Below are 283918 nucleotides of genomic sequence, written 5' to 3'. Positions count from 1 at the left end.
TGGCTGACAGTTCAGAAGAGGAGCCTGTCCATTTTGAGATGCCAATTCCCTTTCCATCTTTAATTTTTCTTATTTGACAGAAGGGGGCTTTCTTTGGCTAAGCATTAAAGATCACTCAGATTAAGTTCAGGCAGACTGTCAAACAGGTCACTGCTGAGGTCCTCATCCGACAGGCTTCCAGCCTCCTCCTTGGGGGTGCTGTCCTCCAGCTCCAGGCTTGGGGTGGAGAGTTCTTTGGATCCTACAGACACATTGCAGAGGAGTTAGCCATACTCTGAACTCTGAGGCTCAAGTCCTCATTATCAACCAAGAAAAATGGCCCAAGGGTAAACTGCAGCCCCTGATCACGACCTCCCTGTAACTGCAGAGCGAGGACAAAGCTGATCTGCCGCTGGTTCGGAGTCACCGATGAATTCGAAGCAATCTACTCAGGCAAATACAAGAAAACACATTGACAATGTGGGTTTGACTAATTTGTATTGGCATATATTTTTTAATCATGGCCCCTGCCTCTTAGCAGCCTTTGGGCACCCTACTATAATCCCGACCCTGGCCTCTGGGTGCTACTAGGATATCAATATTTACTACCAATAAGATAGGATAACTAGCTTCTTCTTATGAAATTATGCATGTTATCTGGCACAGGGCTTTGCTGATCAAATGTTAAACTCAGTCTCTGGCATGTGCCTGCAAGTAATATTGGAGAAGGGAATTTAACCCCTTGATATGTCCTGGGGAGATTGCTTAGGGAACATCCTAACAACAACTGGACATGTTACAACTGCATCTGCAAAGCAGTTAACTGTAGCGGCTTTATTAGTAAAGACTGACTCAGCAGGATTTGTACCTAGAAAAAACAGAACTCAAGGCAATTTCATGTACCTTAAAGCCCCCATTCACGAGAATCTTAAGCATCTTACTGAAGTAGGGCATGAATTTCCTTTAAAAGAACATTAACCCCTTTGTTCCTGGAGCTGGGAATTCCCCCAAGGCTAAGTGTTAATGCAAACCCAAGGGTCTTTAACATCCTGAAACAAAGTTGAAATCCAAAGGGATATATAGTGTGGAAGATGAGCCTTTCAAAAATCGGTGATTTTCACCTTCCTAACCTCATTGGCTGAGTGTCAGCACCAAACCAAACATGGAGTGACATTAAACACTGACCTCCTGGCACCCCTGGGGAATGCTCAGTATAATTATTATTGGTAGTATTATAACTGGCCTCATATTGCAGCTTAATGTTATCCCGAAACAAGACTGGAAGGGAGGCTCAAACAGCGGACACCATAGGGCACCACAGTTTAACCATGATCGAAGTGCTTTGTAGGCCAGTGTCACAGGTCCAGTTAAGCGCCCCTCTTGGCCACTCACCAGACTTTTGTAAGCCTCCAATGTCTAAAGAGAACCCATGTACTGTCCCTATCTTGGGGCTTCTAGGCTCACACTCAGGGCGCAGACCCACTGTCTAGCACACGATCCTGGGAGCTGTGATTATGCAGCCCATTGCCCAGCCCCTAGGAAACAGTGGTGGCCACTCAGGATTTTCTTCCTCCTCATCCTCCTCCAACCCCCCTCAGCTGAAACCTTTCCTCTCCCAGAACACCAGCCGTGGGGTGTTCTGGGTCCCGTTTACTTCTCCAAGGGGCGTGTGTTAGGAGCAACATGCAGTGCACAGACACTTTGCAAAGGACTCTGATAGCACAGCTTGTTACTTAACTGCACAAGAAATACACAGATCAATACAAACAAACCCTATTTGCATTTCCCTGCCTCAGTTTCCTCACTACTAGACAGCTTTCTTTGGGCTAGGATCAGAGTCCTCTGGGGACATCCAGGGTCCTTCTGCTGCAGTGCCTAGCTTGTGTTCTGAAACATGGAGCCTTCTCTCCCCACCCCACCTCACCTCTCTGACCCTGGCTGTTCTATCTCCTTACCCTCTCCTGCCCAAAACTCCCCATGTGGCTCTCAGGGGCTGTTTAAACTCCCCCGTTCTCACTTCTGTCTTCGTCCTTTCCACTCTCTCCATTTCCCCCACTCCCTGCAGACAAATTGGGGAAAATATCTTCCGGCCTCAACTAACCCATTTTCATTCAGGTGTTTCCAGCTGGATAGGCAGCCATTAAATTCTAGCCACCCACCCCTGTCCCTAGTCTGGAAAGACCTGACACAAGCATGGTGGATACCATATATACATAAAGGCATTCCATGATACAAACATTTCTTAACAACTTCACTACTGTAATCAATTCATAAGCTGTGTAGATGGAGTCCCCAAATCATCACAGCCAGCATTCTAGATTGCCCGTATCAGATTAGAGAAGAAAGCAGCATAAGATCATAGAATCATAGAATATCAGGGTTGGAAGGGACCTCAGGAGGTCATCTAATCCAACCCCCTGCTCAAAGCAGGACCAATCCCCAATTTTTGCTCCAGATCCCAGATGGCCCCCTCAAGGATTGAACTCACAACCCTGGGTTTAGCAGGCCAATGCTCAAACCACTGAGCTATCCCTCCCCCCAATGCTTTGGTACAGGGGGGAAAGTGAAGTTCTACAATGCAGACTACAAACAGTCTCAATCTTTAGTACACAACTTGGACAGACTAGACACCAACATGCAAAGGAAAGCCTCTGGGTCACTGCATGCTAGAAGATAATGTCCCTCCCTCCTCAGGACTGCCACTCAATAGTACAGATGTGAGAGGATGCAGGATGCTCTAGTTTATGCAAAATAATACTTCTGTTTACACAGCACCTTCCACTTGATTAGGCCTGACAAGAGATCGACAAAGAGCCCTGGAAAGTAAATCTGTTAGCAAGTGGAGAGCTGGGATTAGAACCAAGAAGTCTGACTCCGAGTCCAATGCTCTGACCATTAGATCATGCTGCCTCCCATATTTAGATGCCAAATACATACACCTAATTTGGGTACGGCCTTGGGGCTCTTGTCAAGTTGTGAGTCTGACCTTAGTATGGGCATTACAAATACTGAAACACTTTTAGGGACACAAAATAGGGACTGGACATAAAAAGAGATTCCCCTCTCCCCCCAAGGCAGTCACACATCCACGTTCCCACTGAAAACAACTATATTCTTAGGGTATCAAGGGCTCCTAAGCCAGCCATACTTCTCTTACCTTCAGGCTCCTTAATCTCTGTGGCACTAGAGAGCTCATCCGAGCTGACATCTGTGAGACTGAGCTCAGAGGCAGAATCATCACTCAGGGAGGAAGAAAATATCTCCTCTTCTCTCAACAAATCATTGCTTTCCACTAAGAGAAACACACCAACAAGCAGGATAAGCTGAGAGCTGAGCTCCAGGTTAAAGACCATAGGCCGGATTCCTCACTATCTTCATAGGCAATACAACCATTCTGGTTTCATAGCATCGTACTCCTACTCTGCACTGGTGAAAATAACGAAGAAAGGGATGGACAGCCAGGCCCTGAATCATGTAAATCGAGACTGGACGTGCACTGGACACATGCTGAACACGCACTGAAAGCAATGCACTGCACTGAACTCTCCCATCTCTGACTCCGTGATTAAAGACAAACCAAGCAGGATCATAGGTGAGATGAAGGAAATGGAGAAGCCAGCCAGATTCCTGACTATCCCCGACCATAATCACATCCCAAGGGCAAGAAGTAGTTTATCTGGAGAGGGAGTCCAATAAAGCGACATTACTAGAATTCTCAGGACTTCCAGGCTCTCTGCTGCAAGCCAGGGAGCCGAGCCCCAGTTAGAGCCAGGACTTCGGAGGCTTTCAGGCAGGGAGCCTGGAATCCCTTACAGGGCATGGCTGCCCAGAGTCACAGACCCGGGAAGCCCCTTACTCCCTGGCCCCCAGGCAGTCCACATGGTGGGGCTACCCCAGGGCCACAGACCCTCGAAGCCTTGGGCTCCTCAGGAGCCCACCAGCAAACCAGGCAGGTTTCCAGTGGAACCCTGCTGTGATTTGATGAAAGTCTGTCAAACCCAAGGATGTTTCCAAAAAACATTTCAGGTTCAACAAACCAGCATTTGCCAACAAAACTTTATTTTGTCAGAAAATTCCCAACCAGCTCTACCCAAGAGGACTAGCATCACTTACTCCCATGAGCACTTTCCTTTCCTACGGGCTTAGTGTATGACTTCTCTTCCAAGGGCAGATTTTTCATTTGGTCTTTCAGGTCAGTGACCGTGGATCTGATTGAAACAAAACCAACACCACTGATTAGCTCCAGGGACAGAAACAGCTGCCAGGAGAGAGACAAAATTCATTCTTGGGATTTTCTGCAAGGAGGGATTTTGGTAAACTCATGGTTCAAGGTAGATTCAGCTCTGCTAAGCAACTCTTGTATGTGGGGCGTGGGGCATGGGGGGCAGGAAGACCTGAGGCTTCTACAGAAAGGGAAGGGAAAGAGAATCAATATTTAATTACAAGAGAACTGCAATTAAATCTCATTATTGGAGATGACTCACCGAGTTAGCAGAACATCCTCCACAGTGGGTTATTATAGTACAGGAGGCAAGTTTGGTTTCTGATGTCAGAGCAAATTCATCAAGGAGATTCTAATAACAGAGCCATGCTGGACCATGAATGTTTTCACAGATATTTTCCACTAAGAACACTAATGGTTATTTATGGATTTCGGGGGGTAGGGGTGAATATAAGCGATTAACAGGGGTATCAGAAGAGAGAACAAGAAGTCAGGACACCTGGGTTCCAATCCCAGCTCTGGTACTGTTCCTTTCCTTATCGGTAACGTGAGGGATAACATCATCACATGCACCTCGCTGGGGTGATGGAGAGGAAGGTTGTGAGAATGAATTGTGTCTGAAAAGGGCTTTGAGATCCTTGGCTGGAAAGCACTAGGGAATGCCTAATGTTTTTAGTATCATTCCTCATTAATCTCCCTCAAAGGCCCTGAATCACAAGGAGAGACCTGGACACAGCACCTTGCAGAGCCAGCCAGTGCTACATGTGCCCATCAGATGGGGCACTGCCGAGTGATGTGAAGGGCTCATCCCTGCAGAGGCCATGCATGCATCTCCAGTGTCCCAGCTTAATTCTATTTGCAATATAGCAGAACCTCAGTTAGGAGCATCAGCATTACAAACTGACCAGTCAACCACACACCACATTTAGAACCAGAAGTATGCAATCAGGCGGCAGCAGAGACCCCCCCAAAAAAGCAAATACAGTACAGTGCTGCATTAAACGTAAACTACTAAAAAAATTAAGGGAAAGTTTAAAAAAAAGAAGATTTGACAAGCTAAGGAAACTGTTTATGTGCTTGTTTCATTTAAATTCAGATGGTTAAAAGCAGCATTTTTCTTCTGCACAGTAAAGTTTCAAAGCTGTATTAAGTCAATGTCCAGTTGTAAACTTTTGAAAGAACCAGAACGTTTTGTTCAGAGTTACGAATAACCTCTATTCCCGAGGTGTCCGTAACGTGGAGGTTCTCCTGTAGTTATACTCTGCCTTCATAGGCTCCTCCCATCCCATGCATTTTCAGGTGGATAAAAAAATATACGCTTCACATCCTGCCCCAAACTGGGGTAAAGTGTTGCTGTTGGGTGTTAAAGAGCCTACCAGGTGCTATCCCAGCAGTGACAGCATTGCAGTGGTGGGTGTCACCACGCTGCACACTGTTTGAGATCCTTCAGGATGAATGGCTCTATGCGATACTGCTTGGCAGTGACTTACCTGCTACATCTCTAGAGAACACAGGGATTTCAAATAAAGACCTTTCAGGAACAAATATTTAATAAATAGTCCCAGCCCTGCTGTATTGCAAAGGTCTTCAGTATCAGCCTGATGTTAATGAATGGATAGAGTGCTCCCCTGGGAAGGGAGGTCTGGGGCACACCATTGAGGGAACACTGCCTGCCAGCTGAAGGGGTAGTTGGCAGTCCTGTGATACATTATCCCATTGTGGCACCTGGGTGCGAGGGAAAGAGGGTTAGAGACAGTGGCACACACAGAATCCCCAGATACCCCTGGGCCAGCTGGGTTGGAAAGACAAGGGCACAATTAAAGGAACAGTAGCACAGAGCTAAGGATCACTGAAGGGGAAACGCTAATATCACCATCCTCTCCAGGGAAGAGGCCAGAGCATGCAAGGCCCAGCTGTGTGGAGATCACAGCCAAAAGGTAGAGTCTGTTTCCTTTCTCAGCATGATCCATTGTGGGAACGTGATAGCACAGGAAAGCAAGAGGAGAGCATGGAGACGCAGGGAAGGGCAGGGGTTTAAGGGACACAAGTGGGCGTCTCTTCAAGAGAAGAGGCCTCAGGCAGAAGGGAATTCCTGCTGAGGTGCTAGAAAGGGAAAGAACTAAAGGGGGGAATCACCACTTTCTGAAAAGCGCCAAGTGGGTTCACTCAGTGAGTGACAGAGAAGGAGCTTCAGAAGTCAGCCAGTGCCCATGGTAGAGGGTTTGTGGAGGGGGAACATGAGCATGCTTGCTTACACGCTGTCTATGCACTTGGACTAGAGGGCACAGGAGTGCCGTGATTAGACATGGAGCCTTTCATCTCCAGGTCAACAGTGTAGGGTCAGCCCAGAATAGGAACGGCAGGAAGTCATTCACACTAGGTGGCTGCTCTGTGCCTGTGTGAAGTGAATTGGGGTACTCAGTCTAGTTCCCAAGGTATATGTGTCTCCATCACAAACAGATACCATCACAACTAGTCCCCTTGTTAGCTGCCTCAGCAGAGAGACCAAAGACTGAATGGACCATGGAGCCTGAACTCTCCATCTGCCCCTAGCTGGGGCTCCTCTCCCAGCAGTGGGCAAGCTTGAACTGACCTGCCCATGTTCTGGAACCTCCAGGGCTCGCAGTTTGGCACTTTATGCATCTAAAAGGGGGAATTCCTCACTGGCCAAGGTGCTGGATTGCCAACCCTGGCGATGGATGTTCTCTATCCACCATGCAGGTACAGAGACGGCTTCTCCACACTGCCTCAGTAACAGGCCTCAATCGTGACCTGCAGAGGCCCCCTCTAGAAGCAAGAGGAGGAATTCACCTTTGCCTTCTCTGAGGGTGCAAGCATAGGGTCTATTAGTGCTAGTTGTGATGTGGACACCTGCCTACTAGCAACTGAGCGGATATTCCCCACAACTCTTTTCACACAGGGGCACTGAGGAGTGGTCACACAGCAGTGCACACACTCGCGCCATTCCCACGTGGTTTGTGGTGAAATATCCCGTGGCTATACAAAGAGCTGCACTTGCAGCTGATGTGCTGAGCTCAGCTGGGTGAGGAATGCACCCCATATTGCCAGCAATGCATGGTGCGTGCACACATGTAGTGCCATATGTCCCTCAAGACCCTTGGAAGGTACATTTCCCCTACTTGATGTGGCCGAGCTCCTGCTGGGTGCTCCGCGTCTCGAACCTGGCTTTGTCCAAGTCATCAGATTGAGCTTTGTGACTGTTCATCAAATCTTCCAGCATCTGTGGATGAGGGGGGACAGTCAGTCACTGCAAAAGGGCTCCTCACAGACAGCTGCTGAGTCTACACAGCGGTGCTGAGCCCAGCAGAACATGCATGTGTGACTTGCTCTCTGTACGGGCCTGGAACAGCTTGGGGAAAGCACAGCTGACACAAACCATGCTATCCATGGCAACGAGCACTTCACCTTTCCTTTGCAGTTTGGGGTGCTCAGATCAAGATGGGGTATAGCATACTGGAACCTGTATCCCTTGACCCAGCCTCCTTAATGGAAATTAGGGCTACACTATAGATCTCTGCTGTCCATGCTTGGCCCACAGACTGCATTTTGGCCAACCATAATGTACAAAAAAACCAATCAGTTTGAGAATGTGCCACCAGAGTCTCTTGGGCAGCAGGTTATGGGGGCTATTTGTCCACAGGCGCCAGACAGCAGGTGGTTTCTAAAAGGGTTAGAGGATTGCTGCTAGCTGAGAAGTATAGTCAGGTCTGATCATTAGCTCCAATGTATTTTAGGCCCTTCACAACTCTGCCCCTCCCTACTTGTCCATGTGTTTCCCACTGCATTATCCCTTCTCTCCCTCTGCTCTGCCAGCCTCAATCACAAATGTCTTCACACTTTACGCAGGGAATGCCCTCCCTGAAGTGACTCATAAGGGTACTACCTTTTGTTCCAAATCCCTCCAACTTCTGCAGTGATGCCTCAAGAAATCAACCAAGTTCTGATGGCTATGATGGGGACAGTCAGAAACTCTTAGATATATATGCTGGCTTTTTTTTTTTTTTTTTTACGAACATGAACACTTGTATATATTTTGAATATACTCTTCTCCCCCCACTCTTCATATATCATTTGTCTTCTTATATTGTTAGCTCTTTGGGTCATGGACTGAGTTTGTACAGTACCTTGCACAATGGCACTACTGCAATATCAATATCAAATAAAAATAAGTCATCCTCTGCAGGCTGTTACCATACTAAAAAGAAAAGGAGTACTTGTGGCACCTTAGAGACTAACCAATTTATTTGAGCATAAGCTTTCGTGAGCTACAGCTCACCTCATCGGATGCATACTGTGGAAAATACAGAAGATGTTTTTATACACACAAACCATGAAAAAATGGGTGTTTATCACTACAAAAGGTTTTCTCTCCCCCCACCCCATTCTCCTGCTGGTAATAGCTATCTAAAGTGATCACTCTCCTTACAATGTGTGTGATAATCAAGGTGGGCCATTTCCAGCACAAATCCAGGGTTTAGCAAGAACGTTTGAGGAACGGGGGGGGGGGGGGGGGGGGGCACTAGGAAAAAACAAGGGGAAATAGTTACCATACTGATCTTAGTTTTCTACATGGCACCTAGCTACCCATATGACAGGTGTCTTAGAAATACTGTGAGCACACCAGTATTGTTTGATAAACACTTAAAATTACATAGGAAAGAGAATTGCTACAGTTGGGCCTCACTACTGAGTCTCAGTGTTTAATTTCATTAACGTGGCCCCTTATAAACAGGGATTACAGTGACCCCTCCCATAATTCCAGGTGCAAACAACAGTTGGTTCTATCCTAAGGAATAAATACTGAAATCTGAAGCACACTGGAAAACACAGTAATATCCCGGTGTTGATTAATGTAGCACCAGTAAACCTTTTAGATGATGTTAACGCAGGAAGCCTGAGAAATAACAGCTCTGCCATATGGGAACAGATCATCAAATCCATGATCTTTTCTCCAGCCTTCAGAGGAAGATATAAAACTCCCATAGATCTCCTGGATAGTTTTACAATACTATCCAAAGAGAAGATATACTTTCTGCCCCCAACTGGTGATCAATATACGCCAGAAGCATAAGGATCGACAGCCAGTCATTTACTCTAGCTGCTTGCACTGCAGATGCTATTCATACATGTGCCTAACCCCTCTTTTAAGAATTTTACTTACAATTTTCCTATCATCTCGAAGCAGTGAGTTCCACAGGTTATCAAACCATCACATGCTTTAAAAATGCATGTAGTGATTTTGCCTGGGGAAGGCGAACCTGTAAAGCTATGTACCTTGCAGTATCGACTTTGAGTTCTCTTCATTTCATCAGTTTCAGACATCTGAGTGACTAGATCCTCCTCCTGTCGGTCTGAGAAGGAAAGCAGTGTAACTTCACCTAGTGAACTGGGTTGGTTCTGGCCAGAGAGCTGAGTCAGAGCAGAATCTACTTCTGTTCTGTGTCTGATTTTTAATAGTCACCTTGGCACTCCCTTTCCTCTGGGCACATTCCAAAGCTCAGTGGGCACCTCTCATGCCAGGGCTACATTCTACTGAGGAACTCATGTGAACAGCAGGAGCAGCTGCCAGATCTCCACGGGACTCATATACAATACCCAGGTGTATTGCTTTCACAGATTTATAATAGGCACAAATGGGGAAGCTGTTATCGACACGAAGCCCTTTATGTACAGTTCTACTGTGAAAATGACATTGGTGGTTCCCTGTTTATTGCCGTTCAATGACTATATTCAACATGCTCAGTTTATAAGTAGTAAAAACGATGGTTATATTCCTTTCCCCTACTCTGTGTTTTGTCTATTCAGATTGTAAGCTCTTTGGGACAGGGACTGACTCTCACCGTGTGTTTATACTGCACCTAGCACAATGGGGACCTGATCCTTGTTGGGAACTTTCGGCATTACTGGAATGCAAAAGAGTTGCTGCAGTAAACTCAGCTTGGCATCTGAGAATCAAGCTAGGTTCCTTCTGTTTCATGTAATTACCAAAGATTCTGCACCTCAAATTCTGCCCTTGGTTACAGGTAAGACACTTAACTGCCTCCACAGAAGCTGCTGCCATATAGGGAGAACAGAATTTAGCCCATAATTGGAGATTCTGTTTATGATTCATGAGCCACAATAGAACCCAGCTCCCCCTCTCATGGTTATGTCAGCTCTGCACCCCTAATAGGAGTGAAGTAGTTAAAACTAGTTACTATAAACGGACGATCTGACTGAGTGGTGGCTCATGAGTATGAAGGGGTCATTTTTACACAGTTGCTTTGAAGAGTAGAGCCACAGTTTGATAATCTAGGACCAAGGTATTTCCAGGAGTGTCTCAGGTCTATGCCCAGCCAAGATACTTGACATCCCATAGCATCCTTGAGAAAGGCCCAATAATAACAATGCCAGCCAGCTCTCACATAGCACTTTTCAGCAGTAGATCTCAAAGCACTTTACAAAGGAAGTCAGTATCATTATCAGTTCCCTCCTCCCATTGCCTCTCTAAGGGTAGGGCAAGGGTGACGTTTGAAAAACAGGTACAGAAGTGTATTGCAATGCACCAACCATTCATTGAATGGATCCCATCTCTCAAAGCACCACAATGCAACACACAGTCTGACAGAGTTGGGAGACGCAGTGCATGTTCCCCTCCCACAGCTCTGCCAATGCCCTGGTGGGAGTCTGACTGAGCTAGCAAGCCCTGTGCATGCTCCCACACTTCCCCTCCAACTCTGCCAATTCACCACAGCATCCCCATCTCTTCCATTCCTGAGCAAACTGTCCACGACAACAAAGAACATGATGCTCTCAACTGCAGGCTGCTTCCCTCCCGCTTCCAGTCACCTGTCAGGCCCACAGGGCAATGACCTGCATGGGGAGCAGTCCAGAGCAACACTCACTGAGCTTGTGCTTCAGTTGATCCACCTCTCGCCTCACACACTCATATTCTCGCCACAGGAGCTTTTTGCTAAAATGAAAGAGAGAGAGGGTTACCCCCTGGGGAAAGGTTTCAGAGTGGCAGCCGTGTTAGTCTGTATCAGCAAAAACAACAAGGAGTCCTTGTGGCACCTTAGAGACTAACAAATTTATTAACAAAGGAAGCAACAGCCTTAATTTCCCATGACCCACACGGCTGTAAAGCCCCAGAGCTGACCTCTCATGCACCTCCTGCATGACGCTGGAGCTGGGATACGGATCCGGGGTGCAATCTCCATCCGGCTGGTGAAACACTTGCTGTCGCAAGTTACGAAGCTCGCTCTTCAGCCCTTCCATTCTCCGCCCCAGCAGGGACTCCAAGCCACTCTGAGGGCTGTTATGCAATCGACTAACCTCCTCTGCAACAGCAAGCAAAACAACAGAAAATGGTTAGGCTTCAGCCTGCAACGGGAAGGGTGGGGTTGAATAATACACAGTACAATGGTCTCAAAAGTCAGTTCACTGCCGATGTAAGGCACTGGACTGAGCATGCAGGGGGGCCTCTGCTGATCCCCTGACATGGTACAGCAAAATCGGTACCAGTTCCAGAGCTCCCTTCACCACTCTGCCAGCACACTCCAGGGGGATGAGGGGAGTCCGGTCTTCATGGCGTACTCTGAACAAGTGATACTCTTGGGTAGAACCCGTGAGAGATGTAAACCAAGAGTTCCAACGTCTGAGCCAACAACCTACAAGCATCTGTACCAACAGATGTAAAGGTTGTATTCTGTAAGGGTTAGAGCAAAGGACTATGAGTTGGGAAACCAGGTTTCTACTCTAGGTTTGAGCTCTATGTATTCAGCAGAGTAGGGAACTGGACTGTGCCCCATTGGGGCGCTGCACTCACAGCCTGTCGTCTCATCAACAGGATCCCAAACAGTCAGATGAGGAGCAATCTCTGAACATCCCAGAATGACTGCAAAGCCAAGTGATTCATCAATACCTTCCAGATTATGGATCTGCTGTTGCTGGAGCTCCTTCTCCTGCTTCAGTCGATTTACTGACTGGGTGAGAGACTCAATGACCTGGGGGGAAGAGCAGGATGAGAACAAGTCTCATACGGAAATAACTGAGTGCAGGGAAGAACTCAGTTGTCTTGTGCAAGTCAGTTCAGTTTCAGAAGCTGGGAATGCTGTGGGGCACCTCAAGACTGACTCTAAAAGCAACCACACTCGGCTGAGCAGGATAGAGGGGCTTCCAAGGAATCTCCTATGACCCTCCTGTTGGAAGGATAAAGGCTGTGATCAGGGGCAGGAAGAAGATTCAGTGCTCAAAGGGATACAGGGGACCTCACAGAGAGGAAAGGAAAGTAAGTGATCCTAGGAAGTTACTTTGCTTTAAAGGACAAGTGAAGTGTCCCTGCAGCTTCAGCCATGTGCTGGCAGGAATTGAGGGTGCTGCAGAGGCAACACACTCTCAAGCAGGGTGATGGGGAGAGAAAGGAACACCTCAAATCTTCATGTGGAGACCTTTCCAGCTGTCTCAAAGAGCAATATCCACTGGCTCAACAGGGAGAGGCTTTTCCCATCGTGTGACAAACGGAGGATCCCCACAGTCCAGGGCATCCAGTGTAAGAAGTGTGTATTTTAAGCTCACTAGTGAAACCTGTCTCTTTCCCCTTAGTAGAGAGGCTAATGTCATCGGCACTCTGGAGTTACCTTAGCTTGTGAATGCAGCTGACTGCTGATGGTTGCAAGCTCCTCTGTTGCCATCCTGCAGTGTGGAAGACTTAGGCAGGTAGGACACGGTTGCCGAGATCCAGCCAGAGACTCATCAAATGCAACCTTCTCAGTGTTTATTCTGTCAAGCAGCAAATCCACTAAGAGATCAAAAGTAACAGGAGTTACAAGGGCTGCAGGGAAGGGAACCCACTTGTTTACCACACTGTTAGACTTGCCTCAGCTAGTGCCAAGACAAGGAACTTGGAAAAGGCCAAACTGAAGTTTTCAAAAGCAGAAACTAGATTCTTTCCTATTTCTGCTTAAATTATACAATCACATGTGGCGTTATTAGAACAGGCAGGTCTGCCCACCCTGGAACCGCTGTACGGGTAACCAATAAGAGGGGCTTGAAATGGCCATTGCGTTGCTACATGGGTACAGAAGCTGCCTGGATTTTAACCCCAAGGCATCAACAGCTTTTACAAAACAAAAATAAAGACAGGTATAATCATCCATTTGAGACACAGCAACAACACCACATGATTGTACAACGCAATGGATATTCCTACAGAACCTCAATGCTATGGTAGCAAGTGCTTTTCGAAATGCTTGAGACAAACAGGTTGTTACCTTTGGAAGAGATGCTGACTGTGTTCAGACGCTGCTGTAATAGAGAAAGAGAAACCAGATTAAGTGGTAAAGACACTAAAGGACAGGGGAAAGTTACACACACAGGAAGAAGTGGTAGGGTGCTTCACACGGTTTTCCACAGTGGATCTGTCTTCAAATAGAAGGAGGATGGGGTGTTAACACCAGAGGACAGGTTAGGAAATGCCCTCATGTTCTCAATGATGACTTCTCAAATCAACTAAATTGCAACAACAGTGATGAGGAGTGGACAGAGGAACAGAAGGGTGAAGTATGCGGGGCAAATCCAGAAGGGAAAGTAGTTGAAACAGGAATGAACTCAGGGAGGTCCTATGGTCTGTTTCAGATTAACAGCCGTGTTAGTCTGTATTCGCAAAAAGAAAAGGAGTACTTGTGGCACCTTAGAGACTAACCAATTTATTTGAGCATAAGCTTTCGTGAGCTACAGCTCACTTCATCGGATGCATACTGTGGAAAGTGCAGAAGATCTTTTTATATACACACAAAGCATGAAAAAATACCTCCTCCCACCCCACTCTCCTGCTGGTAATAGCTTATCTAAAGTGATCACTCTCCTTACAATGTGTATGATAATCAAGTTGGGCCATTTCCAGCACAAATCCAGGTTTTCTCAAACCCCCCCCTCCCCCCGACACAAACCCACTCTCCTGCTGGTAATATGGTCTGTGTTAGACAGGAAGTTGGACTAGATTTCACAGTGGTCCCTTCTGACTTTTAAATCTATGAAAAATGTTTGCAAAAGACATGTTTTTAATTATGTGAAACAATTACCATATTAGGTACATAAGGATAGTCACAGAACTTGGAAAAATCTAACAGCATTCCTAGAGGTCTGTGTGATCTCTAGCCAGACTGAAACTGCAGTGTAAGTGGGTCCCTTCCCCCGTGGCTGATTACTTAGGAACAGCACCAGTAGCTTTAAAACAACCGTGTACCTCTAGCACCCTCTATAGCCCATAATCTCCCATTTTATAGATGGGGAGAACTGAGGAAGAGACTAATTCAGGGGCTTGTCGAAACAGTAAATTGGGGCAGAGGCAGGAACAGAACTCAGCAATCCCAAAGCACAATTCCCCACTCTAAGCACTAGACCACTCTCCCCCAATGTTATTGCTGCCTTCTCTATAACACAGCCATCTTCCCTGGCTCTAACGATAAAATAATACATCTCAGAGCTGCACATCACACTACTCACAAATTGGCTCCCTTTCATGCCAATCCACGCTTTTATGGGGTGGATATCGCAGGAAGGCCTGACGAAACCCGAGGTACTCATCTGTTGGTCTTTAAAGAAAACCACTTGTATCTATCCAAAAGAGCACACCCCTTCCTCTGAACTGTTATATAATAAAGGTTCTGCAGGGCTGACAGAATAATCCTGGCTCAACAAAAGATCCAACTTTCTTGGGGAAGTCAAGAGAATCTTTCTTCACTGAAGGGACAAAAACGAACTGCAAGGAGGACCTTGAGGACGTAATTTCCGTAAGTATGTGCAGTAAACACAGAGGTGGATTTTATTTTGGCAAAGAGGCCTGGATTGTGATGTTTGCAAACAGTGGACACCCATCCAGTTCTAGAAGTTGCTTATTACACAGGAATTAGGTGATTCCTCTCAATCCAGTGCCCAATCCATGTTGCATTCCCATTTCATCCCTTTTCTCTTCTAGGGCCTTGAAACACCCTGAGGAATCGCTCCCTACTCCTGGGCATTTACATCCTTGAAATATTTGCAGAAGCATTTCCATTTTCATCCCTTCTAGGGACACTGGAGCCTTGATACCTCCAGTCTAGTACTGAAAAAGACCTGTGTGAAAGTCATTTTTCAGTTGAATCCAACTATCAATGTGCAACATTCAACCAGTCTCTAGAGGGCAGGGAGCTCTACAACAGTTACAATACTAGCCAAAAGAAAAGGAGTATTTGTGACAACTTAGAGACTAATACATTTATTCCTTTTCTTTTTGAGGATACAGACTAACACGGCTGCTACTCTGAAACCTAATACGAGCCAAAGCAGCTACAGAAACCAGTCCCGGTGACTTCACCTACAGCGTTACCAACATAGTCCAAGGAACCAAGGGATCCAGCACTTGTTTAAATAGGACTTTCCTGGAGTGAGAGTCTAAGCCACAAGAAAGAGATGACAATGCAGCTGAACTTGCCTTTATTTTAGCCACGTTGCTGTCTGTTGCAGTCAGTATGGAGTTGAGCTGTGTATCCCAGTTCATGTGGCTGGTAGGCAGGTGCTTTTAACTGTTTACCAATGACAAAGTAACCTAGAATCAGCCCTTGGTGTATAAAGCTGAGGGATAAAGCAGAGCCCAACGTGGTGAAGACAGCTGGATTGACCTGTAAAACCACCAGCATAGAGATTTTTCTCCCTATACAGTCTATGCTCCTATTACAGTTAAAATAAATATACATGTATGGTAAGAGAAATAAATGGGAGGATACAGGTCTGAGGGCAAAGTGCAGGGTCTAGAAATCTTGAGGCTCCTACATAATTCACACCCACAATGGATTTCATAAACTAGGCCTGATGGAGGCTCACTGGTACTGGGACAGGGCAGTGCAGAGTCCAGAGCAGAAGCAGACTTCCATACGGACCATCTCCTAGGGCCAAGCACAGCACCCTGCCATAGCACTGGCGATGCAGTAAAATACACCCCATCCGCTTTCTCTGAGCCTTAAGCGGACTCTGGGGCAGGGTCATGCCCTGTCTTCAAAGAAGGGTGAAGGAGGTAGGGAAAGCCCAGGGCTCCCACCAGCTGCACTATTACAGACACAGAAATCTGCCAGACAGTTTCAGGGTGTTCTGGGTGGGGGGTGGGTCAGCCCCCCCACCATGAGGTGTGAGGTCTCAGAAGGGTCTGGGGAGGTGCTGGGGGGAGGAGGTATGGCAGAGGCATGTGGGGGGCTCTGGAGAGGCATGCGGAGGGGCTGGCAGAGGGGCCTGGTGGATGGGTGGGGTGATGGGCGGTATCAAGGGGGTGGAGTGGAGAGCATGGTGGAGGGTCAGGGTAGGGTTCTCTGGTGAGGTGTTGGGGGGCCTGGCAGGGGGCGGGGGAGAGGGGGCTCCAGGCAGGCGTTGGGGGGCCTGGCAACGGGGTGGGGAGAGGGGGCTCCTGGGAGGTGTTGGGGGGCTTGACAAAGGGGCGGGGAGAGGGGGCTCCGGGTAGGCGTTGTGGGGCTTGGCGGAGAGGGGGTTCCGGGGAGGCGTTGGGGGGCCTGGCAGATAGGCGGGGTGAGGGAGCTCCGAGGAAGTGTTGGGGGGGCCTGGCGAATGGGGGGGCCAGGGGTTCCAGAGAGGCGTTGGGGGGCTTGGCAGAGGGGTGGGGTGAGAGGGCTCCGGGGAGGCGTTGGGGGCCCTGGCGGACGGGCAAGGAGAGGGGGCTCCGGGGAGGCGTTGGGGGGCCCGGCGGACGGGCAAGGAGAGGGGGCCCCGGGGAGGCGTTGGGGGGCCCGGCGGACGGGCAAGGAGAGGGGACTCCAGGGAGGTGTTCAGGGCTCTGGCAGAGGGGCAGGGTCAGGGGGCTCCAGGGAGGTGTTGGGCGGGCCTGGCGGAGGGGCGGAGCCCCAGGGAGATGTGGGGAGGGGCGGGGCCCCGGGGGACCTGGCGGAGGGGCGGGGCCCGGCAGAGGGGTGGGGCCCCAGGGCGGGGGGCTTGGCGGAGGGGCAGGGTGCCTGGCAGTGGGGTGGGGGCCTGGGGAGGCGTTGGGGGGGCCTGATGGAGGGGCGGCGTCCCCAGGGGGCCTGGTGGAGGGGCGGGGCCCCGAGGAGGCGTTGGGGGGGCCTGGCGGAGGGCTGGGGAGATGTGGGGCAGGGGCCACAGGGAGGCATAGGGGGGCCTGGCAGACGGGCAGGGCCGGGGCCCCGGGGCAGGGGGCTTGGTGGAGGGGCAGGGCGCCTGGCGGCGGGGTGGGGGCCCAGGGAGGCGTTGGGGGGGCCTGATGGAGGAGCGGGGTCCCCAGGGAGGTGTCAGGGAGCTTGGCAGACGCATTGGGGGGGCCTGGCGGAGGGGCGGGGCCACAGGGAGATGTGGGGCAGGGCAGGGGGCCCCAGGGAGACATAGGGGGGCCTGGCAGAGGAGCAGGGCGGGGCCCCAGGGGGATGCGGAGCGGTGGCCTCAGGGAGCCTGGCAGAGGGGCAGGGCAGGGGGCGCGGGGAGCCTGCCGGAGGGGCGGGGCGGGGGGCCTGGCGGCGGGGCGGGGCTCCAGGGAGGCATTGGGGGGGGGGGGCCTGGCGGAGGGGCGGGACGTGGGGCCCCGGGGGGATGCGGGGCGGGGCTCTCCGGGGGGCCTGGCAGAGGGGCGGGACGTGGGGCCCCGGGGGGATGCGGGGCGGGGTCCCCAGGGAGGTGTCAGGGAGCTTGGCAGACGCGTTGGGGGGGCCTGGCGGAGGGGCGGGGCCACAGGGAAATGTGGGACAGGGAGGCGTAGGGGGGCCTGGCAGAGGAGCAGGGCGGGGCCCCGGAGAGATGCGGGGCGGGGGGGCCCGGGGAGCCTGGCGGCGGGGCGGGGCCCCGGGAAGGCGTTGGGGGGGGCCTGGCGGAGGGGCGGGGCGGGGGGCCCCGAGGGGATGCCTGGCGGGGCGGAGGGCCTGGGGGCGGGGCGGGGCCCCGGGGAGGCGTTGGGGGAGGGGAGCCTGGCGGAGGGGCGGGACGTGGGGCCCCGGGGGGATGCGGGGCGGGGCTCTCCGGGGGGCCTGGCGGAGGGCGGGACGGCGCGGGGGGCTCAGCGGCGGCCCCAGGGTCCCTGCGGGAACGCGGCCTAGCGAGCAGGTCTCGGGTCCCAGCGGCGAGACCGGGCTCGGGCCGAGCTGGGAGGCCCGGGGCGGGGCGGGGCGGGGGTCCCTACTACCGGTGCCACAGGCTCCCGGGCCCGGCGCGCGGCTCCGACGCCCCCGCGCCCCTTGGGGGCTGCCTCGCTCCCTCCGAGGTTTCAAAACGCGCCCAGCCGCCGTCACCGCATCCCCCCTGCCCCGGGGCCTGCTGGGGGATGGAGTCCGCCCTGCCCCCCCCGGCCCAGAGAGACACGGCCTCAGGACTACACTTCCCAGCAGCCATGGCGGGCAGGCCGGCCTACAATCCCATCGTGCCCCGCGGCGTCTGAAAAGCGGGCTACCTCTCCCGTCATGCCCCGCGCGCGGTCGCGGCGTCCGGGCGGCGGGCCGCTCCCACGACGCACCGCGCGCAGCCGCAGGAGGAGGCGAGCGTTGCCCGCGCGCAGCCGCTGCGTGGTGGGGGAAGGACTTTCTTTCCCATGATCCTCCGCGCGCGCAGCCATGGCGGACGGGAGACTACATCTCCCGTGGTGCCCCGCGCGATGGGCAGCATGGAGACTGGTGTGGCTGCGCTGGAGAGGCGGGTCCGCGGTTGCCTGTGCGACTTCGGCTTCGAGCTTTCTCCCTTCAAGGTATACGCCGCGTGGCGGGGGCGGGAGGCTGCTATGGCCACCAGGCTCCCTGAGTGGTGCCCACGTGGCCCGCACAGGCGTGTAGTCTGTGACATCATGCAGTTGTCACCGTGACACCATATGGGCTCTGTGACATCATGCAGTTGTCACCGTGACGCCATATGGGCACTGTGACATCATGCAGTTGTCACCGTGACGCCATATGGGCACTGTGACATCATGCAGTTGTCACCGTGACGCCATATGGGCACTGTGACATCATGCAGTTGTCACCGTGACACCATATGGGCACTGTGACATCATGCAGTTGTCACCGTGACACCATATGGGCTCTGTGACATCATGCAGGGGCACCGTGACGCCATATGGGCTCTGTGACATCATGCAGTTGTCACCGTGACACCATATGGGCTCTGTGACATCATGCAGTTGTCACCGTGACACCATATGGGCTCTGTGACATCATGCAGTTGTCACCGTGACACCATATGGGCTCTGTGACATCATGCAGGGGCACCGTGACGCCATATGGGCACTGCGACATCATGCAGTTGTCACTGTGACATTACATCTCCGCGTCAGCCACCTTGTGTGATGACAGGGGGCCGCCAGGCCGGTAATGAACTCAGGCTCCTCCCTGGTGCTGCAGGTGCTTTGGGGTGAAGGGTCCCGGATGTATTCCAGACGTGGTGGTATCATTGGCAGTTGCCAATGGGGAAAACGGTGGCTGTCTAGTGGATTTGGGGACAAGTGGGCCACAGGGGTCCCACACACGTTTTCTCCCCCCGCAGGCTGTATTCTGAAGTATAGTATGTTGGTGAACCTTTATGGAAAGTACGTGGTCTAATTCCTTCTTCACTCAGGCCAGGTGCTGGAAAAGGTGGCACTGAAGTGATGAGCAAGATGTGGTAGGCTCTCACCCAGAAATCTTTGTGTACTCCTGAGTCTGTAACTCTTCCTGAATTACATTTTGCTGGCCAGGACATCCAGACATGAACTGAGTTTGCCCCATATCTTGCTGCTTGTTATCCCTTCACTTATTCTCATTGATTATTTTCATCTCATTTCTGCTGTCACATTGTTTGGATCACCTGGGAAAATGAAGTGCCCAGTCTCTTTCAAAACTGGCGTGAGTGCCTTTCTATAAAGGCCTGATCCTGTGAGAAGCTGGGTGCCTCTTGAAAGCTGTGTCGGTCCTTTGACTCCCAATGATATCAGTCCTACCATAGTGTAGTAGCAACCTGTCCCCTGGAGGATGTCTGAGAGCTCCAAAGTGTATTGCATCTCCATCCTTTCAGATTATTTCCAAAACTGCCATGTTGTTCTGCAGAGTGCATCATGGGACAGCATTTTATTTGTGGCAGTTGATACTGGTGGGCCTCTGAGAAAGGCCAAGTGTAATTTTTAAAATATGTGGGAGGAAACATTTCTCCATGTATGTTGTGAAATGCATAATCTTGTTGAAAGTACAAGGAAAGAAACAGGGAAACTAGCAAGTGATGTCTTCTGCAGTTTCCACAGTATGCATCCGATGAAGTGAGCTGTAGCTCACGAAAGCTCATGCTCAAATAAATTGGTTAGTCTCTAAGGTGCCACAAGTACTCCTTTTCTTTTTGCAAATACAGACTAACACGGCTGTTACTCTGAAACATTCAGAGAAGTTGGCTGGAGAACAGCAAGAGCAGGAGATAAATAGTGGAGGAAAGCATGAGAAGGGATTGCATGACTTCACAGATGAGCTGCACAAAATGATACTAAACAGATAATTGACTTCTGTTGAGATTAACATCAAACTGTATTGTCTTGAAAGTTAAATATTGACAATAGTCAGGAAACTGACTACTGTAGAAGTAAAGTTTTTATTGTCCTGAGAATTGAATATTAACCCAGGCAAAGGTGAAACTAAGATTTGCCCCGACAGTCAGTGAATGTTGATCTTCACAGAGAGACAAAGTCCTTATGTGCCCAGGTACATACATTCTGAAAGCCTTCATCAGAAATCTTCCCACTGAAACTGAATTTCTTAAATGAAGCTTTTTTGTAAACTAACATTTTCGGAGCGATGAAGTTAGGTGACTGACAAATAAGACAATTGTTGACTGCTGACAAACCAATCTGTTAGGAAAATCTTTAACGTGTAAATTGAGCTAGTAAGATGTGGGGATAAATGTGGAATGTCAGGACAGACAAGGTGGGTGTATAATATCTTTTATTGGTCCCACTGCTGTTGGTGAAAGAAACAAGTTCACTTCAGTTGAACTGCACCTGGTAGCATTTTAACAGCTGAATGATTTACTGGCTAGGAGAGTGTTTCTGTCTTGCTATTTGCAGTGTTCTGTTCTTGCTAGGCAGTTTGGCCTCCTGGACTGAAAAAAGACTAGGAGGTAGGAACTCTTCAGATCTAATTTTGGTTTTTTTACTGATGTGGTCACATCACTTGACTTCCCCAGGCCTCAGTTTAACTGTGAAATGGGGATGATAATTGCTTCTCTTCCTGTGATGGTGCAAGTATTAATGACTGTTCCTGTGCACTCAGAACCATGTTGTAATGCATTGCATGAATGCTAGCGATTATACTTCCATTGGTTTTTCATGTTGCTTACTATTTAAGGCAGGGGTGGGCAAACTACAGCCTGGGGGTGTTTTAATCCGGCCCTTGAACTCCCGCCAGGGAGCAGGATTCAGGGCTTGCCCCGGTCCACACGGCTCCCGGAAGCAGTGGCGTGTCCCTCCTCCAGCTCCTACACGTAGAGGCAGCCAAGGGGTTCTGCATGCTGCTCCTGCCCCAAGTGCAGCCCCCGTAGCTCCCGTTGGCCGGGAACTGAGACCAATGGGAGCTGCAGGGGCGGCACCTGCGGACAAGGCAGCACACGGAGCCTCCTGGCCGCGCCTCTGCGTAGGAGCCAGAGGGGGAAACATGCCGCTTCTTCTGGGAGCTGCTTGAGGTAAGCGCTGCCCGGAGCCTGCACCCCTGACCCCCTCTTGAACCCCAACCCCCTGCCCCAACCCTGATCCTCCTCCTGCCCTCTAAAACCTCCCCGGAGCACCCTTCTGCACCCCCAACCCCTCATCCCCACCCCTACCCCAGAGCCCTCACCCCCTTCTGTCTCCAACCTCCAATTTCTTGAGCATTCATGGCCCGCCATACAATTTCCATACCCAGATGTGGTCCTCGTACCAAAAAGTTTGCCCACCCCTGATTTAAGGGCACCTCCTGAAATGTGCTGAGTGCCTTTGAGGGGGCACTTCACGTCCTTAGCTTGCACTGACTTCAGTAGGATGACTACACATGGACCCAGTCCCACTTCCAGTAAAGCCAATGGAAAGAATCCTGCTTACTTCAGTGGGCACTGAAGCCTTTCTGTGGGGGGTACTGATGGGGGCCCATATCTATGAAGAGACAGTAGATGGCGTTGCCTCACCAGGCTTTTAGCACTGAGTGGAAGAAATAGCTCTTCTCTTCTATCCCTACGGCTCGGCTCGAGTCAAAGGGACTGCTCCTGTAGATAAAGCTCATCATATGTTTGTAGGTCCTGGGCCTGACAGAATGCAGGAAATTGCACCTGGTTCTGTATATCACAATTTTTCTAGGGAACTTGGAGACCTTCCTTTGACAGAAAATAAATACATACCCATCCCTATCCCTACAGCCTTTTGCTTGGCACCTGCCCAGGAATAATGATCTGCACATTGGAACCTACAGATGCCTACAGAGCAGTATACTGCATGGCTAATAATGCAGTTTTAATTTATTATTAATTGTTATTATTTTATTATTGTAAAAACCCAAATATACAAGATGTCTATGTGTGGGTTGGTCCCCATTGCTCTTCCCTGGTGAAAAACCCCATGTAGTATTTAAAAAAGATAGTCCTCCAAAAAGGATATTAAGGGACAGTAAGAATGCATTCATCGTACCATGTTATTTCTATACAAGTCGTTAAACTGGTCATGACTAATAACATGTGTAACCTCTTCTCAACACTGTAATAACGTGCAGACCAGCTAATTATTTAAACCAGTGGTTCTCAACCGGGGTGACGCATACCTCTGGGTTACGCAGAGGTCTTCCAGGGGGTGCATGACCTCATCCAGATACTTGTCTAGTTTTACAACAGGTGACATAAAAAGCACTAGCGAAGTCAGTACAAACTAAAATTTAATACAGACAATGACTTGTTTATACTGCTCTATATACTATACGCTGAAATGTAAGTACAATATTTATATTCCAATTGATTTTATAATTATATGGTAAAAATCAGAAAGTCAGCAATTTTTCAGTGATCGTGGTTGTGACACTTTTTGTATTTTTAGGTCTGATTTTGTAAGTAAATAGTTTTTAAGTGAGGTGAAACTTGGGGGTACGCAAGACAAATCAGACTCCTGAAAGGATACAGTAGTATGGAAGGGCTGAGAGCCTTTGATTTAAACAAAGGCCAAAACAAAACTGATCTCAGTTTTACTGGTGTCAGTCCAGAGTCCACTGAAATCAATAGCTACTCAGATCAGTGGTTTTCAACTTATTACACATTGTGGGTGGCATATGAGGTGGCATGGACCCTCACTGTGCGGGGCCGGCCAGCTGCCTGCCCTAAACCCGTGCCACGCAGCAGCCTTCCCTCACCCAATGTTTTTAATTAGTTTCTAAAATATAAAACCGAAATATGGAACCATCTAGATATTTAAGGGCAATCTCCATTACCCATTACAAAATCAAATGTTAGAGACAAGGTGGATGATGTAATAGATTTTTGATTAGACCAGTTTCAGTTGGTGGAAGAGACAAGCTTTTGAGCTTCACAGAGCTCTTCTTCAGGTCTGGAAAAGATAACCAGGATGTCACTGGTAAATACAAGATGGGATGGATTGTTAAGCAAAAGGAGTTAAGGTATGTTGCAAGAAACCACTTAAAACGAAGCCAGTGATTAACTCCTCTACAGCCCTAGGACAAAGGAGGGTTTGTAAGTTACAAATTGTAATGAGCCATAAAGCCAGTGTTTCCGTTGAGACCATGATTTTTAGTGATTTATGAATTTAAGTTCCTAGGCTTGTCTTTTCAAGATGTGCAGGTTTCCTTTGAGGGGGCCTGAGGGGTCAAAGAGGAAATAATTGCTTTGTGAGTTGTGTTTACCCACAGATGCTATGGTGTGTTTCTTTTATCATTTTCCTGTGTGAGTTCATGAATTTGAGAGCAGAGGCCATGTGGGAAGGGGGTGGGATCACATCGTCTTCCCCCTCCACCAGATTTGCTGTTTGGCTTCTATTGAGCATGTTCACATGGACTGAGCATGCTCAGTAATACTGCTGAAGCCAGCTGCCTTCACTTTGTGCCCCCCTGCCCCCCCCCCCCCACTTATGCAGGAAGGGGTCGAGAGGTTATTGATTGTCTTGTTTCATCCACACAGTAGTTGTTGGGGGCATTTGATGCACGGGATGAGGTACACCACATGTAAGATAGACATACGTAGGACGCGTAGATCTCGGGAGGTGTGTTATGGGGGGTATTGATCATCTGAGCAGTAGAGATCTATCTGCAGGTTTTGCATCTGTCTCCGGGTCTGGTGCCTGTGCTGCTTTGAGTTGGTGTGTCCTGGTCTCTCTCAGACTCTGGTCTCATGACTCCTTACAACAATCTGTAATTTACCAATCCTCCTTTGTCCTGTAACTGCAGGGTGTTAATTGCCCACTTTCTTTTAAGTAGTTTCTTGCAATATGTGTTAACCCCTTATGCTTAACAGTCTATCCCTCCTTGTATTTAGTTGTGACACCCTGGCTTCCTTTTCCAGACCTGCAAAAAGCTCTCTGACACTTTCCACTAAGGGCATGGCTCCACTTGCAGATGTAGAGCACTGGGAGTTAAACCAGCCTTCGGAAACCGCAGCAGGGAAAACACTGCTGCGTGTTTAACTTGTCAGCTGCAAGCGCACTGGCATGGCCACATTAGCAGCTCTTGCAACACCACAAAGAGCAGTGCCTTGTGGTAGCTATCCCACAAGTGCAAGTGGCTGCAGCGTGCTTTTCAAAAGGGGTGTGTGTGTGGAGTGTGACAGGGAGTGTATTGTGTGTATGTGGGGGGAGAGAGACAGTGTGTTTTGGGGGGCAGACAGTGTGTCAGCATGCTGTCTGGTAAGTTCAGACAGCAGTAGACCTCCCTTGCCCCCCCCCCCCAACTTTCTCTCTCACACACTCACAACAGCAGCATTCTACAGTAATGGCTTGCTTTGTCCCGGAGCAGATAAGCAGCCGGCTGTCAGAAACGGAGCTTTGAAAGGGGATACCTGCATACCTGCAGCCAAGTTCAAAACAATGACAAGTGTGGCCACTTGGCTTCAGGCGATTATGGGACGTTTCCGGAGGCCAGTCACAGCGCAGTAATGCAACACGTCGTCCACATGCCACCTGGGCGTTTCAGCCGGGGCACAGCAAGTTTTATGCTTCTCGTGGAGGTGGATTACCAGGAGCGCTCCAGCTGCAGAGTCCAGGTGCTCTATGTGCCTTGCCAGTGCGGACACCTCAGGAGTTAGGGCACCCGGGGCTGATTTAATGTGCTCTAACTTGCAAGTGTAGCCAAGCCCTAACAGAAATTGGTCCAGCAAAAGATATTATCTCACTTACCTTGTCTTGCTCATATCCTGGGACCAGCATGGCTACCACAACATTGCAAACATACATCAAATATTGATTATTTTAACCAGCCCAGATAGATGTTGGATCAATAGAAAAAGAACTACTGGGATGTTAATCACCCTTATTCTGTTTGTTTTTAATTGTTTAATTATAATTGTTAAAATTAAAGCATAATTTCTGTTTTGGATCTGACAATATCCTGAGAGCACCATACAGGATTATAATCTCAGCTATGACCTGGTATAATAGAGGAAGCAAAAACTTTTTTTGGACTGTTTCTAGTAGGCTACGTTAATTCTGGAACAATAAGAGCTTTATATGTAGCAAATGAAATATTGATGCCTTTCCTAGCTAATCTCAGGATACAATCCTGGTCTGATGGCCGAAAGGAAACAAGGTCTTGTTAGAAGTGATTCTTCTAGCATTTGGAGCAGGATCTGATACCTTCCCACTTCCACAGAAAGACAAAGCAGAGTGAATGGAAGAAACAGGGAACAAAAAGGGCTCTAACTGCCGAACGAAAGAATTGTACCATTGTGGCTCCTTTAAGATACAATTCTCATTATTTCTAGTGACATCTTATTTCTTGATCTCGGCTGCAAAATCAACAACCTTTAGATTCAAATATTTCAGTTGATTTTTCTGAAGTCTCAGTTCAGCATCTTAAAATGACCCGATTTCGGATTAAACAGTGGGACTGACCTTGTAAGGAGGATAATTTACTGTAAATTTCATTTTCTTTCTGGATCCTGATCCTGTGTGGTGCTGGGTACCTCCTGCTCTCATTAGAGTCACTTTCACATTGATTTCACTTGTATTCAAAGCTTCTCAGCACCTTGCAGTTTCAGGCCCTTAGAGAAATATTAATTTCTAAAACCACTACACTCCTTTTTAAATATCAGCCATGGCGTTTGACCTCCCAAGGGGCAAAACTGCAAGAAACTAATAGAGTCACAGGGTCCTATACACAAGAATAAACTTGCTATGTGTAATCAGGTTGTGTAACGTGCTGTTTGTGTATTATGCTAGGATTTTTAGAGTTATTACCTGGCTGTGCTTAGCACTCCTGGGGCTGAGTCTCTGTACTCCTGCTCATATCTCCCTGTCTTCTTGGCTTGATCTGCCCCCAACTTCTAATACTGTCAACTGGGCTGCATTATGACCCATCCAGCCATGAAGGTAACTCTTGAAATCTTGGGAGCATCATAATGTGTGATGCACCTAATGTTCCGCTGAGGGATTATTGTGCTCTTGGGAGCATCATGTCATTTACCTTCACAAATAAATGTTTATGCCTGGAGAAGTAAAGCATGTGGCCCGTCACGTGATTGAACAGAAGTATCCATTTCTTTCCAGCAGCCTGTCATGGCCCTTATGACATCACAAGGGGCAGGGTGGCTGTGTGTGAGCATGCTTATTTGATCCTTGGGGAAAAAACACAACAATACCCAAATGGCCACCCCCTCAACAAAAGGGATGGGCCACAGAAAACAAGCATCAACCAAACAATGGGGGACAAATAACAAAACCCAAAAGAAAACAAAAAACTCCAATCAGGAACAGGAGTGAGATCACTGGGTCAAAATGAAGGATCCAGCGGGGACACCAGTCCAAGAATCCCAGATAGTGTTGCCCACTGTCGCTCCAAGAGGGAATCGAGAGAGGCAGTGGAGTCCACTCCGAACAAATTCTGTCCCGGTATGTGAATGGCGAAGTGCTGGGAGATATGTTCCACAGTCACTGACAACACCCCGATCCAGCCTCCCACTGTATTAGCAAGAATGATGTCAGAGAAGCATGTCTCATTATTTGTAGTAAACTGGCTGGAGGCAGAAATGGGTTGTGAATTCTGCAGCTCAGTGCTGTAATTTGAAATAATCTGTATTTCCATGTAAAATGGCACCACATCCAGTTGCTGTTAAAGACCCATTGACGTCTCAAGGAAAATGTTTTATTTTGAGGTGATTCTGCTTTTCTGTGATACAGTTTGTTTATTTTTCCTTTCTTACTTTGTTATTAGGAGGGACATTGGCACACAGGATCTTCATCCTTAAAGAGTTCAGTGACTCATGCTGCTTCTGTGACATCATAGTTTTTGCTATGAAAGTGATTGTCACGAGAAACAGAGGATTGAGATTTCAGAGGGAAAGTTTGGGCTAAAGGTCAGGGCTCCTGGGTGCTATCCCCTGCGCCTTCATGTTCTTACTATATGTTCTCATACAAATAGCTTCACTTCTCTCTGCCTCCGTTTCCCTATCTATAAAATGGTGATACTGAGGCTCACCAGCGTCAGTGGGGGACCTGTGAAGCTGAATTAATTGAAGCTTGTAAAGTGCTTTGAGATCTGTAGAAGGAAAGTGCTACTGAAGGGCGAAGCATTATTATCATTTTAGTATTCAGATGTAGTAAGCTGCTGGACCCTTGTCTTTAGTGATGAATAATTGTGGGGAGGAGGGGAGCAGAGAAGACATGACTGCCAGGCATCTAAATCAAGGATCTGATTTGCACTGGCAGGGCTGGTTGGTGAGATTTTTAATGTGCCCATTTCTATGGCAGGGCTGGCCAAAGTGCAGTATATGGCTTAGTGCCGCGTAAGGCCATCCTTCTTTTTTTTTTTTTTTTTTCTTTCCATGTGGAGGTTGTGACTGTGCTCCCCATAAGGCTTTATGGAAATATGCTTATGAATATACATGACATAACTGGAATATGTTCTTTGCTACACATGCCATGTAACATATCTATGTAAAGATTGTGATCTACTGAATCTATTAATCCTATTTGGATGCATGTATCGTTTTTGTATTCAAAGTTATGAATATTGGCCATGTACTGGCTTGATTTCTAAATAACCTTAGTAGAGCATTTGGTCAGTTCCTGGAGAAAGGAATTTGCAAAGTTAAGTGCCCAATCAAGAAGCACTTAAGGAACAATAAAAAGGAGTACTTGTGGCACCTTCAAGACTAACAAATTTATTTGAGCATAAGCTTTCCTGAGCTACAGCTCACTTCATCAGATGCATTAAGGACCTGTCATTAAGGAACAATGCATCTTGGAATGCTCCAATCCACATAAGAAGTCTTCCCAGAGACATTCAAGATACCATGTGGGCAATGGCTTCTGCCCATAAAGACTGGTTTCAGAGTAGCAGCCGTGTTAGTCTGTATTCGCAAAAAGAAAAGGAGGACTTGTGGCACCTTAGAGACTAACAAATTTATCTGAGCATAAGCTTTCGTGAGCTACAGCTCACTTCATCAGATTAATGCAGTGCAAAATACAGTAGGGGGATTTTATATACACAGAGAACAGGAAACAATGGGTGTTACCATACACACTGTAACGAGAGTGATCAGCTAAGGTGAGCTATTACCAGAAGGAGGGGGGGAAACCTTTTGTAGTGATAATCAAGGTGGGCCATTTCCAGCAGTTGACAAGAACGTCTGAGGAACAGTATGGGGGATAATAAACATGGGGAAATAGTTTTACTGTGTGTAATGACACATCCACTCCCAGTCTTTATTCAACCCTAATGTAATGGTGTCCAGTTTGCAAATTAATTCCAATTCAGCAGTCTCTTGTTGGAGACTGTTTTTGAAGTTTTTTTTGTTGTAATATTGCCACTTTTAGGTCCGTAATCGAGTGACCAAAGAGATTGAAGTGTTCTCCGACTGGTTTTTGAATGTTATAATTCTTGATGTCTGATTTGTGTCCATTTATTCTTTTACGTAGAGGCTGTCCGGTTTGGCCAATGTACATGGCAGAGGGGCATTGCTGGCACAGGATGGCATATATCACATTGGTAGATGTGCAGGTGAATGAGCCTCTGATAGTGTGGCTGATGTGATTAGGCCCTACGATGGTGTCCCCTGAATAGATATGTGGACATAGTTGGCAACGTGCTTTGTTGCAAGGATAGGTTCCTGGGTTACTGGTTCTGTTGTGTGGTGTGTGGTTGCTGGTGAGTATTTGCTTCAGGTTGGGGGGCTGTCTGTAAGCAAGGACTGGCCTGTCTCCCAAGATCTGTGAGAGTGATGGGTCGTCCTTCAGGATAGGCTGTAGATCCTTGATGATGCGTTGGAGAGGTTTTAGTTGGGGGCTGAAGGTGATGGCTAGTGGCGTTCTGTTATTTTCTTTGTTGGGCCTGTCCTGCAGTAGGTAACTTCTGGGTACTCTTCTGGCTCTGTCAATCTGTTTCTTCACTTCAGCAGGTGGGTATTGTAGTTGTAAGAATGCTTGATAGAGATCTTGTAGGTGTTTGTCTCTGTCTGAGGGGTTGGAGCAAATGCGGTTGTATCGTAGAGCTTGGCTGTAGACAATGGATCGTGTGGTGTGGTCTGGAGGAAAGCTGGAGGCATGTAGGTAGGAATAGTGGTCAGTAGGTTTCTGGTATAGGGTGGTGTTTATGGGACCATCGCTTATTAGCACTGTGGTGTCCAGGAAGTAGATCTCTTGTGTGGACTGGTCCAGGCTGAGGTTGATGGTGGGATGGAAATTGTTGAAATCATGGTGGAATTCCTCAAGGGCTTCTTTTCCATGGGTCCAGATGACGACGATGTCATCAATGTAGCGCAAGTAGAGTACGGGCATTAGGGGACGAGAGCTGAGGAAGCGTTGTTCTAAGTCAGCCATAAAAATGTTGGCATACTATGGGGCCATGCAGGTACCCATAGCAGTGCCGCTGATTTGAAGGTATACATTGTCCCCAAATGTGAAATAGTTATGCGTGAGGACAAAGTCACAAAGTTCGTCCACCAGGTTTGCCGTGACATTATCGGGGATACTGCTCCTGACGGCTTGTAGTCCATCTTTGTGTAGAATGTTGGTGCGGAGGGCTTCTACATCCATAGTGGCGAGGATGGTGTTTTCAGGAAGATCACCGATGGATTGTAGTTTCCTCAGGAAGTCAGTGGTGTCTCGAAGATAGCTAGGAGTGCTGGTAGCATGGGGCCTGAGGAGGGAGTCTACATAGCCAGACAGTCCTGCTATCAAGGTGCCAATGCCTGAGATGATGGGGCGTCCAGGATTTCCAGGTTTATAGATCTTGGGTAGCAGATAGAATACCCCTTCTTGGGGTGTGTCTGTGTGGATTTGCTCTTGTGCTTTTTCAGGGAGTTTCTTGAGCAGATATTGTAGTTTCTTTTGGTAACCCTCACTGGGATCAGAGGGTAATGGCTTGTAGAATGTGGTATTGGAGAGCTGCGTAGCAGCCTCTTGTTCCTATTCCGACCTATTCATGACGACTACAGAACCTCCTTTGTCAGCCTTTTTTATTATGATGCCAGAGTTGTTTCTGAGGCTGTGGATGGCACTGTGTTCTGCACGGCTGAGGTTATGGGGCAAGTGGTGCTTCTTTTCCACAATTTCAGCCTGTGCTCATCTGTGGAAGCACTCTATGTAGAAGTCCAGTCTGTTGTTTCGACCTTCAGGAGGAGTCCACTCAGAATCCTCCTTTTTGTAGTGTTGGTAGGAAGGTCTCTGTGGGTTAGTGTGCTGTTCAAAGGTGTGCTGGAAATATTCCTTGAGTCGGAGATGTCGAAAATAGGATTCTAGGTCACCACAGAACTCTATCATGTTCATGGGGGTGGAGGGGCAGAAGGAGAGGCCCCGAGATAGGACAGATTCTTCTGCTGGGCTAAGAGTATAGCTGGATAGATTAACAATATTGCTGGGTGGGTTAAGGAAACCACTGTTGTGGCCCCTTGTGGCATGTAGTAGTTTAGATAGTTTAGTGTCCTTTTTCTTTTGTAGAGAAGCAAAGTGTGTGTTGTAAATGGCTTGTCTAGTTTTTGTGACTTGCCCAGGTGACTCCAGAACTCCATCCTGGAGCAGGACTTTGCATAGGAGAGAGGAGGGGGTCTCCACCCACAAGAGAGAGTCTATTTAAGCCCATGGGAGATCCCCTCCATTTGTTCTTCAGCTGGCTAAGGAGATAGCCTCTCCACCCTCAAAGATACCTGAAAGAAACTGGAACAAAAGACGGTAACTACAGGGGGTGTGAGTGATTGCTGGACCCAGACTAGAAGGAGATTAGTCTGTGAAAGGAAGCTTACTGGAACTGGTGAGGTTTTGTCTGTATTCAGTTTTATTAGACATAGACTTGGGGTTTTATTTTATTTTGCTTGGTAATTCACTTTGTTCTATCTGTTGCTACTTGGAACCACTTAAATCCTACTTTCTGTATTTAATAAAATCACTTTTTACTTATTAATTAACCCAGAGTATGTATTAATACTTCGGGGGGGGGCAAATAAGCTTTATACAGGGTAAAACGGATTTATTTAGGGTTTGGACCCCATTGGGAGTTGGGCATCTGAGTGTTAAAGACAGGCACGCTTCTGTAAGCTGCTTTCAGTTAAGCCTACAGCTGTTAGGAGACGTGGTTCAGACCTGGGTCTGGGTTTGCAGCAGGCTAGTGGGTCTGGCTCAAACCAGGCAGGGCACTGAAGTCCTAAGATGAAAGGGCAGGAAAGCAGGAACAGAAGTAGTCTTGGCACATCAGGGGGCAGCTCCCAAGGGGGTTTCTGTATTCCAGTCGATCAAGGTGGCACTTGTGTGCCAAGACAAGGCACTGGGAGCTGCCACCTGATGTGCCAAGACTACTACTGCTCCTGCTTTCTTATTCAGTTAGCTTAGGACTTCAGTGCCCTGCCTGGTTTGAGCCAGACCCACTAGCCTGCTGCAAACCCAGACCCAGGTCTGAACCACGTCTCCTAACAGCTGTAGGTAAACTCGTAAATTGTATACAGGGTAAACTCGTAAATTGTTTGCCCTCTATAACACTGATAGAGAGATAGGCACAGCTGTTTGCCTCCTCCCCCCAAGTATTAATACATACTCCGGGTTAATTTAATAAAATCACGTTTTACTTATTAATACAGAAAGTAGGATTTAAGTGGTTCCAAGAAGTAACAGACAGAACAAAGTGAATTACCAAGCAAAATAAAATAAAACCCCAAGTCTATGTCTAATAAAACTGAATACAGACAAAACCTCACCAGTTCCAGTAAGCTTCCTTTTACAGACTAATCTCCTTCTAGTCCAGGTCCAGCAATCACTCAGACCCCTTGTAGTTACTGTCCTTTGTTCTAGTTTCTTTCAGGTATCTTTGAGGGTGGAGAGGCTATCTCCTTAGCCAGCTGAAGATCAAATGGAGGGGTCTCCCACGGGCTTAAATAGACTCTCTTGTGAGTGGAGACCCCCTCCTCTCGCCTATGCACAATCCAGCTCCAAGCTGGAGTTCTGGAGTCACCTGGGCAAGTCACATGTCCATGCATGACTCAGTTTTTACAGGCAGAAGCCATTGCCCACGTGGTATTTTGAATGTCTCTGGGAAGACTTCTTATGTGGATTGGAGCCTTCCAAGATGCATTGTTCCTTAAGTGCTTCTTGATTGGGCACTTAACTTTGCAAATTCCTTTCCCCAGGAACTGACCAAATGCTCTACTAAGGTTATTTAGAAATCAAGCCAGTACATGGCCAATATTCATAACTTCAAATACAAAAATGATACATGCATACAAATAGGATTAATAGATTCAGTAGGTCATAACCTTTACATAGATAGGTTACGTGGCATCTACAGCATAGAACATATTCCAGTTATGTCATATATCCATAAGCATATTTCCATAAAGCCTTATGGGGGCACCATCACAGTGGTGACCATAGACCATAAACCCCGACATGAAATGCTCCCTCGTGATTTGAATGGAAGGCAGTGCATTCTGGGATCTGTAGCCTGGGCAGGCTGCACATCTGTATTACGTATGAAGATAGCCGCAGTCTCTTTCATGTTTTGAAATTCTGCGCAGCCCTGGTAGGACGAAATCTAGGTGTCTTTGTTCTAATGGATGTTTGTCTTTATTTGCTGAAGGTTGGGTGGTACAATGCTGTTCTTCAGCCGTCCTTTCACCTCCAGTACTCCGAGGGCGCACTGGCATTCGTTGTCCTCAGCACCCCCTCGATGTTTGACAAAGCCTTTAAACCCTTCGTGAACAAACAGCTGCTGAAAAAAATCAATGACCCAGTGGATCAATGCGTTTCTTATCATCTGTCACTTGTGAAGGAGGTAAGAACCTTTGAAAACAGTGTCTTCTTGCTAATGAGTGTGTGGCCTAGTGGCTAGAATGGGAGACTGGGAGTCAGAACCCTTGGGTTTATTTCTGTTTCTGGCTGTGTTCGTGACCTTGGGAAGTCACTTATCTTCTCTGTGCCTCAGTTTCTCAATCTGTAAAATGGCAATAGTGATATTGACCTATTTTATGCGCAGAGAGTTTGTGACTGAGGTTTTTTTTTTAAATGCTTTGGGATCCTCAGATGAAAGATGAGAACTGCACAGTATTATTCATGCTGCCAGGCTCACGGTAAGGGTACCCAACAGGGTGTCAACTTCCTTTTCTCTCTTACGCAGCCTCTTTTATCGTTACATCCTTGGTGTGGGCATGGATTAAAAACACAAAGCTGTTGTTGGATGGGTTCACGGGTTGGGGTGATGGTGTTCACCAGGTCATACAGAAAGTCAACCTGGGTCTACCCCACCATAAGGAGAATGGACCTGAAGGAGTTGTGAGTGAAAGCGTCAAAAAGCTCAAGGCAGGAATCAGACATCTGAGAGAGGAAGATATGGCTGACAACTGACACAAGCCTCAATCTATGCTTTGGCGGAGGCTGCACCTCAGTGCTGGAGCTGAGTCGTGGGACTCGATGTCCTTTTCCTTGTGGTACCGGAATCCAACAGGACATCTGGGGCCTGATCCAAAGCCCAGTGAAGTCATTGGAAAGACTTCCAATGACCAGAGGCAGATTAAGGTTTCCTGGGGCCCTGGGCCAAAGCAAGTGGGGTCCCCTCCCGACCCCTTCCTCCTGCGGCCCCACCCACAGCCCCACCCTTTTCTGCTCCTTCCCCAGGGCCTGCCCCATTCCACCATCCGCCACCCCCCCCAAACACAGGCCCCGTCTGCCCAATGGCTATTCCACCACTGAATCTGCCACTGACTGCACTGAACTTTAGAACAGACCCTTAGAGGAGATCATCCAGCTGAACAGATCCTGCAAGTATGTATATAAATAAATACCTCAGTAACTACAGAAGGGAGCTTGCTGACAGAGAGGTCCTCAGAGCCTTTATTTCTACTTCTATAACCACTGCAAACCTGGACTGAGACGCTGTAAATCCTCAAAACTGCATAGGAGTTTTTGGTATTGGTGATACCCCACATTATGACTTTAGAGATCATGGAGTGCCAGAAGATTTCAGGATGGAGACATACAAAAAAAAATTAAAACTTTCCCACTGAATATCTCCATTAATCAGACTGCATTGGCTATACACCAGTATCTTTAAATGTAATTCAGTAATACAGTGCTGGAAGACTGCAAGACTCACTATGTAATCCTTGTGTCCCCTTAATCCTCCATTTCTGGGTGGCTAGCATCTCCCCTGCAGGAGCTGACTTCCTTTCAGGTGAGCCCAGGGATTTAGGTTGCAGTTCTTCCCGCAGTTCACTGTGATCACCTTAGCAAGTCTGACTTTAGTCCAGCACCTGCAGACCTGAGGGCAATGACAGTGTTAATCAGTGACCAGCCAGCCTCAATAAAGCACAGTATTTGATCAGAACAAAAGCATTACTGAAAAAATATATGATAGAACAAATGGCTTAACCCACATGCTTACCAGGTATCTCCACATAAGACCTTGGTAGATTTCAAAGTACTTAGGTTTAAACCTTTCTGCAGGATCTGCCCTTTGTCACATGTCAGTTCTTGGACGTAGTCAGTGTGACTCCTCAGGTTGGTCACATTATACAATTCTCATTTCTTTGTTTGCTAGCCGCCTTCAATCAGTTAAACCAGGATATGCCATTCCCGGGGGGTGGGGCCTCTCTAGATCTGATTCCCTGTCCAAGGGTTTGCATTAATTATCCTCCGGTGATTTGAGTTTTAGTAGGAAACGCCTGCAATTCCCCCAGCCCAGACAGGTACATCTTTATAAAGCTAATACAGTCTTTGAGTATTCTGATTCTATAGCTCAGTTCACAGGTTGATAGTTCACTGCATTGCTTGTCCTGTTTTAAAGAAGACATTAATCCCATTGTGCTGGCAGGTTACAATACAAGGTCAGAGGGGAAACTGAGACATAGATATCTTTTCATAAAAATAAATCGGAAGTTTCCCAGTTCTCCAGTATCCACTAGATGTACTGAGTTCTATCTTGGGAAAGGAAGAGAGGAGGGACATGCCAAAAAACTCCCTTATAAGGGAATGAAACTCATTAATAATGCACCTTTCACTGTAGAGTCAAGGCGCTTAGTATCTGGAAATGCAGGATCATTCAGAAGTCATATACAGAACAGGGTGTGATCCTGCAAGCCCATTGATTAGAAAGGGGGAGTTCAATAGCCAGATGAGGGAGGGAGCTTCAAACCCATTCCACGAATTTCCAATGGGCCTGTAGCCAACACTTTTCAGTCATTCTGAGCTGATACTTTTCTTCCTCCAGAGTCTCCCTGACCAGAGGGTGGACATCATCTATGATTATGAGATCCTGCCAAACCGGAAGCCCAAGTTTCTGGCCCAGACAGCTGCCCATGTGGCTGGAGCAGCATATTACTACCAAAGGAAGGATGTGAGGTGTGATCCCTGGGGAGAAAAGGTAAGCTATGAATCATAGCCCAAGAGTCCCTCGGGAGCACCTGAATGTAAAACTTTTGTTGACTCACTGATTCCTTCCTCAAGGGACTTATGAGGCATAAATGTGATAGTTATTTGAAGTGTGTCTGCCAAGGAGTCGGGAATTCTTTGGAGTGGTACAATGGACATAACTAGGTGAAGAGTGATGAAATTGAGCAGAGGAAAATGGAGGCTAAATAGGAAGGGAAATGTCGTGATCAATGAGATTTATTACCTTCTAAGGGAAGAGGTGGAAGACCAATTGCCTGGGACATCTAAATCTAGCCTAGACAAAAGCAGAGGCAAATGTAGCATAGGAAAAATCCTGACTGAGGATAGGCAAAATGTGCTAGAGAACCAAATAAGCCTTTTCCATGTCTCTGTGCCAAATCCTGTGATCCTTACTCATGCAAAACTTGCGCTGTGTTCAATTTTTATTTTGGAATTTTAACAAGAGGCTCCCGAGATCCCCCCCTTCCAGCACATCTATTTGGGGGTGTGAGGGAGAGGGGTGCGTGCACATGCAGGTGTGTGAACCAAGTAAAGGGAATCAAATGCAATAATGCTTCAGAGTATAAGGTTAGGAGGTTTCAGAGTAACAGCCGTGTTAGTCTGTATTCGCAAAAAGAAAAGGAGTACTTGTGGCACCTTAGAGACTAACCAATTTATTTGAGCATAAGCTTTTGTGAGCTACAGCTCACTTCATCAGATGCATGCTGTGGAAAGTGTAGAAGATCTTTTTATACACACAAAGCATGAAAAAATACCGGAATTCCTCTTTCTTCTCATACAGTACAGCATCACTTGGCCATGTGCATTAGAGGTTCTCTCAAAGTCCCAGAGACTAGGCACTGCTTGAGACAAGGCCAACCCTTAGATCTAGAACAGCACGTCTCATACCATTTCTTTCTTCTTTTCAGAAGATCTATGGTGTTTGTATCCATCCCCGGTATGGAGGCTGGTTTGCTATCCGAGGTCTCCTCATATTCCCAGATGTTCAGGTGCCATTCCTGGAGCAGGTTGCTCCTGTTGATTGTGTGGCCTCGGAGGAGAAGCGAATAGAGCTGCTGGAGAAATTCAATTTCCACTGGCGGGACTGGAGCTATAGGGACATCATTAAAGTGAAGGAACGGTACTCGGAGGAGCAGAAAGCCTACTTTGGAGCTCCTCCAGCAGAGAGATTCAAACTGCTAGAGCTGCAAGGAGTTCTCCAGAGAAGTACGTTTTACTGAGTAACACGGTTCCGAGTGTGGGGCAGGGAATGAACAGAGTGCAGCTCACAGACGCCCTCATCCTCCATAGCAGTTATGAAGGAGTGTGTGACGGTTCAGAGTTGGAAGATCCCATGTGAATCAGTACTGGGTTTACAATGGCACCATGGTGCTGGGCCCCCGCTCAAAAGGGGCCCCGGCCTGGCACAGCCCACTCCACTGGCACTGCGCCTGGAGTATCTGGCTCCTCTCTACATCTCCCTTCCCCCCAGCTTCTCCTCTTACCGCTCGCTCCTCTCAGCCAGCTGAGGGTTCCCCTCTGCCCCCGTCACCAGCAGGCTGCCACCAGCAGAGCCAGGGGCAGAGAGGAGCCCTCAGCTGCTGCCGCTCTGGCTGGACCAGTGACCAACCGCTTCAGGCTCCGCGAGGCCGGGGCCCCCCTCTCCCTGCCACTCTGTGGTAGCAACAGGCTTGGGAAGTTGGAGGCTGCCTCTCCCCCCGCGCCCATGCAAGGAAACGCCTCCTCCACCACAAGCACCATCAGTGCCAGGCTGGTAGGGTTGGGTGGGGCCCCGGGGAACAGGGCCACTCTGTGCTCCTGAGCTTCAGTGGTCCTGCCCCCTGGCATTGTGCTGGGAGGGGAGGATCCCTGCTCTGCGCTGGCTCAGCAGGGTCTTGGGGGCAGGGTGTGGGGGAGTGGGTCTGTGGGGGGGATGCTGGGATGTGAGGGGGTGGGAGGTGCTGGGCAGTGGGGGAGTTTTGTGTATTTTGGGGTGCTAGGCAGTGGGGATCTGTTGGGGGCGTGTTGTGGTGGGGCTGTGGGGAAGGGTACTGGGCAATGGGAGTGATGTGTGTGTTGGGGTGCTGGGCAGTTGTGGTGGGGCTGAGGGCGGGGGGGTGCTGGGCAGAGGTGGTGTTCAGGATACTGTGCATTTGTGGGGGGCGGGTGCTGGGCATAGCGGGTCCAAGGGGTGCTGGGGGGGGGGGGCTGCATGGCGCTGCATGGACCCACCTCCACAGGGAAGAGGCACACTGGCAGCACACGGCTGGGAGGGCCAGTGTGCGTCTGGTGACTGCCAGTTTGTAAACAGTGCCCTTGCCCTGTGCGGAGCAGGGCTGCCCCTGCCGTGCCATGCCCCATTGCCCCTGGCTCCAAGGACTGACCTCCCTTTGCCATGTTCCATTGTTCCCAGAGGGGCCCACAAATGTTTGGAGCTGGGCCCGTAAAAAGTTAATCTGGCCTGCATGCTCCATGTCAATCTAGAAGCCTGCCTCTTGGATCAAGATGGAGTATTGCACGCTGGGGTTTGTGGTTTGGCCCCATCTTGTAGAGGAAGGTGGCTGCAGTCTGCTCCGTGTTATAGCTAATTAGAAATGGATTCCTCTGGCTCCTGCTAAGTTACCATTTGCCCTTCAGTTGGGCAAAGTTCAGGTGCCCGTGAGGCTGGGAAATCCAGGCTGCTCTTTAGAAGCACTGATTATTTGTGTTTTAATAGGACTTATTTTTTTAAAAAGCTTAGTTATTTTTATTCTATTTAATAATAAGGATTTACTGAATTGTCTACAATTGAACTGTGAAATGACTTGCCTCTTTGTATGACCTCAGGGCAGACTTTTTCAAACATAGAGTCATAGATATTTAGGTCAGAAGGGACCATTATGATCATCTTGTCTGACCTCCTGCACAATGCAGGCAACAGAATTTCACCCACCACTCCTGCAAAAAACCTCACACCTATATCTGTGCTACTGAAGTCCTCAAATCGTAGTTTAAAGACTTCAAGGAGCAGAGAATCCTCCAGCAAGTGACCCGTGCCCCATGCTACAGAGGAAGGCGAAAAACCTCCAGGGCCTCTTCCAATCTGCCCTGGAGGAAAATTCCTTCCCGATCCCAAATATGGCGATCAGCTAAACCCTGAGCATATGGGCAAGATTCATCAGCCAGATACTACAGAAAATTCTTTCCTGGGTAACTTGGATCCCACCCCATCTAATATCCCATCACAGGCCATTGGGCCTATTTACCATAAATATTTAATTACCAAAACCATGTTATCCCATCATACCATCTCCTCCATAAACTTATCGAGTTTAATCTTAAAGCCAGATAGATCTTTTGCCCCCACTGCTTCCCTTGGAAGGCTATTCCAAAACTTCACTCCTCTGATGGTTAGAAACCTTCGTCTAATTTCTAGTCTAAATTTCCTGGTGGCCAGTTTATATCCATTTGTTCTTGTGTCCACATTGGTACTGAGCTTAAATAATTCCTCTCCCTCCGTGGTATTTATCCCTCTGATATATTTATAGAGAGCAATCATATCTCCCCTCAACCTTCTTTTAGTTAGGCTAAACAAGCCAAGCTCCTTGAGTCTCCTTTCATAAGACAAGTTTTCCATTCCTTGGATCATCCTAGTAGCCCTTCTCTGTACCTGTTCCAGTTTGAATTCATCCTTCTTAAACATGGGAGACCAGAACTGCACACAGTATTCCAGGTGAGGTCTCACCAATGCCTTGTATAACGGTACTAAAACCTCCTTATCCCTACTGGAAATACCTCTCCTGATGCATCCCAAGACCGCATTAGCTTTTTTCACGGCCATATTACATTGGCAGCTCATAGTCATCCTATGATCAACCAATAGGTCCTTTTCCTCCGCTGTTACTTCTAATTGATGCATCCCTAGCTTATAACTAAAATTCTTGTTATTAATCCCTAAATCTCTAGCACCTTTTATTCTGTGATACACTCTCTCAGGGGAGTGAATGTTTTAAAGGGCGCTGTCACTTTCAAATCTAGTCTTTTTCACTCAGACTAGGAAAGGGAGTTGGTTTAACTTGATTGGAAACCCCTCTTACTACCACCACCACCACCCTAAAATCACAAACAGACAAAACACTTAACACAGATGTGGACACAGTTCAACACATTTAGTTCAATTTTAGGATCCTGCTTCAGCTGTAACTTCACATGGTGAAATGATGCTAAAGCAGTTGCACTGTATCTATGCAGGTGCAGAGTGGGCTTTTCAATCAAGTTAAGCTAGCTCGGTTAGGGGAAAAAAGCCAAACCTTCTTTCTTCTGGTCTTAGACAAGGCCTGAGTTGAAGGTTTTCAAGTACTTCCCTTGCCACAGCCACGTTGTGTGTGCAGGGGGGACTCAATACGAAAATGGGAAAGCTTCCTAATTGAACGAGTAGAGGGGTATCCTCAAAGCTCACCATACATGAAATGCTGCCAAATGTAAACAGGCTGAAAAAAGAGAGAGACTTTGATTTTCTCTGATCTGTTAGTGATCAGAGGTGTTACTTACATCACTGGGTAAGATATCTTCAGATGGACTGTGTCTTTTTACATTCACTGAGCTCAAAGGAACACTGGAAGTCAGGGATTCATTTATTTAGAAGCTGTTTATGAGGTCAGAACCTTGTATAATAAGATGACAATTAATGGTGCAATTTGAAAGACTGCTTACTTCTTGGGCTCAATCCTGCAAGGTGCTGAGCACCTTCTCTTTTTCTTGACATCAGCAGGAATGTGGAGGGTGCTCTGCACCTTGTTTGTAATTTGTGCTACAGTTCTGCATTGTTTATTGTTTGGTACCCAGACCCTAAGCTGTCCTTCAGTAGAAGACTTCGCCATAGATCAAAATGAGTTTTGCTCTAAATAGAGCAGTCAGTGTGCTCACCAGCTGGGTTGCCTAGTTCAAAAAATCCTCTGTCTTTGCAGCTCATTCTGCTTCTTTGTTACTCTTCTTCCTGAGACCCTCCCCCCTCCAGGTCATGCACAGCTGATATTATTTAATATATTCTGTCAGGATCTGTGCTCAGCCTAGGTCCTCTCACAGCAGGGCTACAAGCTTCAGTGCCTTTCTGCCCTTCTTCACACAGCCTAGCAGAGTTGGAGCATTCCAGTTCCCAACAGCAAACTATGGGGTTGGGAGACAGGGATTCCCAAATTCTAATCCTAGCTCTGTCATCAGCTCCTCTGCACACCTTCAGACAGGTCACTTTACCTTCCTGTACCTGAATTCCCCAGCTATAAATTTGGGAAATATCCCAAGCCCTTCCAAAGGTGAGCGATAATCTTCACCAGTGAAGATTAGCGCTAGTTGTTGAAATGGTACTAACCTTATTTCAAGGTAACATTTGATACACTAATATACTGAGGCACATAGCTTAGCAGTGCCTTTACGAGGATACTGTTACGATAATTTGCTTTATGGGTTTTTATTACAACACTAATTTCTATGAAGTTTATAGGCAAGATTGGAATAGCAGGTAACAAGTTCTTAGGCAGTTTTTTGCATACTCAGCTTAGGCCGAGATTGCGTAAACTATCGTTTGCCTTGTCTTCTGCCTTGGACCCTTCATTACTTTAGCTTTCTACAAGAAAAACAAGGACTGTAGTTGATTGTTACAAAGTAATTGTGGATATACTTTCTGGTGAGCTTCAGGAGACACTAGAAGCAGCTTGGAATCATTCTGCATATTTGGGGTTATTGTTATATTGATATATTTGCATATGTCAGAGAGCAATTTGGCTATGACTAATCATTGTGTGGTTGTGGGATTATGAGTATTTAAATTCTAAATTTCTGACTTCAGAATTACTTATGGTTGAAATGTTACATTTTATTTGTTGATAGGAATACAACTGACTTGGAATATAATAATGGCTCATATTAAAGGAACCACATTAGTATGCAGACCACCCTCCCAGAATAATATAGAATGGAACTAGATACCACTTTGTGATCAAACTTTGGTTTATTGTTTAAGTTGTTACCCGTTTGCCCATGTTGAACTCTTTGTGTTGAAATTAATTCAATAAATAGTAATGCTGCTATATTCATCGGTATTTTACTTTTTTAACTTATTTACCTCAATATTTTATTTTGGTTATTGAAACTTAGAAATGTCTAAATATAGTCGTGAGTACTGAGTGTACTTTTGCGTAAGCGACATGATACTCAGTGAATTTGTTGGAGAGCTTGAGATGCTTAACCAAGAACTGACCTTTGTGTTTTTGACACTCTGAAAATATTTACACCCCTTAGACGTAGAAGCAAACCGTTTCTGAATGTGAGAGAAAGTAGGAGTTGGGATGCAGGCAAGGTATGACAACAGGCACAGTCAGACTTTTTTAAAAAAACAAAGTTTGTTCCGGGTATGGCGAGGCGGAGTGGCTTCCCTCTGAACCTGAGGGAGCACTACACTCCCCTGGTGGGCAGAGCCAGCCCAGCCCCACCTCCCATCAGGAGCAAAGGGGCGTGATAGGAAGTATAAAAGGCGGGCCCTGCGGCTCTGTTGGGCTGGAGCCACCGGAGGAGGCAAACGCCTTCTCCCCACTGCTGGGGCTGGAGCCTGAGGAGGACCCCTGCTACGCTGAGGACCTACATGAGCTGCCAGAGCCACCAGGTGAACAGGACACTGAAGAGCTCCCAGGACTGCCAATAGCAGAGTACCCCGTGGAGATGGAAGATGACCCCGAGCCACAGGTACACCACAAGGGGAGAGTAGGAAGGTGCCCAGGGACACCAGACTGTAGTTTCGTTGTGTTGTTGCATGAACCCCAATCAGTGTTTTGGACGGATCCCCACTGGTCCAGTGGGGCAGAATACACCGTCACTGTTGGGGTCCTGGGCTGGGACCTGGTGGAGTAGGGTGGACCCTGGTGCCCCTGCTCTCCCCCCCTGTTTGTTTGCCAGACACAGTGACACAGAGTGGCCTCCTTCTGAACTTGAGCCTGAGGGACCACTACAAGGGCTAAATCTACTTTATTTGTGAGTACCTTACCAGATCACTTGTATAACAAGAAACTAAAATGTCAGTGAGTACCACAGGAGGATTTAATTTTTTTTGGTCTTGTAATAATTTAGAGTTGTTAATGATCCATGAAAGCCTCTAGTACCCAGCAAGATATCATCGATAGTTGGTAGCTTTTCTTCAGTAGCTCAGCTGTAATGCTGGAGTCCTGCAGATCTGATCAATAATTGTTGGAATTCTAATTTGCTAAAGCTATTCCTGTTCATCTTTGTTATATCTGTCCTGATGCTTTGATTACAGCATAGGAATAAATCCTTAGAAGTGCTGAGCACCTAGAACTCCCTTTGATTTAAGTGGGATTGGTAAATGCTCTCCATCTTTCAGGAATTGTCCCTTCAATATTGAGTGTATCAAAAACCTGACTAGGAGAGCTGCATCAGAGCGCATGCTCCTTGTGCTTGTGGCACTCATCCAATTCCATGGAGCTCTAGAGGAGAGTGACAGCTCTCTAATCATGAATTACTCAGTCCAACTCTGGATGACTTCAAAGGGAATTGGATTGTATCTTTTGTGCCTTTTAGTAACCAATTTATTGAGCATCACTGTTGCAGGTGGTCACTTTCCCTTCCTGCTAGATGGGGGTATAACACCAAGACAGTCTTACAGAAATAAATAAAAGTTCAATATATATATATAGGGGATTAAAGGGAACCCCACTGTGAAACTTTAAGACCTGTAGGGCAGAGTCTGACCTGTTGGGGCAAGGTGAGGAATGAATCATTCTTGGACACCACCATGAAAATGTAGTTAGCTGATTTCAAATGTCAAATTTAATGGAAGCACTTAAAATTCAGTAATGAAAAACACCAAGCCTAGCTGTTCAGTTGTATTTTGTAGAAAAATTTATTTTTTCATAACACCTTTTATTTATAAATGTTCATAAAATAAGTTACTTTTTCCCTTTAAAAACAGTCTATGTTAGAATTGGAGACTGAAAAGATTTAAAAACCGCTGCTTGAACTAAATTCCTTCTTCAGTTTGAAAATAAAAATCTCTTCAGTATATTTCAAGCAACCAAAATACTTCTTGTGGGCTTAACTGAATTCAAAGTACTTGCACATGCATAAATTCCTTATTTATTCTTCTTTTTCTTTGATATCTTCCTTTTTCTTGTAGCTTCATCATTGACCTTAAAGGGAAAAAATGCAGGTTTTTATATAAGAATTGAATAAATGGTGACAACTATTGATTAGACAGGTGCCTGTTATAAGATGAACACCAAAAAATATGGAAGAAGATAACTGAGGGCCTAGTCTTTCTCCCACGGAAGTCAACCAGAGTTTTGCCACTAACTTCATTTGTGGAAGAATAGGCACTTATTTTATGGATTTCGACCAGGGGGCTGGAGATTTCCTGGAGGATTCCCTATTCTCCACTTTCTTACTCCTCCTTGTTGCAGCAACGCTCCCTCTGAGTGAAAATGGCTGTATACCATCAGTGCCACTGTGCGTGTGAGCCAAAAGTGTTCACTTGAGGCAATCGCTGCCTGTAGGGGCTGAGCACTCTCTTTCTACAGTGCTGGACCAAGGGATCGTGGGACCAGAGTCTGAATCCACATGGTAGTTTGACTGGCTTGTCACCCTTTGTCAGAAGCGTAATTTTTATTGTATACAATATTGTATACAAGTGGACTCCTCATTATGGTGGCCAGAAACTTTGGTGACTATTAAACATGGGCTAAATCCTGGAAAACGTTCACTGACTTCAAAGGAAGTTTGAGCAAACACTGAATGAGGAGTTCTGTGTTTGGTTATTAACAGATTTCCCGGCACTTATGAGTACTTTATTTGTCCAGCCCCATGCAAAGAGTAGCATTAAGAATAATGAGACTGACAGTTGACTTTACAGACTGTGGTTCCAAATCTGCTTACTTTTAAATGAAAGGGAGTTCTGCCATTAACTTCAGTGAAAGCCAGCCCTAATACTGCAGCCTTTACTCTCTCTCAAATACTCCTGCTGAAGTCACAGTGAGTTCTTACATGACTGGGTTTTGCAGGAGCCAGTCCTTTAAAGTGTGCTGAAATTTTACAGCATGAAGAAATTTTCTATATATATTTAAAATAACAACCCAAAAGAATAGATACGCTTTTAGCACAACATGGCAGGACTGAGTGTTTTTTCCATGTGGGAGACCCAAATACAGGCGGGGCAGCAGGAATCCAGCTTTGCCCAACAGTGAAGCTTGCATATTATCACACACACAAAGAGCTTCCAGAAGGGCATGGAGTTTACTGCTAAATGGGAACAGCAGAAAACCCTCTTTAGGGGATCTGGTAAGTACATTGATTTCAGTTGTCTTCAATTTTACCACCTAATCCTAACTTGCTTAAATTCAAAAAGCATGTATTCACTTGAAAGATTTATGATTTATAGAAGTAAATTTTCAAAGGCACAGAAGTTACATGCACAAATCATGTAATTTCTTTATGATAATTTTGTGTACAACTTCCATGCTCAGTTGTTCAAGTGATTCCTTCATGAAATCTTTAAGAAATGTCTGTGGAGACCAGCATAATCTATTTCCATTCTCAGCATTGTGATTTTTGACTGGGGCTGGAGCCATGCCTGGAAAAGCTTGGGAATTTCAGTCCAGTTTGAGGGAAAATTCCCCGATTGGCTGCCTTGTCCACTTTTCAGCCTCTGGGGAAGAGCCTCCGATCGGAACTGTTACAAGAAGCAACCAGGAACTTTTTGAGGAGTGGAGAGGGGGCTGGCAACACCACTCTTATAGGTGGGAGTGGGGAGCAGACAGACCCCAGCAACTCAGGGAGGCCTGGCTCTCTGGGTCTCCTTCCCTGCTGTGAACAATAGATCAGTCTGTTCTCTGCTCTACCCCCTCCTCTCTTCATCCCTGCCACACCAAGCTTGAGAAGGGGATGAAGAGCCTCTGGAGCTGCCCCCCTTCCAGGCCTGGGAAGAGAACACTGCTGCAGCTGCTTCCCCAGGTCCAGGAGAAGGGAGGTGAAGAACCTCTGCAGCAGCAGGAGGAGCAGAGGTGGGAGTAAGGGGCAGACAGATACGGGAACTGGAGAGACAGCATTCATGGATGAGTTGGCAGGGGGCAGAATTAATTGCTGGGCTGGTGTAGGGGATGGGCAGATGTTGGAGTAGACAGATTAATTATAACGTTGGACTTTGGTGTGGAGCTTCCAGCTTCTTACCATCAGGTAGCCAGCAAGAGCTCCTGTAGTTGGGGTTCAAAATCACCTAACTCAATAAATCTGGGAGAACTGGCAACACTAATGGTCTCCCGCACCTTGTGGGTGGACAGGCTGTGTTCAAAAATCAAAAGGCAGTTGAAAACTGCAGCATAACCTTTTTCTAAATGTCCCTATTTGGGGGCGATCTCATGATTTTTTTTGGTATCTTACCCATGATTTTTGAACTTGTGGCACAGGCAGTACTGCATACAGAACATTTGGAACTGAGAGTTACAACACAACTTTACTACAAAAGCTAACATAGTCTTAGGGTTAGATCCTTGCTCCCACTCCAGCCCCTTTACATTGGAGAAAAGGGCCAGGGTGGCATAAAGGGCTCTATAAAAGCCTTGGATCCAGCGGAGGGAAGATTGCCCAAGTACTGGAACTGTGGAAGGCAGCTAAAAGGCTGACTTCTGGACAATCCAGCAGCTGGGCTAGGGACAGGGCTGGAGCAGGAGGGAGCACTAAGGAGATTCTAGGAAGGCCTTCTACCCTATGTGTCATGGAGTATGGTTGATGCCCCAGCCTGTAACCAGTCTCTGGGGAGTGACCCCTTTAGTGGGCCAGGAGTGGACCCAAGGACCCACACAGTTCCAGAAGGGCAGGCCTGTGACCTCCATAACTCCTGAGACTGGTCCTTTAGCACCAGTGATCTTTGTATCTTTCTGTGGCTCCCTGCAGCAAATCCAGCCAAGCCAGAGTCCTGCAGGAGCTTGCACTGTGTCCCTTCAGGACGCGATGCTCTCAGTTAGAAGCCTTGATGGTATAACATCAATGATAGAAATGTAGTTAAAACAGAATACAAACATCAGACAAATAGGATTATTCTGCTCAGTTTTTACTATATAACTAATTTCACAGTGACTAGAAAACAGTAAAGGCTAAATTCTATGCTGGTACCCAAGGGAAGAGAGGGGTCAAGCAGTCAAACTATACGACAGCTCAAGTCTCACTAATCCTCGCAGTGGCCTCTGATATACATAGCCATGGGAAATCTTGCCAGGAAAATTGTAGGCTTGTATACACAACACCTCATGATTGCATGCTCATAATGAGTGAAGTTTCAATGACAAGAGTCAGGTTTGGCCGAAAGTCCAGTCCTATTCAGGTATAAGCCAGCACTGCTTACTGTGCATACACTGGGCGTCTAAGAAGTAGCAGCAAAGCACGCCTTACAGCATAATGAGCAAGCCCCATGTTGACAACCCATTCTCTTGCAGCAGGATAACTATGCTATTATGACTATGTACTTTACAGCACGTTTGATTACACAGAGTGTTTGTACTTTGGCTTGTATGGGGCCAGGATTTGGCTCTAAATAGACTATGAACATACCTTGTGGTATTTATCAACAAATTCCTCTTCAGATCCTGGTGGTTCATATTCTAAAAAAGACATTTATAAAAATACATTTATCTTTTACTCCAGTGAGATTTTATTCTACTTTGTACACTAAAAGTTCTGCTATTTAGAAAAAAGAAAAGGAGTACTAGTGGCACCTTAGAGACTAACCAATTTATTTGAGCATTTATTTGCTCAAATAAAATGGTTTGTCTCTAAGGTGCCACTAGTACTCCTTTTCTTTTTGCGAATACAGACTAACACGGCTGCTGCTCTGAAACCTGCTATTTAGAAGAATTTTTTTTAAATTATTTGTATGTGTTTATATTCATGGACATTATGCTCATCACTAGTACATCAGCATTTTTAAACTATTTTTGTATTGCTGCCTTGAGTCCTGTGAGGGAGGTAGGTAGGTATATTATCCCCATTTTACATCTGGATAAACTCAGACACAGAGAGGTAAAATGATTAAGATCACATATGAAGTTGGTGGCAGAACAAGAAACAGAAATCAGGTCTCCTGACTCCCAATCCTATGCCCTAGACACAAGACTTTTTTTTCCTATGTGAAATGCTCTGATATTAAAAATAAATATTGAATTTAGCAAGTTCTTTCAATCAAGAAGCCTTCACCAGGAATTTTCTAAACCGGCAAATGGAATGATATATAATTTGTTATGGTGATCTAGTGGTTGAAAGGTCTTTATTTTTGATTCTGCATCAGTTTTAAGATAATCTTTTTTTTTTCTATATTTAAAAATGACATCTTCATTATCAACAAGACAGCAGTTCTTTATTACACCATAATTATGATTTCCTGGTTTAATATTCAGATTGTGCTTCCCTTTGGACTACATATATTAAAATATCCAGAATACAGGTGCCATGAATTTTTGAGTGGGGAAAGATAGGAAAAAGTGGTCTTAACGCAACTTCTCCATTGGTGCTGAAGCATCTCATGGTGTTCTCTAACAACCCACTCCGTGCAACTGGGTATGAGTTTGGCCTGTTACTTCACACAACTACCACCACTCCTGTTTCTCCTTCATATGGGTGCTCCATCCACTGGTGAAAGGGGCAGTATTTGCTATATTTTTTTTTCTGGTGCCATCATTACACATTTATTCAAATTGTATCATTTGATGTGAAAACATAAGAATCAATGAAAAATTAAAATAAGACCCAAGCTCATATTTCAAACTGTAAATATGGTAAAACTGTGTCCAGCAAGGACTCGGTTGTAATGATGGATTTACATTTTCAGTAGCTTGTGTGTATGATGTTTACATGACCATCGGTCACAGCCCTAAAGGTAAAGTAAATGGTGCCAAAAATTACATATGGTTCTATTCTGCTCCCATTGAAATAAACAGCAAAACTCTCATTGGCTTCAAAGGCAGCAAGCACAGGCTTTAAATCTGTATATCAGCTAAAAACTAGTGTAATCTTAAAATAAGAGAGAAAGAAGAAATGCTTTTTTAAAATGTAAAATAAACACCATTACAAATCTCGACCTGTACATTCAAATGTAACACAGATAAAAAACATAATAAATAAATGCATTGTGCAAAATGTAAATACATGTATTTAGATCTGAACAAAGAACATGGAGCCTACCTGTATTAATGTATTCTCCTAAAGGATCCAGCCTCTTCAAAGGAAACAAGTACAAAGAGATTTTTATTGAAATGCAATATTTGACATGAACCAGGATTAAAACAGATATCACCATACCTTGTAATTTGAAACATATTATACATGGTATGAGCCTAAGAAGTCCAACAGGAGGTGACATGACTATATTGAGAGTATGAAACCCACTTAGCTGAAGTGGGGGAGGGGGAAGTAATTTAAAACTGTTTTTTTATTTGTACTTGCTAATACCTATTTAACTCAAATACCCTATAAATGTTTGAGAGAAAAAATCTGTGTATTTAAATTAAGCATTCCTGCCCCTTCAGTTAAGAGCTGAGAGAGCTCACAATACATGGTTGAGACCTCGGAGTAGTCCTCCAACAAAAACAAAAAAGATAAGGCTTGACATTTCTGAGGTTAGAAACACAACAAACCTTTTTTAAATGCGTAAAAAAATTCTGGCTTTCTTTACACATCATAAAGAAAAAAGGCACAAATTATATAATCAAAGGTTTTTATGCAGATTTAGAAGTTGGATTGTAATGTATTTGTAACAAGTAATGAGCCAGAAATGTTGATTTAAAAGTACAGGTGAAAAATGGCATTAAAGGTAAAACAATGAAGTAGTTTAAACCTTTAAGGTAAATAACTCTGTATCTAATTATTTATATTACCCTCATCATTGTGCTTATCAGGCTAGTCTACTTATATAATGGACACAAAATCCTCTAGGAGACTCAAGGCCATATTCTCTTTTGAATTAAGGCCTCTTCATTCTACTCTGGCAGTGTGAACAGGCCTCAAAGTAGGGGTAAATCTTTACACTGCCAGAGTGCTGTAAAGGGGCCTTAATGTAAATAGGAATCTGGCCTATAGTAGTGATGTGCAGTACTGGCTGTTGTGTACTGTTTATCTACCTAGGGTTGTCAACTTTCTAACTGCACAAAACCGAACACCCTTACCCTGCCCCAAGGCCCCACCCCTTCTCTGAGGCCCCGCCTCCACCCACTCCAGCCCCCCTCCCTCTGTCGCTCACTCTCCCCCATCCTCACTCACTTTCACTGGGCTGGGGAGGGGATGAGGGTTCCAGCTGGGTGTGGGCTCTTGGGTGGGACTGGGGTGCAGGAGGAGGCTCAGGTCTGGGGTAGGGGTAGGGGGTTGGTATGCGGGGGGGGGGGGGGATTGGGCACTGGGAGGGAGTTTGGGTTCCTATCTGGGGCATGGGGTTGGGGTATGGATGGGGGTGTGCAATCTGGGAGGGAGCTAGGGTGAGGGAGCGGGTTCCGACCTGGGGCAGGGGATTTGGGGTGCGGGGTCCAGCCGGACGGCACTTACCTCGGGCGGCTCCCAGTTGGTGGGGGAGCGGGGCTAAGGCAGGCTCCCTGCCCGCCCGCCCGCCCGCCCGCCCTGTCTCCACGCTGCTCCTGGAAGCAGTCGGCAGATCCAGCTTTTAGGCGCAGGGGCCAGGCGACTCTGCGCAGTGCGCACTACCCACAACCGCAGGCGCTGCCCCCCAGTTCCCACTGGCCGCAGCTCCCGGCCACTGGGAGCTGCAGACCCAGTGCTGGGGGCGGGGTCAGCACACAGAGCTTCCCTGATTGTCCCTGCACCTAGGGACCAGACATGCCAGCTGCTTCCGGGAGCTGCGTGGAGTCAGGGCAGGCGGGGAGCCTGCCTTAGCCCCGCTGCGCCACCGACTGGACTTTTAACAGCCTGGTCAGCGGTACTGACTGGAGCAGTGACACAAGGGTCCCTTTTCAACTGGTGTTCCAGTCAAAAACCGGATGCCTGGCAACCCTATATCTACCACAGCATCCAGTGAAGAAAATCAAACTGTTTCATATTGATGATCATGCCTTCTGTTAGCTGCTTTCCAGAATATATGCATTAAAACACTATGCTACACTGGAAAGCATAGTCTCTTTTTTATTAACAATAATACATAGGAAAAACAGTAGTAATATTTTCTGTGGTTATTATCCCATGACAGATCAATTGATAATTAAGTTTATAATAATTGTACTGCTAGTGGGCTAGAGGAAACAGCTTTTCATGAACAATTCTATTTATTTTAGAAAAATTTTAAGAAAATGGGATCTTGGAAAAAAATTTACTCAGCCACACCTTGAAAAAGATTCTTTGCCTAATAATTTTTGTGGATGCACATATGAAATATAGTGATGATAAAAAGGAACATGCATTTTTGCTAGATATTTGTACCTGTTCCTTTTCTCTCTCTGCATCTTCTCTACATTCTTTCAGGATACCATGTATATTCATTGAATCTATCCTCTCCTCCTTTTTAATAATCTTCAGCTTTAACGTATGGAAAGATGTTTCTATTTCTCCCACCTTCACAAGCACAGGTATGCCTTCGAATAAGATAAACTCTGACTCTCCCTCTTTAAAGCCAGGAGGCTGGTATTCTGGAGGGGTCACTATTAAAAACAAACACACACCTGAGAGAATCCTCTTGCTCATAAATGCACTACACTAATAATCATTCATCATGATTATTAATAGTAGTAATAGTAGCTCATTTCTAAACATGTGGGGAATTCTATTTGTGTGAACAGTGCTTAATTCCTTTAAACAGGAAACAGGTACATATTTTAAAAAGAACTATGATTTTCAAATATTGATGTAAGCAGTGTCAGGATGAGCTCCACCCTGACATCTGGTGGTGAGGTGTGGCAAGTTGTGGAAAAGAACTTCAGGAGCCGATCTCATTTGCATAGGCACACCCACCCCGCCTAGAATGAGGCCATAGCTGCCCAAATGGTCACTTTGGCTGCTGTGGGATCCCCAGTGTCTCTGTTATTGGGGCAGGAAGAATAAATTGTTATTACCCTGATTATGGGAACTGTGCTTGGAACTGTACTTGGCCTTTTGTTATGATGGAGGGACTCTCCATCAACTAAGTAGCACTCGCTAGGCAAGGGTCATGGGTTCCAAAACTGTGTTTTACAAATAAATCCCAATACTTGCCATCTGCATAATAAAATAGCTTCATAGTGAGAGAGACATCATAAGGAAGAGAAACAATATTTTCCATCAGAAAATAGAGGTTATGAATTAGAAGAAGACAGGTCCTCTTTATGTCTTCTGTTGCATCATTTGTTACATTAGTTTTCTTATTGCTAGGGGAAAAATAAGTAAGGAGTTGTAAGGATTTATCTGACATTTAAAATTCTTTGTATACAGGTTAAAGTAAAACATTCTAGAATACAGATACATATTTTATCATACTTCTTGCAAATAGTGATCTTCTGTAAGTCAGGTGTTTCAGTCTTTCTTGAACTGGTGAAATCAAAACATTTGTCACTTGCAATAACTTTAGAAGGGAGAACTAAGTAAATTTACAGTGTATTCTGTAAGTAAGCAGTATGGAATATTGGTATTATTCTAACATTTTTGCTCAAACCTTTCTTACAAATCACTTTAAAAAATACATTCAATTTGTGTGCATAAATGCTGCTGAATAAAGCACAGATTAATTGTTCAGTGAATCACATCTTAAGATCTTATTTTCCTTTTTTAATGTTTTGTTTGTCTTTCATAGAATTAATTCTGTAGCTATTCACCTGAATACATCCATCTGTGGTCCCTTTGATGTATATCTCAATTTAAATTGATAAGATTCTATCATGTCCTAAATATGAACAAAAATACGAAATATACTAATTACAAAAGGGAGACTTGATTTCTTCATAGTAGTGTCAGTTATGATCAAGGAGCATTTACTAACCCTTATAAGGTACCTTTAGTGTAATGTAAAACTTGAGCAGCAGTCAACAGTTTTATATTTCTAATTTCAAACATTAAAAATTTAAATTGGTTGAACAGAACTTTTTACCGTCTAGACTTTTTAAAAATAAATGTAAAAATAAAATAAGATTACTTTATTTCATAGCAAATTCTTGATTTATAAAACTGGCTGCATAAGCAAATTGATGGGGATCACTGAATATTTCAAAGTAAATGGTTGAAGCTATGTTACTTGAGACATTTAAAAATTTACTGGCCAAAGATCTAAAAAATATACTGAAGGACACAATCCTGCATTGGCGGGTAGATGGACAAGATGACCATGTATTTTTCCCCCATCACTACAACCTTAACTACACTAGTTAGCACTAATATAATCTATTTGTATTGTATTCTTAGTGTAAGTAACATGTCACTATCGTTTTACTGTTATTTGACTAGATTTATATATTCGTAGAGCCTTACATTTGGGTTAGCTGCGTCCTTCTGTACCTGCAGTACATTAAGAAGATACAGCATTTTAAGGAGGGGAGGAGGACAAAAACACATTTTTATTATTCATTTTTATTTAATTTTAATATTTAATCATAATTTTGTTGATACTGCCATAAAAATCAATAAAATATATACATATACTTTTGTGAGTCTCCAGAAGCTCTGCTGTGTTGAAAAATTAATTAATCTAAGTGCTTTGTACATGTGGTGCTAATCTTTCAAGCATAGAAATTCTGATCTGGTAGCACAGCATGCCTTTAAATTAGCATCTATTCTTTGATCCAATCTCCACTTTGTAGAAAAACCTCTAACCTGAGGTCAGGAAAACTTAATAGATTGCTCCCACAAAGACAATGGCACAAAGCTGTACATAGCAGACTTTTTTAATTGGTACATCTTGGGGGAAACAGAAGCACGCCAATAACGTGATTATGACTGGCTCGAATACATTGTGCTAGCAGGTTCTCACTTTTATTTCATACATTGCATAAATGACTATATTAAGCTGAAAGCAACTTATTTTGCAGCCATAGTAGAGCAAGGGAAAAGTCTGATGTCAAGAAAGAGCCACATAATGGAAAATTTGTTAAAGCACAGTAGTTTTCACATTTTTTCACATTTCTTCCCCTGCCCCCCCCCCGCCTCCACATTCTAATTTCACACCATTCCTGTTGTTACTGTAATGCATAGTTACATTAAAAAACAGGATAATCAGCTAAAAGAGGTAATTATACTATTGCAAATAATTTTATATTATACAACAGTATGGATTTTAAACTTCCCTTTGACAAGTTCTTCAAGAGATTTTGCAGTAAAAAACAGTAATAGAGAAAGTGAAAATCATACTTTGAGTCTTTACATAACAATAACCAAACAGGGTCTCTCCTTTCTGACATGATAGAAACCTGTTAAACAGATAGAACCTGATCCTGCACCCACTAAAATAAACAGGAGAGGAATATTGCCTCAGACTAGTACTATTTTAAGTGGATTCCTTTTACAGGTTTTCACCTAAGTGAACTGTTGTTTTATGAACTATATTTTTGTTTAATACGTTGAAACTGGATTTAGAGAAATTAGAAGAGTAACAGAAACATCTAGCTGCAATATTTTTTGACTTGCTTCCTGAGCCACATTAAACAGCAAAGTTAAACTTTTACAATAAAAGCACAAACTATATAAAACAATTAGCAAGGAAGTTACAAATAAAATCATATAACATGCTGTAGACACATATATATATACTTACTCCAAGAATCATCATTTGCAACTATTAAGAAAATAAAAGAAAATGCAACGTTAAAGGTAACTACACAGTTTTTAAATGTAAGTAGATATAAAGAACAATAATTTTAAAATAACCCTTACATGCTCATTATTATGATGTATGGTATTACTATAAATGTAAGGAGGCAATGGGATTGTTATAAACAGATTATTTTCTAACTGAAGTGCATAATTTCTCAATCTCTGATGTATTTACACTGTTTGCTTTGATCATTTTATTCTATCGATTTGTTGGGCATGGTGCATGTCTTGGCAAAAGCTTAAAGACATTCTGAATAGAGAGGAGTGGGGGACAGAGCAGTAGTTAGGGGAATAAAGCAAATTTTTAATCTGGTGACCTATTTGGAGAATTTCTTAAAGTGGAAAAATCCTCTTATAATGAAGTGTTCATTATTATATTTTAAAAAATCACTACATCTCAAATCCAGGGCAGCAGCACACTGGCCAGCAGAAGAACCAGACAAATTGCTCTGTTCTGTCAGGGTGCACTACAGAGGAATTGTTCTGCAGCAAGCCCAGCCCTATCCAGACCCTCCCATCATCCACCCTGGCCCTACCACAACCTTCTCCTGGTGTGCAGATCCTCCCAGAACTGAATTTAGCTCTCTGAAACACAATGGATGTGCATCTTCTGCTTTTCTCTCTGGAATTTTGCCCCATCCAAAGATTTTCCACCACTTCCACTACATGGGACTCTCCACTGATCTGAGGATATGATTTACTTCTAAAAGTGGAGATTTACTGTAGCAAAAAAGGGCCTGTCTTCACCCAGGAATTGGTCACTAGACCTCACTTCATGCCCTGCCATTACCTGGTGCAATGGCAGTTATGGTTGAGACTTTAGGGTGTGCATACACTAAGAAAATTTGTAACAGCTTTTCAGCACCCAGCATGCCCCACACCACCACCAAAAAAACCCCACAGCTATAATTAAGAAAGACTTACGTATTTTTTTTCTAATGCCTCAAAGCATCCTTTCATCCTGAAGGAGGAAACAGTTTTAAATGTTTAGATGAAAAGGAGCACATTCCTAATATAACAGTGAGCCTGATCGGAAGCCCTTGCTAAAGATTGTTTTCTCCCATAAACTTGTTTTATAAAAAATAAACTGTTTGGACAGCAAGTCATTTAGTTTAAAATAGTGTATATACTAAATTTAGAAGGGGACAATAAAAAATTGTGTAAAAAGTACAAAAACACTAGGAAAGGTGAGACTACAGATGGAAAAATGTTGAAAATTTTATTTAATAAATATATGACAAACACAACATGTAATATATAAAAAGGAAATATGATGTGCTGTTTAACTGTGTACGTACCATTTAACAATTTTGGATACTCTTGGATAGATGCTGTCTTCTCGCAAAACTTTAACACACAGATCTATAGCAAAAATAAAAGAGAAATATTCTTCATTTATAATAAGAGAAATATATGAAAAACATAATAGATGAAATAATTATTTCCCCTTACTTTTTACATCCCCTCCAATAAGATTGGGCAAGTAGATACCTGAGGTCTAATCCTGCACTATTGAAATCAGTGGGAGTTTTGCCATTGACTTAAATGGAAACAAGATCAGGCTGCTAGTGAGCTGATGTCAATGCTATTTCATCAAAACTATTTGAGTTCTGTTTCAAAAACATGTACAAGCATTGACATTTCGTAAAATCTATTATCAATAACAAGATTACTGAACACAACTCACTGCACACTGCTTCGTAATTTCACTCCATTATGCACACTTTAGACAGCTGTACAGGCCTCATTGTGAAATCCTTTATGTTTATGTGTTATTCTTGAAACACTGACTTGGGCCTAGTTTACACAGTTTTGAACCGATTAAACTAAATCATTATAAACTCACTCATAGTGTGGAGCTGTTAGCATCAATATTATTAGAACAATCCATACATATAAAAATCCAATTATATTAATGTAACTGAGTTCACACTAGGAGGTTTTGCCAATTTAATTAAATTGGTGCAAAACTATATGTAGAGGAGACCTTGGGAACAGGGACACAAATCAACAACTAAACAGCCAATTTCATTAAAGTATTCATGATAGGTGAATACTAGTAAATTTATTTCATTTCCAGTGGCATTCTGCCTTAGAGAGGGATGAAATAATATATTTTATCATTTGCAAAAGTTACATGCTGATATTTAAACCATTCAAAATTTTATTTTTGCATGTCATATTTAGAGAATATTTTTTAATACTGCGAAACACATGATTTAGTAAAATAGTAAGCCTGTAACATAGAAGCTCAGATACCATGGTAATGATGGTATGGGTGGGTAGATAGGTAGATTTGTAGATAAACATACATATATATTTATATTTCTTCTTCTGATTATACTGTACAAGATATTTTGAAGAAATAAATGTTAAAATAAGTACCATTGATTAAAATCAGTTTTGCAACAGGCATGCAAATTAGAGAAACAGATATGCAAACACATAAAAAACAAGATTTGAAATGATTATCTTTGTACCTTCTAAATAATGGGTGCTGTATGCATCTTCAGGGAAAATTCCACGTAAGTAAGTAATAGCTGATACTGCAACAGCCATTATTCTCTTCACCATAACTAGTGATTGCTGATGTGTTTTTATCTCTCTGGGAAATAAGGTAGCCCACTGATTTTGAAAACAAAAACAGTCACTAACATTAATTGCAATAGATATGTATCTTGGCACATGAAAAACTGTTATTTAATTAATTAATATAAAGTTCAAATTAAGTTAAACCACAGAGATAGTGTATTACTAGCATGTCACAATGCTGAAAGTAGAGATGGATCTGAACTAAACCTCGGTATGAACATCAAGGGAACTTTAGGGAAATTCAGATCCAGATCTGTATCCATACTGGGATGAAAGACAACCCCGGATCTAAATGCTTTTGAACTGTGGGAAGGATCAGGTCTGGGAATGGGCGACAGGGGATGGATCACTTGATGATTATCAGTTCTGTTCATTCCCTCTGAAGCACCTGGCATTGGCCACTGTCGGAAGACAGGATACTGGGTTAGATGGACCTTTGGTCTGACCCAGTATGACCGTTCTTATGAATACCAATGGCCAAGCATTATGCTCTCATGTGGTTTTACCCCACTGTAGACAGCCACACTGGTCTCGCACACTGCCAAAGATGGGTGAATTGGGCACAATGTAGTTAAATTAATTCCCACAATAATTAATTTGATACAAACACATAAATTTAGTTCTTACCCCACAAGTGTCTTGTTTCTTGGCTGTTCTGAATTTCTGTATTGTAGCCATTCACAAATATCCTACTAGGGTGTCTAAACATACATAGTTATTGTAATTTGTTAATTTGTCAACTATAAAAAAAATCACTCTAATCTCTTTTTTTAATCAATTCAAGATTTTGATATTGCTTCCAGTAAGTAAGTACCAAGATTAACAAGATACTAAAAACCTATAATCAGTGGATAATTACATATTAAAGCCATTACTGTAGGACAATTTAAAAATATGGAACCTAATGTCAAATAGGGAAAATATTGTTTACTCATAGACTTTAAGGTCAGAAGGAACCATCATGATCATATAGTCTGATCTCCTGCACATTGCAGGCCACACAATCTCACCCATCCACTTCTGTAATAGACCCCTAATCTCTGGCTGAGTTACTGAAGTCCTCAAATCATGATTTAAAGACTTCAAGTTTCAGAGAATCCACCATTGACACTGGTTTAAACCTGCAAGTGACCCATGCCTCAGGCTGCAGAGGAAGGCGAAAAACCCCCAGGGTCTCTGCCAATCTGACCCGGGGGAAAATTCCTTCCCGACCCCAAATATGGTGATCAGTTAGACCCTGAGCATATGGGCAAGACCTAGCAGCCAAACACCTGGGAAAGAATTCTCTGTAGTAACACAGAGCCCTTCCCATCTAGTGTCCCATCACCAGCCACTGGAGATGTTTGCTTCTAGCAGTTGCAGATCGGCGAATTGCCATTGTAGGAAGTGTCATCATACCATCCCCTCCATACACTTATCAAGCTCAGTCTTGAAGCTGGTTAGGTTTTTTGCCCCCACTGCTCCCCTTGGAAGTCTGTTACAGAACTTCACTACCTGATGGTAGATTAAACCTTCATCTAATTTCAAGCCTAAACTTGTTGCTGGCCAGTACACATATTTTATGTATAAAAAGTTATAGATTACAAATAGAGTTATGTATAGGAGAGATTTTTGTCTGTTAATTGCTAATCAGACTGAAACTGGAGTAAATTTGAGCAGTTAGTGAAGCCCCCTCCATCAAAAGATGAATTTCCCTATGGCCAACATTAGGAGGAAAGGATTTAATTAAGTTTAACTCAATTTTGTGGGGGGGTGGAGGAAACAGGGGGACCACCATAAGAACGGCCATACTGGATCAGACCAAAGGTCCATCCAGCCAGTATCCTGTCTTCAGACAGTGGCCAACACCAGGTGCCCCAGAGAGAATGAACAGAACAGGGAATCATCAAGTGATCCATCCCCTGTTGCCCATTCCCAGCTTCTGGCAAACAGGCTAGGGACACCATCCCTGCCCATCCTGGCTAATAGCCATTGATGGACTTATCCTCCATAAACATATCTACTTATTTTTTGAGCCCTGTTATAGTCTTGGCCTTCACAACATCCTCTGACAAGGAGTTCCACATAATTTATTTTATGGAACATCCCTTATTTCCCCTTTTTTAGCAACAGCGATAAAAGGATCACAAATGGTTGTTTTTCTGTTTTTTGGTTTTTTTTACTGTGTATAATTTTGTACTACCAATACAACATGAGAGAAGTACTGTGTCCTTTGTCTTGTATATTTCAAACTATTCACCCTGGCAAACTGAACGCTTTATTCAAGCCTTTAGAGAAACCTCAAATCTACACCAAATTTTCTGCTGCATTGAGATTTTTTTTTAACTTTTTGAGTAGTTAGCACCTGGTCCACTAAGGTAGGTGGGGCACAATATTAAGACATTTGTTGACAAGAAAAAGGTATTAAAGAAAGTTATGCTTGGTCCACAGTGTGGGTAAAAAAGCAGTGTCTATGTGGCATTTGGGGTTTCTTTAAAGGTTTGTATGGGGGTTATTTAGACTTGTAAACTGTCCTTCACTGTCTATACTATATGAGTTGCACTGTATGTAAGAGATCAGTATGACTGCTCAGAGCTCAAGTATGAAACTGCAGAAAAACCTGAGAGTCTCTGGATTAAGTTTAGAAGTGTGAGCAACAAGGGTGATGTCGTGGTGGGAGTCTACTATAGACCACCGGACCAGGGGGATGAGGTGGACGAGGCTTTCTTCCGGCAACTCGCAGAAGTTACTAGATCGCACGCCCTGGTTCTCATGGGAGACTTCAATCACCCTGATATCTGCTGGGAGAGCAATACAGCGGTGCACAGACAATCCAGGAAGTTTTTGGAAAATGTAGGTGACAATTTCCTGGTGCAAGTGCTGGAGGAACCAACTAGGGGCAGAGCTCTTCTTGACCTGCGGCTCACAAACCGGGAAGAATTAGTAGGGGAAGCTAAAGTGGATGGGAACCTGGGAGGCAGTGACCATGAGATGGTCGAGTTCAGGATCCTGACACAAGGAAGAAAGGAAAGCAGCAGAATACGGACCCTGGACTTCAGAAAAGCAGACTTTGACTCCCTCAGGGAACTGATGGGCAAGATCCCCTGGGAGAATAACATGAGGGGGGAAAGGAGTCCAGGAGAGCTGGCTGTATTTTAAAGAATCCGTATTGAAGTTACAGGGACAAACCATCCCGATGTGTAGAAAGAATAGTAAATATGGCAGGCGACCAGCTTGGCTTAACAGTGAAATCCTTGCTGATCTTAAATACAAAAAAGAAGCTTACAAGAAGTGGAAGATTGGACAAATGACCAGGGATGAGTTTAAAAATATTGCTCGGGCATGCAGGAGTGAAATCAGGAAGGCCAAATCACACCTGGAGTTGCAGCTAGCAAGAGATGTTAAGACTAACAAGAAGGGTTTCTTCAGGTATGTTAGCAACAAGAAGAAAGTCAAGGAAAGTGTGGGCCCCTTACTGAATGAGGGAGGCAACCTAGTGACGGAGGATGTGGAAAAAGCTAATGTACTCAATGCTTTTTTTGCCTCTGTCTTCACAAACAAGGTCAGCTCCCAGACTACTGCACTGGGCAGCACAGCATGGGGAGGAGGTGACCAGCCCTCTGTGGAGAAAGAAGTGGTTCAGGACTATTTAGAAAAGCTGGACATGCACAAGTCCATGGGGCCGGATGCGTTGCATCTGAGAGTGCTAAAAGAGTTGGCGGATGTGATTGCAGAGCCATTGGCCATTATCTTTGAAAACTCATGGTGATCGGGGGAAGTCCCAGACGACTGGAAAAAGGCTAATGTAGTGCCCATCTTTAAAAAAGGGAAGAAGGAGGATCCTGGGAACTACAGGCCAGTCAGCCTCACCTCAGTCCCTGGAAAAATCATGGAGCAGGTCCTCAAGGAATCAATTCTGAAGCACTTAGAGGAGAGGAAAGTGATCAGGAACAGTCAGAATGGATTCACCAAGGGCAAGTCATGCCTGACTAATCTAATTTCCTTCTATGACGAGATAACTGGTTCTGTAGATGAAGGGAAAGCGGTGGACGTGTTGTTCCTTGACTTTAGCAAAGCTTTTGACACTGTCTCCCACAGTATTCTTGCCAGCAAGTTAAAGAAGTATGGGCTGGATGAATGGACTATAAGGTGGATAGAAAGCTGGCTAGATTGTCGGGCTCAACGGGTAGTGATCAATGGCTCCATGTCTAGTTGGCAGCCGGTATCAAATGGAGTGCCCCAAGGGTCGGTCCTGGGGCCGGTTTTGTTCAATATCTTCATAAATGATCTGGAGGATGGTGTGGATTGCACCCTCAGCAAGTTTGCAGATGACACTAAACTGGGAGGAGAGGTAGATACGCTGGAGGGTAGGGATAGGATACAGAGGGACCTAGACAAATTGGAGGATTGGGCCAAAAGAAATCTGATGAGGTTCAACAAGGACAAGTGCAGAGTCCTGCACTTAGGATGGAAGAATCCAATGCACCACTACAGAGTAGGGACCGAATGGCTCGGCAGCAGTTCTGCAGAAAAGGACCTAGGGGTTACAGTGGACGAGAAGCTGGATATGAGTCAACAGTGTGCCCTTGTTGCCAAGAAGGCCAATGGCATTTTAGGATGAATAAGTAGGGGCACTGCCAGCAGATCGAGGGACGTGATCGTTCCCCTCTATTCGACACTGGTGAGGCCTCATCTGGAGTACTGTGTTCAGTTTTGGGCCCCACACTACAAGAAGGATGTGGAAAAATTGGAAAGAGTCCAGTGGAGGGCAACAAAAATGATTAGGGGACTGGAACACATGAGTTATGAGGAGAGGCTGAGGGAACTGGGGATGTTTAGTCTACGGAAGAGAAGAATGAGGGGGAATTTGATAGCTGCTTTCAACTACCTGAAAGGGGGTTCCAAAGAGGATGGATCTAGACTGTTCTCAGTGGTAGCAGATGACAGAACGAGGAGTAATGGTCTCAAGTTGCAGTGGGGGAGATTTAGGTTGGATATTAGGAAAAACTTTTTCACTAGGAGGGTGGTGAAACACTGGAATGCGTTACCTAGGGAGGTGGTGGAATCTCCTTCCTTAGAAGTTTTTAAGGTCTGGCTTGACAAAGCCCTTGCTGGGATGATTTAACTGGGACTTGGTCCTGCTTTGAGCAGGGGGTTGGACTAGATGACCTCCTGAGGTCCCTTCCAACCCTGATATTCTATGATTCTATGATACTATCTTACCATACACTATCAAGTCAAGTTCAAGGTTTCAATCCTTATTTTAAAAGTGCTCAGCTCAGGGGCCTGGGCCCAGCATAGCTAAAAGACCACCTAAAGCTTCAGGGGGAAAATTCTGGAAGACAATGCTACTCCTCAGGTACAAAGAAACTTTTTACCATATGGGTAAAAGGCAGGTCTGTGCTTTTTTAGGGGCTAGACCCCCCCGCACTGTGGAACAAACTTCCACAGGAACTAAGGACCAACATAAACTTTGCCACCATCCACTCCCAAGTACCAGGTGCATTTCTTTAGCCTAACTTCTCTTCACATAAACAGCGTGGACACTTAAAAAAAACCCCAAACCCTACCAAAACAAATCACTCCACTGTGCATGCAATTCTCCCCCTGGGGCGAGGATGAAAGAACCACAACTAAGTTCTGGATGGTGCTCAGATATTACGGTGATAAGGGCACTATGTGAACGTGTATTACAAAGAAACAATAGCTTTCATGTGGGAATCAGCACCATCTACATCTCTAAAACCAAAATTAAATTGAATTAAATCCTGGTCTGCAAATATTGGGAAATTCACCTGATTTAATTGGGGGGGGCAGGGAGGGGAAGGGGGAGATGTAAAGTTGTAACTGAGGTTACCAACGTCTGGGCATCTGAGTGAAATGTAACAGAATGAAACTACAGGCAAAATTAAACTACAATCCCAGGTGACCTTTTCTAAAGGCCTCACTGATAGACCGACACGCACTAGCTGGGAGGAGTGGTTTGGCTGGCGCCTTTAAACGGGGAGCCCCGACCTCCTGATAACCCGCGAGCTACAACTGTACACACCCCTGCAACGTGCCCCCAGGGGTGTGACCTGCTGCAAACGTGCTGCAGCCAGAGAGACTCTGGGAGGGGCCCTAAGGGCCAGCAGCTCGGCGGAGGGGGGTGCGCGCGCCGCCCTCCCTTGCCCTAGGGGCTGCAAGGCGCGCGCCCACGAGCCGCTTCCAACGGCTTTTTAACGGCCGCCGGGACGGAGAGCGGCTCGCGCCGCAGAGAAAGGGCGGGAAGAGGTGGAGGTGCTTCTCTCCCTCCCCCGCAGCGAGGGGGGGAGGGGAAGCGGACGCTGCGCCTCAGCCTGGCTGCTGCTGCTGGTCGAGCCCGTGAAGCTCCTGCCATTTCCCGTCAAGGAAGAAGAAAACGCACCAGCCCGGAGACTTGCAACCAAAACTGATTAAAAATAAATCTTTTATTTAGCGGAGGGAGAGCGGCTTGAGGTCAGAGTGGGGCGCTTCCGCTCCAAGGGGGAAGAGGAGGAGCCTTGAAGACCTTTCCTGTGTGCCCTGGGCCCCTAAAGCCCCTCTTCTGCATCGGCCCTGTGGGACAGTGGTTCTCAATCTTTCCAGACGACTGTACCCTATTCAGGAGTCTGAGCTGTCTTGCCTACCCCCACGTTTCACCTCACTTAAATTGACGTGCTTACAAAGTCAGACATAAAAATACAAACGTATCCCAGCACACGGTTCCTGAAAAACTGCCGATGTCCTCATTTTTACCATCTAGTTATAAAATCGATCAATTGGAATAGAAATATTGTGCTTACATTTCAGTGCGTTGTATATGGAGCAGTATAAACAAGTCAGTGTCTGTATGAAATTGTAGTTTGTACTGACTTCGCTAGTGCTTTTACGAGCTCTATCGTAAAACTAGGCAAATATCTAAGTGAATTGCTGTACCTCCTAGAAGACCTCTGTGTACCCCCAGGGATAACTAGTTTAGACCCACTGTTTTAGGTCAGGAGAAGGGTGTGTGTGGACCTGTGGGTTGATCCTTAGGGGGCATGAAAGGGGGAGGAGAGATGAACTCAAATAAATGTGAAGATACATATGCCCCTAAACGCTGGAATGGATTAATGGTTAGTTTTCTTTATACCATTAAACCATTAAAATAAAAAGTCATGAACACTCTGTCACAAGCATTCACATAAAACATACAAATAGTTCCCCAAGAAACCTTCAGGACATTCCAGTCTCCACTCCAGCTATCTGATTCTACAAAGTTATTTATTAAGCACTATTATCTCTTTCAAATCAAGAATCACTGCTTGGAATTAGGTATCACTCATCCATCTTCGTGTAATTGATGCTACTTCTACAGAGTTAAAAGAAATGAGAATCTGATTCTGTGAAGTATTTTCCATAAAAATTTACCCCTATTTTCTTGAAATAAGGAGCAAGTTTCTAAAGGAGCTTTTCTGAAAAATATATATAGGCTGTGATTTTTCAGATGTGTGAGCACTTGCAGTTTCTATTTACTACAGCAGGATTTGTGTGTGCTTAGAACCTCTGATATTAATTCCTTTAGGTAGTTCTAAGTCATAATTCCATCTGCTTCAGCAGTAATATAACTTGTTCTACTGCTTGAAGATCTAAAGAGTTGCACTGTCAACTTTTCAGATCAGGGATTGTCTCTTCATAAATGTTTGTACAGCAAGCACTAAGCATACCAGGGCCCTTAATCCCAAATGGCAGATCTGCATACTACTGTCAAAAGGAAAGGAGTACTTGTGGCACCTTAGAGACTAACCAATTTATCTGAGCATAAGCTTTCGTGAGCTACAGCTCACTTCATCGGATGCATACTGTGGAAAGTAGAGAAGATCTTTTTATACACACAAACCATGAAAAAATGGGTGTTTACCACTACAAAAGGTTTTCTTTCCCCCCACACCCCACTCTCCTGCTGGTAATAGCTTATCTAAAGTGATCACTCTCCTTACAATGTGTATGATAATCAAGGTGGGCCATTTCCAGCATAAATCCAGGGTTTAACAAGAATGTCTGGGGGGGGGGAGGAAAAAACAAGGGGAAATAGGTTACCTTGCATAATGACTTAGCCACTCCCAGTCTCTATTCAAGCCTAAGTTAATTGTATCCAATTTGCAAATGAATTCCAATTCAACAGTCTCTCGCTGGAGTCTCGTTTTGAAGTTTTTCTGTTGTAATATCGCAACTTTCGTGTCTGTAATCGCGTGACCAGAGAGATTGAAGTGTTCTCCGACTGGTTTATGAATGTTATAATTCTTGACATCTGATTTGTGTCCATTTATTCTTTTACGTATTCTTTTACATCCAGTTTGACCAATGTACATGGCAGAGGGGCATTGCTGGCACATGATGGCATATATCAAATTGGTGGATGTGCAGGTGAACGAGCCTCTGATAGTGTGGCTGATGTTATTAGGCCCTGTGATGGTGTCCCCTGAATAGATATGTGGGCACAGTTGGCAACGGGCTTTGTTGCAAGGATAGGTTTGTTGTGTGGTATGTGGTTGCTGGTGAGTATTTGCTTCAGGTTGGGGGGTTGTCTGTAGGCAAGGAGTGGCCTGTCTCCCAAGATTTGTGAGAGTGTTGGTTCATCCTTCAGGATAGGTTGTAGATCCTTAATAATGCGTTGGAGGGGTTTTAGTTGGGGGCTGAAGGTGATGGCTAGTGGCATTCTGTTATTTTCTTTGTTAGGCCTGTCCTAACTACTGGACATTGACTACTGTCAGAAAAACCCAAACCTTATTTTATTGACAAGTTGACTACCAACAGCTTTTATCTGAAAATGTGCGCAGGTTAGACTTACTCTGGGCATCAGTCAGGACTGCATAATGAAGGATCCCCCACAGGATCCCCCACCCCCTCAAAAAAAAAAGCAGGACAATTTTTGACTTTTCATTAATTTATTCATGCTAGAAGAGGTACAACCAAGAGAGGTAATGTTGGTATTGCTTTTCAGTCCCCTTGAATTAGGGAGGGTGTGTGTGTGTGTGTGTGGGGGGGGGGGGTTGTACATGTGCCATGCATAGCAGTTTGTTTATGTACAGTGGAATGTCTGTTGACTCCTCCTCAAAGATCTTGATGAAATCTTCCTGGAAATACTCTGTAATCCTCTGCCAAAGGTTTCTAGGGATGGCTGCCTTATTTCTTCCTCCGTGGTAGGACACTTTCCTATGCCAGTCAGAGATAACTTCAGCAGACACCATTGCACTACACAGGCTAGCAGCATATGGGGTCTGGGTGGCTTTGGGATGCCAACAGCAGTTGTGCTCTTTGCCTTTGTTACCAGTAGGAGCAAGATATCAGCTAAAATCACCACCATCTGTGGAAAATGGTACTAGTATTCAGTGTTAATGCCCTATGCAGGACCCGCTCTAGGCACCAGCAAACCAAGCACATGCTTGGAGTGGCACTTTTCAAGGGGTGGCACTCTGGCCTTTTTTTGTGTGTGTGTGTGTCTTCGGCGACACTCCAGATTTTTTTTTTTTTTTGCACTTGGGGGGGCTAAAAACCTAGAGCTGGCCCTGGCCCTATGCTACTAGTTTCATGCAACTGAGCAATTCCCTCCTCATTGTCCTAACCCCCCACAGACCATACTCAATGTCCAGTGCTGTGACTGACATCATGCAAAAGCAATTCCCAGTGGAAGTGAGAATGAGCATGAAATGCTTAAAACTTTAGAGCAGCAAAGGGAATGAATTCTGCATCTTAAGTATTGCTTTACATAGAGAATATAGTGACAATGGTACCTGTGTGTGTTTTAGCTGAAGCTGCTGCTATTGCAGCCTTGAGGGTTTCCCCTTCCACACCAGTGGAATACCTGACCCAGATAAGGGGGAAAAAGAAGAGGACTTGGGATGACATTTTCAATGAGATCCTGCAAGCCAGTGCTACAGACCATGAGCATAGGGCCTAGAGGATGAACACTGGGGGGACAGCCTGGAGAAGGAAAGGGTAGAGAGGAGAGAGACGCACCACGACATAATGGGACTTTTCAGGCAGCAAGCAGATGCTGCAGACTCTGGTGGACTTGCAGGCTCAACAGTCCTGGGCTCATCTCCCTCTATAGCCCATTGAAAACTCAATCTCAAGACCTCCCTACATCCCTTCCCTACAATATTCCTTGTGGCATCAGGGCTGCTACACTATCCCTTTGTGGGAAGACTACACTAGAAGGACCACATTTCAAGGGGTTCTAGATATTATCAGAAAGGGGTTTTGTCTTCAGTTCAAGGCCCTTCCTACTACCCACGTCTCCTCAAGGAGGTACCCCCTTCTGTGGGAAGCTGTTGAAGCCAGAGCTGGACTCTCCTACAACTCAGACTAGTGGAGAAGTTTGTCAGAGTTCAGGGTTAAAGAGTTTTGTTTCCATTATTTTTTCAGTCCATTCTGGACCTTTAGCATTTCAACAAGTTTATCCTTCATTTCAAGTTCAGGATGGTGACTTTAGCCTCCATAATTCCTTAGTTAGATCCTCAAGACTGGTTCATGGCTCTTGATCTCCAAGATGCCTATTTTAATATAGCTCAAAGGAAATCCATCAGATTCCTGTTAGGAGAATCTCACTACAACTAGAAGATGCTGCTCTTTGGCCTTACCCCAGCACATACGGTATTCACCAAGTGCTAAGCAGTCATGGCAGCTCATTTAATGAGGTCTACTTATATTTCAGCAACTGGGTGATGCAGGGAAGATCACCAGCAAGTGACCAACTCAATTCAAGTAACCTTAAAGTTCTTTGCTACACTTTTCTCAGAGAAAAGTCTGCACTTCACCTGAAAGTGTAGAGTTCATAGGAGCCATGGCCAAGAACATTGCTGAGAGTGTTTCGGGCTTCCAAGACACATGACTCCATGCACTTATGTGATGCAGTTTGCCAGACTTCACTTACATTAGGCAACAGTGGGTGAAATCAGTTTCCCTACTAACCAGACACCATGTGGACCTGCTGGTCATGGTCAAGAATTCCTCTCCTTGTTAAACTGGTGAAAAAAACCCACTTGAGGTGTGCAATAGATTACCCTTCTCTGCACCTTCGCCTCTCAAGACTGTGCTGACAGTCCCACTCAGCTGGCAGCTCATCGAAGCACCTTAAAACTAAGGGCCTATGATCCCTTCAGGAGGTTTGTCTCCACATCAACATCCTACATCTCAGAGCCATCTGCCTGGCATGCAAAGCATTTCTATCTCCACTCCAGGAATCCAAAGTCCAAGAAACAATACCATAGCTATGCATTATGACTAGGGACCTACCAAATTTACAGTCCATTTTGGTCAATTTCATGGTCAAAGGATATTTTTAAAAAATCATAAATTTCATGATTTCAGCTATTTAAATCTGAAATGTCAGTGTTGTAATTGTAGGGTTCCTGACTCAAAAAGGATTGGGGGGGCGGGGCTGTAGTACTGCTACCCTTTATTTTGCACTGCTGCTGGTGGAAGCGCTGCCTTCAGAGTTGGGCGGCTGGAGAGCAGCGGCTGCTGGCTGGAAGCCCAGCTCTGAAAACAGAGCTGCCGCCAACAGCAGCGCAGAAGTTGTGATATGGTATTGCCACCCTTACTTCTGCACTGCTGCCTGCAGAGCCAGCCCACTCTCCGGCCGCCCAGTTCTGAAGAGAGCAGCGCAGAAGTAAGGGTGGCATGGTATGGTATTGCCACCCTCACTTCTGCACTGCTGCTGGCAAGACGCTGCCTTCAGAGCTGCGTGCCTGGCCAACAGCTGCCACTCTCTGGCCACCCAGCTCCCAAGGCAGGGCAGAAGTAAGGATGGCAATACCACAACCTCCCTAAAATAACCTTGTGACTCCCTGCAACTCCCTTTTGGGTCAGGACCCACAATTTGAGAAATGCTGGTCTCCCCCAGGAAATCTGTATAGTATAGAGTAAAAGCACACAAAAGACCAGATTTCACAGTCATGACATGTTTTTCATGGCTGTGAATTTGGTAGGGCCCTAATTATGACAACAGAAAGGGAGTAGTGATATCATCTCTGCTTTGTCAGGAGGGCATTTGGCTCTGGATTTATTGTATTCATTACCAGATAACATCACTGGTCTTGCATCTTCCAAGTGTTTAGAACTCTGGTCCATCACCTCAGCAGACTGTTCTCAGACAAACATGAGTAGTCTGTCAAAAAGGGGTCTTCAATGCCTAGCACAATGGGGACCCATTCTTGACTAGCCCTTAGTCTCGACTGCAGTGGTTCTCAACCTGTTTATCATTGTGGGCCACAGGTTGAGAACCACAGCACCTCCCCCCTGCCAACCACCCGCAGTCCTCTATGCCCAGCACCCCTGCCCAGAGTAGGGCCAGAAGCAGAACCCGCCATGTGGGGCTGGGTAGCAGCCAGACCGCTGACCCCGGCACATGGGGCCAGGCAGCCAGGACCAAAGTGCCACAGCATGTGGAAGGGCAGATGGGACCCTGGCACTGGGCCAGGAATAGAGTGCCTAGTGTGGGCTGGCAGCCAGGACCTGAGAAAGGGGGCCAGGAGCGGAGCCCCACCTAAAACCTGGGGTGCTAAAGCACCTTGGAAAACCCCTAGTTCCCAAGCCACCCCCACTCACTGTCCAGAGGCCTCCCATAACCTACCTGCAGACCAACTCTTGTGGTGCTTGTGGCACTCACCAGCCCCTTGCTGGCAAGAGCACTGGTGCAGGCTGCAAGACCCTGTCTCCCCCTCAGCTAGCCCTACCCACTGCCAGACCAGAGCAGCAAATTTTGAATTTTAAGCACACAGCTGGGCTGCAGTTGTATGTTAACTGGCCACCTGCCCAATAAAAAAAGACTCAGTGTTGCAGAACATGTCTTGCAAGTGGGGATTCCCCACACCTGATCTACTTATCAGATATCAGATTTGCCAAGCATTTTGTTCTAGAGAGGTTTCAGTCTGGGTTCCCTTTCTCATCCCATGGAGCAGGATGAACATATACCTTCCCGCCAAACCCCACAATACTAAGGAAACAGACAAGGTGCAGAATTGATCATCATGATGGCCCCAGCATGAGCCAGTCAGTTTGGTATTCTGATCTGGTGAGCCCCAAGTGCAGTCCCTACCCATGTTACCTGCTCTGCCCAACAGACTTGCATATAGGGTTGCCAACCCTCTAAAGATTAATCTTTAATTCCTGGAGACTCCAGGACAATCCTAATTAAAGGTTATATGATGTGATGAAACCTCCAGGAATACATCCAGCCAAAATTGGCAACCTTACTTGCAGAACAAGAGTCAGATCCTATACCCAGACTCACCCTCATTACATCTGATAGCTGAATAGCTTATTTGGTTAACACCAGTCAGCATCGAGACTGAAGTTTAGAAAATACTACTCCACAGCAGGAAAGCCTCAACTAGTTTGACTTATGAAGTTGAGTGGAAGAGGTTTTCTATTTGGGCATCTCATCACCAGCTGCCCCCCTTAACAGAGCCCATCTCAATTACCTTGGACTATTTACTAGCCTTGAAACAAACGGAGCTTTTTATTAGTTTGATAAGGGGCCATCTAGCTGCAATATCTGCATGACATCCTTCCCACCCATGATATTGTATTTTCCCACCCTCTAGTGGTAAGGTTGCTCAAGGGTCTCTTATTTTCCAACCCCAATTGAGAAGCCCCTGTCTTTGATCCATTAGCAATTTGTTCCCTATACAGTTAGAGGGTTAGCTACATAGCTGTCCTCTCTGAGTACATCCTCCCCTTGGTGTCAGGCCTTATGCCTTTACCCCTCTGGGATGGAATAATGCTGTTCTCCCACTCTTAGATTTGACCATGGGCTATAGTACCTATTCCTGGGGGGGGGATTCTGCACCACTGCAGAGGCACAGAACACATACGGCCTGCATTTCTGTGCCCCCCACATAGAAAAATGCAAAAACAAAAAGTCTGCTGGGGCATATGCACCTCTTCTCCAGCAGTGTGTTCCAGCATGCCTGGAGCAGCTTCAGAGATGAGGGGAGAGGGAGTTAGGTGCGCATGCCTGTGTGGTTGAGTGGGGCAGGGCAGGGCTAGGCACATGCAAGAGAGACACTGTCCCTCTCTTGCGACTACAGCTTGCTGGCATAGAAGGGTAGGGTTTTTTCTTATACAGAGGCAAGCTAGAGGGGAAAAAAAAAAAAAGTAGTAGCCTAGTTAGCTGTTCCCATTCTCAGTCAATTCCCCCAGAAGCATAAAACCTGTGAAAGTTAAGGCCCCTACATTGTCAGAGTGATGTAAAGGAGCATTATAATAAATGACAGTAAGGGAATCCTCAGCTAGGAAGATCTATGCGCTTACTCACTCTTTCTTTGTGCCACTTTGGCACAATTGGGTTAGATTATAGCTCAGGATTTATTTTGCTTGTTTAAAAAAAAAAAAAGTAGATCTTTGAAGGCAAATAAAACATTATCCTTGCATTTTATTGACTGCTTGGTAAATTAGAACCAAGCACTTCTCAAAGTACTCAGCCAGGTCCAGGACAATTAGCAAAACAGTATGACTTTCATGTGTGAAAGTCTGAGCAATTTATGAGCAATTTAAATTGACATACTACTTTTTTTTTTAAATTGCTGTTTGGTGTTCTGTACTGTAATTTAAATGAAAATCCAGCATTATAACTGGAATGAGGGTATTAGTTACCAAGTGTTTAATTTAACTTTAACTATTCAGCATTTCCTAAATACATGAGTGATTTTCTCTTGTAGTTTAAATTACCAAAACAGTTGAAACTGGTGTGATTATATTGCATTATTTTAACAAATAAAATATGCAGAATTTTTACTGTTTTGGCACAGACTCCCCCCCAGGAGCAAGTACCCTGTTGATCAATCAGGCTTAGCCATCAGGTCTGACTAAAAAGAAAAGGAGGACTTGTGGCACCTTAAAGACTAACCAATTTATTTGAGCATAAGCTTTTGTGAGCTACATCTCACTTCATCGGATGCATTCAGGTCTGACTAGGTTCTTCTCTTCAAGAGTTTGACTAGTGGTGACTAGACAGCCTTCTTAAGCCAAAGAATCAGAAAAGCAACTTAAACAAATAGTATATATTCATGTCTATCTTACCTAGAGCCTTACTATCCTGTGATTATGGGGCAGGCAAGCCTGGCTTCTTCAAATAGAAGAGACAGTTCACCCCAGCCCTTGCCTGTTCCCCCTCCCCTTCAATAACAGGAGTTAGAGACTTCTGTCTGGAGTTCTAACTCTTTCTAGTCCTTTTGACTCAGTATTGGTAAACCAAGTTTTGTAACTGATTGGAACCTAGAGGTAGGCTCTTTACAGCTAAAATTTTGGGTATTGCCATAACCTTTAAGTAGTTACCGAACGTCATCTTATCTAGAACCATTATTTTGTTTTCCTAAAAGCCAGCTGATTGAACATACAGTATCAATACTGTATACGTCTAAATAACCAGAACATAGATTTATAAATCACATATCAGCCCCACCACCAATCCACAAAGTTGCCTTTTTGGTAGCCATTATCTCAGTTCAAAGGGTAGGGGAGATTCAGGCCTGCATGGCAGGTGCTGCTTATGCAGAGTTTCATATGAACTCATCCCAAATTCCTGCCCACAGGCATTTCAGAATTCCACATTAACCTCCTAGCTTTCTTCCAAGCCTAAATTTCATACACTTATGTAGTAAAACAATCCTACTATATCTTGAAGAAAGCAATTTAGAGAGACCTGGATTGCAGCCTTGATGTTAAAGATCAGTGATATCTACACCTGTTCTTATACAGTTGGATGTTAACATGCGAGCTAGCCAGATCAGATACTAGTCAAATGAGCTCTAATGCCCAAGTGTATTGAGGGACATTCTTCAAACAGCAGCTGAAGCTGCATATTTCCAAAGTTGTAGGGCAGCTATGTGAAGCTCAGTCCACTTTTACAAGACACATCAGATGTCTATTTTAGAAAGAATCTTACTACCCACCTCCAAACTAACAAGAAATGGTCTATGACAAAGAGGGATCCATGTGGACAGATATGTGGATTGTTATAGACAAAACATCTCCAAAAACTAGTGTCTGTTGGTCATGTACGGATCCCACAACCTCCCCTGCCCATTTCCTACTCAGAGTCCGAAAACACTGGGTTACTGTATTGGCAAAGAAATGATTGGGATTGCTCTACTTTTTATACCCTCCGGTAGTGAGGAACACAAGGACAGCTAGGATGTAGACCCTGACAGACACTGCTGTCCAAAAAAAAGGATCTCTTCTCATATGCACCAGAAGTGGTATGGGTGGACAAGACATTTTTACAGTAACTGATTTTTCAGGTAAGTTAACTGGTCTTTCCACTCCTGGCTCTGGTGGGGAGCGTGCTTACTGGACAGAGACTTGGCTGGGGAAGGGGACTGAAATGAAGCCTAGAGGGCAGACTGGCTAGGTGCTGAGAATGGGATGAGGAGCCAGGAATGGGAAACAGATAGGATTGGGATAGAGACAGGGATGGTGTCCCTAGCCTGTTTGCCAGAAGCTGGGAATGGAACACTTGATTACCTGTTCTGTCCATTCCCTCTGGGGCATCTGGCATTGGCCACTGTTGGCAGACACGATACTGGGCTAGATGGACCTTTGGTCTGCGCCAGTATGGCCATTCTTATGAGACAGTTAGACAAACTGCATTTAAGAACCTGAATGCTCATTTGCACGATGGACCAAAGGAAAAGTGTTATTTTCAGAGTTGCTTCATGTCCCTAAGTCACTGCTGGAATCCTTAAAGAAACAATACACTGTTTTAGTTTTCAGGAGTTTAATAGTTACAAGATGTCAGACAGCTGTTCTACATGCAACACTGACCCAACCACTTACACTGGTCACTGAAGTCAACAGGGCATGATACACAAGTATTGATCATTAGGATTCTATATCAAGGTATTGTCAGTAAGACTAGTAAAAAGGATGGTTGACACCTACAGACAAGACATCTCTTGTCTCATAGTATACAATCTTTAAATAGTCAGAAAATTCAAAAAATACTTGACACTTGTTCTTTTCCTGAAGGCAGACTAGTATCCTCAGACTAACAGTAGAGCACAGGCAGCAAGTTTACTTCTGCTTGGAAAAGAATTCTTTGCTTTTCTGAACATCAGGTTTGATGGTTTCACTCCCAGGTTTCCAACCAGCTGGGCAAACTGAAAGAGAAGTTTTATTAACTGCTTGTAGAAGTTTCTGTAAGATATGTTTTTACAAGAGAACAGAGCGTGCCAGCAATTCATAAGACTGCAAATATACAGCAATAATTGTCACTGCCGTTCACCTTAACACTTGATTCTGTTTTACTTGTATTTTGTGCTTCAGTTATCAGTGCCCAAGGAAGCTATAGACAATTTTAATTCTGGCATTTCCCCAGCTTCTGAATGCTTTTATAGCTATTTGCGGACTCAGGAATCCTAGAGGGGAAACATACTCTAGTGGCTTTAAATCCTTCTGCCCCCAGTTTGTCCCTGTCCCCATCTGTTCCTGTCCTCCCCCACCTTCAACTCCCAGCCAGGCTGCTTCTTACTTCACTGCCTCGGCATCACCAGGGGACAACTGAGTACACAGGACAGTCTCCCTGCTCAGTTCTGGTGCCTGGCACCAGTGGCCAACAGCAACTAGGAGGAGCAAGTGCAGGTAAAGTATTGCTCAGTCTCTGGAGATGGCATACACCCAGCCTGGTCAGCACGAAAACAGTGCTGCAATGGCACATGCCCAGTACAGGCATAATCTTTGGAGACTTCAACAATAAGCTTGGAGCCTGTGCCAACTGATTTTTCAGAGGCTTCTAACTTGGACAGTAATCCGCTCAAATTTGGCCTAGTGGAAAGACAGCACATCCCTTAAATCAGGGCAGGAACACTGGCAAATTGAGTCTGCCCAAAAGCATGGAAGCACTAGTGCTTAACAAAATGGCTGGAAGAAGTTACTATGGGCAACAGTATTTTCCCCTAGTTTTGGTCTCTGACCCATTTAGGAGAATGGTTTCTAAGAAAAAAAGATTCAGCCTGAGGAAGACACCTGGAATGAAAACGCCAAATGGGTGGTTGAAGTTCAGCAATTCTAAGCAACTTAAGACAGTCTTGTAACAGAAAGTGTTACTTAAACTACCAATTCTGTCCATAATTAAAAGTGGATTAAGCAGTGAGCCAAAGTTTGGTTAGAAATAATTGCGCTGATTCAAGACTATTACAGTGTCAGCTACCAGAATAGCAAGTTCTCATTAGAAGTTCTTTAATAGGTTTGTTTCAGTGTAAGATTCCAACCTCCCGCACCACAGAACTTACAGACAGAATGCAAGAGGGAGCCCTGAGCTGCTAGCCAGTTGCTCTTCTGCCCTTCCTAATTTGACTTGCCCCATGACTACAGGGAGAGGTGAGAAGCAGAAGCATGGAGAGCTGCCGTGCCTGTCTGCCCAAGCCTTCCCATAGGAAGCTTTATCAAGCCCAGGGAGAGATGCAGCCTGCACAGGAATTTACTAGGGAGCCACTGTAATATTACCCAAGTCTTGCATAGTACTTTTCATCCATAAATCTTTTCAGTTGCATCTAGTCCATCCCTGGAGGGCACAAGTGAGTATAGCTACTGGTTAGGTGTACATTTGTTCTTCAAATGGCGGAGCGTATAAGCCATTGAACTAGATCAAGCAACTGCTACCTGCTTACATAGCTTGATGTTACTGAGTAAGTGTCCATTACCAGAATCAGTCATATTTTTAAGTGATGTTTGTACATTACATGAAGTAATGCTTAATAGATTAACTAAAATAGGGGTAGAACAGTATTGTGTTGCATTTTTACAGATGAATGAGAAAAATCTCTATAAGACAAGGTTTCTTTGTTTTTGGGTGCATTTTGAGGTTACCTCCAACTAAGTAAGTTTCTGCATAAGCTTTATGCAAAAACATGCAAGTGCCTTGAGTTTGCCAAGGCCCTGGCTATGTGGCATTGCTTTTCCAGTTGGTAAGATTATTTCCCTTTACAAGAGGAAAAGGGGTACTTTTAAATACTTCAGGCAAACTAATGCGAGAGCTTACCTTCTCCATGTTTATCTGTGAACTGGAAAGCCTGGACTAATCTGAGAGTTTCATCAACTGAGCGGCCAACAGGGAGATCATTAATGGTAATTTGACGCAAGATTCCCTTATCATCAATAATGAACAGGCCTCTGCAGAAAAGCACATAAAAATTTTGAACACAAAAGTCAAAACAAAGAACAGACTTTGAAAGAAAGATTATGCCTTCAGCTCTGCAAGTATACTCTAATGTGGCAGTACAACAAGCTACTGCATGGGTTTGTTTTTAGTGTGATATTAAGTTACTGAACTTTTCAAAGAAAGTCAGGCTGCACAACAATACTATCCCTTGTATGTAAAATATTGAAACAAGTGTTTGTCCCACAATACTACATTGCAGGCTTATCCTCAACATATGCTAGAGGTGACAGGAGAACAAATTTTTATCTGGAGACCATTTACAACTCCCTTTGCAATAGGAAATATACCCAGGAGGAGAGCCTTCCATGCATAAGGATCAATGGAAAAAGAATAGAACAGAGGAGGAAGGTAGCAGAGGCAAGGACAGGGAAGCTCCTTTCACATGTGTCAAATATCAAGGGAAGGGTAAACACCTTTAAAATCCCTCCTGGCCAGAGGAAAAACCCTTTCACCTGTAAAGGGTTAAGAAGCTAGGATAACCTCGCTGACACCTGACCAAAATGACCAATGAGGAGACAAGATACTTTCAAAGCTGGAGGTGGGGAAAAACAAAGGGTCTGTGTGATGCTTTGGCTGGGGACAGAACAAGAATGGAGTCTTAGAACTTAGTAAGTAATCTAGCTAGATATGCCTTAGATTCTGTTCTCTTTAAATGGCTGAGAAAATAAGCTGTGCTGAATGGAATGGAATGGATATTCCTGTCTTTGTGTCTTTTTTTAACTAAGGTTTTGCCTAGAGGGATTCTCTATGTTTTGAATCTAATTACCCCATAAGGTATTTACCATCCTGATTTTACAGAGGTGATTCTTTACTTTTTCTTCTATTAAAATTCTTCTAAAAACCTGATTGCTTTTTCATTGTTCTTAAGATCCAAGGGTTTGGGTCTGTGGTCACCTATGCAAATTGGTGAGGATTTTTATCAAGCCTTCCCCAGGAAGGGGGGTGCAAGGTTTTGGTGAGGATTTTGGGGGGGAAGACGTTTCCAAACGGGCTCTTTCTGAATAAAATAAAACCGGTTAGACGTTTGGTGGTGGCAGCAAGTCCACGGGCAAAAGGTATAACAGTTTGTACCTTGGGGAAGTTTTAACCTAAGCTGGTAAAAGTAAGCTTAGGAGGTTTTCATGCAGGTCCCCACATCTGTACCCTACAGTTCAGAGTGGGGAAGGAACCTTGACAACATGGATGAAAGGAACACTCATGTCAGAGACCAAATGAAGCCATAGCTGAACCTCCTTTCAAAACTATATTGAAATTAGCAGGTATTTGGTTGCAGTAGATAAACTCTAGTCTCGAGGTGAGGCCGCTGAAGTTAAGCTCTGAATGGCAGGCCACAAAAGATCCGGTGGTCTTCCAGACCTGTCAGATCTGAAATCAATATTCAGAAAGGTTATGAGATGTTCACTTCCTTAGACTAAAATAGCAGTCATGAGGCAGGTATATACAGGAAGCTCACACCCCCAGCTTGATATTTCTTTAATTAAGCTAGCATTTACATTTATATGGTTCATTGCAAAGCACAGAAGATTTGCAGACTACACAGTGTGTCACTATGGAAACAGCAATTTTGAGTGAAGAGTGGCAACTAGCTAGTATGCTGTCCAATAGTGACACGGGTTAGGAAAAGGAAGGCAACTTTCAGCTAAAGAAACCAAGGTATGAGCGAGTGCCTTTGGCAGCCAAGCATGGCATGTTTGAGAAAGCTTAGAGAATTTTAGTTTGACTGCAGGGAAGCAAGTAAGCTAAATGAACTTTAACTTGCAAGATCTCCCAAGTACATGCAAGTTTTAGCAGTTTTTTTGGTAAAGACACTCTAGAAGTTTTTTTTACTTCTATTTGAAGTAATCTGTGGATCATAGCAGTCATGAGGATAGCCTGCCAGCAGCCTTACCTGTATGCAATACCTTCATCTTCTTTTAATACGCCGTACTCCTTAGCAATGGTGCGTTTTGTATCAGAAACCAGTGGAATGTTCATGTTACCCAATCCACCCTGCTTCTTAGGAGTATTGATCCTGAAGAGGAAGAGGAGTATGTCAGGAAGGAAAGGACACAGCAGTTCAGGAAACTACAGGAGTACAGTGTACCTGTGCTGGAATACCTATACCTTTTTGCAGAATTAATATTGCAATTAACTGCATCATTAATGTCTTGGGGAAAGGTGGCAATTGCAATAATTTAGCAATATCCTTAGGCCAGATGCCAGCTCTATTAATTGGTATTGATCGCAACAAGACACTTCTGTTATACAATTGGTGCTTGCTAGTCTTGCTGTAGATTTGAATACAGCAGAAAAGTTACGATAGATTTTTTTTTTAGTATACTCTGTAGAAAAACTAGCATAAGTCACAAGCATTAAAGATGGATGCTTACCAGGCAAGGTGACAGAAGTGAGAGTCAACAGAAGCTCCAATTACTTGACAGTTAAGTTCCTTAAACTCATCAGCCCTGTCACTGAATGCAATAATCTCAGTTGGACAAACAAAGGTGAAGTCAAGGGGATAGAAGAAGAAAACAACATATTTTCCTAGGGAAAAATAAAGAAAAAACCACAAATTAGTCCTTTGGGTGAGTTAGACTTCCTTAGATAGTTAAGGTAGTCTCAAAAGCACAAACATACACAAAGACCCTGTGTATTCCACTTAACTAGGTCAGGACTGTTTTGTCTTTAGAACAGGAGGTCATCTGCTTTAGTTATACTACTAGCTTCCATACAGAAACTGTATATTTGTTGGCTACAAAATGTTCGATTCCACTGTAGGATGTACTATATCATTAATGTTCTTGGTGCATTGTTATTAGAGACCAAGGAGGACTGAAGTGTTTTATGACTTTAAAAAAGTCTTGCTCTGTTTTTCCCCAAGGCAGCCAGTTTTCTAGTGCTATAGAAGAATACTGCTTCCAGCTAGCTAATGAAGATGGGAAAGCATTACATTAGTTCCATTTGAAAAACAAAAAAATTGACTGTGCCACATAACATTTGAGATGTTGCATCAGCTCCTTGTCTGGAGTGATAAGCAAGCCAAACAGGTCTGATCCAATACATTTTAGAGTAAATTAAGCTCTCATTAAAGTTTAGGATTCACATTTGCTACCCACCAAGCAGAACATGGGCAAATACTGCCAGATTCCTCACAGCTTTGCAAGTGAAGACTGAGGTGTACTTGTAATAACCCTACCATGCCAGCTCTGGACTTCTCAATCAAATCACTGTACAAGTTACATTCTAAGTGGGGAATTTAAAGGATGACCACCAACTCGGACTTTTGAATCAATCCAAGTCACCAGAAATGAAATGCGGTACACATGTAGATTCCTTACTTCTCTCTTCCACAAGTGCAACTGTATACTTTTAGACTTACCTTTATAGTCAGAGAGGGTGATGTCTTTGAACTGCCCATCAGGCATCACAGCTGTGGCTTTGAAGCGGGGGGCTGGTTTCCCAATAAATGCATTTCCTGCAGACATCTTGATATGGGCTAGAATATTAGAGACATGTTAGACAATGTAGCTTTTCTGAAATGTAGCATTGTCAACCCAAGGAGCACCATGCAGTTTTGCCATAATAATCCAGTTTTTTTAAGACTGGAAACTTCTGTCATTAATATTGACCACAAATTCAGCGAGTAAGTTTAGTTTGCCAAAGCCTCTGGTGCCTAGGTATCACATAGCTACACTAAGTAGGATCTTAAAAAAACAACAACACATCAGTATTGACTACTGACATTACAAGTAGTCACACACACACACACTTTAGGAAGAGGAGACAAATGCAATCCACATATCTAAGACCAAACTACTTGAGACATTACCAAACTGAGTTCATACAACCTTAATAAGATTCCATGGACTAGAGTTGTTCCTCTTCTGCCCTCTGCCTTAAGTAATTTAAAATGTATCATGCACAAAGTTAGCATATTAACTTTGAGTTCACTCAGCGTCTCACTACAAAATTCGAGATCTGAAAAGAAGCTGGCCTTCTGCAGTTGTGCTAGTATGCAGCATGACTCAGAGTTAACAGATCCAACCCACACAAGGAAGCCTCTGTCTGTTCCATGTTCAGAATAGATACATGCAGTTCAAGACCTTGACCATTCCACCATGCTATTGGTTTGATAACAAATAAGCATGGCCAGTATGCCTAGGAAGACTATGTCCTTCCTCCAGTTAGAGTATATCAAAGGTTGTTATAGTGTAAGGTTAAAAGCTTTCATTTTATTTGTTAGTGAAAAGGGAGCTCTGTGTGTGTGTGTAAACACCCCCCCCTGCAAACTACTGGAAAATTTAGGAACTCAATCATTTTACAACATGATGGATTTCCGTGTTACTATGACTGTTTATTAATTCAGACTTAAGCTATTTGTACCAGTTTTAGCTAATCAATTTTATTGTAGTGCTGAATTAGCAAGTTTGTGATTAGGAGTGCTTTCTCAACACTACAGAGCATTTATACTTCTTAGAGGTTATTTAAGATTGTGTAAGGGCAACAACGTCTCTTTTGTTCAGTCTAAGGGAGATGGCTGTGTTGCAGAATGGTCAGACTCCACTTCAGTTATTTCAGAAGTTAGACACCAGATGCATTTTGTTTGATGCTTTTAAGAGCTTCATGCCTGTGTAAGGGAAAACATATTTAAAGCTCTATGCACAAAAGCAAACTGCTTTAGTTTCAGTAAAGTTATGTTAGATTATATCTTTAAGAAAATGGCAAGTTTTGTATGAAATTTGTTAGGCACCGTTGTTGCCAAGAATTAATATTCAAGTGAGAAAACTGCATTATGATTCCCCACAGCATAGTTTCTACTTTGTTTGGAGTCTCTGCCACAGTCTAGTATTATCACAGCACATGGCAACTAACCACAGAAAACTATCTGGCATACTCTAGCTAAATTTGACAGCATTTCCTGAACACAATGTGGTGAAGACACCCAATGCTCAATATTGTGTTATTTCCTTTCAATTTATAAACCATTAAAAGCAGCTGACCTTTGCTCAGTCACCTGTCAGTGATTTAAAATGGCATCAAATACAGTTTAATCAGCTCATAGTTAATCTTCAAGTCCCCCTGTAGCTTCAAAGGCCAGCTGAAACAATTGGGTCCTGCAGCATCCTCTAAAGACAACAAGTTCAGGCTATTTGAACCAGGGGTGGGAGGGGAGTCCAGAAAAAATCCCTGCCAGCCCCTTCTCCCCGTGATACCAGAATGGAAGTAGAGGTGCTGATACTAGTCACAATAGTGGTACTGTACTATCCCTTTTTACAATTTGTTAAACATAGATGAAACTTTTGTTCTACCATGCCTAGTAAGAGGCCACAGTTGTGCAATTCTGAGGCCACTGAACTAGCTTCGCTTAACATGGCTCTCTGAACCTTGCTCTGGAGCCAGCTCACCCGCACTGAGGAACTCAGCCCACAGAAACCAAGCATGGCATTAGTCCTAACGCTAGATAGGGCGGGTTCCCTCCACGCTCACCAACTTCGAGTTAACCTCCATCCAAACCAGATTTCCCCGAAGTTAGAACCCAAAGGGTCCAAACCAGAATTTCTTTGCTAAACTTCTGCCATTAAAGGATTAACAGCCTGCTAGGCCATTGGTCTATCCAGCCAAGAGAAATTGGGATTACAACATGCCATTTCAGGGCCACCTTAAGAGCATTTGTTTCCCCTACTCTCCCTGTAAGAAGAGAAGCTACCAGCATCACAATCCGCTGATGGCGACTACTAGAGAAATCCCAAAGTTGGTTCCCTTAATGCTCCTGCGCTTTGCTCCCAGAAAAAAGGAGCGTATTAGGAGCAACATTCGTTTCAGGGAGCCAGATTTATTCAGCTCCCGGAGGTCACGCTAACAACAGATTTTCAGATTGTTCTAGCTAAAGTCTCTTCCCTCCTCCCCCTTAAAGGAGAAAGGGACCTGAAGCATAAAAGCATCTAAGCGTTAACAGGCTTGGTTTTCCTGGCAGAAAAATTAGTTCACCATGCTCTGCCCTTCTACTACCCCAGGTGCGGCACAGAACAGACGATCTGCAAGCATTTCGTCAGGAAGGCAATTCAAGCCAAGCACAGAACACACACACACCCCGTTTCCCTCTAATTTACAAAGTCCCATTTAGGAAGAAAAAAACGTCAGAAAGCTTTTACCCCCACTCCCACCTGCACAGCACCACACAGCTCGAGTCTGTATATTTTTAAGCAATCCTCATTTGTATGGAGGGAGCCAAGGGCAGGTTTACCCCAAAAACGAACAAACCCACCGAAATCTATCCTGCAGATAAAACATGTTATACCATAATTTAAATTTTGCTACGGGCAGATAACTGAAGCTTGCACCGACAGACACTTACATAAAGGAAAGGCAGGCTCCTCAAACGCCACTTCTCTCACACACACAAGCAGACTCCCAAAACTAACTAAACTGCCTGCAAGCAAGCTCTGTAGCTGTGGCTTTATAGCCTCCCGGATCTCGCGAGGAAATGGGGCAGGGTGGCGAGGGGGGAAAGAATAAAGGAAACTCACTCGGCCCCTCCTCTTCTGTCTCCTTTACAGATGCTATGGCTGCAGCGCCAGCATGACTTTGCAGATTTACACAACTCCCTGAGTGTTTCACTAAGGGAAGACATGCATAAGGTTATGTAGAGACGGAGGCAGCCTTAGTATCCCTGGTGTTGCAAACTGAATGAATTTGAAGAAGTGGCGATTTCAGTCTAGATACTACAGTGGTATGTGCTTTAGAAATGTGCAGTGTAATAGTAATAAATGTCTGATCAATTTATGGGAAGGTGGTTTCAAATGGTTCTTAGAAAGCCATTGTGGGCTTCCATTGCAAGAGAAAGAGATCATTAAAAACTGTTTAACTTGAATTTATAGTCTAGTTAGCTAGCAGTACTTTACCACTTGTGACATGGGAGATGAGGAGGAAACATTTTAGACTTTGGGGGAAAGTAAGGTTTATGGGGTTTAACTGTACCAGTGAGGTCTGTGGAAGTTTTGCCATTTAAAAACTTATTTAAAAACAGAATTGGGCCTATATTGGATTTCTAGTATACAAAATATGTTATAAACATATATATATATATGACTAAATAAATCATTCTCACTATATTAATGCAAGCAGTCCCACTAGTTGTATCTGCTAGCCTTTTCCACCTAATATTTCTTGCCTCTGTTCTCACTGGTACAGTAACATCAGTGGAAGCATTTTGTTTTCAGTTTTGTCACTACCCCAAATTAAAGGTGATCTCCGAGCTCTGACAGGGACACAGAGCAGCCCTCTGCTGAAAAAAGTTAAATCTTCCCTTGGATGGGGTTTGAGCTAAAGTTCATTGGATTCAGTGGAAAGACTGTCACAGAGTTCAATGGACGGTGCATCAGGCCTGTGAAGCAGCTATTTTGAGGGACGTGCAGAGGAATTTCCAGGACTAAATGGCCTGTGTAAATGTCTACAAGTATTCTGAAATATTGGATCCAAGAATATATCAAACTGACGTTCTGTTTGGTTTAGGCACACAACTGAGTTTAATGTTAAAATTAGGGCTATCAAGCGATTAAAAAAATTAACCGCAATTAATTGTGCAATTACAAAAATAATTGCATGATTAGTTGTGCTGTTCAACAATAGAATATCATTTATTTTAAATATTTTTGGATGTTTACTACATTTTAAAATATATTAATTTCAATTACAACACAGAATACAAAGTGTACAGTGCTCACTTTATATTTATTTTTTATTACAAATATTTGCACTGTAAAAAAACAAAAAAAAATTATTTTTCAATTCCCCTCATACAAGTACTGGAGTGCAATCTCTATCATGAAAGTTGAACTTACAAGTGTAGAACTATGTAAAAAAGCCTGCATTCAAAAATAAAACAATGTAAAATTTTAGAGCCTACTAGTCCACTCAGCCCTACTTCTTGGTCAGCCAATCACTCAGACAAACAAGGTTGTTTACATTTGCAGGAGATAATGCTGCCTGCTTCTTGTTACAATGTGACCTGAAAGTGAGAAGAGGCGTTTGCATGGCGCTGCTGTAGACAGCATCACAAGATATTTACGTGCCAGATGCACTAAAGATTCATATGTCCCTTCATGCTTCAACCACCATTCCAGGGGATGTGCGTCCATGCTGATGACGGGTTCTGCTCGGTAATGATCCAAAGCAGTGTGGACTGGCACATGTTCATTTTATCATCTCAGTCAGATGCCACCAGCAGAAGGTTGATTTTCTTTTTTGGTGGTTCGGGTTCTGTAGTTTCCGCATCAGAGTGTTGCTCTTTTAAGACTTCTGAAAGCATGCTTTACACCTCATCCCTCTCAGATTTTTGGCAGGCACTTCAGATTCTTAAACCTTGGGTCGAGTGCTGTAACTATCTTTAACAATCTCACATTGGTACCGTCTTTGCATTTCGTCAAATCTGTTGTGAAAGTGTTCTTAAAACGAACATGTGCTGGGTCATCATCCAAGACTGCTATAACATGAAATATGTGCAGGATGCAGGTAAAACAGAGCAGGAGACATAAATTCTTCCCCCAAGGAGTACAGTCACAAATTTAATTGACGCATTATTTTTTTAATGAGCATCATCAGCATGGAAGCATGTCCTCTGGAATGCTGGCTGAAGCATGGAAGGGGCATACGAATATTTAGCGTATCTGGCATGTAAATACCTTGCAACGCCTGGCTACAAAAGTGCCAGGCGAATGTCTGTTCTCACTTTCAGGTGACATTGTAAATAAAAAGCAGGCAGCAGTATGTCCCGTCAATGTAAACAAACTTGTTTGTCTTGGCCCTGGTCTACGCTAGGAGTTGAGGTCGAATTTAGCAGCGTTAAATCGATTTAACCCTGCACCCGTTCACATGACGAAGCCCTTTTTTCCGACTTAAAAGGCTCTTAAAATCGATTTCCTTACTCCACCCCCGACAAGGGGATTAGTGCTGAAATTGGCCTTGCTGGGTCGAATTTGGGGTACTGTGGACACAATTAGACGGTATTGGCCTCCGGGAGCTGTCCCAGAGTGCTCCATTGTGACCGCTCTGGACAGCACTCTCAACTCAGATACACTGGCCAGGTAGATAGGAAAAGGCCCGCGAACTTTTGAATTTCAATTTCCTGTTTGGCCAGTGTGGAAAGCTACAGGTGACCATGCAGAGCTCATCAGCGGAGGTGACCATGATGGAGTCCCAGAATCGCAAAAGAGCTCCAGCATGGATCGAACGGGAGGTACGGGATCTGATTGCTGTATGGGGAGAGGAATCTGTGCTATCAGAACTACGTTCCAGTTTTCGAAATGCCAAAACATTTTTCAAAATCTCCCAGGCCATAACAGGGACCTGAAGCAGTGATGCATGAAACTTAAGGAGCTGAGGCAAGCCTACCAGAAAACCAGAGAGGCGAACGGCCGCTATGGGTCAGAGCCCAAAACATGCCACTTCTATGATGAGCTGCATGCCATTTTAGGGGGTTCAGCCACCACTACCTCAGCCATATTGTTTGACTCCTTCAATGGAGATGGAGGCAACACGGAAGCAGGTTTTGGGGACGAGGAAGATGCTGATGCTGATGAGGTTGTACATAGCTCACAGCAAGCAAGCGGAGAAACCGGTTTTCCCAATTGTCTGCCCTTGCTTTCACGGAAGGAGGGAGGGAAGGGGGGCCTGACGATATGTACCCAGAACCACCTGCGACAATGTTTTAGCCCCATCAGGCACTGGGATTTCTACCCAGAATTCAAATGGGCAGCGGGAACTGTGGGATACCTACCCACAGTGCAACGCTCCGGAAGTCAACGGTTGCCTCGGTACTGTGGACACACTCCGCCGACTACATGCACTTAGAGCATTTGTGTGGGGACACACACAATCAATTGTATAAAAACGCTTTCTACAAAACCGACTTCTATAAATTCAACCTAATTTCATAGTGTAGACATACCCTTAGTGATTGGCAGAATAAGATGTAGAACTGAGTGGACTTGTAGGCTCTAGGGTTTTACATTGTTTTGTTTTTGAGTGCAGTTATGTAACCAAAAAAAAAAATCTGCATTTGTAAATTACACTTTCATGATAAAGAGATTGAACTTCAGTACTTGTATGAGGTGAATTGAAAAATACAGTTTCTTTTGTTTATCATTTTTACAGTGCATATATTTGTAATAAAAAATAATAATATAAAGTGAGCGCTGTGTACTTTGTATTCTGAGTTGTAATTGAAATCAATATTGAAAATGTAGAAAAACGTCCAAAAATATTTAATAAATTTCAATTGGTATTCTATTGTGCGATTAATCGCCATTAATTTTTTTTAGTTAATGGCGAGTTAACTGCGATTAATTGACAGCCCTAGTTAAAATGTTACAGATAAAACCTCAGCAATTACAGTGCTTGCTTTAATTATACCGCTAAATCCAGCTAGCAGAAATGTTTGTTCCTTGTCTGCACTGCAATTTACAGTCACGTTAGCTAACTCCTTAAAACACATTTACAAATTCCCACCTAGAGTAACCCAAAGAGGTTAACAGCAGGGCTGCCTGCCAGAGCAGTCTGGAGTGTTGCTCTGGAGAAACCCAGGACTCAGTGAAGCTTTGGCACTGCAGATATAACATTACTGGGCCAGCCAGCCCTCCTCCCCCGCAAAGAGGAGCAGGGAGACTGGTCCCTCCCTGCTGCCACAGCTGGAGCAGCCCAAACGCTAGGGCTATGTCTGCACTACATAGTTTTAGTGATCCAAGTTAAATCGGCATACAGCCACCGCAGTTTGTATATTGTTTGTGCGCATGCATACTTGGCTCTTTGCATCGGTGCTGTGTACTCTCACCAGGAGTGCTTGGATTGATGCACAGTGCAGTGTACCATGGGTAGGTATCTCAGTGAGCCACTTGCCACTGTTCGGCACGCTGTCTTTTGGGTCGTTTTGGCAAAGCATGGTGGGGGCATAAATGTTCAACTTCCCGTAATTCAATGTTCTCCACCCCATAATATCATTTCTATCCCATAGTTTTCACATCTATTTTCAATTTGCCACACGCCCACCCTGGACTTATTTCTGTCTGTCATCTCTCACAGAATCATGGAGCCTCCACAGCTCTGTACTATTGCCATGAGCATAGCAAGCACAGGATGTATTTGCAGAACTTCAGAGAACACAATTTCTTTGAGGACAGACTACTTGGCACACAGTGCAGACCAATTCAGGATTGTTGGCATTCACAGAGCAGCTACAGATGGTGGAACACCATTTCTGGGCCCAAGAAGCAAGAGCTGACTGGTGGGATAGCATCGTAATGCAGGTTTGGGATGATGCTCAGTTGCTGCAGAACTTTCAGATGGGCAAGGCCACATTCTTGGATCCGTGTGCTGAGCTCGCCTCACCATCCAATGCAGGGACAACAAACTGAGAGCTGCATTGACAGTGCAGAAGTGAGTGGCAACCATAGGCACCGACTCCATGGGTGCTCCGTGGCTGGAGCACCCACGGGGAAAACATGGTGTGTGCTGAGTACCCACTGGCAGCCCCCCTATCAGCAACCCTCCTGTCCTCCAGTGTTTGCTGCCTGCTGGCAGGCCCCACTAATCAGCACCTCCTCCTTCCTCTCCGCATCTCTCCACTGCGATCAGCTGTTTTGTGGCGTGCAGGAGGGAGTGGAAGAAGTGAGGGTGTGGCGCACTGCAGGGAGGGGGTGGAACGGTGCAGGGGTGGGAAGGGGTGGAGTGGGGGCGGGGCCTGGGGCAGAGCCGGGGGGTCAAACACCCCCCCGGCACATTAGAAAGTCGGCACCTGTGGTGGCAACCACACTGTGGAAACTTGCAATGCCATATTGCTACCAGATAATAGGAAATCATTTTGGAGTTGGCAAATTCACTGTCGGTGCTGTAGTCATGCAAGTGTGCAGGGACGTCAGCTGTCTCTTGCTATGCAGGACTCTGACTCTTGGCAATGTGCAGGACTTAGTGGATGGCTTGACAGCTATGGGGTTCCCAAACTGCAGTGGCGCCATAGATGGCATGCACATCCCTACTGTGGCATGAGAGCACCTTGCCACACAGTACAACAACAGAAAGGGCTACTTTTCCATGGTTATGCAAGCACTTGAAGATCACCGGCAGTGCTTCATTGACATCAGTATCGGCTGGTCAAGGAAGGTGCATGATGCTCACATCTTTAAGAACACAAGACTGTTCAGAAAGCTAAAAGCAGGGACCTTCTTTCCTGACCAGCGGATTACCTTTGGTGATGTTGAAATGCTTGGGGAACCCTGCCTACCCCTAGCTCCCATGGTTCATAGAAATATTCCAATGTTTATAACTACCTGTTGTGTCCTGCACAGTATTTGTGAAGCAAAGGGGGAGAACTTGCCTCAAGAGTAAAGATAGAGCGGCCGTCGGCTGAATTTGAACAGCTGGACACAAGGACTGTCGGACGAGCTCAATGCAGAGCTATACGGCTTAGGGAGACTTTGAAAGAGCACATTAACAGTGAGCCACAGTAATGTGCTGTGGTGTACTGTGCTCAACCTGGTGCTGCAGTTTGGGGGCCCGTTAGGAATTCCGTGGTGCTTGCTGCACATCTGTGTGTATGTCACTGTAAGCGCAGCTAAGGAAGTGTTGGGTTGCTTGGTGTACATGTATGACTACACTGTTTGCCACCCATCTGCAGCCAGCAGGCATTATGCACCATGTGTTGTAAACTAATAAAGATGAATCACTTTCAAAATAAGAGCTTTATTCAGTTATGAAAACAGCACCTAACAATCTGAAGGACATAATAGTAAATAGAAAAGGAGGACTTGTGGCACCTTAGAGACTAACCAATTTATTTGAGCATAAGCTTTTGTGAGCTACAGTGATTTTCCACTGAATGCATTCAATGAAGTGAGCTGTAGCTCACGAAAGCTTATGCTCAGATAAATTGGTTAGCCTCTAAGGTGCCACAAGTCCTCCTTTTCTTTTTGTGAATACAGACTAACACGGCTGCTACTCCGAAACCTGTCATAATAGTAAATAGATTTTTAACTTCAAAAATTTTCAGACCCTCAATAAATAAACAAGGGACAGGAACATTGATGTCCATTGTAGCTACACATACATCAGCCATGGCTCTTGCTGGTCAGTGTATGTGAAACTGTGGTTATCCATGCTTTCCCCCAGTGTGGAGTGATAGGGATAAGCGTGCTGGCTCTGAGGCCACATTGAATGGCAAGGGAGGTGCAGGGAGGCACTATGCTGCAGCACTCCACCAACTGCAGTCAAGCCCGGGATTGTTGAACCTAGAGGTCCACAAGAGGTCCACAAGTCTGCAGATCTGCGTTTGCTAATGGAGAAGCTCCATTATGTCCTGGTGCATCTCCCTCTCCTTTTCCTGCTGGGACTCCTGGGCATTTTTCCTGTCCACTCTTTCCTTCTCTGTACAGTCTGCAATATTCACTCTCTAGGCCAGTGGTTCTGAAACTTTTATGTTGGTGACCCCTTTCACATAGCAAGCCCCTGAGTGCGACTCCCCTTATAAATTAAAAACACTCTTTTATATATTTAACACCATTATAAATTCTGGAGACAAAGCGGGGTTGGGGTGGAGTTTGACAGCTTACGACCCCCCACGTAATAACCTCGCGACCCCCTGAAGGGTCCCGACCCCCAGTTTGAGAACCCCTGCTCTAGGCCCTCTGCTAAGAGAAAACTCCCAGCCTACCTATAGAGATTTTAAGGTAACAAAGATGAAAAAAATTATCATATGTTGTCATATTCTCAGTCTGATAGGCATTTAGCTACCACTGATAGGCCTCAGACTCAGTTAGGTCTAGTAATACTACCTTTGCAAACATTTTGAGAAATTGAGCTCTGAAATTCAGTCCGTGAAATCACATAATATACTGTGTATTTGTAGGTTTCAGAGTAACAGCCGTGTTAGTCTGTGTTTGCAAAAAGAAAAGGAGTACTTGTGGCACCTTAGAGACTAACCAATTTATTTGAGCATAAGCTTTCGTGAGCTGTAGCTCACGAAAGCTTATGTCAAATAAATTGGTTAGTCTCTAAGGTGCCACAAGTACTCCTTTTCTTTTTGTGTATTTGTACTTTTTTCTGCATTAGCTCAAAGTGATAGATGTTTGATTTTTTAAGTTAGATCAGAATGTCCTGTGTTCCTTTCCCTGTTCTGCAAGTATGCTTTTTAATTGGCAAATGTTATGTCTGCCTGAATGGATCATTACAGCCCTTTATGACACAAATTTTAATATATTTTCTTCCATTCTCTTGTCTACTTCCTATTTAGTTACTGGGCATTTAGTTCAGTGGACTAGGCCTCAGGAGACCTGGGTTCTAGTCCCAACTCGGCCACTGGCTTGCTGGATAACCTTGGGCAAAACACTTCACCTCCCTGTGCCTGAGTTCCCTGTCTTTAAAATGGGAATAATGATGCTCACCTCCTTTGTCAAGTGCTTTGAGATCTTCTGATGGAAAGTGCTATATAAGAGCTGGCTGGTATTATATATTTTTTGCACTTTTCATACTTAAGGCCACATTATTTAAGCAGCCTCTACAGCCTTAAATTTGTCATGTTCTTGGCAGTGACTGTTAATAGTTTCAAGAAAAACAGGAACTTTCACTACCTTCTCTTCTTGCACTGTACTCTTTCCTTTTTTTCTTCTCCCCCCCGCCTTGTCTTTCCTTTTTTCTCTCTAGTCTCTGCTCCCTTACTCTGTTTGCTAGAGACAGGATGCAACATGGAGAAGGGTGATTGTGTGAGTGGCCAAAGGTGATTTTCCTATATCCCTGATCCTTATAGGTTTGAACCAACTGAGAACAGCAAAGATGAAAAAGACTGCAGCAAAATGGCATTTTGGTAGACAATAACACCTGCTACACAAAGTCCCTGTTGTAGATATCAGTTTGTGTTTCCATTATAACTCTACTTTACTTCCCAGATTCTCATGCTTTCTAAGTTGGTTGTAAAAATGGAAACCTGTAGTACAAAGTCACAGCTGAATGTGATTTTCCTCAGTCATGGCCATATTTAGTTATACAAGTACAACAAACATAGGAATATTCCACACTCACAGGGACAGATCCTGCTTCCACTGCAATCAATTAAACTTTTGCCATTGACTGGAGTGGGAGCAGGATCATATCTACACAGTATTAATCTATATACACATACCCAGGTTAATCTTGATTTAAACCTACTTGCTTAAATAAGGAAACACATATTAGAGAATGAGTGTGTTTGAATAAAAGCTGTCTTTGTTGTCCCAGTACACTTCCTCCTCTTGTTGCACCTTCTAATGCAAACATTATTGCATGAAAAAGGGTGAAAAAAACTGACATTGGGTTTTCTGTGGAATGCTAATATTCAAAACTATGGATTTAAATAGTGTAAGAGACTTTTGGTGGGAGGGAAATATCTCCCAAAAGAGAAGGACAAGTTGTTGGGAGAAAAAACAAAGACTTTGATGGAAAATATATGCTTGAACAATGTTCTCCCTTAGGGAAGTCTATGGTTCATCTTCATTTTTAAAAAGCCCTCCTTTTAAATAGATTGGAGCAGTTTGTTACCCTGTTGAGATCATTTTTAACTTTTTCTATTAATCTGAAAATCCAAGCTGTTGAAATGTACCACTATTAAGTGTAAGGCAGAGACAAAGAAATAGCAAAAGACAAGAGGCTCTACATAGAAATGATTAACAAACAACATAATTAAATTAACTAAAACTAAATGATCCAAAGTCCATCCAGCAGTCCAGTCCACTATACCACTTCTCTTGTGATGTGCGTATTCTCTTTTTAACCCTACTGTGATGGAATAATGATTTCCCTGGTTGTTTGTCATAGGGGAGCAGATCCTATCAACCTTTAGTCAGGTGTGTAACTCCACTTATTCCAATGAACTGCTTAGCTGAGAACGAGTTTGGAGGATGGGACCAAGAGTTGTGTCTCAAACTGTGACGGTTTGAGTGAGGGACATTTTAAACAGTGAGGAGGAGGAAACACTGACAATTTTTCCATCAGCAGAGGAAGAAATTTAAAAAGCAAACTCCTCCTTTACAGGAGAGAATAGCTTTCAATGCAAAATCCTCCCTCACAAAATTCTACATGCAAAACCCTCGGTGGCAAGAGAAAAGCTATTTCAATTTTAACTCCAGAATAATGGGAATCTTCCTTTCAAATGAGAATGAATCCGGGCAGGATTTTGCCACTTAGGGGCTCCCCCTTTCTCAATTTCGGAGCTACCTTCTCCATCCAACACCCCCAGCAAGCTTCCAAAGGCTGCCGTGGAAGTTGTGCTGCACTGAGGACTTCGCAAAGCAGAGGAAATATGGTAACAAATGTGCATTCTGCAGCCCCACGTGGAAGGGGAAATCTGCTGACTCTGACTGTGCGGTTAAAGTTCAAACCCGGAAACGGAAATGTAGAGCGGAGAGTTGTTGTATTTTGAACTCCTGTTGGGAATAGAGAAAGTGGAGTAACGGGTGTGCGGTGAGTTTCCCGATCTGATTTCCTAAAGCTGTTTTAATTCCCGTTTCAATTTAACCCTATTTGCATGAGACTGGTCTGTGTATCCCCCGCGGCGCGGGGGGACGATTTGCAAAAGCTGTGGCTGTCTTGGGCTAAATGTCCCTTTTCCATTAGCTTTTGTCGTTGAAGTTGGTGGGATGATTGCTTCATTGAGTCTATAAAAGGAAGGGGAGAGGGATGCATTGTGCTGCCCGGTTTGTGCATGTGGGTACCTGCGGTTAAACTTTGTTCAAAGGGTAGTTTAAACTAGAGTAATGGCAAAACTGGAGAGCTAACCTCTGAGCTAAAAGAAAAGGAGGACTTGTGGCACTAACAAATTCATTTGAGCATAAGCTTTCCTGAGCTACAGCTCACTTCACTGTAGCTCAGGAAAGCTTATGCTCTAATAAATTGGTTAGTCTCTAAGGTGCCACAAGTCCTCCTGTTCTTTTTGCGGATACAGACCAACACGGCTGCTACTCTGAAACCTCTGAGCTGTGGAGTAAAAGGGACCGAGTGCTACAAAACTATGGCACCTCTGATTAGAAAAACAAACCAAACTCGTGGACTTCCCACCGGCCCCTAAAAGAAGTGAGATGTAAAGGAAGGCTTTTAATTTACATCTCTCGCTATTAGTCATTATAGACTCCCCCCTTCCCCCCCAAAGCTATTCACGTTACTTTCCCATCACCTTTGACTCTCACCCCATTGACTTCAGGTTTCCTTCCCGTGGCCCTACACACATGCACAGAGAAATGAACCCTGCTTGTCATACCGAGGTTTAACCGTGGTTTCTTAATTATATAGTAACTTATTGACAGACTCTGCCTGTTTCATTTTTGTCTTCATTGCTACAAAAACGGTTCCATATTTTTATGGCAAAAATAACTGCAGGCTGCTGGATGTCTTTTCTTTTCTTTACAAACGGCGCTGACTTCAAAGCAAATCACGTGAAGGGAGACATCTGGACAGAAAAATATTAGAGTTTAACTTAGGCTTTTTCCTCCCCTTCCAGACTTTCTAGTTCTGCCACCTCTGCACCATGCAGTGTTAACATAAAACTGTATTTATGTGGAGTAGGATACTTTTGTACTTGTGTGCTATCAACGGTTACTGATTATGTGGGCATACCTTGCCCTCTGGATTAAAGTTCTGAGTTCAGGGGGAATGTGAATTGTATTTATTAAAATGCAGCTCAACTAGAATGTTACTTATGCTACCCATCAACACAGTTAAAATTACACACAACTCTGATTATACTTGGGTGTAAATAGAGAATTCTTTCCTGGGTATCTGGCTGGTGAATCTTGCCCACATGCTCAGGGTTCAGCTGATCGCCATATTTGGGGTCAGGAAGGAATTTTCCTCCAGGGCAGATTGGAAGAGGCCCTGGGGTTTTTTCGCCTTCCTCTGCAGCATGGGGCATGGGTCACTTGCTGGAGGATTCTCTGCACCTTGAAGTCTTTAAACCATGGTTTGAGGACTTCAGTAGTTCAGACATAGGTGAGAGGTTTATCGCAGGAATGGGTGGGTGAGATTCAGTGGTCTGCATTGTGCAGGAGGTCAGACTAGATGTCATAATGGTCCCTTCTGACCTTAATATCTATGAATCTGTCTTTTTTATGTATTTAGGTGATTAAAACCAAGTTCTGCTATTCAATTCCCATTTACTCTGAGCTGTAGATGTATAAAGGCAGAGTCCAAGGAGCAGGACATAGCAAAACATATCTTCTTTCATCAGTGTCCCAACACTAAGGGTTCTACGTTGGGAAATTGACTGGTACAGCTATTGCAGAATAGCCACTGTAGAATAGTTTGTTCCAGAATAGCTATTCCAGTCAATTTCCCCATGTAGATGCGTCTTGAGCTGATACTACATACTGTTCATGGATCTTTACAAGTAGATTATCTAGTGTGGGTATAATGCAGTATTACTGTAGCTGTGTTAGTCCTGGGATATTAGAGAGACAAGGTGGGTGAGGTAATATCTTTTATTGGACCAACTTCTGTTGGTGACAGAGCTTGTCTCTCTAGTGTGGGTAGAACTTAATTCAGGAAGCAGCACTCTGGAACCAAGCTAAATGGCTGATCCCAGCGAAAGATGAGGAAGTTAGCAGGCTTTGGAATGCATCCTGAAACATGATTTCCTTTAACAGTTCAACCGATAGGACATGTTGCAAGACCTTCCTCTTTGATAAAAATTTTCCACCATCAACAACATGCTATTTACGTGCCTCCTTTCTCCGCCCCAAAATCAAAGTTTCCTATAACCAGAAATTGTAGAAGAGCAGAAAGACTCCACAAAGTCCACTGGGAATTTTGCTATGCCAAACTTATACCCTCAGAAGTGCTTGGATACTATAGTGTAAAAGCACAATAGATAATCCTAAAATCTCTGTCCCTCCTAAATCAAAAACACATCTTGCACAACTGTTCCTCTTTCTCCAGCAACAGAAGACTACTACTCCTAGATGAAGCGGTGCTAAATCAGGCCTCTGGCCCTGTCTACACTAACACTAATAGGTCCTGCATGTAAAGTACAGATGCAAGGTGTTTTATCTAATCACCAAACTTTTATTTCCAATAGAGTCCATGTTACAATTCAGCTTTTGGTGGGGTGGGCCACTCTCTCTTGAATTTTAAGGAACTGTGTCCCTTTCATTGGATCTCTGCCAGTAACTACAAAAATTGAATAGAAAGAACAGGTGAAAGAAAAAGATATTTTTAATAATAAAATAACAGAAGTGTGGTAAGGAACTGCTGGGTCTTAGCTCCAGTTTGCATATTGTTTTATATTGTTCTATGTTGGATAGTTATTAAAAATTCATAGCTCTGCCTGCCTAACTTGTAAAACTCCTCATTGTCTTGCTCTGTCCATTGAGATGAACTTTTCTAGATTCCATCTTTCTGAAGAGTCTCCTCCCTGTCTCCCATCTCCACAGCAAAGGAGGCATAAAACACTGCCAGTCTGATCTGGTAGAGCTTTATGCTTGCTCTGCACGGGTGCAAATAGCTACAGTTGGGTACAAGTTGCAGGGCAATGATGAATTGGAACCTAAAAGTTTCAGCTCTGGGTCTGTGGAACACCTTACAGAATAAGTTTGTATAACAAGATATGGTTCTGCTATCATGCTGGTGAAAATAGGAAGTAACTCCATTGAACTCAATTTGGTTATCAATACCACTGTGAGATCAAAATGGCACTTTCTGCTTTGGATAGAATGATAGGACTAATTATGCATCTAACTCGGTTGCACAGCCTGCATCCTGCCCAGATTTCTTCATCTCTCTCTCTCTCTCTCTCATGCACACACTTACTCTTAATCAACACCCTATGACCCCAAAGTTTTCCTCCCAAGGTGTACAAAGGGGAGAAGGGAAGGTATGATGTGGGTGGGCCTCCTTGTGTCTGTTCTGGTCCCCAAACTACAGCCCGGAGCTGGTAATTTGGACAAAATCAGTTACCCCTCCCCAAATGCACAAGTTATGCACCTGGACCAGCTGGTGGCAAGCTGTTAAAGCAGTAGGACTCCAGGCTGCTCGGGTGCATAACTTCATCTTCTGAATAGGTGAAACGCCATATTTTTGGCTGCTGTAGGATTTGGCGTAAACTCTGCAGAAGCACTTTGTATTTAAGCCTGAAAAAATGGCTCTCTAGTTTCCTTCTACCTTTACTATTCTTACTACTAATTTCTGGGATGTTATGGAATCTCTCGTCACCTGAGCTGTACTTGGTATGGGTGGCGCCAGGTTGCTGTATTGTGAACTCTGACACCCTAGGAAATTTGAAACATGATGTGTTGGAGCTTAAAGATGTGCATTCATTTTTTCCTTTTTAGTGCATGAAAGTGGCAAATACAGTATATCTTTCCATTTGAGGGCCTCTACTTAAAAAGACACCATGAGCAAATTTATGGCCAAAACTGTACACTGCTATAAACACTGATGTAAAAGAAAAGTCCTCCCGTGGGGAGAGGGGGAGAAATCTTTTCCAGTAAAATCTTCCTTTATAGGACAGTAAATCCCTTCTTGCCTGTGTAGTGGTAATGCATTTCCCTGTCTGTATCAAAATACAGTGCAATACACATTGTTTCTTTGCTGTCTTTTACTTCCCTGACATAGGAGTTAAGTGCTTTCAGCAACTTTCAGGATTGGGCCTTTCATCATTTGGGAGGTCATAGAAAACATCCTCCAGTTAGTCTGCATGCAATGCTGTTAGGCCTCTGTTTGTCTGGGGTGTGAAAGACAGGAACCATATCTCTTGTATGGGCTGAATTCATGGTTTTTAAAGCAGTATAATAGCTTTATAAATTATGGACCCAGTCCTGTAAGTCTTTACTCATGTGAGTAGTCCCACTGAGTTCATTGGGATTAATTGTGTGAGGAAGGGTTTGCAGGATGAGACCTGTAATGTACATTTACATCCATATTTATAATCAGGAGATTAATCTTATGTGCACTGAGATATTCATTGCCAAAGGTGGTGGTCTCCCTGAAGAATATAGTGCAGTAGAGAAATAAATCTTTTGACTTATACACTGTAGTTCTTAAGTTATATAATTTTTGCAGCTCTGCAGCTGTCCAACAGATGTAAATCACATTGAAGAGAAAGGACAACAACAGGGAAAGGATAATGTTTTATTTTCCCTAGACCCTTTGGGAAAGATTTTGATCTCCTTTATGCAAGCATACCTACACTGGACTCAGTGGTGTTATTCTTGATTTACACTGTCGTATGCATAGAGTTTAAGGCCAGAAGGGACCACTAGATCATCTAATCTGACCTCTTGTAGATCGCAGGCCACCACCACTACTAGCACCCGTACACTAAATCCAGCAACCAAAAATAGAACTAAAAATTACAGACCAGAGGAGACTAAGCTATTGTAAGAACGGCCATACTGGGTCAGACAAATGGTCCATCTAGCCCAATATCCTGTCTTCCAATAGTGGCCAATGCCGAGGTGCTTCAGAGGGAATGAACAGAACAGGCAGTCATTAAGTGATCCATCCCCTGTCGTCCACTCCCAGCTTCTGTCAATTAGAGACAAGGGACACCCAGAGCGTGGGGTTGCATCCCTGACCATCTTGGCTAATAGCCATTGATGGATAGTTTTGGCCTTCACAACAGTCCCGTGGCAACGAGTTCTACAGGTTGACTGTGCATTGTGTGAAGAAATACTTCCTTTTGTTTGTTTTAAACCTGTCATCTATTAATTTCAGTGGGTGAACCTTGATTCTTGTGTTATGTGAAGGAGTAAATAACACTTCCCTATTTGCTTTCTCTACACCAGTCATGATTTTATAGACCTCTATCATATCCCCTCTGAGTCATCTCTTTTCCAAGCTGAAAAGTCCCAGTCTTTTAAATCTCTCCTCGTATGGAAGCTGTTCCATAGCCCTAATAATTTTTGTTGCCCTTCTGTGTACTTTTTTTCCATGCTAATATATCCCTGTGAGATCCCTGTGTAACTCTTTGTAGTCTGCTTTGGACTTAACTATCTTGAGTAATTTTGTATCATCTGTAAATTTTGCTACCTCACTGTTTACCCCTTTTTCCAGGTAATTTATGAATATGTTGAACAACACTGATCTCAGTACAGATCTTTGGGGACACCACTATTTAACTCTCTCCATTCTGAAAACTGACCATTTTTTCCTACCCTTTGTTTCCTATCTTTTAACCAGTTACTGATCCATGAGAGGACATTCCCACTTATTCCATGCCTGCTTACTTTGCTTAAGAGCCTTTGGTGATGGAGCTTGTCAAAGACCTTCTTAAAGTCCAAATACACTATTTCCAATGGATCACCTTTGTCCACATGTTTGAGCCCTCTCAAAGAATTCTAATAGATTGGGGAGGTATGATTTCCCTTTATAAAAGCCATGTTGACTCTTCCCCCGACAAATCGTGTTAATCTATATGTCTGATAATTCTGTTCTTCACTATAGTTTCAGCCAGTTTGGCTGGTGGTATTGATGTTAGGCTTACTGGTCTGTAATTGCCAGGATCACCTTTGGAGCTTTTTTAAAAATTGGTGTCACATTAGCTATCCTCCAGTCATCTGGTACAGAAGCTGATTTAAATGGTAGGTTACATACCACGGTCAGTAATTCTGCAATTTTACATTTGAGTTCCTTCAGAACTCTTGGGTAAACACCATCTGGTTTGGTGACTTATTACTGTTAAATTAATCAATATATTCATGTGCCACATGTAGAGAATAGATGGGAGGGAGACGTACAGTGGTGCAACATGAGAACGGAATTGGGACCTTCGGGTTTTCTTTTTTGCATAGAAAACGTAAGGTGTTGCAACTTTGTAATTATAATGAAAAATTAACTTTTGTTTTAGGTAAAAATGTCTTCTACATGTGACTTTGTTGTGCTCCACACTGGGCAGAAGATGCCTCTTATAGGACTGGGCACTTGGAAAAGTGAACCTGGCCAGGTAAGGCTTGCGCTTGCTATAAACTAGTACTATAATTTCAATCTGTATTTGTGCCTTATGCACATATGAAGCACTTTGATTTGATAGTCTTTCATGTATATGCAACTGAGCGGACCCACTGAAGTTAATGGAACTACTTGCGTATGTGTGAAGCATGTATGAACATGTTTGCAGAATTGGGGCATGAGGTCACAATTTGGCACCCCCTCCATCCCTGTTCAACAAAGCTCTTAAGCATTTGATTAATTCACATTGATGTCAATGTACCAAAGCTGTTGCTAATTTCAGTGGAACTTCTGCATGTGCTTAAAGGGTCTGCTAAACTGAGGTTTAGAGAAGAAGGGTGGTTATTGGCTGAGGTACAATACTCAGGAGATCTGGCATCAATTCCATGTACTGTTACAGACTCCCTGTGTGAGTTTAGGCAAGCCACTAACTTTCTGGCCTGAGTTCCACACCTGTGAAATGGGGGTGGTAATACTTACTTTCTTCCACCCTTTGTCTATAATTCTTCTGGTCAGAGACTGCCTTTGGTAGAGTATATGTACAACAGCTAGCACTGTGGGGTCTCTAGGCATACTGTCACCCTACTGGTAGTAATTCTTTGAAAGACAAGTTATTAAAATATCTGGACCACTGCATGTCAATACTGTAAGTGTTTGTTTTGTGGCTGCTGCTGTTGTGCTAAGATCTATTGGACTGATTCATACTATTAAGAAACAAGTGTGAGAAAACTGCAGCTATGCTTCTCTTTGGGAGGGAAAAGTGGAAACTCCTCCCCAAACCGACATACCGTGTTATTCTTCCATACTGAGAATAAAAGCAAAGAGAAGCTATTAAAAAAACTGAAAATCTTCCATTAGGAGCCATATTATTGTCAGGCTCCCTCTCCAAAGAGTTAACGTGACAGCATAATAAGGTTAAAAGAGGAAGCAGAAGAGTTAACATGAAAGCTAAGCCAACCTTTCTAACAACAAGAGTGAATGTACAGATCTGCTTTCCAGACACTTTGTGGGAAGCAAAGATTCATAGATTATAAGGCCGAAAGGGAGCAATGTGATGATCTAGTCTGAACTCCTATATAACACATGCCATAGGACTTCCCTGAGCTGACTCCTGTTTGAACTAGTGCATGTATTTTTGGAAAAATAGCCAATCTTGGCTAAAAAGATTCCAATGGTGAAAAACCCACCGCCTTTGACAAGTTGTTTTAATAGTTAATTACACTCACTGTTCAAAATGTGCCTTATATCTAGTCTGAATTTGTTTAGTTTCAACTTCTAGCCACTGGATTTTGTCAGACCTTTGTCTGCTGAATTGAAGAGCCCTCTGACAGATTTCTGCCCCCCAGGCATGTAGGCGCTTGTAGACCAGGGGTGGTCAAACTGTGGCTCATGAGCCACATGCAGCTCTTTTACAGTTAAAGTGCAGCTCGCAGAGTCCCCCCGGACCCTCCACATTCTCTGCCTACCAGACTGCGGGGGCAGGGAGCTCAGGGCCTCCACCCTGTGGTGGGGTGGTGGATCTAGGGGCTTCTGCCAGAGGCGACTGGTGCTTGCTGTGAGTGGGGGGGGGAGAGGGGGCACAATTTAAAAGTTCGCCCTCCCAACAGCTTGAGTCATGCCCCCCGCCTCCCAGCACACAACCCCTCTTGCCCTAAGTGGCCCCTCCCTGCCGTTCCCAGCTGTTTGCCGCTGGCCCGGAGCTCCCAGCTTGCTGGCAGGGAGAGGGCCAGGTGGCACCAGGTGACTGAGCAGGGCCAGTAAACCCTGGCAAAAGGGCACACGCCGTCACATGCCTCCCCATGTGTTGCCTCTGGCTTCTGCCCAGCGGGTAGGGGGGTCTCGGGGCTTCAGCCCCACAGGCAGGACCAGCTCTGGGCACCAGCAAAGCAAGCACGTGCTGGGGGCAGCATGTTTCCAGGGGTGGCATTCCGGCCATGCTTTTTTTTCGGGGCAGTTGCACTCTCGAAGCTGCGCCACTTAGACGGGGCGAGGGCGCCGCGCCCCCAGCCGCAGCAGGAGGGGAAGCCCCAGCCCCGGGATACTGAGCTGCTGGGGCCCAGCCGCTCCCTGGGGAGGAGAGGGCAAGTCCTGCCGGGGAGCTAGGGCTGCCCTGCCTCATCTGCGCACTGGCTGCTGCACTGCCTTGTGCCACCCCTGATATTGGGGGCTTCTCTGTGTGGCTGGGCAGGGGGGGAAGCCCCTGTAGGTGCTGGGAGAAGGTGACATCACTCCCTCCGCTTCCAGCACCGCGTGCAAGCCCCAGCCCCACCTGATCTTGGGGCGGCAAAAAACCTAGAGCTGGCCCTGCCCACAGGGCGTGCCTGCTGTGCCTCAGAGCTTCAGCAGAAATGGGGCTGAAGCTCCGAGCCCAGGCAGGCACCTCCTATGGGGCTGAAGCCCTGAAACCACCCTCCCAACAGGAATCTTTATATCAATTTCTCCATTTTTTTAAAACCTTTTTTGCTTCCTTATCTGCCATTTCATTGCCAGGTATCTCACCATTTGTTGGAATCCATGCTAGGTCATGTCTAAGCATACTATTTCTGTTGCCAAAAACAATGTTTCCTTTATTAGAATTACTCCTGCTTTCTAAGGTGTCCCTTTTAGTTGCCACTATAGCTGATAATGAAGGTAAAAAGAAAACAGCTGTGGTAGACCATACATCCCTTATCCAGTTAAATGCTAACATTTATTCCCATCAATTCAGCTGTCATAATAGATATCCCTTTAGATTTCTTAACTCCAATCTCAGGGATGCAAAAGGCTTCTCCCACGTCTCCCTGTTCTGATTGAAGAAGCAGAATATATACAGCCCTCTTTCCCAGAGCAGGTCCTAGTTGGTTAGGAGAGAGGGGAGCCTTGCCCTGCTCTCTCTATAAGGCTTCTGGTCCGAGGCTCATAGGGGAATAGTAGAACAGGTTTTCTTCAAACAAAAACTATTCCCCCAGGACTGCTTCCTCTCTCCCTATATCTGCCTCTGCCATTTTCCTAGTATATCAAAACTCTCAAACCTTAAAAGAGCCATGCTACAGAACAGGGATTGTCTCTTACCCCTCAGGTCCCACTGCCCTTAAAGGGGACAGTCCACCCCTGTTACACTTATGCAATATCTCTTTGTCTGAAGAGCTCAAACTGCTTTACAGCTGTCTTGTCAGGTAGCATTTTAGCCATTTTACCAACTGAAAAAGTGACAGCATAGAGACTTGCCCATGACCACTTAACATCTTCGTTGCAAAGCTGTGAATCAAACTCTGTTTTCCTGACTTCCTATCTTATGATCTAACCACTAGACTCTACTCATCCCAGAACAGATATAAGAAATTTAGCAGTGAAAATTTGAGTGAAAATTTGGGCATCCCGATCTTGGCTGTATGTCTCTAAAGGAACTAGGATTATTTTTGGATTGTAAACTTTATCTGGTGGTGCTTTACCCAAAGTAACACCATCCTATTAAATCCTTCAGTATGTTTCAAGTACAGATTTCTTGTGATCCCAGCTCTGCTAATCTTTCTAGTCCTTTCATTTCTGTTCATCGCACGCTGTCCCTGTACCAGCCGTGTGGTGTTTCATAGCCAAATCTTAGTTGTACAAAATGAAAGTGAAGCTGTAATATATAGTTCTGAGCTTTTCCTGAGCTTCTTTACCGTTTTTCAGTCTGGTTTTTAAATTCTTTGTTGAAAAATGCAAAAACGTGTTGCTTCTCTTACCTACACAGCCAATGACTGGGGGTGAATTTGGTGTTTTGTGATGTTACCTTAGGAACGAGATGAGGAGATATTTGAGCGGAAGGGAGCACAACACAGTAGCGTCTTATGAAATGACAGCAGGAATGAGATCAAAGATAAGTCTGTTCACCCAGTAGCATCTATCACGAAGAACATGAATAGCGTGGATTTTAATATGAGTGCCTGAGTAGCATTAACCCTTTCCTACCTCACCCTAGTCTTTTCCTTTGGCCTACAGTTCTGAATGCTGTTGTAGATGTTGATGAAGTCTGGATGTGTGCATATTTGATATATTTGTCCAGGATAGTATTAGAAGAGGTCTCTCTTTTCCATCACAGATGTCAGAAGGGCACATAGCACTGGCAGCCAACTGACGGTGGATGAGGCTTGGTAGGGAGAATGGATCCCAGAATGAAAGAGGTCAGCAAAATCTTGAGGCTCCTGGAGGAAAGACTTCTTTGCAAAAATGATAGCCACTTAAAATAGATTTTTAAATTGTTTTCTTAGATTTGAGCTAGGCAAAGCTTTCAACCAGCAGCATTCTGTCCCAGCAAAAGAACAGACCAACCCGCATTGAGTGGGTTCTACAGGGAAGGCATGGCCTAAGTGGGACTGAGAAGAATTGTTTCGGATGGGAGATAAGAAAGTGGGGGAGCCAGAGAAGGAAATATGTGCTGGCTTTCTGTGTGGTTTAAAACCTATCACAACACCAACAGAAAGCCTGACTGTGTTTTGGTAATGGCTTCTCTAGACTATTTGATTGTCTGATGAGTTACATTCATCATAACATGGTGAAGCTTTCTATAAAGCTACTGTACAATAGTCACCTCTATCACTCTAGGCTCTTATAAGTATGTTTCACTGTGGTATCTGAGCACCTCTTAATTATTCCTTAGTGGTCTCACTCTGTCAGCAAACTGGAAATTCTAGTCACTCAAACAAGCAGTTCCTCCCAGTTAAAGTGTGCGTTAACTGTGGCAGAAGGGGGAAGGATTTGAATTAAATCCATTTATGGATAGGAGACAAATCTTTGTTTTTTGAGGTGTTCTAAGTTGCCACCCCTAGTTGGAGCTCTTAGGGTCCGTCTACGCAGCAATTAAACACCTGCAGTTGACTGGGCCTCGGGCTGCAGGGCTATAAAGTTGCTGTATAGACGTTCAGGCTTGGGCTGGAGCCTGAGCTCTGGGACCCCATGAGGGGGAGGATCCCAGAGCCCAGGCTCCAGGCCTAACATGAACGTCTACGTGACAATTTTGAAGCCTGAGCCCAAATCAGCCGTGGGTCTTGTATTCTGGTGAAGAGGTAACCTTAGTTTCCTCATCTGCAACAAATGAAGGAACTCTGATGTAATAATGCAGTGTGACCAGAAGCCTGCATCTGACAATCATGTGGTCTTCACAATCAGTTTCTCCTTCCATTTCCCATCTGTGAGTAAGCTCGAACTCCAGGATTGCAGCAACCCTCCCCGGATGAAGAGAGACTGCCATAGCTTCCTCTAGAATCTGTCATCTCCTTTCTGAGCATTGGTCCAATGAGGTGGCTGAACGGTGATGTGATATTACAGGAAAGCATTGGACAGCCCCTTCATGATGGCTTGGAGCAGTGCAGATGCCTGGTTACCACTGTGATAGGGGTATATAAATACCTACATAGACTTCACCTTGCAGTGGGCTGAATAGAATTGGTGAATTGCAAATATGACAGTGGATCCTGTAACAAGTCTGGATTCCTGAGTTCTGTTCCCAGCTCTTCCACTGACTTACTATGCGACCTTGAGCAAACCATTTAACCACTCTGTTTTAGCTTACGCATTGCAAAATGGGTTTAATAATATTTGCTTATCTCCCTTGTGGTATGGATAGGTTTTTGAGGTCCTTGAGAAAGTAAGAACGGCCATTCTGTATCAGATCAATGGTCCATCTAGCCAATATCCTGTCTTCTGACAGTGGCCAATGATAGATGTTTCAGAGGGAATGAACAGAACAGGTAATCATCAAGTGATCCACCCACTGTTGCCCATTACCAACTTTTGACAGACAGAAGCTAGGGACATTTCAGAGCATGGTTTTGCATTCCTGCCTATCCTGGCTAATAGCCATTGATAGACTTACCCTCAACGAACTTACTAGTTCTTTTTTCAACCCTGTTATGGTCTTGGCCTTCACAACATCCTCTGGCAAAGAGTTGCACAGGTTTTGTGTTGGGTGAAGAAATACTGCCTTTTTGTTTGTTTTAAACCCGCCACCTGTTAATTTCATTTGGTGACCCCTAGTTCTTGTGTTATGAGAAGGAGTAAATAACACTTCCGTTTTTACTTTCTCCACACCAGTCATGATTTTATAGACCTCTATCATATCCCTCCCTTAGCTATCTCTTTTCTCAAGCTGAAAAGTCCCAGTGTTATTAATCTCTCCTCATATGAAAGCTGTTCCATACCCCTCATCATTTTGTTGTTTCCTGCAGCAAGGGGAGGTACCCAGAGGTGGGTCTGATCTCCCCCTGAGAGTAGCTATGCACGGGAAGAGTAAGTCCTGTCCCTCCCCAGCCTGGGGACTAGCAGCTGGAGCCCAGGGAACAGTAGGAGCCCCTGGCTGGGGGTCGCCCAGTCATCTTCCCCCCAATAGCTAGATTTCACAGGGGAGGACTTATTTCACTATCCATGACACATTTTTATGGTCATGAATTTGGTAGAGCCCTACTTATTGTCTATCCCTTTCCTAATGATTCCCAGCATTCTGTTAGCTTTTTTGACTGCCGCTGCACATTGTGGATAGTTCTCTGAAAACATCCACTCAGTGGCTCCAAGATCTCATTTTTGAGTGGTAACGGCTAATGTAGACCCCCATCATTTTATATGTATAGTTGGGATTATGTGCATTATTTTGCATTTATCAACAATGACTTTCATCTGCCATTTTGTTGTCCAGTTTTGTCCTTGGGCAAATAGCTACCTTTATTGCCACAGGTAGCCCATAGTTACAAGGTATTTGACCCTCTAAATACTCCTGTCAAACCTGTTTCTCTGGAATGCTTGTTACTCTGACAAAATGAGAACTAACCCTGTTAACCAGTTTTTCAATCAGATTAATTTGTTAATATTTGTACAGGGCTTTGAAAATATAAAGCACTCTATGGAGGCAGTGTGGCCTAATAGATAGAATGTTGGACTAGGACTTGTCAGAGCCAGGAATAGAGCCCAGGTCTCAGACTGGCCTCCTGGATGACAGCAGGCAAGTCACTTCACCTTCCTGCACTATACTTTCCCCCCCTATAAAATGGGGATGCTGCTGCTTACTTTGTTGGTAAAGCACTTTGAGATTTACTGTTGTAGAGCTGTAAACAGCTTGGAATTATTAATTCTACTACTAAGTACTATTCTTATTCTCAAACCTCATTTTCAGGTTAGAAATATCTTCACTCTCGGATTCTTTCAATAAACCTCTTTAGCAGATCTGGAAACCTGGTTAGGATGCTTGCCTTTGTGTGGACCAGTGACTCAAGCAGTTCAAACTGGAAAACTTTAGTAGCTCTCAGGACAGGGAACACACATGCAAATATCTTAACTAAATCTATAAGCCTTGTGAAATGACCAGTCCTGGTTTCCCAGCGTTGGAAATTTAACTTGCACATGTAGGCGGGATACGGCACCCCCCTGTTTAAGCTGTCTTGTGAAGGCATGTCAGAGTTTTTTGTCCTTAGGCACTGCTCACTGAAAATCACTTTGTCCATGGGGGTTCGTGTGCTGGTTTGGATGTGACTGTCACAATTTCAGGGTTAACTGCATCTTTGACAACCCCTTCCTTCTGGTTCTTCCTTGAGGGCACCCACTTTTAAGGTTTCAGGGTCCCAGGTGTCACCTCTCTTGGGAAGAGACCCACATCTCTCTCCCTCTAGACCAGGGATTTAAGCTTGCAGTCCTGCACCTCACTGTGATTTCCCCAGCAGATCTGATCATGGTCCAGTGCCTGTGGTTAACTTTTCTCCAAGGGCTACAATGATATATATAGAGCCCTGCACAGATACAGTATTCGGATCCACATCCATTCTAATTCCACAAACATGGTCCGCAGATATCTGCAGATTTGCAGAGCTCTAAACATATATCATTTTCCAGCCAGCCTTCAAAGAGCAAAACACATGTATTCTTAGGGTACAAGCATTACAGAGAAAACATATAAAAACAATAAACGTTCCTATATGCAGGCTAAAAACTTACCAGAGGTTACCCATCCGTTTTATGGGATCCTCGTAGGCCAAAGTCTTTCCAACCCTTCAGCAGGATTGGGGCTCCTGGGACAAAAGTTTGCTTGTTTGCTGGATCAGAAAGAAGGCTCTGTGTCAGTTTAAACTCAACCTCATTATATCAAAAGGGCTTTCTTTGTCTGATCCCTGAAAACCCAGTTTGAACCTGTATATGAAAGCCTCCCCGGGAGTGGTACCTCTCTGGGTTTGTTTAGACTTTCAGCAACTTGTCTTAATCACCCACCCCTTCCCCCGTTATTTTTAGTTCCTGGAGGAGCTGATGTAACCTCACGCAGATGGAGTAGGACACAATCAATCAGTGGCCCGCAATTATACATAAACTTCATACAATATGATCTCCAAAGATCCTGCATGCAGTTGTAATATCTGTCAGTGGCACTTTTACAGAGAGCTTTCAAAATCTAGCCTTCTGTATCCTCATTCTCCTGAACAATTACTGACACACATCTGTCTTCCTGCTCTTTATCCTTCCATCTTAATAGAAACCATTGCCCATAGGGACAAGGAATGGATTGGAGCTGTACTATGGAACATGTTTAAGTTCCTTCTCGGAGCAGATGCTTTTGCTCCATGGCTTCCTGTGATCAATAAGTCATTATTGTTCTGTTTTCTTTGGGAGTGATTGGACTGCATAAAACATTAACATGTTGAGTGATCTCATAACCCAGGCATTGTTTATAGTAACCATTTCAACAGAAAAGTATTTGTCATAGTGAAAGTAAAGCCTATAAATCCTGTCCGTGTTGAAGAAGGAAAAACTTTTTTTTTGTCATAGTGACTAAGGCAAATTTGCTCTTCAATGCAGATATTGTCTTAAATCAGCAAAGAACCTCGTCAAAATATCCCGCATGTAGCTTCCCCTTTCCTTTCAACAACTAAAAGAAATAAAATCTAGCAGGAGCCAATAGATCTACTCCATATTTGATTTATCTTTTAAATCTATCTTGTAAACCACAACGTTTTATTGTCTTTCCTCAGTATTAATTATTCCACCTGTTTTGAAATGGAAATTGCAGGTGCTTTGATACATTAGTTAAAAGATCATCCAGTTTCACTGTTTCTTCTTTAACTGTCTCTGTATCCCGTGGAAATTCTGTTTTTACTCTTCCTACAGGAATACCACCTAAGAATATTTTTGTAATTTGTATTATGGTAGCGCTGGGAGTATGTCTACACGCAAGTGCAAGAGTGCTTCCCGGAGCGGGGGAGCCAAACTTGCGCTAGTTCTGCTTGAACTAGGATGCTAAAAATAGCAGTGTGGTCTTGGTAGCACAGGTCAGTCACCCGAGTACAATCCTGCCTGACCCTCTGGGTACGTACTTGGGTGGCTAGTCCATGCCACTGTGGCCACACTGCTATTTTTAGCATGCTAACTCAAGTGGAACTAGCCTGCGTCTGTTTACCTGCACTGGGAAGCACCCTCCCAGCTGCTGTGTAGACCTTTCAGTGAGCCCTGAAAAGATATCAGGACCCCATGTGCTAGACCCTATGCAAATGCCTCGCAAGAGACAGTCCCTGCCATGAAAAGTTTACCATCTGCACAGACAAGGTAGCAAAATAACAATACAATGAGGGAAGAGATTAACTTCCTCTGTTTCCATGGGTGGAAGCATATCTCAGCCACAAAAGCCTGTGGTAGCGCAGGATGCTAACTCTTTTCACACTGATAAAATAGACCCAGTGTTTAGGTCTAGGTCATCCTAAAAGACAGAATATAACTACTGGCCAAAAGGTCCCCAGTGGGCAGCTAAGATAAAAGATGACTCTGTATAGGTCTTACCTTCTCTGCCCATGGACGGGCCATCATTATTTGTAGCAGTCATTTGCTGCTTATAGAATAATGGGGTTTGAATTTTTATTTTTTCTTACCCAAAAGCAACCTGAGAAGTCTGGAGAGTGCACTCTATGGGCTTGTCTCTAGGCTTACTACACTCCTAAGGCATGCCCTGCAGGTGTGTGAGTGCTTCAGTGAGGAGACTTTGTTAGTGGAGTAGCTTTCATTGTTGTGGAGTAGAGGAGAACATAGGAAGTGAACAAAACTATAGGAGATCTTGGTACGTGCATTGGAACAGATTACATCTCAATAAAGTAACCTTTCATTTCAGAAATGAGGTGTGAGGAATTTAACAAAGCCCTGTACTCTAATAATTTTGGAAGCCCTGTACGCTAATAATTTTGGAATTTAAAACCTAACTCTTTCTCCATGGATTGTGCTTACAGGTACTGGCTGTAAGGTGGCTGGGAATATACCAGTAGGAGCTTCTAGAGCTTCTTGGCACACAGGGAGAATATGGCAATTGTACCATTCCTTAAGAGTGACCTCCATCTTTGGCCAGTGAGCTCTACATGCCTGCATGGAGGACCAATGCTTTCCTGTTCCATTTGGAGTACCTAACAGTGCTTGCCTTGCATAGTCCTTGTACTCAGATGAACACAAGGGCTACAGAAGGCTTCTTGAGTATTTCTCAACTTGTCCGGCTCTTGCATTGAGGCACATCTAGTTCTTTTTTTTTTTTTTTTTTTTTTAAATGGCTTTTTCTTCAAAATAAACCAGACCGTCCCTTCCCATTGGTTATGCTGAGTTAATCTGTATTTGTTTCTGATTACAGGTGAAGGAGGCAGTGAAGTACGCTCTTGGTGCAGGTTATCGTCATGTTGACTGTGCTACAGTTTACAGCAATGAAGCAGAGATAGGTGAAGCCTTCCAGGAGAGCACTGGGCCAGATAAGGTGAAAAAGGAACGGTGAATATAAACTGGATTGTAAATTGCAGCTCTACCCTGAAAAGTAACTCTGTAAAAATGGCATTGCAAGGTTCTGCATATTAATGTATCCTTGTTATTTCTGCGTTAGGTAGAATTTTCTCTCCCAGATCTATGCTGGTTTTGCAGGCCAGACTTCAGTAAAATCTTTTCTCACTAAAACAGATGATTGATCAGAATGCAAACAGGGAACCTGATGAGTAAGAAGGAGCCTTTTTTTGCTCTGCAGTTGCTTTTCAGGGTCCCCTTTAAGGTGTCCCAATTTGGGCACCCAAAAATAAACATGCCCAAAATCACCAGTTACTTTTGAAAATCTTGGTCATAGTTTTTAAAAAGTCACTTGAGCTCGTCTGCCTAGAGGCAACACAACATGGGGGAATCTATGTGTGAGGCCTGGTCTACACTAAAAGGATAGGTCAATCCAGCTACATCAGTCAGTGGTGTGAAAAATCCACACCACTGAGCAACATAGTGTAAGCTGACCTAACCCCCACAGTAGACAGTGCTAGATCAAGTCGATCTAGCTACTGTCTCTCAGGGAGGTGGATTACCTACGCCAGTGGGAGAACCCCTCCCATTTCAAGTGTGTACAAGCCCTGAGTCTTAAACTCAGCACCTCACTTCTGGAGCCAAGAGGACCTGGGGAGGGCATATAGAAAAAGTGTGCTCAGCCTGAATGGGGAAGGAGCTCCTCCATGCTTTTTGGGCAACCTCTCTGAAGCATTGATTTAAGTGTTTTAAGTCCACTTCAGCTGTCCTCTCCAACTTTTCTCCCCCAGCTTGCACCAACCCTCCTGGTGCAAGATAGGCAGGAATAATCAATACAGGGAAGGATAGGAACTTCTACTAGCCAGTGTGCATTCAGTGATACTTTTTAAAATGCTAGAGTGGTTTATAACCAGCACTTTTAAAAATCTGTTGGTTTTTTTTAGATTTTTCTTTGAAAACCATAGGTCAAGCACAAAAATAACAGTGAAATTGATATGGAAAAAACAAACTAAGAAAATTGTAGTTATTGCTTCTATGTATCAGTTTCATATTCTCTTCATAGACTGTGGTGAAATCCTGGTCCTGTTGAAGTCAATGGCAAAACTTCCACTGACTTCAATGAGGTCAGGATTTCACCCTTTGTATACAGTATGTAACGTACACATTTTCTATTTATTTATAAACATCAAGTTGCTTAATCTTATACCTGTTTAATATGTTGGGCTTCAAGGAGCAGGACAGAATAGTTGAAACACATTTCTTGCACTTGCCAAAAAAAAAGTCCAAGTAGGAAGATTTATGAGATTATTTTTATTTTTGTTGTTCTTTCCATGAGTAGCCCTCTTGGTAAATAATATGTCATGAGCACAGCAAGTTACAGAAGCTAGTTGGGTCTGTCTCATGGGCATGATTCATAAAACAGAAATATAAATAAATAACAATTTACATTTGCGTTAATGGAATAGTCTATCCACTTTGGCCATGTGTAGTTAAGTAATGGCTAATCGGACCAATTTGTGTGTGGGAATAATTTTTGTTGAAATTAGTTTAGAGGACACTATTTAGATTAGTGATGGGAGAACTTAGAGACATTTTTGTGGTTTTGCAAAACTTCCATTAAGTTTCAGAAAGGATCTGGAGAGAGGAGGGGAGGCTGTGAGATATTTTAGAACTTTATTTTTCAATGTAAAAATCTATTTCTCTTTCCATTCTGCATCCCATGCATTCTAAAAAATCTAATTAATAGGTTCTAAATACTCCCTTCTTTATTTTAATTACACTCTGGTGGTTGTTTGCCTTAGGAGTTGGCTAAGGAGTCACTGGCCATTCCTTTTCTGACTAGTGCCTTTGACTGTATTCAGATAAGCCTTTGATGTGAATCTGTGCCCATATTTTTTCCTCTCTGTCTTTAACAGCCTGTTAAGAGGGAGGAGCTATTTGTGACATCAAAACTATGGAATACCAAGCACCACCCAGAAGATGTGGAGCCAGCCTTAAAGAAATCTCTGAAAGATCTGAAACTGGATTATCTGGATCTGTATCTCATGCACTGGCCACATGCCTTCGAGTGAGTTCTGCATGGGAGGAGAGCAGGAAATATAAAAGTAGTGCAGACCATCTGTTTATAAATGGAGGCTAGTTACTGTGCAGCTGTGAATTTCTTGCCACAGATATTGCCTGCAAGGTATTTCCTGACGTTGTTAGTAGGGTGAGCTTGAAATATCTAGTCTGGGCCCCCACTGCTCTCCCTCCAAAGGTGTATGTGCATTTTACCTAAGGACGAACAGACAAAGGATGTTTCCGGTTCATCCCAGTTCTTTGCATTTGAACTGAGTTTTAGAATTAGTAAAATCTGGAAACCATCTACAAGGAAGATAGATATCTCCTCCTGATAATTGTTCTCATTAGTTTGCAATTATAAAGCTATAAATAGTGCATTTAAACTTGAAATTAAGTCTTATCTGATTTTTAAACCACACTAAATGTGAGAGCAGTTAGGGAGCAGAACCAGTTTTCAGAGAGGCAGTGGAATCCTCATGATTACTTGATATGTACTGTCACAGTTCCCAAGATAACTGCACCTCTGATCCCTGCATTGCTTCTAGGAGGGCACCCCCACTTAGGTCTCAGGCCTCACCTTGTTCGGGATGACGCCTAGACAGGGGATTTGAGCTGCAATTCCCTGTGATTACTTTAGCAGATCTGACTGCAGTTCAGCACCAGTAGTCCTGTTCTTTCAGGGGCAATGACAGGGTTAACCAGTGATCAGCCAGCCTTCATAAAGCGAAGTATTATTGATTCAGAATAAAAGCATTACAGAGAAAACGTGTTAGAAACAGTAAATGCAGGTTTTGGTTTACCAGACAGACATCCATCTTCCACATGGAGATTATGATAGGAACAAAGTACTTCAAAGTCTTCCCACCGGGCCTGTCCCTTTTGGTCACAGTGTCACGTCAGTTCTTGGATTGACACCCCGCACCCTGCCATTCCTCCCACCACCAAAGTCAGGCTGGTAACTTTATACAGTCATAATTCTTTGTGAGCTGTCCTTAACCAGTTCAGACTAATATATGCAATTTGCAGGGGGCGGTGAGGGCGGGGGACTCCTCCAGATTTGTTTACACTGCCTAGGAATTTGTATTAATTATCCCCCAGTGATTTTAGTTACTGCAGGAAACTCCTGTAACTCTCCAATGGAGCTAAACAAATCCTTGGCCCATAGAGATTACATAAAATATCTATAAAGTTGGTCTAGTAGCCTTTGAATATTCCTTGTGTCCATAATATCTGTCACACCTCCCAAATCACAGCAGTAGGTGGCCTTGGGATCTGAGTGAGTTAGCTAGAAGTGACCTAACTAGGAGTACCAGGATTAATGAAATACATCCCTGCTGGTGTAAACTGGTGTAGTTACATTGACTTCAGTGGAGTTATGTCAGTTTATACCAGCTGAGAATCTGACCTGTTATGAAGGAAAAATCTTCCTGAAGGTAAGATCTGTTAGGGTTTGTCTACATTACTGCGCGGGGTCGATCTAAGATACGCAACTTCAGCTATGTGAATAGTGTAGCTGAAGTCAACGTACTTATATGTACTTACCACGGTGTCTTCACTGCAGTAAGTCGACAGCTGACGCTCTCCTGTTGATTCCGCTCGTGCTTCCCGTTCTGGTGGCGTACCGGAGTTGACGGGAGAGCGCTCAGTGGTCGATTTGTCGCATCTATATTAGACATGATAAATTGACCCCCGCTGGATCAATCGCTGCCCACCGATCCGGTGGGTAGTGTAGACAAGCCCTTAGTAGAGGAATAGTCTCCCAGGGGAATGGTGAAGTCCCATCAGGCTTAAGCTTGGGCTTAAGTCATTTGATACTGGACTGAATAAAACACTTACATATATGCTGTAGGGGCCAATCCTATAGCTGTAGAAGGATGGACTAAATGTGACCTGCTATGACTTAAGTGTGAGCCTCTGTCAGACCATCCTCTCAACAGGCCAGCTCTCTATCAGATTCAGAGGAACTCAAATTCTTGCCTCCTGGGAGCGCTCAAAGAGGTGTTTCCATTTTTTTAGAAGTGTCATGTGACCTGAACTGGACAACGAGTACCACATTGTGAGTGATGCAAAAAGGACTGTTCAGCACTAAATATATCCCTTTAGGTAACTTATGCATTAAAGGTTCTAGTCTCTGAATGATCAGATGTAAAACAAAACCTGCCATATGGGGAAGTTGAGCTGAAGGGTTGTACTTAAATGGGAACTGATGCTTGCAGTTAGAACCACAGTGTCTGTGGGTCTTGAGGACGAATCTTCTCACCCCAATACACAAAAAGCTAGAAGTGAAACCATGTTTCAGGAGCATTTCTGTTGACATGTGATCCTGTTTTTCCCCTACAGCATCTCATAAGGCTGTATTCTAAATTATATTTGGTGCTCTGTCTACCCACGCCCTGAGCAAGAACCCTCCCACTCAGCCTGATGCCCCTGATTCCTCAATCCCAACTCCTGCCATTTTCACATTCCCAACATTTTCCTTTCAACTGGGAGAGCGTAGGAAAGTGTGTGTCTCCAAAGACTGAGGCAACAGCAGTGCAGCTGGTCAGAGATGCTCCTTCAGTAGCTTGGTCAGCCCCCATCCCATCTTGCGTTGCTCAGAATCCAGTTGTATCCCTCCCACAGTGCACTGTTGTGCCACCAGGCCAGCTGGATTCTGTGTGTGTTATATGTGTTGCTGTGGTTAATTGGAAACACTCCTAACCCAGAAGCAGCAAGGTGTGATTTTTTTTTTTTAAAGACATATTCCCACTGGGAGCTGAGCTCATACCCAGTGCTGACATTGCAGTACAATGCCAGGGAAAGGGAATATTGGACTATTCCAAGCGCCCTCTTCTGGATGAATGTAAAACCAACGTCCCTTCGGTAGCAGGTTGGCTCCAGATGGATGTTTAAAATTCCTGTAGGAATCTTCAAAAACTATGAACGGATTACCTCTGTCCTGGCAAACATTCTCTCTTTCAATCCAATATTTTCTAAGGTCAGAGTCTATGGGTGAATCATAGAATATCAGGGTTGGAAGGGACCTCAGGAGGTCATCTAGTCCAACCCCCTGCTCAAAGCAGGACCAATCCCCAAATAAATCATCCCAGCCAGGGCTTTGTCAAGCCTGACCTTAAAAACTTGTAAGGAAGGAGATTCCACCACCTCCCTAGGTAATGCATTCCAGTGTTTCACCACCCTCCTGTGAAAAAGTTTTTCCTAATATCCAACCTAAACCTCCCCCACTGCAACTTGAGACCATTACTCCTCGTTCTGTCATCTGCTACCACTGAGAACAGTCTAGATCCATCCTCTTTGGAACCTCCTTCCAGGTGCTTGAAAACAGCTATCAAATCCCCCCTCATTCTTCTCTTCCGCAGACTAAACAATCCCAGTTCCCTTAGCCTCTCCTCATAAGTCGTGTTCCAGTCCCCTAATCATTTTTGTTGCCCTCCGCTGGACTCTTTCCAATTTCTCCACATCCTTCTTGTAGTGTGGGGCCCAAAACTGGACACAGTATTCCAGATGAGGCCTCACCAATGTCGAATAGAGGGGAACGATCACGTCCCTCAATCTGCTGGCAATGCCCCTACTTATACATCCCAAAATGCCATTGGCCTTCTTGGCAACAAGGGCACACTGTTGACTCATATCCAGCTTCTCGTCCACTGTAACCCCTAGGTCCTTTTCTGCAGAACTGCTGCCGAGCCATTCGGTCCCTAGTCTGTAGCGGTGCATGGGATTCTTCTGTCCTAAGTGCAGGACTCTGCACTTGTCCTTGGTGAACCTCATCACATTTCTTTTGGCCCAATCCTCTAATTTGACTAGGTCCCTCTGTATCCTATCCCTACCCTCCAGCATATCTACCTCTCCTCCCAGTTTAGTGTCATCTGCAAACTTGCTGAGGGTGCAATCCACACCATCCTCCAGATCATTAATGAAGATATTGAACAAAACCGGCCCGAGGACTGACCCTTGGGGCACTCCACTTGATACCGGCTGCCAACTAGACATGGAGCCATTGATCACTACCCGTTGAGCCCGACAATCTAGCCAGCTTTCTATCCACCTTATAGTCACCTTATAGTCCACCTTATAGTGAACTGTTGCTTGAGTGTATAATGATGGTCATGATCTCATATAGTCACTGCATTGTAGGTAGATAGCTTTGAGTACTCTACAGTAAGTTACCTTGACTAAGAAAGACACTGTATATCAACCAGTTTTTCATATGGTAAATAAGCATATTGGAATCTGAAGGAGATGTAGGCTTAACTCACACAGTGCCTTGTAAAGCATGTATTGGACTTCTATGAGTATTTTAAATAATATTTATTTTACTGGCCATTTACTATAATAAAAATCTCTGTGCACTGTGTTTATACTGTATCTTTGCAATGTTGTAGACGAGGAGATACTCTTTTCCCAAAGAACCCTGATGGCATGATGCGTTTTGACTACACTGACTACAAGGAAACTTGGAAGGCTATGGAGAAGCTGGTGGAGAAAGGTCTAGTGAAGGCCATTGGACTGTCCAACTTCAACAGCCGTCAGATTGATGACATCATCAGCATGGCTGCTATCAAACCAGCTGTACTACAGGTGAGACAAACACAGGCGAGTGAGAATGGGCCTCTGTGTGAAAGGGCAAGGTCTGTGCAGGAAAGGTACATTAGTGTCTACTATTCTTTATGCAGATCCTGTCCATATGAGGAGTGAGCTCATATGACCACAAATAATGTGCATGGTGGTGTATGACCATAGGGGCAGAGTTAGCCCTGCTAAGGGCCATGAAGAAAGGCCCTCCCTCAGGTAGGAAAGTTCCAGAACATTTAGGTCTTTTTAGGCCAGAACAAACACCTTAAACTCAGCCTGGAAGCCAATAAGCAGCCAGGGCAGAACATGAACACTGGTGTCAAGTATTCATGATGAGAAATTCCATTAAGCATGCAGGCTGTTGCATTCCGCACCAGCATTACTCTGAGTGGGGTTATGGGGAGAGTGCATTGCAGTAGCTTAACCTTGAGATGACAAAGGCATGGATTGTAGCAGCAAGAGCCTCCTCTGAAGAAAAAAAAAAAGTCACAGTGTCCTAGAGGGACATAGATTTCAAACCAGCCATCATGGCCATTGCAGTTACGTTCATTTAACAGCAGCTGGGGAATCAGCAATTTTCTGATGGTGATCACTCTGTAACAAATAGCCATCACACCCTCACAATTCAAGGGGTAGTTACAATCCCCTGGGTGCTATTAAGAGATGGGAATGAAGCCATGGAATGGCAATCTTACCTACTCCTGCTAGAGTGTGGGGGCAAGTCAACATTGGCTCGTAATCAATGCTACTGAAGGCAGTTGATCTAAAAATATTGAAAAATTATTCTAAAAATCTGTTTAGAATACTGACCCAATGTGGATTAACCTGACCAGCTGCATTCCATTATACTGAGTGCTACATAAACAGGCTCGCTCAATAAATGCATTTTAGGGCATGATGGGAGTTCTTAGTGGATCGAGTAGTTTCTCAGGCTAAGGCAAGAAGTTTGCAATTCAGGGAAAAAAGTATTTCCAATTGGCCAAATCCTCGGTTACATGTTGTACCAGGAGACAGGTGGTTGGGACTCTGAGTCAGTCTGAAGTCAAGTTCACATTTTGCACAGAGAATTCTAGTATCTTCATACAAGGTAGGTGAGGGTAACTTGTAGAAATCCCCGTCCGCAGCTACCTTCCCTTAGCTAGCTATGCAACCTAATTCCTTTGCCATAACCTGCAAGGTGGCTTCTCATTCCTGCTAGCAGTAAATTATTATATCATGGGAATCCCAACAACCGAAACAGACTTCAGTCCTCTTTTTGTTCTGTTGTTGTGCACTTAGACTCCTGTTTTGTTGTTGCCTCTTTTTATTGAGGTTTGCTCACTGTGTATTCGCTGTGTGTTGCTTTAACAGATAGAATGTCATCCCTACCTTGCTCAGAATGAGCTGTTAGCTCATTGTAATAAGCGAGGGCTGGTAGTAACGGCATACAGTCCCCTTGGCTCCCCTGATCGAATGTGGAAGCACCCTGATGAACCAGTACTTCTAGAAGAATCTGGAATCAAAAAACTGGCAGAAAAATATGGCAAATCACCTGCTCAAATCCTCCTCAGGTACTGAACTGTTCTGAGAAAGGGTGGTATTCAGCACTGTCCGTACTGACACAAGTGGCACACAGGTAAAGGGGTTCTGACTGAGACAGTATTTTTATTGTCAATAGAGTATTATAGCCATGGAGAGCCCTAAAACATAATTCCCTACTAGTTCAGCTCTCTTCCACTTGGCAAACCATTATTTTCTCCTCTATTTCTGCTGCAGCACAAGCCAGCCTAGGGTTTTGATTCTATACATTGCTGAGGACTTTGTAAGAGTCATGGTAGTTGTCAATGGGAGGCAAGGGACCTCAGCAACATCTGGGATGTGATCAGCACCTTGCAAGATGGAGTTAGTGGTATGCTTCGTCCTTTGTCGTACCCATCTTCAATCACAACAGCACAAATGTGGGGTTGGAGTTGGTGAGTCAGCTAGTAGAAGGTGGATGAGAGGAAGAATGATATTCTGCTCTAGGACTAGAGAGAACTGGAGTCTCTTCTTGGTTTTCCTTATGCAAGTTATTGGGGCCAAAATTTTCTAAAGGGTTTGACAGTCCAGCTTGAGACATCTTGAGCTTGTTTCCCTCCCCCCCCCTCCAAAAAACAAAACAAAACAAAACAAAACCAAAAACCTGATCACCTGCAGCTCTCAATGAAGTAGTCTAGTGACCATTCTGTCTTGCTCAAGATTGGTGTTGGTGGATTCTAAGGTAAACCCATGTCCAGCTTACCTCACAGCCATAAAGTGCCCAGAAAGGGGTTGAAGGTGCAGGGAGTAAATATATGTAAAATACATACAGTGCCAAGTGAAAGAGGGAATTGTTTGCTTGGAACAGATGTTTCTGTCCACCCCGCCCCTACCCTTGGGTTGTATGTGTAGAAGTTGAGGTTTTTCTTCCTTCCCTGTGTAATAGGTGGCAAGTCCAGCGTAAGGTGGTTGCCATTCCCAAGAGTGTCACTCCTGCCCGCATTCTGCAAAATCTCCAGGTAAGAGCTCTTCCCCAAAAAGGAGCACTTTTATTAGCAACGCAAACGCTTAAGAAATGTCTTTCGTGAGGGAGAAAAAATATGTTAGTAACTGCACAACAAAAAAAACCCGGGTGCTCATCCCAAGACTCATTACCAGCTCTACAGTTACATACATGTGTGTACACGCAGACGGGTGGGAAAATTTTTTGGAAAAAAAAACTCATTTAAGTTTCGAGTGACACAAGGGTTTGATCATCCACTTCTTGTTTTTAGATGAAAATCCCTTGTCTTTCTTAACTTAGCACAGGAGTTTGCCCTTATCTTAGATAAGTAAACAATAATTTGTCTTAAAATGGTATTGGCAAAGCAGTTTTTGGAAAGAACTGCCACTCTTTTGTATTATTCCCATTCAATGACTGGGGTGTCTCTGCAGTCAGCTGCTGTTCTAATTATATTCTTTAGCAGGAATAGGATTAGTGACGGTAGAATTTTAAAGAAACTCCTTCCTGAGATACAGATGAACCAATTCACTTCACTTTAGAAGTCACTGGAAATCAGAGTTTTAAAGTTATTTTGAGGTAACTCTGTCTGGGTCAGATCTTGAGATCTTTACTCAGCCCTTACTCAGGCAAAATTTCTTGGGAGTTTGGCTGGATAAGATTAAAAGCTTGGGCGTAATTCTGCAACTCTTACTTGAATTAAGCCAGATTCTGCCATTCATTACACTGGTATAAATCTTGAGTAATACCATTGGGTTTAATGGAATGACACTGGTGTGGACATAGAGTAACTGAGAACAGAATTTGGCCCATTGAGTAGCGCTTATTCACAGGAACAGTCCCACTGATTTCTACGGGACTGCGCCTGTGATAGAGTGCTATTCAATGTGACCAAGAGCTGTAGTATCAGGCCCTGGGTAAAGACCTCCAGATTTAGCCCTGGATCTAATTTTTTTTCAAATTGCTACAAGGCCTGTTAATGAACAAATGTAAAAAATACAGGACCAATCCTGACTCGGTTCTTAGTCTTGAGTTTTGCTTGAGTACAAGCTAAGTAGAAACTTCAGGATTTGGCCTGTTTAGAGAGATTTTCCCTTGATCTCTAATTTCCAGTGGGAAATGAAATCTCTGCATCAGGATGCTGTCATGATTACAGCTGCCAGTATGATAGTTAATTCTTTTGTAATACTCCTTCAAACACAGTGTTTAATCATTTGCCCTTTAAAATTTAAATACAGTGATTAGAATTTCTAATATTACACTGTGGTTTTTCCTTTAAAGTCCAGACAAAAGTATTCTGTAATTACATTTTAAATTATTCCAGTCTAGAGAGTGAGAGAGAGAGTGTGTGTGTGTGTGTGTGTGTACGTACATACGTACGTATACGCACTGTTGCAGGGCCCCAGGTCAATGCTTCTCGGTGTTGCTATTTCATTCTGTGTCTTTGTATACTGAGGCATGCAGGTGCAAGCCTCCCTTATTTTCAAGCCATCACCCTCGTTTGTCGGGTCTCTGAAAGAGATCAGGTCAGAGAGAGGTGGGCTGTAATTGTTACAAAGGGAACAAGACAGGGTGGCACGGTTCGGGGGCTACGGACACTGGCAACCACAGTCCAAGAATAAAGCTTTAATTTTTGTTTTTGTTTTAGGTGTTTGACTTTAATCTCACAGGAGAAGAGATGGATCACATTGGAAGCCTTAATAAAAACTGGCGATACATTGTGCCAATGGTTACAGTAAGTTTCTCTGGCTGGGTCGGGGGGAAGAAAGTGTGTGTGCGTGCGTGTGTGTTTTTTCGTCTTGGTTCCTCTTCCTTCCTCAGGTGCATCATCCCCTGCCAGAGCTATCAGTGGACAAAACATTGCATCTTATTAGGGCAATGAAGCTGGAGATAGACTTTTCATAAAAGATTGGTGAAGGAATTGTAGATGAGGCACATGAGGGTACTGGACGGTTATGTTAGTAGCTGTGTTGATTGTATTAAAGCACCTTTAGCTTGTCTCAAGATGCTCAAAGCCCAGGCACAGCCAGCTGGTTTGAAAAGTGCTGAGGGGCCAAAAGGAAGAGGATGCTGCTCTCTGCAAGTAATGCCCAGAGGGGGATTTGTTGAAGAAATGCTCCCTGCCTCCTGGCCCTCCCTCCCTCTCACCATTCCTTCCTTCTCCCCTGTCACTGACACAAATGATTCTCCTTTGCTCTCTATCTCTAACCCTTTTATTGCCCCTTTGACTGGATTGCATCCTGTCTTCTGACCTTCTCTCATTCCTCCTGAGTCTCTCTTCTCCTCTGGTTTGTTCCTCTCAAAATACAAGCATGTTGTGGTCTCTGCCATCCTTACAAATACCTTCCACCCATCTCCCTAACACTTCCAAACTAATTGAACACACTGGCACAATCATTCCTTTCAGTTCTCTCCTCCAGCTCCATCTCGGAAGTCAGGCCAGAGGGATCCCTGTCTGCTCCACTTCACCGAATCTGCTCTCACCAAGGTCTCTACTGACCTCTTCCAGGCCAAATCAGGCTGCCTGTACTCAGTCAGCTTTTGACATTCTTGATCATAGCCATCTAGAAATCATAGAATATCAGGGTTGGAGGAGACCTCAGGAGGTCACCTAGTCCAACCCCTTGCCCAAAGCAGGACCAATCCCCAATTTTTGCCCCTGATCCCTAAATGGCCCCCTCAAAGATTAAACTCACAACCCTGGGTTTAGCAGGCCAATGCTCAAACCACTGAGCTATAAATCTTGTTGTCCCTTGTCCTTTTGGCACTGTTGTTTCCTAGTTCTCCTACCTCTGTGGTCATTCAGTGTTTCTTTTGCTAAGTCCTTTCCCTCTTTTCTTTGAGATTGTATGGGCCTCTGCCCTTGAGTGCCCCCTAGGGTGACCAGATGTCCCAATTTTATAGAGATAGTCCTGATTTTTTGGTCTTTTTCTTATATAGGCTCCTATTACTCCTCCACCCCCATCCAAATTTTTCACATTTGCTCTCTCGTCACCCTAGTGCCACCATCTTCTCCCTCTGTAGCCTTTGGATGGGAGATCTCCCATTCTGGACCTGTTGCCCTTGAGCCCGTCCCATATTTCAGTCTGTGTCTGCCTCCTCCTGGAGGCCTCTCTGTCAATGAATAACATGGCCAAAACTGAACTCGTCTTTCCTCCCAAGCCCTCCCTCTGCTCCCATTCTGTATCCGATAACACCACCATTCTCTCTGTCTCACTCAGAGCCAAACCTTGGTGTCATCTCATTTCACCCTTTCTCTAGACGGACCCACACTACGGCTGAAACACTCGTCCATGCCCTCATCATCACCTGCAGCTTCCTCCTCCCTGACACCCACATTGCTCCACTCTAGCCCATACAAAATGCAGCCACAAAGATTCTCTTCCTTGCCAGCCATTTGGAAATGATGCAGATAAATCAAGTGGCACATGCCCTCTGGTGTGTCTAACCACCCAAGATTTTTTTGGAGACAGTAGTGTCAGGATACAGCAAGCAGATACGGTAGATCCCTGTGCCAATGTGGAAGCTGTCAGTCGTGCCCTGTTTCCTCATGCAAATTCACAGCAGTCCCTCTTCGGCATCTCTGCCTGGAGTTTGGTTTTGGAAATGCTGATTTGACAATAATCTACCCCTTTATGGGGGTTCAAGACAGCGCAATAAGGTGACAAAACTGTGGTCCAAATGACCACCTTGAGTTTCACAGAGCCAGTCTGAGTGCTTGAATGCCAAATCAACACCTGGACTGCCCCTGCCACAGGGGAGCGCTTTATGGGGGAGGAAAATTGAACAAATTGAGAATAGGAATAGGCAGCACTTCTGCCTATAGAAGCCCCTAAGATCCGCTTAGCGGCCCTATGCCTCCCTACTAGTTCTGGGGTCCTGGGTGTCTCTCTGGCTTCCTGGCAGCAGGACTCCATACAAACCATGCTACCAGGGAAACTCCGGTAGCTGGCTGACTCTGGGAGTTCTTTGAAGTGGGCATTTCGCCAGTGCAGGCTGCATTAACCTTTTATTTTATGGCTTTGAGGGCTTGGGGAAAGCAGCGTGTCTCCCCTGTTTCCCTCCTCCCCCAGTTTGGGCAGATTCGTTGCATGCACATGATATACACTTGTCTGACATCAAAAGACAATGTTATAGTTACAATTTTTCAGTGCTGTAGGGCCGAGGTTTTCAACTGTGGGGGTGCTAACAAAAATATGTGTGTGCCCATAAAACCCCACATCTATGCACATGAAGACCCGTTTACACTCAGATGAGACGTGTGCACTTACCTACCAGCTTGCCTGGACAGATAGCTGTTTGTATGTGCATATGCAGAGTTTGCAGGCACACCTGTTTCTGACAGAGGTCCTTTCTAGTTTTGATATTCATGCTGCTGACAGAACTGTTGACTAATCAATCACAAAATATGCTCTGAATAGGTACCTGGTAGCTGGAATAATTCAGGTGCCTTTGTTGTATGGAAGAAACTTATCAGCATCATGGTGATTCACTGAGCAGATAATGAGACAAAAGAGGGTAGTTCAAAGTGCAAGCTCACCAGTTAGGAAGAGGCTAAATGCTGTGCAGCTGGGCTTCAAAGATGCAAAATGAAACAGGAAAAAATGAGATGGGAAGTATTTTAAATAGGAATCTATTGCCACTGTGTCTGAGCGGGACCCTCTGTCCACCCTTTTTTATGGTTTTAAGAAGTGTTTCATGATCTCCAAAAACCATTTATTTAAAAATAAAGTGCCTTTTAAAAATCTCATGTATCTAATCTATACTATCTAGGTTTTTGAGCATGGCATCTGAGCTCCTAAAAATCACACTTGATGGGACATGCATTTTTCTTGCTTTACCACATTAGCATGAAACCAGAGCAACTAATTGGATATATGGACCAAGGATAAGATTACAAAAAAATCTGAAGTTTGACTCTTAAATCCATATTTAGGTGCCTAAATAAGTGGTCTGATTCCCCTCCCCCCTAAAAAAGGCTAGTATCAGCACCTGTTTCAGGGGGAAGGAGGGTGTGTGTAGTCATAACTGGATACCAATGTGAAGTCAATACTTCCCTAAAGAAATCTATGACAAAGGTATACATTTAGGCAGAGCTCTAGATGACCACAAAGCAGGAAGGCATGATTTACAGCTCTGTAATGTGCATGGTGATCTGTTATATTGAATAAGTAGCTGCTGTTGGTTTGGCGCATATTTGATTTTTATTTCAAGGTTTCTGTGGAAAGGGCAGTTGGTAACTGTGATGTAGCGGGACTGTTCTTAATGTTTCCTCTGAATAGTGTGCGGGTGCCTCAGTTTCCCCTAGGCAGTTCTTAAGTATCTAGGTGGAGGGATAAGGGTGTATGATCATTGCAGAGCCCTAGAGGGAAGGTGTGTGCAGGGGTCTGGACACAGAGAATGGCCGACACCCTGTTTCCTGGCAGCTGATGGCCTGGGCCCTTCCCCCCTGCAAGGTGAGAGCTAAAAGGAATGAGGTGACCTCCTGGCCTGGGAAAGTGTCAAAGCCCAGAGGAGGGGGGGCTGGAGAGAGTTTCAGTTTGGGGCTGGCTGGGGACATGGAGTGAAGTACAGACGTGGTTGTCTGGCTCACTGCCCCCCAAAATGGACCCAGCTGAGGGGTCCTGTTCTCTGCACCTACAAGCTCTGTTTTAGACCATGTTCCTGTTGTCTAATAAACCTTCTGTTTTACTGGCTGGCTGAGAGTCACGTCTGACTGCGGAGTTGGGGGGCAGGACCCTCTGGCTTCCCCAGGAGCCCGCCTGGGCGGACTCGCTGTGGGAAGCACACGGAGGGGCAGAGGAGGCTGAATGCTCAAGGTCAGACCCAGGAAGGTGGAAGTTGAGTGAGCTGTGTGTCCTGCAGACAGGCTGCTCACAGAAAGAAGACTTCCCCAGAGTCCTGACTGGCTTCGTAGGGAGCAGTTCCAGAGCATCGTCCGGGGACTCCGTGACAACTCTCTGTGTCCAGACCCCTGCACACACCTGCCCTCTAGGGCTCTGCAACGATCATACACCCTTATCCAGTTCTTAAGTATGTAGGTGGTGGGATAGGGGAAACTGAGGCACCCCCACAATATTTAGAGGAAACATTAAGAACAGTCCTGCTTCATCACAGTAACTACCGCTCTTTAACGTCCCCTCCAAATACCAATACAAGACAGATGCTCCCCTGCAAAAACCCCTTGAGAGCCAGAAACTGGATAGCGAGTATTTCCAACACTTGTTTTTTGTGCAGCCAGAGAGCTGTACAAAGAAATAGAATGGAACAGAACCTGGCTCATAAGGCGAGGTGTGCACTGCTAACAAGCATACTTACCTGCAAGAAGTGCTGTCTTACACAGAGCAGCCTTGAGAAATGGGGGAGCACGGAGGAAAGGAAAGAGATGAGTGGAGAATGTGAATTTCTGGAAGGTGTGGAAGAATTGTTGACTTTCATGTCCAAGGAGGATCACTTTTAAGATAGTAAAAAAGAAAAAAAAGAAGGCACAAAGATCCCAAGATTGCTTTGTCCATGGAGAGTTCGTAGGATCTGACTCAGCACTTGGTCACACTTTTATATATTTATAATACACTTTTATGTCTGAAGATTAATCACATGTAAAACTCTTAACATGTTTCCATGCGCTGGTTAGGCCTCTGCTTTTTAGTCACTGTTTCCAGTGCCCTCTAGTGGCCCGATGAAGAACAAAATTGTAGCACACACTAAATAATTCATTGGGGGATCCAAGCTGTTGGTTTCAAAAGAGTAGGTGGAAAATTTACTAGTAGATATGTTTAAAAATCCCTGAGATGTTTTTTCTTGCTGCAGTCCTAATCCATTTCTCTCTAACATCAGCTGGGTATGACTGTAGCTTCACAGAAGGAAGCGTTAACTGACTGGCAGGAGCTTGGTACCTTGAAAAGTGCATCTCCTCCCTATGGAAGCTTTTTGGTGCCAGGGTTGAATGCCACCCGCTCAAAAGCCTATATTCAGTTAGAGGACATGGATGAAATCCTGCTCCCAATGAAGCCAAATGGGAGTTTTTCCAAGACTTCAGTGGAATCAGGATTTCCAACTGTATGTTTAGTGACTAGGAGTCAGGACTCCTGAGTTCATTAACCAACCCTGCCACTGCCTCACTGTGTGACTTTGAGCAAGTTACTTAACTTCTCTGCCTCAGTGTATCCATCTGTAAAACTGGCATAACCACACTTTTCTCTATGGTATCTCACAGGAGTGTTGAGAGTTAGACCAATAATTAATGTTTTAAGTGCTTTGCAAAGTACTCACATTGTAGCAATTACTAGATAAATGTTGCAAATAAGAAGCCCTAATTGTTCTTAATCCAATTCCTCAGGCCCTAGCCACTGAAAGTGATATTTGTTGCAGGCTACAGAGAATTCTCTTGGAAAAAAGATGATTTTCTAGTAGTACTATGCCTTGGGGAGAAAGGGGAGCAGTGATTGTTAAAGATATCCTTGCTAAGGACTGGGATGTAAAGGAAACTAGATTCTGCATGGTTCCATTTTTAATTTCAAGCAAAAACTGGATTTTCATCTTTCTGACTCAGATTGTCTTTTTATTTCACAGGTGGATGGAAAACTAGTAGCAAGAGATGCTGGACACCCCTTTTATCCTTTCAATGACCCCTATTAACTACAGTAGATTGGGCATTAGAATAGGACTCCATGCACTCGTTCCCACAGTAGTTGTTGCCACTGTTTATCAAAAATCTTTCCGAATAAAATCTGGTGTTCTAAATATTAGGCTTCTGTGGGTTTTCCTATAGCATAGTATATTGCATATAATGCATCCTCTTCCTACAGATGATGTAATACCCACATCAGCGCTCATGAGGCTTATTATATAATACACTGCATGCTCGCTGCTATGATGTTCATGCTGGTATGATGTTCATGGGGGAGGACGAGGGACTCTATATCATGAAAGATGACCAGACTCTGAAAATGTAAAACTAGGATAATACACTAGTTTTGAATTGGGATATGTGCATAAAACAATTTTTATGTCTTTAGGCCAAGTGTGTGGATTAAAACTGAAATAACGGGGTTTAGTTCATATAATTATCTTATTTCTTTGGGGCTATACAGGGGCCTGTAAAATCGCTCTTCCTTCCCTGGCTTCATTTGCCTGTTATGGAAAAATAAATGCACAGCATGGCTCTAGTTCATCCCCATTCCTACTTGATGCTCAGTTTCAAATCTAACAAAAGTTCCAGTTGTCCTGTCCTGAAAGCTTCCCACCTCGGCAGCTTCTGAAGGAACTTTTCTGGAAGCTTTGCCTATCTTTTCACCTAACCCAGACTCAGCAGCAGCTATCCAATTCAGTTTTTTGGGAGGATACTGGATTAGTTCCTAATGATACCACAGGTGCAGCTAGGGCCTGTTACAAGGTCCCTTCCAGCTTCTTTACTGAGTACCAGGATGCTCTAACCTAGAAGATGCTGGATTGGGAGTCAGAAGAGCTAGGTTCTATTCCTGGCTCTGCCACTGTCCTCTAGCATGACCTTGGGCAAGTCACTTCCTCTCTATGCCTCCTTTTCTGTTCCCCCCCCCCCCCCTTTGTCTGCCTTGCATGTTAGCTCTTCAGGGTAGGAACTATCTATCTTCACAGGCCTCCTATAATCTCTGTGCCAGCACTACTGAATGCTTCTGCTCAAACCTCCCTAGTCCCAGGAAGGGCCTGCAGAACTTTCCACCCTTGCAGCTTATCCCTGAAACTGAACAGGGCTCTTTCTTTCAAGACTGTCTCTGGGAGTCTATTTCCTTCTTCAGATGTTTTATTTTGGGCTGGTTATCCCATTTCTCCCTTCTTGGCTCCCAAGCCTGATTTGTCTTTTCACTCCAGCTGCTATCCTACTCCTAACCAGGCCAAGCTATCCCTTGTTCTCAGTTCTACCACTGAACTACTTCATTAAAAGGGCTCAGTCGCTGTGGACAGGACCTCTAGGAACTAACAATATTTAGGTTTTTTCCCTTATCATTTGTACGGAGCAGCATGGTCTTACGAAGTAAGCATGGGACTTGTATGCAGTAATTCTTTACTCTCTAATACCATCTGACACTGATTCCTTCTATAGCCATGGTGCAGTCATTTAACTTCCCTATTTAATTCTGCCATCTGCAAAATGGAGTTAATTTATAATGCCAGAGACAGAGCATTATAAAAGGACATGTTGGCCTGGCTTGTCAAACTTAAAACAAAGGGCTGCCTTAAATTTTTGATAAAAGATAATGTTGGGTTTAACAAATTTTGGGGTCACACAAATTCATAGATTTTTAGGCCAGAAAAGGTGGGAAAAGGGACCATTATGATCATGTAGTCTGACCTTCTGCATAACAGAGGCCATTAAAGTTTCATCCAATGATTGCTGCATTGAGCCTAACAGTTTGTGGTTGAACTGGAACGCATCTCTTAGCAAGACATCCAATCTTCATTAATGTAATTGCTAAGAAACCAGACATTTTCTTTAGCAAACAATTGTAGAAGTTGAAGATGAAGCCACACTATTCCTATTCTGTGTCTTCTTGACTTCAAGCATCTCTGTTTTAATTATTGTTCTAGGTTAATCACACATGGATAACACATGGATAACTATTAAAATGTGCACTCATTGCTGATTGGTAAAGTACTAATTTCTTTTATTGATTCTTCTCTTTGCAGATATTATAGTTGAAAGCACTATGTATACTGTTCTTTAAACACTAATATCTTTCCAAGGAAAATGGTTTTATCTACATGTATTCTTTCCCTTTTTTTGGTAATTGTATGCTCTTAAAGAATTTGTTCAGTGTTTATGGCTTGACCTAGATGTAGAAAATTGCAAATACCAGAAACCCAATTAAAGCATTTTTAAAAAACTATTACCCCCACCAGTACCAGGTGCTTCAGTGGAAAATGCAAGGAATACCATATTAGATAACTAAAGAATAAGCAGCCCATAGCCAAATTTCTTCCTAACCCACATCCGTGAGAGATTAGTTTATACCCCAAAGCAGGAACGCGTGTATTGATTGATAAATATCTGTGAATGTTCTCTGTTCCTTTTTTGAATTGTACTAAATTGTTGACATAAATTATACCTTGAGGCATTGAGTTCCACATGTTAATTATGGATTGTTTGTGTTTAATTTTTTCCCTTTGTATTGGATTTAAATTTTCTGCCCTTCAATGTAATTGTTCTTGGATTATGCAAAAGGATAATTAAGAGTGTGTCCTACTCTTCTTCTCTATCATTCACAATTGGTCTACCTCCATCATGTCTCCTCTTAGGCACCCATGCTTTACGGCTCTAATGGTCTCCTTGCACCTAAAAACTCCAAACCTTTCCAGTCTCTTACTCTTCTCATTGGGAAATCAGTGCTTCTAACCCTTTCTGTTGCCTGTCTCTTATTTCTAAGCTATCCTTTTTGAGATAGGATGACCTGAACTGGACACAGCATTTCAGAGAAAGGTATAGCATTGATTTATATGATGGGATTATTTTAATGTTCAGCTCTATTCTTTATGCTTCTTAAAACGTTTACTTTTTATGACTGCTGTGGCCTATTGAGCAAAATATTATTGGTCTGGGATAGCCGGAGGGCTCTTCAGCTTGGGAAAGGTGGGGGCGTATACTTTGTCTAAAGGGCAGCACCAACAGTCCTGGCGCTGTCCCTCTGAGGAGTTAACACCCCCTTAGGCTGGGTAGCACCCACTCATCTGTTTTAGCTCGTTTTAACTGCGCACACCTGACTTCCACTTTAAAGAAGCATTGGAAGTGCTTGGGCTTGTGCTCCCACAGCTGGTGGAGCCCGTTAGAGGCCGACGTTTTTGGGAAGTGCCATGGGGCAGCAGCAGATCCCCTTACGGGGGGCCTGCAGCAGGAGGGCCTAGGCCAGTGAAAGGGGGTGTGCAGAGTGGACGCGAGTCCCACTACAGGGGTTGTGTTGAAGGAAAGTGCACAGTGCAGACCTCAGGAGCAGGGGGCCTGGGGTGCAGGCTCCCAGTAGGGACTGGGCCTGCACGGTGCACTGTAGGGAGTCCGACGGTGGAGGCCGCAGGGAAGATGGCGGCGGCCGCAGCCCCTCTCTTGTCATCGTCCGTCCCCACAGCGGGCCAGCTATTGCAGAGTACCCCCCCTTCCGACTACGTTTCCCAGTATGCTCTGCGGCCCATGACTACATTTCCCAGCAAGCTGCGCGCCAGTCTCCAGACTACCTTTCCCAGCCGGCCGTGCGTCGGTCAGGCGGGGGCGCGCCTTGGGGACTACGTTTCCCAGCATGCCGTGCAATCCGGGTTCGGAGGGGGCCGCGCTCGAAGGCTGCGAAGGACGCTGGGAGCAGCAGTCCGCGGGGCTTGCGCGCGCCGCGAGGCGGGTCTGGGGCGTGTCCTCGGGGTATATAGGCAGCCGGAGGGGCCGGGGGCTGCACTCTGCCGTCGTCGCCCCTGTCAGGCTCCATGAAATCTGCTGCCGCCTGTGCTGAGCTCGCCCCAGGCCCCCCGCCTAGGTACCGCGGCACGGGCTGGGCGCGCCAGGCCGGCTTCGCTGTGGGGGGCGGGCCGAGCGGCGTGGGGGGGAGCCGGTATGCGGGGGGGGCGAGTAGCGCGGGCCGACCCGCAGGGCCGCGGCTCCGCGCCGCCGGGACGAGCAGTGACGGGGGCGGCGAGGAGGGGGGACGCTGAGAAAGGCTGGGACCCGGCCCGGTTCCCCTCTGAGCGCCGCCGCCCTCCCCGCCTGGCGGTACGTGCTGCCCCTTGCCCGGGCGCCGCGCGGGCCCGTTCGGAACGCTGGGGGATCCCACGTGACTCGCCCCCGGCCTCCGCCATGTTGGTTGGGGGCAGAGGAGCCCCACAAGGCAAACCTGCGGCGGCGCTGGGGGCGGGGCTATCCGCGTCACGTGGCCTCGGCTGCTGCCTGTGAGCGGCCGCCGTTGGGGTTTGGCGCCAAACGGGGGGCGGGGGCGGACCGGAGAAAGGCGGGAAAAGGGCCTATTGTCTCCATGAGGGGCGGTGCCTCCTGAGGGAGCGAGGCCCCGCCTCGAGCGCGGGGGTGTGTGTGGTGGAGGGCAGTCACTCCCCCCACCCCCAAGCGCTGCTGGGGGGGCTGGGGCCGTGTTGGGGGCGGGGAAGGTGGCTGCAGTCACCCCGCCCCATGGTGATGTTTGTGTCCGGTGGCAGTGTGTGGCCGTGATTGCTCCCCTCAGCTGGGTGTGGGGGGGATGGTACTGTTCCCTCATGTTGGGTGGGAGGCCCCATTGTACCTACGTCGTGTAAACATAGCCATCAGCCTTGGCTGTGGGATGCCAGGTCTGGCCCTATGGCTTCCACTCCTGTGCCAGGCCTGGCTTTGATAGGAGCCTGGCTGTGTGACTTGCTCATTGTGAAGATGCCTCAGCGCTTGGCATAGCCAGGCGAAGGGGTTGGGGGCTGTATAAGTGATTAACACCAGTGGGCTGAGCCTCAGATACCCCTTTATATGGGGTACCTATGATCCCTTTTCTAGAAGTCAGGAGTTCTGAAGGGCAGACTTTAAATGATCCAAGGCCGAGGCAAAGTAGGATTTGGAGTTCAGGGGTGTAGGCACCATACTCACAGGCCACACAGACATCTCTGTACTTGCAGCCCTAGGTAACGCTGTAGTTCTCTACAAAATAACTACCCTAACTTGTACAGCATGGGTTAGGAAGGCTGGTTTAGTAGGTAGGGCACTGGAGAGCTGAGTTCAGTCTCATCTCACCTAAAAATTTCCCATCTGACCATATATGAGTGAATGTGTTCTGTGTTTCCATTCCCCACCTAGACTAATACGTCCTTATCTCTGTGTTGGGATGATAAAGTCCAGTAATAATTGAGATATTGTGATGATGAGAGCTGTATAAGTACCTAGATAGTATCCTGTGTCACTGAAAGGGTTGTCTACATACAAATTTGTATGTAATCTGAATTGGCTTCCTAAAACCAAATTGGTTATTTTGGTGCAACTCTGTTTAGATGGGTTTCAGAGTAGTAGCCATGTTAGTCTGTATTCGCAAAAAGAAAAGGCGTACTTGTGGCACCTTAGAGACTAACAAATTTATTTGAGCATAAGCTTTCGTGAGCTACAGCTCAAGTGAGCTGTAGCTCACGAAAGCTTATGCTCAAATAAATTTTCTTAGTCTCTAAGGTGCCACAAGTACACCTTTTCTTTCTGTTTAGATGCTCTCCTTTGTTTGAAACCCATGAGTGTCAAACCACAAAACTGCACTAACTGCTTTAACTAACCTGGGTTTTAAATTGTGCAGGTAGGTAAAGGTAAACCATGTAGCCAGGCCTAAAGAAAGGCGCTGAGCCTAATTGAATTGTGTATACAAAGCAGTATGCCTTCTTAGCAAATCTCCACTTAGAAAGTGCTGTCCCCTCTCCTTAGGACATACTCTGGCTATTAGGACTCGGCTCCATGTGGTCCTGTTGGGTGATGGTTCATGGTAAAGAGGGCACATTTTGTAATCCCATCTTCATTTCACCAAAGGCCTCCACCTTCACTGAGCCAGAGGTAGGAAACAGGCTGCACTGGCTACCCTAAATACTGTGCTCTCTTAAGGGCCATTGTCACATTAAGTTCTTCTGACAAAAACCTCAGATTATTTAAAGTGAAAAGCGTTTTTTTGTGTGTTTGTGTGTGTTGTTTTTTAAATCTATTCGCCATCTATACTGTTACGCTTGTAGTTTGGGAGGGGAAGTGAACTTTCAAAGTGAGAACGGCACTTGAGTCCACTCTAAGATGATGCATGGCAAAACTTAGTGCCCCCCCCCTTTTTTTTTTTTAAGCACTAGATGAGATGTTTCCTAAACTCCAGAATAGTGGTCCTGTGGGCTAGAGCTAGCTACATGCATGATGCTGGCTTCCTATTTTGAGCTACAAAGCTACCTTCAGATAGGTAAAACATACTCATTATTTCCCATGTAAGCAGTTGCTGTGGTTGACCTGAGTGTTATGCAGTTGATTCTGAGTGGGATGGGAGGTGTTCATGAATGGGTGAGCTAGCCAGCAGTCCAAGACTACTACCTCTGTCTTAAAATTAGGGCTGATCAAAATCTTTCAGTCAACTTCTTTTGACAGAAAACTGGGTTTTTAACTAAAGAAACACTTCGGTGAAAAGGATCTGGTTCTCCCTACTTATTTTCTTATTAGACAACCAATAATTTTTGTTGGGGGGGGGGGGGAAACTGAAGTGTTGGTTATTGATGAAAAGTCAATTTTCTACATAAATTTCTACATTTTTGATCCGCTATAATTACAGAATGGTCCACAGTGTAGACAAGCTTGCAGATACCTATTCTGGAAAGTCAGAAGTCTGAAATTGTGCACTAGATTTCTCATATTACTGATTCTGGAAATGTGAACTTCTAGTCACTTCATCACCATTTGGTAACACCATGGACAACACTGCAAATCCATTCTAATTGCTTGTTGAATCTTCAGTTGTAGAATGGAAGAGGAATTGGCTGCTCCCTCCACTTCTGCAGACAAAACTGATAGGTAAGGGATTTGTGAGATAGCAGGCTAAGGTTGGCAAACAAAAAAATAGGGTAATAGTGGATCTTATTTCAAATTAATATTTAAATCTGACATTGTGCTTAGCTCTAGATATTAAAGGCTACAGATGTCTCATGTTGCCATACAAGAAACCACAGTTTAGGAATACTCTTCTGCTCCCCCTCTCTGGGCTAACACCAGTTAAGTCCTTATTCCAGAAAAACACTGCATTAACAGCCTGTGATTCCTTCCGCTGGTAGCTGTAGCACAAAAGTTTGCTTTAGGCATGGCTGCATGACAAATGTGTGGGGGTTTTTTAATGGGTGGTAATAGGCCAACGTTCCACTTTTATGCAGCTGAGCTTCCTGTCTTCATAGATCATAGAATAGAATATCAGGGTTGGAAGGGACTTCAGGAGGTCATCTAATCCAACCCCCTGCTCAAAGCAGGACCAATCCCCAATTTTTGGCCCAGATCCCTAAATGACCCCCTCAAGGATTGAACTTGCAACTCTGGGTTTAGCAGGCCAGTGCTCAAACCACTGAACTGTCCCCTTCTTTCTGCAGGACTTTATACAGTTTTCTCTGTCACCTTTTCAATGTAAACTCTTCTCATGTTGGAGTGTTGTATACAAGCCTCTGACTTAGCTGAATACTGAAAGTTGGCTATTAAGCAGTCTTTCTGGGATCTGCTTCTTGCAGTTAATGGTTAAATTTATTTTAATGTGAGAAATGGAAAAATCTTTGTCCCCTTAGTGCTGGTGCAGATGAAAGTTCTCTAACCGTAACTGAATAATAATGTGGGGGGGGGAGGCTCGCTATTTAGTGCTTCTATACACGTTGCTGGTTGGTGTTTGACTCTTGGTGGGAAGAGTTTGAAGGCTGGATTTAAAGATTCTGGGAAGTGGAATTGTGTGAACAGCAGGGGGCTACAAACCTCCCTCCAATTTGTAGACTTGGAGATGCTCTCCCAACTGTACAGTGTCTAACCTAGCCCGTGTTCTGTAACTTTACAGTATGGATGTGGATGGAGAAGCCAAAAAACTGCTGGGCTTAGGGCAGAAACACTTGGTATTGGGAAATATTCCGGCAGCTGTTAATGCATTCCAGGAGGCTGCTAGTATATTGTAAGTAACTGAACACGTTGCTTTTTACTTGGATTCTTGTTTTGGGCACATCACTGAAGTGAATCAAGCTGAAATGTAGATACTTATCTCAGGCCTAGACAAGCTGTCTTTATAGGTAGTCTGCAAGTATCTGAATATAATTACCAGGAAAATTGAGGATTGTACCATGTCTATGTAGATTTCTTTTGAAATAATACATTTGTGCTGCTTAGGCACTTAACTATTGGAATAGTGGCCTACAGTGCCTCAGAAATCAACATCTCAAGAAACCAAACCAGCCCATATATTGCAAAATAAGGAGTGTTCTGCAATGCAGATCTCATAAGTCTAACCACTAGAGAAACATAATCTATAAATTGCAAGCAAAGCAGAGGCAAATTGCTTAGCCTCTCGAGGAAAAGAGCATTTAGAACAGAGGACAGTCTTGAAAACCCACTCTCGGGTGCTCTGAGCAACCAGAACTTTCAGTAAAAACCATTCCAGTTATCAGAAGGGAGAGAACTCAGAAGGGAGAGAACTGACATTTGCCTAAGGGTGGCAGTCACGTGGGAGTAACCGCTTGGAAATTGACTTTCCCACCCCGAAAAGATTTAAATGTTGCGTATCTGGTAATGTAAAGCTATTTCAAAACATGGTGCAAATAAGATGTATTAACTTGTATCTTTCTTTGTAGGGGTAAAAAGTATGGTGAGACAGCTGATGAATGTGCAGAAGCTTTTTTTTACTATGGAAAATCTCTCCTGGAGTTAGCAAGGTATACTAACAAAGACCCTCTAGCTGGCTTGTCAGTCCTCTGAATACATAGTATCCCTCTTCCTAGATTTTGACAGTTTAAGATGATATTTTAATTTCTTTATAAAAGGATACAAGTGGCGGAGTACTTTGATAGAAGCAACTGAAAATTTTAGTTTGGAGCCTTTGGGATGAAACAACAGTTAAATGTAATTGCCTCTCTTTAAAAATAAAAATTTAAATGGGGTAGCTGTACCTTACAAGTGGGGAATGGGTATTAGAATAAGGGGGTAGGTCATTGATAGAACACTTGAACTCAAGGAAAAATAGGAGAAATATAATATGGAGGACAGGGCAGGCAAAAGGGAACTGTTCTTACCTAGATCACTAGCAAAAGTCTAAGTGGAGTCATAGGGCATCAGTCCATCTATCCGAAATATTTTTAGAGCATCATCACCATGTTCTCTTGCCACACAAGTATGGCATGATGCTCAGTATCTACTGAAATCAAGAGTCTGGCCTGGAATAGGAGGCTTTTGCAGGCTAGAACGGGTATAGTAGAAGACCTGTAGGTGGGAGAGGTGCTAGGTAGAGCAGTCAAATGGTATGTTCCTTTGAGCACACAATGTATTCCTTGGTGCTTGTGTGCAGCTGACTTGCTTCTATTTTTCTAGAATGGAAAATGGTGTATTGGGAAATGCCTTGGAAGGAGTGCAAGTGGAAGAAGAAGAAGGCGAAAAAGCAGAAGATGACTCAATGGTAGAAAATGCTGATAACATAGATGGTATGTAGAGTTATCTAACATGCCATAGAGATGCCAAGCTGTATTGCCTTGTGTAAATATTGGACCTGGATTCTTTACTTTACTTCCCTAGATGATCTGAAACTTTGTACCGAAACTTTTAGCAGGTGGAAGAATCTTGTTCTATAAATTTCCCAACCCTAGCTAAAAGACTTTTATTTTGCAAGAAACTCTTTGTTCACACTAGCTTTGAGTCAAGGGGTCACAAAATTTGTCAATTGTGAAGCATTACACTCAAACTTCCTTTCCTGTTCTAAGCTTTCCAGCCAGCTAGGACTGCTTTGTGCACTTGCAGCAGTACAGTGGCATGTGGTATCATTCGCTTAAAGTTGGTCATAAGGGGAGAATTTATTTTGGGTCAGACTCACCAAACTGTCCTCACTTTAAAAGTTCATGGGCAGTTTTCATTCTATCGTACATTGCAGAGGATTATTGCACAAGGAGTTTTTATCCATCTAGACAAATGGATTTAACTTGGCATCTCTTGCTCAGCTGTGACTAAAAATGCTAATGCATAAAACTGTATATTGCTTGAGTGGTCACTTACAAGACTGTAGGATCTCCCAGAGTTTGTTGCTTGGGACCCAGCTTCTTTAGATTTCAAAAGGAATTGAGTTTAGGAACATGTGCTACACACACACACGTTGGAGGGTCTGAGGGTGGTATTTTCAATTTCCATTAATGCTTTTATCACTAAACTCGAAGAAATGTTTATGCTTCATCTTCCTTAACTATGTAGAAGAAGCAAGGGAGGAGTTGAGAGAGCAGGTATATAACGCCATGGGGGAAAAGGAAGAATCCAAAAAATCTGCAGAAGAGTCTCCAGTACTGAATGAAGCTGGGAAGGAAACAGAAGGAGAGGATGTGGAGATGGGAGGTAAAACAAGAGAAGAGGAAGCAATTGCTGACGTGGAGACGAAGCTTAAAGAGAAGGCAGAAGAGCAGGTAGAGGCAGATATGCAGGAGAAGACAGTGGCAGGAGAGCAGGTGGCAGAAGCCACAGAAGAGCGGGTAGAGGCAGCCACGGAAGAGGAGGCAGTGGCAGAAGCCACAGAAGAGCGGGTAGAGGCAGCCACGGAAGAGGAGGCAGTGGCAGAAGCCACAGAAGAGCGGGTAGAGGCAGCCACGGAAGAGGAGGCAGTGGCAGAAGCCACAGAAGAGCGGGTAGAGGCAGCCACGGAAGAGGAGGCAGTGGCAGAAGCCACAGAAGAGCGGGTAGAGGCAGCCACGGAAGAGGAGGCAGTGGCAGAAGCCACAGAAGAGCGGGTAGAGGAAGCCACGGAAGAGGAGGCAGCGGCAGAAGCTACAGAAGAGCGGGTAGAGGCAGCCACGGAAGAGGAGGCAGCGGCAGAAGCCACAGAAGAGCGGGTAGAGGCAGCCACGGAAGAGGAGGCAGCGGCAGAAGCCACAGAAGAGCGGGTAGAGGCAGCCACGGAAGAGGAGGCCGTGGCAGAAGCCACAGAAGAGCGGGTAGAGGCAGCCACGGAAGAGGAGGCCGTGGCAGAAGCCACAGAAGAGCGGGTAGAGGCAGCCACGGAAGAGGAGGCCGTGGCAGAAGCCATGGAAGAGAAGCTAAACAAGTCAAAAGAGGCACTGGCCTCAAAAGAAACACTGTTTGCAGCTGGAAATGCCACTACACCTGCAGAGGGCAAAGAGCCAGCTAATGAAATAGAAACTGAAGAAAAAGTTGAAGTAGCTGTTAAGGTAGAGAAAGAGAGAGATGACCTGATGGAAGAGGGAGATGGTGCTAAGGTAGAAAAAGAAGAGGAGAAAGATGACCTGATGGAAGAGGGTGAAGGTAACAGGGATAGGAGAAGTACTTGTGGGTGGATTACTTGATGGATTTGACTTGCTAACCAGGGGTTAAAAATTACATTTCCATTCAGAATTTTCTGTTTGCCATAGACTAATGGAAGGTCTCAAACAAGGGGCACTTGGATATTAAAATCCTCCAAGTAACTGGCTTCAGTTAAGTTTCAAGGAGCAGTGAATAGTTTTAGTTTCTGTCTAATGCTTAACTAACTGCAAAGCAAAATCTTTATGTGGATATCATTTTGGGGGCTGTGGCTAGGTTCAGTGGTAATGTTTGGAAAGCAATAACTAGGCTGGTAGAGAATACTGAATGGATGTCCACTTGCATGTATCTGGGTTTATTGCACTAACCTTCAAATAATTTGAACCACGAGTTGCCTCTGGTCCTAATCTCCCATTCTAGACAGTGGGGCAGTAAAGTAGAATCCACTGAATTGATACATATAATAGCACGTCTCCTTGTTATGAGAATTTGAACTCTTTTGTGGAATCTCAGTGACTAAAGAATGAACTTCATTGTGAAACTTAAATTTAATATGATAGGCTTTAAAATTCCATTGTAAATTGGTGCTAGCTAATACAAGCTTCTTCCTAAGTAGCTTTTCATGTTGTTCTGCTTCATTTAATAGCTGCTTAACTATCCTAACAAACCAGAAAACAAACTCCATATGCTTTCCCAAATAACATACACTTAGACTTTAAGAGGCTATAAATCATCACATAGTATCTTGATTTTCCAACAATCGGAACGACTGCATGCTTGTGCCAGTTGAGCTATTCACAGCCTCATTTAATAGTGACTGAATATCCATGCAGTCTCTTAATTTCCTTAGCAACCTCTGGACAATACTAAAGGCATTTCTCATGTTGAACATCACAATGGAACTGTCTGTACCAATCACAAAGAATGTAATGTAGCTACACTGTAAAGCAGTGGCTCTCAACCCTTCCAGACTATTGTATGCCTTTCTGCAGTCTGATTTGAATATAAATATTCTACTTACATTTCAATGTATAGTATATAGAGCAATATAAACAACTCATAGTCTGTATGCAATTTTAGTTTGTACTGACTTTGCTTGTGCTTTTTATATTGCCTGTCATAAAACTAGGCAAATATCAAGATAAGTTGATGTACCCCTTGACCTCTACATACCCCTAGGGGTATCTGTACCCTGGCTGAAAACCACTGGTGTAAAGTATCTTCAATTACCATACATTGTGCAGGTAGACCTTTGTATTCTTTCTCTTGCCTCAGACTCAGTCTGTACCCACAAGAAAAATAGTTCTTAACTCTTATTTCCCAGATGATAAGAAAAAAAGCACACTGACGTCCATTTATTAACTTTGGAAGTGCTTATTTGACAACCACATCGTGGTCTAATAAATGTCTTGTCCTCCAGCCTCAAGTTTTTAGTCACGTTTGCAGAGGTAAATTATCTAAAAGTCTCTTATTAGGAAGCTAAACACCTAGTATCTTTATTCTCACTCTAATCAATTACATCTCATACATAGAAACTTGGTCTGTTTTTGCAGCAGGTACGCCATTGCCAATGTGGCTGTTGAATCTGGCTCTAGTTATGGCAGTTACCAAGTTACCACAGTTGACCTCCCACACCTATGTTCTTTTTGTCAAAAGTAACTGGCTTCCTCAAGAAAAGTAAAATTTGACCAGCTCACAGGCTGGTTCCAGCTTCCAAACAAAACAGAACCTTCTTTTTCCAGATATATTTTTGTATTTGCCACGCTGGCATAGGATACCAATCCTGGTGTATAGCAAGCTTTCCCATCCACTTCCCTTACGTATCAGATGGCTTGTGCCCAAAAGTAAATGCTGGCCGCCATCCCCCTGCCTCTTCCCCAGGTTCCCTCCCCCCCCGCCCCAACTTCCCATTGCTAGGATTAATTATATAACTCTACATTTAAAGCACTTTGCTGCCCCATAAATTCACAAGCTGAACTGGCACTGCAAAATAGCAAGTTGTCTGAATTCATAAGCAGTTTGCATTTGAGTTTTAGACACAGCTACCACACATGGGGTCAGAAATACTATCTTGCTGAAAACATTTGTGACTTGTAGGATGACATACCAGTCATTGGGTGACTGTTTATAACTCCATTGACTTCACTGGGAGCTCCCATGGAATAATCCGAATTTAGCCCTAAATAAACTTCCATTCTAGGCAGCACTAAGTCAGAAAATTTAATGTTAAACTGCTACTGTACAACTACAGTAACTAATGTTTTGAGCACGGTGGGTAGTGCAAAGGCTGCAGTGTCACTTTAACTGTTCCAAAGTTGCACATAATACTCATCACGAGAAAGAGGGGGATGCTTACCTCTAAACAATTGAACCGAGCAAAATAGATTGTTTAACAGGTATAGCAAATATCATTATTCTCCTCCACTAACTTTCCTTGCAGAAACAGAAGGATCAGATGAGGAAGATAAAGAAAATGACAAAACTGAAGATAATAAAGAAAATGACTCGACCGTTGAAGATAAGGTGAGCTCTTTTGACTTAGATTGATGATGTGTTCTTCCAAATGAACTGAGAACTAATGCTTATGGCATTGGTTAGATCCAGGCACAGAAGTGTTCTATTCCTGACCTCAGGTCCTCCTCATATTCTGGTAATCCTAAAAGAAAAGGAGAACTTGTGGCACCTTAGAGACTAACACATTTATTTGAGCATAAGAACCTTTGCAGACACTTCACAGTGAAATACAATAGGTATATTTCTGGTAGTCTTGGGTATCAAACTATCCTCACTCATGAGCTAATGCCCCCAAGGTTATGGTATTACACTTGACCTACTTTGCCTTCTCGGTCCTTGCCTGACTAATACATTTGTGAAGTGTGGCTGTGCTGTTACGCGTTTTTCTCTGGACCAATAACTGCACTCTGGCAGCCAGTGCAGATACAGATTGTACCAGACTGCAGTAGTCTCACAATGACCATACTTCAGCATCACTATTCGTAATACACAGCTTGTAACGCCCATCTGATCCTTCACTAATTTGTTAAAAGATTATATCCCCCTCTTTACCTCCACACCTTAATGATTTGAGGTGAAGTGGATTTGACAGGGTTGGGAAGGAAGGAAGTAGTTCTAGCAGCTTATGGATGAGCCTCTTTGGGCCAGATGCAGCCAGTCAGCATAGGGATATGTATAATCACTAGCTCATGGGGACACTGTGGCTCTCCTGCATACCAGTGCAGGGATTGCATAATTTGAATTTTAACTATGGTGCTGTAGCAATTCAGCACACCTATGCCCTGACTTAAAGGACTTGCTTAACATGGGGTTTCTCAACCCATGGGTTGAAACGCAAAAATTGGGTCACCAGAATGTGTCAGAGTCACAGAACTGTCTGGGCTCAACTCTCCACAATAGGTGTTGTGATCTGGTGCACTGGGTTCCAGCATCGCTCAAGTTTGGCCCCTCTGTCACAGTGATACGGTCAGACCAAACCTGAGCAAAGTCGTGACTGCCTAGAGTGGGGAGCAGAGCCCAATCAGTCCGACAGGACACAAGCTGAGAGGGAGTGATTGGTGTCATGTTCTCCAGTAATACTGTCTGCCCCTGGGTGTGTGTATGTGTGCACTTTTTTTTTTTTTTTTTTGGAGAGTTATTGGCTCACCATACCTCTGCCCTCCAGTTCCTTCTTCAGACCCCCTAAGTCCTTCACTGAACCCCTAGGCCCCCTGATCTCCCCCTTATCTCTGGGCCTCGTGGGCCATGTTTTGGCAGAGATGTCTTGGCTTGCTTTACCCTCCCTCCCCAGTTGGTGGGGTTTTTTGCCTGTTCACATCTGGCCAGAGCATCTGGAATCTTAGCTCTGAGCCCCCTGCCAGATGGAACCCGTGGGGCCAGTGTGCAGTCTGGGGGCATCTTAGGGTGTGATGGTGGTGTCTCTGGGTTGTGACAGGCCATCAGGGTTGACAAATGGGTCCTGACCCAAAAAGGTTGAGATCCTCTGGTTTAACATACACCATGTTTTAGCAGACCACTACATAACTACATTAAATAGAATTTCTTTACCCCATTGTGTTGGTATTGCCATTTGGGTCTAATGGATTACCTTGCTTTAACAACCTTTATTGAGATTTCGCTTTAGCTCCTTTATCTTCTAATTCCTGGTCCTCTTACTAGTAGTATCTTAAAATTAAATTGTTCCAAGGTAATGTTGGCAGAGGTTTTCAGTAGTATTCAAATGACTGTAAATAAACTGAAGATGTGAGATGTAGTCTTAAACAGAACCTGAAATCAAGAACTCAATCTTGAGTCTCAACTAACTTGAAAATAGACTACTTTATCATCTTGGGACAGTGACAAACGAAACCACTTACTATGGCTTTAAACTTTAAATTCATGATGAGCACCTTTGCTACATTGTTACACATTGCTTCACTGAGACAAGTCTTCATTTTTAAAATAAAATTAGAATATAATTCTAGTCTTTTCAGGAAAGTGAAGAGGATGAAGTTGGAAATCTGGAGCTGGCTTGGGATATGCTGGAGTTGGCAAAAGTAATCTATAAAAGGTAAAACTTTACACGTCTTGATTTGAGTCTGTTAAAAAATAAAGGAACTTACAGGAAACCACTGGGAAGTTGGCATAATAGAGGTGCACTAGATAAAGAGGTGGAAGCCTCTGATCAGGGTTTTTATAGCAAACTAACTAAAGTTTTCTTGATTTAGACAGGAAACAAAAGAAGCTCAGCTCCATGCTGCTCAGGCTCACCTGAAACTAGGAGAAGTTAGCATTGAATCTGGTAAACTATCTGTCTGAAATCTGATTGTACATAAAGTGCTGCAGTATTAAACTGGCTTAACTTCTTGCTAACTTTCACCCCATCTCACCCACCACATAGTTATTTAAAACAGTCAGAGGTGATTCAGATTGCTGGAGAGAGAAGATAAACTTCAGACCACATGAGGGAGGTGCCCACAAGTTTGAATAGTCTTGGGACAGATAAGGGAATAAGCCAATTACCTGCCAACTAAATTCTTGAGCAAAGTGGGGGAAGGCCGTGTTGAGCCTCAGTTTGCTTTCATTGCTGGAATAGGAATAGCAGTGGCTTGGAAATAGGCTTGTACAGTTTAGCTGCTCTTGAATGTGGCTCAAGAAACTCTAGGAAATGGAGAACTTTTTCACCTTCAGTAGTAGGCCAGAAGCCTCACACACCAAACTGCTGTCAGAATGAGATGGGGGAAGAATACAAATTGAGAGGATGTTGGGTTCTAGAAATGGGCAGACTCCCTAAAACACTCAGGTTGGCTTCTTGGTGTTCTTGAATGCAGTTGCTTAATCCTGAGACTTTTGCCTCATCTTGAAGTCTGCCTCTCCTCTTGAAACAATGTGGTTCTTTATCCTCTTTGCCCCTGTTTTCTGTTTGACTAGAAAGTGATTTCAGACTGAATTCATCTGGGAAGGTTCTGTGGGTTAGGACTGCAAAATTAGGGTTGTGCATATGCCACCTCCGTAACATCAATGGGGGAATTGCAGTTTGAGGGTGGAATTATCCTTGAGCAGCTTTATTTCTTAATGTTAAAAGGTACACTCTTGGCCAATAGTCTATCAGTGGTATGTAAAATAATCGGAGTAAGAAACTGAACACAAATACCTAGTCTGCTTTTGTCTCACTTTCCCTGTTTCACCTGTATGGAAAACACTTTAAAAGTAACTGTCTAAATCACTGCTGAAATGTGGGAAGAGGATTGGGCAGGAAGTATAACACTAACTCCAGTTGAGTGTCCCTTTAATTGTTAGCATCACTCAGTGAGGCAACTGCTTTCAGTTCATGCAGAATCTGAGAGCAGTCTATGGAATAAATTAGATGGGGAGACAGACTGGTAACTTTTTTTGTTTGGCTTGATACTTATTAGTTGTATTTGTAAAGGTTTATGGCTTTTCTGTTGTAGAAAACTATGCACAAGCTATAGAAGAGTTTCAGGCATGCCTCGCCTTACAGCAGAAGTACCTAGAGGCCCATGACCGCCTGCTAGCAGAGTCACACTACCAGCTGGCACTGGCATATCACTACAACAGCCAGTTTGATGACGCAATTCTGCAGTTCCGTAAATCAGTAGAAGTCATTGACAAAAGAATGGGTAAGTAGACTTGCTAAAATTCTAGCTCAGTGGTTCTCAAACTATTGTATTTGTGAGCCCTTTCACATCACAAGCCTCTAAGTGTGACCCCCCCCTTATAAATTAAAAACACTTGTTTATATATTTAACACCATTATAAATGCTGTAGGCAAAGCGGGGTTTGGGATGGAGGCTGACAGCTTGTAAACCCCCTCTTTCCCCCCCCCCCCCCCGGTAATAACCTCATGACCCCCTAAGGGGTCCTGACCACTGTTTGAGAACCCCTGCTCTAGCTAGCAAACTGGTTAACTGTCATAGGAAAGTTGGATTGAGCTGAGGTTAGTAACATGGAAGCACACTACTCTCCACCGTTCTCTGAATGGTCTCTAATGAAGGCAGAGTAGCTCAGGTGCCCTTGCCTGTTGCATTGTTGGTTTAATAAACTGCTGACAACTTAAACCTGTATTCCTCTAGTGATGCTGACTGAACGAATAAAGAAAGCAGAAGGAGGATCCACTGAAGATGAGAAGGAGATCGAAGAATTAAACGGACTACTTCCTGAAATTAAGGAAAAGATAGAGGATTCAAAGGAGTCTCAAAAGAGTGCAAGAGTAGCTGAACTGGCTTTGAAAGCAACTCTGGTTAGCTTTTAGTTTAATTACTTTTCTAGTAAGTTGCCATTAACTAATGGTATAGCTGAAGGAGAGCAGAAGAGCCCACAACAGAAGGGTTGGCTGTACTGGTCTAGAATTAGTGATTGTCTGAAAATGACTTACCTTCCCCATGACCAGAAGCTGTTAAATCACTCAGAATGAAATATGGCTGACTTCCCTTTGACTTTGAGGGGGAAAGCATTGGACTATCACATGTTGCCTCTTCGCTTTTCCCTCTTGATTAAGCTACCTCTTATTGGACAATCAGCTGGCTCTCAACAGAGAGGCTAGAGGAGACAGTGACATCACATGCCAGCTGTTTAGCACTAAATAACCATAAGGGCAATGCTTTTTGGCAAGGGTTTGGGTTTTTTGGGCCAGATGGCAGTAGACTAGAACTAGGTTACAAATACAGCCTAGTTTTGAGAATCCTAAATTTGGTTTAAGTCTGGTTCAGCATCTGGTGGTGGCATATATCCTGAATAGTTGTATAGTGTAGCCAACCTTTCTGAAGGTGCTTCTACACTGTAGACCTTTCTAAGGCAGTTAAGTTCTGCCTGTCTGACTGATAGGCAACCTGTTTGCTCACTCACTGTGAAATACCAATTTGTTGGGTTGGTATAAATATCTACAAACTGGGTGCTTGGTACAAGAAACAAAATAACCACAACTGAAGATTAAGTACTTCATAATTTTACAGTCAGAATTGATTTGGTTAATGTAGATATAATAAATCACATCAGAGAGAAACTAAACAAACCTATTAAACCCTAACTTAATTCATGGTATAGCAGGAACCATGGATTTGTGCGGTAAAGTCCCGGCATGCTGTGGAGCTCAGAAATACAGCTGGAAGCCAGTACTTGGTTAATCACTGTGGCTTCTTTCATTTTAGGTTGGAGGCGCTACCTCCAGTTTTACACAGAGTGAAGAAAGCTGTTCCATTTCCACGGTAAGTGAAACAACTCTGAGTTCAGGCAGACATTGAAGTACTACTCAATTGGAAGGTTTTACCATTTGATGTCACTTACATTACAACCTCTATCTTGTAATAGATCCCAGTAAGAAAACCAGCTGATGGAGCATCCCAGTGTGTTACAGACATCTCTCATCTTGTCAGAAAAAAGGTGTGTCCAGATATATAGCTATTTGGACAAACTAATATAAAACTACCACTGGCTTGCACTGTGTCTCATTTGATTTCTTGGCTAAACAAAGCCTTTAATGATCACTGTTATGCACAGAACAAATTCTAAAAAAAAAAAAAAAAAAAAGGAATACTGCATAAAACTCCTTTCCCCTGGGAGCCAATCAGTCTTCCTGGAGAGTAGCTTTTGATGGTTCCTTTGTATGCTTTACAGCACTCTGCTAGATCCACACTAGTTTAACTTCAAAGCTGAATTGTGTGGGTCATGTAGGCACTTCTTAAATAAGTGCTCTACTATGTTGAGGCCCTGCATGAAGGAGCAGGGTAGGCCATAGATAAAGGGCAAACAACCAGGCTGGGTTGGGTTCCCTTATTTCCAAGTGGAAATGGAGCACTGAAGTTAAATAACAAAGTAGCAAAGCCAGTCTAAATGTGTAGTATTCATACTTCTAGTAAAATCTGACTTATTGGAGTAACCTTAAGGGAAACTAGTGTTTGGTTGTAGTTTAACATTCAAGTGTGTTCTCATTAGTATTTTCCTAATCTAAATCAAATTTCACAGCACTTTTCATTTGCCTACTGTATGTACTGTTATGACACACTATGGCTTGTCTGCATTTTGTCACACCAGCATCTTTCAGAGCAAGTTTGAAACATTTGCCCTCAGCTCTGAAGCTTAGATCAGATGTCATGGGTACTAAAAACAGAAATTTAATCTAGAACTAGGATGCTTTTCTGCCAGGTCATAATGAAGGATGACAAAAATGAAGATAGTATCAGAACTCTTACTGTAACTAAACTCTTACGCCTAAAGCTTCAACTGAATCCTAACTCCTGACTAGTTGGTGTGACCCCTCATAACTAAAAGTTGAATAGTTAATGGACAGTGACATCTAGACGCTAATTTTCTTAAGTCTTAAATTTGTACATAGTGAAGACTAAACAATTTTGTCTTCAGAGGAAACCAGAGGAGGAGACTCAACAGGGAGACAATGAAGCTAAGAAATCTAAACCAGAACCGGCTGTCAATGGTGGTGGTGATGCTGCCCCCAGTGGAAATGAGGTTGCAGAAAAAATGGAAGAGGAGGAGGTGGGCAGTTGAGTCAGAATTCTGTGCCATGTATATTTCCTTCTCTGTTCAGGCATACCTTTCATGCCTGGTACATCTAATGCTTTATTACCTTCTGGTTTAAGACTCTTCTATAAGGAGCTGGGGAATTTGCCCAGTTCAGCAGAGTGCATGTTACACACAAGATGTTTAGCCCTTAATCATTTGGAAAATAACTTGGAGTTCAGTGTATTAAATTACAGCTGAGCTAAAACACAGAATTCTCCTTTCTGCTAAAGTATTGGTGTGCAATGGAATAAAGCCTGTTTGATTTTAAGTAAAAGGACACTCAGGCTATGAAACTGTCTATAGAGTAGTGCTTGGTTTCTGTAATTACCGGTGAAATGTAGGTAACCGGTCAATGCAATTCTCCAAGCTATCAATTCATGCACCAAGTGGTAAAGTGTTAACTGATGTGGAACATATAAGACTGGCTCTTAACAAAATTCATTCCTCTCTTTCAGACAGAGAAAAGGCCACAAGTGGAATCAGGGGCTGCAGTTGAAAGTACAGTATGATAGGTCTTCAGCATGGACCACTCCTCTCCTCCCAAGGAGAATGGTTTTGTATATAGTGTATTTTTTCACTTTGGCAACTTTTGTATGACTACAATAAAGATTGTAAGCAAATGTTTCAGATTTTGCCTCAGTAAGGGTGAGTCCTGTTCCTGGTACTAAGCACAACAGTACAGATGAACAAATTCTCATCTCTATAGTATTGTGAACGAAATGTCCCAAGGACCTTTACCCAGCTACTTGGAGACTGCAATGAAGTAAACGGCATGTCACAGGGGTCTTGCTTGGCTGATTTTAGAAAGTCAACTATCTTCTTCTTGGAACATTAGATTTGATCTAGAATTAACAGCTGGGCCTGAAATAAGGAGAAAACGGAGGCAATAATTCTGTTAACAGTCTGTAGAGTTACAGCTGTCCCTCTAGATAGAGACAAAACATAATGTTTAAAAAGGCACAGGATACCTCTAGAGTTGGGTTCTTTACTACAAGAAAGGATCGGAAAAGCAAAACATTTTGATTCTTACTTTACTAAATGGTGAATGAGGCCTTTCTTAGTTGGATGGAAATGCAAATTAACACCATTCTAAAATGGTATTTCTATTATTTAAAGAAGCTTTAACTGTTCATAATATTTAAGGTCTTATCAATTTATAGTAAACCAGTTTATTAAATTAAAGGTTAGCTGTAATAACCAGAATCAGCTCAATTCATTAATGTCCTCTGAGATCATTCTCTAGTTTTTATGCATAGACTAAAAGGAGAAAACAAGTTTCCTAGTTTTTTCAACTCATTGATTTCTTAACTTTAAATGAACTAACTAGTCACTGAAATGATTCTCTCTGCACTTGAAGAGGCTACTGCTGTCAAAAACTGGTTATTGCACTTCAACAACTTCTGGCTCCAGGAGCTTCTCCCAGTTCAGTGGTCTGACTTTCTTTAAAACTTGGCAGCAAATGTGTAGTATATTTTTAATCTAATTTTAAATCATTGTGTCCTGTTGTGAAATATTAGTGGTGCACTTCATATCTTGTCCTCTTCGTGAAAAGCAACCAGATTATAAATTACTCATGGGAACTAAAAGTTGGGGGAACCCCTGGTGCAGATTGAGTAGATGTGAGAAGAAGGGAGTCTGTCTCCATTCTGCAAGTAAGAGAATGTGATGTTACAAACACAAGTGTAGGTTTAGTTTTGTCAGTTAATAAAACTATAGGGTGAGAAGGACCACAAATTATGTAACTCTACCTCTAGTCTAACCCCTTGCCAAGATGTAGGATTTGTCTCAGCCATCTGTCTTGGATAATTATCCAGCATCTTGTTGAAAACCTCCACTGAAGGAGCTTCCACACCTTCCCTAAGGCAGTTTGTTCCATTGTCCAGCTGTTCTTACAACTAGGAAGTTTTTCTTAAGACTTAATCTAAATGTGCTGTGCTGTAGTTTGAACCCACTGCCTCTTGTCCTGCCCTCTGTGGCAAGAGAACAATTTTTCTCCATCGTTATGGCAGCCTTTCAAGTAGTTGAAGATAATCATGTGCCTCCCCCTTATACCAAACTAAACCTACCCAGTTCCTTCAGCCTTCCCTGATATGGCTTGGATTACATACCTTTTATCATCTTTGTCACTCACCTCAGGTCCTTTCCAGTTCCCCTACATCCTTTTTGTACAGCAGTGACCAAAGTTAGACACAGTATTCTAATTGGGGCCTGACCAGGGCTGAATAGAGTGGTACTGTCACTTGTATGCTATGCTTCTCTTAAATCAACCCAAAATTGAAATGTTGGATGTGTGTTTTTCACAACAGCAGTGCATTGATGACTCAGGTTGGTCTACCATGACTGATTCTTCTCAGCAGTGGTGCTGTCAAGCCAGTTATTCCACATTCAGTGTATCATAGAACTGGAAGGGACCTCAGGAGGTCATCTAGTCCAGTTCTCAGGACTAAGGATTATCTAGACCGTGCCTGACACATGTTTGGAGATTTTTAAGAGCAGGTTAGACAATAATGGAGATTCTACAACCTCCCTAGGCAATTTGTTCCAGTGCTTAACCACACCGACAGGAAGTTCTTCCTAATGTCCAACCTAAACCTCCCTTCCTGCAATTTAAGTCCATTACTACTTGTTCTATCCTCACAGGTTAAGAACTTTTTTTTTTCTCCCTCCTCAACCTTTTGGGTACTTGAAAACTTATCTCCCCTCTGTCGTCTTTTCCAGCTTAAACAAAGCCAATTTTTCCAATCTTCCCTCAATTCATTTTCTAGACCTTTAATAATTTTTGTTGCTCTTCTCTGGACTTTCTCCACTTTGTCCATATCTTTCCAGAACTGGACAATACTCCAGTTGAGGCCTAATCAGTGTGGAGTAGAGTGGAAGAATTACTTTGCAGTCTTACTCACAACACTCCTGCTAATACAGCCCAGAATGATGTTTGCTGCTTTTTTTTTGGGGGGGGGGCAACATTAGCAATTACCTTTGAAAAGTCATTGAAAACAGGAGAGATTCCAGATGACTGGAAAAGGACAAATATAGTGCCAATCTATAAAAAGGGAAATAAGGACAACATAGGGAATTGCAGACCGGTCATCTTAACATCTGTACCTGGAAAGATAATGGAGCAAATAATTTAAGCAATCAAAGGCCTGGTCTACACTGGGGAGGGTTGGGGGTGAATCTATTTTAAGTTATGCAACTCCAGCTACATGAATAACTTAGATTTCTCCCCACCCCTGCCCCCCAACCTAGTGTAGACCAGGCCTTACATTTGTCTTTGCTGAATGTCATTCTGTTGGCTATAGCCTAGTTCTCCAATTTATCAAGCTGCCTTTGAATTTTAGCTCTATCCTCCAAAGAGTTTGTAACCCCCCCCAACCACCACCACCACCTCTGTCATCTGCAGATGTGATCTGAACATGGTAAGAGACTGTGCTGATCATTAATAAAAATGTTAACTACCACCAGACACCCAACAGATTCATGTGGAACCCTACTTGCGACCTGTTTCCAATGTGGACATCATTCCAATAGTTACTCTTTGTGTGTGGTTGTTTAACCAATTATGGATCTATTTAATGTAGTTCTACCAAGCCTGCATTTCTCCAGCTTGCTTATGAGAATGGCGGGGGAGTGTGTCAAAAGCCTTGCTGAAGTGCAGGTATATTATGTCCACTGCCTTCCCCCATCCACCAAATCAATTAGATTGTCAAAGAAGGAAATCAAGTTGGTTAATACAGTTAACATAGCTTTCTTACCTCTTGCTGGGTTTCTGCCTTCTGTGGCATTAGATCTGTAACTTTAGCACCACCAGGCTCCTTCTTGTAGAACTCTATGCCTTCCATGGGGAGGTAGGACTGATTGATGCCCTGAGGTTAAAAAATAGAAGGTTAACACAGTGGGGACTCTTAAAAGATTACTTCAGTTGTGCAGTGTTTTTGAATATTTTTGATAGCAGGGACTGGCTTGCTTTCTAAACTCAGTCAGGGAGATCTTATGCACCAGCACTGCTCCAGTGACCGGTTGTTTAGAAACACTGCTCAGGTACATGTAAAACAGTGTCTTCCTGGGGTAGTGATGAGGTACCTATAACCTTGTTAATCTAAGAGTCCCAAACAGTCAGTGGTGCTGGATCTCAACGGTACTGTCTTGGAAACTAAGGTTCAGTGTTTACTTCTAACTAGAAAACTCTAGCCAGACAGATGTATATGTATACAAACTCATTAAATTATTTAAATAGGAATGCAAGGTGTTCCCTCCCTTCAAAAGCCTGGTCCCTTTACAGGAAGTCTGACTTTTTTTCTAGGCATTGTCAATCAACTCTTCCCTCCGGAAGCCTGCTGATGGGGGGCTAGTCAAGTTAAGGACCAAGCATAATACAGCAAGAAATTCTTCCACTTTATACTTTAATTTCACCCTCCATTTAGCTATATAGATACACACACACACACACACACACACCCCAAAATTCCTCTACCTCCCTATTACTGATAGAAGGGGAGGAGGGATAATCAGACCTCAAGTGATTTTTAAAGTCATAGTGTGTGAGACAGTAAAACTTGGGTGTTCAGGCTCCCAGGTTATATGCACTTTAGCCACAGTCCTCCCTCCCTCCGTTAGGTGAAAGTAGAGGTAATTACCCTTCGAACATTACAGGATGTGTAGTAAACAACCTTGTGGAAGTTCCCTTCAGTCTATTTTTTTCACTCTGCTATTGACACGCCCTATAGATGTCCTGCAATAACCAGCACTTGCAGCTTTTGTAGCAAGTACCTTCCATTGGAGTCAGATATTGTGAAGTAGTGGGGTCTATTCCTTCATGTGCATGCCACTGCCATTAGTAGGGGTGAGTTGTGGCTGTCTGCTTAGAACCTGCAATGTGAATAACTTGGCCACTAGTGTGGGAACCCACCTGTACTCCCTCTTCAATAAAATCCACAACTAATCCCCTCCATCAGTGTTCCCATGCTGGTGCCGATTCTGTAAGCACCGCTCTTCTTGCAGATACTGAGCAATTAGAGCAGTGCTACTGGGCAGTGACGTGTTGTTAGCAATCATGTTCTTTAGATAAGACCTAAAATGGGTTTCCTGACCACCTGTGAGCATTAAACATTGCTTGGCACATGCTCCCCAAAGTGGTGGTACCCTGGTTTCCTGGATAAATTTCTACACAAGCAGGGTCTGTCTCCTTATGTTCATTGATAGTATCAAAGGTGAGGAAACCCTATGGCCAAGTGCCAGTTTCCTTTCAAAGGAGGACACCTGTACCCCTCCACTAACACCATCGCATCATAGTGCTCACCTGTTTGTGGGGCAGGCTAAGTTCTTCATCCCGCCTACCATCTGCTATACGGACAACCACAGATGCCCCTCTTACCAACTGAATCTGTGAGATGGAGAACACCTGTCAGCCTGGTGTTTGGGAATAACTGAAGAGCACCCACAATTGGAGTCAGATTTTTAAAACACAAAAAAAAACCCTTAGCTGATCTCACTGTGACACTGACGAGGGGAATGACTTGGCCTGGTTATGGATTCTGCACTCTCAAAAATCTTCTCTTTGCACTCCTGATAGTTACAAGCGCTGCACTAGGTTGACCTGGACAGACACAGTGGCCTAATACTTTAGGCTCTGCACCAAAGCAGTTGCACCCAGGGAAATCCATTGTGATTTGCTAAAGGCGGTTACAACACTTGTGCAAAGTAGGTATAAAATGTCACTAAATCAGCACTCTCCTGGCAGCCCCCGAACAGCATTTTACACAGCTGTGAGTGACATGAAGTGGAAGGCAGTGCAGGGCTCCATCAAAGTTCTGGCATGGGACTCCTGGCTCGGCTGCATATTATGCAGGAATTTAAGAAGGATGTCTATGCTCAACTCATTGGTACCTCTTAAAGTGCCCCATCAGACTTTTTGTACGTAATTAGTACCGTTCGGAAACCGTGTTTCTCTATAGATATGAGGCATAAAAAGCATTCAAATTTGGGACAAGCCTAGAAGCATTTGGCCCAAGGCGGACGTGTATCTGTGTTGTACTTGCAAACAGACTGGCGCATCAATAGACATCAGACCAGGATAAAGTTCAGTGTTGGAGGAAAGATTAAAGGGAAACAGCTTCTGACCTACAGAAGAAATACTTTTTTTTTTTTTTTTTTTTTTTTTTTTTTACACTTTGCCAAGTGGGGCTAAACCGCATACTACACTAAAACCACTTGGGAGGGCAAGTGGAGGGAGGCCCTTGATTCCTCCAAGATCATGAGCAGTTTGACAATAATACTCATGTTTCAGGGTAAGGGCTCTGCAGGATGGGTGAGGTAACATTTAGTCTTGATGCTTTCACTCCAGAGAGCTAAAGATGAGTTTTCTACTTGCCTGCACTACAAAATTCAACCTCGAGCTGAGCACAGACGGGTCTGCCGTGCCTGTCCAGCGGGGAACAGTTCTATTGTGCAGCTGGCACGCACAGGACAGTGCTGAGGCCTGGAGCGGAAAAGAAGCCAGCTGGCTCATGCCGAGCTCCATTAGCTCTGCAGGACTAACACGATTTTTACTCCTCTAAGGCCCTCGTTCTGACCCTATTGACATCCAGGGGAATTTGACCGTGCAGTGTGGCGGGTCAGGAGGGGTCATTTTTCATCCCAGCCTTAACACTGTAGACTCCTCTCGCTATTACACAGTGATTAAAAACACAGTGCACAGGCGTGGCATGATTTACTCACCACTTTCCTGTTTGCCAGCCCCTGCGTAACGCTGGCGCACGGCCCCTGGGATAAGGCGGACACAATGTTCTGTTGGAACATGAGCAACACCCACACTTAGCTGAAGAACTAGTAGTCTGCACCCACAGCTGCAACTGCAACGTGTTGCCTCCCTCCCCACCCCCGTCATTTTCCCCAATGGTAGCACAAGAGGCGTCCAGTGGGCAGGGAGCAGCCAAAGATGGGACCTTTGGCCAGAGAACTTCTGAGACGGGACTTTCTCTGCCCTGTGCTGATCGGCTGTTTCACAAGTGTTTCACCTCAGTGTCACACCCATATGTGCCCCACCTGCCCTGTCCCCTTCACTTAACATCACGTCTCTTTCCATTTAGCTGATCTCCTCCAAATTAACCCCCGCCCCCTCACTCCAAAACCCCGTGGCACTAACATACCCTTTGTTGTCATCACCCTGTTGGCTCGGCATGTGTTACACCCCCTCCCCGTGTCGGCTACTAGGGTATGTCGACACCGGGATAAAAATCCACAGCCGGCCCAGGTCAGCTGGCCTGAAAAATTGCTGTCTAGACCTTTGGGCTCAGGCTGGTGCCTGAGTTTTGGGGCCCTGTGAGGCGGGGACCCTGCCAGCTGTGGGTTTATCATCCCTGTGTAGATGTATCCTTAGAGTGTGAGCTCTTCAGGACAGGGACTGTCTGCTGCTTTGTGTCTCTGCAACGCCCAGTGGGGTCCCACTCTTGGCTGGTCCTTGGGCATGACTGTAATAAACATGACTAATAATAATCCTTAAAGACTAGGGCACTTGAGCCGATGATGCTGAGTAATAAGGGACCCTGAGCAGCCAGGGAAGAGGAAAGGAACCCTTCTCTCTGCGCAGCACTTGTCATCCCCAAGGTGCTACAGAAAAGCAGGAGGGCACACGGGAGAGCTGCATTTGAACGCCATTGGGTCTCTGATGAGAACTGGTCTGTACCTGGCTGGGAGCCCCCTGGTACAGGGGCAGCTGATAAACATCAGTGTTGCAGTAGCCACTAGAGAACACTTGGAGAGCAGCCCATGCTTCACTCCCCAATGCATAGCGCTGCCTTTCGCCCTCTTTCCTCATGATTCCTCTCTGCACTGGTCTGGGGGCTGCCTTTTTGCCCGGAGTGTCTGGCTCAGGGTTCACCAGGACTTCGTGCAGGTGGATAATCACCGTTAGATACTCATTGTAAATCCTCTGGGGAAAGGACTGGAAGGAAACAAAACATTAGCTGTGGAAAACTAAAAACTGATCAAGAAACTGGAGACCATTTCGTGGGCAGAGGGGGAAGCTACCACTTCATTAAAACAAAACACTTCAATGCATAACCTAATGGACCAGTGGCTTGAGCAGCTGGCAGCGTGGATTCTGACTCACTATGTGACTGCTCGGCTTCCGTCTGCCCTATCTGCAAAATCAGGATCCTCTGCCCTTGCTTTGGAGTTCACACCAGGCCCCTTGGTCTGACAGGGACCGAGTCTAGTGCCCTTCAAAGCCTGTATCTCCAGGTTCTCTCTGAGAGCAAGGCAGCGTTTTAATGTGGACTATGTTGTAACGTATAGTTAAGATGTTAAGTTGCAGGTGGGCTTAGAGCCTCGCCAGCTGCATTGTACCAGGACAACCAGCTATCTCAGCGGTGGCCAACCTGGGCTCCGGAGCCCCATGCGGCGCCTCAGACGTTAACATGCGGCTCCTTGTCTAGGCACCGGCTCTGCGGCTGGAGCTACAGGCGCCAACTTTCCAGTGTGCCGGGGGGTGCTCCCTGCTCCACCCCGGCTCTGCCCCAGGCCCTGCACCCCGTGCACCCCTTCCCACCCCCTCACCTGAGCCTGCCGTGCCCTCGCTCCTCCTCCAGAGCCTCCTGCACACCACGAAACAGCTGATCAGCTGATCGGCAGGTGCAGCGTGGGAGGTGGAGGTGCTGGGGGTGGGGGGGCTGCTGACGTATTACTGGGGCTCTTTGGCAATGTTCATTGGTAAATTCTGGCTCCTTCTCAGGCTGGCCACCCCCGAACTATCTCAACCCACCCTATGGGTTCCTATGTAAATGAGAAGCACCTGCAGAAAGCAATACCTTGAATCCATCCAGCCACACAGGCCACTGCTGGTAGCTGTCAAGGTCAAGCTCCTCCACAAAGACAGGACGATCGTATTTTAGCCAGGGTCTCCCAAAATAAAAGGCCCCAGGGGGATTGAAGCAGAAATGAGCCACTGTCAAACCAGACCAGGGTAGGTTCTTGGCACCATCCACTGCAAACTGGAACAACCGTGAGCAAAGAGATCAACTGCCAGGGACATTTGTAATCAAGAGACTGTTTGTGGACGAACTAATACAGCTGCATGCCACGACTGGATGGTCAGAACTGCCGCACAAAACCAGGAGTCTGGCGGGGGGAAGTGGAAGGGAAACACCCCTCAAGCTGTACTGTCAATTCCGGAACAATTGGATGGTTTCGCTAGAGCAGGGGTGGCCAAACTTTTCGGGGTTGCGAAACGGTACGGAGGGCCGGGTAGGGAAGGCTGTGCCTCCCCAAACAGCCTGGCCCCTGCCCCCTATCCGCCTCCTCCCACTTCCTGCCCCCTGACTGCCCCCCTCAGAACCCCCGATCCATCCAACCGCCCCCCCTCCTTGTCCCCTGACTACCCCCTCCCGAGACCCCCGGCCCCCAGGATCCCACCCCCATCCAACCCCCCCATCCCCTGATTGCCCCAACCCCAATCCACACCCCCACCCCCTGACAGGCCCCCCAGGACCCCACCCCTTCCTGGGACCCCCTTCCCCTTATCTAACCCCGCTCCCCGCCTCCTTACCATGCCGCTCAGAGCGGCAGGTCTGGCAGCCATGCTGCCCAGCCGGAGCCAGCCGCATTGCCCGCGTGGCGGCGTAGCTGCGGAGGGGGGGCGACAGTGGGGGAGGGGCCACAGCAGGGGAGGGACAGGGGGTGAGCCTTCCCGGCTGGGAGCTCGAGGTCCGGGCAGGACGGTCCCGTGGGCCGTAGTTTGCCCACCTCTGTGCTAGAGTGACCAGAAGTGGACTCGTTAAAGACACTGGAAAAAAAAAAATTTTTTTTTTGTGGGGGGGGGAGGAGGATAATAAAATCTTAAATTCTCTAGAAAGCGGCGGGGCCCCAGAGCAGGGTGTGTGCAGTGTGTGTCTGCGTATCACCCGGGACCAGCTCCATCCTAGCCCCATGTGGAACCTACACAAAGGCAGCAGGGTGTGGAACGAAACCCTTTGCAGGGATAGTGGTCACACTCTCCCCAGGTGCCAGGAGAACAAGCTCCTCCACATTCCATTACCTAGGTGGGGCCCAACACCTGTTCTCCTCCTGAGAAACACCCGCAAAACAATCCTGATCTCAGCACCAACCTCTCTGTTTATAAGCCCAATTCCAATGTCCACTAGGACACGATACACTCAGTTAAGACTATGATATGCAATTGGACCTGCAGGGGAATTCAGGTAGGCAGCATACAACTACCTGAGTTAGAATTTTGGGGTTTACCCCTCTAATCTTGCAAAATTGCCATGGGCTCTTCAACTCCCCCAAGTGATCAGCACCCTGGTTTTACATCTTATCCAAAAGACAGGGCTGATCACTTCCGTCAGCTCTCACAAGCTAAGCAACATCAGTTCAGTACTTGGATGGGAGAGTGTGATTCCCTAAGTAAGCACTAAATCAATGCACTCGCATGGTGCAATGTCTACTGACGGACTGGTAGTTTGGCTGCAGGACAAGGAAAATACATGGCCAGTTCCTCAATTTTTCTGAGGCTCAAATCCTTCCACTCAGGCAGTAACTGGGGAGCGCAGATGGACAACATGCAACCGTGAAACATTTACTGCTGCCTCAGGTGCTATGTTTTTAAGTCACAGCCACAGCAGAACCTCAGAGTTACAAACCGACCCATCAACCACACACCTCATTTGGAACCGGGAGTACACAACCAGGCAGCAGCAGAGACAAAAAAGGGCAAATACAGACCAGTGCTGTGTTAAAGGTAAAATACTAAAAAACAAAGGGAAAGTTAAAAAAAGATTTGACAAGCTAAGGAAACTCTTTCTGTGCTTGTTTAGTTTAAATTTAGTTCAAAGCAGCATTTTCCTTCTGCCTAGCAAAGTTTCAAAGCTGCATTAAGTCAATGTTCAGCTGTAAACTTTTGAAAGAACCAGAACGTTTTGTTCAGAGTTACGAATAACGTCCATTCCCCAGGTGTGCGTAACTCTGAGGTTCTACTGAACTTACTATTGCACCAAATCTGTGGCCAGCTAGGACTTCATGGCAACAACAGAGAGAGAACTCAGACCCTCCTGCTCAAAGACACAGGAAGCTCTCCGCTATCCATGACTGGTAGAGGGCCAATGATACACAGTCAAGTATTTCTTATTTCACCTGGAAGAGGACAGGCCCACACACAGGCATTAGCCAGTAGGTTTCACTATACCCATCTGCTGTTTACCTTGATGCCGTATGTAGGGAGGTATCGAGAGACATAGGTAAGGTTGAAAGGCTGAGGGCTGCTGTCCATCGTCCTGGTCAGTCTCTCTTTGATCCAAGCAGAGATCTCCTCATTTGTATTCAGCTCCAGGCCTTCGTTTCCAGCAAGCTGAGGGGCAATCTCCCGAACCAGCACTGCAGACCTGAGCACGGGGTGGGGGGAAGTGAACAGAAAGCCACGACGACGTTGAACAGAGGGACAGCGTCGGGAAAGGCTTGCAGAGAGAAGTGCTCCATCCATCTGAAAGCAACACCCCACACCTCTCACTCAGGCCCAGAGAGACGCACTGGGAGACAGATGCTGCCTGGCTGGAACCATCCATGGGGGTGACAAAAGATGACACCACCCAGTCTGCTGAGACAAGGTCCAAGACTGGAACCGCAGAGGGGGCCGTGGGTCAGGGTGCAGGTCGAGAACAGCAAGTGTGATGCTGAGCAAGAACGAGATCCACCGGGAGAGCTGGTGGGAGAGCGTCTCAGGACTGAAACAACAGAGGGGAGGCTGCGGGTCAGGACGGAGATGGCTCGGTGGAGCTGCGTGGGGGAGCCCAGGGTAGGAGGGGCCGCAGATCAGGATCGAGGGGCGCAGGCAGCCGCCTGTGGGGCACCCTCTTGCATTCGAGCTGGTGGCGGGCCTGCTAGCACTGCTAAGCCAATGCCCCTGCCGCCCCTGAAAGGACCGGGGCAGTAAATTCACCCACACGATTAAGCCCAAATAAGAAAAGCTCCTTCCTCTCAGGCCCCCAGCACCTGCTCACCTGTTTCCCATGGCGCTGTAGAGGCACCTCTCTCCAGTGGTGGGCACGACCGAGCCTGAATCATAGACCCCGTCTGAATAGTCAGGCCTGGGCTGGAAGAGGCCGAATCTGACCCAGTCTGCTTGGGGAATCAGGCTTCTCCTCAGGGTTTGGTGGCTGGAGTCCGCGGGGGCTCTGAGCAGCCTGACGAGCAGGCTGGCACATGGGACGTACCTGTGGGGGGAGGAGAGGCACGGGGTCAGAGCCTGCACAATCCACAGCACGGCGGGGGCCGTTACAGAGCCGAGACGCAGAGAAGAAGGGTGTGAGCCGGCCGGGAGCCGGGGGGTTACCGTCCTGCGGAGGTGAGAGCGCCGACAGAGAACGGCTGGTCCGTGGCAGGGCCACTGTGGTACACGCGAAGCTGGTGGGCACCCTCGTTCAGAGAGACCTAACCAAAGCAAAAGCTGCAGGTCACTTGATTCACACTCCCTGCTAGCCACAGCTTCCCCCTCCGGAGCGGGAGGGACCCACGGCTGCCCCCATCACTTTCCTGGGCAGACCCTGCAGGGCATGGACTAGCAAAGTGCACTTCCTCCTAAGCGTGTTCCAAGCCTACAGCTGATCTCCAGCCCCTGGCCTGGCCAGCCGAGGTCACCGGGTTCCTGGTTTCAGCAACAATCCAGCTCGCCCCGAACCCCCCTCCCCGCCCCACGTCGCCCCGCCCCAGAGGACGGGGGAGCTCACCCGGATACCCCCCCACCTCGCCCCACCCCAGAGCACGGGGGGAGCTTGCCCAGATCTCCCCCACCAGGTCTCGCCCCACCCCAGAGCATGGGGGAGCTTGCCTGTAACTCCCCACCACAGAGTGTGGGATACTTGCCCAGATCTCCCCGTCCTGCTCTGCCCCAGAGCATGGGGGAGCTCGCCCAGATCCCCCCCACCACAGACTGTGGGATAGTTGCCTGGATCTCCCCACCCTGCCCTGCCCCAGAGCGCAGAGGGGCTTACCAGATCCCACTGCCCTGTCCCCAAAGCGTGGGGGGGCTCACCTGGATCCCCTGGGAATCTGCCCCAGGGGCTCTCTGCGTCCCAGATTCCACAAAGAGATTGAGAGCTGCCCAGCCAATCAGGACGAGCTTGAAACTGAACCGATCCAGGGAGTAGAGCTGTAAGAATCAAAGGCAGCTCAGCATCAAGTCAGAGCCCCCCAGGGGAGACCCTGCACCTGGACACAGCTGAGCCAGCACCTTGCACTTAACACCTCACAAACTCAGTATGGTCCCGTCACTTGCAGGGGAAGAGCAGCTCCCCTCTCAGAGCGTCTCCCCTCTCCCGCCCCACGCAGCCTCAGCTCGCCATCTCCCCCCCACGGGCGGGGTCTCCACGTGGCTCGCCATCTCCGTGTCTGTCATCTGCCTGGCTGCTGCACAAACCTTTAGCAAGAGTGCAGCGGAGGGCGGCACTGCTGGATCCCGGATCTGCACGCTATAGTTGTAGAGTGGCTCGAAGATATGGCTGCTCAAATCAAGGCCCGTGGAAATGTCTGGCCCGATTCTGAAAGGAAAAGTTGGGAGAGAGAACATAAACCAAAGATCAGTGTCTCCGAGGAGAGAAGTTTGGGGCCGTTCCACTGTTCTCCAAGCTCAGGCCAGAGGGTCTTGACGTGCTGCACTAGGACCCCTTCAACCCTTGTGTATTCAGGACTGAGACCCATCTCGCACCGGTTAGACAAGCCACCCTGCACCTGCTCAGCGGAGTGGGAGCAGCGTGTCTGTGTGCAAACGCAGGTGTGCATGGCGGAGCTGGGCTGGCATGCCCCATGGGGTCCCCAGAAGTCTCCACCTCATGACCCAGCACTTGTAATGTCAATAATTCACAGTGATGAAGGTATGAGACCCTCATGCTACACAGAGCAGAGGTAAATGTGGATCTGCATGTGCACTAAGGTACACACATTTTCATTACCATTCCTGGCCTGCCTGCACCGCCCCAGGCCCTGGTTCTGATCCAGAGCACATGGCTTGTCATTGCCCTGCTGGACCCAACAGCTCTAGATGACATATTGAGAGAGAAGAGGAAGCCCCGCCCGCCTGGTGACAGCCCGTGAATCGCTCCTCCTTACTGGTTGTAGCTGCTGTCAAAGATCCGGCCAGTGACCCTAGTGATGGTGACGGCATCGGGCAGGAACCGGGCCCCGTCGATGTATAGGTCGAAGCCGTCCGTGGCGATGAAGGGCTCCGAGGCGGGTGTCTCCCTGGTGTGATGGATGAACGCCGCCTGCAAAGACAGCACCAGATCTTATTGCAGAGAAGCGTCGGCAGCCAGCTCGGGCGTGGAGGTGGGTCCCGTTCTTCGGGCAGGGGCTGAGATGGGGCCGTCACGGCCGATTACAAGATCCTGAATCTCGGCAGGGGGTTAGAGGAGATGACCCTTCTGGCTCTATGGTTCTGTGAGGACAGGTGGGGATGCTCCGAGCCCGGTGAACCTAACAAGCCCCACATCTCCCGTGCGTGGGTGCAACACAAAGTGAAACCCGGGGCAGCCTCAGGGGGCACTGTAGTAAAGGCTGCGCTGGTCCACCCGGGAAAGGGGGACGCGCAGCCCACTTCACTCCTTCCCTGGGCTGAACTGAGGGGACCCCCAGAGGAGTCAGTCCAGAAGGACGCCCCGCCCAGGGCTGAGCATGCCGGCTCCAACGCAGATCCAAGCAGGGCAGCATGTTTCCCTATTATTAGGGCCCACTCCTGAATGCTCTATTCTCAGTGCGTCTCCTACCCCTGCTGTGTGCCATGGGGGTTGCTGATTTGGGGCTGAAAGCGCCTCTCACTCAGAGCCAACCCTTGGGAAAACAGGGAAGCCCAAGCCCAGAGGCATATCAGAAGCCAGTGGGCTGAAGGCTGCTGGTTGGTTGCTACTTGCTGAGGCCCCAGTGATCTCTCCCGGCTCAGCAGACGGGGGGTGCGGCGTGGGAGTCTCAGAGCAGGTCAGGAGAGCGCCGTCTAACGCGAGGGTACCTCTCCAGCAATCATGCCAAGGGCAAGGCTCTTTGCCTGCCTCTCAGGCCTGGCCCTGCCCTGAACCCCTCTGTGGGCAGGTGAGACCCAGCCCTCCTGCTTTGCTTGGAGATCCCAGGACCTGGGGTACTCACCCAGGGCCAGTCCCGCGGCTGGCTGAGAGTGACCGGCGACTCGGGTGGGAAAGGCTGGTCCGGCTTCTTGTCGCTGAACACGTGCAGCCTCCCGCTGGCACTGCCGTACGGCGGGAAGCCCTGGGGCTGCCGCTCCTCAGGCTGAAGTGGGCACCATGCCGCGCCCACGGAGACAAGGTGGGGGGTACGGACATCAGTCAGGGTGCAGTGCTGGCTGGCCCTGGGAGGTGGGGTCTGAGCTGGTGCTGAGCAAGGGGATCAGGATGTCCCTTCATCACAGCCCTGGCTGGGCCGCGGCACAGGCTGGTCCTGCCTTCTATTTAACAGGAGCCCTATAGCCACGCTTCCGCTAGCTCCTCCCACAAACCCGCCGAGCCAGGTCCTGAGCCCGACGCGTCCCCGCGGCACCAGGGCAAAACATCCCTCCTCTCGCCATCAGAGCACGGCACAAACCTTCCTACGTTTGCACAGACTCAGGCCCAGCCAGTCAGACCATGAGCTTTCCCTCATCCGGGTTACACTGTAACTGGCCCGCAACGAGGGCGGGGGGTGATGGAATCCACTGTGGGGAGCTTATGGGGTTCAACCAGTGCTGGAGACAGAAATCCAGGACATCATAAAGAAATGAACTTCCAGGCCGTATTCCCAACACTGTTCCTGTTCTCTCAAATCACTGCTTAACTAACCCTCCAAAATGCCAACCCAAGGCATTGCGACATCTCTGTGCTGATGCTCTCAGAGGAGTTGGGCGCAGCATTGCCTAGGCCTGGAGCCAAAAAAGACATTCCTAGATTTGTTTCCATGCCACAGTGTTTGCTCCCCAACAGCTACCAGGGAACAACCTGGAAACTTCAACCCTGGCAAATTTCAGCCCTGAACGGGATGGAATGGAGAACTGGAGAAAGGCATTACTTAACGGCGCTTTAGAACAGCCTGCTCAAGAAGCCTGGATTTGGATCAACAACATAATGAAAAAAAAAAAAAATCAGGGAATCAAGGAGGGACCATTTTCGTGCCAGGGGAAAGCCTCCACGCACCTGCTGTGCTCTCCCATTGCAGTAACCAGCTGCTGGTGCAGAATGTGCATTGTCCATGAAGGTCCCATAGGGAATCACTTTATATATCCCCCATAGACAGCCACTGTTCACAAAGGGCCTGCTCATGCAGTCCTTACTCAGGCAAGTCCATGAGAGTTTTGCCAGAAGGAGGCCAGCAGGATCGGGCCCTCAACCGCCTGCCTTGTTTGTCCCATTATTACACTCGATGGGGTTAAGCCCAGGGCCATCATGTCTGCTTCTGTTGGCCCAGCGCTGGGAACAGACTTACCAGGACTGACAGCGCATGGGCAGGAGGCACAGGGCCATGGTACAGGGTCAAATCATGGGGCCCCGTGTTCCAGGTCACTGCTCCTAGGCCCCCTTTCCTCGCCACATCTGCAAGGACAAGACGTAAAGAAACTAACTTCACTCTGTCTCGCTGGGAACGGAGCCCCCAAGCCTCAGGCTGGCTGGGACGCCAGATGCACGGACGGCTTACCGGAGCCAACAGGCTTGGTCAGTCTGAGGACACCCCAGGCTGCCAACCACGCGTCAGTTCCCAGCGGCCGCTGCTGCCCACCCGAACCCTGGTCCCACGGGGTGGTGGCCACCCCTCCACTGGGCCAGTGGTAAAAGCGGACAATCAGGATCATGTCCTCCTTCGGCAGCAGGTCCAGGAAAGTCACCTGGGGGAGAGAGAGGGGCTGCGTTTACAGAAACCTCCCTCGAGCGGGCCAGGAGTCTGTGCCTGTCTAGCGTAGATGCTTACACAGCTGTGTCCGCGTGCCCCACAATCACTAACGGACTTCCCCTCATGCCCCTGTGAGGCAGGGCAGGGCTGTTCCTGCCATTGTACAGCAGGGCTCCTGACACACAGAGAGACGAAGGGTCTGGCCCAGGGTCATGCAGGGAGTCCATGGCAGAGGCGTGAATCGAACCCAGAGCTCCTGAGCCCCAGACTGGGGTCTTAACCACAGAGCCACGTCTCCTCCATAGCCACTGCCCTGCCCCGGCTCCTCACCCAGGAGCTGGCGTTCTCCAGCCTTCCCAGGGGAAGTGCGTCTCCTGGGCCAGCTTCTCGCCAGCCCCAGCAAGGCTCTCAGAACGCTCCCTTCTGCAGGCTACCCGGGAAGGCTCTGCCCCCCACCCGCCACCCCGCTCACTGAAACGTCCCAAGGGCGCACTGGGCTCGGCGTGGCCCTCACCCCTCAAAGAGAGGGAGCTGCCACCTTCCTGCTTGTGCCCTGCTGGGCCTAGCAAAGGGCAATGCGATGTCCCGGCCTCCATGGCACAGCGACTCAAACGCAGGGTCACAAACGTCCCCGCGCCATGGTTTAGCATCGCACCCAAAGCTGCCCTTGGGGGCTGGGGAGAAGGGTGTTCCACATGCCAGGGCCCACTGTGTGGGTGCCACCCAGAAGGAATGGGCTCCTGGGCAGAGGAAGCAGACATCTGTCCCCCTGTTGCAAAGACACCCCGACCTGCTGCAGGAACCAGGCTTCAGGATCAGGTGCCTTATTTTTGGTTCGTCATTAGAGGGAGTAACTCCAGTGCACACGGCTGGGTCTCTCTGCACCCTGCGTCAGGGATCATGCGGTGTGCTACGGGGCATTAAGGGGAGACGACAAGCAGCCTGTGGTTTATGAGCAGGATGGACTATGCAACGGAAGAGTAGGGCAAAATTGGCAGTAGTCTGGCGGGGTTACGCATTAGGGGACTGTGGGTGTTCTGTGATCAATGGGTCAGACAGGTGCACTATGGGTACTGGGCATGGGGAATTATGGGTGTATTGTGAGCAGGCTGGGGCAGCGATCAATATGCAAACGTTTCCTTTTGCTGGCTACACCCACCAGGTGCTGTCCCGTATAACGGGCTGCCCCTGTGCAGCCCAGACAGAACTCAGACTCCCAGACACCCCACACGCTGGGGCTGACTGCTGCGGCCAGGGAAGGCAAACAGAGCTGTACCCAACTCTCCCCGGGGGGGTCCTTTTAACTTGTGTCACTGATTCTGGACTCAGCGGCTTGGACCCATCTGGACCACGGGTCCCCTGCTCTCTCTGTGGCCAAGGACTCAGGGCAACCCTGTGAAATCCTCACTTTGGGGACCCCCCCTTCAGCAACACCCCAAAGTTCTGTTACGCTACCTCCTGCTCCCCGAATATGAAGTAGCCGAGTTTAATGCTGGATCTCACGGGGGTCGTGCAGCAGGTCATCCCGGAGTTCCTGGTGCTGATCACCTGGACAGACAGACACACAGATGCACAAACCTATTAACAGGGGGAAGACGTCAAGTCCTGATACACCAGACTACGGAGCAGGTTTTCATTGCAGAGCAGCAACAGGGATCGATTAAGCAATAGCTCCCTACAAGTGATCTGCTCCCATCTGAATGGTGGAGGGACCAGAGCAGGGATGAAATGGGGCTGGAGCCCAACGGACCAGGGTTCTGGTTCTTGTGGGGGTGGAACTGCTGTCCCCTCTATGCCCTATGGTGGCAAATGGGCCAGTCTGCCCTCTTCAAAAGGCCTACAGCTAGCAAAGCGCAGGGTGCCCCTGAACGGCCCCACCTGATGTGGAAATAATCCCTCTCTTCAGCACCTTCCTCTCTAACCCCGGCCCAGGGGCTGGGGGGTGCAGTCGATTCATTCAGACTCACCGTTTCCCCATGTACAACAGCGTCGGCTCCTGGTGGGAGTCCTTCACCAGCTGCTCCAGGGGGTTGGGGATCTGGCAGCTGGTGCATTCACCCTGGCAGTGACCATGTTCAGATGCAGAGGTGAGCCCTACCTGCCCTGTTTTCTGGTGATAGCCGGTCAGCCTGAGGAGCCCGTCTCCCAGTGGGGCGCCTTTCACCCGGTCTATGATGAACCCCAACCTCTTCCCCGCGTCATCATTCCTGGGCTCTCCCTGCTGGGGCTGTGTCCTGCGTTCCTGGGCCTCCGTCAACTTCCCGCCCCGAAGGGCTGCTCCGCCATGCCTGGAAGGGTTCGGCCCGATTACTGACTGCTGGGCCCTGCAGCAGCCTCGGAAGGGCAGGGCTGGCTCAGCAGCGGGGCTTGGGGAAGCCCCGCCAAAAGCCAGGAGGGCACAGATGGAGTAGAGACCCAGTGGTGAAAGGCCCCAGCCCCCTTCCCTGTCTCACTTCAGGGCCTGGAGAGCTCGGGTGGCCATTCTCCCTTGGCCCTATGCTCTGGGCCGCCTCCCCTTACCCAAACGGGACCAGCACAGGCCAGTGCGAGAGACGCCGGCCTTGTGGCCTGCAGCTGTGCGACCTGGGTTCTGCAAACACCAAACCAGGGGAAGGGGCGGCCAGCAGCCAGACTCCTCGTCATCCCCTCCAGGGCTGTACCTGGGGGGCACCCCGTGTCACCTGTCGAACTACAGGGGCAGGCTTTGCATGGGGCTGAGCTCTGAGCAGCAGCAGCCCCACAGAATGACCCTGCTACAGCGCGGCCCGTTACTGCCCCCGCACCCGCAGTGCGAAGAAAGACAGGCAGCCAACGGGGAGAACCAGACAATCCGACAGTCTTTACCTGCAAGGGCCTTGGAGTAGTCTGTGATCCCCGAGCTTCTGGGGTCCTCCCAGGACCCGGAAGTGGGGGGAAGAGAGGGGTAGGAAAGGGGGATGGGAAGAAGAGAGCGGCCGAGCTGGCTGCAGTACAGTGTACAGGATACGCAGGGGCCGCAAGGGAGTGTGCTGGTGTTAGGGCACCTGGCGCTCTGTCCTGTGCTTCCCTCCCTGGGTCAGCAGCTCGTAGGTGGCGCAGGGACATTAAAGAGAAAGCCAGGGACCTGCTGCTGGCAGGGCATGGCCAGGCCCATCGGGATGGCACCAACCCCTCGGCCTGCTGAGGGCCAGCGCTGCAGGGCAGACTCGGAACGAGGGACACGCAGGCTGCTCTGTAGGATGAGGGGCTCATTGAATTAGCACCGGCCACGTTTCCGGCTTCGTCACGTGGTGACTATTTATACAGCCCCTTCCATCCCAGGCAGGACAGAAGGGTAACCGGGAGGTTCCTTACGGAGCCGGGAAAGGGCTGCCCCCGCCAATGTCGGTGGGAAGGACCAGGGCAGCTAATGAGACTCAGCCCATGTGCGCATGGAAGGACAGGGCACTAGCTGCTAAGCTACAAAGATGACCTGGGAGAAGGCATGCGGCAAAGGCAGGGATGCTTGCAGTACGGGAACCCTGAAATCAGGGACAGGGTCACCCCGAGCAGAGAGCCCAGGGAGGAGAAATTAGCACGTCAGCGTCAGACAGAGACACACCCCGGAGAATCAGAAACAGCTTTTGTTAAGCAGTGACAGCCAGGGCCAAAACCACCAAAGGTGAGAAAGAGGAGCTGGACTCTCCCCAGGCTGGGATCCCACAGACCCGGGACCCCTCGTTACTGATATTATTCACACGCCTGTCAGAACATGCCTGGAGGCCCACATGGAAAATCTATGCACACAGCCAATGGGTAGGGTCTCCCTTAACCTAATGTCCAAGTGACCCCACAAGCCCCTACCTTCAGCTCTGCTATCCCCAGGAGAAAGCTCTGGGGCTTCGCCACGTGCTGGGAAGGCCAATGAACCTGAGCACTGTCAGAGCAAGCGAGGGGAGCAAATTCCAAAGTGTGGGTGGGGGAAGGCTCCACCCCACCAGAGGAAAATGCCCGGATGTGTAGAGCCAGGAGCTATGCAGATTGCTCAATAACACCAGCAGAGGATCTTGCAGCTGATGTTGACTGCTCAGAACGCGAAAGCAGCCTGAACTTGGGATAAAAACCTGGTTTGCAGCATTTGCAAGCTGGTAATGAATCTACAGCTCCTTCTTTAAGCATGGCTGCCCCAGGCCAGGCGTCATGCATTTGCAAGCACTGCTTGGTATGCATGGTCATAGAATCACAGAAATGCAGGGCTGGAAGGGACCCTGAGAGGACATCTAGTACAGCCCCCTGCCCTGAGACAGGACCAAATAAACCTAGACAGTCATTTGCACCTGCAAATTACAGAACGTGCCCATCATGCCATGTGCTAACCCTGTCGGAGCACAGAATCTGGGCCGGACCCGCAGTGTGTACTCAAGCAAAGTTTCCAGCCGTGGGTGTTTTGCCTGCAGTCATGAGTGCTGGGTTTTAGCCTCTATCATTTACACGTGCAAATGGCTGAAAAATTGGGCACCTGGATTTAAAGGTCTTTAAAGAAAAAAAACACCAAAACCCTCATAGTGTGACCCCAAAAAAGGACATATTCAAACCATTCACAGAACACACAGTCCAAAGGCCCAGAACCTCCTGCCACTGCATTCAAAGGCAAAACTCTAACTGACTTCAATGGCAGCTGGATTGAGCTGTGAACCCTAAAAAATTACACTCATTACCCTGCAAATACAGAGAGACTCATGGGTACGAAGATTCTCCATGTTACAGGCAGAAGGATACAAAAAGTAGTCCCCCCCGCGAAATGCTGGCTGAAAAGTTTCTAACATTCCCTCCCTTTCGCCCCCTTCACCTGCACTCTACCCCCTCCCCAGCACTTCCTCTCACATTTACAAAACCAGCCCATCAGAGAAACGTTTCCTTCTCCTGCCTCATATGTAGAAATGCCTCTCTCCTTCCACCCAAAAATACCCCCTGCCTGAGGTAGCTAAGGGCACGTCTACACAGCAAAGGCGCTCAGAGATCAGGTCAACTGACCCGAGCTCACGCCTCAGGGCTAAAAATAGCAGTGTAGACATTTGGGCTCAGGCTGGACCCCGGACTCCAAGATCCTTCCTCCTACCTGGGTTCCAGAGCCTGGGCTCCAGCCCCAGCCCAAACATCTGCACGGTTATCTTTAGGTCCACAGTGCAAGCTCAAGTCAGCTGACCTGGGCTTTTGCTACCAAGGGGTCTTTTTTGCTGCGTAGACGTACCCTCTGTGACGCGTGACTTTTTAAGTAGAGGGATACAAGAAATAGTCCCATTACAATTCCTAAAACTGTTTTTCTGCGACACGAGGCATGCACAGAACCTAGAGAAGCATGCCATGGGCCCGCACCTCCTGCCCTTTGTCCGTCTCTATTTGGTTTCTAAGCTCTCTGGCCAAGGAACTCACTCTGGATACATCTGTACAGCACCTAGGAAAACAGGGCTCCGATTGCCTGGGGCCTGTGTACCTTACTGTAATACAAATACTCATTTCTATTACTAAAACTTGTTTGGGTTGGTCCCATAACTGACCGATGAGCCTGCCACCTCTGAGTAATGCAGACACCCCAAAGGAGTGCTGATAAAACCTATTCACCACCCCGTAGTGCCATGTATTATACAAACCCACATATGCGCATTTACACACACACACGCACGCACGCTTCTTGGGCTATGTTTATGTGTCTTTTCATCCCTTTTTAATACTACGTTTTGAGCATTTCTCTGACTCAGGGTTAGGGGAAGGGAAATCCCATTCCCGGAGGGCTACTCCTGGAATGGGGGGGAAGGGCTGGAACATCCCCTTTCTCACCTTTGACTAGTTTTGTGCTGGACGGGTGGCTCCTGAATAGGAGGCGGGTCAACAAAGCCAGTGTAAGGAGGAGCAGAAAGGTACAGGCTGGTGGGGGCAGGGTGGAAAGGGTGTTGGGTTGGAAGGCTGCCTGCAGGGGGTGCTGTGTGACGGGACACCTGTAATCAAGAGAAGAAAGCACATTAATTACAGAAAGCTGCCAGGATGGAGGGCCCGCTCCTGCTACAGAAATAACTCTCTATTGGAGCCGTCGCACAGACAGGAGGGGAGAAAGCTTCCTGGGTGACGTGATGCCGTTAGAGGACTCACTGGGCAGCCAGGGTTGAATCTCCGAGCCCTGGATCGAAAAGCAGGAGCTGAGCAGAAAGACCCTGCCGGGAGACAGAGCGCCTCGCTGGGCCTCAAACAGCAGGAGGCTTTGCGCCGAGTCTACCCTCCGACACCTGCCCGAGAGCGAGCCCGAGGCACATGGACACAGGGTGGAGTCCGTGCCGAGTGCCTCTCAGCGCGCGGGCAGAGCTAGGGTAACGAAATCCCGGGGGAAAACTCGCCATTGCAGGCCGGCAACAAACCCTGTGACCAGAGCGCCTAGTACACGTCACAGGACCCCAGTCGGAGGAGACGAGCCCTCAGGGCATGAGTTAGCTTCCCGCTCCAGGCTAAGCAGGGTGCTGTACAGGCCAGTGCTGGCATCAAACGCACAAGGGCCCCCGCTCACCGTGGGAGGGTACTGGTACATGGAGGCGTTGCCAGGATCGATCTCGGCCATCGACTGCACGTCGGCGTCTCTCGCATTCACCACCCGAAGGTAAAGCTCCGTCTTGCCAGCCTGTGGGAGGAGCCAGAGGTCAGGTCTCAGGAGGGCGGGTCTGGGACTGGAGAGGTATTATCACTCGGCTTTGGGCAATGCAAGGCCTGGAGTAGCCAGGCTGTTCTGCATTTCAGTGTCCACCATGTTTTGCTCTAGCCCGGTCTTAAAAACAGGGCTAGTGTTTGTTTTTTCCACACTTGCTGAGCCCGGTAAGGGCTGGCGGGATTTTGCTGAAGCTTTAAGCGAATAGCTAACTGACCTTGAAGGTAACAACAGGAGAGCCTCACCCCAGAACGAGGAGGGAACGACCCAAAGAGGGGGAAGGGCCGGTGTCCTGGATGTCAGGAAGCCTTGACTCTGCTCACCTGAGGGATCCCGTTCAGCTGCTCTGTTGTGAGGCCCGGCTGCACCGGAAGCAACCGGACCGGAATCTTCCATCGCCCGCTGATCAGCTGGAGGAGCTGGTCAAAAAGGTTGATTTTGGCCCATCCCCGGGAGGCCAGGCGCTGGATCTCCTGCCCGTAGGCGTCGAAGCCCCCAGAGGCCTGCAGCTCCATCACCAGAGCGATGGAGGTTGAGGGCCGGACTCTGGAAGACACGGACGAGGGAAGCCAAGTTATGGACGGAGGTGTCACAGAAGCGGGTAGATCTCTCCTCCTCACCGCAGCCACTCCGCAGCCTCCCTTTGAGGAGCTGCTCTCTGTGCATTGCCTGGTTCAGAGCATAAGCTCTCTGGGGCAGGGACTGGTTCTTAAAGTGCCACACACATTTACCAAGCAGGGGGAACGGTTTCTGGGTAATGGAAGTTGTCCGCAACATCTCGAACAGCATTAATCAGCTCACTTCACACATGGCGGGGGCTCTCAAACAGGGACTGAGCCCCCCTCTCTCCGCCCCAGGTCAGCAAAGGCATTCTAGCAGCTCTGCCTAGGAATGCTAACCTAGCCCAGCATCAGGGCAGCAGTGCCCCGTGGGACGAAGCTCGGGCACCCCTCCTGTAGCCCGCTGTGCAATGCTGTACAAAAGAACATAGAATCTGCTGTAGCAGATCAAACCACTGGCCCATCCAGTCTGGGGTGCTTTTTCCAACAGTGACCAACACCAGATGCCTCAAGGGAAGGGAAAGCAAATGACACCCAGCTGATTTTGCAGTGCTGTCCATAGAGGGAAAGTGTTCCTTGTCCAGCTGTTCCCAACCACCCGTTAAAGAGACATCTGGGGTAGCAGGGCAGGAAGAAGAGGGTTAAATTTGTTCCATACATGGAGGAAGAAGGTGGCAGCCGTTTGCCAACACAGCTCACCTTGGGACCGGCTGTTTAGTTGATAGGATTGCATGGTTGCCTCTCTGCCCGTCTACTACATACGGTGGGGACTGGCCCATTTGGCAGTAAGCGACAGGGAGAGGGGTTGGCTTGCCCATCTCCTGCCCGTTACGGTAAAGCCCGGCCACTAGGCAAACCTGGAAGAAGGTAGGGTCCAAGCCCAGCAGGAAGTCGTAGAATATCACAAAGCCAGCCCTGTGAGGGAGGGAGAGGAGGCAGAGAGACAGGTGATGAGAACCTTCTGCACTGCACAAGCATCAACAGATGGGGAAACTGAGGCACAGAGCAGCGCCCTAGCTACTAGGCCACACTCCTGAAGGCAGATGTTAACTGCAGTGAAAAGCTCCTGGGTATCTGGTGGAAGCTCCCCCTGCTAGTGTGGGTCATTTGCCAGCAGCAGCCTTTGAAGAGAGCTTGTTCCAATGACCCTACTACACAGAGGAAGCATTTGATGCCTGGCTCCCCACAGCTGGGCTAAGGCCAGAGTTGGAGAGCAGCAGCTGCAGTTTTCCAACGGGGGTCGTTAACAGTTCTTGCTGGGGAGACACGAACCAGCTCTCTCGTGCCCTGTTGCCTTTCTCCGGCTGAAGCAAGCTGGTTAACATGTTCTCAACCCCCTAGGGCAGTTCATGATGGCCCGTTCCCAGGACACCTCCTACAAAGCAGAGTGGGAACTGCAGCAAAGGATTATGGGACATAGGGGTGGCTGGCCAATGACAAGACACGTACGCTGGGTCATACGGAGCAGGTCCCAGGGCGTCCGGAGGGTCCAGCAAGTGTCTGCTGAGATGGGTCTGAGGCCCCATTCGCTCCTGCAACAGGCAGAAATAGCATGAAGAGCTTCCAGACTGGCCCCCATGCATCACAATCAACAGCGCGGAGCAGCCGTTCAGCCAGACACCGGGCCGTGACTGCTAGACCTCACCTGCTGCCCACAGAGCCCCAGCCCTGCCGCAGGGCGACTCGGGGTCAGAGAAGGAAAGACGGTTAAGTACGTGATCTAGCGGGAGGCGATTGCACGGTCTCCCACAGCCCAGTCTGGGGCTGCTTTGACAAAGCACCTCTACATTGCAGCAGGTTTCTCTCTCGGATGGTACCGCTCTGGGCCCCGATTCAGCAAAGCACTTCAGCACTCACGTAGCGGGCAGTCAGCAGGACTACTCACCTGCTGAACATTAAGAGCTCACGATTAAGTGCTGACTTGAGGCCACAGTCACAAAAATGACACGTGGAACTAGGACTCTCAGTTCCCAGCCCTCTGTACAATTCCAGAGCCAATCAGCTCAGCGTTACAAATCAAAAGATGCTTTTCCTAACCCCCTCGTTGCCACAAACCCCACCTGACCCTGAAAAAGAAGCTGGAGTCTCTCTTGCTCCAGCATCGTCTGTCTCCATCTGACCGATGTGCTCATACAGCGCCCATCACCATTGCACCTGGGCGCCCAGCAGCAAAGACTCGCTCGTTGAAACGTGGTGGCTGGACACGGCGATGCAGCCCAAGGGACAGGGGAACCCAGCTCGCTTTGCTGCCGCTGCACTGGCTCTGCGGGGCTGGCAGCAGGAGAAAATGTCTTTGGGTCAGGGATGCGCAGGGAGCAGGCAGGGTGGGTGGGACAATGACAGTGTCACATTTCTGGCCATGCAGATGTTAACCTGCCATGTGGAGACCTGGAGACAAGTGGCATGCTGTGCACACGTGGGGTTCGGGGGTAGCTGTCAGGGTCACCACAGACAGACACCTGGGGGTCCACAGCTAACCATCCACCAGGTGCTCTGAATGCACAGTCACACCCAGCGTTCTGCAAGGGATTTTGGATCATGCTGTCCAGGCAGTATTTCCTACAGTGAGCAGGACTGTAATTACAGCTACCATTAGAGGGCACTCAAAGCACCGTGGGAACTATTAGCACATGCTGGGGTCTGGGCACTTGGGAGCCACACAGAAGACCCACAAAAAGAAAAGGAGGAATTGTGGCACCTCAGAGACTAACAAATTTATTTGAGCATAAGCTTTCGTGGGCTAAAACCCACTTCATCAGATGCACGCAGTGGAAAATACAGTTGGAAGATATATACACACACACACACAGACAGACACACACACACACAGAGAACATGAAACAATGGGTGTTGCCATATCTACTATAAGGAGAGTGATCAGGTAAGGTGAGCTATTACCAGCAGGAGAGAAAAAAAACCTTTTGTAGCGATAATCAGGATGGCCCATTTCCAACAGCTGACAAGAAGGTGTGAGTAACAGTAGAGGGGAAAATAAGCATGGGGAAATAGTTTTACGTTAAAGCTTATGCTCAAATATATTTGTTCATCTCTAAGGTGCCACAAGTCCTCCTAGTTCTTTTTGCTGACACAGACTAACAGGGCTGCCACTCTGAAACCTGTCACAGAAGACCCGGTACACCTGGACGTGGCTGGGAGGTTATGGTCTTCAGGAAGCCAAAGCAGAAACAACCTGGGAGCTGGTCTGCACACGAGCTTTTCTTTAGTCAGGAACTGGAACACCAGGAGGGGACCAGATCCTGGATTATTTCAGCCCCATAAGTGCCTCCTGGAGACATTAAAAGTCAGCGCCCAAGGCAATAGGAGACCTTGTGGGCCCCGCCTCCCATCCCCAGGGGAAGGACTCTCACCACGAAGGGGAGCTCACGCAGGCCTGGCAGAGGCAGGGGCGGGGCCACTGGCGGCGGGAGCATGGGTGGCGACCTCCTCCCAGCCCGTCGGGGCTGCGTCCTCTCTGCTCCAAGTCTCAGCATCCCGATCTCGGCGTGCAGCTGAGCCGTCTCCATGGTGTGCGCCCGCTGCTGCTCCGCCAGCTCTTTGTCCAGAGCGCCTGGGGGAAGGGAGCCAAAAAGCAGAGGGGAGGCGCACCGCCAAGCAGCCGTGCAGCCTGAACGCAGGGCACCATAATGGGTCCTGGGCCACAGGGAAAGGGAGGGAGGGGAGCAGGCAGCCCAGATGGCCCGCTCCCTGCGCTGGCTCCCCATTCATCTTCACTGGGCTGCGCTCTGATGGATTCCTGCTCTCCCCACCCTGCCCCCAGGGTACCGCTACCCCAGCAGGCATGGCACCCAGGAGCACGCTCACAAAGCTGGGCGCAAGGAGTTCTTGGGGCAGAGCTCCCAGCTGCAGGAGGTCAGGAGCACAACTCAAAGCTCATCTGTTGGCATCCGCCTTTCCTTGACCGAGGAGACAGCAACTCTCTGGCCAGCAAGTCCTTCCTCCCCTCAGTTCTCTCCACTCAAGGACAGGGCGATGTTCGAAACTGAGCAGGGGGGTGCAAGGAAAGGGACCTACGGGGATATCACTGACCCTTCACGTCCTCGCACCCGGTGAGACCCTGTCACAGTGACTGGGGCGGCAGGGATAGGGAAAGATAAACAATAACGTATGCGCAGGGACACCCATCCCAGCCAGGCACTGGCCCTACTGCAGATGCCCGCTGGTCCCTTCACTGTCATGGTCGTGAGCGGCCCACAAGCTGGCGCCCTGTCATGGCATCAGGGGCGATGGGCAGGAGACAGGAGAGCACAGCGCCCTCCGCAACCAATATCACCTCCCTCGCCTGGCATTGGACAGGGCCATCGGGCCAGCAGCTCCCGCGCCAGGGCTGCTGTTGATTAAGTTAGCTCTTGGTTGGTGTTTTATGAGACGTGTAACTGGAAAACATCTGCACTGCCCTATATAGCTCCCGCCAGCAAGAGCTGTGTGCAGTAATTACCATAGCTTATTTAATGACCCCCCACCATGGGTCTTTGGCAAGGACTGACCCTCCGACCTTCAGCACCAAAGCACAGGCCTCCACCACTAGAGCTGAGGGAGTGACACCAATAACTAGCAGCAGTAGTAGGTTCTTTCCCTGTGTGGTGTCTGCAGAGGACACCACATGCATCCCAGGATGCACTATTGACAGCCCCCTCCCCCAGCGCGCTGTGGTATCAAAGCATCAACGCCGGCACCACACAAGGAATGTAGCAGCGGCGACCAGAACACCCTCTCTCAGCCGGGTGCTGAACCCTGGGCCCCTGGCAAGGGGCAGGTTGGTGTCACGTTCGGAAGTGATGGCTAGTGTATTTACCTATACACCCGCAGCCGCCAAGGGAGGGGGACACAGACCACACCGGGCCAAGCCCGGGCCGGTGTCAGAACGGTGCAGAGGGCTGGCTGACAGCCCAGGGGAAAGGGCAGCACGTTTCCAGGACACCCTGGGATTGGCACGGTCCTGGAAACGGAGCTGAACTAGGTCACTGTAGCTGTGCAGCCTGCTGCGGCCTCTGGATGGAGGCGGAGATGCGGCGTGACCTGGCAGCTCTTGGCCACAGTATCACGGAGGTGACTGCTGCACTCTGGCAAAGGTACCCCACACCCCCCTGCATTGCAGCCGCTGTGAGGCCACCAACAGCCGGCCCCATTCAGGCGCTCTCAGGGATCCCTCTGGGCCACGTGCTCCATGCTGCGGAGAGAGGCTGGACATGCCCTGCTCACCGTCATCTGCCCTCCTCTTATCCCTCTGCATCTTCAGCTTAAAGAGCTCGTCCTCCAGCCGCTGATTCTCCAGCTCCACCGCCAGCAGCTCTGCGTCCAGGCCCCGGTGTTCTGCGATCACAGCAAGCGGGGACACTCACAGTTACACACGGGAAGAGCTGTGCCGGGGGCAGGGAGGGACTTGCACCTTCCACTGCCAGGCGCCAGCTGGGAGGACTCGAACTCAGACCCATGTCCTTGGCTTGCATGCCGGGTAGGAGTGTGGGGGCCTCTGAGGTTAGTGCTTTGCAGCTGTTCTGGTGCACAGTGACGTTAATGCTGCACCTGAGTGTGCTAATCCCAGGCTCCCAGACACCTGGAACAAGCCCCACCCCCAGGGGTCCCTGGAGGAGGGGCAGGAGGGACTTACTTTTCTTCCGCTCCTTGTGTTCCTGCTTCCCGGCCGCCCCCTCCAGCGCCGTGGCCTCCACCTGCAGGTCGTACATCTGTGCCAGAACGGCAGGGTTGCTCCCTCCGCCCTGCAGGTAGGCCAGGTGCAGGGCTCTGAGGGGAAGCAGAATGGAGTCAGGCCCCTGGCAGCCTACGTCTGAGGGAGCCTCTCTCAGCCAGGGGTGACTGAACCTCATGTGCACCCCCACCCCAGGCCCAACACAGTCCTAGTGGAGAGCTGCTAAGCTGGAGGGTCTAAGGGCCAATCCGGCCTGGCCCCAAGATGCCGGGCTAGACGGGACCTAGAAGGCCATTTCCATCTCTCCATCCTGAGATCCACAGCAGGAGCGGCCCCATTTAACTGCACCAGGGTCTCCCCAGTTACAGAAGTGCAGTGTCGGCCTGGGCCCCCGCTGCTTCGGTGGAGCCGCTGGCAGAGGGGCTTCTGCGCACCTTATTTCCGAGGAGAGGGGCCCAGCAGCCGGAGGGAACGGGATGAGACTGATGGAGACCTTCCCGCCTGCCTTCCCCGCGGCCTCGGCTGCGTTGGTACGGCTGTCTGGCTCCAGCCTGCTTCTGAAAATGGAACCAAAGCAGGGCGGGGAGTGAGATCTACCTGGGTTGCCGCTCCCCATCAGCATTTCCCCTCTGGCCCCTGTGCTTCATCTCCTAAATCAAACCTACGGCAGGAGCTGCCCTGAGACAGGAAACACGGTGGAGCCCAAAGGTCCCTGGGATTATCTCGGAGTCTTTGGCGGACAGGAGAGAGGAAGCCAGCATGGCCGAGAGACACCTCCCTCCCCGTCTGTATTATCATTAGCTTTGACCTCAGTTGGCACCTGTCCCTTCACACGCAGGCCCAAGGCCATCTCCTCCACAGCTTCCACTGGCTGGAGCAGCCCCCGTGTGTCCCTCTCCGTGTATTTTCAGATCCCAGCTGGAGGGTGAGGCCCCCCTCCTCTTCTGCTTTCAGCCTTGTGCCTGAGAGCTCCCCTCATTCACCATGGAGAGCCCCTAACTCCACAGCCGGGCTCAGACCGACACCTCACACAGCTCTTCAGGCAGCTCAGGGCGCAGGGAGCGTCCAGGGATCCGGGCACCCACCATCAGCATCTAAGTCTGGAGCCTGGGCCCCGGAGCTCCGTGCGCCTGCTCTCTGGAACTGAGTTCGACTTGTGACCGTCCCGTCTCCTGCACTGTTTAACTCTGTGGAGCATCCTGGGGTCCGGTCAGCTCCCAGGGGGTCTGTGTGCCAGACTGTGCTGACAGATCACAGCATCAGCCCCACTCCCCTCCCAGCCTCTCCCCAGGCTGGGTCTAGGGTGACCAGATGTCCTGATTTTATAGGGACGTTCCAATGTGGGGCCTTTTTCTTATATAGGCTCCTATTGCCCCCCACCCCCTGTCCCGATTTTTCACATTTGCTGTCTGGTCACCCCAGCTGGGTCCCTTCTGAAGTGGTATCCTCCTTCCAGCGAACTCCTGCCCATCCACGTGGTAGCAGCACAAGCTCTTCCTTCCACCGGGAAGTGAGACACACACCTCCTGCCAGGCCCGGGGATCAAGAGACCAAAGAGCAGGGCGTGGTGGGGGACTCCGCCAGCTCCACAGCAGCGCCATGCTGCCCCCACACTAGGCTGGGGGGTTGCTGGGTCCTCACCTCGAGGCTGCAGCCTGCATGAGCCCAATCTGGTCTTTCAGAGCATCCAGCACCAGCTGGTTCTTCCCCTCCTGGGCCTTCAGCTCCAGCAGCAGCTGCTCGATGTACGTGGTGGAAGAGTTGCTGACGGCCAGCTCCGACAGACGCCTGCGGATTTCTGCGGGACACACAGGGATAGCCTCACCGCACAAGACTCCAGTCGGTCCACCAGGATCCCCGCCTCTCTGCCAGGCCACATCACACACACGGTCCGGTCTCCCTGCCTCCCACCGGACTGGATCTGGATCTCCCTCCAGCACATCCCAGGACGCTGAAGGCAGCTCTGGTTGCTGGAGACCTAGCTAGGGTGTGTGACCCTAACCAGTGGGTGTGGGCTTCTCCCATCCATTTAGCAACATCCCCCTCTTCTTTGGGATGCCCAGGCTACTGGGAACCGTGCGTCAGCCCATGTACAGTGTCAAGGCTGCCTGTCTGCATTCGCCTGCCTCCCGGGATACTCCAGACTCGCTGCTCCGCTGCTAATGGGAACAAGTATGAAGGGGAGAGAATTCAGCACAGGGGCAACATGCATGCTCCCCTCCTCCTACCCTCTCCCTGCTGCTCCAGATGCCGGTTCCTGGCCTGGATATCAGCCACCTGGTGCTCGTGCGCCTTTGCTATCTCCTGCAGCCGCTCCCTGTACCCCTGCTGGTGGGAAATCCGACGGCTGGCGTCCTCCTGGAGGACAAGCAAAGCCCACAGGAGCAGAAGGCACAACACCACGAGAGCCAGTTCTAGACAAACTCCGTGCAAGGGTGGAGGAGCCCGTGGGGTGCTGAGGACGACCCCATTCTGGACAAGCTCAGAAAGCCCTCGACTGGCTCAGCCAGGGAGGGGCGACAGATGTGCTGTCTGCCCAGTTCACATGTAGAGAGTCAGGCACCGGGTTAGAGGCCCAGATTTTGACAGGAGGAGGCTGGGAGCGAGGCGGGGGTGAGGGTCCCAGCTCTGGAACTGCTCTCCATGCTGAGCCAGTAGCGTCGGGGTTCAGCACGAGGCTCACCCCTTCAGCTAACAAGGCGAGACGGGACGCACTGGGGCAGTTCTAGCAACCTGTGGGTCTCGTTAAGTTTGCAGAGTTGCCAACTCTCACCACCTGGGGATTTTCTTAAAGCCGAAAGCTTTGCCCTGCCAATAACCTCCTCTCTCTCACACCCCAGAGTGGCTTCAGCACCATCCACTGAGAGAAGGCTGTTGGGTCTACAAAACCCAGGATGATGGTATGTGGTTATGAGCCACATCTGCTGGCCCCCTATCTTTTAACTAGGTACATATGTACAGTGACTTCAGGCCTCTGCAGACCTGGGCAGGATCTGACCCAGTGACCAAGACTTCTCTCTGTATCCCAGTGTCCAAGGCGTTCCACCCTCTTCTGCACGGGTTCTAATTGCCTCCCATTCCCTGCATATTTCTCAAATCACAGAGTTGCCCTCGCTTGGTTTTACCTCCTGCTTTAAGGGTTGGAGAGTAGGGACAGTGTCCTCCAGAGACATCCTCAGTTTGTGGAACTGTTAAAAGAAAGAGAAGTGATCATGTCCTGACAGACATTCCCTCCTTCTGTATCAGCACAATATAAAAGCTAGGACAGGGACCCAGAGGTAGCTAGGGGTTGCTGATGCATTAAACCCCTTCAAAGGTTCTGGTGACAGAATTAACTCAGCTAACCCTGAAGACCCTTTAAAGGTACAAAATGAGTGACTGAATCTTGCACCACACACGCACCTCCCACTGTTATCTCATGTCCCTAGAAATGTCATGGGTCTTTTGCTAGCTTTTCAAATCACGCCATGATTTTCCCGGAACCCCAAAATATATCAGCTAAGAAGCCAGGGCCACACTTATGGACGCAAAGTGTAGCAACCTGCATGGAACTCAGCGGGAGGAGCACAGGTTGCAGGAGGGAAGAGTATGAAGAAAGCACCAGGCCGTTAGTCTGTGTGCACATGGCTGCAATACACTCGCTGCAGTTGCAGCACCTCTGTAAATAGTGCTCTCAATAAAGAGCTAATTTAGTTTTACACACATGGCATCCTTTCATGATATTACCCGGCGCACAGCACAGGAAACACAAAGGGTCACTCCCGCATTCACCCGATGCTGTGGCATGCAAAGCAGCAACGGGGACTCCTGGGTTCATGCTCCCCTCAGTGCCCTGCTTTTTAACAGCCCTTGAAAATGCCCGGGACTCAGATATGCATCGCAGGAGCGTGTGGAAAGGGGCAGCCGCCTCCCTCACCCATACAGGATGCTCAGTTGCCGGAAGCGTCCGTATCCCATTCCCTGATTCTGTCTATGGGCCCGTGAAATGGGGATCTATGGGCTGCACGGAGGAGCCGTGGTTGGGGACAGCGGAGGGTGAGGACCCAACGTAAAGAAGCAGGGAACTCCAAATTCCAGCACAACAGTCACCATCGCTTGCACTCAGTACCTCCTCAGCCAGCTTCCTCAAGGCCTGGCTCTCTGAGGGGCTCCCTTTAAGCTCATAGCCTCCGAGCAGGCTCCTCTCACGGTGACTCAGGAAGTCCTGCGGCTGCTGCCCCAGACGGACTCTCCTCACCCGCGGGTCGCTCAGCTGCCGCCACTGGACCAGGAAGCAAAGGACCACAGCGGGGGTGAGCAACAAACACATGGGCCCATTAATGTGGGTGGGGGAGGGGGGCTGGGGGACATGGCCTGGAGCAGCAGGCCTCAGACTAAGACCTGGGGAACCCCTGCACAGTGCCAACAAACTGGGTCTACCACCTCCCAGACTTGGCTCCGTGCAGCTGTAATGGATTCTTAGACTGACACTGTACTTCAAACCAGGGGTTCTCACCCTTTTTCTTTCTGAGTCAGGAGTTTTCAGGAGTTTTGCTGCTGACATCAATAGGGCCAGGATTTCAGGCAAGGGATACATGCACCACGGTCTGAGAACCGCTGCCTTCCACTGCTTTGGAAAACTCCGGCTTAATTTCTGTGTGGCCAGCTGCATGTGAGGATGATCCCCGTTCTCACCTAAAGGGGCCGCTGCTGTAGCCCAGAGCTGGGGCAAAATAGCTAAATCTGATTACCTGCCCCACCCCACCCGCCAGGCCTCCTCCCAAAAATGCAACACACCTGGTTAATCCCCCTCTGCAATATCTATATGCCCCCAAGTGGCCCTCCAGGACAAGGGACGGGCTGAATCTCCAAGTGATAGCCACATGTCCTCCTGTGCTGGGATACACTGTTCGCAGCAGGAAGTGGAAGCTGCATGGGGAAAGCTCTGGTGATGGGACTGGGTGGCAGGGATGAGGTGCTGGGCTCAGCCTCTCACAAGAACATAGAGCATCTTCCAAGCCCCCTGTGAACATTCATCAAGTCTCAAGGCCCCACAGCGAGGTGGGCAACTACCATTATCCCTGCCTCACAGGTGGGGGAAACTGAGGCACGGAGCGGGTAAGTGAGTCATCCAAGGCCACAGAGCCAGTCAGTGTCAGAGCCAGGATTAGAATTTAAGCAGCATCCAATTACTATAGCGATGGGTGCCAGCATAAAAACCCAGTGAGACAGATAGATCTACAGAGCTCGCGGCCCAACGCTCAGACCACTAGACCGGGCTGTCTCTCTACCAGCACCACTCAGCCTGTGGGGCTGTGACCAGCACGTATCTGGGGAATGGAGGTGGTAATTCTATAGCTTGTTTAGGTTCTTTTATTGTGCCCACCCAGCAAGGTACCTGAGCACCCCACAGCTCTGAATCTTGGTGCTGTCTGCCCGGCAGGGACATTACAGAGCCCATGGGGTACCCGCTGCAGTGAGAACAGTGTCTGGAGAGGAGTGTTGAATTTTGGCAGCACGTACTATTTAGCCACCACTCGGCACCCCAGAGGTGGCTGCATTTTCACAGAGCTATAGAGCACTTCAGGAGGGAAAGCCCTGTAGAAATATAAACTATTACAACGGAATCAGAGGGGGGAGGGATTATTTGCATCCGGATCCCTTCTGGAGTCTGTCCGGCTTATTTGTTGCACCCAGCCTGTGGAATTCAAATGCAGGAGGCTTTGGGGAATGGACTGGGAGCGGGCAGGGCTGGATTACCCACTTGTTCGCTTACACGCTGCCATCTCCTAGCAACTCAGCAGACAAGCCCGGTGCAACACTAGGTTTCCGTTGGGGAGTGAACAGCACTTTCCAAGGCTGGTTCATGCCAGGGTTCACACCCACTGCCAAGTGCTGAGCTGAAGAGAGCTTCTCTCTCTTCCTAACGGCTGGGTGCAACACAGGGCCTCCACGGGCTGCCTGCTGGTGAATGCACCATCCCCTCAGCAGGGGAGAGAGAACACACTGAGGGGATGGGAGGAAACCCTCTCCCAGAGGTCCCAAGCTGGGTGGGGTCCCCCCATTGTGCTAGGAGCTGTACATACATACAGTGAGGCAGCCCCTGATTACATTAAGAACATAAGAATGTTCAGATGGTCCATCTAGCCCAGTCTCCTGTCTTCGAACAGCGGCCAGTGCCAGGTGCCCCAGAGAGAATGAACAGAACGGGTAATCATCAAGTGATCCAGCCCCTGTTGCCCATTCCCAGCTTCTGGCAAACAGAGGCTAGGGACCCCATCCCTGCCCATCCTGGCAAATAGCCATTGATGGACCTATCCTCCATGAACATAGCTAGTTATTTTTTGAACCCTGTTATAGTCTTGGGCTTTCACAACATCCTCTGGCAAAGAGTTCCACAGGTTGACTGTGCGTTGTGTGAAGAAATACTTCCTTTGTGTTTGTTTTAAACCTGCTCCCTATTAATTTCATTGTGTGACTCCTAATTTGTGTGTTATGAGGAGGAGTAAACAACACTTCCTTATTTACTTTCTCCACACCAGTCATGATTTTATAGATCTCTATCATGTCCCTCCTTAGTTGTCTCTTTTCCAACCTGAAAAGTCCCAATCTTATTAATCTCTCCTCACATGGAAACTGTTCCATACCCCTAATGATTTTTGTTGCCCTTTTCTGAACCTTTTCCAATTCCAGTAGATCTTCTTTGAGATGGTGTGTCCATATGTGCACGCAGTATCCAAGGTGTGGACGTACCATGGATTTATATAGAGGCAATATGATATTTTCTGTCTTATTATCTATCCCTTTCTTAACGATTTCCAACATTCTGTTTGCTTTTTTGGCTGCCGCTGCACACTGAGTGGAGGTTTTCAGAGAACTGTCCACAATGACTCCAAGATCTTTCTTGAGTGGTAACAGCTAATTTAGACCCCATCATTTTATATGTAGAGTTGGGATTCTAAACAGATGAGAGAAACCAATGATCCAGAACTGTTAGAATTAAATCAAGATGAAAAATTACCTGAAAAAACAACTGAGTGTGTGCCCTTTTTTGGTTCATTATGATTTATCCCCAAGCTTTGGGGGTTTGTTCCCGAATGTATGAAGATCCCACCCCCTTCCAAAAGTGTGTGCTTTTTCCTGCTTGCTTTATACATTAGAATTTCAGGTCTTTTCTGCCCTGGAAACCTCTATGGATGACTGGGTTTATGACAGCAGGATTTCTGAGAAAGGAGAACCTGACAGAGGGCGAGTGCATTTTAACCAGATTGTTTCAAGCTCTTTAGTTTTAACTCCTATTTAACTCAAACATCTAGCAGACAAAAGTCTCTTTGCTAAGGATTCAGCACCTCCTGTCTTTCGGTTTAGGGCTAAGAGAGTTCCCAGTCCACTTCTCTGCATCAGCCAAGATGTTCTCCAGCATGACAGGGAAGGAAAGACTTACCATTCCTGATATTTCTAAGGAAAACAGGCTTAAAAGAAAATTCTATTCTGGCTTCTTTCTACATCTCAAAGCAGGGAAAAAAAAAAAAGGGGGGGGAAGGGGGGGAGGGGAGGGGAAGAGAACAAGCCCATTGGAAAGAAACAAACCAAGCAGTAAGTGAAGTCTATGAAGAAGCCCAGTCCAGCTGGTTGCACCGTGCTGAGGAAGGGACTTGGGAACCTTCCTTCTTTTCATGCTTGGGGCCTGCTCCAAAGACATTTCCCATGCTGCATGCTGGGAATAAAACCTCCCAACACTCCCTCCAAGGCACTTCTTTGCCATATTTCTGGGGTCTAGCTACCAGTGGGGAGGCAATGAGCAGCACTGCTGGCAGGACAACCCAGTGTTCCCACACCAGGCAGCAGTCAGAGTCTGCCCTAGGAGTGGTGCCTGGTTAGCCGCACATCCCTGCAGACCAGCCCTTGATGCAGGAAAGGGCTTAGATTACCGTGTGGTCTGGAGTCTCTGTGTTCCTGGGCATCTTCCTCCCCTGCAGGCTATGCTGCTCCTGGTGTCTGGCATGGAGAGAAAAGGAGTCACCTGCTGCCTGACTGCCAATGCAGAACTTCTCCACATGCTTGTCCAGCAGATGCTTTGAGCGGAAGCCCATGTCGCAACTCGGGCAGCTGAAAATCCTCACGTCCGTCATGCTGCATGGGAACAGGGGCCCCAAAGTGCCTGGTTCTCCTAAGGGGGGTTTCCCCCAGGTCCGCCGGTCACAGTTGCTCCAAATACCTAACCCTGGAGCAGAGTCAGATAAACAGATGAGCCTTTAGATGGTGGTTTCCCTCCTCAAGGTAACTCGCTAACCCTCCCCAACAAGATGCAGCTCAGCGTCATCATAATTTCCCAACCTGCTCTAATTATTATCCCCATTTTAAGGATGAGGAAATAGAGGCACAGAGAAACCAAGGGACCACAACGGGAGTTGGTGTCAGCACTGGGATTAGAGCTTGCGTGAGCCTGGCTCCTAGCCCCAAGCTCAGTCCACCAGACCTCGCTGCCTGAGACGGGGGGCACCAGGGTGTAAAAAGATAGACACACACCGGGACAAAACAGAAATAAAGTTACTAGGGACACTCCCCAGTTTGGGGCTGGGGGAGAGACCAAGCTTCCCTCTCCCCAGTTAGATGCTGCAGCCATGTCCTTGCCCAGGATGCTCCAGCAACTGGGGCAAATTAACATTTACAGGGCTTCAGGTTTCCTAGGTGTCTAATGAACCTGCTCTCCTGCTCTCCAATTTCCTAAGGGTGGGGGAGGGATGGGACGACTACCCCCTCCCCCTTATTTTTTGGTCTTGCTGCATCAGGCTGGGAGTGAGGGAGACCAGCCCATTCTTGCCCTGGCATGGGGCACAGCTGCCTGCCAACGCCTTCTACCAAGCCCCCAAGTTCAGGGGCAGAGACTCATCGGCCACATGGCTCCAGTGAGATTGCGATTCAATCAAGGACTGACCTGTTCTGCGGCCGAGTTGGTTGTAAGGGTCCCATGCGGGTACTGCCGAGCTCTGGCTTCAGGGCTGTGAGCTGCAGTTGCTAGAATGGTAACCAGGGGTGGTGCCAGCCCAGCGGTGTGAAGGGGGAAGGGACAGGAGCTGAGGAGCCAGGCCTGTTAGCAACGGGAGGATTACCATGGCTGTGGCCTGTTTGTGTTTGGCCAGGCGGCCATTGGTAACAGCGTCACTGGCAGAACAAGAGGTTCCTAGCATTGAAGGGAGACGAGCTGGTTTGAGCGTCAGAGCAACACAGGAGAGAGGGACGAGACACATGGAGCAACAAGCCCCACTAAGCCATCTTTTAAGGACTCTTTATGGGGGAATTGCCTTTCAAGGGCTCTCCCTTAAAGAACTGACAGCCTGGCAGAGGCTGGGAGTGAGAGGATGATGCCTGCTGCATTGTCAACGAAACCCAGACGCCCTGAAATGAGAAAACCGTCCCTGCTCGTTGGGTAGAAGGGCTGTCCAAGCAGGTGCACAGACAGTGCAGCCTTTGGGGATCCCAAAACAAAAGTACAGAAGAGAAAGTTTAATAAAACCCTTGCCCAGCCTAAGGGCCACCTTAGGAGGAGCTTGAGGGACACAGCGCGGTTCCTCTTAATGCAAGCAGCTCACGAAGGTGAGTGATCCTGCCAAGGCCTGGATGTGACTGAACCGGATTCCCAAGAAGAGGACCCTCCCCCCCGAAAAAGCATCACAGGAATATTTTGGCAGAGCACCCATTGCATGGAACGACACCAAACGACACATTCTGTTACACCCAGGCTACCTTGTTGATTCCACTGCAGTGCATACTGAATTTCCCATAGCCTCGTGCAACTTTGCAAGAAAGGTCATGAGAATTTACCAGCACCCATGTTTTTAGTGATGAAAACATAGTATTTAGCCAGCCACGCAAATGACTTGCCCTAGCTCAGGAAGAGAGCAACGTTTTGTAAAGCTGGCATAGTGCAAAGAGATGCATCTGGAACAAAACCCCCAACTATCAATGTCTCATTTCTTTAGACCTCAGCTTCTTTAAGTCCTGCATCATAAACAGCACTTGATGTAATTAGTAAGGGGCACAGAAGTGCTGTTCTCCAGCAGTCGGACAGCGAGACTCTTTGTAAAGGAGAGGGGAGTGCAGTGACCATCTCTGCACCATGGCACTTGCTGACATACCGAGTTAGTGGGGAGATGTGATGAGAGGCAGGAGTTAGGCTTCCCGTCCTTGTTTTAATGGGAATAGACTTGATCATTAGATATTTATAAATGATCCAACCAAGACTTCCCTTTATCCCATCAGGCCTTTAACCTCCCCTATAGCCCTGAGGCTGTTAGCTCCCCTAGTGACGTATGCAGAGCCAAGAAGCAGTTTTTATTTAGGAGAGGTTCCCAGTGCCTTTATGTGGGCAGCTGCAGGCCCCTTGCTCTGCAGTTGCCTACAGCAATGCACAACACACTGAACCTGTTTTCAAAGCCAAGGAGGTAAAATAGGACGATTAGCTGAGTTAAAGGGTCACTTCAGCAGTTGAGCTGCAGGGGGAGTGTGGAAGTGCAGTGAAGAACATACAGGAACAGAAAAAGTTACCTGCTAGCAATGAGAATGCACCAAGGGAAAACCTTCATGGAGCTGACATGGCCTCAGATTCCTTTACACATTGCTGAATGTATGAGAGAGAGATCAACAGGAATCCAACCCTCCCTTTACAAACCCCCTCAATGTCTCTGGCAGTCTGCTACTCGGAGCTATACTGGTTGAGCTCCCCTGTAGATGTCCAATGTCATTCTTCATTGCCCTCTGCTAGATTTAAAACATTGTTTGCAAAAGTTTGAGGGCCTGAAGATAACACTCTAAACACAAGGAAAAGCCTGCAAGAGCCTGGCCCTGCTGCCCCCTTTCTGTCCCCCTAGAAGTTATAATTACAGTTGTTCATAACAAAATCTAGTCACTGCCCTGCAATGCCTCAGCTACTCGTTAGCAGGCTACAGAAGTCTGTATGATTGAGATCAGTACCAAGAGCTCTACAGAATTGTGAGCCTTTGACTCAGCTAATCAGGAGAAGGGGGCTTGTTGAGCCTGCAAAACTACCCAGGGTGGATGGAGTTGGTTTGAGGTGAACTCACTCATCCCTCTGGAATGCTCAGTGCATCCCATCTTCTTTACGTCAGACTAAGTTCTAAGGAGGTATCACCTTTAGGATTTGCGTACTGTATACAACAGCCCAAACCTTTCCTTGGAACAACACAATAATTCATCTAAGAAGCCAATGCTACTAGTGAGAAACCCAGCATCCTCTTCCAGTGGTTGGAATTCTTACTAAACTGCTATCCTTGTACCCTGTTGTATTTGGTATCTACCTCTGGCTAATGGGTTCCTGATAAGCCTAGACCCTGCAATCTGGCTGCTGGGTTGGCAAATCAGCTTGTGCAGTAACTGAGGTTCTTGGAGATGGTTGTCCAAAGTGAGCGTCTGCAGCTGACTGCTGTTCCAGGGCATAACGTTTGGTGAAAGTATGGGGCGATGCCCATGTAGCTGCTTTACAAATGTCAGTGACGGGTACATGTTTGAGAAAGGCTATGGATGTGGACATAGCTCTAGTGGAGTATGTGCGAAGTCCAGAAGGAACTTGCAGATTGTAATTTTGGTAACATATTTGGATACAAACAGAGATCCATTTAGAAAGTCTCTGTTTGGAAATGGTTTGGCCTCTTGATCATTCTGTTGTGGATACAAATAGTCTGGACGATTTTCTGAACGTTTTTGTTCTCTCTTCATAGAATGCCAGCACTCTGCGGACGTCTAGTGTATGAAGGGACACATCCCTGTTATTGGCGTACGGCTTGGGAAAGAACACAGGTAAGTGAATGGGTTTGTTGAGATGGAAGGAAGAGGCGACCTTGGGTATGAATTTAGGGTGTGGGTGTATGATGACTTTGTCCTTGAGGAATGTGGTATAAGATGGGTGTGCCATTAGGGCACCCAACTCTCCCACTCTTCGTGCTGACGGTATAGCTACTAAAAAAGTGACCTTCATGGATAAGTGTAGGAATGAGCAGATCAATAGCGGTTCAAAGGGTTTGCCCATCAGGGCACGTAGAACAAGACTGAGGTCCCACATAGGGGTCTGGTCCCTTAATGTGGGATAAGTGTTCTCTATACCCTTGAGAAAGTGCTTGGTCAGTGGATGGGTGAAAACAGTGAGTCCGTCCACCTTGTCGTGAAAGGTGGTGATGGCTGGTAAGTGTACTCTCAGTGACCTAGTTGAGAGGCTTGACGTTTTTAGTGTCAATATGTAATCAAGGATATTGGGTAATGGGGTCGATTGTGGAATGATTTGCTTGTCTCAGCACCAGACGGAGAATCTTTTCCACTTGCGTGCATATGTTTTTCGTGTGGAGAGATGTCGGCTGTTAAGAAGAATGTCTCGGATCTTCTTGGAGCAGCATGTTTCAAGTTCTGTCATCCCTGGATTAGCCAGGCTTTAAGACGAAGTGTTGGAATGTTGGGGTGATGGAGGCGTCCTCTATCCTGGGTCAGTAGGTGAGGAAGGAGGGGAAGGGTTCGTAATTTGACACGTGTAGGACATGACTCAACAGGAGGATCGGGGGGAAGGCGTACAGGAGTGGGGCCTCCCAAAGAGTTTTGTCCCAGTTTCACTCGGGAGCAGTATTGTGGGCATTTGGCATTGTGGGTTGTGACAAAAAAGTCTATTGAGGGGAGTCCCCGTTGTCGGACTACAGTTTGCAGAATTTGTGGGTCTAGTTCCCACTAGTGTGTCCATAAGAAGTTCCTGCTGAGGTCTCGTCTGCTGTGGCATTCTGGTTTCCAGGTAGGTAGGATGCTGTGATGTGTATGTTGTTGGAGATGCACCATTGCCAGAGGTGAACTGCTTCTGCGCAGAGCAGGTAGGATTGGGCCCCTCGTTGGCGATTTATACAAAACATAGTCGCCAAATTGTCTGTGAGAATCTGGACAGTTTTGTTGCGGATCGGGGGAGAAAGTGATGGCAGGTGTTTTAGATTTATTTGGAGATTTGACTCCTCTAGGGACCATCGGCCCTGGATGATGATGTCGGCCAAGTGTGTCCCTCACATCCTACCAGAGGCGTGTCTGTGGTGATAGTGACTGATGGGGTTTCCCTCTGGAAGGGAATGCCTGAGCAGACCTTTGTTTTGTCCACCATGTGAGCGAGTCTTTCGCTCTGCTGGGCATTGTAAGCTGTCTGTTGACTGAGTCTCTGTGAGGAATGTACACAGTGTGTAGCCAGGTTTGTAGACATCTCATATGCAGCTTGGCATGTTTCACAACAAATGTGGTAGCCGACGTGTGTCCGAAAAGTTGTAGGAACATTTTGGCGGACGATTGTGGGCTGTGTCTTACCGTTACGGTTAGGGTTAAGGCAAGAAACGGTGGTTGGGGTAGCCATGCTGATGCCGTGACACAGTCGAGATGTGCCCCTATAAAGTCTAGTTGTGGGGTTTGGGTCAGGGTGGATTTCTGTAGGTTGGTTTGTAACCCTAGGTTTGTAAATAGGGTTAGAGTGGTGTGAATAGCCTGGACTGTCTTGTCTTATGTCGGTGCTTTTAGCAGGCAGTCATCTAGATAGGGGAATGTGGTCACACCCTGCTTGCGAAGGTGTGTTACTGCAACGGCCAGTACTTTGGAAAATACCCTTGCAGCCATGGAGAGGCCAAAAGGAAGTACCTTGTATTGGAAATTCAATAGGTTGCCCAGAGTGAATCGTAGGAATCTCCTGTGCGCCAGGTGGATAGTGACATGAAAGTAAGTGTCCTGTAGGTCGAGGGTCAAGAACCAATCTCCTTTCTCCAAAGCCGGAATTATGATTGCTAGGGTTACCATCTTAAGCGCTGCGTTCTCACGAACTTGTTCAGTTCGCGCAAGTCCAGAATGGGCCTCCATCCACCTGTTTTCTTCGGAGTGAGGAAGTAATGTGAGTAAAACCCCCAACCCCTGTGCTGAACCGTTACTGGTTCCATAGCACCTAACTGCAGGAGATGGTTTGTTTCCTGCTGTAATAGGTACTTGTGAGATGGGTCCCTGAAGAGGGATGGGGAAGGGGGGTGGGTAGGTGGAATAGAAAGAAAGGGGATGGAATAGCCCTTCTGTATAATTTCCAGAACCCACTTGTCTGAGGTGATGGTTCTCCAGACTGGGTAAAAGGGTGTAAGGCGGGCCCCAAATGGGCTGGAAATTAGAGGTGACTCTGCAATTGGAGAATGTGGGGTTCTCGTGTCCTCGACCAACACTTCAAAACGTTTGCCTAGAAATGGGTGGCTGAGACGTAGACGACTGCTCCTGTGTCCGACGGCGTCTCGTCTGGGGCTGCTTGTGGCATCGGTCATAATGTCGTTGAGGCTGGGTGTCTGGGGCAGGCGGAATAGTTGGTTATAGAATCTGCCGTTTCTTTTTGTTTGCAGGGACATAGATTCCAAGTGCCTTTAGTGTCACACAGGAGTCTTTCAGGGTGTGTAAGGAGACGTCCGTGCTCTCTGCAAACAATTTTTGCCCCTCAAAAGGTAAATCCTCTACTGTCGCCTGAAATTCCTGGGGGAAGCAGGAGAGATGGAGCCATGAAGCTCTCCGCATGACAAAGGACGGGGCGATGGAGCAGGCCGCTGTGTCAGCAGAATCCAGAGAAGCCTGCAGGGTAGTTCGGGCAATGAGGAAATCTTCAGCTATGTCGGTCTTATATTGTTTTTTTGTCAGATGGGATGTACTCAATAAAAGGTGACATTGGAGAACAAATGTTGTGTGTGTACTTGGCCAGTAACGCAGAATAGTTTGCTATGCGAAACTGGAGGGTCGCCAATGAATAAGCCTCCTGCCGAAGAGGTCTAGGCATTTCCAGTCTTTATCACAGGGGCTGGTCTTGGTCTGATGTTGCTTCCCCCTTTGATTAACTTCCTCTACCACCAATGAGTTTGGGGTAGGGTGGGTAAACAAAAACTCAGCTCCTTTAGCTGGCACATAGTACTTCTTGTCAGATTGCTTACAAGAAAGTCAGGCTTTCCATATAGAATCTGCCATATGGTTTTTGCTGGATCCATGATGGCAGCATTTATGGGTAGTGCTACCTTGGCTGATAGAGAAGCTTGCAATATCTCTCTCAGCTTATATTGAGGCTCTGGTAACTCAGCCAGTGAGATGTGTAATGAATCAGCTACTCTTTGAAACAAATCCTGAAAGGATTTGAAGTCATCTCCTGACATGGGAGGAGGCGGCCTTATTGTTTCATCCAGAGACTAAATTGGGATGTGGGTAGTGGGACAAAGTTCCTCCTCTGCCTTGGTGGGTCCTGTGCTTATTGACAGATTTGCTCACCTTGGAGCTTCACAGCAGCCCTCACTTTGGCCGTTTTCGTGAACCCACAGTCCAGGTCAACTCCTATATCTGACCAGGAGTTGGGAGGTTTAAGGGGAACCTGGGCCCGCCCTCTACTCCAGGTTCCAGCTCAGGGCCCTGTGGACTGCAGCTGTCTACAGTGGCTCCTGGAACAGCTGTGCGACAGCCACAACTCCCTGGGCTACTTCCCCAGGGCCTCCTCTCAACACCTTCTTTATCCTCACCATAGGACCTTCCTCCTGGTGTCTGATAATGCTTGTACTCCTCAGTCCTCCAACAGTCCGCATTCTCACTCTCAGCTCCTAGTGCCTCTTACTCCCAGCTCCTCACATGCACACCGCAAACTGAAGTGAGCTCCTTTTTAAAACCCAGATGCCCTGATTAGCCAGGCTTAATTGATTCTAACAGCTTCTTGGTTGGCTGCAGGTGTTCTAATCCACCTGTCTTGTTTCCAGAAAGTTCCTGATTGTTCTGGAACCTTCCCTGTTGCCTTACCCAGGGAAAAGGGACCTACTCAACCTGGGGCTAATATATCTGCCTTCTATCACTCTCCTGTAGCCATCTGGCCCAACCCTATCACAGTAGGTGGGAAGGTGTCACCCTCGGGCCTGTCCGCAGATTCTTCAGCTTTCTCCTTCAGCAGTTCTAGGGAAGCTGGAGCAGACGGCAGAGGCGATCGCTGTGTCCTGTACCTAGGTGGATTGAATGGCTGGGTGTTTTGGGTTCTGTATAATGTCCGAGGTCCCAGTATGCCCATTGCAGGGGGAGGGAGCACCCATTGTGGGGGTTGCCAACCTATGCCCTGTGGCCACAAGGGTCCAGGTTTGGGAGAGGAGTGGCAAGGCGTACCCACTCCTGTCTCCACTTCCTCCTCTTCATCACTAGAGAGAGGAGGGGCCGAGCCAGCCGGTGCAGCGATAAAGCTTGGCCCTGACCTGGCCAGGGTGCTATCGGTACCAAAGAGCAAAGTTCCTGAAGTGGAAGCAATGAGTAAAGTGTCTCCCCCAGACAACAGACACCCTGCAAGTGGCCATCTGTCACTTGTATTGAGAGTCTGCAGGTTCAGACAGCGCTTGAAACCTGGAGAGTCAGGCATGTCCTAGAGCAGGGGCTCTCAAACTGGGGGTCGGGACCAGTGATGAGCTGCCAAAATCTTAACAACCAGTTCCCTCCTCAGCCCATGAGGGGTCATGGTCCACCCCCCGGGACTCCTGCCCCATCCAATCCCCCGCGTTCTTTGACGCACCCTCCCAGGACCCCTGCCCCATCCACCCCCTTCCCTGTCCCGACTGCCCCCAGAATCGGGCAGGAGGGTCTCGTGGGCCACCGTAGTGGGTGCCCACCCTGCCCCACCCCTAAGAGCCAGAGGGACCTGCTGGGCGGGGCAAGGTGGGGAGTCCCAGCGGTGCTTACCTGGGGCAGCTCCCAGGAAGCATCCAGCAGGCCCCTCTGGCTCCTAGGAGTGAGGTAGCATAGCTGGGGGGGGAGCAGGGAGTGGCGCCTTAGGCACCGACTCAGTGGGTGCTCCGGGGCTGGAGCACCCACAGGGAAAATTTGAGAGGTGCACAGCACCCACCAGCAGCTCCCTGCCCCGTGCCTGGCCCCAGCTCACCTCTGCCCCGCTCTGCTTTTCCAGCCCCGCCCTGCTTCCTGCCAATCAGCTGTTTGCGCAGGAAGCCGGGGGAGGGCTGAAAAGCAGGCAGCGGTTTCACACTCAGGCCCAGCTGATTCATGGGAAACCGGGGTGGAGGGCAGGGGGGTGGAGAAGCAGAGCAGGGCAGCACGTTTGGGGAGGAAGTGGAGCAGAAGTGAGCTGGGGCTGGGCAGGGAGCTGCTCTGCACTCACCAAATTTTCCCTGTGGGTGCTCCAGCCCCGGAGCACTCACAGAATCAGTGCCTAAGGCGCCACTTTTGGCCAGTTGTTAAATTTAGAAGCCCTTTTCGAACCGGTTGTCCCATTAAAAGGGCTTCTAAATTTAACCAACCGTTCCAGTGAACCGGTGTGAACCGCCTCCAGCTCACCACTGGTCGGGACCCCTCAGGGGGACACAAGTTTATTAAATAGAGGTCGTGAGCTGTCAGCCTCCAGCCCAAACCCCGCTTTGCCTCCAGCATTTATAACGGTGTTAAATATATTAAAAAGTTATTTTAATTTATAAGGGGGGGGGGTCATTGCACTCAGAGGCTTGTTATATGAAAGGTGTCACCAGTACAAAAGTTTGAGAACCCCTGCCCTAGAGGCTAGTTAAATAAAGAATGGGAATAGTCCCAGGCTAACTCCTCTTCAGCAACCGCCCGCTAAGGCGGGGAGGAAAAAAAAAAAAGGGATTTTTTTTTTAAATGTGAAAACAAAACAAAATAAGTGGAGAGATAAACAACAAAGAAAATAAGCTGAGACAATGGCAGAGATTAAAGGAATATGAGAGTAGATAAGGGTGCTGCTCTCGTTCCGACTGAAACCAAGGGCGGTAGAGAAGGAACTGGGTAATGGGTGGCTGCGTGCGGGGGGTAGCTGCTCGGAGCCGCGTGAGACAGCTGCCGCGCATGCGCAGCCAACCGGGGCACTGCTACTACAATTCTCCGACTAGAAGCGCAGGGCACCAAGACACCAAAAGTGGAGCTCCCACAGGGACAACTCCTTGAAGAACCTGTTGCTTCTTCGCTTTAACCTGTTCCTAATAGACTTAAATAAGCCTGCTGTAAGCCAAAATAAGGTCCTACACAATCTTTCGTGTCAGTTTAATAAAATGTGAAAAAAATCACACCTCAAGTTAAACTGGTACAAGCTTTCATGTAGGAATGCAGCTCTCAAATCACACCAAAAGGAACTGGTCGATTTGATAGTGATTTAAAGACTTCCACTTTGTTTCAGAAAGCAGAGTCAGATGGACCCTACAAGACTGATGCTTAGATAATAGGGGTAAAAATGTTTTCTTTAGCCCTCCTCTTATTAAATTAGATCATTTTACTGTTACAGTTTCAAAGCAACAATGTGAACCCACTGAGGCCCAAAATATGAAAATCAATGCAATTTAGGATACATTTGAAAATGTTATCTGGGTTCTAAGTAGCTATTAAAAGTGAATTAAAAGACCTACCAATGCATTGCTAAATGTATTAACCTTTTACCATTTTCAGTCTGACCAGAAGCTGTTTTAGTGGGATGTATTAAAAACCTAAGGTGACATCTGGGCCCCACTGAAGTCAAAGGGAGTTCTATCATTGATTTCAATGGGTCTAGAATTTCACCTCTAGCATACAGCTTCATCTAACTGATCTGCAACCACATTTAACAAGTTAACATTCCGGCTGATGGTTTGCAAAGTTACCAGCATACAAGCTGAACTTAAAAGGGACGCTCAAAGAGTTTAGACCATGAACAGATTGATTGTAAAATTTGTGTTTAATCTAATAGAAATGTTTTCATAATTTTTTTAAAAAATATTTCAATTAAAAGAGCTTCATCTGGATTGAAAACAAACAGCATCACCGCACTACAGCATGAGAAACTGGAAGAGAAAAATGACCAGTCTAGCTTCACTGTCTATGTGGTCTGAAGTGGAGGATGGGGGAGAGGGTGAGGAAAGCAAACTGCTTTTGATACTGTAGTAAAAATTAAATTGGATCTTTCTCTTTACATGCGTTTCAAAACAGATAAGGGCTAACTATGACCTCACTACTGTCCCTTTTAAAAAAGAAGTAGGTTAGCTATTGGATTATGAGCACCACAGAAAACAATGTTTTCACAGTGGCAATAAACTGGGGGGTGGGGTGGAGGGTGTGAAACAAAGTTTATTCCCTGGTGCTATTAAAACCCCATAGTTCCATATTCATTTGAGGAAAGATTTCCTTCTGTAAGAAAGACGACTAGAATTGGCAAACTGATGCAAAATATTTATTCCAAGTTAGTTATTTTTTGATGCAGTAGTTTTTTCCCCTCATACAGACTCAATGTGATAGTCACTTTTTTAAATCTGTAAATAATGTTATCAAAATAATCTTAATCTTTGAAATCTCACAAAAAATTTATATTTTACAATCCACCCTGAATATCAAGGCTGCAAGAAGAAGAACACAAACAATTCCTATGTCCAAATATTTTACAGCTGTACCCATAAAAGAAAACCACAAACGCCTGGTTAAGTGATGAAGCTCCCCGAGCCGCAAAAAAAAAAAAAAAAATAAAAAATTCATGTTATTAGCATTAATTTAACACAATTAGAACTTCAATAGCCATTTTGTCATTGACAATGATTGTTTTAGCACATTGTTACCGCGCAACATTATGTAATGCAGGCGGCATTATTAGAAGCTTGTTGTTGCAAAGATCAGTCACCTGTATCCTGCTTACAAGACTGAACTTGTGCATTGCCTGACGAGGGATTCTCATCACAAATCTGCTAGCTGCACAAACTTCTATGAAGCAGAAGGGCAAAACCAAAAGAAAAAGCTAAACAAGCCAATTTCTCTCTTCTTTGGGATACAATTATTTCCCTTGTGCATGAAGTATTCAACAACAAAAGAAAAACTGAACAGACTGGAGACAGAATAAACTCTGTTTAGTTTATACAACCCCGAACACACGTTGAACTATGAACTGAGTTTATTGGGTTGGTTTTATTTATTTATTTTTTTAAATGTTTTGTGCCCACTTTCAGGCATCGTCATCTGACGTTTCACTGCTACTAGTTTCTGTGTCTGAGTCCTCCAACTCTGTCTGAAAAGTGCTTCTCCAGTGGGAGAACAAGCTGGAGCTGCGGCCCTGCAGAAATCCATTCTTCCCAAATCCATTTCTTCTTAGCTACAAGGAAGATAGATAAATAGATAAAAAAGGCTAAATTGTGAAGAGAAGAGCCAGTGACAATACAGATGTTTGTCAGTATATATTTCTAGTGGGGACAATATGTTGGTAAATTTTCCCCACTAGACAATCACTTTAAATCAATACACAAGTTTTATTTAGTTCTTTGTAATTTAGAATAACAGTCTAAGATGTGTGTGAAATAGGTGAGGAAGAAGCGCCATCATTATGGCAAGAGCTGTAATATACCTCTTCTGATTTAACTTGGAACTCTTTGAGCTCATCCTCAGTGAGGGGAAGGTAGTTCTCATCATTTTCAGGATATTCCTGCCATCCCATTTCTTTCAGTAACCTGATTCACGAAAAAAGGGGGCAAGGGGTTAAAAAGAAACAAAAAAGCAAATGGAAAAAAGTCAAATTTTACCAGGTGCACGATAAAGTGAGAGATTTTTCTACTGAACTGCTACGATCCCTCCAGGAAATATAAATAAAATACTTTGCATTTAGACAGATAAGGAAGGTGAGAAAGAAGGCTAGTGATTTACCCAGGTACACACAGAAAGTACGCATGGCAGCCGAGAAAACACTAGAACTCAGGATTTCCTTATTCTTAGTGCCCTAATTAAACAGCTAGATCACACTCCTCTTGCTCACACAGCCAGAATGCATATTTAGATATGCATGCAAGTATTTCTTCCCACTTCTCATAGCTTTATAGGATTTGGGGCAATTTCTTATCAAATCAGCATACTGACAAAGCACAGAAGCATTCCAAGAAGAGTTGGGAGGAGAGATGTGGTGATGTGTTACCAACTTCTGCACCACCACATCTGGAAATCCCTTTTGCAGATCAAGCAGAACAGCACTTGAGATTCTGCCTGGCCACCTGGTGTGGGAAACACCTAAGCCAGGCAGCATAAATGATTTATGGATGCAAAGCTAGAAGAGCGCTAGAAGGTTAATTACAGAACTTGGGTGAAATCTTGGCCACATTGACTTCAACGAGGCCAGAATTTCACTCCGGCATTTTACTTTCTGCTACACTTTCTGCCAGCCCCGGTGCTGTAAGGAAGTCACACACCTGCAGCTTAGCATATGCAAGATTATTATTTTCTGGAGAAGAGAATCTAAGCACCTGTCTTTTCCTCACACAACGTGACAAAATGATTTGTGAGACACCTTCAGCCCACGTTCTGCTGTCACCTCACCTGTGTTCTGCTTCCAGTGAATGCGACAGGTTCTCCCCTTCCTCCATCAAAGGGAGAGAAAGGCCATTCTGATGGCAATTCTCTTCCCAGTTTTCCTTTGGTTCTGGTGTGCTGCTGCCCTCCATCTAAAGGAAAAATGGAAGTCAAATCACATCACTGAGACACTGATCCTTCATGCGTACATCACAGTTCAAGTCTTGAAGCTAGTGTTCTTGAGTGGATGACTCCAGAGAGAATAAAACCCTTCACCATAAGTCAATGCTTCAGAGCATGAGTTGGTAATAACAGAAAGCAGTTGCCATCAGACATTGGTGAGGTGAGAGGTGCAAAATGAGTTCGGTGGGCTGCAGTTTAATTTTTAAGGGACAAACGTCCACACCACAATACCACCATTATGGATTCAGAGATGCCAAAGACTATACGAGCCATGGAGACTGCACTCTGACCCGTGGAGGTGTCCTCCTACATCAGGCCAAACACTGGTAGAGCAAGGCACCATCCTACTGGTTGTGCAGAGACAGTTCAATATGCCAGGTCTGTCAAGCCTGCACTTTCATCAGGGCCAAATTCATTTAAACTACCCTGGGTCCAGTGTAGATTTTCTCAACTTTCAGTTTGTTGAGCAGAATGTAAACGGAAGTTGCAGTGTTTTTAACTATGCTACCAGAACTAAGCTACATAAATGGAAATTTCAGTCCTGCAATGATATTTAAAGAGTAAACATTCTTCTAAAATATTGTTCCTTCCCATTCTTTAGAAAGCCCTCTGAGAATCCTGCCAATTCTTACCAAACATTGCCCTTTTCCCTTTGCCATATATTTTAATTGTCCTCCTGCATTTCTTTAGGTCAGTTTTCTTCATTGCAAGGTCCACGAGCCGGTGGCGGCTCCCATCTACCCTAAGCGTGACTTGCTAAGTTCCCTCTAAGCTGCGTGGTCACACAGCAGGCTATAAATAGCCATGCAGCAGCTCTAAAGGACCGCACAGCAGGGACCTGGAAAGGAGAGAGGTAGGGGGTGGACGGGGAGCAAGTTGGGGCTTGCAGGGCTGCTGTGGGCCTCTCTCCCGGCCCCAGAGCTCCGTGCTGCCTGCTGGCAGGGGGGGAAAGAGGGGCCCCTTCCCCAGAGCTCGGTGCTGCCTGCTGGCAGGGGGAGAGATCTTCCCCAGAGCTAGCTGCTGCCAGCAGGGAAAGGGTGGGGGGAGGAGGGAAAGGATTCCTCTCGCCCCAGCCCCAGAGCAGCCTGCCTGCACCCCAAACTCCTCATCCCCAGCCCCACCCCAGAGCCCACACTGCCAGCTAGAGCCCTGACCCCCACCACACACATCCCAACCCTCTGCCCTAGCCTTGAGCCCCCTCCTGCACCCTGAACTCCGCAGCCCTCATCCCAACCCTCTGCCCCAGCCCTGAGCCCCTCCCACACCCCAAACCCCTCATCCCCAGCTCCACCCTAGAACCCTCACCCCCCAGCCAGAGGGATGAAAAGAAAACAAAGGAACAAACTGACCAACCAACATTTGGACTGCCTTACTAGGACTGCGATGACAGATTACAAATAGGGCATGAACAAAGTCAAGGAGGAACAGGAACACTTTCACTCATCCAGTTTTTAAAGTAAGTTTTCCATTATTCTGCTCTTTAAGTTTACTTGCATAGATGCCTTTTTAATTCCATATATTTTCCTCGTTATTATTTTATAAAAAGAGTATCGTTTTATTGTACAAGTAGACTTCGTTTTAGTTGCATGAGTGGCTCCGTAACATTACATCATTAAGGAGTAATAAGCACTGTGTTAATTTACTAGTTGATGTAGCTCTCACATTAAAGGTTTTTTGCCAAAGTGGCAAAGCGAAGAGCACTGCTTTAGGTTATGGCTTTTCTTTGTTTCCCATCGCGCACCATCTGTACTGACATGGCAGCACAGATATGAGAACAAGTGCTCATTAATTAACAGCTACAGATGATCTAGCAGAGGCAACATGAGAGCTCAGAATATTTTTGTTTAGGATCTACAACAACAGTTACTTCTCTGACCCCATTCTGGAGAGGAGTTTTCCTAGGGAAAAATGTTAAAACATTTTAAAACACAGATCAAAAATAAAAGGGCATTTTAAAACAGATAGTTGGCAGGAATGTACTCCGGCACATAGCAGCAGCCTAGAATGGAAGCTATTTGCAATTCTCTCTCTTGTGGCTACTGCTCAGGAAGCAGGATTTAAGCTACTTCTGACAGTCAGGAATCTCCTTAGTTCCAGTACCAGAAGCCTACATTTCTCAGTCAAGAGAAGGATAAGTTCTACTCCCAACTGCCATGTGGCTACTTGGCAGCCATGTTATCGCTGTGTAAATATGAGGCCCCAAATTTTATTTTATTTTTTTTACACACTGGTATAGTTTCTATTTGAAGTCCCTTAAAATACACAATTCCCAGGAAAGAGAAGTGGGCAGTCCTCTTACATCCTCCAACTTGTCACATTCTCTGTTCTCTGTGATCTCTCCATTCCTGTCATCTTTCAATGCCTTCAGGAATTCACTTTTCTTATCGGCGGTGCGACGCATCAGCTTAGTCAAACGTGAAGAACTGATCTCAATGGGAGGGGTGGTGCTGGAAGGACTCTGGAGAAGTAAGGTGGAACACATTAGAGAACTTACCAAATACCAATTGAAGAAAAGCTGGGTCTGAGCCCTGTTCAGGGTTTTTGTCCACACCTTTTAGTACTTTATCTCCTGAGCTGACTGGCAATTTCCTACGAGTACTCAGTTCAGATTTCTACCAGAGAACTTGGCTGCACTGTTCCAAATCCACGCCCTTTCTCCTCACCAACCTGGAACGAATGTCTCCAACCAATTCTTACTTTCTTCTGCTGTTGCAACTGTTTCTTCATCTCCATTAACTTAGACAGTCATGAATTTAACATGCTTGTTCTGCTCCTCACATAATATGCTTCCTGGTAATGTGAGCTACCTCACAGGCTCCCCATTCAGTTAATTCCATCTCTGCTCTTGGAATGATGCAGGAATATACTGCTGATTCCTGCCTATTAGCAAAATCATTCCACCAACTCCTGTTTTCCATGCCAAATAAAAAGTCTATCCAATTAAATTAAACAAAACTGATCTCCCGTGGTCTTCAGCAGTATTTATGACATGTGGTGGTATCTAATAGTATGGCAGCTAGCTTTCAATGTAGTTAACCTGTTTCATTTTTATAGGTGGGATTTACAATCAAAATAAATTGGGGTTCTAGCCTCCTGACTTCCCCTCTGCCTGGAGTATTTGTCTGTGGTATTCATGTCTGGTGGTCCTTGCAGAAGACAGGAATCCTATTCTCATTAGTCTTGACTCTCCACTGAAAGGAGAGGTCACAATAACATCTTGTACACAAAACAATCCCTTTCCTTCACATAAATTGTGAAAGGAGGGAAAGAGAAATCAAAGCATGTAAGAGAACCGAACAGGTGCATATTTAAATAGTTCCTCATTGCAGGAATTGAAAGAGCCTTGCAGCACCATTTTAGATGTTTTTCTTGCAGCTGAAGTGTTGCCTACAGACAATCCTTAGGACGCCAAAGAAAACTACTTTGCAAAATATGCTTACAGTACAGCATACAATCCCTCTGAGCAGAAAAAAAGGCAAAGAAAATGGATCTCAAAATATTCAGCTGCTTGGATTCCTTATTCCTAAATTACATGTAATGCGAAGATGAAAGGAACCTCTCCTGGAGAAATGTATGCTATAAACCCTGGCATCATACAGTAACATTCACCAGGCAGTTATTCCAGACAACATCTAGTACACCACTGAGAGGAGCAAACAGGTGATTGTGAAACTTCCAAAGTTCGTCTGAGTGACTGTCAGGATAAAATGAAATCCAGAGTAGTATTTAAAATTCTCAGCGTGGTAATTAGTGTGACTGTCCACGTGACAGACTATAACTGATTGAATAGAAGAGACAGACTAAGAACATTTGACATTTCTAGTTGACTGGAATACCCATTTAACATGGACAGCCAATAAAACTTTTAAGCTCCATGCTAGAGCAGCCCTTTTCAAAGACACCGGTACAGAAATGCCAACATACCAAGAGCTCAATTTTACAAATTTTAAGGGATAAGCAAAGCAGCTATAACCAGTTTCTCAAATTCTCCACCTTAACTTTGACTACACAAACCTTTCAACAGATTTATAATAAAACCAAAATAAGTGCACACTGCTTATTGATTGATTTATTTTACAATCATTCTTCCTACACTGCCTCTTCTAAGTCAGAAAGGAAAGACAGGTGTGTGGGTCCCAGTATTTAACACCTGGCGGTATCTGAACCCAGAGATCTCATATGAAAGAGTGAGGCCTGATATGCTGAAGTAATGAGTTTTAACAATGACAAGTTCATTTTCAGTACTTTGCCTATAAGATTGTAGCATATTCTCCTAGGGGAAAACAGTGGAAGAGCCATCCCTTAGGTTTTTAAAAGCAGACTGCATAAAGCACTAAAAGTGCACTTATAGGGAAGAATCTTACACTAATCCTCAGGGACATCTCGGAGGACTTCTCTCGCTAATTCCCAGGACTCTATGGTAATGTCAGTGTTCTACTTTCACACAGCTTCTCATTTTCAGAACATTTTACAAATGCTAACTGATCACCCTTCAACACCTCTGTAAGGTAGTTATTATCGCCATTAGACAGATAGAGAAAGAGGCAGAGGTTAAATTACTTTTCCCAGGTCAGTGGCAGAGGTTAGATTAAAATTCATGGGTCCCAGGCCTGTGTTTAGTCTAAGATTTAAAAACATTGTTTGACAAAGAAGCAGGTGAAATGAAAGTCTAGGCATTACAGCTGCAAATGCTCAGTTGTAGCTTGGACAAACTTAAATCATTTCCAGTTTAACTGGATATAGCTACTGACGTTATGGGAACACAGGATGGAGCGACTTTCAAACGAGTTTCTTCTATTAAAATCTACTAACCACTCAGACAAGGCTGGTGGAAGTTCAACTAAGAGTGGAACTTTCATAGCTTTTAAGTATTACTGGTCTCTGTAGAAAGACTGAATTACAGGCTCTCTCTCTTGTCAGGTTAATACCCTACATCAGGGGTGGGCAAACTATGGCCCACGGGACCATCCTGCCCAGCATCTGAGCTCCCAGCCGGGGAGTCTCGCCTCCGGCCCCTCCTCCCGCTATTTTACTCCCCCACAGACATGCCGCCGCGCAGGCAGCACGGCTTGCACCCACCCACCTCCCAGGCTTTCAAAAAAGCCTAACTCCTGCTCTGAGTGGCCTGGTACGGGTAAGGGGGGAGGGCAGTCAGGGATGCGGGTCCTGGAAGGGGGTGGTCAGGGACAAGGAGTGGGGGAGGGAGGGATGGATGGGTCAGGGGTCCCAGTGGGCCTGTCAGGGGGTGGGGGTGTGGATAGGGGTTGGGGCAGTCAGGGGACAGGGAACAGGGGGGTTGGATAGGGTGTTGGGTCCCAGGGGGGCGGTCAGAGGACAAGGAGCAGGGGGGGTTGGGTGGGTCAGGGTTCTGAGGGGGGCAGTCAGGTGGCGGATAAGGGGTGGAGGCCAGGCTGTTTGGGGAGAGACAGCCTTCCCTACCCATCCCTCCATACCATTCTGTAACCCTGATGTGGCCCTCGGGCCAAAAAGTTTGCCCACCCCTGCCCTACATCCTTGCTGGCCAGAGACTGACAGCAAGAGCAGCCTAGGACAACAAATTACAGAGGCTATATGCAGTACTTATTGTACTGGATAACAAGTGCATTTAACTTTGTTTTGATATTACTTACCTGAAGGCGGAAGCTTATCTGAATTATGTATTTATGTTCCAGTAGTGCCCAAAGTGTGCTAGGTGTTGTACAGACATAAGGGAAAACAAAGTCCCTACCCCAATGGGCTTACAATCTAAAACAACAAAGAGGTATGGTGAGGGGAAAGAATACAATATAAAAGCAAAGTTGTCAAGGAGATGACTGGCAATTTTGTTATTTCCATGGGGTTTTTTTATTACATAAAAAAACAGAACTACTCATCTATATACCCATTATTAGTCGGCTATTTCCTCATTTGGAAACCTCAATTTTGTTTCTCTGGAGTCTGGACTTTGACCAAGAAATTTGGACATTGACAAAGAAATAACTGACTACCCCTGGTGTAGGGGTTCAAAAATGGTGAAAGTTCAGAATGAATAAAAATCTATACAACTTCAACATCCACGAAGATGACAAAACCTTCCCAGGAATACTTCTGACCTCAAAACAAAAAGATTAAGAGAGACAGCCTCCTCACACGTGAAAGATTCTCAGTTTCGTAATAGCAACACTTCTGCCGAATATGCAGGGGGGCATTCACCTCTGGTGGAGTAAATACATCACCATTGTTTATTAAAATTAAAGAACAGTATCAAGATATGACTTGTTTAACTTCTTCCCCCATTCCAAATTATTTAAACTGAAAATTTAAAGATATAGAAAATCATGGCCAAATAGTGACTAGCAATTTTGAGTGTGTAAATCTTTGGTACCCAACTTGACACCTTAAAGAGAGCAGATTTTCAGAGGATGGAAAGGTGGCATTCTAAAAGATCAGATCCCTTTTAGGTCATTTCTTGAAATCTTGTTTAACTTTTCCATAATTTCTGTTTAACCTTTGGTAATTTACTCAGTTTGGACATAAAATTGACTAGCTTAATTTTCTGATTTTTACACACTAACACAAAGCCATAGTGTTTTGCTTCCCAACAGTGCAGGGGAAGTTTTAATGTAAAATTGTTTAAAATTAATGGAAATGCTTATTTACTAGGGTCTGTAAGTAAATTTTAGCCCAAACCCAGCATTTTGGATGTAAACTACTTGGAAAGCAAGTCCCTTTTAGAGTCCTATCACCGACACAAGTAAAGGGCAGAAGAGGCTACCATGAATAGACTGGTGAAATTCTAGTAAATGTTAAGTCCAAATAATTTTCCAGACACTTAATCTATAAATTAAAACAACCTTATAGATGAATACTGGGGTACATTCTCCACCATCAACACTGACAAACACCAGAGTAGCTGAAGAGGAGCAGTACACACATCTGTACATCCCAAACCTTTTGAACTGTTCCCAGAGCTCACCACATGCATTGCTAGGAAAGAGCTGTGAACTGGAAGAGCAAGAACACAAGACAACCTAGCACCCTATTTTAAACAGTGGTATGGAATTCAGGTCTTGTATGGTGTAAATTCTGGTGTGCACTAGTGTGCCATGCACTAACCAGCCTGTGGAGACCCTGCTAGCACTGAATCATAGAATCATATGACTGGAAGGGACCTCAAGAGGTCTTCTAGTCCAGTCCCCTGCACTCAAGGCAGGACGATGTATTATCTAGACCAGAGGTGGGCAAACTATGGCCCACGGGCCACATCCGGCCTGTGGGACCGTCCTCCCTGCACTTGAGCTCCCAGCCAGGGAGGCTAGCCCCCGCCCAGCCACTGTCCCCCCCCCCCTGCAGCCTCAGCTCACCGTGCTGCCAGCGCTCTGAGCAGCGTGGCTACGAGCTCCTCCCGGGCAGCGTGGCAGGCTCTGGCCAGGCAGCACGGCTGCCAGTCCTGCTGCTCTGAGTGGCATGGTAAAGGGGGTGGGGAGGTTGGTTAAGGGGCAGGGGGTCCCAGGGGGCAGTCAGAGGACAGTTGTATTGGATGGGTTGGGGGTTCGGGGGGGGCACGCAGTCAGGGGATGGGGAATAGGGGTGTTGGACAGGTGTGGGAATCCCGAGGGGCCTGTCGGGGGACAGGGGGTGGATAGGGGTCAGGGCAGTCAGTGGACAAGAAGCTGGGGGGTGGGGGGGAGGAGGGGAGGAGGAGTTTGGATGGCTCAGAGGTTCTGAGGGGGGGCAGTCAGGGGGCGGGAAGTGGGAGGGGGCCAGGCTGTTTGGGGAGGTACAGCCTTCCCTACCTGGCCCTGCATACCGTTTTGAAACCCCGATGTGGCCCTCAGGCCAAAAAGTTTGCCCACCCCTGATCTAGACCATCCCTGACAGGTGATTGTCTAACATGCTCTTAAAAACCTCCAATGACATTGCTCTAAGAGTTCCCTAGTGTGTGTTAATGTAGTCCCCCATTTTAAACTCTTCTGAAATGTATTCATGTTGGGGAACTTTTAGTGTGCACCAGCAGGGTCCACATGATCTAGTTAGTGTGTGACACGAACACTCTAGAATTTACACCCCCCCCTCATGTGGGCTAAGAGTATGTCTTCACTAGCAATGTTACGCTTTAATGTGGCCATCTAGTTGTGGCACCAGAGCTGGGAGTGTGTTCTCCTAGCACTGTAAAAAAACCCACCTCCACGAGGGGAACAGTTCCCAGTGTTGGTGCACTGTCTACAGTGCCACTTCCCAGCGCTGAAACTTGCAGCGCTCGGGGGGGTTTTCATACCCTTGAGTGAGAAAGCTGCAGCGCTGTAAAGTGGCAGTGTGGACAAGGCCTAAAGCATTCTGTAGAGAAGCCCTCAGCATTAACTTTCAGTTCACAGCTCTCACATAGCAGGGCTAGTGTCTGCACTCTGATAATGCAGCTGATGGTCTGGACATTGTTTCTGGGCATGCCCAGTTAGTTCCCATGGTGCTCTTAAAATGTAAACGCAACCATACCTTGTATGATGGTGATGAAATTACAGCAGACCTAGCCAAAAACTGCCGGCAGCACACTCTACATCAAGACAGACAGACTTCCAAGAGCATTCCCATTAACGTACAAGGGGACTTAGCTCAACATGCAAAGACCATACAAGTGATTGAGTACTCTTCAAGTGTTCAGAGCTGTATAATATGAATAGAAGAGCTCTCATGGTACTTAAATTATAGAAAGAAACATTAGTTGGAAAAGGTCCAATTCTATCCCCAACCCAACCCCTTACCTCTTTGGGAGAGGTGAGAACTGAGCCACTCGCCAGTACCGCTGGTTTGGTTACAGACACCGGACTGGTAAAGGCAGAGTCACGGCTGGAGGAAAGCGAGCCTGGTTTATGTTCACTTCTGTTAGCTTTCCATGGACTTGGCTATATTGAAGAGAACACAGTACACTAGACAGTAATGGTATGGCACAAGAATGGGTTGCTTGCAAGTGGTAAAAAAATCATAAAGCAACATCAAATTGACTTTACAAGGTGTCTGATTAATTGAACAAATTATCTTCTCCTGCTCCAAAAATGGTCTCAAATCCCCCTCATCTTAATCCTGAAAATCCCCCATTCCTGCCCTGCTGAACCACCCAGCCCACATCAATACCCTGTGACTGCTTCACAGCTATCACTGTTCTAGCAAAGGATTGGTTGGGACTATTATGAACATCACTAGTTGGAGGAGTCACCATGGAGAGATGCCATGTATCCCACAACTGTTCCCAGCACAGGAAGTGAGAGACCATAATAAAACTCAAATTTCTTACACAGTGCTAAATACCACCACCAAATATCTTGCAGCACTCAACAGGAGCTTCCTCTGGCCAAGGGGAAGAAACTCTAAGACATGAATGCAAGACAGCAATTGCCCATGTTGCAAGGAAGATACTCTTAATCCCCATGGAAGGGTAAAGGAACAAAATAATTTGACTGCACCCTGTTGTTAAACAAGACACAGAAATCAATGGATATACTAAAAATCCAGACAAGAAGCCCCAAAACTTACCGAGTGAGAAGCCAGGTGACTGGAGTACAAAAGCACGTAAACCAGCCCATTTTCTAAGCCAATCCACATGTAACTACGCAGAGTGGGGCAACTTCACCCAACTAGTATCCACCATCAGGATATATCTGCATCTATTATTTGGTGGCCAAGCAATAATGGCAGTTGCAGAAAGCTGCCTCATGATAAAGGTCTTCTACTTGGAAAAGTATTATCTTGGACCTCTCAGCCACCAAGGACAAACCATGCAACAACAATCCCAAAATGAGAGGTATGGCACCAAGCAGCACAGGAACAAGAGAGATGAGGAATAATAATTTTTTTTTAATTTTACAGTTTCATTTTAACTATTCTGTATTTCTGATATCAATGCTCATCCAGGATGTATCTGGGATTTAAGTTAAATATGACTCTAAAAGGAATAACATACTTTGCAGAAAAGGACAGCAGAGGCCACTGTTTCTCCATATTTCCTCATTTGTTACCTTGGTGTATTTTTCTTCCTTCTTATATTGTGCTGTCTCCTCTCCCTTGCTCCCCCATGGGTAAAAATCAAACCCCTCTCCCCATTCCCTAATCAGAAGGGACATGATGCTGGAGGTGGACAGCCATCGACATGCCACTCAAAACTGAGGAGAGAAGCCTGGGCTGGCACACTGAGGCCCGCAGCCCTATTATACTTTTGACTTTTACAATGTCCAGCTACATTAGCAGCCCCACAACGAAGGGCAGGAAAGAGATTTTCAAGGAGCCACCAGTAGTTTTATTTGCTATGCAGCGCTATGCTTGCCGTGAGTCAGGGGAAGCTGCATCAACATGGGGTCCTGCACCTTCCATCTCCTACTTGATCACATCCTCTGCTTTTGGCACCGCCCGTCATTGACTAGTCTGATGTCTCCCCCACAGGTTAGAAAACTGATTTAGATTGTAAACTTCCTGGGGTAGAGATTGTGCCTTCATTCCTGAATAACCAGAGTGTACTTCTTGCACTACCACTTAATTTACAGTAATCAAATAGGAACCTCAGAAAATGGCAGTCACCTCAAAATGTCAATTTTTGCTCAAGAACCAGAAGGCACAATTCTCCAGTTTGTATTGACGATGAGGAGTTTCTGTATGGAAGACCATAAGCAGATTCACATTATATAGAACACTCATCCCCCACCCCAAAAAACTCAACACTGGTGAAATGGATTTCCACCTTTTTCACAGCTTATATTTCAAATCGAGTTCCTGTCAAACTCTCAAAAGCCAAATGTAAATTGTCACAGCACCCCCCTGGTGAGGCACAACACTAAATTTGGGGTGTGGGTGTTCGATTGTAAGCTCCTGGGGACAGATATCATATTTGTGTTTTGAGTTTGTACAGCACTGAGCACAACGAAAAGCCCTAGTCGTAGACCAGGACCCAGGCACTACAATAATATAAATACTTGGAATGCTCACAATGACACTGAGGCCCATTGATGCCAACAGGTTCATTGTTCTTTACAAGCAACTGTCTCAGACCTGACAAACTCACTACATCTAATATACCACTTTCACAGTATTTATTAATGAAGGGTAGCATGTGAGGTCTGTACTAAAAGCTCTTAATTTATCAATACTCACTGCAAGATGTGTACACAGGTAATATTTAAGGAATAACCTAACTGTATTGAAAACTATGCCTTATGGTCCTGGAGTAAAAAAGTCTGTCACCAGAGAATCATGTGTTTTGGTGATGGCCCATTCAAGCAGTTGTCGTCCTCACCCGTCTCTGGTTAGCTGGTGATGTAATGCAAGGTTCAACTGTCTACCTTTGTCCCATCCCAGAACAGTTGGAAAACTATCAAAGCCAACTGCAATCAATCAAAATCACTTGGCGGTAAAAAGGAACAGTGTAACAGACAGGGGATCACCGGACTGTGAATAAAAACAAAAGACAGATTCACTATATCAAAGGGTGGAGAAAGATGCACTGAATCCATTCGCTGAGGAGACATATTGTTGAGCAGGGAGTGTTCAGTGAAAGATTGGATTCTGGTTCCTGGGAAACCAGTCAGCTCTGCAACAGACTGAACGATGTGGGGAAAAAGTACTTTATTAGATAGAAAAGGTAACTATTAAATGTAGACTCTAGTTTGAATTTTATGATTTTGTTTTGTATTGTAAACATTAGTTTCCATCACACACTCTTTTCTAGTGGAATTTATACTCTCTCATACTAAACCAAAAGAAGGTTTATAGAAGTGTTCAGTGCTGTGTGTTACACAAGAGCTGAGATTTAAGGTAAAGCAGGTAAACTGGGGTACATTGTTCCTTTGGGAGCAGAGAATCTGGGACTTCCATGAGTAGCCAGCGTCAAGGGCAGGATACCACAGAAGAACATTTCAAGGGGACTGGGGTGCACATTTTGTTAACCTGCAAGTCAGAGGTGGGACTGCCCTAGCTCAGAGTGTGTTTGAGTGGCTGACAGGCCAGCAGTGTTAGGGAACTGACACCCAGCTACCAGAGGCGAGACTCCTTCTCACTGGAGGCAGGAGGTAACAAGGTGACTCTCAATCCTGGGTACCCTGAACACTCATTTTTGCATCATTCTGCACAGACTATTATGGCTGTCCCCTGCTGAGACAGGATGCTCAGAGGCTGCTAATGATTATTCATATGGCTTCCACCAAGAGGCAGTTCAGACAGAAACCCAAAGAAAAATCCTTCTGGCTAGTTTTGGGGGGTAGGTGGGGTGGGAGAAGGTGTAAGTGCAGAGCAAGCACTCTAATGATTAGAAGGTCAGAGGCATGACTTCTGGGTTATGTTTATAGGCGTGACACCATCTATGCTGCTGTACGCCATAGTGTAGATGCATATCACACTGACAGATAGGGTTTTTGCCCTTATTCTAGGAACTACACCTCCCTGAGCAGTGGTCAGTTGAGCTCACTATATCTACCCCATGGTTTAAGGCCAGCATAGCTGCGATGCTCAGGGATGTGAATTTTTCACTCCCCTAAGCAATGTAGTTATGTTGATCTACATTTTTAGGGTAGACCAAGTCTAACACAGTTCGACCATGGGCAATTAATCTATCTGTGTCAGTTTATCCACCTGAGAAATAGGAACCTGTGGTAGTCATTACCAGAAGATGTTGTGAAGGCCAAACTATAACGGGGTTCAAAAAAGAATTCGATAAGTTCATGGGAGGATAGATCCATCAATGGCTATTAGCCAAGATGGTCAAGGATGCAACCTCATGTTCTGGGTGTCCCTAGCCTCTGACTGCCAGAAGGTGAGAGTAGACGACAGGGGATGGATCACTTCATGATTACCTGTTCTGTTCATTCCCTCTAAAACACCTGCCATTGGCCAATGTTGGAAGGATACTGGGTTAGATGGGTCATTGGCCTGACCCAGTTTGGCCATTCTTAAGTTGGAATAAACTCCTTTCAGTGCCGCTGAGCATGTTTTAACACCATTTAGCGCTGCTATAGCATTTTTCATTCCGTTGTGCCAGAGGTAGCTTTTTTAGTCATACAGGTCTACAGAGCCTTATGGATATAACCCACCCACCTACCCGCCCTGCTGCATCTTTGAAAAAACAGTTACTGAACAGGATAGTAACCACTGTTCTTTGAGATGTGTTGCACACGTTCATTCCATTCTTGGTGTCAGTGTGCCCAGCATACGGCTGTCAGAAACATTTCCCCTCAGCAGTACCCATGGGGTGACGCAAGCTCCCGCTGCTGCCCTGTACCACTGTGTGCAGATATAAAGGGCAGAGCTGTCCCCAGGGCCCCTCACTTCCTTCTTGCTGGAACTCCAATGCAGAGGAGCAGAAGAGGGTGGGTTATGGAATGGACATGCACAACAGGCTAGTAACTGTTTTCTTCTTTGCGTGACTGCACATGTGCATTCTACTCGGTGACTCAAGCCATAAGAACAGGAGGTGGAACAGGAGTCTATTTCAACGAAGACTGAAGAACAACTCGTCCAACTCTAGCATTGTCTCTGGAGTCTTAAGCCATAACATAGCGGGAGGCAAACATGTGGACAGAGGACCAGGTTGCCACTCTACTAGTGTCCGCAATTGGAACTTGTGCCACAAAGGCTGCTGAGGCCAACTGCAACTGTCTTGAATGAGCTGAGATGCTGTCAGGTGGAGTGACATTAGCCAAGTCATAACACATGCGTATACAGGATGCAACCCAGAAAGAAATTCTCTGGGTAGAGACTGAATGGCGTCTTACTCTGTCTGCCATTGCTATGAACAGATGGGAGGATATATAGAAGAGCCTGGTTCTGTCCAGGTAAAGTGCTGAGGCTCTCCTGATCTCTAAGGTATGCAAACGCTGTTCATCCCTGTTCATATGTAGCTTTGGGTAAAATATGGTCAAATTGTCTGATATGGAAAGAAGAAACCACCTTTGAGACAAACTTTGGATGAGGATGCAGCTGAACTTTGTCCTTAAAAAAGGATCTTGCATGGATGCCCCAAAATTAATGCCTGTAGCTCCCCTACTCTTCTGGGAGAGGTAATCACCACCAAAAATGCCACCTTCATTGATAGATGCAGCAGAGAGGAGACAGCCAATAACTCAAATGGGGAACTCGTAAGTCTTTACAATACTAAGTTTACATCCCAGGGGGAACTGAGTCTTGCACCTGAGGATATAATTTGAATAAGCCTTTTTTTTTTTAAATGGACATCATTGGTAGAGCCCTGCACGGATACAACATTTGTATCTGCATCTGATCCGCAAAAATGATCCATGGCTATAAAGCAGATATCCACAGATTTGCAGGGCTTTAGACATAAAATTTGGATCTGCATCCATCCACAATCGGAAAAATGGTGAGCGGATGCGGATATCTGCAGATATAAAGCTGATATCCACAGATTTGCAGGGCTCTCGTCATTGGAGAAAATAGAGCAACTGTCCACTTTAGAGCGAAATGGTGAAACAGCTTCCAGATGTACCCTGATGGAACTAACCACCAACCCTTGGTGTTTTAGGTATAATAAGTAGTCCAGAACATGTTGATCTTCCATACTGCTGAGACCAGATGGAAAAATTCTTCCATTTATAGAGGTGCATAGCTCTTGTAGAAGGCCTTCTATTATTTAGTAGGATCTCTTGAAAGTCTTTTGAGCAGGCCTGCTCTCTAGTACCTAGCCATGAAGCATCCATGCAGTTAAGTGAAGGACTGTAGGCTCAGGTGGAGTAGGTGACTGACCCTAGGACAGTGGTTTTCAAACTTTAGGCTGCATACCTCTTTCCAAATAATGTAGTCTACCACATACCCATCTGAGATAGGCAGGTGACATGTGGGGGAGGGGATGCCACGCAGGGTAACTGTGAACTCATTGGGTCAGAGACCGTCTTTTATACATGTTTATACAGTGCCTAACATGATGGGGCTCTGATCCCCAACCTGGGACCTATATGCATTACCACCATAGAAACAGCAAATGATTTCTAAACTGGCTAAATAACTTTACAGACATTCCTCTGAATACTACAGGAATAAGGCAAGGGGTACACTATTAGCCAATTAACCCACGTCTTTGGCCACAGAAGTCAATGTAGGTACAAAATCACCCACACTGACATGCCCTACTGCAATTTTAAGGAAGATCTATGATTCACGGAATGGAAAAGAAAACTGGGATGTCAAAAATCAGCATTTTGACAAGTAGGTTTAGTTGTCCAGTTTATGTACCAGAATCACACTGCTACTTTACATCAGTCAAAACAATTGCTTCATTTCCCCAAGTGCTCTTCTAAAATTCCATTTATCAAGGGTATAATACAACTAGTTTATGAACCTATTAGGCCATATCACATCAGGATCACAACACTAACAAAACCCACAAAGGTTGGGATTTTCAAGTGCCTAAAGGAGCTAGGTGTTCAAACCCACTGAAATTCCATGTGATTTGGACACAACATTCCATTAGGCCCCTATGAAAATCTGAGCATAAGATACCATTTTCTAGGCACAATGAAAAGAAGCTCAGCGTCTGGATAAACATCCAGTCAGTAAAGCCCGATTAAACTGTGCTATAGTCTCACAAGGAGAAAGACCCATCACTTAGGACATTTAGAATTAGGCAAAACAAATGCAGTGGAGACTATACTGCAGGGAACCACCACATTCTGGAAGGGGGAACTAGATAATTGATCAGCTTTTAATCTTCAATATCTGTGATTCTATGCAATAATGCACTACTGCAGGATGCAGTCATAATATTTACATGCACTTAGGTACTGAAAACACGGATTTCAATCTCATGATTTACAAATCTTAAGAGTAAATTTGTATAGCACCATAATTTGCAAACCTCACAATACATCATTGCTTGCATACAGCGCTAGCAGTTATACATTTCTGCATTAAATAAAAGATCACTGTGCAATGAACAAGCAACAACACAATCTAGTTGTTAAAAAGGCTCTGAAGTAGAAGGCTGAATAGCTAAAACCTGTTCAATACACCAAGTCATTGCAGCTACAGGCAAGGCACCCAACCATATCCCTAAGTCACCCAAACTGTAAAACTGAAAAAGCAGCAACCGGAAGCTCTCTGAACACCAGAAATTCCATCTTGTTTGAATAGTCATGGGTGATTCCACATGTGGGCTGACTGCCTAATAATTTCTGATTCTACAGGTAAGGAATTCTTTACAAACGGAATTTTATAAATAGTTGTGATTCTTACAAAACCCGCCTGTCAGGCCAGCACTGGTGTGCTACCCCAAAACAAGCCGTAAGACCAGAATTTTTTAGAACTGAAAAGTGATAGTCATTCTAATCATGAAGGTTCTCTCTGGTGTCTGTGGGAGAGGAGGGACCAGCTGAATTTTAAAGAGGACCTAGAAAGGTAAGAATTGTGTTCATGCCTTCTGCTCCTTTACAAATCTCTGAAAAGGGTTTTTAAGGAGAGTTTTCTTTTGATTGTATTTCATAAAGTTTAAAAAAAAATCTGCTCTTCTGTATCACTGGAAGTCTTCTTGGAAGATACACAGCTAGAATGGAACTTCTCAACCAGGACCGATAATCTTTTAAAGACCTTTTCTTCCAAGTGTTTATCAAGCATTTTAATTAATGAGGCGTCACCAGCCAAAAAAATAAGCAAAACAAAGCTCTAAAAATTATGAATAAAAATCATTTCCATGATTATGTTTCACTTCTCTGATACTACTTGGAATGTCATAATCCTACAAGTTCCCCAGGTATCTCTATACCAGCCTTCAGGAAAAACAGTCAATATAAAACAATCAAGCAGAAACTGAAAACCTGAAAAACCTTTTCACCTTTTTGTGTGTAACATAAAGAAGCTAAAGTGCAAAACCCTATATTTCTTTTGTAGGTTACCTTTAAGGCTCAACTACTATGCTGAAGGATCATGTTAAAACATGACTCAGTCTGGTCTTTGAAGACCGGTCCAAACTGTATTTTAACCATGTTAATTAATCATATTTCAACTTTGTACAGATTTACAAGACTGTCATATGAACAACTCATTCACTCTTCTCTGTTACTAGTACTTTTTCTACATAAGGGAGAGAATGCCCCTTCAATACACTTTAGTAACTCCATTGGAAGCCCTTGTACCTTAGATGGAGGAGCTGCAGGTTTAGGAACCAGATTTTTGTAGACACTTGGGACAATTGTGGTGGTCTTGTTGCCATTTGCAAGGTGAGGAACTGGTGACGTAAACGCAGCTGAGAAGGCGGCAGCAGGATCCTCTTTTGAAACCTTTTTGATGACCAGCATCTTGGTAGGTTGTTTGGCACTAGGGGGGTTTTCTACAAAAACAGAGGGGAACAAGACCTCAAAAAATAATTAGTATCTCAGTAATTCCACAAAAGTTGACTCTACCTCAGCTCCAATTCGACCTCTTAGAGTCTAAGATGCTGAGAGAGTCTTATGCTGCTGCTGCTAACAGCTCCTGAATTCAAGTGAAGAGGATATCAGACAAAGATGACAAAGTCCAACATTTTGTAGGCTCCTCCTGATTTTGAAAAAAACTGCCTATGACGACATTGGCCTGAGATTTTAACAGCCTCTCAGACTTTGCTGAAAGAGGGAACCAGCATGGGTAATCATAGTTAAGTTCTGAATAACTACTGAGTAATTTTAGGTTAGTTCACTAACAAAAATATTTAGTGAAACTCATGCTTTAAGGTTCAATGTTTTGCAACCTGCAACCATTAACACCACATTCTGGTGGAGCGAACAGAATGTCTCAGTACACTTTCTTGAAAACTGTAATGTAAACCGCTAAGTGTTCAAACAGCTTTTTACTGCTGCAAATCTCGTATTACATTTGGGTGGGCCAGTAAAGATCTGAACCAAACACTCAAGAGATTAAAATTACATCTAGTACAACATATTGCTGAATGTTTTAGGATACAGCTAATAAATAACTGGTTCACAATTCTATCCCACCCCAAATTAAACTCTCTAGTTAGAGTTACAGGTTCCAACTAGTGATTAAAGAAGCATTTTCAGGCACTGATAAACAGGCACTGCATTTGCGTCAGTCTAGCTTTTTCAGTGGTGGGAACAAAAACGTCATGTATAGTATCCAGGAATTTCGAACTATTTTCTTTTTTATTAATTTGAAAAAAGAAGCCAAACCACAAGAACACAGCCTTGTATATTTGTACAGTATTGCTGCATATCCAGTATAAATATCACCTCAGTAACACTTAAAATCAGGGAGCTGTGCTCCCTCTAGTCCTCTCAACCCTATTCTGCACTTCTGATTCTGCATTTAGCAATGCAGTGCCAAGTATTTTCATGATCATTTCATCCCAACACTCCACACCCATAAGCTTAGAGAAGCTGTGATCTTCCCATGGAATTAGCAACAATTATAGACAAGTGATATTCCTGTACGTGCCATTAGCAGGAAATGGAAGAGAAGATTCTCATAACAGCAGCAAGTGCAGCTCTAAGTATCAGAAAACAGATTCTCTCTCTCCTCAAACAAGAAAGGAATGAAGGGAGAGAAAGAGGTAGCTGCCTACTTCAGTTTAATCTTCCTTTAAGACCTTCCCTTATGCGAAAAACTAGAGTTTCAATATATTGTTCAATTCTTCTGCTTTACAAGTTGTCATCTGTTTTCTATAGAGAGATATAAACTTCTCTACATACCCCACACTCCAGAAGGTGTCCCTAAAGGTTTGCTCTGGTTATTCTGTTTTCCAGCTTCTGGATTCAAAGATGGCTGTAAAAACATAATTCAGTTGGACACATTAGAAGATCACACATACTACTATTTATCAGAAGTAGAATTACCATAGTACCTAGGAGCCATAGTCATGGACCAGGACCCTTTTGTACGAAGAGCTGTGCAAACAGAACAAAAAGACAGTCCCTAGCCCAAAGAGCTTTACTTTCCTTCCCCTCCAGAATGTGTTAGGAATAGAGCAATCAAAGATAGAACTCCTATTTAAAGAGTTTCTAATGTGTAATTAAGAAAGTGAGAGATTCTATAATTTGATATTAATCAGTGGCTGAAGGCACCATGTCATATCCAGGACCCAATTCCTCATAACTGTACTCACTTTCATATATTTTGTATTTGATATTTAGGCATTAACAGTTTTACCAATATTACACTGACACCAGATGTATATAATCTCTGTGGTGAAGATGAATTATATATTTACAGGCATAAAAACTAAAAGCTCAATTTAAGTTACGTTAAAATAAATTCCAAGAGTCGAAATTTTAGGCTGTTATTTCACCTGAAGGATGCAGCCCTTTGTAACTCTACCTTTGACTGAGGGTCAAATCCTAAATATTACAATAGTTGAGAAATGAGTTGGGGGACGAAAGGAAGTAAAAACAAGGTACCCGATAAGACACCCCCAGTCCATTCATCTATCCCTCTCTCTTCCCCTCTTTTCACAATAAACTGGAAATTCAAAATCACCAACTCTCCTGCTCTTTTTGATAGATTTTTTATGCATTGGCTACTATGCCAACTAGAAGACAAGCCTCCAGTCGTGAACTTCTGGAAAAGCTAGCATTCCTGGTTTAAAAGCTGGAAGAAATTACCATCCAATCTTAATATAAGTACCAACTCAGACCCAAAATATTGCCCAAATATTTTTAATCTCTTATCTATCAGTTTTAATGCTTCATTTTACCGGGTCTTGTCAGTTTTACACTAGGAAGCTGTGTGAGGCTGCCTGATGTGCCCAACGCACACAGGAGTGCCCCAAAATTGGTCTTTATGGTTCAAGTCTTCCAAAAGAAACGTTGCCCCTTTTTCCAAATACATATGCTTACAGGTACTATATTCTCAGTCAAGATATAAACATACTTCTGTGTGACAAGTAGTTCAAACTGATTTTACCACTATTCTTTTCAGAGAGAGTGTCACCAGCTGTATTGGGTTTGGCTGATTGAACAAACTTGTGCATCACAACACTGATATAACAGATTTAAAATAACCTGGCAAAAAGTAATGACAACATGTCCAAAAAAACAACCCAATATATGAGGGCCTCAGGAATACAGGGAAAAATTAACCTTCTGCAAGCACTGCTTGCAGGACCATTCCATTAAACCTGGAATGACCCCCGAAAGTATGGGGTGGAATGCAACTCTAGATCCTTTCCACCAACCAATGCTAATACAAAGAAACCTAGAAAGCCATTTCTCACAGCTACCTCCAGTAGTGAGAAACCACACACTTACAAAGTCGTCTTCCTCAAACTGCAGCTTCTCTTTTTCTTCTCTCTTCTCTTCTCTGGCCTCAACGGGCACCTTTTCTTGAAAGGCAGAGTTCTTCCGAGAGTGAAAGTTGCCATTCCAGTGGCGATGGACTCCAGTTCCTCCACCACCACGCTGGTTCATACCATCATGGCCCCGTGAGGGACCATGCCAGCCAGGCTGATTGCCAGAAAGCCCAACATGAGCTCCTTTAGAAACACCGGAATCTACAGAATCATGGCGGAGCAGGGAAGGCTGATGCCAGCAGTCTAAACAAAAGAAGGTAAGTATGCAAATAAAAGTAATACAGCAAGAAGAAACCAGGACTGCCCTGATATTTCTGGTGTTGGTCAATGCTCTCTAAATAACTATTAGGCTAACCTTGCCACATTTCAGAGAGACTGTCCGTAAGCGTAAGTAAAACAGTCAAACTGCAGAAAAATTTAAAAGTCACATACAACTTCCACAGAAACCCCAGGAACATGGAGAGATGGCACATAAGGGAGAAGTGTTAGGATAAGTGGTTTTGTGTGTTATAGGGGATGTGGTTTTGCAAAGTTACTTTATATTCCAAAGGTATACATTCTGCATAGATCTGCATTCAATATTTGGATAGAGTGAGTTCTGATCCTCTACTCACCTCCCGCAGTTCTGAGGGGGCCATTATTGAAAAATCCATCAGAAGAGTTGTGTCGTCTACGGCTCACACCAAAGCGGCCCTCACCCCGCGAAAGATGCTCTCCATGTTTCTCAAAGGTGGCTGCAGGGGACTACAGAACCAGATTAATTGATTTAGATCACCCAAAGAGCCTGCTTGACAAGCAATGATGGCTTGTATGAAAATAAAAAGACATTCTCTGCATTAGCTTTCAGTAATTACAGCAACAGGCTGGCTATGTGTTGCTTAGCTGACAAATATGGAAATATTTAAGTGAACTCCACAAAAACAGTACATGTGACTGCACGTATCACCCTACATAGCATCAAAAGGATGCTCATTCATCAGCTTTACTAGCAGTCTTTGAAGTCACATGCAACACCCTGAAGAGTTCATTTAAGGAATCTTACCAATTTCCCTACAGTTACCTTTCCTATTTTGAAAAGATTCTAGGGTCACATCAAGGTTCTGCACATTTCGAAATTATTTTTGTCTCCTCTGGTTTAAACATGAAGCTGAAAGCAGTTTTCTTACCAAACTGTTTTCCCTCCATTAATCTGATTTGCTATTACAAGGTGCTCTAAACTACTAGTGCCATGCATAAGCAATGCAAGTGTTTGCTTGAGGTCCCACGCAGACTTTACACCTTTGAACCAGCCAGATCTACCCCTCAGATCCTGCTGTCAGAGGGTGAGAAATCACAACCCAATTCCCCCCAGTTTTGGGATTTCATATACAAGCAACTCTAAATGGGAACTAGAAAATTCTGAGATGGGAACCAATGGCTTGTTATTGGTGCATTGCTCAGGAGTGCAACATTATTTTGAAGAGAAAAAGAATTATGCTGAATTTGTATATAATTATGAACAGGCAGGTAGTCCAATTTTCAGTGCTACCAACTTTGGTAGTATCTCTTTAAATAATTCCCCATTATGAGATCTCAATGCAAACTGAAGTTAACATGATTTATTTACTTCCATGTTTGTGCACACTAAGGAAAACAACCCATCTCTCTGGAACAGAGGTGGTTAATTTGCAAAGAAAAATCAACAGAGGAAGAGTTTTTGCCTGTGTCTTAAAAAGCTTCACACAGGTATTCAAGAACACAAAGAACATTCCAAACCAGGTTGCAGGCATTCAAGCTGGACAAAATCCAGGGCCAAAACTTGCTTTAGGCATTAAAAGGTAATAGGCTTCTGGCTGGGTAATCTGAATGCAAGAGTTACCTTGGCTGACTGTGGCGTTGAGAAGTTAAGCCAGGCAGGAACAAAGTCATGCTGCGCCATTTAGGTCCAGTGTCTCCCTTCAATAAAGCGAGGCATCAAACCTCATGGCCAGGATCTACAAGTGGAAAAAAGAACAACTACATCTCCAGTCTGACAGCCCTTGCTGTAGAATTGTGTGGAATAATTGCTCTGTAACATTTAGGCCCTCCCTAGTGAACAGAAAAAAACAAGTTGCAATCTTTTGCTGGGCTTAAATACAATTTTTACTAGAAAGCTGCCAACATGGTCTCCTGGGCCAGAATAGATAAGGCCTTTACAAGTCCCAAATACTTCCTGTTTACAATATCAACTTTAGCAATGCGTCTATGAAATTCATGATGGGACTGGTCTGGAGGTACAAAGGAGACAGAGCAAACATGTAGTGCATAAAGACGTGAAACAATTGAATTTACGGGCTTCCTTTTGCAAATGCTCATTGCCTTGCAGTATGGCCCTGTGTGCACTGTATGTTTCTCTTCAGAAAGTGGGAGGGTAAATATGGTAAAGATGTAAAGTTGCTAACAAGGGCATCAACAGAGAGATAAGAGTTCAAATTAGTCTCGTAGGGCAAGTCTAACTTAACTACCCCTCAATCTTAAAACCGTCTTAAGGCCCCATTATTCTACGCACAGTCCCTAACTGTGGTAGCTGATGGATGAATTCCTGACAGCGAATGGAAAGCAAGAAGGACAAAGGTAGGACACAAGCTGGTGAGAAGGAAGACTCGAGTATCTGTAACTGCACTTTCATGAGCAGTAAGAGCTTTACGACAGATACTAGTAGCGGTATGTAGGTGAGGAATTCAAGTTTGTGATTCACGGAAAAGTTAACTTTCCAAAGTGTGATATGACTCCCACCTTCAAGTACCCTAGGAGTTATCATCCAACTGCTCATTCAGAATTAGAAGATTACATGGAGTATTGCATTTTGAGGGGGGTCCTCTTGGTTCCCTCCCTTTCCTCCTTATTTTCACCCTTTCATGGTGTTGTGCATGAGCCAAGATTTTGTATGTATATATAGAAAAAAAGATGTGTGATCAACTACCAGAGTTTGGCCTCTGCAGTCCAATTTTCTCCTTTATTTCTGTGCTTCACTCTGACCTTCAGGTTCCTTCCTTCTCCAGGATGCAGTTATGTCAGATCTGAGGCAATGGTGCGTCTCTAAGCAGAGCACGAGAAGCTGCACTTCGTGCTGACTGCACCCTTCACCCCCTCAACTGCTCATCTTAATTTCTCTCTCCACTCTCACTACAAAAAAAAAACCCTAAAAAGGTAATTTACATTTAAAAAAGCCACAGCCACGTTCACCTCATTAAATTTCCTCTTGTTGTGGTGCTATGTAACTCAGATTTTACATTACAAAAGCAGTTGTTGGGTCTGCATGACAACATTCAGAGCAACACCATGGTTAACAATGAACATACACACCCAAATCTGTGGGATTATTCATTGTCTGTAGCACATGAGTTTCAAAGCTTGGATGGGGGGGTGGGGGTGGGGGAAGTGGGAGGTTAAGTTATATAAAAATGCTTCTCCCAAATTCTGATATTAAATGGGAGACGTCTGCCTAAGCATATGCTCTTAAAATATAAACTTCATTTTCATCACATGTACAGTTGCTAAAAAATCCACGGTGCCAATGTTCTTAAAAATGAGCAACGTCTTGAAATACTTTTCACTTCATGTAACTTAAGTTCCCCTCCAAGAACCTAAACGCTACTTGATGTGAAGCTGAATGGCAACCACAACTGTTTCCGTGTCTTTGCTGGTCACCATTTATGTGCTGAATAAGTAAAACTGAAAAGAGCCAAGTCCAAAAGTACTCTCTTCTCTTTAAGCTTCTTCTAGACTGGGTGCTCCTTTTGAAAGGAGACAAATTATTCAACAAGAGTTTCTTGTTTTACTGCAGAGTTCACTTCCAGGTTATGGTCCTCCTCTTCCATCAAAAAAATGGTGGAATACAGGAACTGTAATCACTACAAAAGAAAAATGAACACCCATCAATAGAAGTAATAGAAATGTGCAATAACATATGTCCAAGTAGAAGAACACAAGGCAGAAGTGCAGCAAATTTATTGCAAGTGCCCACAAAAATAAAAAAGCAGCAATTGGGTTTGAGATTTCTTGTCCAACTACAGAAAATCAGAATTTTTTGCAATGGTTACAATTTCCACCTAGTCACCCCATAACATTTATAGGTAACGGAGTTCCTCAGCTCTAACCTGGACATCATCTTTGTCCACCAGATCCCCAGAAACCTGCAGTGCTGCCCCACCCTCTTAACCATACTTGTGGCTATGAATGGGACACAGCCACAGAGGCTGGGATCTCAAGTAACTGGTTCTTGTGCAGCATAAAAAAAACCCAATAACCCTTACACTACACATCTGAGATTCAGCCAAGTATTGACTCACCCTCCATCTACCAATACTGTGGCAGGGGCAGAAAAGGCTAATCACTCCACATGCCTCCTCCCTCTTGATGCCCTCAAGATACTTCTCAACTGCTCGAGTCCAGCCAGGAGGCTATTCCCTCTTGGTTCCCTGACAGCAGAGCCAGGCAGAGAGGCAGAAATCCCTTAACGGAACGTGAGACCTATCAATCAAATAATCCCCCTTCATTATCAAGTTCAAGCTTCCTATCTGTGTACCTTAAACCCTTCCAGCTCTGCCCCTTCCCTACTTACGCTCCCACATCAAGCCATCCCTTCAGCAATGCCAACCTTGAAAATCTATTTGCCTACTTATCCCACAAATATAGCTGTGCTTTCTTCCATGCTGCCCTTCACGCACGGAATGCCCTTCATAAATTATCCTGTAAAACCACCACCTTCTCCCCTTCAAATCCCTCTTCAAGACTCACTACTGTAGTGAGACCTACAAGAAATCAGCCAACTAATGTTGACTAGGCTGCAGGACAGTTAGAGTTAGGGGATATCTTATTTAGAGACTGATCAAAACTGATTTCAGAACAACCCAGCAGTGCAACAATTAACTTATATGACTACATGATCTCACCATTACCCTTGTCTTTCCTTCTGCTTGCTTGTTTCAATCTATCTTGAAGCAAGCAAGTATAAGCTCTTTGTGGTAGGGACATGTCCTTCTATTTGTTTATATGGAACCTAGCACAAGGAGACCCTGATCCTGACTGGAACCTTTGGGTTCCACAGCAATATAAATAATACCCACCTCTTCTTGCTTGGGGATTCCCAAATCAGAGAATAAAAAGATGACAATAAAAGGAAATTTCAATCCACAAATTGAAAATTATCCATACACATGAACAGTTAGTCTAACAGGCCACCTGCCAGGATAACTGAGTAAAATCATCCCAAATGCTAAAAAGAACAGGAGCAATCTCTTACCAGGAACCCCAAGGTCACTAGGACAGTAGTAGTTAAGGATTAAACTTATGCTCAAATCTCTGGAACCGTAGCAACAAGAAATAAAAATCTCACAGAAGCTCCTCAAGGCATCAATCTAGATGAAATCAGCAACAGGATGGATGCATTCATAAAACAGAAGCAACAGTGATGATGACCTAATGGGAGCTTCCTAAACACCCTGCCCAGATGCTCAACAGTAAAGTCACCCCAAAACAGCAACAAAAATGCTGATGTACCAATAATTGTTGCTTATTATGAAGTGTAGCTTTATCATTCCTTCTGTCCATATACTTATACAAAACGAAGGTAAGGTATCAACTGCTTCAGAGAGAACAATTTTTCTCCCCACTCTTCTGCACCCAGCACTGGAACCAAGCTCGCATGGTAGTGACCTGCTGAGACTGCTAACTCTCTACTCACCTCCCTAAAATAGTAATGTGAGGTAAATGGAAGGAAAGGTGACAAATTCTATGGAACTCAGATGTGATTCAACACCATTCATTACTTTATTTTGAAGAGCACATTTATTAAAAGGGTGAATTGTGTAGGAATCATTTCACTTATTGACTGAAACAAGTATTAATAGATAACACCTTCTAATGAGCTTTGATAATAAAATCACCCTGAATTGGAAGGGAAGTGGGGAAAAAAAAACAAAAAAACAGAACCATCCTCTGGATCTCAGTGAAATTTATGTTGTCCATTTATTTACATGGGGAGCTCTGAGACAAGGATCTTGCCTGGCTAGGTGCCTTGAAAGCCACCAAAGCATACCAGTTCGTATTTCACAATAAAGCTTTAAGTTACCTTTCAGGAGAAAAGCAAGTCAGCAGAAATTAAACAGAACCCTGATTCTTCTGCCACTAATGCAAGCCACTGAGCCTTAAAATAAAATAAAATAAAAAAACTAGACATGTTTAGCAAACAAAGGGGATGCTGCAGCTGCAAAGCTCCATATGTCCACTGTAAGAAAGTTCTTCTGGAAGTTTCACAACCTGCCACCATCCAAGGCACCTATGATTAGGACAGTTCAGCATGCACTAAAGAATGAGCAATGGTTAACATGCATCTAGAGACAATACCATCTCTGAACTATCCCAGATTATAAAGTATGCCACGTATTTTTAGATCCAAATCAAAGCCTTACAAATCTGGTTTTATTTCACATTTATCTTAAATTATGGACTCCAGTAATACTGAATCAGAAAACTAAGGCTACAGAAAACTTTACACATATTAATGAAATGACCTTCACATCATGTCAACCTTCCTGCACAGTATTTTCATGTTGCTGTATCCTCTATTTTGAATCTATGTCCGTTTTTAAAGGGCCCTGTCTCAAAATTGAAATTTGAGGGATTAAGAACTACGCACAGGAGTTAAATCTCCCTCTGAAGTGTCTCATGGCTTAATTTTGTGCTACAAAATGAAAAGTGCCAAATTACATTTACCTACCTCATCAAGAAAATTCACAGCAATAAGGTACAAGGAATCTCACTTTCCGAAAGAACAGATGAGAGAGCAGGAGTCATTTAAGGATTTATTTACATTGCAAAACCAAAGTCTTCATTTAATATCCAGAGTTAAGATTCCTACATGGCAATGTACATACCCATCACAAAACCCAGGCAAATCATTCATTAGAACATTAAATCTTGCTCTGTCTACATAAACACATTCTACCAACTCCAAAGATACCTATTTACTAAAACAACCTAGCTGCTGGGCAAAAATAACTACTCTTTCATCAGTAACCTCAAAATGCAAGTCCCTTTTGACAAATTATATACTCCACAACACATTCAGATGCACGTTAATATTTGTCAGCTATATGTTCACAGTCAACATACATAATTTTAAATTAACTAATCTCTCTTGTTGAGCTACATACACAACTAATCTTCACAAATTTTTTTACACATTACCAAAAAATATTTTAACTGACATTTCCCCATCACACAAAAACTCATTTCAGATTTAAGGTTATGCTAAATAACCTGTGCGTTTCTTTATTTTTGAATAATATGCTTATTAAGTGAGCAGCTTCAGATATTGGATGTCCTTAACCATGTGATAGGCATGTCATTTAATTTGACGAGCCAAATGAGGTTGCTGGGGGGTTTTATAATTGCAAAAAGAAAAGGAGTACTAGTGGCACCTTAGAGACTATCAAATTTATTTGAGCATAAGCTTTTGTGAGCTACAGCTCACTTCATCGGATGCATACTGTGGAAGATACAGTGAGGAGATTTATATACACACAGAACATGAAAAAATGGGTGTTATCATACACACTGTAAGGAGAGGTTTCAGAGTAACAGCCGTGTTAGTCTGTATTCGCAAAAAGAAAAGGAGTACTTGTGGCACCTTAGAGACTAACCAATTTATCTGAGCATAAGCTTTCGTGAGCTAAGTGAGCTGTAGCTCACGAAAGCTTATGCTCAAATAAATTGGTTAGTCTCTGAGGTGCCACAAGTACTCCTTTTTTTTTTACTGTAAGGAGAGTGATCACTTAAGATGAGCTATTACCAGCAGGAGGCTGGGGGGGGGGGGGGGGGGGGGGGGGCGGAGGGAGGGGAGAAAACCTTTTGTCGTGATAATCAAGGTGGGCCATTTCCAGCAGTTAACAGGAAGTCTGAGGAACAGTTGGGGGGGGGGGGGAAATAGTTTTACTTTGTGTAATGACACATCCATTCCCAGTCTCTATTCAAGCCTAAGTTAATTGCCTCCAGTTTGCAAATTAATTCCAGTTCAGCAGTCTCTCGTTGGAGTCTGTTTTTGAAGTCTTTTTGTTGTAATATTGCGACCTTTAGGTCTGTAAACGAGTGACCAGAGAGATTGAAGTGTTCTCCAGCTGGTTTTTGAATGTTATAATTCTTGACATCTGATTTGTGTCCATTTATTCTTTTATGTAGAGACTGTCCAGTTTGACCAATGTACATGGCAGAGGAGCATTGCTGGCACATGATGGCATATATCACATTGGTAGATGTGCAGGTGAACGAGCCTCTGACAGTCTGGCTGATGTGATAAGGCCCTATGACGGTGTCCCCTGAACAGATATGTGGGCACAGTTGGCAACAGGCTTTGCTGCAAGGATAGATTCCTGGGTTAGTGGTTCTGTTGTGTGATGTGTGGTTGCTGGTGAGTGTTTGCTTCAGGTTGGGGGGCTGTCTGTAGGCAAGGACTGGCCTGTCTCCCAAGATGTGTGAGAGTGATGGGTCGTCCTTCAGGATAGGTTGTAGATCCTTGATGATGTGCTGGAGAGGTTTGAGTTGGGGGCTGAAGGTGACGGCTAGTGGCGTTCTGTTATTATCTTTGTTGGGCCTGTCCTGTAGTAGGTGACTTCAGGGTACTCTTTTGGCTGTGTCAATTTGTTTCTTCACTTCAGCAGGTGGGCATTGTAGTTGTAAGAACGCTTGATAGAGATCTTGTAGGTGTCTGTCTCTGTCTGAGGGGTTGGAGCAAATGCGGTTGTATCATAGAGCTTGGCTATAGATGACGGATCGTGTGGTGTGGTCTGGGTTATTCATTTTTACACATTTATTTTTTCTTGTGTAGGTAAGTTTAAAAGGTTTTTTTTTTTTTAAACATAAATGGAAGGAACATGTTATCAGGTTTTTAAATTAAAAGGAGTGGTACTGACCAAGGTAGGGTAGGATAGGGTAGGGTAAGGAAACATTCCTGTTCATAGTTTAGATACAAAGTGTGTCCCCAAATAAATTCCATGTCTCATGAACACATCATGCTTTCACAGTTCACATATTTAGGGTTCTTACTGTACTAGGTCAAATACAGCAACACTATTGATTTACTCCTTTCAAAAACTGATATGAATGGAAATAAAAATTATCAGTTTGCAATAATTTCTTTTCTCTCTGTTGGGATATATAATCAGAGCCTAATATCTCCATACACAAACAGTGAGTGGGACTAAAAACTTCAAGATTACAAGCAGTACTAAAATAAAAATAATCCTTGATTTTTATGAAGGAGACATGATAGGAAATGCAAACCTCCCTAATCAAGACCTAATCTTTCCAAATGTCCTGACAGATAAGGTTTGACAATGAGTCAGAACTGATTCAGTTCTTGTCATTATCAAGTATCTTTACAGTTGGCTTTTAGAAGTAGGCTCTGATTTTAAATCCCTGATCATATCTCATTTATTGAGAAAAACTGTTGACATTACCCAAGGCACAGTTAAATCAGAAGGCTCTGCCTCCCCAAACTCACTGTTGCATTGTGTCATTGAAGAAACTCTTTCACTTTAACTACATTTCAGGTCAAGCTGCAAATTTAAAGTTATTAGTTCAAAGTCTGTGGTATGGTAACAGAATCAAACAATCAGATCTTTGGGGTAGAGACTATTTGTTATGCTAAGAGGTACTGGAGACTGCATTGAGCACAAAGCTCAGACTGGATGAAAGTGCATTCTTCAATTAACATATCAGTCAGGACAAGCCCCTCCCAGACAAAGGGGGTTGCAATCCTGCCCAGAGTGGGTGGTGTGGTTTGCCGAGTACTGTTTTTTGTAAGGGCACATGTTAGGGAAGGCAGAATATAGAGAACAAGAGCCAAGCAGCAGTCTGTGAGCATAGCGTATGACCATGTAAAAAGCTATAAAGTTTTTTGGGTCTGGTGTTGACTAAAAGGCTTGGGGCTGTAAAATAAATTTTTATTTTGTTTTGTTTCCTCTCACATTTGGAAAAGGAGGACTTTGTACATTCCTCATAAACAAGATTGCGAAGGCACCAGGCTCCATCTTCAATTTCTCCTCCTAACTGCAACAACCGACAAGACCCAGAATTTTTGACTAGCTGCTTGGGTCAAAAAGGGGCAACAATATCTTCATACATATTTGCACAAAAACAGGCCCCCAATTTGAGTATTACTGTAATATAAATATTGTTTCTTACCTTTCCTCATTTCATTTCTTGCTATTCCAATTAGCTCATAGTTTTAAGTAGTTACTCACATATATCCCTACAATTTCTGCTACTCCAATACTTTAATCTGTTTATTCAGAGCAGATATACCCTCCTTGCATAAGAGCCTACTCACCAAGGATGCTTGATTTTCACTGAGCAAAATTATATGCAGAAATAAAGGTGAGTTCCAAGAGGGAAAAATTCACCACAAAATTACAATTGTTAATTTAATAAAGTTTGTAAAAACTATGTTTGAGAAATATACTGAGGTCCAACAGTGTCAGACAGCTAGTCACTCGTGCTACCTCAATATTGATGAACCAAGAGAAACTGTTATAAATATGAGTGAACAGTGTAACTCTATCGCAAAAAAAGCAAACAATTCTGGGATGTATTAGCAGGAGCGTTTACTCCTAGGGGAATTCTGCACCACTGCACATGCGCAGAATTAATGTCGTGTGCAGATTTCTTTGCTTCCCTGCAGAAAAGTGACTGACAGGAAAGCAAAGGGAAGCTGCAAGAGTGGTCATGCAGCCAGCAGAGAGATAAGTCACTGAGTCCGGGGGGGGGCGGGGGGGGAGAGGGAGTGCCGGGCCAGACCCACCTCTAGAAACCCCCCCACCCCCCAAATCACTCCTCGGCCATGGGGGAGGGGTCATTTTATGGGGAGCTACTCCTCCATTTGCCCAAATCCTGTGCATCTGAACCCCCCCATACCTAGACACCCCCCCGGCAAGTCCCACCTCCCCTGCATCCAGACCAGACCCCCATCCCCATGCATCCAGACCCCCACCACGCTCCCCTACATCCAGACCACACCCCAGAGCTGCCCACACTTGAACCCCCACCCTGATAAACCCCATCCACTACGCACCTGGACCATCCCACGAGCCCCCTGCACCTAGACCACCCACTTTTCCCCAGCCAGCTGCACCCAAACTCCCACCCCTCCAGCATCCGAACCCCATCCCCCTGCACCCAGACATTCCCCCCCACCCCCCAAGAGCTACAACCACCTTCACTTGGACCCCCCACAGAGTCTCATTTCCCCTGCACCTGTAAACCCCCCCCCCACTGAGCCCTTGTATCAGACCCCCCCCACTGAGCCACCCATACCCAGATTGCCCACACAGAACCCCCACACCAAGCTCCTCTACACTTGGATCCTTCCAGGCTGAGCCTGCCTGGCCACACCTGGGAAATCACCCTGCAGCCCCCAGACAAAGACTTGGCGGTGAGGCTGCACCCAACCCTGACATAGCACAAGGGCCAGGCCTGCCGCAGAGGTCCGTGTTCGGGGGAGGAGGGCTGCAGGGTGATTTCTCATCTCCATGCAGCCAGTCCTCTATGCTCTCCACTGTCATGCTGGAGCCTCCACATTTACTTAATGACAAATAAAATTTCCAGAATTTTAAAATACTGTGTGTGGAGTATTTAAAATTTTGGCACAGAACTCCCTCAGGAGTAAGTGTTGTAAACAAGACACAAGAAGTAATTCTTCTGCTTTACTGCATGCTGATTAGGCCTCAACTGGAGTATTGCATCCAGTTCTGAGAGCCACATTTCAGGAAAGATGGGGACAAACTGGAGAAAGTTCAGAGAAGAGCACCAAAAGTGATTAAAGGTCTAGAAAATATGACCTATGAGAGAAGATTGAAAAAATTGGGTTTGTTTAGTCTGGTGAAGAGACGACTGAGAGGGGACATAACAGTTTTCAAGTATATAAAAGGTTGTTACAAGAAGGAGGGAGGTAAATTTTTCTCATTAACCTCTGAGGACAGTACAAGAAGCAATGGGCTTAAATTGCAGCAAGGGCAGTTTAGGTTGGACATTAGGAAAAACTTTCTGTCAGGGTGGTTAAGCACTGGAATAAATTGCCTAGGGAGGTTGTGGAATCTCCATCACTGGAGATTTTTAAGAGCAGGTTAGACAAACACCAGCCAGGGATGGTCTACAATACTTAGTCTTGCCATGAGTGCAGGGGATTGGACTAGATCACCTCTCGAGGTCCCTTCCAGTCCTATGATTCTAACTTGAACTGGAAGGATTAGATTTTTATTGGTAAATGTTGATTTCGCAGAACACACAAGAACCAACTAAAAGATTTCAATAACTGAAATTTACAGATAGGGAAAGAAAGATGCTAGAAAAATCTGAGTTTAATTTAAAGATATCTACTTTGTATATTTTGACACAAACATTTTGATGTTGACAATTTGTGTTTTAACAGTTAAGGTTCAACATCTTATAGCTCAATGTCTACCATCATTAAATAATTTCTGACCCAACACCCATAAATTCCTGCAACTGTGAAAATTTAAACCAATAAAAATCAGGGGAAAATGTTCAACACCCAAAATTTTGTGCAACCATCAAAATTTAAATTGATAAAAACTGAAAAAAATGCGTATCCACTGAAATTATAAAAAAAATAAAATCCTACCAAACCTAGTTTTAACCTCCCCAGAAATTCTATGCACCTTAGATCATATACGTTCACACTACCTGGTTGATATACATAGAGCCTACATTGGCAAATTGGTGAGATCCTCAGTATATTCCAGGTTTCAGAGTAGCAGCCATGTTAGTCTGTATCCGCAAAAAGAAAAGGTTTCAGAGTAACAGCCGTGTTAGTCTGTATTTGCAAAAACAAAAGGAGTACTTGTGGCACCTTAGAGACTAACCAATTTATTTGAGCATAAGCTTTCGTGAGCTACAGCTCACTTCATCGGATATCTTGTGGCACCTTAGAGACTAACAAATAGTATTTTGCAAAGTATTCATCCCACCCACCCATCCTAACAACTCATTCTTCTGCTATCAGAGGCTGAAGACAACGCTGATAGCTTTTCACCCTCACCAGGTACAATGGCCTTTCTGAAAAGTGCTTTAGTCAAACTCAAGTTATCAGGCTCAATACAGGGGTAACCTGCTTAAATTCAATGGCCTGTGCTATACATGAGGTCAGACTAAATGTCTAATGATCCCTTCCTTTTAGCCTTAAACTCAGCTCCCCACCCATGTCTGACACCAGGAGGGATGGTCAGCCTCAAGCCTAACTTCCTCTTCAATGCAGATTTTATGAGACAAGCTACTGTTTTACCAGGGAAGCTTAGCTACTGGGACATGAAGTTAGTCACAACAAATGGATTAGATCCGGGTAAGCAACCTACGGCACGTGTGCCAAAGGTGGCATGCGAGTTGATTTTCAGTGGCACTCACACTGCCCGGGTCCTGGCCACCGGCCCGGGGGGCTCTGCATTTTCATTTAATTTTAAATGAAGCTTCTTAAACATTTTAAAAACCTTATTTACTTTACATACAACAGTTTAGTTATACATTAAAGACTCACAGAAAGAGACCTTCTCAAAACGTTAAATGTATTACTGGCACGCAAAACCTTAGAGTGACTAAATGAAGACTTGGCATACCACCTCCGAAAGGTTGCCGACCCCTCGATTAGATACTTGAATGGTTCCAACAATATGCAGAGACTACCCAGGTGGCCAGAGTAGCCCAGCCATGCCTCCCCTTGTCTCATTTTCCCTAAAGGATCTATAAAAATGTAAAAGCTCAGTGAAATACCGCACTAACAGCTAAAGTATCAAGTGCAAATACCTAGAATCAACACTTCAATTCTCCATTACAACAGTTATCATAACTATAGCCTGTGGACTAGTGGTAATCTGCTGAGACCTATCTAGCTGGTCACACGACCTGGTACTCCTGTTTTCCAGCTACTAAACTAAATCAATATCTAAACTCTGAATGACTTCCAATTACTTTTTCATGTAAGCACTTGGTGCAGTTGTCACAGGGATGTCAACTAAGTGATCATGAACAGGAAGGCAGGCAGTCCACACAACTATGAATGAAATGGCTCAAAAAGCAGTCTGATAAAATATGAGAGGGAAACACTCACCCCACTACATGAAGTAACAACCTAAATAAAAACCTGCATAGCATTTGATTCCTATTTTGCTGATTGAAGGATCAGTCAATTTGAAATCTAGTTAGATTTTTTTTTAAAAAAAGTTAAAAGTAGCATCAGGCAATACATCTGCCAATTCCATGGCTTTACAACTACTTATACCTACCTTTTCACAAATTGTTTTTCCTTCTCTGTTTTGAGGTTCACACAAATTGGGGGAACAGTTAAAGGGACTATATAGTGTTGTCACATACATTGAGTAAGCAAGCTGAAAACTTTTTTCCAGTCATCTTCTGGTTATAGCAATCTTTAATAGTGTTTAACTTTTCAGACAAGTGGTTTTTAAGTTGATATCCCTTAGATATGTCTTAATAAATTGCTCTGTATTGTAAAATGTAAATTATCAAAGTTATATGTGCAAAATTGCATAACTATTGGAAACAGCTCATTTCCTGACTGCTTTTAACTATGCATCCTTAAACACTGCATTAACACTTTTTCTTACAGTTAACACTCTTAATTGGATCAGATGTTTGGTTCTGCTTTTCACATTTGAGTACACTAGCCTTAGGATAGGACACCTTATAACTGCAAGTTTACCTTACAAGTGTCCTGCATTATGCTTTCATTTGATAAGGAGTGCCGTCAAATCCTAAAGTGACATTTTTTTTCAGAGGGAAGCTCTAATTAAAACTACTTAATTAAGATATTTTCATTCATCTGTAAATTAGTGCACGATCAAAAAAATCAAATTAAGTGGCATGGAGGAGCAAGAATGACTAAGGGCTTGTCTACACGGGCAAAATTTCCAATATTGGCATAGCTCCCCATTGGATACTACTCTTCACTAAGAGTGCCTTTTTCTGGTTTAGCTTATGTTGCTCTGGAAGCTACAAAAGCTAAACCAGAGTAAGGCCTAGTCTACACTAATGAGTTAAGGTGACACAAAGTGGCTTATGTCAACCTAATTATGTCAATGTCTACACCAGAATGCTGCTTCCACCAAAGTAAGTTCCCTGTTATACGGACATAACTCTACCTCCATGATAGGCATAGTGCTTATGTTGATATAGTTAGGGCAGGGGCAGGCAAACTTTTTGGCCTGAGTGCCACGTCAGGTTTCCAAAATTGTATGGAGGGCCAGTTAGGGGAAACTGTGCCTCTCCAAACAGCCATGCATGGCACTGTCCCCGCCTCCTAGCCGACCTCCCCACTTCTCGCCCTCTGACAGCTCCATCCAACCCCCGCCCCATTCCCTCATGGCCCCCGGACCCTCTGCCCCTCACCGCCCCATCCAACCCCCCCCCCCTTCCTGACTGCCCTCCCAGGACCCCTGCCCCATTCAACCCCCCTGTTTCGCGCCCTCTGACGGCCCCGACCCCTATCCACACCCCCGGCCTTCTATCCAACCCCCCCTGCTCCCTTACCACGCTGCCGGGAGCACTGGTGGCTGGCGGCACTACAGCCACACAGCACAGAGCACCGGGTCAGGCCGCAGCTGCGCTGCCCCAGGAGCTCGCTGCTCCGCCACCCAGAGCACTGCGTTGGCAGTGCAGTGAGCTGAGGGTGCAGGGGTGGGGGGGACCAGCAGGGAAGGGGCCAGGGGTGAGCCTCCCGGGCCAGAAGCTCAGGGGCCAGGCAGGAGGGTCCTGCAGGCTGGATGTGGCCCGCGGGCCGTAGTTTGCCCACCTCTGAGTTAGGGAAAACACAGTGCCTGTGCAGACACTATGCTACTTACATCATATGCTGGCTGTCAGCCTCAAGTGAGGCTGCCAGCTGGAGCCCTGCCCCTCTCCCCCCACACTCCAGCACTGACAGCCCAAGCTGTCAGCCTGGTGTGGGCTCACAGCTGGACTCCTCTCACCCCGCACCTGCAGCCTGGGCTGTCAGCCAGGTGCACAGCTCACACTTGCACCTCCCCCTCACTGTCAACCAGGCCTGGGCTCACAGCTGACGCCCCTGCTCTGATAGCCTGATCTGCCAGCCCAGTGCTATTGGAGAGGTTTTCTTCCCAACCAGAAGGACTAGAAACTTAACTTGTATTTTTAATTAACTCTTCAATTCTTCAAAAACTGATTATATCTTTAGAGAACGTACAATTAGACCCCATGTTTTTCTGGGAGGGCAAAACAAAATGGAAAAAATTAAAATGCAATAAAATGAAGAAGTCACCCCTCCTCCCCAGCAGTGGTTCTGGTTGCAGGAAGCTAGGCCAAATTTGAGAGAGAGGTTCTATGACCTGGCACACAGGGTTGCACTGCTCCTCAGGTTTGGTCTGGCTGCCTTTGAATCATGATGAAAACGATGGAATTTATTGAAAAACTGACCCCTTCCTCCTGTCCCAGTTTCAGATAGCTTTATGCTCTCACCTGTACAGTTACCGAATAATAAGTACAACAGAAGGGTGTATGTTTCATGAAGCAGCCAAGCCGTTGTGTTGTGACAGAAGTATAACCTTGTACTTGTGATCTCCCCTAAGGTAAATCATCCTCTGAGCACTGGGATCAATGTAATTAGGTTCTCTAAGCATAAATCATTTTGGTTTCAATTCAAACATTCACTCTTCAATGCAGTTTGAAGCCTTCTGAATAGGTCTGCATAATATAAGACCATGGATAACGTTGCTTATTTCATTACAAGTAGTAACGAAGTTTCAGCACTGATAAGTCCACTCCTTTGGCCAGACTAATACTTTCTGGTGGCTGAGAAAGTTTAATTCTTCATTCTGAAAGACGAACTGTCCCACAAAGGCATTTTATTGTTATATTTCTGTTTGTAATTTGAAACATGTATAAAGGCATCTGGGTTGGGTGGGCAGAAGTCTTCCCTTCAAATCTTCGAGGTGTCTCATTGGCATTTACCTCCTTGTATGTTAATGTTGCTACTGGAACTAATTTCTGTAGTAGTGAACTGATTGTAAATATTCCACATTAAAAATTCCTGGGAAACCAGATGCATACATTTTTCTTTAAAAATCAGTTAGCTTTTTAAATTCTTACCTTGTTGAAAAAAGTCTAGTAGAGGGGAAGGGAAAATTGATTACTACCTTCCCTTGGTTGAGACAGTTTTACTGGCTTACATTTGAAAGGCTGTTCTTACAATGAACGTAGTAATTAAAAAAGAAGAAGTCAGAATTTGTTAAATGCAGCCCGACTATTCTGGAATCCGATTTTCTAAACAAACCTATGTTTCTCTTGTCCTTACTATTAAAAGCACTCTCTTTTTGGGAAGCTTTAATTGTGTATTTCAATGATACAGTCTCCATCTTACAAATACACATCAGTTGTCCGTATGTTTCAGGACGGGGAGGGAGACAACGCAATTACACCACAAAAGTGGCATTTCACTAGGCTCTGGTTCCACTAAGCATGTTCCAAAATTACTTTTCAATCCCTTATACCTTTTCTATATTTTCCCAACCACAAATCCTGCAGAAAACATACTGCTTATTAACAGCCATGTCCAGGCAAATACCTGACTTCAGCCATTTTGGCAGGTAACAAATCCTTGTGTGTGTAAACTGAGTATAAACTGATGTAGTGTTGGCTTCTTGAGTCCACAGACTGCCTAAAATATTAGATATGTGAAGCACGACCTTCTCCCATTCATCTTACTGAAACCTAGGCCACATCTACACTACAGACTTCTGCCAACATAGCTATGTTGGTCAGGGTTGTGAAACGGTGTGATCCCTGAGTGAAAAAGCTGTGCCTGAAGATGTCTGTAGCATAAAGGCTGTTATACCATCAAACCTGTACTTTTACTAGTATAGTTCCTCTTGCTTGGGAGAAATGGTGAGTGGGGAATAGTCTATACTGGTTACAAGCACAGCTTTGTCAGTATAAGCTGCATCCATTCTGGTATTCAGATACTGGTAGAGTGCTTCTAGTGTAGACATGACTCTATTAAAGGCAATTTAATTATCAACATTAAATATTTCAGCACTGATTTTAACAGAAATATTCAGCTATGTTTTTTCCACAATCTCAAACTGTCTCCCATAGCCCCCCAGGTCCCACAGACCCAGATAACCCCTTAACATAGTTGCCAAGATCTCCATCTTACCCACCCTCCCAATGCTTCTTCTACCACCAATATCTTGCACCAGTGAACTGTAAAATTAGTGGGGACTTGCTGCAGTACCCATGTTAACAATACAAAGTGAGTTTTGATTCAAAGTGTGAAGACTGAAGTTAAAGTCTTAATTATTACACAACCATTAATACTGCTAGCAGTGTCTAGGTCTGCATATTAACCCAACCCTTTTAAGTTTACACTTCCATCTAATGCATAATGGCCTAGTCTGGGTTGTAAACTGAAAGCCCAAAGTAAAAAACCCAAATAGTTTGATATAAGTAAGTTACAAAACATTAGAAACTGATTGTGCCAATTTTTGTACTGAAAACACTTAACTCTAAAGACGTTCAAAAAAAATGTTTTTTTTTTTTTTTTTGAGAATGTGGGTGGCTCACAAGACCAGTAATGAGGCAGGGATCCTTTCACATTTACTGTCACTAGTTCAAATCCAGCCCTAATGACCAAATTTTATGCAATTGTTTTTGACACACTGTGAAATGAGTTGCCTTCTCACTCAATCCAGCTCACAGTGGAAAGGTCATCACATCACAAGAGCACCTCAAGTGGTTCCACTTTTGGCAGTCGCAGAAAGATTAAAGAGTGCATGGGCCACAGAAGCTGAATTCCCCTCCTCCTTCAAAGATGGCTTCCACAGAACATGGTTAAGGCATAATGGTGGAGTAGTACAGGAGAAATATGTACTGTTACTTCATATACACCCTATCTGTTGTGTGGATAAATGACTCAGATGTCTGGTGCTGTCAGTACAGCACCTCATGAACAATGAATTCACTAGAAAGCATTTAAGTAAAGATAATCTATAAAGTTACACAGAAACTGACAATTTGCCTATCAAGCTTCAATTAACAGAATGGAATTTAGCATACACAGATGCTCAGCCATGGAGACTAAAATCTTCTGGGAAAGAGGCAAGTTTAGTCTCCATGCTACACTCAAACCTTCACCTCCCTGGTAAGACTGCTAACAAGGAGGGTAATTAGTGCCAGTGATCATGGGGTTTGTGCAACATTAACAATTTTCCATCAAAAATTGGACTGAAATAAATCACACACACAAGCCACCAGACACCACACAACCATCATCTCTTATAGCATGGATTAAACTATTTTCAAAAAGCCTTAATACTTAAAAAAGTTCAAAGTGCCATTCTATTTTGAAGAGTGATTAAAAATGGCATCGCAGGGTTCCATGGTGGCCTCTATATGAAATGTATTTACTTCACAACAAGACATTTCCTTTTCCGATTGCCACACTTGCAAACTCACCACAGTAATGTTTTACCAGGACAAATGTTTTCAGCTGGGTTGCAAAAGTGTATGCAGATTTCATAGAATCGTAAAACCACAGGGTTAGAAGGGACCGCAAGGGTCATCTAGTCTAACCCCTTTCCAAGATGCAGGATTTGTTGTGTTTAAACCATCCAAGACAGATGGCTATCCAGCCTCCTTTTAGAAACCTCCAGTGAAGGCACTTCCACGACTTCCCTAGGCAGTCTGTTCTATTGTCCCACTGTTCTTACAGTTAGAAAGTTTTTCCTGAGATTTAATCTAAATCTGCTATGCTGTAGTTTGAACCCACTGCCTCTTGTCCTGCCCTCTGTGGCAAGAGGCCAAATTTTCTTCATATTTTTATAGCAACCTTTCAAGTATTTGAAGACCACTATCCTGTCCCCCCTCAATCTCTTTTCCAAACCTAAACATACACAGTTTCTCCAGCCTTTGCTCAAATGGGTTTGCAATTCCATCCTTTTGATCATCGTCATTCACTTCTGGATCCTTTCCAGTTTCTCTACTTCCTTTCTACACACTGGTGACCAAAATTGTCAGTACTCCAGGTAAGGCCTAATAAGCACCAAATAGAGTGGTACTATTGCCTACCGTCACTTTTATGCTTTGCCTGTTAATGCAACTTAAAATTGCATTTGCATTTTTTGTAGCAGCATCACAGTTGACTCATGTTGAGTTGTGATCTACCACAATTTCCAGGTCCTTCTTAGCAGTGCTGCTGCCAAGCCAGTTATCCCCCATTCTGTATTTGTGCATTTGCTTTTTCTTCCCTATGCGTAGGACCTTACATTGTCTTTGCTGAATTTTATTTTGTTGTCTATAGCCCAGTTCTCCAATTTATCAAGATTGCTCTGAATTTTAGCTCTATTCTCCAAAGTATTTGCAACCCCCGAGCTTTGTCTCATCTGCAAATCTGATCAGTATGCTCTCTATTCCTACGCCAAGGTTATTAATAAAATATATTGACCACCAGCAGACCCAGAACATATCCCTGTGGAACCCCACTCAATACCTCCTTCCAATCTTACATCATTCCAAATAATAGTTACGCATTATTTGCCGCTGTTTAACCAATTATGTATCCACTTAATGGTAGTTCTGCCAAGCACACATTTCTCCAGCTTACTTAGGAGAATGTTATGTGCGACTGTGTCAAAAGAATTGCTAAAATCCAGGTATATTATGTCCACCGCATTCCTCTTATTCACAAAACCAGTTATCCTGTCAAAGAAGGACATCAAGCTGATTTGGCATAATTTGTTATTAGTAAATCCATGTTGGCTGCTAGTGATTAACCCTTCATGCTCCAGGTATCCTGATCTACATCTCGTCCCCTTTATCGTCTATGGTAACTTCGCTAGTTGTCTGGTCATGTGTTATTTGTGGTGAAAAGACTGAAACAAAGTAGGCATGGAGGACCTCTGCCTTCCTATAATCTTCCATTACCAGTTTACATTCTCCATTGATCAGCCGGCCCACATCATACCTGACTTTTCTTTTTTGTCCGAGATATTTGCAGAACTCCTTGTTGTCTCTAACATTTTTTGCCAGCTGCAACTCATTCTGTGCCTTGGCTTTCCTGATTTCGTCCCTACACACTTGCACTATTCCAAAGTATATTTCCTTGGTGACATGTCCCTCCTTCCATTTCCTGTAGGTATCCCTTTTGGTTTTTAAATAGACAAAAATCTCCTTGTGCAGCCACATGGGCCTCCTGTGCCTTTCATCTTTTCTTTCCTCTGCATAGGAATAGCTTGATGTTGAGCATCTAATATTGCATCTTTTAGGAACTGTTAGCCCCTTTTGACTCCTTTTCTTCCTAACTGGTCTTTCCATGGGACCATGCCTATTTTCCCTGAGTTGGCTGAAATCTGCCTTTCTGAAGTCCAATGTCCTTGTTTTGCTGTTCTTGTCTCCTCCTTTCCTTAGGATCTTGAATTCTATCAAATCATGATCACTTCCTCCTAAGTTCCTGACCATCTTTATGTTCATATTCATCCCTGTTTGTCAACACTAAATCCAAAATAGACAATCTCCTTGGTGTTTCCACAACTTCCTAAATCAAAAAGTTGTCTCGTACACATGCTAAGAACTTGCAGGACACATTATGTTTTGCTGTAACAGTCGTCCAAAAGATATCAGGGAAGCTAAAATCCCCTCATTAGTACTAGCTCATGTGAGAGATTTAATTTATGAACAGTTCGGTTGATCACAGGGAGGAACAGACTCCAGCTCAACCTCTTATCTATATTGTCTTTGCAGACAGCCTTTTTTAGTTATTGAATCAAGTCTATTCGTAAGATTTTTGTTTCAACATATTAGATTTAAAAAAATCACATTTATTTTAATTCCTCACCCTCAAGCATTAATACCACATGTATTCATAAGAATGTTTCCCCTCTTCTATTAAGCACAGCTAACGGACCTGAGATCCATCCAGTGTATTCAGCAAGGTAATGGATTAAACCTGGAATCCAATCTGTCTTGAGGCAAAAAAGTTTGCTACCAGTATTTTCCAGTCTCAACAGGAAAATCAAAAGACCATGCAGAGTACCTACCTCCCTGCTATACCCCTCTAAAAAGTTTACCACTGAAACACCCCTCCCCCTTTCATGCTGCTCTATTTGAGTTGAAAAGCTGCTGTATACCAATCAATCATACTTGGCCACATACACATTTGTAACCTTTGTTTTTATATAAAGTAATGTAACCACAAACTTAACCTCAGTTTTGTATATATTACAGGCCTTACTACAAAAGACATGACTAGTACAACCAGAGATATTGAGGCAACATGTAGGCATTTGAGTGGAAACAAGCCAATACTCATGAAACTTTAATTAGCTTGTTGCTAGTTGTCTGTATTTTAAACCACATGAAACACAGTCCAGGCCAAAAAGACAACTTTTCGTTTCAGTTGAAATTAGCTTAATCGTCTAGCCACACCTTCAATCCACCTTCCCTGATGAGCTACTGGTGCCAATATTGCTTCTGTATTTGCAAAACAACCTTGTTTCCCAATGTTGAACTCTACCATAAGCTTTTTCATTAGATTTTATTTCTTACAAGAGCACAGGACAGCGGATGCAGATGTCCTGGAAAGATCTGTACACTGACACGGACCACAAGGCCTGTGGTATTGTACCACAAAGACCATAATGTAAAACTGCCAGTACTACTTGCCTCCCCCCCCCACAAACTTTACCATATGACTAGACCTCACAAACCAACGATCAGAATACCAGACACACATCAATTAAATAAAGCAGCGTGTCCAACAATTTAAAAGTAGGGACACCTAAGAGCCAGAAATTTTTTTTTAAGTTTTTGTCAATTTGAGAGATTTTTTTTTAAATTAACTATAAAAATAAATTTCTGATGAAAAGCAATAAACCAGCTATTTAAAAAAATCAATCATATAGCAAATATAACGAGTTGGGAAGCATTGTACACAGGGACTAAAAAGCCCTACGAAAAAGTAGCTACCCACCTACTTGTTTTGGGGGTTTCACCCTCTAAAATACCTCAACACAATAAAAGTTTTGAAGCTGCTTGTGGAAAAACTCTTCCAACAATTCTAGTTTGCAAAGCCTCCAAAATGCCTTGTACCTCCAAAAGTAATACTACAAGTTCTCTGTTCAGTCCCAGAGGAAGATGCATCAAGCTCCCTAAAGATCTAAAACAGTTATTATTCCATGTTACTTAACAGTTTGCTGGATTTTATGTTTTAAATTCAAATTACTTTTCAAAAACATGTAACCTTTGTTTGTACTTGAAAGCCACAGATAATGTAACATTTTAAAAACCACATATCTCCATAGTTAAACATTCAGCACCACCACAAAACTAAGTTTGAGTTTAAGTGCATTGTTTTAATAATCAGCGTTCTAGCATCATGGATGTGCTTATATTTAAGTAGTATTGTGTCTGAGACTACAAGATGCTCAACACAGAGACCAAGTTTTCCATTATAGTCTCTAAAAAAAACCTGAGTATTGTCATTCTTCAGTAAATAATTGTTAAAGAAATTAACTTACTTGGAAAAAATCCATACATTTCAACTGAACCATACAGCTCGAGTCACATAAAATTCATTATAAAAGCGTATCTGTGTGTACACACACACTTCTTGTCCAACATTTATTCCTTATAAGAAAGGAAAACCACCTACTGTGATACCATTTGCAATTGTTATACCATCAAAACATCTCAAAGAAGCCTGAGAGGAACAGTAGAGCTGACGCTGTACCACAGCTGAAGAGGTTCAATGTGAAAGCTCTTTTAAAATAGGCCATTCTCAAGTAATTAAATTACTAACAGGAGTCACCAGATTTATTATTTTACCCCCATCACACACACTTAAAAACCACCAGACTTAAATTCTCCAAACTCCTTTTTACCCTTGCACTGGAATTATCTTGCCTTAAAAAACCCCTCAACTCTGAACAAACACCTACAGCCCATTTATCACCTCGTGCATTCATTTTTCAATCAGCTCCATATTTACTCAAAAACATTACTTATAAAAGACTTAATTTAAACCTCTTAGGCCTCATCTAAGTTAGATAACTGAATTGTTACGAATAATGGCTTTCAGCATCAGCCTTCCTGAACCAGTATTAAACTGCTGAAGCCTTACCAGAGGCAAGACAAAAGCATTTTGATACTGTTTCAGGAAGTAAGCTTTATAATTGTCCAGAATGGTGTTTAAACTTTTTTAATACTGTTTCGGAACTTTTGCTAACGACTCTTCTCTGCAAAAAGAAAAGAAGTACTTGTGGCACCTTAGAGACTAATCAATTTATTTGAGCATAAGCTTTCGTGAGCTACAGCTCACTTCATCGGATGCATAACCATGGTGGAAACACTTGTCAAACAGGATTAGGACTACAAAGCAGGGCAGACACTAAAAGGTGAGGCCCCGTTTTCCTTCAAGTAACTGTAGTAATAAACAGTTTCTGAGAAGATTTTTCAAAGCTCTCACTGCAGCAACAACTGTTTTCACTACTTGCAATGCTGGGGGCAGGGAGAAGGAGAAGAGACACTTCTCTGAAGCCAGGGCTGTTTCTTCCCCTTACATTACTCTGGAAGGAATTACTGCACTATACCTGTTCCTCTTTTGGATCAGGCCCTGGGATTTTGGAATACCAGGTCCCCAGGCCACAGCAGCATAAACAACCTTTTACTGGAACACGAGCCTTATTCACTCATGAGGTAATACTTTCTCTCTTAACACCTGAACCACACACAACCTCTTCATAGTCAACTAGCATTTTTAGGAGCATGTGCAACTCTAACACAGCTCATCTCTTCAGTTCTCTTTTCTGTCTTCTCATCTCAAATATTTTTGCATTGTTTCCCCACATCTTTTTGCTCTCACTCCCAACTTCACTAGTCTTTAGAAAACAAAATTATGCCAGCAATATTAAGTTAACTGCAACTTTACTGGGGAGAGGGGACCTACACTGCCATGTTCATATAAAAAGGAGTTTGAGGAAATTGACAATTTATTTCAGACTACACTTATATCACTATTTGATCATTAGAACTTGCCTACACACAAACTTGCACTGAGGTGACTAATGGTCATTTTAAAACAGATTTAGACTGATGCAAGTGCCTGTATGGACAGTCTTAAGTCAGTTTAAAAGCTGCTTATAGTCAACTTAGTTTGAGTAGTTTCCTTTCAGATTTAAGCTAAATACAAGCCATTTTTAAAAACCCATTTAAGAAGATCCATGCAGGGGCTTGCCCAAATTTAAACTTGTTTAAAAAACTTTAGTTACATCATGATAACAACCTTTCAACACAAGGCATTTTTCAATCCCTGCTGTGAAAGTCATTAATATTCTAATCTTCCTACAGCCTTTATCCCACAAGAACACAGTCACGCAAAATTCACACTGAAAATTAAATATTTTCTACAACATTTAAAGGAAAATGACTAACCAAAGGCAACTGAAGTTGCTATCTTGTAGATGCTGGAAAAAAACTTTTTTTAATCTATTTTTAATCCACACACTGTTTTACTTTAAAGTAGTAAATATAATTAAAAACACAATTGCAATAAAATATCACCCTGTAGTCCCTTTAGAAATTGCTATACAAACTCATTTCCTACTAGTAAAGTAGTTTACAAAGCAAAGCATATGTAACATCAGTATTAGAATACTACTTTCCTTCTTCAAAAACCACAAAAGCATTTAATAAAAAAACCTAGAAAAACAGCAGAAATAACTAGAAAGCATCAAAAATTATAAATCAAAATTTAGTTCACCTGGCTTATTAGCAAACAGGTTTCATTTTTAACTCCGAATTTTTTTTAAAAAGTCACCTCTCTCTGCATCACTAATTTTACATTAGTGATTTTAGAGCCAAATTTATACTTCTAACCAGCTGAAACTTAGTATTCTCTAATGTACAGCAAATAAAATGCTGAGACTTTGCTATGATAAAGATAGCTTTATACTGCAATTATATCTCATTTTGAGTCTCACATCTGAGCCTCAGGTGTTTGAGCTCTGAGAACTGGGTATGTGCACCAATAATCATTGTTTCTCACTGAAGTTGATTAGTGTAATAAACACCAAAACACCACTTTTAAACTGGAAATTATAATGGCAAAATGTTTTCAGTTTTCATTAGACTTGACACTTCCTTTCTATACTTAAATTTTTATTCACATTGCAACCATCCAGGGAGTGTACAAAAAGGCACTGACCTATTTCATGACAGGACAATGTTTGAAACAATATTAATTTCTGCTGGCTTCAAATAGCACCAAGGGAACCCCGAGTGCCTAATGGTGAGAAACATGAAAGGCAAACTTTGCCTGCAGAATATAAACCATCAAGTCCAGGAGGCTCCTGGAAACTTTCAAGGTAAACAAAAACTTTGTTGGGAGTTATTGCATATCTTCTTATATCAAACAAGGAGGCTCCTACAGCTACTTCGCTCTCCTGCAAGTGAGAGCTGCTTGTTACACTAGAATTAGCCCTCCCTCTCCCCAAGCAGTCATTTTTTCAAGAATCTATAAGACAGCCTGCTTGTCCCAGATCAGCCCCCTCTCCAAACGCTCACACTTACAGTGTTTTCAAAAGAAAGAGAAAACAGCGTCAATCTACTCACTATCCAGCCCCCCTCGCCCCTCCGTCCTTTCCCAGGGCTTCCCCACAGCCCCGACGGCCACCACAATTCCTACCTCCCACAGGACAATCCAGGCCAGATATCCCATTCCTGCCCCTACCATCCCCCGGCCAAGAGCCTCCACTGCAATACTGCTCCCCTCGCCCGAACCCCCCTCTCCCTGGCTGCGCCCTCAGCCTTTCTAAAAGCCCACGGTGTCCCCCCTCTCGTACAGCCCCCCCTTACACTCTGGCCCCGAGCCCTGCCCCCCCCCCCGCCTACTCCCCCCTACGGCCCCGAGCCCTGCCCCCCCCCCGCCGGCCTACTCCCCCGTACGGCCCCGAGCCCTGCCCCCCCCGGCCTACTCCCCCCCGTACGGCCCCGAGCCCTGCCCCCCCCCGGCCTACTCCCCCCCGTACGGCCCCGAGCCCTGCCCCCCCCCGGCCTACTCCCCCCCGTACGGCCCCGAGCCCTGCCCTCCCCCGGCCTACTCCCCCGAGCCCTGCCCCCCCCCCCCCGGCCTACTCTCCCGTACGGCCCCGAGCCCTGCCCCTTTGCACTCCGGCCCCAAGCCTTGCCCCCCCTCCGCCTATTCCCCCGTACGGCCCCGAGCCCTGCCTCCCCCCCCGGGCCTACTCCCCCGGACGGCCCCGAGTCCTGCCGCCCCCCCCCCCCGGGCCTACTCCCCCGGACGGCCCCGAGCTCTGCCGCCCCCCCCCCGGCCTACTCCCCCGGACGGCCCCGAGCTCTGCCGCCCCCCCCCCCCGGCCTACTCCCCCGGACGGCCCCGAGCTCTGCCGCCCCCCCCCCCCCGGCCTACTCCCCCGGACGGCCCCGCGCTCTGCCGCCCCCCCCCCCCCCGGCCTACTCCCCCGGACGGCCCCGAGCTCTGCCGCCCCCCCACCCCGGCCTACTCCCCCGGACGGCCCCGAGCTCTGCCGCCCCCCCCCCCCGGCCTACTCCCCCGGACGGCCCCGAGCCCTGCCCTGCCCCCCCCCCCGGCCTACTCCCCCGGACGGCCCCGAGCCCTGCCCTGCCCCCCCCCCCGGCCTACTCCCCCGGACGGCCCCGAGCTCTGCCGCCCCCCCACCCCGGCCTACTCCCCCGGACGGCCCCGAGCTCTGCCGCCCCCCCCCCCCCGGCCTACTCCCCCGGACGGCCCCGAGCCCTGCCGCCCGCCCCCCGGCCTACTCCCCCGGACGGCCCCGAGCCCTGCCGCCCGCCCCCCGGCCTACTCCCCCGGACGGCCCCGCGCCCTGCCGCCCCCCCCCCGGCCTACTCCCCCGGACGGCCCCGAGCCCTGCCGCCCCCCCCCCCGGCCTACTCCCCCGGACGGCCCCGAGCCCTGCCGCCCCCCCCCGGCCTACTCCCCCGGACGGCCCCGAGCCCTGCCGCCCCCCCCCCGGCCTACTCCCCCGGACGGCCCCGAGCCCTGCCGCCCCCCCCCCCGGCCTACTCCCCCGGACGGCCCCGAGTCCTGCCGCCTCCCCCCCCGGACGGCCCCGAGTCCTGCCGCCCCCCCCCCGGCCTACTCCCCCGGACGGCCCCGAGCCCTGCCACCCCCCCCCCCCGGCCTACTCCCCCGGACGGCCCCGAGCCCTGCCGCCCGCCCCCCCCGGCCTACTCCCCCGGACGGCCCCGAGCCCTGCCGCCCGCCCCCCCCGGCCTACTCCCCCGGACGGCCCCGAGCCCTGCCCCATCAGCGCTGAGGCAGCAGGGCCCCGAGCCCGCAGCACAGGCCGGGCTCGCTGGGAGCCTCCCGGGACCGGACCGGCGGTTCCCGGTTCGGTGTCGGGGCTGGCTGCCACCCGCAGCCCTGGCTGGGCCCTCACGGAGAGGCCCGTCCCCCGCGGGGCCCCGCACTCACCGGCCAGGCCCCCTCGCTGCCTCCCGCGGCCCCACAACCATAACAAAGCTCTGCCCAAAATGGCTGCCCGGCCCTGCCCGGCCGGGGGCCGGAGGGGGAGGGGCTGGCGCGCGGGGGACACACCCACCTGGCGCGCTCTGGCCGCGCGCCTCGCTCGGCCCGGCGCGGGGGCTCCCACGCGGGACGCTCCCGGGGGTGAGGGTGGGCGTTACGGCGCGAGGCTGGCGCGTGCTCTCCGGACGGGCGCGCGCGCGTGCGCTCGCTCCCTCGCGCGAATACGGCTCTCTCCAGCGTCTCCCTCGGCCACTCCGTGCGCGCGCCCGTCCGTGCTGCCTCGACACCTCCCCCACCCCCGCCCGAACTTCTCCAGGCGGCTCGCGCGCCCGCTCTGTTTGTGTCTGTCACGCTGGGGGACGGGCCGAGCAGATTGCTCCCCCCCACGCGAGACTCCAAGTTCCAGGATGCACTGCGACACCTGCCTCACCCTTTGTGAGGGGGGCCGCGGCCGCCGTGCATGCTGGGATTTGTAGTCCCCGCCCTGCTGCGGCCGCCACCTTCCCCTTAAAGTGGAAGGCACAGCCTCTCTGCAAGGGAGCAAAGTACTTTGTAATCCTAGAAAGCCAGCATCCGCCCCTCCTCTCCGGCAGGCTGAGGCTTCGAGTACAAACCAATCCTTCCTGTTCAACAGAGATTTCCTGAATGAGCCAGGGAGGCAGCAGCACTGTAACACGTAGCAGAAATAATTGGGGAAGGCACCGCAATGGCTTTACATTCAACCGGGGAAGCTTCGCAGTCAACCCAGAAGCAGAGAAATTATGCCCCAGAGACACTTCCAGCAAAATGCAGCTGCAGGGCAAGAGGGAGGATTCCTCAGCTGCTGGAATAATGCTGAGTGCTATTTCCCTCTCACCTGTTCTGCAAACTTTAGCTGACCTTCACAGAAACCACGGGAGAGGGATCAGGCCCAGCAAGGAATAGACATTCAGCATAACTGTTGCAGAAAAAGAGACAGAAAAGTGACCTCACAATTGGTGGCAGCTCCCATTGCCAGCCTTGAAAGAGGCATAAATACAAGACACACAAATAAATTAACTTGAAGAAGAGTTTGGTGTGGCTGGAAAGCTTGTCTCTCTCACCAACAGAAGTTGGTCCAATAAAAGATACCATCCCACCGACTTTATCTTTCAAATAAGTTAACTAGTTGGTCAATTTTCAGCGTAACAGCTGTGTTAGTCTGTATTCGCAAAAAGAACAGGAGGACTTGTGGCACCTTAGAGACTAACCAATTTATTTCAGCATGAGCTTTCGTGAACTACAGCTCACTTCATTGGATGCTGAGCTGTAGCTCACGAAAGCTTATGCTCAAATAAATTGGTTAGTCTCTAAGGTGCCACAAGTCCTCCTTTTCGTTAGTCAATGTCTGGGTAGCACTTTGAACATGTAAAGCATGTGTGCTAATTGTTACTGTGGCTACACCGCTAGGATGGTGCTTGCGAACTAAATGCTCAATGCTTTCTGATTACTCAGAACCGCTTGCAGTTTTCAGTTAAATAAATGAGAGTGGAGAACTGGGGTGTCAGCTTGGGCAGCACCCTCCACACCAGTCCAGGCTCTGATCCTGCACCCATGCAAATGCTTTATCCAGGCTCTTGGGGTTTTGTTTTTGTTTGTTTGTTTGTTTGTTTGTTTGGGGGAGGGGGGGCGGTTTCTGACTCATACTTTTTGACGGTTTGGCAGTACTGGTGGCCTGCATGCAATCACTGGAAATACTTACATTACCTAAGTGATGCTCAGCATAACCTGTCTGGAATCAGGCCTTTTCCATCAGTGAGATACATTGTTGTTGTTGTTTTAAGGTAAATTCTCCGCCCTTTAGAACTGATGCCTTTTAACCCTGTCGCTCCCACCCTCTTAACGGTGGAAAAACTCAGGGCAAGGCGAGCTTTTTGTAACGCCAGAGAACTGAAACGACAAGCCCCCCCCGCCCGCTTTGAACAGAAAGTCCGGGGAGCCGGCCCCGCTCTTGCGCGGCCGGGGCGGAACCAGAGCGCCTGGCCCACGGTCGGGGCTGGGGCTCTGCGCCCGGCGCACACGGGAAGCCTTGGTCCTTCTGCCGGATGCTGCCGCCCTTCCCAGCCCTGCTCGGGAAGCTGGTTGCTGCCGGGGGTGGCCGTGCTCCTTGCCGTTCCCTCGGTGGGTGAGTGCGTGATCCCGGGGAGGCGGTGGCGGCTGCTGGGCTCCCCTCGGGAGTAGGGGTTGATTTCCTGGAACTCCCTGCAGGGCGAGGGGGCACGAGTGGGGGCGCTTGCACGGCAGCTAGTGCCCGGGAACTGATCCAGGCTGCGGCCCCTGGCGACACTCAGACCGCCAGTGCCTAGTCTTGTTAATTACAGCAGAGCAGGGGGCTTCCCGCCTCTGCCACAGACTCCCTCTGGGCAAATGACTTAGTCTCCCCCACAGGTCCCCATGATCCTTCCTTTTGGCTGGGCTGGTTATTTAGATTGTAAACTCTTCATTTTACAACGGGGTCCCCAGACTTGGGTGGGGCTTCCAGATGCTTCTGTAATGCGCAGTGGACCCATTTAAAATGTGTATTTGTAATCACAGTAATCTTCTCTAGGTTTTCTTTTCTCTTCTAAAGAACAGTGGTAATATTACCTAGAAACTTCCAACCTTTAGAGGAGTTTTTTTTGGTAGGATTAGTGGATTCAATTTGGGGCTGGGAGATGGAATTTTAATTCCAACTCTACCATCAAGGTGACTTGGCAAACCATGTATACTGTGTCAGTTTCCCCATCTGTAAAATGGAGCTATTTACCTACTTCATAGGCACTTTGAGATACAGTTAAGCCCTGATCTGGCAATAAAATGCATTACAAGTTAATGACCTTAGCTTGTAAAGTGACTTGAAAACAAAATGCCCTGTAAAAGTTCAATATAATTATTTGGTTACAGGAGTACAGTAGATAAACATGTTATTAGCTGTACAATGACAAAATCCAAGATGCATGGTCCTGATCTGCTTCCTTTTACTTATAAAACAAAATGGGCAATAGGGAAAACAAATTGTTGTCATAACTTATACTAAGACATATTCTAAACTTGGATATTCTACCTAGTATAGACTGTCACTAAGTTGATTCTCTTAACATTTTTTCTTCATCCCTTAGGGTCTTCTGCTAAGGCAAATATGTTTCACCTTGTACAGCGATGTTGTTCCCACATACCTTTAAAAGTAAGTTTCTAATGTGTTATCTACTTTATCCTGAAATAGCTTTCAAAACAAAACAGAAGGCAAAGCATCTTGGGTATAAAACACAGTTGGCTCACAGTTTACAACAGACTGAGGTTTCATTTTATCATATTTATTTTTTTCCAAAGGAACTTTTCTAATGTTTAAAGTGTATAGAATTGTAAACCCATTTTTTCCCTGATTCTTGCCTGGCATCATCGAACCGCAACTCAGCCACATAGCTTGATCAGTAAGCCTGCTGCTGTGCAGGCTTACTGATATGTTTTGTTGCTGGTATTTGATAGCTGTTAAAATTAAAGAGCCAAATCCTCCCTTCAGTTCTGTCTCTATAACCATGCTGAAATCAGTGGGGTTTCATGGGTGTAACTATGGACAGAACTTAAGTGTACAGTCTGGATCACATATGCACCACAAAATTCCTCTTCACTGAAACAGTTATAACATTAGGCATGCATCCAGTGAAGTGAGCTGTAGCTCACGAAAGCTTATACTCAAATAAATTTGTTAGTCTCTAAGGTGCCACAAGTACTCCTTTTCTTTTTGCGGATACAGACTAACACAGCTGCTACTCTGAAACCTAACATCATGGTGATGATACAGTCTCCACACTCTCAGGTCACCATCTGCAAAGTATTTTTTAAAAGTTCTGTAGCTGCTCTCTTTTGATTGAATATGAAGAAGGCAAAAAGGCATTGTGCTTTTTCCTCAGCAACTTCAGGAATGTCAATTTTTGCAAGAGGGCCTCCGGGCAATCACAGGGATGTTTATTGTGAGCTCTAGCACCTTAATTGTTAAGGTGAAGGTGCTTAATCTTTAACACAGACTTTCTTTATCCAAAATCTTAGTCAATTAAACTTGAGGTGTTTCAAAACAAGTTTTTAAAGTGACTAACAATCCTTTTCCCTTTCACTTACTCTCTGTTCTGTTGGCTGTAATGATATCATTGCACTTGTTCCCTACTCATCATAGAAACTTCTACTCTAAGGAGGGCTTGAATTTCTAGTGTGAAAAACACAAGCAAGGAAAGTAGTTGGAGGAAACTTTTCAGGCCTTCTTTATTCACCCTAAAGCAGCAAAAAGAACACAAGCGCAGATAGTCTCTTCACAGGTCACTGCCATGTCAGAAACAGGGGAGGAAGGCAGCAATTTTTGTAACCTCTGTGTAATGCTTTCCACTGTTTGTGTTGGAATGTAGTGAAACAGCCAACTTCTTATAAAACCAGCAGTGCTCTTTACGTGAAGGGGGAAAAAAAATCTTTATAAACATTCTAAATACATACAAAACAGTAGATTTCCACAGCTAGGCTTAGTTTTATGCAGGGTATAACTAATCAACTCTCCAGGCTAACAAGTGCTTGTCAGATACTCCTAATATGTTTTGTAATTGCAGCTCCAGAAGTTGACCCTTCACAGACTACTACAGTATGGAACGAATAAGACAATTTGTTCTTCTCCTCTCAGTATCCCTCTGCAGAAAGTTCTTTCCCGTCCGTTGAGATCTCAGCTCCTCACCAAGGCCTCAGCCTGTGTAACCAAGGCCCAGGGATTCCATTGCTCCCTCCGCTGCTTAAAGAAAAAGAAACCAGAAGAACCTGAACCCCAACTGGGGCTTCTGCGCCATGATATGAGGTCACTAAAGGACTCACCAAAGCCTGCCTTTTACCTGGGCCTTGCAGGGTTGATTCCATTTGTTTCAGTGCCACTGATAATGGCTATCCAACAGACCTACTACACTGAGCTGGCATTTGCTCAAATTACATATGGGGCCACTATAGTCTCTTTTCTAGGAGGAGTCAGGTGGGGATTTGCTCTCCCAGAAAATAGCCCAGCCAATCCGGATTGGATGAACTTGGGGAACAGTATAGTTCCCCCTTTATTAGCCTGGTTTGCCATACTTTTTAAAGATGACTTCACTCAAGCTGCAATCATGGTGATAATTGGTTTAGGGGTAGCATTACATTATGACCTTGCTGTTCTTCCTACTTATCCCAGCTGGTTTAAAGCCCTCAGGGTATTACTAACAGTGGTGGCAGTATTTTCATTGGTAGCCACCTTGGGACTTATGGATGTTTATCCAGAGAAGCAGCTAAGGAACAGTGCAAGTAAAAGTAAATGAAAGTGAAACATCATAAACCAACAGACAAGAGATTTTTTTTTCTTTTTCTGTCAAGCCACTGCAGAGTTTTGTATGAAGTTCTAATGGGAGTAAACGAAACTGCTTAGCTTCTCCATGCTTGCAGAACTAGAGCCATGAGTGGAAATCAGAAAACAGGAGCTTGCAAGACGCTTACTTTGGGAGCAACCAGTTTCCAAGCAAGTTGAGCAGAGGATTTATATATACACATTATTCACTTTCTTTAGATTGTTTTCAAGACAGGTATGCATCTTCCCTTATTTGTACAGCAAGAGCCCAATCCTGACAGATCTTTGGGTACTACTGTAATATATGTTTAAACGTTTGGGGGTAGATTAAACTCCTTGTGTACTATGAAGAATAATCATTAAAACACGCATGGGTCAAGAGGCTTAATTATAAGGTGTGCCAAGTTCTGCAATGGAAGGAATAAGGTCATAGCTTTTGTAAATGTTAGAAGCCTTTTAGCTGAAAACCATGGGATGAACGCACTTCCTGTTCCCACTGAAAATGGAACAATTACTGCATTATACTTAAGTTTGTAGACAATTGGAAGATTCATGATGTACAAGGTTATTATATGTACAGCTGCTTTTTTTTTTTTTTTTTTTTTTTTTTTTTTTTTTGGTAATGCTGTTTGTAAATACCACACCTACACCACCTCAGGACAAGATTCTTCCCTGACCCAAATTCTACTGACGAGAAAATATACACTAAACATGGTAAATGATTTAAGAGTTGGTCACTAAACAACACGTACAGGTAAGGTTGGTTTGTCATGTCAAGCTTGAGATCAGTGTTTATCTAAAGCAGGGGTCTCAAACACGCAGCCCGCGGGGTTATTTTCTGTGACCTACCAGCTCCCCGCAGCACCCCACCCCCTCAGCATTTACCTACAGCAGCTCCAGCCCGCGCCACTCCAGGAAGCGGCCAGGACCTGGGAGCGCGGAACACTGGTCTGTGTGTTGCCCTGGCCAGCCCTCCAGGTACCTCCCCTGAAGCTCCCATTGGCTGCAGTTCCCCGTTCCTGGCCAATAGGAGCTGTGGGGGGCGGTGCCTGGAGGCGTGGCCAGGGCAACACACAGACCCCTGTGCCTCCCACCCCAGCCCCTGGCCACTTCCCAGAGCAGCAGGGGGTAGGGCAGGCAGGCAAGGAGCCTGCCCTGCCCTGCCCGCCCCCCGGTGCGCACCGGGCCAGACCCACCCCCCGAATGCCTCCTGCAGCTGAACCCCCTGCCCTGAGCCCCCTCCTGCACCCTGCCCTGAGCCCCCTGATGCACCCCAGCCCCCTGCCTTGAGCTCCCTTCCACACCCTGCACCTCTCCTGCACCCCCTGGGGGTTGGAATGGGGACAGGGAAGAGGTGGGGTCTCATGGAAGGGGTGGAGTGGGGGCAGTCAGTTGTGCGGCCCCTGGGCCAATGTACTAGTCCTCATGGTCATTTGAGTTTGAGACCCCTGATCTAAAGCGTGTCTGAGACTCTAAGAGCACCCCAACTCCAAACAGCACACTGTCATGATATTTATGCAAAAGATGGCATGTAATATATCTTTAGAAAACTAATAACTCACTCATCATTAATATTCTTGCGTCATTAATATGTATGGTCAACCCCAAGAGAACTTTACAGCTATTTCCAGCATATGTGACTAAAATGTATTTAAACCTGGTATGGTGGAGCAGTTCATAAACAAATTTTCTCCAGCCAAAGAAAAGAGGCCCATGCCTTAAACCAGGTGTGGCCAAATTCATTGAGCTATTTATTTGTATCAGAGGTTGCAGGAAGAGATCACTTGCATTATAAAAATCACCAGCAGGGGAAAAGACAGCATGGTGTCCCCACCCAGCAAGTAAAAGGAACTTGATCTGGGGAGGAGTTTCGGCAGAATACAGTTCAGAGGTTTACTGGACTACAAAGAGGGGGGGAGTGAACCCCTAAGTTATCCTTCACCCAAGGAAACAAAAGAGCCATGAGCATAGCCATGAGTATAAAATAAGGACTTCAGTTAGGATAAATCATGTCACTCTTCCATTAACAGTAGAACATTATGAACTACTACTAGCCCCTGGCAGGAGGTGTGATGTTATGGGGGTTCACCTAGACCAGGAAGGGGTTCTGTCAGCGCCTTCCCTGTAACTATGGTTGCTTCCAGGCTGTGCAGCACAGTGCCCTCACACCACAAAGCCCTCACGCTGGCATCTTGCAGGGTGACACTAAGAGCTCCTCCTGTTCTGAGTCTCCCCAAAACCACCTCCCCGGCAGCAGCCAGATCCGCTCACTGGATACTCACACATGTTAAATTTACTGCCTCCAAAGAGGCAGAGCACACACAAGCCTGTTAATTTTGCTGAGGACTTCAGTTCAATACACAGCACTGAGATAATTAACTTACTCTCATTTTATTGCAAAACTAACAAAGAACAGAGATTTAACAGTTAAAGAACAGAAGAGAGATGGTTACAAGTAAAAATCAAAACATGCTTTCTAGTGGCTAAAACTCAATTTCAACAAGTTACACTCTAAGATTTCTCACTTATAGTCAGTTCCAGCTACTCTTTGTTTTCAGGCGCAGAGGATCCACTTTTCATGCACTGGAAGGGCACGGCTCCCCCTTTGTGATGGTTGCCAAAATGGCTTTCTGCTTTGGCTTATATTTCCCAAAATCTAATTTTCTTTGTTTCAAGAGCCAGGGAGGCTTCCTGAGCACGTAGGCTCCATCCCTTATTGTGATCATTAAGTGGTCTTCCCTCATGCTCATTTAGGTTGATGGCTTGGTTTACCATATATGTAGATATACTTTTCTTTGTCCTTTCAGGTATTGCCTGGCTTAATTTAATTGGAGACAGGAAAACAGGTGAAACAACATTCCTTTGTCTAGGACAGACTGGGCTTGTGCACTGCTTGCAAAACACTGTTTAAGAATATATTTCCAGCACACATCTCTGATTCTTCATACACCAGCCACACATACATCACGCAATAAAATTAATGAGTGTGTGTTACCGGTTTGCATAAACCACCTTACATAACACCTTTTAGATACAGATTATGACGACAACAGTGTGTAGGGGCCATGTGGGTCATGTTTGATGTGAGTTATGGAATGGTGCCTCCTGCCAGCTGGCATGGCTCACACTAGGCAACCCAAGCAGAAATCTAGTTCTAGTTCCCTAGCAGGGGCTGAGCAACTAACTACACAGTGGATGGGTTAAGTTTTTTTTTGGCCGCTCAGTACATTTGTAAACTGTAGACACTTCACAATGGGCTAAGTATTAAATGTGCTAGAAAAGTATAGTGCAAGCTTCTCCACCATAATCTTCTAATGCCCCTCATTCCTGCTATAGCCAACTAAGGCAGAAAATTTTAAGTGGGTGATGGCTGTGTAATATAAACTTAATGGACTTTCAGTTGTAGCCTAAGCACATGTTCCATCAGTAGAAATCCAGCTAGCAGTAGGTATAAATGCCTGATAGTGAAAAGTCTGCAGTAAATGGATAGTTAAAGGTAAGCTACAAAGGTTTTACCAACTATTAGATCCCAACCAAGATGGGAGTTTAGGAATGATGTTCACATGTATAGTGCGGTAGGATTGCATTTTAACAGAATTACCTCCCTACAACCTCTACTTGTAGCCACCAATTTCCTTGTTCCTTCAGAGAAGGAACAAGCCTTATCTACTACAGAGATGAAATGAGCATGGCTCCCTCTTCAAGATTCGTGAGCCACGTACACTGCCAGAAACATGATATCTTATAAAGTCTGCAGATCTTAAAGAATGCTGCCATCTCCCTTTATATAGCACTGATTAGCGTAACACTTGCTACATCCCTTAACCGCTAGGATTTTCAAAGGAGGTTGTGTTAAACTTTTGCACCTTTAACAGCAGACCCTGGAAATAGCGATGTGTTGTTTGGCTGTAGAGGAAGTAAAATGGAATTTTTAAAAGAAAAGCAACGTTCACTCTTTCACTCCTTCTTATTCAACATGGCTGCGTGATAAACAAACAAGAGATCCATGGCAGCACAGTCTGGTATGAGGCCAGTTGTAGAAGCTGTCCCACCTCTCATGGGCAAGACTAGGTATGTGGTGGTGGCAGATTGCAAACCCACAACCTTCAGCCAACAGATGAAAGGCATGAGCACTGGTCAAAGGGACTATTTCATGGTACAACAGAAATGCATCCATGATTCCAGGGTGAGGGAGAGAAGGAGCTGACAGGAGAGACAATAAAGTAAGCCTGCAGGACCCAACTGAAATCTTATAGGGTCCAAATGTAGGAAGCATGGAAATCTTCAGATGCTTGATTGTAAAAAACATTTCCCTCTTCAGCTCTTTTCAGTCAGGAGGCTGCATGCAGGACAGGTTAGCTATCCAATTAGCCCCCATTCCCAAAGACCCTTTAATCAAAGGATCTAACCAGGAGTAAGAAAATACAATAAATATTTTATTTCAGAAGCACATTTCTTTGTAGCTTAAAAACAATCTGTCAATGTTGGCCTGGTTTAAAGCTGTTTATCTCAATGTTTGTCAGAAGTTAAACACAAAGTTTCAACAAGAAAAATAGAACTCATTTTTGTTACAGATAACAGCAATGCCACTCGCCATCATTACTAAAAAAAAGCACTCAGTGTAAAAACCACACAGTTCCACCATTACCTAGGTATACACTCATGACCTGTAGCTAGTTATGAGAAGTATACAGCAATTTAAAAGCAAACTCACCCGGCTCAAATTAAGGGTATGAGAAATAGGGGCTAGCTTCCCAGCCATTAGAAGTCCTTCCTGAAGCAAGAGCATATAGGAGTTTAATTAAAAGGATCAGAGAAGCAAGCTCTCTGTTATATAGCAAAGGTCAGCAGGTGCAGTTAACATTTTTGTCCTTGAATATGTAAATTCTCAGTTTTCAGAGTAGCTACTACACAAACTGGAGGCTTCCCCACCCAAACAACTTCATACTGTGCAGGTAACATCCTTGATCTGGAAAGTGGGTGCCCCCTCTGTCTACACAGCGAAGGCTTCCCATTGCATTACACTTCCCATGCCGGTTTGTGTTCCAGAAGATTCTCTGATTGTGCTGTGTTGGACAGTCTCATTTGTGACTTGTATCTAAGTCCCAGGTGACTTATTCAATCCCAGCCAAGACAATGCAGTAATAGGGTGCAAACAGAAGCTTCAAGTACCAGGTGTGTTTTTTGTTTAAGACAGGAAGATTAAAAAACTGGAAATGGTGTCATGATTGCTAAAAAAAATAAATATTTTCCCAATAAGTGCTCTCACGCTAAATATAGGACCTTTAAGACAATGGCAAAATGACCAAACAATAGTAGCATCACTTTGAAACAGAACACAGACAATTTGTTACAATTTCTGTCTACTTCAACCTGGAAAAGGCAGGGTGCAAGCCAGAGGCGTCACCTTTTGAAGTGGGAAAGAACAGCAGCATCTTGCAGAAGGGTGTCTATCCCACTACCTGACAGTCCCTGTATGTGTGTACATGTGCACAGGGTAATCACTTCCAGAAAAGGAAGAGTGAAGGCAGAAGGAAGAGTGGGCATTGTAAGAAGAGGTGATGACATTCCCAACTGAAAAGCTCAGTAAAAATCCTATGACCAGCACACAGATTAAACATTTGAGTCATTGGTGTCACTTCTTGGAAAAGTAGGGAAGGGAAAGTCCACACTTGGGTGGATAGGAGCACCTGCCACCCACAGGGAAACAGGACACTAGTATGATAATAGCATGAACAACAAAATTATGTTGAGCTTTACAGGAAGAGAAGCAGTGGAGTCAGACTGTCAGCCACTTATCACCAGATCCTTTATCCAGAAAACCTATTGGGGGACAAAGGACAATTCACCTCCAGTTAATTTCCAGGGTGCTTGTCCAGAAGCTGAAGAGAACCTCAAGTGGGATGAGACTGTAACTGGAACTATAAATTTTTTTTTTTTTTTAAACCAGCCTCACCTGGCACATTCGCTGCCAGCAAAACACAACTCCTAGTGCTAAGGAAACAGCCAAGCTGCTCTTTACACAGCTAGGGCTTTATCTGAAGTAAAGGAATCACCCTCTAGGTTTTCAGTCCTGCTAATGATACTAGCTTTCTTCCATCATGGGAACACGGAGGAGTTTCAAGTCATCCCAGCACACAGGAAAAATAATCTCTCAGATGAGGTCCAATTTGCCAAATAGTCGCCAGTTGTTTCACATTCAATTAGCTTAATCTAGTCATGAAAAGCATTTCTGCTCTCAACAGATGGTACTTCACAAAACAGACTTTGGATTGGCCAGTTGTCATTTTAGGGGCAAATTCATTCTCTTTTGCTCAGAAAAAGCCCTTTAAACCTACCTGAGGACTGCTCCCCTAGCAACTCCACATGAGAGCCATGTAGTGGAAGAGGATCCTGGCCAAAGAAGCATGAAACCTCATTGTCTGTAGAAAGCCAGATGCTCATCCTTCCCCCCTGCTAATCTTCCTCGAGTTCTTTGAAGATCTATTTCATAACACAGCCACACCTCCTTCACAGCGGCTGGTGATCATGTTTGATATTTCAGTCCATGTGTCCATATGAGGGTTATAAACTTCAACAGAGTCCGAGGTCACTGGGGCAGCGAAATCATGACTAGAAGCTCGGCCTCCCGAGGCATAAAGAAGTCCGTTCACAGCCACAACACACACACCAGCTCTGGGTATCTTCATCGATGCAACCTCAACCCATTTCTCCTAATAAGGGGAGAAAAATTTTTTTTAAATGTTTTACATACATATACACACACGATTTTGTTTTTTAAATAACCAGAAAATAGCTGTGCTATAAGTAAGCCCGTTAGGCACAAGTACCCCTCCTCCACCACTTCCCAAGAGAATAACTCTAAGTTTATTGAAATGTCTGAAGTCCCCCAAATGACCACTTAGTTACTGTCAGCAGATTCAAACATGCTAACAACACCACCACCACCACCCATGTATGTGGTCCCTTCCACCCTGAAAGAACCCAAAGCACTTTGCAAAGATGGGCTTGATCCTGCAAACCCTTAATTATTCTCACAAGCAGTCCCATTGATGTAAGGTTTTGTGAGAACAGGCCATCTATGTACACCTCTGGGGTAGAGCACAACAGCTGTTTAGCATTGCACAGGAACAGCACACAATCATTTGAGACATGAAGTGAAGAAAACTACATCCACACTGCAAATTAAAGGGACTGTAGGAAGGCAAAATGTAAAAGCCACCAGGACTGTCAACACTACTCTTATGAAAAGTGCCACAGGAACCAGAACTTAAGTCAGAACCTACAGACAGCACTGTGATTTCTAACACTATTTTGGGATACTGGTTTGGTACCGATTCGGAGGGAAAAGCAATAACAGCGTCACTTCAGAGCTGGTTTTATGGTAAATTCCATGGTATCTAATAAACCTGTCTAGTATCTGGAGTAATATATTGAACCTATAGCAGAACTGCTCTTCCACATTCCCCAGAGTATTTAGTAGCTACAATCCTTCTGTTTATTGTTAGTGTGTTGGTTAGCTTCCAGTTACCCAGAAGAACACACACATGCTTTTCAAACACTACACGATTAAGATTAGATAGATATACTCAAAGATCAGCAAGTATACAGACACCACCTCAAAGACCCCTGAAGTAGTTTCCAGATTACTGTCAGGGAGCAAACAGGAAATGGAGCTTGTTTTAAAAGGTTTATCTCATAAACTTGAGTTTTGTTCTCACCAGGTACATAACGGCTAAGGTAACAACACAATCTACCACTATGAAGAGTAAAAAAAGTTATCGGGGAATAGGCAGCATGTATTAGCATCTTTATACGTTCTAATAAATGAAGCTGTAGTCTGTTGCAAGATTCCTAGGCACTCTACTGTACCTCTTCGAAGGAATACCTCTCTACAGTAGGAAGTGCATCTTGTGTCTCATTCCATCCTCCAACAGAATAGATGCAATCATTGAGGGCAGCTATGCCAAGGTACGCCCTTCGGGTGCCCATTGGAGGAAGTGTAGACCAGCGTTTGGATATCGGATCGTAGACTTCAACAGAACGTAGCTCGACTCCTTCACTGCTGATGCCCCCGACGATGTAAATTAAACCTGGAGAGACAGGGTTTTTCCGATTAAATCTATGCTTAGGCAGAGCAGGCATCACAGAACAGAAGTTTAATTGTAAAAAGAAAAGGAGTACTTGTGGCACCTTAGAGACTAACCAATTTATTTGAGCATAAGCTTTCGTGAGCTACAGCTCACTTCATCGGATGCATAAAGTGGAAAGTACCGTGAGGAGATTTTATATATACACACAGACCATGAAAAAAAATATACATTGTAAGGAGAGTGATCACTTAAGATGAGCTATTAGCAGCAAGAGAGTGGGGCGGGGGGAGAGAAAACCTTTTGAAGTGATAATCAAGTTGGGCCATTTCCAGCACATTTCCAGGAGTTAACAAGAACCCTCCAGCATATCAACCTCTTCTCCCAGTTTAGTGTCATCTGCAAACTTGCTGACGGTGCAGTCCACGCCATCCACCAGATCATTAATGAAGATATTGAACAAAACCGGCCCCAGGACCAACCCGTGGGGCACTCCACTTGATACTGGCTGCCAACTAGACATGGAGCCATTGATCACTATCCATTGAGCCCGACGATCTAGCCAGGTTTCTATCCACCTTTTAGTCCATTCATCCAGCCCATACTACTTTAACTTGCTGGCAAGAATACTGTGGGAGACCGTGTCAAAAGCTTTGCTAAAGTCAAGGAACAACACGTCCACCGCTTTCCTTTCATCCACACAGCCAGTTATCTCGTCATAGAAGGCAATTAGATTAGTCAGGCATGACTTGCCCTTGGTGAATCCATGCTGACTGTTCCTGATCACTTTCCTCTCCTCTAAGTGCTTCAGGATTGATTCCTTGAGGACCTGCTCCATGATTTTTCCAGGGACTGAGGTGAGGCTGACTGGCCTGTAGTTTCCAGGATCCTCCTCCTTCCCTTTTTTAAAGATGGGCACTACATTAGCCTTTTTCCAGTCGTCCGGGACCTCCCCCGATCTCCATGAGTTTTCAAAGGTAATGGCCAATGGCTCTGCAATCACATCCTCCAACAAATAGCAGTGTAGAAATTTAGGCTCGGGTTGGAGCCCAGGCTCCGAGACCCCTCCCTCCTCTCCAGGTTTCCAAGCCCGGGCTCCAGCCTGAGCCCAAAGACTACACTGCTGTAAGCCCCAAACTGCAAGCCTGAGGTAGTTAACCTAGGCTCTGAGACTCGCTGCAATGGTTTGTTGGGATTTTTTGCAGGGTAGACTTTCACAGGCGGAGCTTGGGGTGGGGTGGGGACAAGGGAGAGCGTTGCCCCCCCCCAAACTGCAAGCTTCAGGGGCAGGCAGCCTGAGTGTGCAATGCAATGAGTTCTGCAGAGGAGACAGGAGAGGTGCTGCTCCAAGTTTGCGCCCCTGAGGCAGGGAGTCAGAATTTTGTTTATAAACAGACCGATTTGCAGGTGATTAAGGAAAGGCTGTTAGAATGTTTCTTAAAGTTAAATGATCTGTTCCAAGCTTGGTGAAGTGCAAAAAGTAAGTAGCCTAAATGACAGAAAGTAATTGTTGATTTTTCTACAATTGTTTCAATTGTTCTATTCAAGAGGTAGTAACAACGTTACTAATATCTTTCTTTGAGAAGATAACTGGTTTTTCAGACAAAGGAAATGCAGTAGATCTAATTTACCGGGATGTCAGTAAAGCATTTGATACAGTTCCACATGAGAAATTATTAATTAAATTGGAGAAGATGGGCATTAATATGAGAACTGAAAGGTGGATAAGGAACTGGTTACAGGGAAGACACCAACAGGTCATACTGAAAGGTGAACTCTCAGGGTAGAGGAAGGTTACTAGTGGAATTCCTCAGGGATCAGTCTTGGGACCAACTTTCTTTAACATTTTTATTACTGAGTGTGGAACAAAAAGTAGGAGAGTGCTAATAAAATCTGCAGATGACACAAAGTTGTTAGGTATTGTCAATACCAAGGAGGACTGGAATACCAAACAAGATCTGGATGACCATGTAAACTGGAGTAATAAGAAATGGGATGATATTTAATAGTGCACAGTCATGCATTTAAGGACTAACAACAAGAATTTTTGCTATAAACCGGGGACTTATCAATTGGAATCGACAGTGGAGGAGAAAGAGCTCGGGGAATGGTTGATCACAGGAGGACTATGAGCCATCAGTATGATGCAGCTGCGGTCCTGGGGTGCATCAGGTGATGTATTTCCAGTAGAGACAGGGACATGTGAGTACCGTTATATAGGGCACTGGTGAGACCTCATCTGGAATGCTGTATGCAATTCTGGTCTTCCATGTTTAAGAAAGATGAATTCAAACTGGAACAGGTGCAGAGAAGGGCTACTTGGATGATCTGAGGAAAGGAAAACCTATCTTATGAGAACAGACTCAAAGAGCTTGGCTTGTTCAGTCTAAGGGTATGTCTACACTTGCAGAGTTTTTGCGCTGTAAGTTTCACCGGTGATAGGGAACCGGTGAAAGAAAAACGCTGGTTTGTGACTCAATTCCTCAGGCATCAGAGAGTGTTTACATTAGCAGCTCTTCCATCACAGATGAGAGCAGCGCTCTAGGGCAGCTATCCCACAGTGCAACGCTCTCCAGTTTGACAATGGATCTTGCGGGAAGTGGTGTGTGTGATCCCGGGGCATCCTGGGTCCCTGCACAGCCTCTTCTCCCCAAAGACTGATCAGCTCCAGTAGCTCAGCATTGCTCCAAGCAGGGGATGGTTTGCTCTGTGGAACAGGCATTGTCACCTGGCCAGATAAGCGAGCACTTGCCAAGAAAACAGGAAAGGGAGTTTCAAAGTTCCCGGGGCTTTACAGGGGGAGGAGTGGATGTGTCGGTTTACCTGGCAACAAAGCAGCAGAGCTGCTGGCTAGAGTGGTCACCTAGGCACTGTGGGATATCCTCTGGAGGCTAAAAGTTGTGTAAACAGGAAGAACTTGTCTTCACTTGCACATCAGCACAAAAGCATCACCGGTAAGAGCTGTACGCCTCTTGTGGAGGTGGCTTTCTTTTTGCGGTGAAACTTCTCAGTTTCACTGCAAAAAGTCATTGGCAAGTGTAGACGGTCCCATGTCTTTTGTGCAACAAAGGGACTTTTTCCCGCTTTAAATGGCAAGTGTGGACATGCCCTAACCATTAGAAGACTGAGGGGAGAGATGATTACTCTGTATTAATATATCAGAGGGATAAATACCAGGGAGGGAAAGGAGTTATTTAAGTTAAGCATCAATGTGGACCCCAGAACAAATACATTATAAACTGGCCATCAACAAGTGTAGGCTTGAAATTAGGTGAAGGTTTCTAACTATCGAAGGAGTGAAGTTCTGGAGCAGCCTCCTCAGAGGAGTAGTGGGGGGAAAAAACCCCAACTGGCTTCAAGAATGAGCTTGATAAGTTTATGGAAGAGACAGTATGACAATAGTGTATGGCCCATTGGCGACTGCCTGCTGCTAAAATTCCCAATAGCTGGAGACAGGACACTAGGTGGGGAGACCTCTCAGTTATAACCCTTTAGTCTGAGTCAGCTGAGACAAGCCAACCACATGTGTTGTACTGCACTGTAGATATACCCTAAGTTAGCTGAGGAAAGGCAGGTGACCACTTGTGAGGCCTGAGTGAAAATATTTATTAAAAACATTCATACAAGATACGTCTCTGGACCTCTGTCTTTTGAGATGGTCAATACTGGCTGGACTTCATGTTCACAACCACAGGAAAACTATTTTCAAGGGTAACTGATAGGGCAGGGCAAAATTTTCTAAGTTGGTTTATTAAATCTTGGGTTTATATTTTTGTTAGATGAGTGGAGACCTTTAGGTTCAAGCTCCACAGAAATAAAACAATGTATCAGAAAAGGGGAAATGGCGGAAAGGAGGAGAACCACTGATACACTCACAGAGCTGAAAGCACCACAGAGCTCAAGATGTTTTACAAAGTTGCAAGGCAGACACAGGTAGGAATCCCTGATTGAAATGTAAAGCTTCAGATTCCTTATACAGTACAATTACCCTCTGAACTATTGGTTATTATTCATGTGGGAAAGCCATAACCAAAAACCACTCACCTTGCATTTCACAACACCCAAAATAGTAGCGGGGCACAGCCATACTGCCCACTAGCTCCCAGCTATTTAATTCAGGGTCAAATCTTTCAATTGTGTTGCCGATTTCTGCTCCCACCCAGCCTCCTGCAAAAAGGAAACATGCAGGTAAAGTTTGATAACACAGAAGTAGGTCTTTTTTTTTTTTGGTTGTTTTTTTTAATATCTATAAAAGTGGATATGTCCTTGTATCAGTGACTTATAGGTCAGATTCAATAGACTGCATGTTTGTATACAAGGGAAATATGAATACTTACAACATATGACAAAACCACCTGGTTTAAATAATCAATTAAATGCAAGACAGATTCAGAGTCCAAATAGCACTACCAAAGATAATTATGGAAGGAAATACCTTAATATGATTCAACAAAAGCACATGTAGAATAGAGAAAACAATTATAAAGCTAGCAAGTCTTATGTTTCAGGGCAGGAGGAGATCACCACCTAGGGAAAACAATTTCCTCCATGTTATTAGTACTGATTAATTATGGGCACTATGGCATATATGAAACATCTGGAATTGGCCACTTTTGGAGACAGGATACTAGACTTGATAAGATATTGGACTGTTTTGTTCTAGCAACTAAAATGTTCCTATAACTTTCACTCCAAATATCTTTTACTTTCCCAGTGGTATACAATACTAGCGTATTAGATTTTTGTTACACTTCAGCATTTGGTTTTTAAAATCTTTCAAACACCTAATCTGTGAAGCAATATTTAGAAGACAGTGATATGGATGACATGCACACAGTTATGAATTACTTTTGACACATGCATAGCAGCCTGTCAGATTTTCCTTTTGCTTATTGTTTAAACAATTAAAAGCCCAAATAAAGCATAATTAAGGATCTGCTTTCCCCTTACCATTTCCCCCCACATTTCTTTGTATAACAGTCTATTTTTACAGGGAAAGGTTACATTAAGCTCTTAAGTGATATGGGAGAATCTTGTAAGATTCTTGGGAGAATCTTGTAACTTTGGCCAGTTACTGAAATAAGATTCTTTTGGAGTTCTGCTCAATAAGGTGGGTGGAAGATTACAAGTACTGGATATTTACTTTTGTTATATGCAAATATTAAATAGCACCAGAGATGAGTGTTGTGTTTTACAGAGAGGATTACCACACAGCCCCTGTTCAAAGAAGCTTATACTCTAGGGCCCTTATCCTGCAATAGACTGTGTACAGGAGGACTGCTGCACCTACACAGAATCCTGATTACTTCAATAGGGCTTCAAGCAGGCACAGTAATACGCTTGTGTGCTATCGATTGTAGGATTGCAGCACAGATAAGATCTATGATGAGACTCAGGGAAAGATAACATCAGACAGGTGCTCACAAGATTGTGAAGCAACTTGTTTTTGCAAGTCACATAATGTTGGTAGTTCCTTATTTTAAAAGAAGATATATTTTATTAGGCTGACATGATAGCGAAGGTCTATTTAGCTGAAAGCTTTTGAGAAATATGTATTTTAGGTTCTTGTAACAATTTAGGAGTGAGCCTGGCTGTTAAGAGCACATGGACTTCTCAGTTCTTGTCTCAGCTCTGCAACTGAACTTGTTGGACAAGTCACTTAACCACTCTTTACCTCAGTTTTCCCATCCATCCACCACAGAGGGCTGTGAGGCTTAACGTCCAATAAAGCACAGATTCTCAGATAAAGGTACTATAGAAGTAGAAAGTCTGACAAGGTGTTTTGGAATGCTTTTAAAAAAATAAAAACAAACTAAAAAAACCAGATTAACTTGCATACACATATTTTGGTGTGGGTATTATGGAGTCATTCTGAGAGTACGTGCTATTCCATCGGTTGGCTAAGATGCTTCGCTTGGAATTGATGGCACCTCCCCTACGAGCACTCACAAAAACACCCATCAGCTGCAAGTTACAAGTAACCACTGATTTTTAACTCTCAGTATTATCGGATTTTAATGTTAATATTTAAACTCCGCAAACTGATTTGATCCGATGAACTAATGGCTTTAAAACCAGCTTTACTGAAAGGAAACTGTATAGTTACCCAAAGCATAGATAGCACCATAGCATGCACACACTCCAAGTCCGCACCGAGGCTGGTTCATGGAGGCCACAGTTGTCCACTGCTTAACAACAGGATCGTAGCATTCAGTACAGTCAAAGATCATTGAATCCTTCTCTCCTTGGTAGAAAAAAGGCAGAAACAAATAGATTAGTTAGATTAGATTACAAGGAACAGTGGTTCTCAACCCATTTACCATTGTGGGCCGCATATGCGGATCTGTGTGTGTTATGTGGGCCGCATCCACACAATATCTATGCTACCTATAGGACATCCTCAGGGCCACATGGGCCGCAGCTGTATGTAGGTTGAGAACTAGTGAGTTAGAATATTCTGCAATTCAGATATACAGGAACAGCCCGTCGCGTATAGTATCTGAATTGAAACCATTGCTCTCATCTTGCCAAAGTGAAAAAGCAACAAAAAACCTTGTCTACAGCACAAAACTGAATTAGCGCTGAAAATGGTTTTCAGCAATGGTTTCCCAAAACAGCCGTGAGTGAAACACTGCAGCACTGTGCTTCTGCATGAAATATTTAACTCTACAGTGCTATTACTAACATAGGTAGGAAAACACAGGGTTTTTTGTTTGTTTGTTTTTTTAAGGACTATAGCATTTAACATTATAGTATATCTTTTGTTTCCTTTTACTACATGTACACACTACGTTCATTTTAGACAGACTGAGCTAACTTTCCCATATCCTGGACACCTCCAGCTGAGAACAGGAAACTCCGGTTTTGTAATGGAGTTTATATTATACTGAGGTGTAACTTAAGCTGACAATTTTATTAAATGTGCCATTTGGTCCCAAGGAATAACAGGGAAATCCTCTCATGAATCACTAACTGGTTAAAAGACAGGAAACAAAGGGTAGGAATAAATGGTTTCCCCATTTGAGAGAGGTAAATAGCAGGGTCCTCCAAGGATCTGTACTGGGACTAGTGCAGTTCAACATATTCATAAATGATCTGGAAAAGGGGGAGAAAAAGCAGCAAAATTTGCAGATGATACAAAATTACTGAAGATAGTTAAGTCCAGAGCAGACTGCAAAGAGTTACAAAGGGATCTGAATAAATTGGGTAACTGATTAACAAAATGGCAGATGAAATTCAATGTTGGTAAGCGCAAAGTAATGCACATTGGAAAACATAATCCCAACTACACATATAAAATGATGGGGTCTAAACTAGCTGTTACCACTCAAGAAAGAGATCTTGGAGTCATCCTGGATAGTTCCCTGAAGAACGTCTGCTCCATGTGAAGCAGTAGTCAAAAAAGTTGACTGAATGTCAGGCCTATTCGGAAAGGGACAGATAATAAAATAGAGAATATCATAAAGCCACTATGTAAATCCATGGTACACCTACACCTTGAATAGTGAAATTGGAAAAGTACAGAGAAGGGCAACAAAAATGATTAGGAGTATGGAGAAGGTTCCATATAAGGAGAGATTAAGAAGACTGGGACTGTTCATCTTAGAAAAAAGAAGACTAAGGGGGGATATGATAGAGATCTACAAAACCGTGACTGGTGTGGAGAACGTGAAGTGTTATTTACCCCTTCACATAACACAAGAACCAGGGGTCACCCGATGAAATTCATAGGCAGCAGGTTTAAAAACAAACAAAGGAAATACTTCTTCACACAATGCACAGTCAACCTGTGGAATTCATTGCCAGGGGATGTTGTGAATGCCAAAAAGTATAACAGGGGGCAAAAAAGAATTAGATAAGTTTAAGGAGGATAGGTCTATCAGTAATTATTAGCCAAGATGGTTAAGGACATAACCCCATGCTCCAGGTGTTTCTAAACCTGCAACTGCCAGAAGCCGGGAGTGGACAACAGGGGATGGATGACTTGAAATTTCCCTGTTCTGTTCATTCTCTCTGAGGCCTCTGGCACTGGCCCCTGTCAGAGACAGGATACTGGGCTAGGTGGACCATTGGTCTGACCCAGCAGTATGGAAATCCTTATGATCTAGTGCCACCTTTTGGAAGAATGGAAAATACATCAAAACTGCTAAGGACTCTCCGATACTATTAATTTGGAGCACCAGCAATAACATCCATATACAGAGTAGTAACTTGGTCCCAAAGAGCACAAACACACACTTAAAAGACAAACCCATTTCTGACCTTGGTCTGCAGGAGATATATTTCCAGTTAATACACAAGTTAATGCACATTTCACTCAGGTATTCATGACTAAGCCATAGTTTAACCAATTTGTCAGAATATGAGACTCTCCCTATAATCAATGTTCCCTTAACACTGATAGTATGGTAACAACAACAAAAATCCTACACTGCCCTATTCAGAAGTAAAGTATAATAATTATAAAGTACAAATTTGACATATGTTTAAGGAAGTACCATCACAATGCAAGATGCTCCTGAAATATATTCAATGCATTCAGCAAACAAGTCACAATAACAGAAGACACTAACTCTAATGAAAGGCAAGCTTTCAGTAAATTTCTATTTGTTCTTTTAAGAAAAAAGAAAAATGAGAAAGATTCAAGTGTAGGTCCATTATATAGCAGAGAAGGACAGCTAATAATGGATGACATAAAGAAGGCTGAGGTGTTTAATGCCTAGTGTGCTTCAGTCTTCGCTAAAAAGCTTAATGGTGACAAGATACTCAGCACAATTAGCAATAAGGGGGAAAGAACACAAGCCAAAGTAGGAAAAGACCAGTTTAAAACAATATTTACTTATGTTAGATGTATTCAAGTTGGCAGGGCCTGATGAAATTCTTCCTAGGGTATTTAAGAAACCAGTTGAAGCAATCACGGAACCATTAACAATTATCTCTGAGAACTCATGGATGATGGGTGAGGCCTCAGTGGATTGAGAAGCGCAAACATAGCACCTCCCTTTAAAAAGGGGGAACAAAGAGGACCTGGGGAATTACAGACTAGGCAGCCTAACTCTAATACCTGGAAAAATACTGGAACAAATTATTAAACAATCAGTTTGTAAGCACGTGGGGGATAACAGGTTTATAACTAGTAGCCAGCATGAGTTTGCCAAGAACAAAACAAACCCAATTTCCTTCTTCGACAGGGTTACTGGCCTGGTGGATAGAAGGGAAGCAGTAGACATGATATTTCTTGATTTAAGAAAGCCTTTTTACACGGCCCCCCATGACATTGTCATAAACAAACTAGGAAAATGTGATTTAGATGAAAATTACTACAAAATGGGTGCACAACTGGTTGAAAGACCATACTCTCATAAGAGTAGTTATCAACAGTTCACTGTCTAACTGGGAGGACCTATCTAGTGGGGTCCCATACAGCCAGTACTGGGTCCAGCAATATTTTCATTAATGACGTGGATAACGGAGTGGAAAGGATCCTTACAAAATTTGTGGAAGACACCAAGCTGGGAGAGGTTGCAAGCCCTATAGAGTACAGGATTAGAATTCAAAACAACCTTGACAGATTAGAGAATTGATCTCAGTTCACAAGATGAAATTCAATAAAAACAAGTGCAAGGTACTATACTTCGGAAAGGAAAAATCACGTGCACAATTACAAAATAGGGAACAAGCGGCTAGGTGGTAGTACTGCTGAAAAGAATCTGCGGGGGCTATAGCGGTCCACAAATTGAACATGAGTCAAGGTGATGCCATTGCAAAAATGGCTAACATTATTCTGGGGTATTTTAAACAGGAACGTCACATGTAAGAGACAGAGGTAATTATCCCTCTCTACTCAGCACTAATGAAGCCTCAGCTGGAGTACTCTGTCCAATTCTGGGTACCACACTTTAGGAAAGAAGTTGATAAATTGGAGAGAGTCTAGAGGAGAATGACGAAAAAATTAAAAGCTTTAGAAAACCCCAATCTATGAAGAAAGGTTTAAAAAAAGTGGGTATATTTAATCTTGAGAAAAGAAAACAAAGGGGTGTCCTGTCAAATATGTTAAGGGCTGATATAAAGACAGGGATCAATTTTTCTCCATGTCCACTAAAGGTAGGACAAAAGGTAATGGGTTTAAATCAGCAGCAAGAGAGATTTAGGTTCGCCATTAGGAAAAATTTTCAACTATAAATTCTGGAACAGGCATCCAAGGGAGGTTGTGGAATCCCCATCACTGGAGGTTTTTAAGAGCAGGTTGAATAAACACCTATCAGGAATTGTCTAGGTATACTAGTTTCTGCCTCAGCACATGCAGCTGGACTGGATCACCTCATGTAGGTTCTAGTCCTAAATTTCCATTGTTCTACTAAAATTACAGTCCCCAGGGACTTTACAATGGGCAACACCCCGGCATCATCTGATTATAGGGACCCAAAGTAACATATTCCTTTCATCGTTCACCTCCAATAGCATAAACCATTCCTCCCACCACTGCCACACCCAGACCGCTGCGAGCCTGGTGAAGTGAAGACACAGTGGTCCAGTAGTGACTGAAGGTGTCAAAACGCTCCACACAACTGAGGGCTCTGCTGTCACTCCAGCGTCCCCCCTGCAGTCGAGTATATCCACCTAGGCAACAGATAGAAAGTACATGCATAAGTTAGCAGCTCTCCCTCGGCAAGGTCCCAGCCAATTCTAATGCAATGGTTCAAGTGTTACAAAAAACCAGAATAATAGCAAAAGATATTATAGCGTGACTAACATCTTTCTTCAGTGCAGTCATGCCTATGGCCAATGCTCATGTATCAGACTTCTTCCTTCAGCAGGGAACTTCAGAAACTATTCCAGCAGAGAAATCAATATTGTTTTTAGTGTTTGAAAAATCACTGGGGAGGCAGCGTGGTCTAGTGCAGAGAGCACTGGATTGGGACTCAGGAGACCTGGGTTCTACTCTTGGCCTGCTGGGGTGACCTTGGGCAAGTCACTTTCCCTCCCTGTGCCTCTGTTTCCCCATCTGTAAAATGGGATGATGATGCTGAGCTTCTCTGTAAAGCGCTTTGAGATCGATTGATAATCTTACCTATTTGGGGAGTCTGAACACTTGCTATAACAGCTGGATACAAACACCTTCCAGGGTATTAGAAGCTGAAGCACCTTACTGTGTATCAATGGAAATTTTCTCCTAGATTTACTAAGTATCTGATGAAGGAAGGAGGATGATTTTGTGGTTAAGGCATAATGCTTGGATAGTACTGAGCCTTAGGAGGAGATAAGGTTTTTATGTAGGGCTCTGCCACAGATGGTTTGTGTGACCTTGGGCAAATCAATTCATCTCAGGCTCAGGTTTTTCATCTGAAAAACAAAGATGATGGTGCCAACTTCAGAAGACCCCCACTGGGAGGCTTAATTCAATATATGTTTGCAAAGCACTTTGAGGCACCTGACCGAAAGGTGCTCGAGAAGGGCAAAGTAGTGTTATCTGACCTATGACCTTAATCTCATGATAATTTTGCAATTCTTAATACACCAACTCACGGAACGGTCACCTCCATTATTCACAATAAGTGCTTCTGCACAAACTTCATTTCAGAGGTAAACATATTAAATGAACAGTGGAACTAAAAAATTTGAGTATAACCCCATATGCAAAAGGCATGAGTATTCTTTGATTATAAAAAGAAAAGGAGTACTTGTGGCACTTTAGAGACTAACCAATTTATTTGAGCATAAGCTTTTGTGAGCTACAGCTCACTTCATCGGATGCTGTAGCTCACGAAAGCCTATGCTCAAATAAATTGGTTAGCCTCCAAGGTGCCACAAATACTCCTTTTCTTTTTGCGAATACAGACTAACACGGCTGCTACTCTGAAACCATTCTTTGATTATATCCATCATTCATAAAAGACCTATTAATTTACAAAGATCTCCAGACTGATACAAAGGTGCTTATTTTAAAAGGGGAAGAAACACAACACCCTTAGGAGGCAAGCTTTATATGCATGTTCCACTTGTGAACAGGGCACATAACAGGTTGCATTATTGCTCTGCACCTGAGGCAAGTGATTCCTGAAAGATTACTCCAGACTATGATACTGCATTCAGGAAAGATGAAATATGAATGTATTTGTATTTTGTACTGTGCTCCAGTTATTTACTAATAAAACACATTATTCACAATTGTAGTCCAGCAACAGAATCACTGTATTAGATACACAACACTATTTTGGCAGCTACCTTTTGACAAAGAATTTAAAAGATTTTAAGGCAATATGAAATATCAAGTCACTTTTCTAAAAAGGTTAAAGCAACCAGATTCTAACCTACTGCATAAAGGTACTTCCTGGCTTTCCTCCGGGGACGAGCCTTAGATGCTTGCAGAAAATTGCTGACTTTGTTCTCTTTGGGAGATTTACAGACTTCACAATATTCTTTCAACAGGGTTTGCAGAGCCACCCGAAGGCTGAAATCTGAAACTCCTTGGAAAAGAAAAATTAAAAGAAAAGAGACATGAAAGAAAAAAGAGTCACAACAACTATAAACACCAGTAATTGACCAACCCAGGGGAAAAATATATGTCAACTATCATCATCATCATCATCTCTCTCTGCTTCTCATATGACAAACCAAGACAGATTTTGGCAGATTTTGAAAATTCTGGTCCAAAGTTTCATAAAGGCTTAGTTTTAAAATCAAAACGTGAATATATATTAAATACTCCTGGGGGCATCTGCACCAAAAAATTAAAATTCTGTGCACATTTTAAAATTCTGCAAATTTTATTTGTCAAAATAACACTACATAATCAAACCAGTTTCAATTATTTTGGTAATTTATTTCAAAATACTTGTCAGCAAGTATATCTGCAACAGTACAGACACACACAAAAATTCCCCCAGGAGTAGAGAGTTAAAGAAACACCTATGACAACCCAGTTCCTGTTTCTCTGTCCCCTTTCCCCAACCCCCCAGGGCCCAGTTGTAGGCCCCCCCCCGGCCCAGATACCCATGCCCCCTGCACATACACCCTAAAGCCCAGCCGTGTGGCCACCCCTTGCCCAAACACCCACCCCTCCCCCCCAGAGCCAGGGATCCAGAGGAAGAAACAGCCAGAGGCTCTTCTCCAGGCTTGCACAGAATTTCCTGTGTGCTGCCCTCCCATTCCCTTAGGGCATGCTGGGAACTGCAGCTGCCAGGAGCCCTGCAGCGCTCCCTCCCTGTCCCCTAGCAGTGTTTTCTATGTACCAGCTGGGTCCAGTGGCCCCTAATGGTGGCTAACAGCACAGCAGCCAATTTATGTGGGGGAAAGGAAATTCTGCATGCACAACATTCATTTCTGCAAAATTCTGCATTGCGCAGTGGCACAGAATTCCCCTAGGAGAAATTAAACAACTCAACTTCTTTAGTATAATAGTCAGTTGTTACATTTTTAAAGTGGAAAAAACAAAACCCCATGATCCTTTACCAAGGACAAATACTCCATCCAAACAAACATCTTCATTTTTCTTTCTCTCTGTTACCTTCTATGTATTTTAAGAGTCTCTGGGATGGTAACAGAGGGAATCGAACTGGATCCAGCACTTCTACCACATGTTTCTTTCTTTTTCCCAGATCCTTCAAAATCCACTGCATTGCAGCTGTGAAAACTTGGTACTCATCCTCTATAGTAAGCTCTTCACTTCGCAAGATCTTAATAAGCTGCTCCTTTGTTAGCGCCAGGAACTCCTCACCACTCTGAACTTCCAGAAAGTGAGCATGGATGTAATTCTCTGTGAACTCCTGTAGGTCACGGCAGGCAATTTGCTCAGAGAACTGGAAGAGTCCAATGCAGTTCAATGGGTCGATCTGCCCCTTCAGAAACTCACAGCAAAGGTCCACAACTTCAGTCAGCTGGAGCATGTCTGCTGCTACTATCAGCTCCTGAACATTACTCTCGCCAACATTCACTGCTCCTGTATGCGGAGGACAACATGTGACAAGCAGGCCACGTTTCAGATGTTATAACAGCCTACACAGTGCGAGGCCTTAGTCTTTTCCATTTGAGTTAGACATTTTGAACTAAATGTTCATTTGCTTTGCAAAATTACTGTCAGCTCAGTAATGCAGTAAGATGTTTACATGTAGCTGAAAAGGAATTTATCTGGTCATCGCATACTTACATTAAAACTGGTAAATACAAATATGAGGGATAACCCAGAACTCCTGTGAATCACAGACAAAGTCTTGTTGATTTTCTGCTGCATGGTTATTCCAGTGACTCATCTAGCGAAGACCACAGCATAATTAAATAACTATGACCTATTTATGCTATGTTTATAGATGCATATAAAATTTCTGTATCAGCAAAACACATAAAATATTCCCTTCTTGCTCCCTTTCTTTTAGGCGTTGATCCTGCAAAGGATCTGCTTCAACTTGATTTCAATAGGAATATACATGTGCTTAAAGTTAAGAAATAGTAGGAGGGAGAAAGAATTAGGAAAATTCTTACTTAGATTATTGCTATCTAAACTTGTCTACCTACATGAGTGACTTGAGGATTCTGAATTTTTTTTTTAAAAATTTATAGATAGATATAAATAAATAGATATCAGCTACCACTGAATGCCACTCAACCTTGTCCTAATGGTTATCTGATTATATGAAGGCATCAGAGCAAAGGTAGAGAAAGGATGGTGGCCTTACAGATCAGCTCACGAAGGTGGTTCCAACTCTAAGGAGTCTTAGGGAAGAAAAAGTGTAAAGTTGCGGGAGAAGTAGCCAAACTGACAGTCAAGGCCAGCATCATTGGTGGAAAGGGTCAACATGATAATGAATACCAGCCAACTACATGTGTAGAGATATATACCGGCACATGCATACAGTACGTGTATGTTTGTATGTATCCAAACATTTATAGAGACAAACACACAGTACTGAATTTCTCCTCGCTGTACAAGCACTGTATTACAGCAGAACAGAATCTTAGAATGTAGAGATAGAGACCTTTTAGATCCTCTAGTTCCTCTCCATGCCAGTACAGGACTGATTCCTATTGTACTTTTACAAATGTTTAGTCCAGCCTAGTTTTAAATGTGCTAAGGAATGGGACTTTCAGCACTGTACTGTAAACTGCACAGGTCAGCAGCAACATTTAGGGTTTGAGCCAATCAATAATTGTCATAGCACAAGGTATATGAAGTGAACATTCCACTTTTCATTCAGAATAGCAAACAAACGTAAACATACCTGTGTAAATAAAATCCAGGAGCATCTGAAAGATGCCAGCCTCTACTCCTAGGATCCGTACCACATCCTTTGAAGATTCTTTCATCCCTCCTGTGAACAGAGCAGCAAAGTAAGGGCTGCTTGCAGCCAAGACCAGGCGATGGACCTTAAATGCTTCTTCACCAACCTGGAGCTGCACATCACAGAAATTATGCCCACATCTCATCTTGTTCATCTGGGCGAGGATGAAACGGGCATGCATGTCTGAGGAGAAAGGGCTGTCGCCTACCCTGGGACAAGCCACACAAGCCATGATGATCACAGAGAAGGCCAAAGGCTGCTGTCCATTGTCAGTCTCCAAGTGCCTAGGAAAGAGAATTAATAACTTGGGCAGGTTCATCTAGTGGAGTCAACACTCCCCATTATTACAGTAAGGGTTTTTCTGATGAATTAAGGGAACTTGAAGAATGCAGCAGCCAGAAAGGAAAGTGCTGAGCATGGAGCACACAAAACTTTGCCCAACAGAGGGTCACAATGGAAACTTGCCACCAGTCCAAGGGACACACCTGTGTAAAGAACTATAACTGGTCACATCCGCCCATCTCCAGTGAGGGGTGACCCCACCGATATGAAAGGCCACTGCATGCCATGCCCCATCTGGAACTCACTGGAAAGATCCGTCATCTCTGCTATGGCCCTTCGGGGGAGGGGGGGGATCATGCCCACAGGGTGGCACCGAGCTGATGGCAGCTGCAGTCCGTTTCACTGGGACGCGCGTGCATGAACGTGCAAGGGTCCATCGGGGATGGACAGGGGCTGTGGAGGGGCCGTGGAGGGGCCGCACGGAGGCTGGAGTGCGAGAGAGCGCACAGGGAGGGGAGGGGCAGTGGCAGGGGGGCTGGGAGCAGCTGGGGAGCGAAGCACAGCGCCGGGGGGCAGCACAGGGGCCTGGGGGCCGGAGGCGGGGGAGCGCAGGGAAGGGAGACTCCGGGTGGGGGGGAGGAAGGCTTGGTGACGGGGGCAGCGCAGGGATTGGGAGTCCCGGGGGCAGCACAGGGGCTGCAGGGGAGGGAGGCTAGGTGATGGGAAAAAGTGCAGGGGTCCGGGGGGTGACGGGGGGGCGCTCAGGGGCTGAGAGTCCGGGGGGGGAGGGGCGGCGCAGGAGAACCGGGGGCGGGCGCTCAGGGGCTGAGGGTCCGGGGGGGCGGCGCAGGAGAACCGGGGGGGGGGCGCTCAGGGTCCGGGGGGGCGGCGCAGGAGAACCGGGGGCGGGCGCTCAGGGGCTGAGGGTCCGGGGGGGCGGCGCAGAAGAACCGGGGGGGGGGGGGCGCTCAGGGTCCGGGGGGGCGGCGCAGGAGAACCGGGGGGGGGCGCTCAGGGTCCGGGGGGGCGGCGCCGGAGACCCGGGGGGGGGCGCTCAGGGTCCGGGGGGGCGGCGCAGGAGAACCGGGGGGGGGCGCTCAGGGTCCGGGGGGGCGGCGCAGGAGAACCGGGGGGGGGGCGCTCAGGGGCTGAGGGTCCGGGAGGGGGGGCGGCGCAGGGGCTGAGGGGTCGGGGGAGGGGCACTACCGATCCTCCCTCACCTTCTTCCCGCTCAGCGGGGCGCGGCGGCAGCGCCTTCCGGCCTCCCAGCAGCCTCTGCGCGCTGCAAAGCGGAGGGAGGGGAGGCCCGACGAGGCGCAATGATTACGTGAGGGGGGAGCCCCCCCCCGACACCAGGGTAGAACCGCGCGTGCGCAACCCAAGAGCCAGTCGGTGAGGCGCAGGCGCGCTTCTTGCCGTTAGCGGTGTGACGTTATAATCCTCTGCCCCCCCCGCCCTTCGCTACTACTGGGCATGCTCAGTAACCCTGCGCGAGCCGCTGCCCCTTCTCGGGGTGCGGTGGGCCCCTGGGGCAAATGGCAGGGCAAGGGCCAAACCCGCTGCAGCCGGGGGGCGGGGCCGAGCGGTGACTCGTGGCGGAGCCGGGAGGTTCCAGCTTGAGCCCCCCCCGCTGCACAATGCCCCCCTCTAAGTCCCCCCCGCACGGTTCCCCCCCCAGGAGCCCCTCCCCCGTGACGCAGCGCCCCCCGCTGAGCCGCGCCCCGCTCCCCGCAGCGCGGGGCCCCCTGGGGCCGGCGGGGGCGAGACGGGGGCGAGGGACCCCCGCGCACCCTCGGCTCGGCTCCCCGCAGGACAGCGCCGAGTGCCGGGGGAGGGCGCCGCCCCGGCCCCCTCCCGCTCTGACAGGCCGCCCCGTCGGGCCTTACCGGGGCGCGGAGGCCGGCCCCGGCTCAGACGGGAAAGATCCCCCGCCGACTCCCCCCCAGGCCGCCCCCAGGTGCGGAACAACACCCGCCTGGCACCGCCCTGGCTGCCAGTGCCCCCCCGTGAGAGCCGCGGGGCGCCCCCCGCCCGCACGCTCCGGGTTCGGCCCTGATTCCGCGGGGCGGGAGCGCCACCGGGAGCGCTCTCATCGGAGCAAGCCTAAGTGCGGGGAGAAAGAGAAGATTCCCACCTCGCTTTACTAAAAAGGAAAGGAGTATCGATTAATACATGGGTTCGTCTCTAAGGTGCCACAAGTCCTCCTAGTTCTTTTTGCGGATACGGCTGCTCCTCTGAAACCACCTCACTTCGTTTACTGAAAGAAAAGGAGTAGTTGTGGCACAAATGGCCCACCTTGATTATCATACACATTGTGAAGACAGTGGTCACTTTGGATGGGCTATTACCAGCAGGAGAGTGAGTTTTGGGGGGGCGGAGGGTGAGAAACCTGGATTTGTGCTGGAAATGGCCCAAGTTGATTATCATACACATTGTAAGGAGAGTGATCACTTTAGATAAGCTATTACCAACAGGAGAGTGGGTTTGTGGGGGGGGGGAGAAAACCTGGATTTGTGCTGGAAATGGCCCAACTTGATTATCATACACATTGTAAAGAGAGTGGTCACTTTGGCTGGGCTATTACCAGCAGGAGAGTGAGTTTGTGGGGGGGGAGGGTGAGAAACCTGGATTTGTGCTGGAAATGGCCCAAGTTGATTATCATACACATTGTAAGGAGAGTGATCACTTTAGATAAGCTATTACCAGCAGGAGAGTGGGATGGGAGGAGGTATTGTTTCATGGTCGCTGTGTATATAATGTCTTCTGCAGTTTCCACAGTATGCATCCGATGAAGTGAGCTGTAGCTCACGAAAGCTTATGCTCAAATAAATTGGTTAGTCTCTAAGGTGCCACAAGTCCTCCTTTTCTTTTTGCGAATACAGACTAACACGGCTGTTACTTTGAAACTTTGTTTACTGTGAGACTTGCCAATAATTACCCACAGACAAAAAGAACAGGAGGACTTGTGGCACTTTAGAGTCTAACCAATTTATCTGAGCATCAGTTTTCCTGAGCTACAGCTCACTTCACCCACATACAGTCACAGGGAACATTTTCCCACACGTGGTTATCACAATGATTTTTTTTCTTTACAATGTTGCCCCTTTAAAATTACCCTGAAAATTAATCTGAACCTTACATTCTGTGTATTATTTTTCCTCCTTTCACTTTGATTTAATTCAGATTTCATTCTTGACAGGGCTCAAAGTACTCTCAGATTTAGATTTGTGGAGATATTTTACACCTAAAAAAAATCATTGGCAGGAAGTTAAGTATGTTCAGATATCAATACGCATATGCTGTTTCTGCTAGTAAACACATGCATATAAATGCACGTGCACACTGCTATAAAGCAATATACATTTTAAGCCATGGTGATGATAATCCCTTGAGATTTATTAGTTCACTGATGCTTTGACATTTATTAATCAGAAGTGGCCTGCGAGCAAAGGATTTAGAAATCGCTGAAGAAGGCTGGATCAGTCGCAGTCTGATGTCAGCTGTTAGACACTTGACCTGGGCTGGGGTTTTCACACCATAGTGCCGAATTTACAGCTCCAGGATAGGGTTGCTGTGGCTGCTGATTTTGCCATAGAAAGCTTGACATTTTGGCAGTAACGTGACAGAACGCTTGTGTCTCCAGAAGGGGGCACTGCATTCACAAATTTCATCTTTACAATGAGATGGAGAGCCCGACAGTATGCAGCCAGTCATCTCAGATGAGGCTTCCTATGCAGCTGCTAAAACAAGCAGCACAATTACAAGAATGGGCCTGAAATCACATTTCGCTCGTTAACTATGAAATTTTGTATGGAGGAGGAGATCTTCCTGCCTTCTGATCAACCAAACACCGGGCATTACAAGTCACAGCACTAAAGGAATAAAAAGCTGCCTGTGTTTTGTTTCCTTTACTAGGTTTATAAAGTAACATTTGCCTGATTAACCAATTGAGTGCTAATTACATACCAGGCCAGCAACATAAAAGGCACCTCCATTATTATGTATTATTATTATTAAGACACTGTTGTGCTAGGTGCTCTGAAAGCACAGAATTGAAAGTCTCTGTCCTGAGATCTGACAATCTGGCGCTGCTCCATGTACCAGGCTGCCTATGCCCCCCGCTGAAATGCTGCTCTCCTACCGCCAGTAGCACTCCAATAATGGAGTAAAATTTGCCACATGAGTCATATATTTTTCTCTCTCAATAGACTTGTGTGTCAGTGTCAAAGCTGCAAGAAGCTTTCCATTTACCTTTCATTTACTCTAGTAGTAACCCATAAACTCTCATGTCTGGCCATACCTTCCTTCCTGGTTCAAGGAATCTCTTCAAAGCCTTTTCAGTTGCCTACAAGGGTTGCTACTGAAACACTCCTTTCCCCTGCCCTCAAACCCTGCAGGGAGTGATTCTGTGGCCTCCTCAGTATCATGTTTTTAAACAATGCAACAATTTTGAATAAATACCACCCTTTTTTGTTTCAGTAATTGTATTTATCACGTCTCACAGGAAAATCTTCAGCAAACTAAATTAATTACAGTATATAAAGGTAGATATATTTTATAATAGTTAAAAGACAAATATTGATTTTGAAAAAGCGTCTTTGTTTGTGTGCCCAGCAAGCAGACTCCTTCACACAGTCAGCCACCACAGTGCTACACTGGGTGGGGGGAACAGCTTGCTGAAGAAAATGCTTCCATTGCTCTGCCTCAGTGGCACTTGTGATCCACTACATTTTCCTTCTGAGTCAATGCTGAGCCAACACCTCAGATGCTTAGGAGCGCTGTGGTACAGAAGGTGCAAACTTTCAGAAGAGACATAAAATAGAGGCCTTGACTATTTGTAGTTATTAAAAATCACGTGGCCCTTTCTGTGAGAGGAGGGGTGTTGGTCATATGGCTAAATTCCAGTACAGGTGAGTACATTCTGCCAACCCAAGTTCCCTTACAGTTTCAAATGGATATGATACCCTTCACTTCCTGTGCTAAACTGTAGTGCAGGATTGCACTTTGTTTTATATAGTCTTGCACTACTAAAACAGTTGTTACATTCCACTCCAGAAGAGACTGCCTTTCAGTGATGCAGAAAGTGGTTCCTCTGGATCCTTACCTGACTAGGTTGTTGTGATAATTAACAATGTAAGGCACTTGAGTCCTTCGGATGAAAGCTGCTAGAGAAGAACAAAGGATTATTATGATTAGAAATACCCTGTTGCTCTAGTTCACTGCTCTTTTGCATCCATTTCCAAAATGCCGTCTTTCTGTTAAGACAGAAAGACGCTGTAAGGAAGTCTCTTCTCTTTACATATAGCTCCGTGTTCCATTCAAATCAGATGCTGTTACCTGTACAGGGCTGTCATACAATTCAAACAGCTGGGCAGTCACATGCTTTGCATCATGGGAAGATTGTGCCCCATAATATTCTCTGCTTTGCTGTGAGGCTGAAGCTCCTCAAAAGGGCAGGACGAAAGGGACTGTACTTCAAAAGAAGGAATAAATACACTGTGGTTCTGTACAGTACTCATGCTTATAGAGAAAAGAACAGACTCCTCAGTCATTGTGCATAGTACAGAGGTAACAGCGCTTGATTTCAGGAGCCCTGAAGAATATTTCAGGACTGTGTGTAGCAAACTTCACTCTCGTTTAGTGCTGAGACTCCCAGCCATACCATAGCAAGACATGATGTTTGCATGAGAGAAAATAACGAAAAAGTAAAAGCTCCGTCAGTCCAAAGTAGACACAAACATTAAAAGGATTCTGTAGTTTGATCCATTCAGTATAGGGTCAGATTCTGATCTCACTTGTACAGGAGGAAATCTGATACACAGATGTAATTGAGGTCAGAATAAAGGCCAAAATGTTTGGCCACTAATACCCTTTGATTAGCAGATTCTTGTGTTTAAGCCATGGGCCTGGATTAAATCCAATCAGGCAACTTATTTTTAAAGTAAATATCCTGTATGCTGTTTGCCGGATACTAGCACAATATTGTTTTCATTTTTCTCATTTTTCCATTGGGAATAATCATCTTGTTGAGAAGAACAGTGATCTAATGAGAGACTTAACTTGAGAGTCTGAACAATGAATATATTGCAGCTGTGTGAGAGGGGAACCAAGGCGGAATCCACAGGGGGTTTAGTGCATTTCAGAGTAAAAAGGCAGAAAAGATGGTGATACTGGGACACAAATAAGAGTCAGAGATTAACACAGATTGGAACAGGAGGCAGGGCCCTCACTGCACTAGCCATAGAGAAAAGGGAGCACTGCTTAATCAAACGATCTGGCAGAGACAGAGATCCTGTTGGCTGTTGACTGTGTTCTTCCTTACTTTAACACCTAGTAGGCAGGGTCTCATTTCAGAAAAATTGTGGATGTGGCACAGAGTCCCCTAGGTAAAGGGTTTCCCTGTTCTTTCCCAACAACTCTCATCTAAGACCTGACAAACTCACTACACCAAATACATGTCTTACAGAATAGTTACCCATAAAGAGTAACATGAAAGGTATCTACAGAAAGCTCATAACTTGTCTAGACTTCTAATCATTGTGAGGTGTATGTACTGTGACGGGGCAAGGCCAGATGGCTACAGAAAAGTAGTGGGAGATAGATATATTAGCTCCAGGCTAAACAAAGCTTTGGTACCAGGATAAGTGAAATGGCAGCTGCTCCAGGTCAATTAAGACACCTGGGGCCAATTAAGAACTTTCCAGAAGGCAGGGAGAACGCCAACTTGAATGGGACACCTGAAGCCAATCAGAGGCTGGCTGAAACTAGTTAAAAGCCTCCCAGTTAGTCAGGTGGGTGTGCATGTGAGGAGCTGTGGGAGGAAGTTGTGCTGTTGGAGAGACTGAGTAGTACAAACCATATCAGGCACAAGGAAGGAGGCCCTGAGGTAAGGGTGAAGTGGAGCTTCAGGAAGTGAGGGCTGCTGTGGGGTAAGTAGCCCAGGGAATTGTACATGTCATGTTTCTAAAAGGTCAGCTACTGTAGCTGATACTATTAGGGTCCCTGGGCTGGAGCCTGGAGTAGAGGGTGGGCCTGGGCTCCCCCCCTTTGCACCCTGATTAATCACTGAGACTGGGAGACAACAGAGACTGTACAAGGAAGGAAAGCTTCTCCTCACCTCCATTGCTGGCTTATGATGAAAATGGCTCTGTAGACTGTGACCCTTGTCTCTAGAGAGAGAAGGGTTACATGGAGGGTCACAGTGAGCCTCTGAGGCTAGTGAAATCTGCCAGGAAACGCAGGACCCATGGATGCAATGACAGAGCTTTGTCACAGTATGGATAATATTTAGGGAATAATGTATACTGAAAGATTGCTTTATGAACTTGGAGTAGAAACTGGTCTCCAGGAGGT

The 283918-nt window shown here is 45.7% G+C and overlaps 10 protein-coding genes and 2 long non-coding RNA genes across 54 annotated transcripts in view; 5 read left to right on the top strand and 7 right to left on the bottom strand.

Moving 5' to 3' along the window:
- The window catches only part of LOC102932213, a 19153-nt gene extending 541 nt beyond the window's left edge, over positions 1–18612 (bottom strand). The window contains exons 1-12 of one of the 6 annotated variants that reach the window (XM_043553003.1): positions 18372–18612; positions 15675–15861; positions 13474–13504; positions 12841–13001; positions 12126–12207; positions 11361–11541; positions 11107–11174; positions 9497–9573; positions 7342–7442; positions 4093–4187; positions 3137–3271; positions 1–241 (exon numbers count right to left, since the gene is read on the bottom strand). The exon at positions 1–241 is cut by the window's left edge and continues 541 nt beyond it. In XM_043553003.1, the coding sequence (XP_043408938.1) occupies positions 105–241; positions 3137–3271; positions 4093–4187; positions 7342–7442; positions 9497–9573; positions 11107–11174; positions 11361–11541; positions 12126–12207; positions 12841–13001; positions 13474–13504; positions 15675–15740 (1134 nt within the window). In that variant the 5' untranslated portion in view covers positions 15741–15861; positions 18372–18612 and the 3' untranslated portion in view covers positions 1–104. Of the gene's footprint in view, positions 242–3136; positions 3272–4092; positions 4188–7341; positions 7443–9496; positions 9574–11106; positions 11175–11360; positions 11542–12125; positions 12208–12840; positions 13002–13473; positions 13508–15674; positions 15862–18371 lie in introns of all 6 variants that reach the window. The other 5 variants (XM_037906922.1, XM_037906923.2, XM_037906924.2 and 2 more) reach the window with 5 other exon arrangements.
- A 119-nt stretch (positions 18613–18731) lies between these two features.
- MMACHC (metabolism of cobalamin associated C) lies at positions 18732–42279 on the top strand. Its single transcript, XM_037907344.2, has 5 exons — positions 18732–18926; positions 33427–33621; positions 36052–36204; positions 37142–37439; positions 42078–42279. The coding sequence occupies exons 1-5, from the start codon at positions 18774–18776 to the stop codon at positions 42170–42172; spliced, it is 894 nt and encodes a 297-aa protein (XP_037763272.1). The 5' UTR covers positions 18732–18773; the 3' UTR covers positions 42173–42279.
- Positions 42280–44019: 1740 nt separating this feature from the next.
- LOC102932438 (HORMA domain-containing protein 1) lies at positions 44020–58619 on the bottom strand. Its single transcript, XM_043553000.1, has 12 exons — positions 58230–58619; positions 57491–57635; positions 56309–56372; positions 55935–55971; positions 54952–54972; positions 53673–53699; positions 53024–53091; positions 52428–52579; positions 51660–51898; positions 49422–49455; positions 47796–47845; positions 44020–44386 (listed from the first exon to the last, which is right to left on the bottom strand). Exons 1-12 carry the CDS (start codon positions 58278–58280, stop codon positions 44330–44332), a joined length of 945 nt encoding a protein of 314 aa, XP_043408935.1. The 5' UTR covers positions 58281–58619; the 3' UTR covers positions 44020–44329.
- Positions 58620–71974: 13355 nt separating this feature from the next.
- Positions 71975–74057, bottom strand: LOC122461564. Its single transcript, XR_006283515.1, has 2 exons — positions 72540–74057; positions 71975–72433 (listed from the first exon to the last, which is right to left on the bottom strand). It is a non-coding gene; the product is annotated as an uncharacterized LOC122461564 (long non-coding RNA).
- A 269-nt stretch (positions 74058–74326) lies between these two features.
- On the bottom strand, positions 74327–83340 carry PRDX1 (peroxiredoxin 1). Of its 2 annotated transcripts, none has more exons than XM_037907549.2 (6): positions 83120–83340; positions 80144–80260; positions 79155–79308; positions 78674–78796; positions 76606–76736; positions 74327–74725 (listed from the first exon to the last, which is right to left on the bottom strand). In XM_037907549.2, the coding sequence occupies exons 2-6, from the start codon at positions 80247–80249 to the stop codon at positions 74640–74642; spliced, it is 600 nt and encodes a 199-aa protein (XP_037763477.1). In that variant the 5' UTR covers positions 80250–80260; positions 83120–83340; the 3' UTR covers positions 74327–74639. The 2 variants fall into 2 exon arrangements, with proteins under 2 accessions (XP_037763477.1, XP_043377556.1); XM_043521621.1 differs by having other exon boundaries at positions 80144–81391; positions 83120–83222.
- AKR1A1 (aldo-keto reductase family 1 member A1) lies at positions 83305–129205 on the top strand. 4 transcript variants are annotated; one of them, XM_037907546.2, is made up of 10 exons: positions 83305–83494; positions 87841–88194; positions 99617–99712; positions 110315–110434; positions 112371–112522; positions 116901–117096; positions 118441–118640; positions 119534–119606; positions 121236–121322; positions 127160–127330. In XM_037907546.2, the coding sequence occupies exons 2-10, from the start codon at positions 88072–88074 to the stop codon at positions 127223–127225; spliced, it is 1113 nt and encodes a 370-aa protein (XP_037763474.1). In that variant the 5' UTR covers positions 83305–83494; positions 87841–88071; the 3' UTR covers positions 127226–127330. The 4 variants fall into 4 exon arrangements, with proteins under 4 accessions (XP_037763474.1, XP_043377555.1, XP_037763475.1 ...); XM_043521620.1 differs by lacking the exon at positions 127160–127330 and adding an exon at positions 129155–129205 and having other exon boundaries at positions 83341–83494; XM_037907547.2 differs by lacking the exon at positions 87841–88194 and having other exon boundaries at positions 83475–83494.
- Positions 129206–130907: 1702 nt separating this feature from the next.
- LOC102933112 (nuclear autoantigenic sperm protein) lies at positions 130908–148192 on the top strand. 14 transcript variants are annotated; one of them, XM_037907534.2, is made up of 16 exons: positions 130945–131079; positions 132978–133103; positions 134034–134090; positions 135103–135213; positions 135887–135967; positions 136620–136729; positions 137487–138545; positions 140983–141065; positions 143021–143106; positions 143264–143337; positions 144488–144676; positions 145130–145296; positions 146204–146260; positions 146364–146435; positions 147414–147545; positions 148028–148192. In XM_037907534.2, the coding sequence occupies exons 2-16, from the start codon at positions 133033–133035 to the stop codon at positions 148079–148081; spliced, it is 2403 nt and encodes an 800-aa protein (XP_037763462.1). In that variant the 5' UTR covers positions 130945–131079; positions 132978–133032; the 3' UTR covers positions 148082–148192. The 14 variants fall into 14 exon arrangements, with proteins under 14 accessions (XP_037763472.1, XP_037763465.1, XP_043377553.1 ...); XM_043521614.1 differs by lacking the exons at positions 130945–131079; positions 132978–133103 and adding an exon at positions 131382–131488 and having other exon boundaries at positions 137487–137758; positions 137810–138545; XM_043521613.1 differs by lacking the exons at positions 130945–131079; positions 132978–133103 and adding an exon at positions 131382–131488 and having other exon boundaries at positions 137487–138241; positions 138293–138545.
- CCDC17 (coiled-coil domain containing 17) lies at positions 141060–186373 on the bottom strand. Of its 4 annotated transcripts, XM_043521607.1 has the most exons (33): positions 186212–186373; positions 185205–185497; positions 181403–181555; positions 180420–180482; positions 179523–179652; positions 178936–179092; positions 177729–177851; positions 177256–177389; positions 176847–176957; positions 174995–175194; positions 173076–173158; positions 172326–172541; positions 171390–171612; positions 170932–171042; positions 170214–170371; positions 166516–166705; positions 165873–165965; positions 164226–164412; positions 164016–164122; positions 162690–162830; positions 161664–161818; positions 160975–161095; positions 160591–160707; positions 159892–159989; positions 159560–159772; positions 158764–158944; positions 156377–156559; positions 155254–155511; positions 154287–154355; positions 152869–152952; positions 151325–151435; positions 148311–148433; positions 141060–141198 (listed from the first exon to the last, which is right to left on the bottom strand). In XM_043521607.1, exons 2-32 carry the CDS (start codon positions 185403–185405, stop codon positions 148404–148406), a joined length of 4401 nt encoding a protein of 1466 aa, XP_043377542.1. In that variant the 5' UTR covers positions 185406–185497; positions 186212–186373; the 3' UTR covers positions 141060–141198; positions 148311–148403. The 4 variants fall into 4 exon arrangements, with proteins under 4 accessions (XP_043377542.1, XP_043377541.1, XP_043377544.1 ...); XM_043521606.1 differs by lacking the exon at positions 141060–141198 and having other exon boundaries at positions 148325–149218; XM_043521609.1 differs by lacking the exons at positions 141060–141198; positions 148311–148433; positions 151325–151435; ... (2 more) ...; positions 155254–155511; positions 156377–156559 and adding an exon at positions 157182–157350.
- Positions 182151–191857, top strand: LOC122461563. The gene is made up of 3 exons (XR_006283514.1): positions 182151–182391; positions 189012–189090; positions 191673–191857. It is a non-coding gene; the product is annotated as an uncharacterized LOC122461563 (long non-coding RNA).
- Positions 191858–196470: 4613 nt separating this feature from the next.
- On the bottom strand, positions 196471–247986 carry GPBP1L1 (GC-rich promoter binding protein 1 like 1). 13 transcript variants are annotated; one of them, XM_043521131.1, is made up of 14 exons: positions 247524–247615; positions 240023–240026; positions 225741–225782; positions 221943–222873; positions 220860–220974; positions 219616–219745; positions 218961–219244; positions 217407–217479; positions 215859–216052; positions 207501–207641; positions 201062–201220; positions 198607–198731; positions 197648–197750; positions 196471–197398 (listed from the first exon to the last, which is right to left on the bottom strand). In XM_043521131.1, the coding sequence occupies exons 5-14, from the start codon at positions 220917–220919 to the stop codon at positions 197252–197254; spliced, it is 1416 nt and encodes a 471-aa protein (XP_043377066.1). In that variant the 5' UTR covers positions 220920–220974; positions 221943–222873; positions 225741–225782; positions 240023–240026; positions 247524–247615; the 3' UTR covers positions 196471–197251. The 13 variants fall into 13 exon arrangements, with proteins under 13 accessions (XP_043377066.1, XP_043377071.1, XP_043377068.1 ...); XM_043521136.1 differs by lacking the exon at positions 207501–207641 and having other exon boundaries at positions 247524–247614; XM_043521133.1 differs by lacking the exons at positions 225741–225782; positions 240023–240026 and adding an exon at positions 223312–223492 and having other exon boundaries at positions 247524–247608.
- Positions 247987–249404: 1418 nt separating this feature from the next.
- Positions 249405–253312, top strand: TMEM69 (transmembrane protein 69). 2 transcript variants are annotated; one of them, XM_037906312.2, is made up of 3 exons: positions 249405–249720; positions 250694–250758; positions 252167–253312. In XM_037906312.2, the coding sequence occupies exons 1-3, from the start codon at positions 249405–249407 to the stop codon at positions 252890–252892; spliced, it is 1107 nt and encodes a 368-aa protein (XP_037762240.1). In that variant the 3' UTR covers positions 252893–253312. The 2 variants fall into 2 exon arrangements, with proteins under 2 accessions (XP_037762240.1, XP_037762241.1); XM_037906313.2 differs by having other exon boundaries at positions 249570–249716.
- A 4021-nt stretch (positions 253313–257333) lies between these two features.
- LOC102936895 (intracisternal A particle-promoted polypeptide) lies at positions 257334–277970 on the bottom strand. 5 transcript variants are annotated; one of them, XM_043521130.1, is made up of 10 exons: positions 277786–277970; positions 276390–276567; positions 276224–276313; positions 274516–274947; positions 273320–273475; positions 271461–271628; positions 267115–267252; positions 265053–265175; positions 260791–261011; positions 257334–259631 (listed from the first exon to the last, which is right to left on the bottom strand). In XM_043521130.1, exons 3-10 carry the CDS (start codon positions 276306–276308, stop codon positions 259407–259409), a joined length of 1548 nt encoding a protein of 515 aa, XP_043377065.1. In that variant the 5' UTR covers positions 276309–276313; positions 276390–276567; positions 277786–277970; the 3' UTR covers positions 257334–259406. The 5 variants fall into 5 exon arrangements, with proteins under 5 accessions (XP_043377065.1, XP_037762233.1, XP_037762231.1 ...); XM_037906305.2 differs by having other exon boundaries at positions 276492–276567; positions 277786–277968; XM_037906303.2 differs by having other exon boundaries at positions 276224–276567.
- Between the last annotated feature and the right edge of the window lie 5948 nt (positions 277971–283918).

This window comes from Chelonia mydas, chromosome 8, assembly GCF_015237465.2.
Source record: "Chelonia mydas isolate rCheMyd1 chromosome 8, rCheMyd1.pri.v2, whole genome shotgun sequence".
Classification (NCBI taxonomy): Eukaryota; Metazoa; Chordata; order Testudines; family Cheloniidae; genus Chelonia; species Chelonia mydas.
This window is presented reverse-complemented; position numbering and strand designations above follow the sequence as displayed.

Bases quoted from the DNA above. Each gene is read 5' to 3' on its own strand.
- GPBP1L1 (XM_037906311.2), bottom strand. From the start codon at position 220,919: ATGGCGCAGCATGACTTTGTTCCTGCCTGGCTTAACTTCTCAACGCCA. The intron at 198,732-201,061 runs GTAAGAGGACTG...TTTTTCCTTTAG, and splicing joins AATGTGACAAGTTGGAGGAT to ATGGAGGGCAGCAGCACACC. The intron at 197,399-197,647 runs GTATATTACAGC...TCTTCCTTGTAG, and splicing joins TCCAAGTTAAATCAGAAGAG to CTAAGAAGAAATGGATTTGG.
- LOC102936895 (XM_037906303.2), bottom strand. From the start codon at position 276,515: ATGGCTTGTGTGGCTTGTCCCAGGGTAGGCGACAGCCCTTTCTCCTCA. The intron at 274,948-276,223 runs GTATGTTTACGT...CTCCGCATACAG, and splicing joins CCTGGATTTTATTTACACAG to GAGCAGTGAATGTTGGCGAG. The intron at 273,476-274,515 runs GTAACAGAGAGA...TTCTTTTCCAAG, and splicing joins ACTCTTAAAATACATAGAAG to GAGTTTCAGATTTCAGCCTT.
- CCDC17 (XM_043521606.1), bottom strand. From the start codon at position 185,405: ATGACGGACGTGAGGATTTTCAGCTGCCCGAGTTGCGACATGGGCTTC. The intron at 175,195-176,846 runs GTGAGCAGGGCA...CCCTTCCCCCAG, and splicing joins TAAGAGGAGGGCAGATGACG to GCGCTCTGGACAAAGAGCTG. The intron at 164,413-165,872 runs GTAGCGTAACAG...TCTCTCCCCCAG, and splicing joins TCATATTCGGGGAGCAGGAG to GTGACTTTCCTGGACCTGCT.
- MMACHC (XM_037907344.2), top strand. From the start codon at position 18,774: ATGATCCTCCGCGCGCGCAGCCATGGCGGACGGGAGACTACATCTCCC. The intron at 36,205-37,141 runs GTAAGCTATGAA...TCTTCTTTTCAG, and splicing joins GTGATCCCTGGGGAGAAAAG to AAGATCTATGGTGTTTGTAT. The intron at 37,440-42,077 runs GTACGTTTTACT...ATTTGTTGATAG, and splicing joins GCAAGGAGTTCTCCAGAGAA to GAATACAACTGACTTGGAAT.
- TMEM69 (XM_037906312.2), top strand. From the start codon at position 249,405: ATGCCTTTTAACCCTGTCGCTCCCACCCTCTTAACGGTGGAAAAACTC. The intron at 249,721-250,693 runs GTGAGTGCGTGA...TTCATCCCTTAG, and splicing joins CCTTGCCGTTCCCTCGGTGG to GGTCTTCTGCTAAGGCAAAT. The intron at 250,759-252,166 runs GTAAGTTTCTAA...TTGTAATTGCAG, and splicing joins GTTCCCACATACCTTTAAAA to CTCCAGAAGTTGACCCTTCA.
- PRDX1 (XM_037907549.2), bottom strand. From the start codon at position 80,249: ATGTCTGCAGGAAATGCATTTATTGGGAAACCAGCCCCCCGCTTCAAA. The intron at 79,309-80,143 runs GTAAGTCTAAAA...ATTTTTCCCTAG, and splicing joins CACCCTCTCTGACTATAAAG to GAAAATATGTTGTTTTCTTC. The intron at 78,797-79,154 runs GTAAGCATCCAT...CTTCCTCTTCAG, and splicing joins CACTTCTGTCACCTTGCCTG to GATCAATACTCCTAAGAAGC.
- LOC102933112 (XM_043521610.1), top strand. From the start codon at position 131,397: ATGTTGGTTGGGGGCAGAGGAGCCCCACAAGGCAAACCTGCGGCGGCG. The intron at 134,091-135,102 runs GTAAGGGATTTG...GTAACTTTACAG, and splicing joins TCTGCAGACAAAACTGATAG to TATGGATGTGGATGGAGAAG. The intron at 146,261-146,363 runs GTAAGTGAAACA...ATCTTGTAATAG, and splicing joins AAAGCTGTTCCATTTCCACG to ATCCCAGTAAGAAAACCAGC.
- AKR1A1 (XM_037907546.2), top strand. From the start codon at position 88,072: ATGATGCTCAGTTGCTGCAGAACTTTCAGATGGGCAAGGCCACATTCT. The intron at 88,195-99,616 runs GTGAGTGGCAAC...CTTTTGTTTTAG, and splicing joins GCTGCATTGACAGTGCAGAA to GTAAAAATGTCTTCTACATG. The intron at 117,097-118,440 runs GTGAGACAAACA...TTGCTTTAACAG, and splicing joins TCAAACCAGCTGTACTACAG to ATAGAATGTCATCCCTACCT.
- LOC102932438 (XM_043553000.1), bottom strand. From the start codon at position 58,280: ATGGCTACAATACAGAAATTCAGAACAGCCAAGAAACAAGACACTTGT. The intron at 51,899-52,427 runs GCAAGTATTGGG...GGATTCTCTCAG, and splicing joins GCTATTTTATTATGCAGATG to GTGTGTGTTTGTTTTTAATA. The intron at 49,456-51,659 runs GTACAAATATCT...TTTCCTTTGAAG, and splicing joins CAGAGAGAGAAAAGGAACAG to AGGCTGGATCCTTTAGGAGA.